This window comes from Oenanthe melanoleuca, chromosome 12, assembly GCF_029582105.1.
Source record: "Oenanthe melanoleuca isolate GR-GAL-2019-014 chromosome 12, OMel1.0, whole genome shotgun sequence".
Taxonomy (NCBI): Eukaryota; Metazoa; Chordata; class Aves; order Passeriformes; family Muscicapidae; genus Oenanthe; species Oenanthe melanoleuca.
In genome coordinates, this window is record NC_079346.1 from 4,138,073 (window position 1) to 4,426,430 (window position 288,358).

The window sequence follows — 288,358 nt, forward strand, 5'->3', positions numbered from 1 at the left end:
ATCCAGGATATTATAAAAATGTACATGAATGTTTATTTAGATCTGACTGCATGAAGTAAATTTGTTCTACAAAGGAAAAGTTTATTTCATTCAACTGCCAGTGCTGGGGAAGACCTGAATGTATTGTTTCACTCACTACTGGAAATTTTCCAGACCAATTCTATTCTTTGCTGTACTTGGGCAAAATATTCAGAATTTTGCCCATCATTGTGTCAGTAGAACAAAACATGAAATTACACTACATACACTCTTTAGTTGTTGGGTATCTCAGCAACACAAACATTAAAGCAGAACCCACGTGTCCAAGGGCCTCCATAGCACTTCTTATTTAAGATGGCAAACTGGTGCATGGAAAATCTTAGCCTAAGGGTCAGTGTCAAAGAGATGAATAATTCCATTAAATCAACAGAGCTGTATTGGCTTGAAAAAAATCTGATTTATCCCAATATGTTTAGAATAGATACCACTAATCATCTCAGGGCATCACTGCAGCAGGAGGAACAAAGCCATGGCTCATTTTACCACCTCAGTTCATAGAGGGAAGGGTCAAATGCCAAACTGCTCTGCTAGATCTGAGGCAGAGCAAGACCATCACAATAAAAACTATGCAGGTCTGATTTACTTTGAGTTAGAGGGCAGAATAATCATGGATTATTCAGAGCCAGTTTTCAGGAAGGGTTTTATAGGCCTGGGAGATCTCACACTGGTATGTGGAGCCAAACTGACAGTCACAATCATACAGAGGTGTAGCAGAATCCTTACTACTGGAGCAGTTCAATGAAATATTCAGATTAAATGTAATTAGGTTATGAAAAAAAATAGATTGTCCCTCATCTGACTGAAGATTTCCAGTCATTCTCTAAAATACAACTGCCTCCAAGTATTCAAGACAAAGTGCTCTGCAGATGGGCTAAAATACTGGGCAGGCTGGTGGTCTATTGCTTTTGAAAGATATTACAGGAAAAAAGATCAGAAGTGAAATTAGTTTAAACATTTCTTGTTAGTTGAGATTCAACAGAACTATTTTCCATCTATTTTTTAAATAAGTATTTAGAATTGAGTCCAAATGGAAAGAGACTGCTCTAAATGACCAATAATAAAATCCTGGACACAAACCCCTTCTCAGAGCAGCCTGGTGATTAGACCTGTGACTTCAGAGCACATGAACATGTGAGAGTACTCAGATTCTCTCCTTCCAGAGGAAGACTCTCATCCCCAGCTGTCAGACACCCTGTGTAACATCATGGTTTGAAGATTCCCAAGTGGCTCTGTCTGGACTGACCACTTAAAGCTCATTTCTCCATGGGGATAGAGGGAATCACACCTGAGTGAAGGGCAGGAGATGGGCTCTAACTCCTGTCAGGGAGAGTATTCAGCTGTCAGTAAAAAGTGGAAAATCTTTGAGGTTCAACATCCCATCCAACTTTAATTCCTTATTTCCTCACCCATCCCCTCAGTTTACTGGTCCCAGTTGCCTGACCCTGTGCAGGCACTGTATAAGAGGTTGAACCTGGGAGTCTGCTGCCTGCTGGACAGAAGGGCACATGCAAAAATGAGGTGCTGAAGCCCTCAAGGAGTTCCTTAATAATCCCTACTATTCCTGAGATTCATCTCTTTGAAGAGAATTGCACAAGGCCTCTTTACCCCCTAAGTGATATTTCAGTGTTCCAGAGATCTTTGTTATCCCCCTAAACTAAATTAATTTTTATTTTATAGGAGTCAAACAGTCTCTTAGGGTCTCTTGATTATATAGTCTCATTCTAATTTCAGTCTTTAATCTGAATAAACACATTAGAAAAACACAGACACAATTAACTTAATCATAAATTCAGATGGATTGTTTATTATCTGTCTACTTAATGTGCTTATGATTGCAGCAGTTAAACATGATAATGTTGTCTTCTCTCACATATAAATGAATACACACAGCACAGAAATATGCCCTGGAAGAAAAACTTCTCCCTGAATACATCAGTGGGCTCCAGATACAGAGAAGTAGATGCTGTGCTCTACACTCATTGCTGTGCTCTACAGAAAAGCAAACATTGCCATGATATTGTTGAGACATGAGAGAACTGATTACTGACAGATTAAGCTCCTCTTGCTGAAATATGTCTACAAACAGCTTCAAATGAAAGAGGATGCTACTGCAGCAGAGATGCAACTAGGAAGTCTCTTTGCTTATATCACTGCACCTGCAATTTAAAGGAAGTGTAGATTTTGGGTAAATAAGACCACTTGAGTTCTTCAGAGTAAGACACAGGTCAAATCAGTATCTTCCAACTGAAGAAAACTCAGACATCAGATAGAGAGAACTTTCTGCTTTGTGATCTTTGTAAATATAGTAGTCTTAAATAGAAGCTAAACCCTTTTAGCACCAAAAATTGTGTTTAGTTACATGCCCATGGCAACTAAAACTTGTGCCAAAATGCTTTCATGTATCCACAAATGCTTGGATGCCAGAATTTAAATTGGAATACGACTCTTCCTGTTCCTACAGCATATTGAACATGAATAATTATTTCAAGCATGCATCCAAGTTAAGTTGGTGATTATTACTCAGACTTCTTTGTCACTAGACTAGTTTTTTAATCACCACACCACGATGAAGTTTTATTTGCTTTCAGAATACTTGAATTTTAACTAAATTTGAAAGGCACTGCACTTTTTCCCTTCAAACATGAACTACTGGAAACTATCCACTATGAAAGTTCACAGGCAAAGGGGAAGAAGAGGGAAGATAGAAGAATGAAAGCTCCAAAGTCAATTTAAGTCTCTTCAGTTTCACTTTCTCAATAGTTTCCCTCATCTATAAATACTAAAAACCCAAATTTCCTTATTAAAATGAAAAGGAATTGCTGGTTAATTTTGAAGCCCTGAAGTCCACGCTCATATTCCAGGAGTGGGTAAAACAATATAAGAGATTATGAGATTAGGGGATGAAAGCCAAGAGAATCACAGGAAGAGCAATTATGGCACCTGGTAGTCATTCTGGCTAGATGATGTGGTGACCAAATTTATTGTCAGCAGCTATTTTAAGTGCTTACTATTTAAATAATACTATTGCTATTATAAAACAAGGCATATAAAATCTAGCATAAAGTATTTGAACTTTATCCAATTCAGCTTCCAGCTAAGCATTTTTTTTTTCTTTTCCTAGTTTATTTATGATTTAAATAAATAAATAAATATCTCATGAGCTGTAGGAAGATATTCACTGCACTCACACTCTTGGTCCCCAGAACAAGATTAGATCAGAATCTTATAATTATTATCAGATCCATCAGAAATGATGATCACTGAGCAAAGAAATTCCAAACAGCAGTGGAAGCTTCCCCAGCTTTGGCTTGGAGGGAGTTACCAATATTTGTAGAAGGATAGTACAGTCCCCATGCCTTGAAATTTTTTCATGAAAAATAAATAAAATATAAAAACTCAGCAGTGGTTTTTACAGTATGACACAGCAGTATTACTTGCATTAGGCCAATTTACCACTTATGATAGCAGTAATAGCACTAAAAGCCAATAAAAGCGGTCTGTTCGTTCAGAGATTGGCTTTTATGGCTTATTCTAAATATTATCAAGTGAATCAAAAGCTGTCATTATAGTGTCTAAAAAGCCTTCGTACCTTGTAAGCAAACAGTGTGACTTTGACAAATAATCATTAATATGCCTGTGTGAGACCAGGGCTAAAAGAGAAAGAAAAAGGAAAACCCAATATTTCACTTTACATAAATCATTAAGATCATTGCAGTTAAATTTCACACAGAATAAAACAGATTTATATGTAAAATGCCACAGTTTTCCCAAGTTGGGTTTTTTTATCTCTGTACATTTTCATAAAACAAGAACTTGTCAGAACACTTAGCAATGGGTGATTGGACTACAATGAAGCATCCTCACCAGCTCTAAGAAAACAAATCCTTCACAAGTCTAAGCAGTGTATTTTGGGCCACATCTAACCTAATCTTCCCTTGACTCTTATCCTGCCTGCCAAAAATTTCTTCTCCATGTTCTCCTGCTGATGAACCTACAGGGGTGGTCTCTCAAGGTCACCCCTCCCATGACCAGATATCCCTGCTGGCTGTCCCTGCAATGCCTTCATCTCTTGTTGGATCCCCTTGGGCAGGCACTGCCTGGGCTGCCTAGAGACAGGGAGGAAGATGGATGAAGTGGAAACACAGCAGGAGCTTCAGGACACCATGTGGGATGGGACATCACACGTGGGAAGGGTGAGCACAGCACCACGTGGGATTGTAGGTATTAGAAAAGCTGGGCATGGATTGTACAGGAGTTTGGCTATATAGTCCAGACTTTCCTCAATTAAAGAAAAACTGCTCATACATAAACTAATTAAATTAATAATTGGAGTTAATAAAATAGAGTGAAATCTTAACTGTGCACACACCACGTGCCCCTTCTGCTCACAGAAGGGTTTTTCAGTGCAACGCCAGCAAAAGCATTTGGGAGCACCTTACAAGGAGCCTGCCCTTAGGTCTGCAGGGCACAGCCCTTCCTCAGCCTCCAAGCCACCCTCAGTGACCTCTTAACCACATCCAGGCTCCAGGCATGAGACCATGGCCAAGAGCCTGGGACGAGCTAAGAGCCCTGGCCAGGCAGGGCCACCTGTCGAGTGGCCTTGGCTACAAGCTTGGGCACCTGGCTCAAGCATTCCTGCTCCCCCAGGTAGTGCTGTGCCTCTGGGAGGTATTTTTGCCCACTCTGTTTACAGTTTTGGGGGCCCCCAGGGATGGCCAGCTGGCGCTGACAGCGTTATGTGATCCACTGTCCAGCTGCATGGAGCACGTGGACAAGCAGGAACATGTGGTGCTGCTCTGCCAGGGGAATTAGCCCCCAAACACAGCCCTTCAACAGCCACGTGTGTTTTGCAGGCAATTTATGAGAGCAGAAAACCAACAGACCTCCCATTCCAAGCTTCTAATTTCTTTGGCTTTTTTTTTTTTTTTTTTTTTCCCCATGAAGAACTTTCCAGAAACACTACATTAAAAGTGAGTTAGAAAGATGCCATGTAAAAACTGGCACTCCAGGTTTTGCCTAAGGTCTCCTAAACCACGGTAGGAAACCTGCTAGGATTTACTGCCTGCTTGTGTTTATCCAAGAAGAGGTGTATTATAACCTTTAAATCTGCACCAAGTAGAGCTGCTTTCCTAAAAACCCCACCCGTTGAGTTATGGGCTTGATTGTTTCAACTCAAAAAGTTTAAAAAGCAGCTAAGAGCTGCTTATCTACTTAGAGTCATAGAATATTTTGGGATGGAAGAGACCTTGAAAAGACCATCTTGTTCCCACCCCCCTGCCATGGGCACAACCTTACAAGGATAAAAGGACCTTGGTCCATTCAAGCCTCATTTTTCAGGCAGAGTCCAGCAACTACCAAGGTCCCTCCCAGACTCAAAACACAAATTAAACATCTGCTTTCCTATGCCTAGACTGAGGTGGTTTAACAGAGGGTCAGCCAAGAAGACCTAGAGAACAGAAGCTGCTCACTGAAATCAATAATGTCAGTGTTCCTCTCCCAGTATTTTGCAGTGCTGATTTCAGTCTCCAGCATTCCTATAAAATGGGAGAAAAAGATTTTGCACCTCAAAGATTTGAGTGGTTTGGTGTGTTTGGTTTTCAGGCCATGGGTCTGCAATACATGCATTCATCACACAGTTTTTCTGTATTATTTTTCCCAAGGCTTCAACCCTCCCATTCTTTAGCCCCACCTTCATTTCTGTCACACTGAGGTTCTCTATTACTGCTGAAGAAAATCAGAGCACAGGACACTGCAGGTTGCTGTGCAGCCCAAAAACACCCATGCACACGCTGACAAAATGAAAACATCAGATACAATTCCTTAGGCCAAGATTTCAAGAGCAAAGTTACCAGAATTACTTATATGCCTGAAGTTAGGCTTGTGCTTAGGCCTGCTGCTGAATCTGCTTCTGATAGAAGATGAAGAATGCCTTGGTTTTGATTAGAGGCCATATCTTGGCTGTAACGTTGCCCTGTTTCTAATTGTTGTTGTAGTCAAGAAACTCTATCCTTCCACTTGAGACCACCTGGAGAAATACATTCCACACCCCACCCCCCTAAACTTCTCCTAGGAGCCCAAAACTTGGCATTAATATAATACATATTTTCAATTTTCCCCCCACTAATGAGATGCATTGATACTTTTACCTGCTTGTACTGTATTTTGTTAATGGGAAATGTTTCAAACACTGTGTGGTAATGGGATATGGGATTATATATTTATTAATCTCAAGAGCACTGTGTAGACCATACCAATAAGTTACAAGCAAACTGGCAGCACAGGGTTTGAGTTCTGGCAGGGAAACTCTTCCAAGCCTTGCCTGTTGGGCTGCATTTGGCTCTGCTTTAAAACTTTATGCTGAGCTGGAGCTGCTTGGGTCAACTGTGATGCAAACAGGCTGCACTGACCCCTCTGCCCTGGGTCAGTCATGTCACAGCCAGGGTGACCTGCTGGCCAAGGAGATGCACTTTGAGCTGATCATTATGGTTTGTTGCATAATACAGAAAACCTCATTATATGCAGAGAAAACAGAAAAAAAAAAAGAAAGTGTTAGTCGTGATGTGTTTCCATTAACAGAAAAAAAGCTCTTTCCACCCTTGGAGATTGTGTTTCTATGCAGTGATGTCTAAATCTATCTGTGTGTGAGTTTACACCAGATGACACACCCTCCACCTTCTCTCCTGTCCCAGCAGGCCAGCCTAGAGTTCTCAGGGTTTTTTTCAGGCTTTTACAGAATTAAAGACATTTTCTGCACAGCTGAAAGACTGTCACTTGAAGATGAAGCCTGATTCACCTCTCCACAGAAAATTAGAGAAAGTTTGATGGATTTGCCCTCTATAATATTCAAGTTTGTGTGCAGCAAGAAAAGGAAATAAAAACTAATGGAAAGAGACATTTCCTCCAGGATCAAACCTAAATTCTTCCAAGAATGCATTCCCAGACTTTACTCAGAAGAAACAGTTGTGAGGTTCAAATGATTCACAAAGTCCAGCTCTGCTCAGGCACCTTGTTTTCCCTTATGAGGTAAAAAAACCTGACAAATTTTTACTTTTCATTTGAGGGTCTCAAATCCTTTTCAGCAGTTAACCACTAAAGCAGCCTATTTGCTTTATGAAGGTGATTAATAGGAGTGGAGGTGAAGCAATTACTTAGAAGTGTGATTGCTTTAGGTCCATGTAATGCTTAGATATTCTAAATATCCACCTTTATGGGTAGCTGAGACCCTTGACTGCAGTTTCCAGTGCCCAGAACCTCTTAATGAAGATGAACTCTGCATATAGCCAAGAAATAAACAGAAATAATTTTAACACCCAAAATTAATAGCTGTAGATGAGGTAAAAATTGCAAAGGACTGACATTGAGTTTAATGAGAGAAATGAGTCTTTAATAAAAATGCCAGTACCAAATTGTTATAATCTGGCTTTCCCAGTTTCTCAATCTCATTTTCTGAGTTATTTGCTTTATGACTCTCAAAAAAAAAAGTTGCACACCTACTTTTCTGGCCTGTGATAACCTTGTTTGTGCAATAATAGCCTGTTCAAAATATTGCATTTCATTTTATCAGCTCTGAACTGAAGCCATAGAATTGGTTTTAAAACCAAATTTTCACTCCAGAAAATAAACATTTTTGAAGCAGATGTTCACAGCTTTGTACATAAATTTTAAGAAGTCTCACTCCAGGACTGGTCACTCTGGCCTCCTTCTCCCATCAGTGTTCCCACTGGAATGCAGGTTTTGTTAAAAATTAGATCTGATTCCTGTAAGTACCTCCAAATCCTGGATTCCCTTGGATTTTCAGGGAAGAGAGAGTAGTCATCATTAGCCAGGTACAACACTGGAGTTTTTGGCATGGCTCTTGCCTTGGAATGTATGTAAATTTACACTACACTTATTTAAGCAGCTGATTTTAAACTGCTTTCTTCATCTACATTGCCCATAAGGTACATTATAAAATCCTTATTTTCACTGTGGTGAAGGCTGCCTAAACTCCAGCTGGATAAAGACTCTATTTGCTTTGTCTAAACGGTGCAAGCTCTCCCATATTCAATGACTACTGGAATTATTGTCTGATCTTTTCAGATTCTAATGCATATTAATTTGTAATATACAAAACCCTTCAATAAATAATTGTGCAGACTGAATAAAAAAGCAATTTAAACTTTTTCCCCCCCCTAACTGGAGACACTTTTTACAAATAGTTCTTTTAAGTAGTCTTAATAGTATCTCTTTAATATTGCCATTAAAATTCACCAGAGTTCAAGAGCAGAGCAAATTTACATCTGTTAAAATAATGGAATTGACACTGATATTACATCATTGCTATTTTAAATAATCATTCTTCATAATTCTAACCTACTTGCTTTAAGTTGCAAATAAAGGGCTTGTTCCTACTTTCATCAAAGTCGATGGCAAAACTCCCTTTTGGCTTTCAGGAGCAGCACCTAGATTTAGAGACAGGGCTCTCTGCTGATGTGTTGGGGTTTGACTGCATTCACTAATGCAGCAAAGAATAAATCCCTCTGAAAGAAAAATTACTGAGGAGGGTTCTATGAGCTCCAGACAGAGGATAATTGTCCTGGTCTAGTCTGTTCCCAAAAATCACAGAGCTCCATAGACTACTCTGAATTCCAAGGTAGTCACATTTCTTTTCCTTATTTTCACAGGAAAGCAACATTTTATAGAGGGCATTTTTGCCATTTTAGTTCAATTTTGTGGTTTCCCGTCCTTAAAATTTTGGGAGAGATTGTTTGAAAAGCGGCATGATGACAGTCCTCACAAATTCACCTTCTCTTGGGAGAACATTAGAACTTCCACTGAAATTACATAAGTGTTCTATGAACAATTCAAACTGAACCTAAAGGAATTAAAAATATACACCATACACAGCTGGAAAGCCACCTAGAAGGTGAATCAACATAGTTCTTTCTCTGATGACAGCAGAAAGTGAAGCAAGGATTTTTAAGAAATATAGAGGATAAAGGCTATAGCTGACACTATTTAAAACTGGAGAAAAAATAGACTTTTCATTATCCATTTAGCACTCAAATGAACACAGTTTTGTACCTGACTCTATCTGAACAGCTTTTGTGTTCTTCAGAAAAAAATAAATCCGTGTCCATATTGCAGCTTATCATCTGTAAAATCACCATAATTCAGCTGCCTATGTAGACCTCAAGTTTTCAGGGACAGAAACGTTTCACCTGTATCTGCATTGAGCTTTTAGTGTGACAGATTTCTGGCCATGGCAGAAATCACCAGTCACTGGAGCAACTTTGTGCTAATGCACCACTGAAATATGCTGAACATTTACAGGACAATAACCACCAGCTGAGTCTTAACCATAATTTTGCACTGCAGTAACAGGGCTGTTACATGTTATCTGGGAAACCAGAGAACTTTATTAACACTGTCATAAAAGCTAAGGCAGAACCAGCCCCTTGTCCTAGCACCACTGACACTGCCTATTATAAATAAGATATCCATCAAACATACTTAGATCCTAACTGAAATGGCAATTGCCTTGGGTGTCTTTAAGGGTAATTTGATTTAAAAGAAAACCACATGAGAGAACAAAATGTGACCCTTTAGTGTGAATAAAAGCATAAGTAAACAGCACCACCAAGACCAGGAGGAAACAAATTATTCCAGAAATACCAAGTTTTGAAGAATCTGCAGTGCTGACTTCCTTACTCTACTTGGAATTACTTACCCCTTATATAACTTCCCACTTTCACAGTGGGACACCTGCCCTCATGCTCATTTGGGGAAAAGAATGAAACATAGCTTCAATGTTAGGGAAATATTGTCCAAGTAAGGATGATTGGGCAATGTTCTGCCCTAGGAAGTATTTCAGGCACTGTCACTTAATGATGTTTAAGGAGAAATGAGAGGGAAAAAGCCTAAGGGTTTAGCCCACAGAGATTTTCATGGCATGAAGACTGGGTCTAGCTGAACTGAGGTTCTTTGCATCTGCATGACCTGTAATTCTTTTTGGCATCATTCCTCAGCTTTAAAATATCCCATCATTCCCCCATGCCAGGGGCTCTAACACAAGATGATGTCTGGTGCAACCCAGCCTTCAGGATAGTCCTGAACACACAGCAAACCAGGGAAGGGCAAACTAAATGTGTCACAAATATGGCTTTTGGAAGAAACTTACTTACTTTGTGTCATTCCAACCACACTAATAGGAGGAAATACCCATCTGCCATAGAAGACCAGCTGTTGCCACAATTCTTCACCACTGGAAGGAGGAATATCCAAAAATGCCTATCCCTATCTAATTAAGCCTATATTATACAGACTATTTTTATATTATAAATGCATATTCTAGACTCTTCACTCCAACACTATTCTCTTCCAACCTGCTTATCTGAAGAATTCACGTAGCTGCAAAAAATTTTCATTGGAAGGAATATGTTCTCATATCATCTATTTTTGGCTTTCCATGCTGTGACAACAGAGGCTGGCCTGGTGTTTCTATATCTGAACATTTCTCAGGTAGCAGAAGAGCTGCCGCAGATTGCCTGGCACCTGCTCCAGGATGAGGTGAACAGAAAGCAAAGCAAAAGTATTTTTATTTCATCAAGAACGTTTTGGCCAAGCCATATTTGTAGAAGATAAAAACTGAGGAAAGTGTAAACTGATGGGGAATGTAATCTTTTAGTATTTTGGGAGCATGAAACAGTGAAATCAGAGTTCAGAACTAGAGCAGGTTTAAGATGCAGTCACAGGTGCTGGGGAGAAATATCTTTTTCAGGATAAATGTTTTCAAGACCTGGTAGTTACACTGTGATAGTTCTAATCTTCTTTAAACAAAATAATTTCTGAGAAGGTAATATAAAAAAATATGGAACACAAATGCCAATAGAAACCTACTGCAAATACGAAACATCAGCAACAAACCTACGGCTGCTGAGTTAGGGGAAAAAAAAACCCAATATACTTAGATACATTATCTTTTGCTAATATACTTTTTGAATATCTGACTTTTTTTAATAGAGCAGCTATTAAGAGAAACTAATTATGATTTTATTTTTAAGGGCCTGGATTTTCTCTTACATGTATCATTCTAACTCAGGAGAAAAGCCATTCAAGCAAATGAGATGAGGTTGGTGTGAACGAGTTTAAGTGATCACACAAAGGTCTCAAGATATTTATGGAGAGAATGAGTCATTCCTGTTCTGGTTGGATGATTGCATCAGTGGAGAATTAGTCTATCATCATGCAGGGCTTGAGCCTCCTTTCTCTCACATCTCCATACATCAGGAAACACTGTGTGAAGGTAGTCAGAATTTCAGTAGACTAAAACCATCAGGTTGGTAGAACTGAGCCCACAGCCCCAATTCCACACAGTAGTTGTGCACTGACTCTAAAGAAGCTGCCCCATCTAAACCAGGAGATCATCTGTTCCTTCTTCTATAATCTGTTAACTTAAATAACTTATCAAAGTTTAGTAAGAACTGTTTATCATTTAAAATGTGAACTAATTGTGATCAAAGCACAGTCTTTTTCTAGCAACACATTCCAAAAAGTATCTTTTCTTCCATCAGTCTCCAGCAACATGTCTACAAAGGAGACATTAAATAGATAACACAAGTTGAACTACTCAGACTCCTTTTTTTTTTTACACTAAATGCAGATCTGTGAGACATCTTTGGCAATTCAAAAAGTAAAAAATGGGCAAAAAGTAAAACAACTCTGCCAGAACCAACAGGATTTTTGCCATTTTAGGCACACACCAGGTTTGGTGGTGCAAGAACAACATGTTTTCCATCCATCTTATCTCTAAGAACAAGCAGTGCCAGCTATTCAAGAGAAGTGTTGTGGTGGGCTGCTGTGACTATCTAGAATAGATTATGAGAGAAAGAAATGGCTGGAATGTCTCCAGCAACTGTTGGAGTTCCTAAGAAGTTTTTTCCTCACAGTAATGACTTTTAGGCTAATTAGAGGCAGAAAACCAAAATGGCAAATTCCCCAGACACCAGGTGTTTACTGGAAAAATCTTCCCCAGACAGACACCTTCCCTGCTCTCAGTGGTTTCCACAAGCCTCTCCCCTACCAGACAGGAGGTGTTCTGCCTCCCCAGTATGTCTGTGCACTTCTCACTTTGGAGAATTGGGAAGGCTTAAAATCACCTTCAAGGTGGAGAAAACCAAGCGTGGATGTTGCTTGGATCCATCTCAGCAGCCCCAGGAACTGGCTGAGAACCAGAGCGAGGATTTTCACGCTCCAGGCAACCAGAGCATCCTGTCTTGCTGCTCTCCTATCCCTGCCCAGCCAAAAGTCCACCACAAACATGGAGAGCACTGGATGTAAACAATTCCCAGTGCAGTTTTAATTCCTACTATTCCACCTTTTTTCTCAAGATATTTAAGCACCAAGCATTGCAATTTTTCGTATTCATATTAATGTTATATTTTGCTAGTCCCTTGTAGTGTTTGTCTGCATTAAGTGGCGTTTTTTCTCTTTTCCCACAAATAAGAGATATCTGCACCACAACATAACCTTTGGGCAGTTCTATTCATATCTAAAGCCAGAGGATTTTTGGGAGGGAAAAAAAAAAAGAAGATTATGTATTTATTCAGAAACTAAATGAGATTAATAATTTTGAAAGCAATTTACAAATAGCAATCAGCCACTGCAATGAAGGTCAAAAGAAAAAGGACACATTAGCAATTGAATCTCTTCCCTTCCTTTAAAGTTTTAATGCTGCATACCTGTTAATAATGGAAAATATGCTTCTTCAAGAGTAGCATTTTCAAAAATTGGTAGGATCCTTTTGCTAATTCTAATCTTCTTTTAATAAAATAATTTGCTAAAAAGGATTATAAAAAAGCATGAAAATGAAATGCCAATGGAAACGTACTGCCTATACAATAAATAGTTAATGTATTTTCTAAATGAATGATTTAAAATGGCTATTAAAGTAAAGAGAATGAGCTTATGTTTCTAGTAATGACTTCTCTGCCTCAGAATGAAATCTGTAAATCCCTGATTGCAATTTCACATCCCAAAAGAACAAGCAGTCCTGGGACCGATGCTTATTGCCTTTATCATTAATACTAGCACACTACATATGTGATTTTTATATCACTGGTTTGAATATTTAGATTTATACTTCTGTATGCTTTATATTTTAAATCCCACACAACCATTCTGTCACAAAAATAAAGCTCTCCTTCAACAAGGCTTTTTTGTATGTACATGCATACATGTGTACACAGACTTTCAGTATAACTACAATTTTATTCATAAGAGTGCATAATGATTCAGGCTGTGATTGTTAATAAAAATGCATTTCTAACCATCAAATTTGAGTCTATTATTCTAAGTTAATTGCATTTGCCCTAAAGAGACTTGCGACTTGCTGTCAGCCTATTTGTGTCAGTTCCATTTTATTCATCAGTCAATCTTGTCTCCTCTTTTTTCACATCCCATATATTGATCAAATAGATTTGTTAGCATGCCTCTGCAGCTTTAAAAAAAGTTTTTGTTATTTGTTAGGTTTATTTGATTACTATATTAGTGGAGTGTTATCTTAATTGTTATTTCAATAGAAAATAAATGCCCTTTGATAGTCCCACAAGATTCCCATTAAATATAATCCATATAACAAGTTAGTAGAAGAAGTGAATGTGGTAAGAAAATAAACACATTAAGCCTATTTTAAAAGGTGGTATTAATCTGCAGCTGTATTGTACTTGATCTAAAAGACAGAAATGGAAATAAGTACAGTGTAAAACAATTTTGATAAACATCAGTGCCGTATCATTGCATATTATGCTGTGTATAAAATACCTTAACAAAAAGATGTGTGATATAAAATAAACTGAGGTCGTATCTGGAAGAATGGGGTTTGTGGTTATGTGTGAAATTGAACTGTATTAAATATGGCTTTTGACACTAAAAATTAGGCTAGAGAGGCAGTAAGCAAAGGGAGGTGGAAGTGCTGTTATATGGGACAAATTTTTGGCAGGGAGAGAAAAATAGGAAACCAGCTTTCAAGAAAGTATTTTTTACAGAAAAAAAAAAAAAATGTAAGCATGTATGCAGGCAGCTTCTTCTTCCACAAAGGTATGATACACTGTTTAGTGAAATAAAGAAGAGTTGAACTAGATTAATATTTTGAAACAGCATCTTGTACACATCAGTCACTCAGTTTTGGTAATGAAGTCACAATACCAAATTTTTTACCTCAATCTTATCGAAGGGGATTGTGATGCAACCCGTTTTCCCTTATGAATGTCTCAGAAACTTGTCTCTCATATCTTCATTATCAGCAAGGTTACATAACCCTGGCTCCTTGCCTAACATTAAATCTGGGATCTGCCCAGCTGGTACCTGAACGTACATAGTGTCAGAAATACCATCTCATTTTAAAAGATATGAGAAGTACATATGTTTTAAGATAGCTACTCAAGATATAGAAGCATTGATTTAATAAAAATTTTAGGAAACAAAATCTACTGCTTTACCTGTATTGAAGTACATTGACTGAACTCATTACTTCCTGAAACTGAGATGAAGAACCTTATGAAAAGCTGAGTTTCTCTCATTTATTTGGCCAGGATTAGCCAATCATCTGACTTCAGAGAGTTTGGGTTCTGGTCTGGATAATTATCTGTAGCCAACTGCAGGGGAAAGGGATGAGAGTAGGGACAAAACCAGACTTTCAAAAAAGCAGTTTTTTCCTGGCTTAAACTCTTCAGTCAAGGTGAGACAACTTGCAGCAGGCTGGGCTTGTCTTTCATTGATTTCTGTAGGAGTTTAGGCAAGACTGAGTACCTATCCTACCTATAAGGTAGAACTGAAATGATAAACACCACCCTAAGGGGGACCACTCTCATTAGAGCAGGAGCATTTTTAAGTGCCTCTACCTGTCTGAGGATGCTTGAAAAATCCAATTCCCAGACTGTTTTTCATCTGGAACCTCTTTAACGGTATTTCATACTAAACTACCATGCTAAATCTTCAGATGCCCTAAAAAAAGCCCTCAAATTTGCAGTCGTCCTAGAGCTGTTAGCAACACTCCTGTGATTCAGAAGCACACAGTGTGATGATAGTTTCAAGCTAAACTGTTATGACCAGCTAGTATGGAATATAAACAGGAACAGATGAGAAGAATACAGCCTCAACATTTGAGACAACAAAGAAAGAGTGAAATGATTGCTACATAAAAGACATTTCAAAGACCTCCCAGAAAAGCAGGCATAAAAATCCCCAATAAAAAGGCTCAGCAAGAAAACTGTCACACCCCCTAATCCTCAGCAGACTCTAACAAGATGTTCGCATGAGCCAGAGATTGTCTCCTTCCCCAGAAGACAAAAGGCTCAGAAATCAATACTGTCTAGCATAGGATTAGGAGGCAAGAGATAGATAAAAAGGATTCCTTAACCTTACAATTAGAAACCCCAAGTCTCCAGCCAAAAAGATAATCAGAAACAGACTGCAAACCTGTGTCACAATAATTGCTGCATCTTTTACTCTTTGAAAACTGATATTTTCAGAAGATTTTTTTTATAATTTATTGCCACCCCAAGAAAGGTTTTGATGGCCACTTAGCTACAGACAACTGCTGCGACCAAACCACAATTCAGCACACATGGCAATAGAATTATTTCCCAGTCTTTATGTTTTAACCACCTCCAACCAAGCAAAAATTATATTACCAATGCCTGTACCAACCTCCCAGTAAATTGTACCACTAAAAGCAAAATGATATGTAATGCACTACTTCTAACAAATGATCAGCTTACTGTGCCCTGAACCAAACACTTACACAGATTCTTCATGCCAAACCTGGCATAAGCATGTGCTCTGATTAAAAAGGAAACAACTTAGTTGTTATAACAAGCGTCTTTAGCTTTATTTGGTATTACTAATGCTTTTAAACAGAAGGCAGGGTACTGGCAAGAGTAAAAAACAGACTTGAAGGGGGAGGAAACCTGCAGGCTGGAAAGAAGCTGCAGCCTCTGAAGTCCGACCCTCCTGCTGTAGATAACGAGTGACCATAAGCTGTGAGAGCTGGAGAAGTTTCAGCATAGAAATTTCAGACTCTTTCTGAAGCTCAGCAAGGCAACAGCAAGACATTGACAATGACATTTACAAAGCCTATATCAGCTTACAGCACAAAATCATATATGCTTAGGTGCTGTATGTTCCCACTTTAAGAGTGTTAAATAGCACAAGCACTCCTGAAGGACAGTCACAATTTAAGCAATCAGGACATCCAATGTTACAAGACTTTCCTGGTCTTCCTGGTGCCATCAGGACAGGAAAAGTCAAATAATCTCTTTTTTCTCCTAGTGCAAAACACTTGCAAACCATCACTCCGTGCTCCTATGATCCTACTGTCTACTGAACCTTAAATTTCCTGCCTTAAGCTAACTTTCCATGGTCTTGTTCAGTGCAAGTTAGACAACACCTCAAAGCTGCCTCATGTTCTGTGGCAGATGAAATAATCCCTGTAAGTAAACTACTTGAAACCACTTAGAAAGAGGTTGGCAGCGATGCAACTTAAACCATTGTCATTTGTCATGTAAAGACAAACAAATCACCCTTCCCAGAAGAATCGTGACTCAAAATAAACACATGGAAAGAGGCATGAATTTCTGTTCCCTTTTTAGCTAGCTCAAAGATAGCATTAAGCTTGTCTTACACATTCTTGGAGAATAAAAGGGAGAAACGATATCTGCAGATCTCTAAGTAAATTCTCTGGATCTCAACCCAGATGGGAATAAGCAATTCCCTCATTCCACCCCAAAAGGCTGCAGCCAGCAGTGTACCAGACAGAGCAACCCAGGCTGTGAATCAAGCAGGGTGGGAGCAGAGGGCAGTGTGGTCTGCACGGTGGCAGAAGCAGATTAATCTCTCCTCAGACACACAGCTCCCCAGGGACTCCATGTCTTGCTTGTGGCCAAGTGTCACAGACTCACAAGCCTTTGCCTGCAAGCACACTTGTCCCCAAGCCACAAGAAGCTTCACTGCTGTCCAGCTATGCTGGAATTGAGTCTGGGAACAGGACCACAGCACCCTGCCTGTTAGCTGAAAGTTATTTCCAGATAACATTTTCCTCATTTGATAACAAAGCAAGCTGCTGGTTAGCACTATTAGAAGCACAACTTGAGACACAATTTGTATTCAGATCAAGATTTACCAAAGAAACTGCAAAACATTACTTTAGTGACCTCTGTGTGGCACAAAATCCCACATCCATCGGGATCACAGTGCCACACAAGTATTCAGTAATTTAGATAAGAACTAAATCTTCCCCTCCAAACAGAGGAGAAAGGCTACTAAAAAAAGACAGCAAAAGATAAACTTTACTCACTCAGAAACTCAGGGTTCAGTGCTGCATCAGTGAATCAGGATCCTCAAGCATTCTCTGCCCTTTTGGGTAAAACAAGTTGCGTTGACTGCATGAAAATTGTTGTGTTCCCTGCGGAAAACACAGAATTATGGAATCACTTTGGTTGGAAAACACCTCCAAGATCTTCTCAGTGAGAGACTGCAGGACATCTACTAAAGAGAAGAGGTATCTCCCAACTTCTCCTAGGAGCTATTTTTAACATATTTGTGATGTCAATTAGGGAACATTTCTTGATTTTTATCTTTCCTCTGATAACAGTACAGCTTTGAGAAGTTCACAAAACACCCTTGTGGGATAACAAAGGCACATCACCAGCTAGGGAACTTTTCCTGCTTAGTGGAACTTTACTTTCCCATTATTTTCTCCAACTGGGCAGCCCTTTAGAAGCTCAGGTAAACCCTTCACCTCAGCTCCTTCTCCCTACAGCAGATAGGGCATCACATCATTTCAGTAGCACCTTCCATGAAAAAATTAGCTCAATAAGTCTAATTTTACTAGGGATGGAAGCAATTTTTTCTTAATATTTTTCATCTGTTTTAGTCTTCAGCACATCTTTAAATTATTTTTTGCATTAATGATGCTAGAGAAACATTTTGAAGTTTACTCAAAACAGCAGAATAAGAACAAAAATGCTGTGCAGGGGGCTAAGCCTAAACAAGCTCTTAAACTCAGCACAATTTTCTTATGAAAACTGAGTAAGAACCCCAAAAGGGTCAGCTTAGTAGCCACAAAAAGGCTGCTTATTTGCAGGATCTAAGGGGATTACTTTGGTATCAGGCAGTCCTTAAGCTGCCTCCTTTCCAGGGCTGCTACTTGTGCACATTACCTGGAGAACTGCCACCATGTTGCTTGCCCTCTTTCCTCTATTTATCTACTAAAGGAGAAGCAAGGCCTGAGACCCTCTCCCCTTCCAGCTGAGGATGTTCTCCTAACTGAGGCTTCTCATGCCAAAGAACACCACCTGAAAGCCTTTAGAATGGGGAGATATGCCAATTTATCTGCTTTCTACCCAGCCACTCCAGGAATGGGTAATACTTTTCTGCTACAATTGCTTCTGAAAATGACATTTGGAGCATCCCAGCTGGAGACCTTTCTGATTTTGGCAGTGGCCCCCAGCAGTGCTCACCATGACCATGAATTGGGGTGTTGGTGGTTAAAGGATGAGTACACCAGGCTGGGCAGCACCTACAGGCTGGGTTCTTCCAGTAGCAATGAGTTGGTTGAGTTAGAAACCCCATCATCCAAAAATTTTAGAAAGCACCATGGCCCCATTGGGAATGGGCACCCATTTTGTTGCAATCAAAAAGCCTACACCAAACGGATTCAGTATCTCATGAGGGCCCAGAAGAGAGATGGGAGGGGGCTTTTGACAAAGGCATGGAGGGATAGATAAGGGGAAATGGCTTAAATCTGAAGAAGAGTAGATTTAGACTTGAAATTAGGAGGAAATATTTTACTGTGAAGACAGCAAGATGCTGACACTGGTTACCCAGAGAAGTTGTGGACGCCCCATCCCTGGAAATGTTCAAGACCAGGCTGGATGGAGCTCTGAGAAACCTTGTCTGGTTTGTCCCTGCATGGCAGGGAGTTGGTATAGTATGATCTTTAAAGCCCCCTCCAAACCAAACCATTCTATGATTCTATTTGCAGTGGAAACACACACGAAGCAAACTTTCTCTGCTACTTAGAGGACCCTGATGAGGCTTTGGTAGGCAAGGTCAAGATGTTCACCTGCTCTGATAAATCATGAGGAGGTAAATCATCCTGTGCAACTCAAGCAATTCAGATGGTATTTGGCATCTCCCCCCTCCCCAGTCCTGCTTTTGTTCTGTCAGTCTGAAGAGAACAGCTCGTGTGATGTAATTTAGAATGGAGCTTTTTTAAAGCTTTCACTCAGGAAAAGCTTGGGGAGCGCTGGGGGTATAGCTTAGCTCAGAGAAATAGAAAGAAAGCAAGTTTGCATTGACAGCTTGATCCCAGAGAGAGGTGGCTGCCTGCTTGTCTAACAGGTCCTCTGGGTCTGGATGAGGCAGAGACAGAGGAGCAGTCATATTAAGTGAACGCGCGCTGCCAATGTTAAAGGAACAATTACCATTATTCTGCATAGTTCACTGTTTGCTACTGCTATTTCCTTCAATAAAACCTCTTTTCACTTGCCAATTGGAGCTTGTCATGTAACAATATTTCTTATGCACAATACACATACTAAAATGCCCCTGTGTTTTTAATACATTTATAGTTGTTAACAATAGCAGTATAGCGACAGAAAAAAACTGTGCTTGCTTTGAATACAGAACAGATTGAAAAAAAAGAACAAACCAGTGGCCCTGCTCTGAAGGATTAATGGGGGTTAGATTTTGCCTAATCTGTGTTAAAATGGTGACACCTCTTCCATTTCTTTGACACCCACTTCTTCCTCTCAGGCGCTGGGCTGTGCCCTCCTCACTTGGAAGGGGTTGTACACCTGAGCCTTGTGCAAAACCTCAGTGATGCTTGTGAGTGTTGAGGAGGGCATTGGGGTCTCACCTGTCCCTGTGCAGCCCCGAGGGGGATGGACAAGGGGTGCCACTCCTGTGGCCTTGGCAAGCCCAGCCTGCTGAAGGTTGCCCAAAAACCCTTCAACCCTTGTGCATGGTGCACAGACAGTGGGAGCTGTGCTACAGCAACACCTGAACTCTAGTGCTCACTTCTCACATCAGACTGACACAACTCCTTGTGAATGCAGCTCCTGGTGAAGCAGGACAAACAGGCAGCTTTGGGGAGAGTGGCACTTCCCTGGGGCTGTGGAGCTCCACAGCTCTGCTCCAAGAGCTCACACAATGGAGACATTGTGCTGCTACTGCACTTGCCAGCATCACAAAGCCAGGTGGAAGTGACCGCAGTGAAGGTGCCACAGTGAGAAGAAATTACATGTTTGCACTTCTGAGCAGGCTGAACCTCGTATTTCATGCACCCAAAGGAACAAGCAGCTGTTCAGAAACCTTTGTAGCACAATCACGAAGGAAACTTTCTTGTGCCATAAGATGCGTGTTTTCTAAGAACACTATTTTCTTCAGAGCAAGTTAATATACACAAGAAAAGACATCTTGAGTGTTCCTGACTCTCCTACACTATCCAGGAATAGTGATAGACTGCGAGTTTAAACACATTCTTCCACTGCACAGTGAGAGAAGAGTGTCTAATGCTGTGAGCAGAACACTTACCATGCTTGCCAGAGTGCCAAGACTGCACCGTTTTAAGAGTATTATTACATGCATAAGGAACAGTGGATGTCATCTGTCTGCCCCCAGAATAGATGTTCTGCATCTTCAGTGCAGGGGGAAAAGAGTTTGTGAAAGGATGCACAGCATGGTACATCTGCTTCAGGTATTGCTGATTGCTTTGTCTGTGGCTTTTTCTGAGGAAAAGAGCAAAGAAATCCAGAGAAGGCCACCATATTGGAGCCTGATCTGAGCTCCTGGAATTGTTTTCTTTGACATCTGGTGATACAGGATCAAGCCCTAGCAAAGATAAATAAGTAGTTTTCCAGCATGGTCCAGCACAGCCTGTTCTGCAACACCTGGGGAGGTGCTCAGATGGCAATAAGATTAATAATGTTTATTACAGAGTGCAAGCCCAGCTCCCAGTTGTGTTCCAGCATGGCATGCAGGCAAGAGAGAAACAAATGGAAGTGTTTGCTAGGAAAGTCTCATAGAAGACATAAGACTCTCACAGATTGCCACTCACCATTGGGTTCAAATCAAAGAAAAGCTTTTATACCTTGTTAGAAGATGTGAAGGGTTGTAGTCATATATTATCATATGTCAATTTACCACCAGTAGAGCTCTAAGGACTATCTGTGAGAAATGCTGTGATTTGCAGCTCTATTTCACAGTGTTTAAAATGTTTGGATTTATTTTAAGAATATATATGGGTTTGATGGTGTTAATATATGTGGGTTTGTTGGTGTTTCCCCCCACCAAACAAAAGTGCTGACAGTGTTGGAGCTGCTCTGGCATTAATGCTGTGCAAGGATATCTTTGTGACCATAACAGTGTGTAATGCCTGCTTTGGGAATAAACTCTTGGCACATAACTTCAGTCTCATTCAGAAAGCAGCACAGTTGTCAAGGACCTTGGGACATGAAAGGAAGACACTGTGCTGCCTTTTCATTGGAAAGTTCACAGATTCTGCCTAGAGATCCCTCTGATATTTTCACTTTTCAATACATAGTGCTTACCAAAAATAAAACTGAGAATTTTAAGTGCTTTCCAAATTTAATGACATAGAGTTTTACACGAAAAAAATTCTTTTGTAATAAATCCAGCATTTTCTGGTTTATATTACCTATAAATTTCTCCAGCTAAAGAGTGAGCAATTACACAAGGATGTCCATGGGTGAGACCTACCTTTAGTTACTGTGCCAGCATATTAAATAAAGCCCTGCCCACTTCTGGGTACTCAGCTAAGGTTCGGATTTTGTTTCTGAAACTTTATCATATTGGCAGACAACCTTAACCTCATTGTAGGGTGAATCATCAACCATGAAAGGAAGGAAGAGTGAATTAATGCAGCAGTGGCATCAAGGCAAGAATAACAACAACAATTGTAAAGTTTGTTTTTTCTCTGCTTTGAAAACAACAAGGTCAATTCAGATGAGACAATGCATCAAACTTTGCAGTTTCACTCTGTGCAGTAAGGAATAAAGAGAATTTGAGGGGTTTTGAGTTAGCCCTGCAAAACAGCAAGCACACACAGCTCTGTGTGGTGCTGTGCATCCCAAATCCCAGCCTGGGGAAGAGAGCAGGGACTGGCACAGCCATAGGGTGACTGGGGTGACCTCCTGACAGTAATAGAAACAAATATTGCTAATCTCTCCACTTGGAAGAGGAAGGACAGGGCTGTGTGTTTTCAGTTCAGTTTCAGTTTGTGACTTACTTGTTCTGAGTTTTTTGATTATTCCTTTTAGCAAATATCAGCAGTGTGCAGTTTTAAACAAAGAGAAAGAAACAAAGTAATTTGGAAAGCAGCTTTAAGCTTAATTTCCAACACTTCTAAGTGTTTCATATAATGGGGTCACTACACACCTACAAGGTTCTCCCCATCCCTGGAGTGTTCAAGGCCAGGCTCCACAGGGCCTGGAGCAACCTGGTTTAGTGGAAAGTGTCCCTGCCCATGGTGGGTGATTGGAACTAGATGATCTTTCAGTCCCTTCCAACCCAAACCACTCTATAATTCAATAAGACAAAAAAAATAAAATCCAGTCTGGGGCTTAAATACAACTTCAGGTACAGCCACTCCATCTCAGTGACTCCCAGAGAGGATGATCTCTTCCAAGACATGCTGGAATAACAACAGAGTGCCAGGATGCTCTGATCATGAAATTCAAAACAGGGAGAAGATAAAAAAAAATTACCTAACAGCAAGAAGCATATGAAATACCATGAGATCCTGCTGCTGCCTGGACTAACCCCAATTCCTGTAATAGATTTATCTCATGGATGCCATTTCAAAAAGTCATGACTGCCAGGACAGAAATATGGACCTAAAGCAAAACATGATAGAGGAAAAAAAGAGTGGCTGAAGGGGAATTTGGGAGAGGCAAACAAACAAGCCCTGAAGGCTCTGATAAGGCTCTCCTGGAGGGTGCACAGCTGTAGCCCACACCCAGCCCCATGGGTTTAGGGATTGCCCTGCCTGCTGACCAGCTGATGTTTGTTTCTGCTGCAGTTAACATTTGATACCAAAGCTGTGAGGTTCCTGTGAAAATTCGAGTGGTTTATCTCAGGCTGTGACAAGGAGAGATGGACAGGAAGGGCTCTGGCAGGCCCTGCAGACCAGGCAGTGAACACACTGTGAATTTTGCTATTGTGGTCATTAAGAGCATGAATTATGTCCAGCCTTCGACACAGATGATGATGTCTGATGCAACAGGGACTCTGGACTTTGCCCATAAAAACCTTTTCATAAATTGCTCAGTCCCCCTTCTTGCAAAGTCGTTACAGCTCCAAGGTGTAAGAGAACAGCATAAAATTCTCACTGATCCCTTCAATTCTTTTTTAAGCATCCTTAAATCCAGCCCTTTTTTTTTCTGCTATACATCTTACTTTTTATAGTTAAAAGTAATTTTAAAGCAAAAAAGAACATAAACAATATACACTGACTCTTGACACTCCATTGCTTTTTTAAACTAGAATAATAAAAATTTGCAAATGAACAAAAGAGTGGGAGGAAGATATCTGATTTACAATGTTTTTGAGATAAAGAACACTATAAAAAAAGATCAATGTGAATAATAAAGCATTGTTAACTGAGTCATGACATTTCTATTCTCAGTGAAGATTTGAACAGTAGAGCTCTGCAAATGAGCACCTTGTGCCATTTTCAAAGTGGGAGGAAGACATATAATTATAATTTTTAAAGTGAAGAGAATTTAAAAAAAAAAATCTCTGTGAAAAAGTTTATTGAAAAACATATCGACATATCAATATGACATAAATTACTTTAATTTTATTAAACTGGGAGGGGGGAAAAACCTCTTTTTGAAGACTGGCTGCAGAAAGCATTCCTTGAAAAGAATTTTCTTTATTAAAAACTCTTTGCTAAGATGAAACAGCACTGAATGTCAGCACTACCGTATATTTATTCTGTAACTCTTCCAACAGCCGAGATCTATAAAAGAAACATATTTTCAAAACAGTTTTAACCTCCATTGTCTTGATCATTCGTATTAACATTTTTCATGTCACCTATTGAAATCCCTTAAAGGAACCTTTTATTCAGTCAAAATTAATGGAACCATTTTCTTAAACAGCCTCCAAAAAGTAAAAAGGACGTAATGTTGTGCATTTTATTTGACATACGTTTTCTGCCATTTCACTTATTTGTGTGATGAGAGCAATACTTCATATTTATGCTATCAAATCTGCAGAGAAAAGTGATTTTGAGAGAGAAGAAAACCAACTCTGCTCTTGCTGTGTGAGCAATTTAAATCCACAGTGAAAATACAACATTGATCAGATTACTCCAATTGAGTCATTTAGTACTTTGGCATTCCTGAAGTTAGGGCCCAGCTGTGAAATCATAGTTGGGGCCAAACATTGCTGTTAGGTGAGTGCACATGGCTCCCATTTTCTTCAAAGGGAATGACACACATGGCCAATGTTTAGCTTTCACCTCTTCCATTCTTTAGTTAGCAAAGCCAGAACCAGTGGAGTATATGCAGGCAATTTAACAGAATTAAGAATACAATCAAGATTTTCCAGGACTTACTAGTGATTTGGGATATATAATTCAATACACATCAAAACACAGATGCTCAGCATATTCTGAAAACCAGGCCATCTCGAATGTCTTGCTTTAAGCAGGTAAAATCATAAATTACTCTGAGTATTTTGGCCATTGGATCCTAGCAAACTGGGTGTAGGATACCTCTTCAAAATTATAAACTCCAAGTTCTGGCTTGGCTGGGATGCCTGGGAGAATTACAACCTCCCAAACCATTTTTGTTCCTGCCATTACCACTTGATCACAGTGCAGGTGCCCTTCTGCAGCAGGTGACCCCCAGGGAAAATCCAGGTCCTGGCTCTGCAGGTCCCCTGGGATGCACTGAGCTGCTGGGATGGCCCACAAGACCTCAGAGCTTAAGTGCCATGGAGAGAAAAAAAGGATGCATCCCAAAAATCCAGCTGCCCCATGCTGCATGCAGATCTTCATTTCAACTCAAGGTCAAGTGGAAAACTTTTCTACCATCCTTGCTGACTCTCCTCTTCACTTTCTCCTGACTCCATCTGTTCCTCACCCATCTCCTTCGTTCCGCACTCGCCTCCCTCTTCTTCCTGTGTCCATCTGTTCCCTCCTTCCTCGACACAAGTTGGGGAAGGGAAGTAAATTCAGTCATTCACTGAACAGATTTCAAGATGAACCCCCTCCCTCTCCAGTTCTAACTTCATTCATCACGGTAAAAATTATAATGAATAGAAATGTTGAAGGTGAAAATTTATTAGGGATTGTGTTGCTTTCTTATATGAAAAGCAGTTAAAGCGGCATATAAACATTGGCTTCATTCATTTTTTCTTAATATATGGTATAATTAGTGAGAAATATTAGTGGAAGTGCTTGCTATGCAGTCCATCAACACATGCCTGTCAGAGCTTAGGATCTGGGCCAAAAGTTTTTGCCAGTCCTGTGATAGATTTACAATAAGCCTATAGAAGGCTTTACAGTTAGCTGGGTCACTAATTCATGAAGTTAAAACGTATGCAATGAGGTCAAAAATTCACTATTGATAAAACACCCCCTCCCGGGATTGCACCATTAGCTTTGTTACTGCAACAGCAAAATAAAGTAAACCCAAAGCTCCCGTGAATTACCAGTCCATCATTGTAAATCAGCAGCGAAACACTTGCACGAGTTCATGATGTCATCTGAAGCCAGGGATATATTTATAGCCTTGTGTACTATTTCCTGTTTCCTTATGACAAAAATAAACAGTCTCCAAATCCCCTGCATCCTTCTGCCTGAGCTCAGCAAAATGTAATGGGCACGAATCCCTGAAAGCCCCCGTGATGTATTGGTCTAGAGCAGCTCCCTCCTGAAGGGCCACGAGCCCGTGCTCCCTCCAGCCTCTCCCATCTGGGCCACAGCAGCTCCCATGGGCTCCATCTGCTGCCCTTGCTGCTGGGATAGCCCCACACCCCTCCTACTTTGCCTCCCTGACACTTGGAGAGAGAAGGAAAGAAGATTTAAGCCGCCAAGCCTTAGGCATTAACAGCCTGGAGGCGCATCCGAGCTGGAGGAGCTCAGCATTGCTCTCGTGGGCTTGCCACCACAGGGACATTGGGCATCCTGTCACAAAGACTGCCAAGCCATGAAGGTTGGAGTTTGGGCTTAAATGTCCTCTCTCCTCTTTGCTGATGGTTTGGGATCCTTATCTAAGGTTTCTCTGGTGTTTGGGCATGGATGATGCCCCACATTTCATCTCAGACCTCCCAGCTCTCAAATGTCCTGTACCTACCTGAATTTCTGTGTCTGCTGGTGATCCCCTTCAGCTCTTCTTGGGTGAAGCTTTCTCTCTTGGCTGTTTGTTTTATGTTTTGCTTCCTTTCCTGAAACAAGACAGAGGGTAACACAAACAACTCACCATGCTGTGTAGCCTCCCTCTGCAAGAAGGCACACTTGCTTCTGTTTGACCTCAGAGCAGCAACTCCTGAGTCAATGACTGTCACTAAGTGGCTGAGAGTGATAAATGTGATTTGGCACAGCTATTTGACACTTATCCCTCTTCAATTTTGTTTTCTTCTCTCCACCAAGACCGCCGCACCAGCTCCCTGCCTCTGCTGGCCCTCCCTGGGGTGACCCCGAGCAGTGACGACCACCCAGGTAAGCTCCTGCCCCATGCATGCAGAGATATTCCTTCCCTGGCAGACCATTATACCCTTAAACCATAAAGAAAAAGTTTGGTTTTTGGTTCTTGCTTTTTTGAAGCACTGCTGTCAAGCCCTGAGGTTTGGGTTTCGTCGTTCTACGAGTCCTTTCAAACCGAGAGAGTTCAGATCAAGCCTTGTTTTGTACAAGTTTTCATCCATCAGGTCTGATGCAGCTCTGCCTGTGTCAAACGGGACTGAATGGACATGGCACACAGCTCATCCAGTGATGAGCATGTGATGCATTGAACAGACAGGTAGCGACAGCAGGGCAGGGGATAACGAATGGCAGGGAGATCAGCCGGGCATTCCCTTGGTGCTTTGGCTGCACTGATACATCAACATGCCTCAAGGGGAAATTTAAAAGTTACAGGTCCTAAACTGCTACAGTTTTCCACACAGTTTAGCATTAACCCTTGGGAATCCTTGTTACAGGGGCGTGAGGCAAAGGGATGGATTTGGAACAAGTGCCAGCATTGAGTAGAGCCACAGGCTCCCTGGTCCTTGGCTTGTAAGATGTGGACAAGCCCTAGGAGGGTCAGAAATCAATTCTCCTTCTCCTCCCCTCCTAAACAGTTGCTCCAAGAGCTGCTTTGGATTACCTGCATTGCTGCAGTCCCTGTTCAGCAGAACAGAGCACCTCTTAAACCCTCTGCCCCTTATCAAAAATAGACTTAGAGCCCTCCTAGGCCTCTATACTAAATCTAATTTCAGAAGCATGCAGGGAAACTGAAGACTCCTCTTCTCCAGGACTGCAAGATGCTGGTTTGTGCCTAAAGCCAGAAGAGAAATAGAGGTCAGGGGACATACTGCAAATGCCAGTCTTGGTATCACTACTCCTCCCCATTAACCAGAGGGATCTGGGGCTGGTATCAGTGGAAAATAAGTGATTTACTTTGTGCTCTCATGAGTTTAGACACTGTAGTCAGCCATCTGAATCGCCCAAATCCAAAAAGAAAAAGAAAAAAGAAATTCCATGTGAGTATCGAGACTATCTTTAATACAAACATGGGTGAAGGATCCCAGTCTTCTACTGCAACAGCCAAGCAAGTCCCAGCTTCCCCATGTGAGGAAGAAAGTTGCTACTTCATACTATTTAAAAATGGCACATTGTGGGGGTGTACCTTTAGCAGCCTCTGCCTAACAGTCTAACACTGAATAATCTGAGATGTCTTCATCATGATACACTTATTTTTCCCCTTAAGTTCACTTCAGTTGTTGATTTCTATATGTTAAAAACACAGACATATGTGGACATCTGAAGCTGAGCACAGGCTCTTAAAAGAGAGTAGCAAAGTTTGACCCTCTTCCCATCTCTAATTGTAACTTAGGGATTTTTTTATATTCTCATTTAACAGTAATCATAAATAGTATCCCATTATATGTTTTTAAAGCCTATTTGGCTACATATATTTGCTCCAAACTCTCAACCTACTACTGTTCCATCCAGCAACTAACTATAATAGGAGAAAAAAAAAAAAAGTACTAACCACCTTTTTTTTTTTTTTTTTCTGCTGGTCTAGCACAATCTTTATTTCTTCAGACAGTTTGTGCAAACATTAAATTGATAAAAGACATAATGTAGATGGACCCACAGCTGAACTGAAGGTAATTGCATAAAAATGAAATGGAGACCTATAATTGTACACTGCTTTAGCCTCTCCTGCAGTGTTTTCTGGAAGCAAGGATCTCGCTTGTCATAGCAAGTTGCTTGTTACAGTGATTGCATGAAGACTTGATCTAGCTGTACAAGACAAGTATAACATTACTGAAAGGGAGCTTTTCAAACTAAGAGTCTGACACTAAAATGTACTGTATTTTCCAAGATGTAGTATGCTTTAACAAACAGAAGAGTCCCTGAGTGACAGCTTTTGTTACCCTTTTGTTTGATGGTGCTGTATTGAAAAATTCAGGTTATGTCTATGCCTTTCTATTTCTGGTTTTGATTTCTCTTCAACAGCACTTCAAGAATAAAAATTGACTCAAAGTATGAATAGTAGAAGTCGGTGGATACAGTAAATGTTAGTCTGGCATTTACTGATTACTTCTGTCAGACTTTTTTTCAGTCTCGCTTCTTGAATGCTTAAATGCATTCAGTGGGCCATTGTATTGTTGCAGAATTGGGGAACTAGACAGCTATATCATGAATTAAAACATATCTAGTTTAGATTTTTGGGCAGATTTTGAAAGTGGAAAATAATAATTATTCTTACCTAAGCCTTTTGATCTGACCTGTGTGTATCCAAAGGCTCAGCCTGAGTGTAGCTCTCAGTGTGAACAAACAGGACCCATTTGTAATATTGGCACCTAAATAACAGGTAGGGCTTGTGTCTTTTGGACTCACAAAACAATTGTTATCCGGTAAATCCAGTGAATAAGAAGGACATTGCTTCCTCCTGAGCTCTGCTGCTTTAATCAGCACAGCTTTTCCTGGAGATGGTTTGTTATTGAATGAAAGTGCAGGTAAACTCCTGGAATGTCATTGATTTATAAACACTGAAAAACAGTCATGGCTGTACGTGTAAGGACATCCACAATACAAGAGTTTTTACATTCTGGACTGATGAGGCTGGCCAAGGAGTCAGAGAAGGGAAAAAAAAAACCCAAATTTGCTTACTCTGAGGGGAAAACCATCAAAAACTCATCACAGATGGGCAAACCCAGACATGCATAGCCCCAGACGCTGATTTCCTGTGGAAAGGTACAACCCCAGGGGAACTGCTGTGCTTTGCCCTGCTGGGTCACACCCATAGAGCCACTGCCTCTCCTCCCTTCCCATCTCACCTGTGGCTTTCCTTCATCATAAAGCTCACAAAACCTGACAGTCACAGGTTTCTGAGACTCCTCTCTGTGCCACTGCTCTCTTAGTGCCTCCACCCCACTGCTCACTCCCTGCCCAAGGCCAACTGTAAACTCCCCAGGACAAGGAAATTCACATTTCTGTCACAGTAGACTTTGTTGTCATTACGACTTAAAAATCCAGACAATACCTCTGCCAACACACAGTGTTAAAGTAGTGATTTAAAATGAAAATTATAACCTAGGTTTTATGCTTATTTTATCCCAAGATCTTACTCTACTAACCTCTACCCAGCTTTTCTGCTTCTACATATTTTGCTAGGTAAAAATGATCTGAAATGGCATCAAACCCGACTATGAGCAGAAATTTAAATGAATTGCTCACTCATTCTGTAAGTAAATGGTTAGAAATTATAGAAATCAGAAAAATTAGCCCTGAAGGGACTCTAGAATCACCTTGCTTGGCCTCTGTCAGAAACCCACAGCAAGAGCAGGTTGCTGGGGTCCATGCCCAGCTGAGCTCTTCACACAACCAGAGCTGTGGTCTGTTCTGATACTTTACTCATCCCATGAGGAGGAATTCATTCCCTGGGCAGTTCCAGTTGCCTTTTCTGCAGCTTCTGACAATGCCCTCTTCTCATTTTCCATCAGTGCACTGCTGGGAGGAGTTGGAGTCTGGCTTCTCCCTCACCCTGGCTCTGGAGGGGAACAAAGCATCCAGCACTGTTTTTTTGCCTTCTCCTCCAGGCCAACCAAAGCCAGCTCCCCCAGCCTCTGCTCACACAGAAAATCTTCCAGACCTCTCACCTCTTCAGTGGCCTTGAACTGGATACCACTTATCTCTCAAATCCTTGCTTCCCCCCTCTTCGAGCCTCATGGTTCCACTGGTTTTGCACTTACCCTGCAATCCATCCATCCATCCATCCATCCATCCATCCATCCTATCCACATTTCCTCCTTTCAGCTGGAAGGATACTGGGGGAGCAGCTGCATTCTCATCAAGGTTTCACTCTCTATCAGCCTTTCCTTGGCTTTTCTTTAACATGTGTCAGAAGTCAAAGGTACCTAAAAAACAAGAGATATGCAGGGCCTCTCTTCAGGCTCCTTGCAAACCACTTTGGAGCACTTACTGCTCCTCTCAGAAAGAAGCATTTGCAAAACTGAGGTGTTTGTAAAGATTGATTTTCTGTATTAGCTCAAGAGCAAGCATATCACAAGATTTAAGTGAGATAAAAAGTGAGGCTGTGCTTGATGCGAGGTGCTGGAGTTAATCAGCTGTAGATAAGAACTGATGAGGTTTTATCATCCCTACCATGGAGGGAATGACTGTTTTTTGGCCACTTGATCACTTCAGAGAGTGAGTGAAACCATATATCAACCCGTGTTTATCTGTGCCTGAGAAGTTCTTCAAGAATAAATTGAACTCAGAACTTGTCTTAACCTTTCCCCTAGTTGGGGCTTAAAATTAAGCTCTCCCTCTGGCTTTTGAGCTGCCTCTCTGGCACGCTGACAGCATGTGAAGTATCCCATCTCCTAGCTGACTTCCAGGCCAACAATGCAAGTGGGGATGAAGTTATGAAATAAGGAATCTGGAACTAAACAGAGACCATCTGGCTGTCTTTGCTACAAGATTATGAGCCACAGAGAGCTGGCACATCTGCATCCAGGTACTGCCTACGTGCACATTGTTGGCTGTTAATTTAGGGAAACAAAGTTGCAGCTAAAAAATAACGAGATAATTGTTTTGCCTTCTTTTATGTCACAAATTGAAGTTAGGACATCAGACTTGAAATAGATGTCAACCGAGGCAATACTTCTGTTTTCTTTCCAAACCTGATCCCACCCACTGGAAGTGAATTATTACTTAGCCTCTAAGTCCTCTGGGTTTAAGAGAAAAACCTCAGAAGGCAAGTTCACAAATACCTTTACTATGAATAAACCTCTGCAAAGAGACTGAAATCATTAGGTAAGAAGGGTTAGGCCTTGGAAGTAAACAACTGTAGGTTTGAAAATTCTGCATATGTTATTCTTTCAGATCTCTGCCTTGGTATCACAGTCTTTTTTTTCCCTAATCCCACCAGATAACCAGCTTACAAATGAAAAACACACAGATGAAAAGCCCATGAAAGGTATTGTTATGAGTTCTGTCGCAGAATTCAGCATCACAGACGCTTCATCAAAGGGCACCAAAAATGAGAAGAAATTGTCAGATGCAAGCAGATCGTCCATTGCTTCCCTGGAGAAATGCAGAGAATTCACTTACATTGAAGATGATGCATCAGTACATCAGAGAGACAGTGACGGTATGTTTTATAAAACAGATCACATTTGAGCTGGTTCCTAAATAATGCCCACTGCAAAAGAACTATGTATAACCAACTCGAAATTAAATGTTGAACAGGAGGTTCAAGAACATTGCCAAAAGCAATGTTAAGTTGCCCTGCAGACATTTGTGTGATAGATGAGAATTTCTAGAAGATGATCTTAAATTGTCAGTGATACTAAAGTCATAGAAGAGGAGCTTAGAGCCTATTGTGCCACAGAGCATTTGTACTTCAGTAATGAGTGTTTGCACAGAGGCACCAGTGTCAGTATCAGATAAATCTATTCCTGGTTATTCCAGTGGATGTTAAAAAAAGGCTCTGTGAAGTATTTTTGAAGTTTCTTTTGAGTGCCTTTTGCAATAATGGATTAGCATGTTAAATCCAATGGAGCTGGGATCTGTCGTGCATATCATTTCACAATTCCTAAATTAAGCATTTCTAAATGCAGATCAACTCAATAAAGTGCCCTGTTCTCCAGGAATCATTAACATCTCCATTGTGTCACAGATCCTTACAGAAGGGATGTCTCTGATACATCTGTTGGAATACACTTAATTTCAAGGAAGGGTCTGAAGTATTTATTCTATTCAGGGGACTTGTCCTCATGTCAGACACTCCCTGTTTTTGAGTTTGTGGACTATCTCAGCCACTACTGGCACATAGGTGTGTGCCATGTGATGCAAATAACAGATTTCATTCTCCTTGAAAAAGCTAAACGTGAAGGAAATTAACAACAAAAAACCTCCCCAATCTGTGCTTAATTAATAATGTTAAGGGCTGGATAGAAGCCAAGAAAACCAAAGGAAGACAGATTTGTGGTTGTCACCGCATACTCAGCTCACTCCACTCTGACAACTCACTGCTTATTCCACAAACATGAGACCAAATCCTGTTTGCTGGTGCTTGGAGAACCTCTGAAAGCAGAGCAATAGATGAGGAAATTGGTGATTATTTTGTTCCCTGTCCTCACCAAGGATGACTAGAAAGGCTTCAGCAAGCTTTGGACCAGGGTTCTCCAGAGCATCATCTGTGTGAGCAGATGCCACCAAACAAGAGAAGGAAAACTTAGAGATGAGGCATCCTAGAAAAATTATTATACATTCTTCTTTTGTGCTAATTAATCTACTAATGTAGAGAATGAGAGCTGAGGTCATTGTTCTCACTGAGATAAATGCAGTAATGTCGTTTGGCAAACAGCAGGGAAAACAGAGGGGAAAACAAGAGATTGCATCTTCTTTTATGCAGTTTGTGGCTAATTTATTTTCAAATATATAAATGAATGCATAGGAATGGATGTCTAATTGCTAATATCTATTATTTATATACATTACCCCACTTAAAACAGGACCAAAAAGCCTCACACATGCAGATTTTTTGAAATGTGTTACATCCATTATCACAGTTCATGGTGTGTGCTCTGATGGGAATTTAAAAGCATCTTTACTGCACATCACAGAGTCTGTGCTGAAACATTACTTTATTATTAAAATCTTGTGCTTTTTGTGTGCTCTCTTTCCTGGATGAAGCCCTAAGAATCATATCTATTCTCTCCAGATTACATAAGCACCATTATAGTTAACACATTCGGGGGAAAAAAACTCTGTTATTAAAAAATGGATCTTCGGAGAGGAAGAAAAAAAATTGCCAAATCCTTAATTAAGACATAATTTTGAATTCTGTCTCTCACATCTATGTATAGGAAAGAAATTTCATAAACATAAGAGATCTAAAAAGAATAGTCTGATTTACACCAAGGACTACTGGATAAAATGATTACATTTTCTACAGTGTAAATTTCATACAATTAAATGCAGTGGTGTCACCTTATTAAATGTTTCAATTTTATAATTATTTCAGTTCATTTAGCTAGAAAAAAATATAAGCATGAATTGACTAAGTATCACCAAAATCTAGTCATTCTTATTTGACAGAACTGACTCAGAAGTTAGTTGTGCTTGTCTGAACCTAAATAGATCTTGACATATTTAAATAAGTATTAAAATTGATAACATTGGTGATGATATGCCACTTAGAAGTTCAGTCATATACTATTTGTTCTTGCTACCTGCTTTAACTGCCTTTTTAATAAAGAAGCTGGAATGATTTTTTTTTAAATTTTGTTTTTCATCAAGAAAGCTTTCTAAAAAAAAAAGAAAGCATAATTCTGGAAACTTCCTGGCAGTGAACTTAATGTTACGTGAGCTAGAAAATGCCACAACAGAACCAATGCAGTTGAATGAGTTCACAGTTAGTCATCCTAGGGCAAGAAATGTGGTTATAACCATATGCTTTCCTGAAAGAACCAATGAAAAGACATTCATATTGTTGAAGGCATTTTTCCTTTCCAAAAACAAGAAAGAGGAAAAAAAAAAAAAAAAGAGGAAAGGTCTGGGTCTGTGCTCCAACTGGATTCACACAGTTGGAATCTCACACCTGCTGTGCCTGAGCAGCCTCCCCAGAGGCTGAGGGGAGCAGAGTTAATTAGTTGATTTTGGGAGGGCACAAACATAGCACAGAGTTTTAGTCATGGTGACCAAGTTTTCAGGAATATTCACTGGTTCCAGACACACATCCTACATAATCTATTTTCCAAACTTTTGTCTCCTTTGACAAATTGACATTTGTGAATGAAAAGGTGAGAACCCTGTTTGGTGGGGAGTTGGCAGGACCCTGAGCTGAGCCTTGGCCAGCACATTCCCCTCTCTGAATGCTCCTCTCCAGACCTGCTCTCCCTCCGTGTCCTTGATAGTCTTTAAATATTTTTAGTGCAGACTCTTGTGAAAATGAAAATAATCTCCAGTGTCACCTGGCTGTTGTCATGGCTTAATCCCAGGCACCAACTCAGCCCCACATAACCCCACTGAATTGATACCCCACTAGAATGGGGGTACCAGAAGGCTGAAAGGAAGAAAACTCATGGGATGAGATAAATACAGCTTCATAGGACAGAAAAAGAAGAAAAAAAAAAAAAATTAGAATATACAAAACAAGGGATACACATTGCAATTGCTCACCACTCACCAACTGATACCAAGTCAGTTATATGAGCAGAAGCCCCTGCTCGTTTTCTCCCTAATTTGCATTGATGCCATATGATCTGGAATATCCTCCTAACCAGCTGGGGTCAGCTGTCCTGGCTGTGTCCCTTCCCAGCTTCTTGTGCCTCTTCAGCCTTCTTGCTGTCCAGGCATGAGAAGTTAAAATTTGGTTTAAAGGGCTTGTTCTTCTGGATTTAACTGCCACAGAATATTTCCATTCAAATTCTTTTCATACAGCTGCTGTTTTTCCAAAGCAAATAAAATAAAAAATAAACTTTTCACTTGTCTCTATGGAAGTAGTTATCATCAATGTATTTTTAGCCCACCCCTCTCACTTCTGTGGCCTAAATCTGGGTAATCTCAGCTCACACTTGTTCTCACATCTCCCTGCTTTTCCTTTCTCTTAGATGAATGTGCAACACTTATCCTGGCCTGCTTGTTCTGCCAATTTTGGGACTTTCTTATAATGCTGCCTGATACCTGTGAACATTGGCTGACAGATACCTGTTGTCCATCCAATAGATATTACCAGACCTCCGATGAAGACCACGGCAACAACGACTGCAACTGTGACTGTGACATTGATTGCAGCCTCTTTGAGTCCTGCCACGAGACTGGGGAGTGCCTGGAGCTCGCCATGGAGATTTCAGAAGTCTGCTATCGCTAATAGGAAAATTACTGACAAAATTCCTCAAAACTACCTGACAGATTACAAAAGGAGATTTTTTTTTTTTTTTAATATTAATCATAACCAAAGGTTTTGCCAATGAGGACTATGTGCATCTTGTTGCTCCCTCCCTGGAGGTCTCTCTATCTGTACCATTCTGGTCTCATGATATCACAAACTGCTGAAACCAATAAAGGACAAAAAAGGGGCTTCTCTGCCATAGATGACAACAGAATTCCTAAGTGCCAAGTGTGCTTGCTGCTTTACCCACTGTCAATCCAAGCTTTTATAAACCCTTAATTGCTTTAAGCACTGATTTCCCCATTCATAAACACCGAACAAATTAGGACATTATTTTAGGATTGATATATATATATTAGTTCATCTTCCTAATGGATTCATACCTAAACATGTATTGTTGGTTATTATAAATAATTTATGATATAGCATCATTTTATAATTAAAAATTTATTTATTCAATCTCTTAAAACACTCTTATATGCCCAGTATAGGTAGAAAAAAATTTCAATGAATTAGGAACCATGCTACTGGTAATTACAGCAAATGTCACTAAGAATCTCCAGTGAATTTTGTGGAGGAAGCATTTTCACAGGGTAGTGCAATTCGACAGTATATTAATGTGCCTGGCCCATGGAAATGTAATAACAGGTTATGCCTATTGTTCATTAGTTATAGGAAAGGGTTCCTTAAGTGTAATTAGTCTAAATGGGAATTGACTTCACACTTCCAGAGGAGAATTACCCCATGGGTAGCCAGCAACTCCTTTGCTTGATTTCCACTGGTAAGACTTCTGCAAGAAACAGAACTTTGCCACCTATTCTAGTGCAAACAGGCATCTCCTCCTGTGCACAAAAGATTACAAAATGACAGTATCTATCTTGGCTGTGCTTTCAAACTCCCTCTATCTCTTTTCTGATGGCAGGTCTGATTAATAAAAAGGAAATACATGTTGCACATTACACATATGACAACAAAAGCATGCAAATTCAGCTGCCTGAGGGTGCAGAACACAGGTATTAAGCAAGAGGAAAATACAGAGTTGTTTGCTCACATTAAGTATTTATAGTCAGTGTTTGCTTTGAATAAGCTCTAGAATTTCTTCTAAAACCCCACTGATCTCAGTGCAGAAGTGCCTGTGGAATCCCAAACAAGGATCCTGGGCAAGATACTGGACTATTAAAATCATTGAAGCCTCTTGTTTATTAACCAGAATAGTCCTGGTGCACAAATATTTGATGGGGGAAAAAAAAAATCATGTGTATTTCCTTTCCTCGTCCCCCCTTCTGGAAAACTCATGTTTTCAAAAAATCAGAAAGCAAGAAGTAGAACCACTAACAACTTTTTTCCAGGTGTCTTACAAAGCCTAGTGACTAGAAGACAACTAAGCTCAGCAATGCAGGGAGCAGCCCAGAATCCCTCATTTCCCTGCTCCTACCAGGACGTTGGTGGGGAATAGAAGAGATTTGCTTATCTCACAAACTAAACCATTAATCCTTCATCACTGCTCCAGTCCCAGCCTGCTGGCTGAGTCTGGACCCAAACCCCACAGCACAGGAGGTGCTGGTTTGGGTCACCCACCCCAGGATGGGCAATGCTGGGTTTTAATGCTTCAATTTGCATTCTCCCACAGACTTTTGATCTTAAATCTTCCAAAGCTAAGCTAAACTCTCAGTGTTACATACCAGGCCACAGAGGATTGTGTCATTCTATCCTTTCTACCACAAGTTGACAAAGTGGCAAGTGGGTATTTATGAATAAAAACTCTGACCTGACACATTTAGGAGTCAGAAAAGTGGGAAGCTTGTTCCACATACCATTTCCTCGAGAAGCACCAATAAAGATGTACACTGACAGTCCTTGCTCTTGATGCCAGCCTCCAAAAGGGGAGATTTCATGTGCAATGGCTGGAAGGAGCCCAAGAAGGGAAACCAGAGGGTGGCATACCCCAAAAAGTTGTCAGTGAGGGAATCAGAGAGGGAGAACTTGTTCCAGTTCTGAGCCTGCAAGAAAAAACACATTGTCCACATCAGTATAACTCATGATAAGTGAAGTCTCACTCACTTGTGGCACAAATGTGGAATTTTTTCCAGCTCTTTTCCTAGGAATCATTATTCAAAAGATTTTTTTGTGTGTGTGTTGTAATCCATAGGTTGGCATACTGAGGTCATGTCTACTACAGGGCACAGGTAAGGTCAAAGACAGAATTACTATACATGATTAGATAGGATGTCCCAGCAATATGAACTGAATCACACTGGGATATATTCAGAGCTGCTGTTGTAGTGAATGGTGGTGTTTTAAATAAGGCAGCAATATCTCCTTGCCCAAAAGTGTACCAGGGCACATTATTTCGTGCTTTAGGAAGTAGATTTTTTGAGACCTTTTTGAGCAATGAAATTTGAAAAACATGTTATTTTACACAACAGCAGCTTATGATAACTTTTTTTTTCTGTCATGAAGTTGTTAATTGCAACATTATTTTCATGACATGCAGGAACACTTAAACATATTGACACCAGAGAAAGTCAGTCAGACTTTTCCATCAACCATTCCAGAAACTCTGAAAAGCCATCCTATTCCCACACTCAACTGACTTCTTAGCACAGAAAAATACCCATTTATCAGATCTGAACATGGCTAGACATTCCAGTGGAACCGAAGCACTTGGAACAATTCGAGGCTGTCTCTGTGTTTTTTATTTACTGGGAAGGAAGGTCTGGGTGCTCGAGTGGGAGGCGTTTGGGTGGATGGCTGTTGGGAACATGTTGGACTCAGCTGTGCTCCCGGGGAGATGTCAGCTCGTGGAACCAGCTCCTGGGAACAACAAATAGAAGTTCCCATTTTGCAAACGGGAACAGCGCTGCGACACGACGCCTCTCCCCGGTGCCAGAAATGCTCTGACAGATTGCTTGGGGGAAGAGAGAGACAGAGAGAAGAACGGAGAGCTGCATTGCTACCTTCCACAGGAAAGGACCATGGGATGCTCTCTAAGGATCTCCTCTTGGAAATGACCCAGGAATCTCATCCTTGAGACAAAAATGTCTTTTCACCTCCTTTCACTCTGTTCTCAGAGCACAACATGGATTAGGATGTAAACTTTAGGGGAACTGATGTTTGCTACATGCTGGAAAAGCCTCTGGGGGCTTACAAAAGTTTAAAGATCAGTTATCTCAAAGGATATTAAGTTCTCTGGCTGATCATGAGCCCTTCCATAATGTCATTCTGGTGCCTTACTCTCCATGTACAATGAGTCCCTTAGATGTGGGACTGGCAAAAATTATCCCATGTCCATCCCCAAATATAGGGATGAAATACATTATATTACCTCATTCAACTTTGCTTCCTAAAGCACTTTGATTATTCATATTCTCTCGAGCAATCATCAACTAAAATAACCAACATCTTCCAAATGTCCAGACAATGCACAACTCTGCCTTAACTCCAGTGCTGCTTAGGGATTCAGGCTGAGTGCTACAGCTGAGCTCTAGAAGACTTTGGTTCTCAGGAAGAAAGCAAAATACAGCAACAACTAAGATGTTTGCAATCGTATTTCTCCTATTATGCTTGTACAGTATCAAAAAAAGTTCAATAGTATCAGACTAAGAATGTATGTATCTATCGAATTTTTCTTTTAATTATATTAAATGGGTGGTTCCATTGCTTTTTTCTTCATCTGTTTAGGTTCTCTTAAATGCAAGGTAAGTTTCCTATTATGCAAGAAAATGAGTTTACCAAGCAGACTGGGATTTCCAGGCACTGCTCCACTATAATTCACTGTAACTGAGCATTAATCATGATTAATAATCTATCATTCCTGCGGTCCAGGAAAATAAAAAGGAGGACTTTATTGAGAAACTGCCCTTTCTTTTAGCATACTCCATATAATTGCACAATGGAACAATTCTAGGGAATTCATTATTCTGCTGGTAATGATCTAGATTTCCTTAACATTGCACAGGAATGGGAATCGTTGCCATCTGATGGATGTTCCATGGCCTGTACAAAATGAGTTGGTGGGTGCAAGCCAATTCATAATGGATGTGTGCCCATATCACAAAAAACACCATTATAATTGGTACCCTTAGGAAAAATGCCAAGGTCTGAGTGTAAACAGAGCACTTTCTGTCCCAAGAGCTCGTGCTTCCGTGGTCAGAGTTGAAGCACAGCAGAATGAGCAATGCTGAACTGCATCTGCTGCCTCTGCAAAGGGCTTTGCTCTCCTGAGGCAGCACTTGGCATCTTGGACCCTCTGTAAAATAAGAAGAAAACTCACTCTGGAGGGCCACACTTGTGTCTCTTCCTCCATCATCACTGGAGTTATCTGGGGGGGGTTGTGAAAGTATAAAATGCAGCAGAGACAGTCATTGCTACAGTCCATCATTTTAAGTCTATCCAGAAAAAAATATATTGTCACTAAATGAGAAGAGTCTGTTCACCAATACTCATTTGAAGTCTGAGAAATATTCTCATCAGAAAATGCTGAAAGTCACTGACTTACCATCTCCTAGTGCTTTCCAGTGGGGGACACCACCTCCTTTGTAATGAAGAGGAACCAGGGACTTCCATCAGAGAAGTACATGGGTCATTGGAATACACTGCTTACAAAATAAAGAAGGAAGAATGAAGATATCTCATGGACATTCTATTGATGGCCTGCATGAACAGAGCAGTTTAAGCAGCAAAGTAATATTGGGAAAGTCTTCTTCCTTATTAGAGAATCCTGCAAATCAATCAGTCATTCACATGCCTACACCACAGTATTATTGAAATGACCATGGTACAAGGAGTGGAAAAAACCCCCACCTTTTATCCAAATGCATGAAAAATCACCATCAATGTCATTAAAATGCAGACTCAATTTATATTGCCAGTTTTGCTGTGCTTCCTACAAAGTAAAAAATAATGCCAGAGAGCAGTGAGGAAAATATTATTAGATCAACTGTATAAAAAGCATGAATAATTCCATTAGCAAGCACAACTGAGAAAAGACAGGATTTAAATCAAATCTAAATATGATAAGATTATACAGCCAAAGTGACATGTCCATTTTAGAAAACATACAGAAGAAGCAAAACAAAAGCAGAATTTGGGCTTTATGGCATAAAACATGTTCCATCTCACAAAGAATTTAAAATCCTGATGGAAGAGTCCTGTCAGCTGTGCAATTTTATACTGTATTTGCTCTAGGTGAGTCACAAATGAGCAGACAATTTAGAAGAGCACCTTTTGTTCATCTCTCTTGAAGCATATTTGCATCATTCTTTCCTTCAGAGAGTCACTGTGCTGTATCACTTGATACAGTCATCAGACAAACCCTTCTAATGGAACAGCAAAGCTGCCCACAGAACCACAATTCCACTTCCTAAAATCTTTTGGGGTATTGTAACCTAGTGTTGCTCCACATGGAGGGAGAAGCAAAATGTACCAAATTTTGGTGTTAAATGTAACAGCCAATAGTTTAAAATAAACAGATCAGGTTTTCTAATGTGGTCTCTTTGGAACAGGAGAGTTCAGCCTCCACTTGGTGAGGTTTCTCAAAAATGCAGATAGAAAAAAAACTTTCTCCAAGAAGCACTTTTTGGCTATTAATGTGTCAAACAAATTCTCCTGTATATGTATATGGAGAGAGAGAGAGAGAGAGAGAAAGAGGTAAAGGATGAAGATGCAGGAAGAGATGGGGTATCTTTCAGAAATGCAATTGAGAGCACTTGTTCCTCACTTGTGATCTCTGATTGCTCTGTGAAGATTTCTCCTGTCAGTGTAATCCTTGTGATTTCTGCTGCACCAGAGGCAAATGAGCCATGGGATGAAAGCAGGATGAGTCTTTGCCCCAGGTCTCAAAGATTTCTGCTTCCTCATGTGCTGCCCACTCCTGTCCTTGTTTACATCCTGGTGGTCTCCCTGATAAAAGTTCTATTTGTATGGGATTTCACCACAGTTCAAAATCAGGAGTGGAGAAGGACACACATCAGTATTCATCTTCTCAAAGATATAATCAAATATTAATCCATTTTAAACCCCTCAATTTTACTGTGCATTTCAATTTTTCCCGTAATCTATAACCCATACACACCATAAAGTCATCACTGAGAGGGGAAGCTGGAAAAATCCAGCTACCTTTCCAAATGGAAATCAGAATATATATTTTTAGCTACATTAAGCCAACTGCATGCAGCTCTGCACACTTATGTAATTCCCACATAAAAATAATCCATAATATTCCAGAGGAACAAATCCAATTCTTAGTCATATAAATTTTCATATAAGTCCATCAAAACCTATTCCAAAAATGTCTCAGTCTTTTTGAGTGCTAGAGTTGGAACAAAAGAGCGAGTCCTTTAAAATGCCTTTGGAGCTTCCAGGGATGTTAAATCTAATTGCCCTTAGCATAGCACCGATCCACAAAGGTTTAAGTCATGGAAAATGTATTCTACTTTTATACAAGGTATACTATGCAAAGTTTATCGTGGCACAGTAAAGTCATGTCTAACTTGCTTCGTGCAAAATTTAGATAGAAAGAAATTAACCTTTGATGCTTCACTTTGACTAATCAGGACAGAAAAATGTGTCTCCTCACTGCAGACACACAATATTGTATTAAATGATATGACACACCATGGTATGATATGATATGATAAAATGTCCATTTGTGCACTTGGGTCTATATGTGCATGTAGAAATCCATATTTAAACTCACAGATATTTATAGCAATGTCTCTATGTTCCAAGAAACAAGAAAGGATGGAGAGTAGACAAAGATTAATTGTGATAGAAAACTTCTTAAGACAAAGCCAGAACCAACACTATTTGTTAATACCCTCAGAAGCTGTATAATCATCCCAGCTGAGGCTGAGGATAAATTTTCCTGTGAAAGCATTGTTCATGACAGAGGGATCATTTGCTAAAGCAGACCTTGCAGCACCAGGAGCATTGGGAAATGCTCATTTCCCTGGAGAGTTCCACAGGGCTTTGGCAGCCCACAGAAAGAGGAAGGACCCAGGCCCTTGCCTGGCAGCCTGGAAAATCCTGGAGACTCAGGTCAACCCTCTGCTCCATTTCACAAAAATATTATTTAATAATTAGAAGAAAAACCTTTGGTTTTTTATTCCAGAAAAAGTTCTCTTTGACAATCCTCCTGCATGAGGTCTTTAATTTTCTAAAATGTGTCTGAACTAATATTTTTCCCCAAACTCCAGAATCTCTGGTGGAATAAACCACTCTGGTTTTACCCATAATGGCTCTGCCACAACCCCTGTTTATAGGTACAGGAGTAACTACATCTGAGCCAGAGCACTCCTGACTTTACAGACAAAAGAGGGAACGCTACAAGACTGCACAGTCTGCCATGGGAAAGCAGAACAAAGGGACCAAGGATGGATTTTTTTTTTCCCCTCAGAGAACTTTATTTCTCAGCTAGAAACCTGATCTGCAGCGAGGGGAGCCAAGGGACAAGCCGTGTTTATAGCACAGCCAAGGATGCCGTTCCCTCGGTTCAGTCCCCCAGCGCACTCAACACCCCTAAGCTACATCTGCTCTATAAGGGCCCAAGAAAACTTAGGCAGCCTTAAAAAAAAAAAAAAAAACTAAAAAAAAATTTGCAATGGCACGTCTTCTTAACCAGCATCATGGAAAAGTCATGCTGCTCTGCATATAGCCTTCAGGATTGTGTCTGTAACACTTGAAATCCTGCCCAAGTCTGGCTCTGCTCGCACTAACAGGTACTCTGTGTGCTTCTGCATCTTTTCCTACAAGCAAATGTTGCAACTTTCCCATTGCGACAGCTGTAAGAGGCATTCACTTTACTCTGTTTTTCCTTCACACTCCCGATTCCTTTTATATCTAGTTGGGAATACACTCAAGCGCTAATGGCACTTGTTCAGCCATCCAGGGAAGGCGCAGCCTCGCCTTCCTAGCTATTTGTATTTCTTCATTTTGGCAATCTGAACTTTGCCAAGATCCAAATGCCTGATATTTAACTTAGATTCCTCCCTCTTAAGGTCAGAAGGCACCAGTAATATTATCTGGCAACGCAAAATTGGCATCTACTTGGAGAAAGGAGGTTTTAAATCAATCATTCCTCCCTCTTACTTGTGTAAGTAAGAGGATTCCAGGTGCCAGGTAATTAAGTCACCACTGACAGATGAGACAGGTGATAGACCTGCATCCCTGGGCTACCCTTGCTAGTTTGGTAAACTCAAGGGATGTGGCTCCTGCTGCACCATGGGGATCTGCAGCTGCTGGTGTTTGTTAATCACTCAGCACAGGCTCCTTCTGCCACTGCCTGATGCAGAAGTCCCAAGGGGACGAGCAGAAACATAGCTCTTAAGGTTCCAAAGACATAATTTCATGGAAAAGGACCTGCTCTGGGGTTTCAGACCATAAACACTTTCAGCTATGGGGTGGCTCAAAGCATAGGGAACAGCATCAGTGCAGCCCCACACAGTGGAAAATCGCCCAAACCACCTTGTGAGCCACTCCTAATCTTTGAATCCGTGTGGAGAAAGTGGCTTGAGCAGTATAAAAGGAAATGGCATTAAAAGCCCTACGAAAGCCACTGGTAAGGCAAAGCCAGCAGAGCTGCAGGGGAGCTAAAGGAGCGTGGCAACAGCCAAAAAATTCAGAAACTCCTTCAGCAACCAGGAGAGAGACAAACCACCACCCAGGCGGGTCTGACATCAGGGGTTTGAACAGGAGCCTCCAAAGTTTTTATATGAGGCTCCTTTTCGTGAGGCAGGGCACAGCAAATACTCCATTTAAGGCTTCCGTGGAGTAGAACCAGAAATATCCAGCCTTGCAAATATCTCCCCAGCCAAGCGCGGAGCCGAGACATGCAAAGTGAGCGCCCGTCAGCTCCGTGCCAGCGCAACAGAAGGCAGAAGTGCTTCAAGGAACTTGTGACAGGTTCTCTGGATGCACCAATTCGAGATGGGCCAATCCCTGCTTGAAATGTGCAAACTCTCACACTCCTTGGCATGACCGCACAGCCAAAATGCACATTTTTTTAAAAGGATTTAAAGAAAACACGACCAAAGGGACAGGAACGCAGAAGAATTTGGCAATGGGGAGCAGATGCTTCCTAGGGAGGAGTGAGGACTTAGTTTGAAAAAGGTTTGAGGGAAACTTTATATATAGAAGTTGAATGAAGTTGCTGAAATTTGTTTTAGGGGAGAATGTCTAACTTACAGGGAGCACTGTACCCTAAACAGTCACACCAAGGAGAGCTGATCTCTAGAGATTCACTTGGGGGAGTGAGGCAACTGCTATAAATATCAGGGTTCTGGTTTACCTACAGCAGCTGCTGCTGGCAGCCACTGCCACCAGCCATCAGAGCCCAGGTTAGCCAGGTTTTGTCATCACTGCTCTTTAACAGCCCCTCTGGAAGCCCAGGGGTGACGTGTCTGGAGTGGCTGCAGCCAGAGGGTGAGCTGGCTGTGGGGCTGGAGAGAGGGAGGGGGGATCAAAATGCATTAAAGGAACAAACAAAAAGTGCAGAGACTCAAGATGAACTCCAAAGTTGCTGGCGAGGAAGAGAAGAAACATGACCAGCAGTCATGAGGAGGGAGGTGCTACAGTCCAGGTTTGTTCCTGGCTAGTGGGATAGAGATTTCTGTTGAAATTTGCCTGAGAAATGTAACAGTGCCAAGCACAAAATGGAAAGAAAAGGAAGGACAGGTTGACTTGAGAGGGATAGAGTTACCTACCTGACACAAATAACAGGTTTGAGGGAAAATGTCCCAGGATAGAATAGAAAGTCCTACAAGAGAAAGAAGAGAAAGATCACCACTCTTCTCCTTTATTGCACTAAAAAAGGGTTTGCAACCATAGGCAAGTCTGCAATACTTTATTCCAAAAGGACTTTGGTTATATTTTGAGCTGAGGCTTTGCATCCTTCCATTAAAACAAAAACAAACCCAAACATTTCAGGTTGTCTGGGATTCAGCCCTTTTCATACTGGTGCTAATTTTATTTTTCAGGCTGAACAAGATCACTCCTCATTCACATTTTAGGGCCTCCTTATAAAATTAGCCTGGGAAAGCAAGACAATTGGACTGAAAAGTTTGGACTTCCCTCAGCTTTGGGACACTGTAAAAAAACTTATGTTTCCTTGGAAATACTCCCCATTTAACCAAACTAAACCTGCTCTATTTCCACTAAGTGTCACAAGACCGTACCTTCTTCCAATGGGACCAGAAAATTTCCTTCCTATAAAGCTGGTTTTAAAGACCAGCTGCACTCCTGAGGCTCCTGCAGAGCCTGCAGCCTCCAGCACACCCCATGCCAGAAACCAGCCTCTCTGCAGACTCACAAAGGCTGTAAAATATCTTGTGCAGCGTAAAGAGAAAAAAAAAAAAAAAAAAACTAAAAAATGCCAAGGAGCTTTGCCAAACACTCTCTGCTTCCTCTCATCTATGCCAAATGCTTTGCAGCCTTTTGGGGGGACCTCAGACCCTCATGGGTCAGCCCAGATCTGTTTTTTGCAAAGAACAGCTGATTCTGTCACCCTCAGCTCCTGCAGACTGTCATCCTCAGGTGGAGGGAGGGTTCCTGCCAGGGACAGCCAGGGAGGATGTGGTTCTCCAGCAGGTGATGCAGAGGATGGACAAGCATCCTGAAGGCATGGCATGGATGGTCCCAGCCATCCCACAACAAAGGGTTATCCCTTCCCAGGTCCTGCCCTCCTCCCTCACCTCATGCAGGTGCAGGATCTGCCCTGATAAAGAGATCCAGAACAATCACTTCTGACTTGGGCCTGACTTTTGTCAAAACCCATCATTCCAGCTCTGTTGTGAACCTCTGTACCTACAACACTGAAGCCTCAGATTTGTCAAAACACGCAAAGGTGCTGCCAGAGGCTGAGCAGCTCATTTCAGTCCCTTTACAAAGCCATTTTAAGGGAAGAAACAACGTGTCAGGGCAATGCCAACAACTGACTGTACCAACAAGGAGAGATTTGACGTACCTTTCTCTGCCACAGTGACTGTTATAATAAAAGACAGCAGTGCATTAGTGAAATATTTATGCCCATATTTCAACAATGGAAAACATGAGCTTTGCTGTATTCCCATTCACACTGAGACAGGCAGCGAGGGCATGTCATGTAACACTATTTCCAGGAAAGATGTTACAATTGAAGAAATGCTGATTTGCTGGTGCAGTAAGACAATTCCTGGAAGCAGGACAGGCTCTTGTGTTATTATCATTGCAGAGGGAGGGTTTGCCTGCACAGCCTGTTTAGGAGGGGAGGCTCTCCTGCTCCTGGAGAGAAAAGGTGAGCCAGGAGGGCTGGGAGAGCTGCCCTGGCCCCTCTGTGCAGCACCAGCCTCCCTGGCACTCTCAGAGCCCTCCATGCCAGCAGGCACAAGTGCCAGCTAATTGAATTTGCTAATGATACATTCTCTCTTGAAACCCTTCTCACTGATCCCACCATTTTGCACTTGCAATTAAATTACAAGCAAAAAAAAAAAAAAAAAAAAAAAAAAAAAAGGAAAAAAAAAAAAATGCCATGTGGTGTCATTTGACATTTAGATGTCAAAGTAACTGATTGACAGGGAAAAAAAAATCAACAGCAAAAGGCCTGTTCCTGCCAAAGCCAGCGGGGAGGTTGCCAGAGGCGTTGGGAAGAGCAGGATTGGGGCCCTTGGAGACCAAAGGGATGAGGCAAAGCACAGGGTGAGCACACAAAGCTTGTGCCAGGGTATCCTGGCCCTGAGAGATGCAAGAGGAAGGAATCAGCCACCTCCTGGAGCATCCTTCCCCATCCCTTGCTCTCCTACAGGGGTTTGGGACCCTCAGGAGGAGCAGACCCCAACACTGTCACAGGAGGGTGGCTCTGGGCAGAGCCTGGGAATTTGAGGTTCTCCCACCTTGTCAGAGGTTTTGACCTCACAGTGTTTTTTTCTGTCCCTATTCAGCATGAAATAAAAAGGAATTGTTAAAAAAATTATATCTGAGCTGATCACTGGGAAAAAAAGCAGAGTTAAACAAATCACTAATTTTGGTAATTTTGAAACCTTTTCTTCATTTTTTTTTGCCTTAAACATTTTTACTGATTTTAACCTAAAGATGAAAGTAAAGACAATTTCAAAGCAAAATGAAGAACTTAACAGTCAAAACATGGACAGGTTCCATATTTTTAAAAAGCTTTTTTCATCAAAAAACCTTGTCAAACTGAAGAAAATCATCAAAATAGGCCCCATCCTGCAAAAAGCCTCAGCAATGTTAAATACAACATTTTTCCAATGGGATTAAAGGTTTAGACACTCAGATAACTGGTGAAGGAGGGAGCCCTGCCTTAGGGACAGTGAGGTGGGAAAAGAACTGCATCCATACCCCAACAGCCTTCATCAGCATCTGGACATGGTCCAGGAGTGAAAAGGAGCATTTGGGTTGGGAAAGGGAAAACAGGGGAAAAAAAAGGGAATTGCAGGTGCACCTTTTCTCATTCACAGCTCTCACATGGATGTTAGGTGAGTAAATGAGATTTTGGGTCACTGCTGCAGGCAGCCCCAGCTCCACCCACACAGTGCTCTGCTTCTGGAGGGGTGCAAGTTCCTATAAGAGAAGAAGAAAACACAAAATTAATCAGGCAATACCAGAAGCTCTCCCCGCATCAGGCTGACTTACACAGAGTCCATCAGAGATCCTCCCTGCCTGCAGATCCCACAGATCCCTCAGAATGTGGGTTTTGGTGGGCTCCATCTCCTCCCCCCAGACCAGCACTGGGCAGGCAGAGGGTGCTGACATTTGTGTGTTTTAATGGAATGGACAAGGTATGTGCATGGAGTTAAAAATAAAGCTTTGGGGCTTTTTTCCTGCTTTAGATGCAGGTGGGGCTATAAAACCCTGTTAGCATGAGTCAGAGAGCCAGACTTGGCAAAGCTTGGCTTGCCACTTTAAAAACAGAGCACTAATTAAATCAAGTAACAACAAGGAAAAAAAAAAAAAAATCTCTTTTTTTCCAATAACTAATCCAGCCTGAAATGAATTAAAAATATTTTACCTGGACGCTATTCATGTACAGAATAAAGCAAAAAAACACGCCTGGAAAAAAAATTGCTTGGCAAAAACCTAATGCAAATTGATCTAGCATGAAAGTGCAGACTCTTTTTTAAGCAGTTGAGATAGATTTAATCATGAAGCTGAAAGCCTCCTCCTTCTCTAAGGAGAGGCCAGACAAATAGCCCTTGCCTGGGTGTTTTTTGTAGGGGGGAGAGAGGATGGGACTGTCATAATCATTCCAAGTATCCCATTGCAATCTGACATAAACAGGCAAAAATGCATCCTCTGCCTCCCAGTGTATAGTTTATAACCCCATACTGCAGTGAGGGGGCTCATTAGGGTGAGGTTGTGGCAGAAGTTTAGAACTTGGGCTGGTTCTGCACCCCCTGTGTAAGGTCAGCCTGCAGTGGGAGAGGCTGCTCTACCTCAGGACTGTCCCTGACACAGAGATTCTGAACTGGTCCTTGCAGTACATCATAGAGGCACAGCCAGCCTGAAAGATTTTAATAACCATTACAATGATTTCTCTCCCCAAGTGTTCCAGATTCACGCACACTTCAGAAAAATTGGATCCATTTTGAACCTGCATCAGTGCAGAAAAACATCCAGTACTTCACAGTTCCTTGGCACTATCCTTACAGATTTTTTTCCAGAGTTGTTTTTTTCCCTAATAGTATGCTGTTTATTAAAAAAAAAAAAAAAAAAAAAAAAAAAGCCCTTTAGAAATGTCAGTATCAGTGAGACACAGAAAATTAGTGTGAAAAACACTCAGTAAAAATACTGGGATGTGACAGGAAGTAATCTATTTTTAAAACCAGCTAATTCCTCCTGAGCACACCGTGCTTACAGAATTAGTTAGCAACATCAAGGCTTCACACAGGAGTCATGGGACAAAGCTGTACAGTGGTGCAGGACATCTGATCAGCCCATCATGGGATGCACTTGCCTGTAAAATTACTTGGGGCAAAGCCCTGTGCAAATCCAGCTCAGAGTACACGACAGCCATGCCATTAACTCCAGTAGAAAGCTGCTCACCTGAATAAAAAAGGGAAAACTTGCTGGGGAATTTCTCTCAGTGCAGTGAGCAGTAATAGGTACAAAGCACACAGCCTGCAGTTATTCACTCTGGAAATTTATTTTTATTGGGAGCTATTTACAGAGGTATCTGCAGCTGCACATTTGTGGGTGCTCAGGCCAGCCTGGACCATGGAGTACCATCCCAGGGGCCACCAAGTCACACTGGCACCTCTCCCTGGGGTCTGCTGCTGCAGGCTGTGGTCTTGTGCTCTGAATGGCTTGTATTTGCACCCAAATCTGCCACTAACCTCAGGGATAAACCTGGCTGCCAAGGAAAGTCCACTCAGCTGGGTGGAGGGCACACCATGGACTGCACCACCCATGAAGCGAAGCATCAATCCCATTAATGGCCATTAAAATTCCCAGCTGGCTGGAAGGAAAACAGGCATTGGTTAGCATAGTTAAGGGCAGGGAGGAGGCACCACTCCCCTGCTCCTGCAGGTCAAACCTGGTTTGGGTAAGGGTCACCAAAGCATGGGGACCCACAACCACAGCAGCTCAGTGGGCACCGTGCTGAGCCCTTGTCCCCTCACTGTCCCAAGCACATGAACCTGGCTCCCCAAAATTTCTGAAAGGAAAGGAAAACCCAAGGACCACACCTGAAATTACATAGGAAAACTAGTGTCACCTCAGACTCCAAGTCCCATCCTCAAGTCTGTTCACTGAAGGGTTTTTTTCCAAGTGCTCATTTAAATTACATTTAATAAGATAGGCACGTCACATTTTGTTTATAGAAGTTTACTCTTCAAGTCAGTAGGGAAAATAAAAATCTATCGACTGTGGGTTTTAAACAATAAGAACACAGATTTATTTTTTTTTATTAGCACTTCATTTCAGTGCAGACAGAAACATCTCTGACTATCACTGTTGTTTACTGTTAAAGGCACAGCTCCTACTGCCTTTCCACACATAGAATATTCCCATGGCAATCAATGGAAGTTTAGCATAAAGAGTAAAATATACTCCATCATGTTGTCTCTCTATATAGTAAATGCTAATTTCTTGCCAACTACAAACTTGAAAATTTCTTGCAGTACATTGCAATACAAACCTATTCTCAGTGTGTAATTTAGATTTTCAGGATGTGTACATTCCCAGAGGAGAGTCATTTGTGTGTGTGTGTGTGTGTGAGCACATGTATAGAGGAAATGAAATGTTAATGATTTCTCAATCTCTGTTCCTTTACTTTTTAGCTTTTCCTATGAGTTTTCTGCTGCCCTTCAGAGTGCTAATTGTTCCTGTAAAAGTCCAGGAAATTTGTGTCATAAATAGTTTCTGCTTATTATAGCCAATGAAACACATAGTGAGACAAATATATGAGACGGAATCACAAGTTATTTCACTGAAGTCAGTGGGGTTACTCTGCATTTTTATTTCGATTTGGCAAAGCATGTGGTCTAAAGTTGGTCTTGGAGATGTGAATAAAATTAAGCACATACATACATTCTTGTCTGGGGCTTCTTTTAAAAATTGATTCCATACAGGGAGCAGAATTTAGCTAAATATATTGAATATCGCTTCCTTCTGATTTTCATCTCTGTAGATAATAGCTTGTATTAGGAAACGTGTGCCATAAATATCACACTTTTGCCAGAGAGTGGGAAAATATGAAATAGTGGTGCTGCTTTTGAATCAGTAGTAATGCTGATTTTGATGGCCAGGTTACTGCCATCTGGCTATTAATTTTTCTGGTATGTTGGAAAATAATTTGCTTTTCTGTGTTAACAAATTAATTTTTTATTCAGGATCAACAACAGATTCTTCAGATTCTCAGGAGTTCAGAAGCATTACTGTTTCTTTGCCTGTTCCCCAGTTCTTTGGGTGTGTCATTCTCTCTGGTGGGTCTATTCAGCACTTAAAACTAAGTTGCTTTTTTTTCCGTGTGGTACAGAGCTGTGTGCATGTGTGTTTTTAAACAAGGGCACCTGCATGAAAAATGTCTATCCTCATTAGATCCATTTTCTCAATTAAATTCAACTTTCTATGTCCAAAAGGCATAAATCTGGGTATCGATTTAGCCATAAAATAATGAAACTCCCAGCAGTCTTCTAAACCCATTTTACTTGGATGAGCGTATAAGCTTTTAAAATATCGAGTTATTCCAGTATTTAATACACATAACTGCTTCCAGAGGTCTGGAGGCAATAAGGCATATCTTCCCCACTCCATTTGAAGTGCTGCAGTGAGAGCCAGCCAGTCCCTCACTACTGGTTTTAAGGCTTTTGACAATTTTACTCAGTGTGAGTTTGATACTTTCTCAACAGGGGCTATATCCCCCGAAGCCAAAATCAATAACCTATCAAATCAAATCTCTATAAAATACCAATGGGCTCTTGGTGGTTTGCTCCCATAAATACAATTCAGCTTAACTCTACACTTTCAAAACAGGCTGATTCTACTTTTTCTGTCCTCTTCCAAAAAGTTAACTGCATCAGCAACAGGCACTTCCAAAAATTGCTTTCTAGGCAACAAATAATGATCTGTTGCTTGTAAAGTAAAGAATTAAAACCAATTCCACTCGTTTTCAGGGATAATTCTATGTCTGGGTTTGCTTTTTTCCAAATGGGACAGAACTTTGCTCCTCCAGTGCCTTCTTTTCCTGGTTCCAAGGACATCCACAGCTGAGCAAGTGTAACCTTTGTGGGGATAGCAGGAGCCTGGTAAAGCATTTAAATTCCTTGTAGTCCCATTTCAGGTTAAACTGGATTTCACAGTGCATAGATAAATGTTGCTAAACAAGCTGTAAAGGTACACTGGCCTCTTGCTCAGCCCTATCTATGTCCAGGGCAGTTTCAAAATTTAGAAGGAATAGTAGATTGAAGTAAATATTTTAAAATGTGGCTTTGTTTTATTTGAATCTTTCTCACTCCTCACACATGTTGAGGTTGCTGCTTGATAAAGCAAAATTTCGCAGAGATGAGCATTCTATGAGCAAAGAAACCTTCTCTCCTGCTGCAAGTGTAGCAGTGCCAGGAATAACTTACCTTGCTAAATGAAACCAAATTCCTATGCAGTGTTTTTCCCCAGCTGACAGAGTTTGGCCCTGTGTAATACAACAAATATTCCTCTAATAACTAGGAGCAGCATTTCAAATTCAGTGGGGTTGGAAGGTGTTTGCTCTGCTGATGCAGGTTGTGGTTCCTTTGCTTTCCTCACCTTTAGCACCACAAACTCAGTTCACTGCCATATTATTTCCAGGATTTGCACTGATGCACTGATACTCAACTGGGGCAAAGCACCTGTGCTGGAGGTTTTGAAGTTATTTGGAAAGTATTGAACTCTCAAGTTTCACTGGAATTGCACACACCAAAACCTGAAGTAACACAGTGATGAATTAACCTTCAAATATAAGTGTTTTGATTATTAATGAACATGAAATACACTTATTCCTAGAAGTTCCTTGTATACCACCTTGAGTCCTGCTCAGCAGCAAGATTGGCTTCTAAATATAGTCTTGAGGTCAGCATGTAAAAACTGCAAAGTGTGGCCACATTTCAAATGTGGTTGTATATCATAAATCAAAATTAATGCCAACAACTTTCATTCAAATTAGTGTCTTTTGGCTCTGCCTCTCCTCTCTTCTCTCTGATGAATGCTTTTCACATAGAGAGGTAGTTGCTTTTTTTTTCCCTCTGAATGGCATTTGCATATTTCCCTTACATTGAACATCACAGAAACTTATTTATGTGTTGATCTCATGTCCTCCAAAAAAACAGTTCCCTAATGCAGCATTATTCCAAATGGGTTCTTATATTCTTGACTGTGTTCTGCAGAATTAATAAACATGTTTTCTTTTATGTTAACAATAAAAAAAAGCTAGAGTGGTTGTTCAGATCGACTGATATTATCTGGAATATTTCCTTCCACTATTAATTCCATCTCTGCAGCCAGCAAGGACGATGGCCAGATTTGGAGGGCTGAACAGCTGCCAAGCAGGACCACAACCTTTGTTTCATGCCACCTCTTGTTCTGACCCCTGCTTTCTGGTCACTGGAGAGATGATTGACTAAGTGCACAGCAAAGTCCATTTTTAGTGCGGTGGACTGGAGCACGGCATGACAAACTGTGATGTCTGAGTTTTGTGTTACACCATCTGGCCTGCCACTTCCAGAGCCTCACATCAGAGTCCTGATGATGTATGTTTAAGCCTGGCACTATCATTTATCTCCTATCTTGTGTTTAAACAGATGCAAGCTGAATATAACAGGAAAGGAGACCTTGATGCAGGAGCTGCTGAAGAAAGCGATGCTGCTGAGCTGTCTACAGACTCCAAGATTAAGTGTAAAATCTGACAGGGAGGATATGTATTAAAAAATAGGTGTTGACAGAATGATTTAGCTAATATTTTAAAGGCAAAACATCAACTGAATTTCCATATCACTTATAATGTTAGTGAACAAGGTACTACAAAGCAGGCTATCCCCTTCTGTCACCAGCATCTTATTCGCAACTTTATTTTACAGATCAAGAATGTTTTAATAAAATGAAGCTCTGGGGCCTGATTTTCAGCTGTTGTACATCAACCCAGCTACACTGATAGCACCAGAGTAGCCACATTAATGAAATGACACAATTTACAGCAGCTGAGAATCTGTTCCCTAGATCTGATGCAAGTCCTTATAAACAGCCATAAACTACTGCATTGCCAGGAGTAAAAGACCTCAATGATCAAAAAAGAGTCCGTGAAATGCTGTAGGTGGGAATGCCTGGTCTGGTCCAGATTTGCTCATCACCCCAGGAAGAGGAGAGGAAAGGAGAGGCCAGGTGGTGGTGCTGAGTGTAGGGCTCCTGCTGTCCCAGTTGGGCTCAGCTCTTTTTTAAACTTCATCCTGCATTAAAACTTTAGAATCACAAATGTTTTGGGTTGGAAGAGCCATCTCGTTCACTTCTCCTGGATCTGGCTTACATGAATCAGCAAATCCAATGGAGGAAAGATATTTCACACCAGCTTTGGGTTCAAGCCTACACAACAAGCTGTAGAAATTCAACTAATGGCACCACTTAAATTGACAGTCCAGGTCTGCACTCCTAATCCACAGAATGAGAAGGTACAACCAGATGGGGGTGCAGCCCATTTTAAGGCATGAAACATTAACTGAGGGGTGAAAACCTCAATTCTCTTGACAGCAAGAAAAGTGCTGAGCAACTATGTTGTGTCTTGGACAGCTGTGTCCCAACATCCAAAAGAGAAAATCAGGGCAAACAAGCTAATTGATGCAGGCAGATTGGAACTCTGGGGGAGAAACTGAAGCTGGAAGGGGAAGAAAACATGATAATCTGAATATAAGAAGTAGGTAAGATATGTGAACAGTTTGGGAAGATTGTACTGTGCAAAACCTGGATACTCCTCGTATTCCCCCAACACTGCTGCAAGTGACAACTGCACTTCCAGGATGTCCATGGCACATCCTGGTGCTGAAACTGGGCAAGGAGCAGCCAGGGGAAGGAGGCAGCAGCCCCTGAGTGACACACACCCTGCAGCAGCTCCTGAGCAGACAGTTTTCAGCCCTTATTAAAACGTTAGCACTTTATTTTGTGAATGGAGCAGTACTTTCATTGCATGCACAATTAGCCTTTTCGTATTAGCAACTTCCTAGCAACTCTGTTTCTTAAAATAGGGACTTACAGTGCAAGCTTTTATCTTATATAATCCCTTAGAAAAAGATAGCTCAGACACCTTTTGGGGGTTTTATACATCAAACCTTCAGCTTGAGACCTGTCTTTATCAAAGGAACTAGCAGCTCTATCTAGGGTTTATGTTCTTTAGAGGAATTCCAAATTGCCTGTTTTTTATAGACTACCTACATAACAACCTCCTACAGTATTTAAATTTTTGTAATTTTCTACTCCTAATGTGATCTTCACATTTAAATGCACACAGATTATTTTACATTTATCTATTTAATATCATAGTTATGCCTTTCTTTAAATGCCTGTTATTCAACAACTTATTAATAGTGAGCTGTTTTTTTTTTAACAGAAGACATTTAAATTTAGTTAGTTTATGATGATTTCTTGTATCTTTTCAGCCAGGAGAAAAGCCTTAATAGCCTAGAAGACTATATTTATAAAACATATTTGTCTATTTAGCCTCATATATATCATCATTATGAGAGGACTAAAGTATTTTTCCTGACTTTTCTCTATACAGATATTACATGGTGGTGCATTAATAAATGTGTCTCCTCTGAAACAGACTTACTGGCTATCACCAATCCATACAAAGCATTTCTTGGCATTAAAAAAAGTCCCTCACTGAGTGTTTAAGCTGTCCTCAGAGACAAAGGTCACAGCCAGAGACAAAATCACAGCAAGCAGTGCTTAGAGACAAAAATCACAGCACAGCAGCACTTACCTTTATGTCACATTATGGGGTCCAAGTCCCTCAGCCATCAGCTGCCAGATGTGACTCCACCCATGGTGGAATAGAGGACCGGGCTGTGCTGGATGTGGCTCAAAGAAACATCACCTTGTCTGGGAAGGGATCTACCATCTCCTGGGCAGGAAAAGATAAGGGAGGAGAAGCAGTCTGGGGTCATTTAGCATCACACTCACACCTGCAACCTTCTGACTCATGTGGATTCCATTTGGATGCACAGGTGGGCTGGGGCAAAGCCTTGGTTTGGTTTCAAAGATGCCCTTGGCTACTGCTCAGCCTGAGTGAAATGTCCTGGTTCTGCAGTGCATGGAGAGGAAGGGAGGAGGGCTGGGGGAGAAATGGGATCAGCTGGAGTGGTGTTTGCAATGACCTGCACAGGACCATCAGTGGTAGCTCCAGCTGACAGTGCCACTGCCTTCACCCACATTGTTTTCTCCAGAGCATCTCCCAGGCAGGAGGGAGGTGACCCCCTCATTTCCGATGAGTGTCTGAACATCCTTCCTCTGGAGCAGGCTGAACAGGAGGAAATGAGGGGTTTCACAAGGATGGGAAGAGCCCATCTCCCTGCATTCCCACCAGCTGATGGTGAGAAAGGTTTGGCTGCAGAGGTGGCTCTGAATGCAGGCAGGGGTTTGGATCAGGAACATCTCACCCAACTCTTGTCCTCCTCCCTGCAGGACCTGATCTGCTTGCAGGTCCTGCAGCTCCTGACTCCTCCCCTGCTGTGGGTACCTAACAGAGAAGCTTCAAGGAGTCCTTTTTCTCCTTTTTATTTATCCACTGAGCATACTTTGCAAGGGCTAATTTATATTTGAGCAGCAGTGTGTATGAAGGTCCACACAAGGCAGCTCAGCCACCAGAAAAGTTAATATGTGCTTTGCACTTGCTGTCTCTAATTACAGAAGAGAAGCAGTGGAGGCACAGCCATGGCTCTGCACGAGCCCCTTTGCCTATTTGAGAGCTAATTAAATATGTCTCCTGTATATAAAATATATCATCTCCAGATAACAGCATACTGTTAAATTCTTCATCTTATTAAAAGCTTGCATTAATGCTTTTCCAACATAAATTTTAACTGTGGACAGGTACTATTTGAGGAGCCTGACAATAGGACTGACCTAGATTAGGCTGACAGTGCCAAAAGATATATCACCTCTAGCTGTCTGGGGGAGAAGAAGGATGAGGAATACATTCCCCATTATTGCCTAATGCTGATGTGCCAGCATTATCTCCAGAAACTCAGTGCTGCTCCTCCTTCTGCTCCTTGGTGGGGTAGGTGGCTATTCCATGCTGAGGAGCAATATTCTCTTCTTGCTGTCTCTTATTTCCCATCTTATAACTCATCTGCAGGGAGGTTTAATGGGGCATTGGGTAATGATTTTAAAGCCATTGATAAGTCCCTCTATAGTTTATAGAATTACAGGAAGAGTCAGATAATTCCAGGTGGCTGGGTTTGTGCAGTGAGTTCCTGCAGGCATTTGGGTCAGGGCTGCCTTTCTGTACCAAAACTCAAGCCTTCACCAAAAAATTATTCTCTAAGGTTGCTTGGACTCTAGTCAAGGGGCAGTGATGGCAAGTTTAGAGACCTCAGGGTGTTTCATCACATTGGGAACATTTTTTTTCTTTTAGCATATGTGCACAGAGCTGAGCCGAGATCTTTTCAAGGCATCCTTGTGAAAAAAGGAGACAGCAAGTGGGCTTATAAAAAACCCTTTACTGTCACACAACTTCTAATGCAGAAAACAAGACTGCTGAAGAGCAGCAATATTTCTCACATGCATTACTGAATATTCAAGAGATATGAAAATAGCTTTAAGAGTCTAAGAAAATAGAAATTCCAAATATTAATAGGAACTCTGCCATTGATTTTAGCACAGAGCTTGCACTGACACTGTGAGATTGCTCTGTGTTAGACATTTGATTGACACAGTGATGGCTCATTCAAAGTGTATGCAAAGTCAGTGCAACTGTATTAGGCTTTTCTCTTGACTTTGGATTTTTTAACTTTTACCACTGACATCCCAAGGGCCATTGTATTGACAGAATAATACTTCTTTTGCAAAGCTGCTGTACAAGACACTTTCCATTTTGGGAAGGGGGAGGGGAAGACTTTTCACTGCTGTCCATCTGTATGAAGAGCTCAAAATACAGTGAATGAGGTGCAGCTGCAGAATCTTCAGCCCAAGCAAAAATTCAGTGAAAGCCAGTGTGAACCAGCACCTCTGAACATGAGAGTTTATACACATTGTGTATGTGGACAATAAGGACAAGGATCAGGTTTGGAGCCACCCCTCTTTAAAAGCTGCCTGGGCTGTTTCCCAGAGCTGGCTCAAACCTCCTCAGCAGGAAAGAAGAAAACCAGCATTGTCACTTTCCAAAAGACAAAACTTCCTCCCAGGACAAGAATGCCATTTGGCATGTCCCTTCCCCTTGTACCCAGCCAGTCTCTGCTGAGAGGGACCCATCCTTTCTCCAGTGAGCACAGGGTCATTGACCAAGATACCAGTGCAGGCAAAAGCAACCTGCTCAGAGAGAAAAAAATCCCATTGCCACCTGCTTGTGCTTTACAAATGAGAGAAATGTAAAAGAAAGAAAGAAAAAATGATGGAGGAAAGGCCTCTCTGGGGGAAAAGTTATTCCTCAAGCACAAGAATAATAAAGTAAAATTTATTGTATCTATGGATTCTGTGTGATAAAAAGAAAACTCAGTGCAAAGGAAAACTGAGGATTGGGAACTCGAGAAGTGGTGGGTCTTGGGATCACTTCCTCAGCAGTAGTAAAAGGCTATAAATGCACTGGATTTGATACCAAACAAGAATATTTCAGGGATCTATCAAAAATGTCCTAGAGAAACAGATGTTTCCACCTACTCAGAGATATGGACAAAAGTCTCAGTTACCCTAAATCTCTCATGCTCTTCTATATATACACCCATCATATGCCCCTTAAAGTGTGAGAATGATGCAAGACTGATTTCACGTGTATGAAAATGTTATCCTGGATCCTTTTTATAGGGAAAAGTATAATTTATCATTAAACTTTTTCCCAACAGCTCCAGTGGCTGTGGAAATTCACCTCCTCCTTTTGGAAGGTGCATACAAAAATCTGTCTAACTCAAGGTAGAAAAATGAAAAGTAACAATGAATCATTATAATCTGCTTGATCAGCTGGAGCACAGAAATAAAAAATGCAGCCTCTTAAAAGAGTAGTTGGAATTATCTTGATTTTTACATAGAAATAAGTGACAACAACCTCCAGATAGCACCATTTCCCACCCGCATATTTAACTTTAAAGTCAAGGTTGAGTGAAAAAATATTGCTGCCTTGAAAGATAAATATATTACTTATATTAGCTATATCAGGAATATGTGCTAGAGTATAAATATTTAAATTCAGATTTGGAAACCATATATTTTGAAGAAACCTAGGCCAATAAATATTGGATTACAAATTCATATTCACAATTTTTTTAAAAAAAAAACCCTTATGATTTCTGTTTCAGTAAAATGGGGTAATAATAATTTATCTGTGTTGTACAAATGCTTTATTTGCACTCTGTTCTCCAAGCTAACGTTTCCTAATGCCTTTTAACTAGCAGAAAAAGTGAAAACATTGCCCAAAAATATTTCCATTCAGATTTCCTAGATTAAATCATATGCTTTTAAAGCTCACTCTGTGATCAGAGCTGTTCCTGCAGTATTCCAACCCAGCTAGTTGGGAGGCATGAAAAGCAATAGAGTTGTTTTAATAGTGAAGGGACAGTTTGGAACAGATAAAATGGGAAGGTTGCACAGTCAGCAGCTTACAAAGCCCATTGCCTACAGAAAAATCCTCTGGAAAGGAGGATCTCTGCAAATTTTTAAAAATAAAGAGGTGGGAGGAAGAGACTATTGTACATAATTAGAGCAGAAAGGGCTTGAAATGTCTTAAAATATAAGATGTGCCAGCCTGTAAAGAACAGGAGCAAGGAGGAGGCATTTCCTTTGGCCTGCTCTTTCATTCTGACCTACTGTAAAGATTACTGCATTTAGCTCCAGGGCAGCTCTTATGGGTCATTTTTACCTACAAAATTATGCCTCCATAGCCTGGGGTCTCATATGATCTGATGGCTCCTGCATTAATTACTGGAGAGCAGGTTCTTCCCTTCTTGCTTGGATAAGAGGCTGTTGGTCTCTGGTGGTGCAGGCTTTGCACCAGAGGATTTGTAGCTGTGTCATGGCAGGAGCTGGGAAATTATAAACCAGGAGGAAAAAAAAAAAAAAAAAAAAAAGACTGAAAATTAACTTTTCTAAAAGCACTAGAAGTTTAAGGTAGGCAAAGGATGGTTTTATAAAGTTTAGGAAGAATACACACTGCAGTCACAAGGATTGCATGGAAATAAATGCTTGAGTGGTGCTAATAGTAAAAGTGAAGGAAGAAAAATATCTGATTGTCCCATCTTGCAAATCAACATGAAACATCATGTCATCGAGCTGAGACTCCTGTCTCCTGGTGCTGGACCCCCATTTCAGCTCAGGAGGGAGGACAACACCTCCAGGCAGGCACCCCAGGATGCTGAAATCCCTCCCAGCACAGTGATGGTACAAAGAACAGCACATCACTCTGGATTTCAGAAGATTGCTGGGTTTAGTTGCCCTTTTTGGGTGGCTGCCCAAGAGAATTGATTGCCAGAGAGCAAAGGCTTGGGCTGACTGTGAATCAGGAACTAATAAAATGTCCCAAGGGACAGGTGAAGGCATGCTGATTGTTTTTGAAAGTGTAGGCTTTTAAACAAGACATGACTCCCAAAAAAACCCCAAAAAAACAACCCAAGAAAAAAGAGAAAAAAGAAACAAGTTTTTGCCATAACTAGAACATTAAAACATCTGATTTCAAGGGGAAAGAAAAAAAATAAGGGTTTTTTTCCCCCTGCAAAATCTGACTAGAAAGCCATATAGTATTTGACCATCCACAATGCTGACTCAAATAAGTAAGACTTTTTTTCCTTCTGGGAAAACACCATTATCTTTTATATTCCCCTCCTTTTCTTTCTAGAACTGACTGTTGTGACAGTGCAGTGTAACTCTTGCCCATTACTGAGCCAATGACTGTACCAAAGAAAACGCTGTGTACAGTTAGTGCCTTGATCCAAAGGGAACCACTCTTGACAAAGAAGTTTAAAGAAGCTTTGGGATAAATTCAGTTTCACTGAGTTACATTACCACTCTTCCCACCCAGTCTACCTCAGCACTGATCACCCCCTGCATTCACATGGAGTGTGGCTATCATGTAAAATGAATTTTGACAATTCCTCTCTCTCTCTGGGCACAGCAAGCTGCGCTTCCAAATCCTCCCCTTCTTGGGAAGTTTTAACACTTGTTCATTAATACTTGGCTTAAAGGGCAATTTGCTGCCCACTACTGTGTGGCCAGCATTTTTAATAAATAATGCATGCTGTGTAATGAGGACAATAAAGGCCAAGGTAAAAAATGTAAAATATTTTAATGGGATGTCTTGACAAAAATCTTCACATCACCTTCTCTAAATACTTTACTAATGATCTTCTAGCTTGGGTAGATTTTTTTTTTCCTTAGGAAAAAGTTAATCATGTACTAATAATATGCTGTTAATTGTTGAGGTAGCAAAGTTCAGATGTGTTATTCCAGCTTTTCTCACTGAGTAAATATGTTTGTGTCACACACCAAAAGGTTCAGGGGGGTGTAAGTTGCATGTCTGGGATCCTCTGCAGTTCTACACTGTGACAACTTCAGCCTCTCAGCACCACGGTGCATTCCAGTTTTCAGTGGTGGAATATGGAATAATGAAGTGAAATAATAGCATTAACCAATACCTAATTAACACACCATCTATTTAATTTCTAGCTCCACCATTAGGTTACTATTAAAGTATATTTAGTTGGCCTGTGTAAAACCACATTATGGCATCTTCTCAGAGTCAGGCTATTCACAGGCCATTTGCAATGCTCATTTCTCTTCTCTTTAATGTCATAGATTTAACTTCATGAAGGTCTAGTGCAGGTTAGTGCAGAAGATGGACGATTACAGCCTAATAGGTTTTTTTCTTGGCCCTTCCAGAGGGTGTGTTAGAAACCTGCACAGATTCAGAGCAGAAATGTGTCTGTCTCCTCCTGGCCTTCCAAGCTGAGGGGCAGCAGCATTTTTAGGTAAGAGGAGCTGGGATTTAGGACAGAGCTGTGTGTTTGTCTGCTGGGCACCAAGGCATTTCAGAATTGTGTATACTCAGGCAGGTAAACATGGCCAGTGCCTGAAGGAAGACTCTACATCCAAAGAAATGCACAATGTGTAAGGTTTGCACATTCCCAGTTAAACTATTCCTTCTGCCCCAACCTGACTGTGGTCACAGGTATTATGGTCAGTAGTTGAGACCCTGGGGAGTCACAGTCCCATGTTCTTGCCTGCCAAGACACCCTGCAGTGATGGTCCATTTACCAGCTGGTAACTTTAGTAAATCATTCAAAATACTGCCTAGCCCACAACATAAAGGACAGCCGTGATTTAGTAAGGCTGCAGAGCAGAGCTGTCTGTGTTACCTCAACCTAGAAAAGGATGAGTTTTCAACAGACCTCTTCAAGATATTTTAATTTGTGTAAGTGCATTCAAAGCATGAAAGCAGACGGACAATATGTGAATTATGAACTAATTGGGGGAAGATGGAAATGAGAAGGTAAATTTCATTTACATTATCTCCCTTTTTATGCTTGCTAAGGTCTAAGGTAAAGGCTTGGTCTCTTTCTGGTCCATAAAATATGGATTGCTATTTTCAAACTACATCAACAGTGCTAATAGCCATTCCCATTAGTCAGCCGTATAATAGCATTATGATGCTATGAAATATTGACATGATAAAACAGTGTAGCCAGAGGTTACTGACAGTGTACACTCTGATATTGACAAATAAATGCTGATTTTTAATGCACTCCTTTTGCCACCTTTCTACCTGGCTGACAGTGTATAAAAAACATTTTTCCAGATCCTTCACTCACTACTGTTAATAACGCCAGCTGATGGCAGAGGACCACTGAAATTAATGATGCTATTCCAACTGATGTTTTTCAGGGTGGGAAAAGGATTCAGGAGTTTGGTTAAAATGGGGCCAGCACTGCAGATTTTATATCCCAGCCAATGTAGTGAGAAAAAAAATCCTGTTTGTGGAGGCAAAATGGGGGTGGAGGTTCAAGGAGCCGAGAGTTGCAAACTTGGTGAACAACATCCAGTTTCTGGGAAATGTAAGCACAGAGAAATGATGAAGGGAGGACAAAGTGACAGACCTGGTTGTTCCAGAAGCTCTTTCTTGCACCCACATGTCTTCTCTGGAAGGCAGCTGCCCTGTGCTCTGTCTTCTTCAGCTACTCCTTGGATGTCCCCTTCAGCTACCTGCAAAGTCATATTTAAATATATTTAAACACATATCCAACTACCCCAAGGGAGTCTTCTGTTGGACATTTTTAAATACCAAAATCAATTATATCATCTGTTCAGTGCCTAATTTTATACCCTAAATCATATCTGCAGTAGTATTTATTTTGTTGGGTTTAGGCAAATTTGATGTAATATTTGATAATGTAGTATAGATGAGAGGGAGAAGCCTAGTTTCCAGAAATAATGATTACTAGTCACATACTAGAATATATTCCAGAAACATTGAGCCTGAAATTATATCTTTGATTTAAAACATATCCTCTGTAACAGAAGCTCTGTACCATTCATTAGTTTTTAATTATACCCAGTTTCACTGTGTTGACTCTTCCTTTGTAACCAAAACATGTCCACATAAAATTTCAGATGTGGCCATCTTTATCTTTCAGTCATTTAACCATTGTGTCCTCATTTACAGCTTTGTGTCCCATCAGAATTTGGAATAAAGACTCTTGCTGGGCAGTGGTGTTTCACTCACTGATGTTTGCAGAGCAAATGGATGTATCCAGGATCTAAGGTCCAGAGGATCTCTCCTGAATATATTTCTGTTCCTTTATACCAAAGAGGAGCCCAGAACAGTTTTTTGTGTCTCTTGCAGGATGGATCTGCTGGACTCACTCCCCTCTTCCCAGGACTCCACCCTCTCATTCCTCCAACCCATCTGTTTTAATGATGACTAATTTCCACTGCACATAAATCACCAGCTCCCCCTTGTTTTCCTGGAAGAATCCTTATTCTGTGGTACATACCTCCTTATCTGTTCCTGCAACCAGCTGTCCTTCCTTTGATGGTTTCTTCCAGAGCTGCTGCGCAAATCCCCAGACTATATAAATCCCATCCTGTGGAAATGTGGTGGTTTTGCCACCAGGGTGTCCAGCCCACTCCTGAGATGACAGGACTGGAGGAAGGGTCTGTAACAAGCCCTGGCTTTGATGCTGTCTTCCCACACACTCTGTCACCTCGTGTCTGAGGCTGTTTGTCCCGCAGGAGGGTACAACAAGGGCAGCCTGAGGAGAGCTTGTCTGGTGGGGCTCATTCCAGGAAGATTCGTGTTTCTGGTCTCCATTATCTGCAGGAGTCAAAGAGAGGACATGTCAGAGCAGGCTGCTGGGGAGTGCTGAGCTAGGGAGAGCACAGCTGCCTCTGAACAAACACAGCTCCTGTGTGCCTTTCACAGCTTACACTTCACAGGCAAGCTCTGGCTAAGGCAGGAAATTTCCCCAGCAGATGCTGTGGCCCCTACCTGGATCACAGACCACACAGGGGAGCAGAGCAGCAGGGGAAGAGCAGAGGGAGGGAGGGAAGGATGGGGTCACTGCTCACCTCCTGCCTCCTGGCACTGCTGCCACACTGAGATCTCCTCTTGCTTCCCACCACATCCTCTTGCTTAAGATACAAAGAGTGGCTTTTGGGTACAGAGGCACAGGGATGCTCCAAACTGCTGTACAACAAAAACAGGATGAACGAGAGAAATAGGAGCAATTAAGAGTTTGCAGCTGTGATTGTTGTAGTGCCACAGGGCTGATAGAAATCCTGGAAGAAGCTTACATCCCTGCTTATCCCAGCTGCTTTCCCTGGTCTTATTCAGGAGACAGATCATGAGAACTCAAAACCAGACCAGCCTGTAGGATTTACCATTACCAGATTTTAGCACAGGTTTGAAACCTTGCTCAGACTAGGACAGGATGCCTGCAATATGCTCTCCTGAGTTAGCACATTATCTGCTGATCTGGCTCCTTACCTGAGCAGTGCTTAATAGCCATGAAGAAGCAGAGAGCATCCCAAGTTTTGTGCTACACTGCTGAACTGGTGGGTGAAGCATGAGCAATTAAAAATGCATTCAGAAATAAGTTTTCAGTCACAATAGATAAGATAAACGATATGCAAATCAGTTGCTTGTCCTTACTACTTACCTTGGTTTGGAAGCTGATGGCAACCCTCCAAAGAAATAAGTTTAAACTGAACACTGAACTCAGTTTAATTAGTTTTAAGGCATTGACATCACAGTAAGAACCATCAGACAAAACTTCAGTGCTGGATCAAACATATGGCTTTATCTGTGTCCAATGTGAGGCTTTTGCTGCCTAAACCTGAAAACTTCTTATCACTTAATGGCTTGGCTCAAAAGAAAGCTGATTTGGGATGGTAAGTGGATTGACTGACCAATTTGTGTTTTAAGACTAATCCACATGTGCTGTACTTCACAGTGCTCCTTGGTGAACTACTCACCTTGCTCTGAAGCTTTCAGTATAAGCTATCTTCTGTGACAAGTGCAGGGAGATGCAGTGAAGAGTTAAAAGTGAATCTCCTGCCTCTTTGAACTGTTTTCTCAGTACTTCATGTACACAGATACACTTTTGATGTGTTAACTAGAAAATCTGACTGAAAAAGAACAAAGCAGCTGTCACTGAAAGGAAGACACTGACGAAGAACCACACAGCCTTTTATTGAAGAACTGTCAAGATTGATCCTACAGCACTCAGTTTGTCTGTAGTATTTATCAAAGACCTAGATCAGATGAAGGAAATTAAAAAAAAATAATAAAATTCTATCCACTGGACATTTATAAATGGTATCTGAAAATGCATTACATTTAAAACACCTATAAGAATGGTTTTTTTAACAGTTCAGGGACTGGAATATAGTATGCTGGCATTTTTCACTAGTCTTGGAAAATAATAATTTGCCATTGTTAAGCAAACCCGCTTAACTGCTTGCAAAGTTTTAAGCAGCAAACTTGATTAAAAATCATTCTGTGCTAGGAAATAAATGAACTCATAGAAAGTTGAAAATCTCTTGAAAAGAGAAGCAAAGCAAGCAATGCTCTCTTCTAAGTACTGATATTCACGTCATAGTTCACTGTGAGAGCTGAAAACAGGATTAAGGACACAAGAGTGCCCAAATATCTGGGCAGGGGGCAGATGGCCACATGAGCAGGGGGATTCAGGTGTTTGCCCAAGGTCACACAAGGAGGCCTTTGGTCAGTCAAACCTGCATCCCTGAGGGTTTCACTCCAATGCTCCACCACGAGGCCACTGTTAATTGAACATCCTTGCTGGCCTAGAGATGAGGCAAGTGAGGCATTTCTCACAGGACTGTCAATGGCATTGAAAGGATATTGAAAGCCAAAACCCTCTCTGGATCAATACCACAAGTCCTGATCCTGGAGAAGCCAGCACTCCAGGGTGGGCAGCACTGCAAAACCTGCACTTACTGCATGGAGTCTCCTGGCAAATGCTGACAGTTTAATGGTGTCAGCTCTGGAGTTATCTCCCACACAGAGACAGTAAGACCTCTACTTAAAAGTAACAAAAATACCTTCTTTTCCTTCAAAAAACAACAGTTGCTACAGAAGGTGCTCTGAAGCATTATTCAAATGTTAATTAACACTCAGATTCTACTCATCTACACACACACAGACTTCAGGAGAGCAGGACAGATTAGGGTTTCTGTCAGCCATGGATAGAAATTGCACTAAATGGAAGTTGCACTAAGGAGACGTGGAACCTTGCATTAAAATAAAAAGTGCTTTGTGCCATTGCCCTTTGTGAATATGTACCAGTAACTCCTGGAAATTCTGGTGTGGAATTCTGCTTCCTGGCCTTTCTCTGGCACTGTTTCTAATGGACTACAAGAGGAGTTGCTGGCCTTTCTTTAGCTAAGGCTCACCTGAAGAAGTCAGGAGAAATCTGCACCTCATCGAGTCCAGGTCCCTACACCACCCTCACAGATTTTTCACTCATGATGGTTAACACCTCCTTGCTGCCAAGGCTGCCAAAATTCCCACCTCTCCTCCAGAACAGAAAACCCACCCCCCAAGCAGGGAAGGGCGTATGGCCAGGAGAGGCAGAGATATGGGACAGCTGAGAGCTGCCCATGGGGTCAGGCACTGTCCTTGCACTGCCAAAGGGATGCTTGCTAATGAGGCATCAGGCCTTCATCATTAATTGTGTGCCTAGAGCTGGTCCCAGCTCTGGCCTGCCTCTGCCATGAGAAGCAGCCCTGGCAGGGTGAGGCAAAGCAGGGGTTAAGGAGTTGGATTGGGAATAGACGTGTGTCTCAGTTTGACAGTCACACGCTAACTGGGGATGGGTGAACAGATGCTCTCCGAATGCTAATGTCACTCATGGTGTTCTACTTTGGGCAGGCTTTCTCCACCAGCACAAGTCATTTGGGAGGCAGCTGAGCTTGGAGGAGCTGGTGGCCACTCTCCTGGGCCACTGGGGCTCTGCCCAGCCAGAGCTCACCCCAGCCCTCGTGGCCAGCCTAAAACACTTTGCTCAAACATTGCTTAAGTGTCTTAAGCCAGCATTGCCCCTTTTTGCCAGCCCTTGGCAAGCGGGGTAGTTTCTCTAAATCACCTGGGAATGGGGCCTGAGCCATTCCGATACTCTTGGAGGAATTAAAAAAGTACCTTGGCCTTGCCATGTGCATTGTAAAAAACATTTGCAAGTCCTTTGCCAGCGTATCTTCATCGATTTAGACACCAGTTGTGTATTCAGACCGGCTCCTACTCAGACTCCACTTCTGAAGCACCTTTTGAAGCTGAAGTGTCTGTGCTATCAAAGCCAGGGCACGGTCAAGACCTGGAATAACAGGCTGCTTAGATCCAGGATGTACCACAGGGACCTGTGACACTGGATAGTGATCATTAACCAGGCTGGCTTAAACTGCACTGGGAGAAAATAGATATTTATATAAACTTAGAGCAGAAGACCCTGAAATTTTAAAAATCACATTGGAGCTGTCCATAACAAACAAAATAGCAGAGCTCTTCCCTGGCTCTACCCATGTAAGAAGCAGGCAGAGGCTTGCTCACATATGATGCTGTCAGTGCAGTAACACAGATTTACACCACTGAGAATCTGTCCCAGAGATTTGACTTTTTCTGAAAAACACTTCCCGCTGTGGCAGACATAACGCCATATCAAAGGCATGTGCTGTAATACACAATAAAGATATAGCTTTCATAATTTTCAATTACACTTCCTCTGCAATGATGTTAGTGAATCTCACCCAAAAGTAAATTATTCAGTGCAGATGATATAGAAATGGTTTGATGAGTGTCACTTTTCCATTTAAAGTTTTACCAAGATCTTCTTGGATAAAGGGTCTCTTTTTTTCTTTTTTTTTCACATGACATATTTTATATTTTGTTTCTCTCCCTCACCTTCATTCAGCAGGCTTTTTCAACTTTTTAATATACTTTTCTTACAAAACATTGAGTAGCCATTCAAATAGGTCTATTCAGGAGAAGTGCTCTTTCATTCTGCCAGAAATACTAATATATATGTTTTATTTAGTTTTAAGAATACTATTTTTTACATTTTGAGAACTTTGAAGGCTGGAGCCAAATATGAAAAGGCAACCTTCTTTCAATTCAGGCTTGGAGGGAGAAGTATTGTGGGCTGCACTGGAAATCCTTTTCTTTCATGTAAATAAATAGTTCATTTACAAGAGCTTTTTAAATGGAAAAAACATATCCAATACACAATACATTTAAACTCAATCATATGGTAAAATATAGCAAACTGAAAAGCTGAATTCCAGAATGTTTTTATCTTTCCTTTCATGAAGTTACAGATACATTGAAATATAATTCAAGAAAAAATTCAATGTCTCTCCAACTTCACAGGGTTTTTTCCTACTTTTTGTGCTTCAGGGATGTACAGCAATTAATCATTTCATTTTTCAATCATTTCATTTTTCAATCTGGTCTTTCTCTTCTCCCAAGCCATTCAGAATCCTGCCCATGTGACATAGCCAGAAAAGGATGTCCAAGTAAACTTTTTATATGATGGAAGTTCCTACTTTTATGTCTGAATGACTGATACATTTCTTATTACCTCAGTTATCCTGGTCAAGAAACACCATGTACCAGTCCTGTAAGAGTTCTCTCAATTATTCCTGGTTGGAAATGGGTTGGTAACCCCTTAATCCAGCCATAACTTTTTTTTTTTTTTTTTTTCCAAGCATGCAAGCAAGAGAAGGAGCTGGAGGAAGAAAAGAAAGTTTGTACATTATTACAGTGTTTAACCCACTGACAAGGAAGCCTCTGTACCATAATTAACTCAACAAAAAAGCCCATCTCTATCTACTGATGGGATGGTGGAGTTCCACTGATGAACACATAAGTCAAGAGAGACTAATAAGAGCCTTGAATAGGAAAAGCAGCAGCTTGTGTCCCACACTAAAGGTGGTAGCAACAAAATAAATGAAAAGGTGATGGAAGCTGGACAAGAGATTTAGCCTGTGTTGATGTACAGGAAAGGCTGCATCAACCATGAGAGGAGGAGAGATGACTTTCTTCACTGTTTTCCTCCTTCTGCCTTGAACACTGCCTGCATTTCCCTGACTCTAAAAAGGGCCTGGATCTATCTGCAGCTCATGACAGGTGACACATACCCATGAAAACCTCCAGGCTGCAGCATCTGTCACTGAACACATCCAAAGCTTAGCAAAGTGTACCTGTTCATCCTGGCATTTATCCTGCACTTGCCTTATTTCTGCACTGCTCAGGCTGGTTCCAGCTTCTTGGAAATAGCCCACAAGGAAAGGTCAAAGCAGACTTTAATCTTGTGCCTTATACTAATGGTGTTTTTCATGACGCTCTAGAAAAGCTTCCTGAAGATTAGGAATTCTCACTAGTGCACAGATACATACAAAATTTTGTCCTCTTCAGTGATAATCTGGCAACAGAGACATGCAACACCTTTTGAACAAAATCAGGGAGATTTTCAGTAGGAAAATATGCCATTAACTTCTATAAGACCAACTGATGTTTTGCATATGCAAATGATGAACATCTTTGCCATAAGAAACCACAGAATTTGATTAATTGTTCCACTGTATGGATCAGAACCTGTGTTGTGGGCTAACACACCAGTATTATTCAAAAGTAATTTATAGGTGAGTGATAGAATAATCAAACCTGTGCAAAAATCTTTATGGGAAGAGCTGGAAATGAGCTGGATTGTTTACCTTAAAGAGAAGGACATACAGGTAATAGATATCAGCTAGGACTTTTGGTCTCTCTGAGTCAAAACACAAAGGGAAGATTTTGTGAGTTTCAAGAAGGGACATCTGGGCAAACTTTACTATCCAGAGAAGTTTTAGCTCCTATTAGCAGCCCTCTGGTAAATACAACACATCATCATTTTAGCCATTCTTAGATTTTAAATGGCAGACCAGCTTGAAAATTGTAAATGTCAGAGCAGTCTCCCTATTCCTAGGCTTTACAATACAAATGTGAGAGTTCCCAGACTTCTGGGGCTCATGGACCACCATAAAACCACTGATGTCCCTGTGGATTGCCACCCTAGCAGTGGAGAGCTGATAGACTTGTTAGCCTTGCCATCCAACTCAGATCCATCCATCAGCTACAGATCACATCCCCTTGCCATACAGCCAGATTGACAGCCCATGCTGGGAAACCTGGTACAAACTTTGACTACTGTTGGCGTGCTCCTTGTGCAGACTTTGATTCAAATGTGCACAGTACTCAAAGAAACGAGGCCACAGCCCAAAAGAAAACAGGACATCCCTTCCTACAAGCTGACTTATCTCCCTAAGCCAGTGATCTATCAGGAGCTCCTCCCCACCACAACCCCTCATCTCTGAAAGAGGATTTGTAATTCCCATTCTTGATTTCCTTTCAACCTGTTTCTCTAAAACAATCTTCCCCTCAGGCAACGTGAGTCTCCAGCCTTTGTTTGGCTGAAGATGTAAATATTTGGGCACTCACTGATTTGATATATATACATATTTGTTGGAACATTTACCACCTGCTATTCAAAGTTAAATCCATAGATTACAGAAAACAAGTTCTTTATCACTTTTTGTCTAATGTAAAATTAAAGACAGCTGAAAGCCTACAAGCTTCCTTTTGCTTGTGAATCACTTGTAGCATAATTACCCCTCCAAGGCTTGAATAGCAGTGAAGAGCCAGATCTCTGAAAAGGCCCATCACCCCAGCAAGAGCTTCAGGAGTTCCTCTGCTCCTGAGGACATTAAAGCAGAGGTCATTAAAGCAGAGGTCACAGACTAAGGAAAACTCTTTGGCTGTACTCTGTGTGAGCCCTCATCTGCCAGAGCTAAAAGCTCCCTTGTCTCCTGCAGCAGCTCCCAGGATCTCCATAAAGCACCATGTGCCTCCTTCTGAGACCAGTGCTGATACCACTGCACTGTTGATTTGCACAGGGTTTTCTCAGCCCCATTCCCAAAGTAGAAAGGAATTTATAGAGGTCCATTAGATCTTTACACAGCTAAACCCTGCCTAAGTATGAGGTCAGGTCTACCAAACCTGCATTTCTTTCCCAGGGTGGTTTTTCCTCCATAAAGCACTGAAGCAGTTCTAGGAACAAGATCCACACCTTGCTATAGGCAGGTTTCACCTCTCTCCAGGTTTTTTGGAAGCTTCCTCTAACTCAAATTAGTTGCAGCATCTGGAGACATTGCAGTGAGGTTCTGCCAATGCTCAAAATCAAATAAAGCAACACCAACCAAAAATCCAAGGAGATTTTCCAGAAAAATTGTGTTCTTGTGCTTATTGTTTACAGTAGGTTTTCAGATGGTGATCTGGGGTGGTATGAGCAGAGGAGAGCAAACTACGTGGGACAGGACGTGTGGAGTGTAGGGTAAACTGGTACAAATTGCAGCAATGCCATGACTTCCAGCATCAAACTTGGCTTGATGGTCAGTGCTACACACAGACCTCTTTGGGATTATTTCATTCTGGAAGGTTTCAAAATATGCTCGAATAAAAAAATACATCCCTAAAAGACACCAGGCTTACTTCACAGGTGGCAGTTCTGTTTCAATGCCCACATCATTCCAGACTCCAAGCCAAAACCAAACTGGTCACCTGGTAATTGCTGTTTTGCACTTAATTGTAGATGTGCCAAGATTTTGGAATACCCAGGTCTGTGTATGGGACGTGGCACACACCTAACAGGACACACAACAGCACAAGCAATATTTTTCAACCTGGAAGGCTTAGAAATCTGAGAAGCAGAAGAGCTGATGGCTGGTCATTAAACTGACTGTTATAGGAGAGGAAGGGTATGTCTCTGCTCCCTAATGAAAAGGATAGACAGATATTGAAGTGGAGTAAGTTGGACTTTAATTACTGGTTTTGATGTCTGATCTATAACTCCCTAAAAGTTTTGCACGGGAGTAATGGGGAAGCATCAGAAAATTCCACTGGGATAGAGATGAGGTCCAGTTTGTGAAAATATCCTCTTCATAAGGAAGCTCAATGCCCTCCTTTACTTGGCAAGCCATCATGAATTTATGATGCATTGCATTTGGAAGGCAACACGGCGCACAGCTGAGGCAAGTAACTGAAACGCCGGGAGAGTAAAAGCAAAATGTTCTGAGAGTGAGGGTGCATATGGGGATGTATTTGAAAAAAAATTATATCTATATAAATATACACACACATTTGCTAGAGAAAATGTATATGTATTTATAAAAAAATCTAAACTTCTCACCAGTCAAAAGTTAGAAATGATGCAAAACGCATCTGCTTTGATAAGTCTGTTATAAATCTCTCAGCTTGAAGCTTTTAACTGACCCTTTCCAGTTCATGAATATTTTAAGGGAACCCAGTTTAATTTAAAACAACCCTGGATCAATATATGCATTTTTTCTGGCACTGTCCAAATTCCAGATCCTTGTATTATCAAAAATTGTATCATACATCTCGAGTTTGGCTCCAAATAAAGGGTTCATTCAAGGCTGAATCTCAAATTAGGTGTAAACCTAATTGGACTGAAACCTAAAAATGTCTGTATGGAACGTGGACAAGGAAGACAATTTGGCAAACTATATTTAGAGCAATCCTGTGACATCAAGTCGCCCCTATTGCCCAATGCTGACGTTCAGAGAATCACAAAAATGTCCTGGGGAATGGGTGGTGTCCATTACCACTTTGAGACAGAGTTCAGCATTTCTGCATGCTGAGGAAGGCCACGCTCCCCAGATTCAGAAACTTGCCTGTTTGTCCCCCAGAGCACTAAGGGGAGAGGAGGCACCTGCCCCACCAAGAACTGGCATCTCCAACCCCACTGGGAGCACCTCCCATGTGAAAATAATTTCAACAGCCCAAAACTGCAACTGCCCTCAACACCCTTTGGAAGAAGCCCTCCTGCTTGACATCAAGAGCTGCAAGAAAGATGCTGAGAATGGCAAAGCTGACAAATAATTCTTTGAAGATTTTCAGGCTTTTGGAGCACTGGCATGACTTTGCAAAGCTTGCAAAAAGCAGCTATTTATAAGAAGAACCCCAAACGTACTGTCCACTTTAAATATTAATGGCATTAGCAACTCTTCACTGTCCCACAGATCAGTGTTCTCTGCCTCTCATCTTCACATAAGTAAGAAGCATTTCTTAATAACTACAGTGAAAATTAAATCCTGCCTTGCTCTGAAAGTCAATGAGAGTTTTGCTCTGAGTCATGATTTATTGTGTACTTATGTTTTTCCTTCCTAGCACTGTTCATTTCTTTAAAAAAAAAAAAGTTCTCTTGAAAGACACTAGCATATATCCTACTGCAATAAATGTGTTTTTTATTTTAGAACCTCTTTTTCCATATATCTCCATCCACTGCAGAATTCATTTGGTGCCACTAATACAACACAGATCCTGTATTAATCCAAGCAGGATACTTCTATCGCCATTAGGTTTTGTAGCAGTGAAGGCTGCCTGGCAGTCATCCTCTCACCTGGTGACAGCTCCTGCACTGGGACACCCTTCTGGGCACAGCACCCTTCAGAGGTTTCCCAAAAGCATGGACACAGATTTAGAGGTGTCTGTGGGAAGGATTGTGGTGGTTTTTTTCCTTCTCAGGCATCATTTTGATGCCTGAAAAACATCCATTTCCATAGGAGGGGGAGCCTGAATCAACTTCCAGATGCCTTGGTAAAAAGAAAAGCTATTGGTCATTTCAAATGCAATGAATAACAGATATTAAGTCAAGGCTGCATTGCAACGCCAACATCTCCACCTAAGCACACATGCTACCGTGATAAAAAGGCAGAAACATGGAGTGATTTTGCATTTGAGGTGCATCTGTGGGGGTTTATTCTGCACACAGATTGTGTAACCAACCTCTAAGGAAATACCTACATAAACATCCAGCCTGTGACTTCATTAAGCTGCTCCCTGACTCCATGGGAAGTCCGGAATAATCTCTGTAGAAAGAACACGATCAATATGTTATCGAGAAGATAAGTCAGTGTCAACGCTAATGTTTAAATATTCATCTACTTGTACCAACATCTTGTCTGTTACCAAAACAACAGGAATATTCAAAGATTAACTCTACATAAAAGACTCGGTAATTTTTTTCTCCAATTCCTTGTTTTTCTCTCGTCAGTTCTACGAACAGTTGTTAAGTAGAACAGGTTGGCATTTTTTCATCAAAACGTTACTTATTTGAAAAATGGGTCTTGGAACAAACCAAGACTTTTGCAGGAAATTTTCATTTGGGGAAATTTTTCAGCTTGTTGTCAAGAAAAGTGAAAACTGAAAAGAATTCCTTTTCCAGGATACACAATAGTTCTGAATATATAATCAAAAGAGCTAAAAGAACCAGACGGTATTTGTTTTAATCCAAAGAATTTGAAGGAAGAGAATATAAAAGGACTCATATTAACTGCAAGCACATTTATGAGGAGCTTCAGAAGAGAGATTTGCTTCTTCATTCAGGACTGCTTAGACTAACTCCAGAAAGTACCGGAGGAGAGAAGGAGGGAGGGTGACTCCCGAGCATCTGCGACCCACTCAAGCCATTTCTAGCACTGAGAAGAGACTTTCCAACATTTCTGCAGTGAAGGAGCTGTTTAAAATTAGAAATTTAAAAAAAAAAAAAAATCTATGTAGACGATTCAGGAGCATGTGAAATGCTTGGACAGAAAGATGCTGAAGTTCATTGAAGCTTGTGTTCTGCGTGGTGCTGCTTGGAGGATCTAAATATAACCAATGTTTCTGCCACCAGAGGCAACAGTCCCCTGCAAAGGAGGAGAAAAGTGATCTCCCAGATGATCATCACACTGCCCTGAGAATTCCTGCTGAAAGGCATTGGAGTGGTTTCATGCAAGATGCTGAGCACATCTACCTAAGGTCTGGGAAAAGTCATATATAGTGGTGAACCAAGCCCCACATCTAATTCCTCTGTTACAGCTTAGGCACTTTGCAGCGTGTCAAAAATAAACCAACACTTCCAACACCTTATTCACAGGTAAGCATTGAAGTAGAGACTCTTACCATTTCTTAGGTGGGATTTGAACATCAGAATTGGATGAGTGAAATGACAATAAGAGGAGTAACAGAGACAAACCACACTGTCATCAAGGGAGGCTTGTAGTGGAACAGTGCAGTTTTGCCATTTTGCTATTTACCAAAAGCCCTGTTTCCATCAGGGCTATAATTAAAGCCCTTAATCATTCTGAACAGTTTCAAGTGAATGGCTTCTCTCATGCGTTAACGTATCATTTATGCAACAACTGTACATGCAAGGGAGTGTCAGAACTCTGTCTGGACATAGGAAGTAGCCTATGGAAACATAAATCTTTGTCTCAGTATTTTAATACAAATCTGAAAATGCCAGTTTACATATTTAAGAAGCTGTTACAAACTGTTGAGAAAAAAAATATGTATCTTGTGAATTAATGAGGCTTTCTAAAGACACAAAGTGTGTTTGTACACAGGCTGCTGTGCTGGAGAGAGGGGAGCAAATAGAGCATGGCAGAGAGCCCTTGCAGCTGCAGTGTGGGGTTGTGTCCCAAAGGACATCTCCCAGGGGAGGGAATATCATTGCCACACCCAGCATATAGTCAAGAATACCTTCATGTTTCCAAACAGGAGGGAACTGAGGTGGGAGTTACTTGTACTCACCCATCAACAAGAGCCTTCCTGCTTTTGCTGCCACTGAAGGAGTCCTGGTACCAGAAGCAACACAGATTGTGATGGAGTGGTTTGGGGGGAAAGTAAATGAAGGTGAAATCCAGGCCTTGGCATTGAGAGGCATTCCTGGGAAGCCTGCACTCTGCTTGGTCCCTCTCCAGTGTTCTTTTGCCTGGCATGATGGGGCACTGACAGCAGAGCAGGGGAAAGAGGTCAGGTAGGACAGGTGGGGAAAGGAGAGGTCTAGAGAACAAGGAAAGAGGTGTGAATGGAGAAAAGACACCAGGTAGGTGAGAACCTAGCAGAAAACACTCGCTGTTATTCAGGAATCTTGAGGAATTCCAGTCTATGGTGGTGAGAAGGCACATGCTGTAGGACTGCATTCGGGTTCTCCAAGAAGAGTGTGTACTTTCCTTCCCTGCTTTAAAGAATTGAAACAGTGTGGAAATTAGTATATAATCAGATTTATAATTACAGTGTAAAACACGATATTAGGCAAGGCTGGGAAAGTTATCTAATTTTCAGTCCTCAGCTCCTTGTTTCCCCTCCCAACAACTGTTTGAAGTTCATAACTTCCTTGTAACTGGGTATTACTGCTCCATTTTGTTCCTCTGAAAAGTTGCTGAAAAGACAGCAAGAGCCTCCCAGAACTTCCTACTCCCTAAAGCAGTGGGAAGGGCAAGCCCTTTCTAACTTGGTGTGAGAATTTGCCAAAAAATCTTTTGCCCTAATAAGGGCACTGCTGATTTCTTTAAGAAAATGTTCCAAAATAGGTTTTGCTGAACTTCCAGTAAAACACTGGAGTGTTTCTGAGGAGGAACCAGCAGACTCACAGTGCTGTGGTGGACTTCACAGGGAAGTGCTGGCGATGGGATGGACTGCTCAAGGTGGGCATGTCAGAGCCTGGGCCTCCCAAAAGCAGAAAACCATGAGGACTTGTGTCCTCACAGCACCTGGTAGGTCCAGCTTCCTTCACACAGAGCAGTGAGCCCTGAGAGCCACATCTCACAGTGCAAGGTCTCCTCTCCTGCTTCACACTGGAAATCTGAATGGTTCCCACCACATGTGCTCCAGTTCTGTGCTGGAGCAGAAGTTTGAAACGCACCTGTATGAAACACTTTACTGACCTGCTGCCCCTGGCCTTCCACACCCACATCCTTGAGACATCCATCTCCCAGATGTTGTCCAGGACCAGAAACATTATATTACACTCTGGGGCTGCAGCAGGGGTATGATCAGCAAGTACTGCAGGTCTCTGTCCTTGGGTCACCACATGGCACCCACAGCACCTCTACCTTCAGAGGTACAACATTAAAACATTTCTTTCTGGGTGAGCAGTGATGGACAGACAAGCTAAAGGTATAAAATCCCCTTTTTTCTCCCAGAGATCACAGTAACATTCAGCCCCACTTCCATGTCAAGTTCAGGTCTGCATTTTAATACATACATTGAGGAGACTGTGTAAAAAAAAATCTAATATTATGCTTTTGAATAGAGAATTTACCTAAGTAAATAATTATTTTTAAACCCAAGATTTAAGCAGCTTTAGTATTCCACATTATGCTAATGTTTGACAATTACTAAGTGTGAGTATCAGCCAGCATTTTTTTTTTAAGTTTAATTTAAAGCAATTTGACATGGAAAGGTTATTACTTTAGTTGCCAATAAAAGCTGTACTTTTAACATAAGTGTACACCAAGCCCTAGGGTATGTGACTATTATCTTTTCTGCAATTATGTGGTGTTCTACATAAATGTTTAAAAAAAAAAAAAAAAAACTTAGAAATATCAAAAGTACTAACTTAGCTGCAATATAAAAGTTGAATAGCAGAGCCGGGAAGCCCGGCTCCCGCAGACACAACACAGGTTGAGGTTTCCTCCTAGAGGTACCGCCGGGAACGGCGCCTCCGCCTGCACAGCATCGCATCCCCCGCACCGCATTCCCCTGCTCTGCATCCCCCGCACAGCATGCCCTGCTCTGCATCCCCCATACACCATCCCTTGCTCTGCATCCCCCTGCTCTGCATCCCCCTGCTCTGCTTCCCCCGCACAGCATGCCCTGCTCTGCATCCCCCTGCTCTGCATCCCCCGCACCGCATCCCCCTGCTCTGCTTCCCCCGCACAGCATCCCCCGCACAGCATCCCCTGCTCTGCATCCCCTGCTCTGCATCCCCCTGCTCTGCATCTCCCTGCTCTGCATCTCCCTGCTCTGCATCCCCCTCCTCTGCATCCCCCTGCTCTGCATCCCCCTGCTCTGCATCCCCCTGCTCTGCATCCCCTGCTCTGCATCCCCCTGCTCTGCATCTCCCTGCTCTGCATCCCCCTGCTCTGCATCCCCCTGCTCTGCATCCCCCGCACAGCATCCCCCGCACAGCATCCCCCGCACAGCATCCCCTGCTCTGCATCTCCCTGCTCTGCATCCCCCTGCTCTGCATCCCCCTGCTCTGCATCCCCCGCACAGCATCCCCCTGCTCTGCATCCCCCGCACAGCATCCCCCTGCTCTGCTTCCCCCGCACAGCATCCCCCTGCTCTGCATCCCCTGCTCTGCATCCCCCGCACAGCATCCCCTGCTCTGCATCCCCTGCACTGCAGCTCTCCCCCTGCTAGGAGGGGAAAAGGCTTTTCTCACATTCTTCACAGAATCACAGAATGGTTCTGGCCAGAAGGGACCACAGAGTGTGTCCTGGTCCCACACCTGTGCTCAGGCAAGGTTATCCTAGAATACATAACACGGTATTGTAGGCAGATAGTTCTAGGGTATCCCCAGTGAGGGAGACTCCACACCCTCTCCACATCCTCATCTGTTCTCGTGGTCTGTCACTGCCCAGCAAAGTTCTTCCTCGTGTTCTGGTGGAACTTCCTGGGAATCATTTTGTGCCCATTGCTTTTTGCCGTTTGACTTGGCATCACCACCATCCTCTCTACACCATCCTTTTGAATACTTCTAGACATTGACATGAATCTCTTGGCCTTTGTTTTTCCTTTTAAAGTGGAAATTGGTGCTTCCACTTGGTTTTAGGGCTGTATCTCCATAAAAGGCCCCATGGCTGTAGCAATGAGTCTCCCCCACAGCACGAGGCAGAGTGTGGGGAGCCCCATGCCCAAGGAACAGCCACCCCACAGCTCCCAGAACAAATGCCAAGTTTGGTGTTACCAGACAGAAGCAGCACTGCATGGTCACAGCTCTGCCTTTGAGTGGAAATCAGCCATTTCCCTCAGGAAATTCTGTGGGAGAGGGTGAGGAGCCCCAGTGCCATCGCCAGAGCTCCCAAAGGGATGTAGCCTGGGTTCAAGGCCACCTTGGATGGGGTTTTGAACAACTTGGTCTAGGACAAGGTGTCCTTGGCCATGGCAGGGGGGCTGGAACTAGAAGATCTTTAAGGTTTCTTCCAACCCAAACCATTTGATGACTGAGCAGGCCTGTAGAGGAGAGAAATTAAAGTGTTAGGAAGAGACAGGACAGCTCATAGATACAGGGAGAAAGACACTTTCCTTCTGAGACATGGTCTCCTCCAGGATGTTTCTTTGGCCAAAGTGAGGATTCCATGAAAAACAAAAGAGCTGTGAGGGTATTTGCCAATTAGCTTGGGGACTTGGCACCACGTGCTGTGCTCCCTGGGGCTGCTTAGTCCTGAGCCCCTCCTGTGCCATGGGGTGAGACATCCCCTTCCACCAGCCTCTCTGGACCAACATGGAGCAGGGCCAGGGCCCACGTGGGCACACAGCAATGTCCCCAAACAGGAGCCAAGCCCCACATCAGCCTGTGCAGGTAAGTTCATTGCTCTGCTCTGCCCACTCAGCCCTTCAAAGGCAGAGCCTGGGGGCAAACAGAGCAGGCGAGACAAGCTCTAGTCCAAGCACTGGAGGCTGCTTAGTTAAGAGATCATTTTGATTTTTTTTTTTTTTTTTTTTTTTTAAGTCTAGGTGAGTTTTTTTATGTCTGGGTTTTGTTTTTAACTTGAAACTTGTGAAAATCACAGCATGACCTTTGCTGGCTGAAAGTCGTCCCAAAACCAGGGCAGTGAAGTTCAGCTTCCTGCAGTGCCCTGCCAGCGCCTTTTGGTTCTGAACTGCAACCATCCCCAGGCAAGGAAAGGAGCTCAGCCTCAGCAGTCCATTCAGTCTTTTGTCCTTCTGCTGAGAAAGTGCAAACACTGCTTATAGTTCCAGTGCCAGCTGCAGTTCGTGTTTCAAATTAACTAAAGTTCATTATTTTACACTTTAGGTAGAAGCAGCAACAAACTGTTCACCAGCAGTCCAAGCAATAGTATACAAGCCCCTCTAGGATCCCTTGGAAGAGCTCCTGATGAGTTCACCAATGTTTGCACATTAACCTCTGGGTGAAAAGCCAGCCAGAGGGATGTGAGAACTCCGCCGAGCCCTCCAGAGCATGACACAAAATGATGCAAGTGTGGGAGCTAGGAGAGAAAAGGTTTTGTGAGCCCAGAAAAATAATAAAACATTTAAATCCTTAATTGTTTTTCTTGAAGATTTATCCAAAATCAAGCTCTACTTAAGCCTGTGAGTTTGCAGAGCACTGTCAATAAATTAGATCATGCACACAAGGCAAGGATTTCAAGCCAAAAAGCTCTAGCCCTGAGTCGCTTAACAGCAGCATTCCCCAGGAAAACGACTCAAGATGAAACATGAGATATGTATTAATTATCAATGGTCTAATAGAAAATTTAATGAAGACAAGTATCTTCTTGCACTTTATCCACGATAACAATGATAGTACGTCAGCGAGGCGCATACCTTACAACGTAGCAGTGAATGTCAAGTCTGAAGCCATTACAGCAATTCCCCACAATAATGGCCAGCCAATGCATGGGCTTGTAGCACTTAATCAAAGTAATGACATCCATCCACAATTATTTATGTTATGGTAACAAAGAGCTGCCAAACGCAAAACAAATGACATGAGGATTTGCAAGTGAATTTCTTCCCGTAAATTCTCCTTAGGTTATGCTTAAGGGCTCTCAGGATGGAATTCTGTCTTTATCCAGAGCAATATCAGAACCATGGGGTTATAGTGCCACGTTTTTACTGCCTATAAGCAATGAACCCAATGCTGTCACCAAAATGAGCTCTTCAGCCAACAGAACTGTATCAATATTACTTGAGCTGGACTTGGTTTACACCCAAGAGTTGTCTTCAATATTTTACAAGACGAAAAAAAAAATATTCGGAAGATGACCTTTGCTTACTTCTGTCTATCATGGAAAACAAAGACCCAGTTGTATCAACACTTAAACACACATTTAACTTAAAGTATATGAGCAGTCCCTACTTACCTCAATGGGTTTGGATTAGAGCCATTATAATTACCAACCATGAATCTCTATTAAGTGCAGCACTGTTCTTTCAGGGGCATTTATGTGGGTGTTTGTATAAAAACACTGTCAAAAACTAAAGAACACCAGTAAATATAAAATGGCAACACTCAGGTTCAAATGTAATGAACTAATTTATTTTTTTCAACACTACATCCAACTGTTTTTCACCACTCACAGATGCCACTGGAACAACTTGAATACAAAAAAATTGCCTAAGAACAATAAACTACACAGACCAGCTAATATTGATTGCTTTAAAAATGCCCCCTGTTAAACTTAAATAATAGCCAAATCTCACTGCAGTAAATGTACTTTTATATCATTAAATACTAATTTAACAGAAATGTGACTGCGCAGTGAAAAACACGAAAATGCTGGAAAATTGAAAGATTGCCTTTTTTTTTTTTTTTTGCCTTATTTTTCCTGTGCATTATACAAGCCTCCAAATTAACACCAGAAAGAAGACAACAATCATTTCATATCAGCTGGCCACGCAGTCACACAAGCCAAAGCTGGGGCCAAGCTTAACTCCAATGCGCACTTTAAAAACCCACGAGAGGGGGGACTGCAGGACGCCTCTCACCACAGGCTCTGGCCACCCTCGATGACCAGGTTGTGGCCCGTCATGTAGTCGGAGGCTTCGGAGGCCAGGTAGACGACGGCGGCCTGCAGGTCGGTGGGCTGGGCCAGCCGGCCGGCCGGGATGGTGGCCAGCCAGCGCCGCACCAGCGGCCGCAGCTCCCGCGAGCGGATCAGCGGCGTGTCCACGATGCCCCTGCAGCGAGCACACGGACCAAGGGGTGAGCAAAAAACACCCAGCCCAGAGGGAAAGGCAGCACCTAGAGGTGGTTGAGGTGTTAGTTCAGAAGGGAAGCGGTGCAATAGCACGGAGAAGTCATGGTGCAAACTTCCATAACACTCTTGTCCTCTCATCACCTTTTGCTGCTGATGGGCAGCTTAGAGGTTTCTTTCAAGCAAACATACACTCACACAAACTTCTTAGATAATAGCACAACCCTCTTACTTTTAGTTTGCCCATAATCACCAGTTTAAATTTTTTTTCTAGAAAACAAGCAGAGCATTGGAAATGAAAGTGCCTTGAATTGGGTCTGTTGCAGCTCTTAGGAACTGTTGTCCTTCCACCAATTTCTCATCACTCTACAACTAATGTCACACAGCATGCTTGTGTACAGCTCAGAAACTGAAAACAGACCAACTCCCCATATGTCGAACAACTAGGGGAACAAAAACCAGCACCCTTCTGGGCACCAGACCCTTTTCACACAAAAAAAAAAGAGAGGCAGAGATAAGCACAACATATCCAGTGTGATCCCTCTTAAACCAACACCTGACAAATCACACTGATTTGCCTCTCTTGCCTCTTTTACACTGATGACTGACTCCACTATTTACTAAAACTCTGCTAAGTTTGGGGGTTTTTTTCAGATGCCCTAAAAATGATGCTGCAGGAAGCACAATGCAGGGTGAAGATTTGGCTGGCTTTTGTGACTTTAACTGCAACTGATTTGTCATACTCCTCCTTAACAACATATTTGTATTTTGTGAAATGTATAATTTTTTCAGCCCCTGAACAAATATATTTACATAACTGTGTCTAACGAGAAATTACATTTAACTTCTCAGAAATGACAATAACTAAAACCTGAACTGCCAATTCCACTTCATTAGTGTGGTAGAAATGCATTCCAAATGTTAATAAAAATTCCAACATGCTGATAAATTAGCGCTTCTAAGGAGCATGTGACACCTTGGTTAACATATTCAACCTCAATTATATTTCTCTTCAGCACCCTGTTATCTGGAACCTTTGCTGGCAATCAGAGGTGCTGTTTTTCAGCGGCCAATTTTCTAGATAATGTAGCTTATCAACACTGTGGGTAAACTTGCCAATGAAATCAGGCTGCACTGAACCACACACACGCTAATTGCATCTCTTTTTTATGCATATTTACAGACTGTCACTTCAAAGAAATCAGTGGCCCATTGAGGCAGCCAGTTAGCTGGAAGAATTGCCTCTTGCAAATGAAAATTAGCAAACAAGCTAGTGATAAATATGAAATGAACAAAGTATAAAAATACCCGTTTTGTTCTGAAACTTCATCGGCATCCCAATTTAGACTTCCAAGGAAATAATTTTTTGAGACAGACTGGATTCTGGGTATGAGATTTACCTTTTGTTTTAAATGAAGGCAGAAATCCACTATTTACTCTGTTATGAAGTGGAACTAATTCAGATTTTCCCCCAAACATTTCTGTTCTCACTAATCAGGCAGGATTTAAATATCAGCTTTATATTTTATTGTAATTGTCAATAAAGAGCAGAGCAGTTCAGAAACGCTGAGCGATGCAGCTCACTTAAGTTCTGGCAATGTAACAAAATCAAGCACATTCCAGTATAGGACTGCGAATGGTTTACTTATTTCCTTCAAGCACAGCCCCCTGGTCTCTCTCCTTGCTTTCCCAAACTCCTCAAGAACTGGTTTTCTTCAGAGAGAATTGTGCTTTGAGCAGCAGACATTTAATATATTGAACTTCTCTCCCTTACGTGCCTCTCACTGTGCTTACAAAACCATCACCATCATCATCATCATTCTGGCTTTACACTATCAGAGATCAGAATAAGATCCATATGATTTTCTGATTTTTTTTTTCATTTACAGATATGTTTTAACCCCGAGGGAATGCAGATTAGGGAATAAAACACACAGTCCTCCAGCAGAACAGATTTTGCTAACAAGAGGACGTTTTTCAATCTGTTCAGAAAAATGATCTTTGGTCTGATCACTGCAGTCTGCAAATCACCGTGCTGTGCCTCTTGCTGGACCTTTCTTTAGGTTCATTCCATGTAGCAAAAATTTAGATGTGTAACCAAACTTTACTACAAATTTTTGTTGCAGGAATGAGAAAAAAATAGAGCGCAAAACTTAAAAGTTGCAAACACACATACTGATGGCACTATAAATATTAGGCATGTCATTGATACTACACATCTTCTGGGAAAGCTTTGGTGCCAAGTTGGGCAATTTAACGTTGTCGAACCCTTTTAGGCAGATTTTAGTTGGCTCCTAACCAGTTCCAGCGAAGACAACTGCCAATGCATTAATTCCCTACCTCATCTCGTATGCAGTGCTGAGCCTATCAGTACTTTCTGTTGCATGTCAATGTAATATCAAACTGCTGGTTCCTTAATGTTAGATATGAGCATCAATATTTCATTATTGATACACAGGACAATGTGAGACATGAGGGGGGAAAAAAGACTGCAAGGAAAAAAAATAAAAAAAGAGAAAAAAACAATTGCCTAAAACATTTCCACTTCGAGAGACACATTAGGAAAAATATCACTTACCAGATACTTAACTGGAATTGTTACGTGCACTCAATCCCCAAATGAGAGCAAAAAAAGATTCCATCTGTGTGTAACTTGATTTCTTTCAGATGAGTTATTAATTTGAATGAGTTAAGTACACTCCACTTAATCAGGAAGTGTTTAATCACAAGATCCACTTAATTGGGACATCTCCCAAGGAATTAAGATTTAAGTCCAAAGATACTTACCAGCAACGACTGCTGCTTAATGGGGATAGTAATGCTGCTTAATTGGGATGCCTTCAGGTGATGCTGGGGTGCTCCTTCTCCTGCCAGCTCTGCCTCTCCTTCCCCCTTCTGGGGAGTTCCCCAAACCTGCAGTGATCCTGCTCTGCCTGATTTCTGAGGCTACAAGCCTGGTGCAGCACTGTGTGGCTGCTTTCAGAGGAGCAGGGCAGGATGCAGGTAACACAAAAGGCTCTTTGCCCATCAGCCCAAATCCAATCCAAATCCCTGCCTATCAGGGGGAACATGGTTCATCCCCCAGGGCTGCTGGCCTGGCTGCAAGTTGACCTTAATATCAATTTCCAGCTGCCCATCCCAAAGGCCATCACGTAATGTCATGTCATGTCTTGCTAATCAAGAAGAAGGCAGTAATTAGCCAAAAAAAGGGACATTGATTCAGTGTAATAGATGCAAGAATGATGTGTTCTAATGCTGTGCATGCCAAAAAACAGCTTCCAGAATTCCCTCTTCCATCACACCCAACACACTTCCATGTCCTGGGACCAACAAAGAGACTAAACCCTGTGGGCAGCTGGGCATCAGCCACCACTCAAAGCTCTGTACAGGTGTCTGTTGACACCCAGGTACTCTCTGCAGTTCAACTCCCACATCCATCTCAGGAAGACTCTGGAGTCTTCATTTTTTTTGCATCATCTGTGCAGCAGGCTATGAGAGGATGGCACTGGATGGTGGAGCAAGGACTGAGTACAGGTTCCACGAAAGCAACAGCAGCAGTCAGCCAAAGCATCCAGGGAATCTCAGCCACCTTCTCTCCCTGGGCATCAGGTTTGCCTGGCCAGCAAGAGAAGTCTGCATGTTCAATTTTATAAATGCAATAAATCATCATAAGGACTCTGTCATAACGTTTTATGCATTGCTAACTTTTATGCATTGCTCTGCATAAGTTTTATGCACTCATTAAGAAATTAAGTTGATAAAAAGTGACCAGATAGGAAGAGGGGGAAAAGGCCAAAAGGTTTGCGTGGTGAAATAATGTTTAAGGCCAGACTGGAGCATTTGGAGCTTCAGACAGAGGCACACTGAGAGTGCCTTAAAGCTTTAATGCAACCACAACTGAGAGGGGCAAAGTACTTAAGGACACAGATATTTTACTTATCCAGAGCTGATCTTGGGTACCATCATGCCCTATATCTACATCTTTTCTCCTCAGACTCCTTAAAATCCCATCCTGTTATAAGATGACACTGAGGCTCCTGCTGGTGCTGGGTACTCAGATCAAGTGGGTTGAAGGCGTCCCTGGTCCTTGGTGAGTCACATCAAGAGACACTAGTGAGGTCCAGAGCTCTGGGATGTGCTCTGAAATGCAGGTTCACATCTCACACAGACAGAAATATAAATGTGAATAGTTATTCTCTCAGAAGCAGATGTGGGTTTTGCTCGTGTGATGAGGGATCTGAGCTCCATGAACTGCTGCAGGCTCCCTCCTCCTGCACAGAGGTCCCCAGACAATCCCATCATGAGGGGCTCAGCCAGAGCTTAGATCTCTGTGATGGAAGTTCTGCTGGTCTCCAAAGCTGCTCAGTACAGGTTCCCACCTGCATTAGGGAAAACTGCTCTGTCCACAACAGGGGGCCACAAAGACAGCAAAATATTTGGTCTTCATGCATCCTTCCTGGTTATTCCTCCAAAAAGGCAACACATCACCCCTTCCTGTTGTAGGATTTTGAGCTCAAAGCTAGAGTTTAAGGCAGGTAGAGATGATCAAAATGCAACCCTGTGTTGCCTTGAAAAGTAGAAAGAGAAGCTGTCTATTTTTTCTCCATGCTCTAGCAACATTCTCCAGAAAAATAACTTCTCTAGAAGTGAGTGCTTGCTTCCAAGTTGTACAAAACAATGAGTTCTGATAATTTGGTGCCTACTTTTTAAATTTATGTGAGCCCATAAGAAACAGGTAATTCCTCCTGTAAGAGCCTTCTCATCCATAATTGCAGTGAATGTGGCACAACTATCCCACCTCTGTTGCTGCAGATTACCTGTATGTTTTCAGACACAATTCCTGTCAGGTCCTGCTGAGCTTCCCTAATTCCCTTCATCTCCCAGCTCCCAAAAGCCAGTGTAAATTCACTAGTGCTAGTCATGGGAACACCATTAGAGTGCTGCTATGGCATGGGGAAAATCCCATTAGGAAGTAAGATACTGTTGAAAGAATCTGTGGATCACATAGAGCAACGGCTGGAGACACTGGTATAATTAGTAATAAATAATCATAAGGAAGACAGCTAGCCCAAGCAAGGGGAGAGCAGACTGGCAGTAAAAACAGAGGCACTTGCCATTAAGCTCTGTGATTTTTTTTTTCCCCCCTCCACTTTGTGGATTAAAATATGTAATTTGTTTTCCCTAATTTGATCTACATTATTATCTTCATTATTACAATTTAACTCCTGGGTTAAAATCCTGCCCTTCTTAGTTATTCTGATTGACTTCAATGGTCTACAGAATTTGACCGCTTCCAATTAACGCTATCCACTTGGGTTTCTGCTCAGCACTATCATGCACTGCTAATTGTTTCATAAAATGACTGCTTGGGCATGTGAGAAACAGGGAGAGACAAAGTGGATCTGGTAGGAAAACTTTTCTTTGTGAATAAATACCCTAAAATATAGAGCTTGAAGCCTTCAAAAATAAGGAAAATGTAAGTTGTAATAAATACATATATATATTTACAAAACTACACCTGGCCTCCTGTGACTGTCAGAGCTGAACAGTAGCTCAATAACAGCAATAAAATGTAGCTTTTAAAGTGCCTATATATTTGTCTCAAGTAGAAAGGGGAAAGAAGTATTGTCTGTTAAGTGTCAAAAACCCTTTCTTTAACCACAGAAGACTTGGGCAGACTAAGGAAATATTTCATCTGGAAGGGAAATGCTAAAAACTACCCTTCACATTATTGGAAAACCTATTATCAAATACTAAAACCTCTCCTTAAATCCCTGAGTATACACAGCAACAGAGCAGGCTTGGTTCTAAGTATTTAAACCTTTGTTAAGGAAAAGACAACATAAAAAGGGATGCAATCCACCTGCTAATTAGAAATTTTATTTGCTGAGATAGTGTTCATTTGAGCTTTGTAGAACATTTCATTCTCTTTGTAGTTTCAAAATGAGACTACATTTTACTTACGGGGAAATGCAGTTGACTTTTACTCCTCTGTCAATCCACTCGGTTCCCAATGTCTGTGTTAATTTTACGACCCCGGCTTTGGAGGCGTTGTACGCCAACTGCTTCTGTGGGTGAGGGACTACAAGGGATTCAGAAGGAGGAAATTATTTATTCTTCCCAAATTAAAATAGCTTAGGCACTACACAGACAGCTCCCTGCATTGAGATGAGATATTTGCCCTTTTCCCAGGTACCAGGCAGGGAGCAGCAAGAATTCAACCATCTACGAAACAAACCCCTAAATAGGTATTTTGCCATCTAACAATTTCATCTCAGGGCTACTGGAAAACAATAGTGAAAATAAAAATAAAGACATTTAAAAGGTCCCATATTTGGGCAAAGACAAAACCAATGTATTAAACATATATACAATACTTGACTGCTCTGAAGAAAGATAAATAATCATATATACACATGCACATACATATATTATAGACATATATATGTTTTATTTACTTTTACACTAATACTAATAAAATATATTATCATCTAATTACAAAATATTATATAATTAATAATATGTCAAATATTATGTATTCTATGTTATGCAATATAGGAATATTATTTATAATACTATATGTGGTAGATAATATATGATGTGATAGCTGAATGTAATAGTAAATTGTTTGATATGACATTATATGATAGAATATAAGTGCATAACAGATTTTATATAACATATTATATATAGCTTCTCAGAACAAATTATTCTCCCTAATTTTTAAATTATCCATAGTCTGAGGCAAACACATTATCTAACTAATGTTTGTGTGGATGTGAATGCAGGTGCATCCCAAAAATTCAGAACACCCACCACTTTCAAAATCTGAAGCTTTTGAAAATGTTTCAGAGATGTCACATGTCAGTCAGAGACAGAAAATGATCAGCTTGCTAATTACAATGTTCAAGCTTGTTAGTGCCATGTGCTCGGGTGGCTCTGCCCCTCTCCAGCTCACTGAAAGCTAATTAAGGACAAATCCCCAGTGGGTGCAAAGTGCTTTAAACCCACGGGAGTCAATCCAAGTCAGTCCAGGTGTTGGGATTTACACCCACAAAGAATCTCTCCTTGGACTTCTCTGGCTGTCACTAGGACTTCATTAAACAAATCCAGTGCAAAGCATCCATCCATAATTAGCTCTGTATCAGCACAGAGCTTCACTGAGCTGCTGAGTGATGGAGAGAGGGAGGGGAAAATCAGGGCAAATATCAGTAGTCACAAAGGCAGGCAGTTCCAGCCTGTGGGGTTAGATAACATTGAACCCTGGAAGAGAGGGAATCACTGGGTTTGTACAAGGTTCAGCAGCCAAAGCCCAACTCCCAGCATTCTGATAAAAGCACATAAACAGCACTGGCAGCTGGCATTAAACTGGTCTCAATAAATAAAGCTGATGTATCAGTTCTATATCACTCCCACCCATGGCATCCCAACACACCCACTACTGATTTTACTGACTTGGGTTTGAACATGTCAATGTAAAGGGTGGAATGAATGTGATAACTGAGTTACCCAAACTCTGAAAGAGCCAAAAAGCCCTGATGCAAATTAGTGAGCATGTGAACAAGGACCTTTGAACAGAGATGTTTGTGAATAGATTTAACGCACACATATGATGGGAGCAACAATTAGAGGGTTTTTTTCTGCATAGGGTACAGCTTTGCTCAGAATTCAGAGGCCTTTTCCTTGCTAAAGAGAGTGTTTCATACCATGGCCCTCCTCTGCCAGCATTTATTCTGTGTTCTTTTTTGTTCAATGTGAAATAATTTGCATTTTGACCAGCAGAACTGCCTTGCCCTCAGAGTGTGCCCGCTGCCCCCTGACGCAGCGCGCCGTGGGGGCTCTCGGGAAGATGTGGAACGTAATTTCTTGATTAATTGCCATGCATCAGCTCCAAGTTACATACAACTTCGGTAGTTAACCTTGTAACCTCCAAAAAGCAGTTCTCTGCTAAACTTTCCAAACATGTCTGTCTGTGATAAATCATTTTGGTGATCACTTGCTAAGAGAAAAGGAGTTCTGGCACTGGCTCTGCACCTACGGTGCCTGTGGGTGAGAACAAGTTGCTGCAAGCCATGAGGATCAGCTTCTGACTTGGGGTGGGTGATGAGATACAGTTATCAAAAGTCTTTCCATGGATATTGTCTTTTTAAGAACATCTAAAGAAGGTAATTAGGAGCATGAAATTTTCCCCTGCTGAGACACTCGGCCTCTCTCAAGAGGAAGAACTGGAGGAGAAGCCAACAGGTGCCATGAATCTCTAGGACTGGATGGGATTTCTGCAGCTAAGCATCCTATGTCACCTCCTCTTCCCTTACCTATAGTGATCTTTTACAGAGAGAAGAGCAAATCTGTAACCCTCCAAACCCATACAAAATGGGGCTTGTGAATAAAGCTATGCCTCCAGCAGTGTCACCAAAAAATCTGCATTGCTAAGGCTTCTGGGAAGAGAGGACACACTCCCGTTAAAGACAGATGATAGGAGAAAGCAGATAAAAATTCTGCCAACATTAGCTGCATTATGTTTTAAACACCTTTGTTCTGACTTTGGCTGGGATAGTTTGTTTTGTTTTTTTTTTTCCCCAGGAACTGTTACAGTGCTGTGTTTTGGATTTAGGACAGGAATAATGTTAACACAGTGATAGTTTAGTTGTTACTGAGTGGATCTCATTCTAAGTCAAGGACTTTTCATGGCTTCATGCTGCCCTGTTAACAAGGAGGCTGGAGGCAGAAGTACCTGGGAGGTGACACAGCCAGGACAGCTGACTCTAACTGGCCAGAAGGATATTTCAAACCACATGGCATCATGCTGAAAAACAAAACTGGGGTGAGTTGGCTGGGCACTGGTTATGCATGGTGAGAAACTGCACTGTGCACCACTTGTTTTTTATGTTCTTTTTCTCTTATTATTATTTGCATCTCCTCTTCTTTCCTAATACACTGTCCTTATCTCAACTCACAAGTTTTACCTTTTTTCCTCTCTCCCATCCTTGGGGGGATTCTCTCTCCCATCCTTGGGGAAAGGGAGGGAAGGGCTGTGGGGTTATTCCACAACAACCTGACACTCTGCTGTTGCACCTTTGTTTGGTGCATCAGGCTCCCAGCCTGACCTTGAAGCAACCACACAATGTTAATGAGAGGTGCACACAGACAGAGGAGAACAGACCACTTCCCACTAAAGATATTCATTGTAAAAACAGTGAATTACAGCTCTGAGTTACACCTGTGTGAACCGCGGAGCCGCTGCTGCTGGAGCCTACGCCTGGAATAATTCCATTGGAACACCAGAATCAAAATGCACATATGCAAAATGTATGCAGCTTATCTCCCATTAATTAAAGCTGATTCTGAGCAGTGTATCTGGAAAAATCACAAACAAAAACCTCCCTATCCTGCTAAGTGTCTCCTCATTTTCCTGTATCTCTGAGGAAGGACTCAACCTACAACAACAACAAAAAAAATATCCCCTAACTATTTCTAGAAACATTTCATACTATGCCAGTTGGCCAACGTACTTAAATAACCAACCAACCAACATATTTATTTAACATTCAGCAGATGGACATGATATGAACATCGTGGTTTTCAGTCGTAGTTTCATAACTACTAGATTTTTTCAATGCCAAGATTCAAACAGGTTCAGAAGGTAAACACATCTCTCCATCTCTTAACTTCTGGCCTAGCATGCATTAACTTTCACTGACATTTAAATGCATCTTGGGATGACCCTTCCAGGCTGCTCTCAGGGCTGCTTTCCAGCATTCTCTCCTGTTCCAGGACAGGTATTTGGGTTCCAGCCCCCAAATGTGATCCCCAGGTGGAGCTCTGGCCTTGGCTCACCAGCCAAGGAGGTGCAGCCCCAAGCTGGGGCTGGGATGGATGCTCTGTGGGAATGGCATCACCACCCAGCTCAGCAGAGCTGTGCCAAGCCCTGATGGGAAAGCTGGAAAATGCCTCTCCTTGAGCAGAGCAGACCACTGCTGGGCTGGGAGCTGTGTGCCAAACCAGATCCCCAGTTTGTGCCAATTCCCAGAGCTTCCTAACTTTCTCCAGGATGGACTACATCCCAGGAAATTTTGCTTTGTGACAATGATGTGGATGGTGACAGCCCAAGCACAGACCAGAGCCTGACTGCTCAGAGCAGAGCAGGAAAGCCTGAACTATTTGAAATTTAAAGCCTCACAATCTTTTCAGACCTACTTTTCGTGGGGAGTTTTTGTAGCTTTGCAAAGCTGGGATGGTGGGATGGTGCCTGTGTTTAAACATAAGTAAAACAGCTGGTAAAGGCACTTGAAAAAAATATTAACAACAACATTATAAATGGACTTTTGAAGAACCATTTAAAGTTACTGTGCAATAAACTGAGTAGAATGACATAGAATGTCAAACTGGGCACAGTAAAAAATAAATTTTATTCCGAAGGAAAATAAAAAGACTGCATATTTATGTAACATTCAGCAGATGGACATGATATTAATACAGGGGTTTTCAGTTTTACTTTTATAGCTACTAGATTTTCTTGCCTAACTTGGCAACCCAAGGCACCATTTGATTTTTGGATTTGGACAATACTGCAACAGATGTCCAGACCAATAAAATAAATTCCTAAAGGGCCATGCTTAATTTGTGTAATTGATCAATTTTTGTTACACGGGCTTCAGCTCAGCAGCCTTCCAGATTAGCTCAGCAGTAGGGATTTCATTCCATATGTTACAATGGTTTATTGGCCCTTCTGATGACACTGCTGATTCAGCAGCGTTGGTGCAGGCACCTGTTGGCAATGAGAATGTTATAAAACCCATGGGTACCAGGGCAAATATTGGCACAAAATCCTTTGGGTGGCTTGTAAGCATCTTGTGGGCTCAGCTTCCCACATGCCAAGGAGTTTGCCTGGAACAGCAGGGAGGGAACAGCACCTCTCCTGTGGTATCCGTGCTCCAGAGTCAGAAAAGGTGACTCCACCCTTTCTATAAAAAGTAATAAGTGCTCTAAAACATTGAGGACAGATAAATGTTGAAAAATGATATCAATAAAAATTTTGTAGTACATTTCCTCTAATATGAAATGTCAGTGATTTACTCCTTCCCAATACAGGTTTAATTGATTCAAATAGCATCGGTAGTAATTAAAATATGGATTCTGAAGCACAACTGTTAGCTCTCATCACTCACCTATTAAACTTGCCATAGATGCTGTGTTAATTATCTTCCCATATCCTTGATTCAGCATAATGCGGCCTGCAGCCTGTGACAGAAATTAAAGGAAAGACCAGTGACCCTTTCTGTGATTGTGCTAATAATGACATGATAATAAATTAGTCTTTTCAGAAGAGTTGATGTGCTAACACATTTTTTTTTTTTTAAGCACCTGATATAAAAACTTGGTATAAAAATGGCTGATGCAGGAAAAAATCCCATTGCCATTTCACACCTCTCTCCACTGTTGGCAATATTTTTTTTAAAAGATCATTAATGTTGGGAATTCCTCCCTCCAAGCCTTCTGGTTTTCAAATAACCACCCTTCAAAAATTTTTGGCTATTCTTTAAAAAGTACCAGCTGCTTTTGAATGTATTGACCAAATTCTGTAATTGGTATAAAGCGAATATCTCCTAAACTCCACCAAAACTAGGACCAATTTTATAGTGATAATTATTAATAAAGCATTATTATATCTTGAGATAAACACTTAGAATATTAATACCCATTTTCAAAAGTAACCAGTGCAGCATTTCACACTTACTTGGCAGCACAAGAATAATCCTCGTAAATTAACATTAAAAGTTTTGTCCCATTCCTCCAGGGAAGTCTCTTCACTTGCAGAGTTCAGATTGATTCCTGCATTGTTACAAGCAATGTGGACTGTGCCCCAGCGAGCCACAATTGCATCCACCATCCTTTGCACATCCTCAGGCTTGCTTACATCTGCTGCCAGGGCAAGGCTTTTAATGCCTGCATTGAAGTAAGAGTGATGGAGTAAGAATTTTATGATTTTTTTAAATTCAAATATAGAGAGAAATGTTTTATATATGGCTGTAATATAAATATAAATATAAATATATAAATATAAATATAAATATAAATATAAATATAAATATAAATATAAATATAAATATAAATATAAATATAAATATAAATATAAATATAAATATAAATATAAATATAAATATAAATATAAATATAATCTATTCCACCTTAATTCATTGCTCACAAATAGCAGCAAAACGTGTGTTTATTACTGCAATACCATTTTAAAGTTGCTGGAGACCAAGCTGGAGCCCAGGTGTTGGAACTGAGTCTGCCACTTAGGCAGGACTAAGCTTGGAACACTGCACCATCTTCTGTCCAAACCCTCAACTGCAGCTTCCCCAGCTCCCAACTGCTCTACAGCAGCTTTTCTTATGCCAGGTCCCCCCCCAAAACGCTACAAAGAGGGAATTAATTTGTCCCAGACTGCTCTCTGGATGAACTACAGCATCCACAGAGCTGGGAGCCTCAGACAAAACCAAACCAGTTTTAGGTGGGAGCCAAATGGGAATACCTGCATGTGCACAGGTATGGCAGTCATAGAGCCTTATTTATTGCAAATCACACTGCCAGAATAATGCAAACATTGGGAAATGGAGAGATTTACCATATTTGAAACATGCAGAAGTTTTCCTTTCTTTTCCTAAAGTAATCCAGCCATTGACTTTTGCACCAGTGCTGACCCGTAAATGACTTCATTTAATTTATTCTAAAAGTCAGCTTTAAACACCCTTATTGTTAAAGAACACAAGAAGCCTCCTGAGGCAACTGATGCCACTGGGATTATACCCATCCCCAAAGCCAAACAAGGCTACACCAGTAAGGGCTGTGGTGAAATGGGTCTTAATTAAGGAAGGAGGGAGGCAGACAATGGGGTTGGACCCTGACCAGCAGTCTGGGTATGAAGTTTCAGCTATTAAATCAAGATATTTTTCTTCTATATAAATAAAAAAAAAAAAAATTCCACACTAGTCCCTCTTTTAGAACATTCTGATGAAATATTCAAAAGAAGGGATAAGCCTATTCCAGGAGACTCTCCCAAAACAAAGCTGAGATGAAGGCTCCCAGGAAAGCAAGACAAAGCAGGAATTGCCCAGTTGTGTGTGTGAAGAAAGTGGCAGGAAAGAGACTTTTGCATGGAAAAGCTGCTCCTCATCTCCAGGAGCTGAGTGCACAGCTCAGGTGATGCTGCTCTGGGGTGCTGGGGCAGGGGAGATCCTGTCCCCTTCAGTGATGACACAAGTCTTGATTTCTATGGCAGAGAAAAAATACAGACAACTAAAAAGTGGATGCATGCTCTGCCTCAAAGACCTCTTATTTTATCAGAGGTTTTATGCTAAATATGCTGAAAGAATCAGAATAGCCAGACAGCCCCTGTTGCTCATCCTAATTGTTATCAAGACATGTAACACACAGGGACTTGCTGCAATCTTTCTTTTTCAATTTACAGACAAAATGGGTGCGTGTTACTAATGGTAACAGAAAGACTCTTCACCTGCCCTCCAACTCTCACCCCATTTAGAGCTTCATCTTATAGGTCAGTTTATAAAAATGAGACAAAAGGTGCCACGTGAGTGTCTAGTGAAGAAGCAGTGAAGCCAAGCTCACTTCAAACCAGAGTCCCACACTCGACCTTAATCTATTCAGCTGATATTCCTGCACTCTGAGAGGGGGGAGGAAACCACTTTTTGTCTCTCCACTGTCCCCCCACCCACTCGTTAAAAATAATAAATAAAACAAACTACAGAGAAACAGCTTCAAATCTCCAGACACAACAGAGGCTGGGTGCAAGGTGGGGCCAGTGCCTCTCCACAGCGCTCAGCTCAGTTTTGTGGGGCTCATGGAGGCAGGTTTGTGATGAGAGGGGCAGGAGAGGAGCCCAGGGGCTCTGTGCTGGAGACAATCCCTGTGCTGGATGTGCCTGAGGTGTCCTTCTGCAGGTGCACACACACGTCCCCTGCCACGGGCTTCATCTCTGGTCTCTCGGTATAAATGGAAGTAACATGTTGCATATAGACAAGGAGATCAGGAGTGACATTGCACAAGGCATTTGCATAGTTTACAGTGAAAATGCACATTTTAAAAATCCCATCAGACTAATTCTTCCCTTAGGGTACAGGCAGTGATTCCCCCTGAAGACAGAGGTGTGTGTAGTGGAAGGTAACCCTTAGGATTTTTTGGTTATGTTTCATCATTTTTGGTTCTTCAGTCAGGATCCATTAGTAACTGTTGAAAAAGGTATTCACACAGGATCTAAAAACAAAGAGCCCTGCAGCCAAGGGACATACACCCAAGCTGTCTAACAAAGCTAAAACTGAGATCACAGGCGTTCTGATGTTTAAAACTCATCATGAAATGATGGCACCATCCCAAAAGGCAGGAAAGGGCTCCTTGATATAAGAAGCAGAGCAGCTCTAAGCAAGCTAAGCAAAATGTTTTGAAAAAGTATCAGTATGGGAATGACTTGGGGCACTGAGCTTCCAACTTTGAGTTAGAGATCTACAGCCATAGAGGAGAAAAAAAAATCACAGCCCCTTTGTCCTTATTATAGCAGGAAAAATACGTATTAATGTTATGATTGCTTCAATTTACTCATGTGAATATTTTGAGAGTAAAGCCAGCTGAACCTTTTTGTCAAAATTTATTTCCAACAGAGCATGATACTTCTTTGAAGCCAAAATGTTTCATGGAAACATTGATTTCAACAAAAAGTTTTCAAGGGAAAGCTTCTGAGGTCCAGGCTAGAATCTCTAGTTACCTCTGGAGAGAAAGAGATTGAAAACCTGACCTTTTCAGATCCTTTCCAAAAACGGGCATTTGGATATAATTCCCTTTCACAAAAGCTTTACAAAGTTTGGGGGTTGTTCCAACAGGGAACGACAATAAATTCGAAACCTCAAAACCCATCATGAGAAGGAAGAGATGTGCCCTGACCAGCTGCACTGGTCAAATTGATAGATAATATTTGACCTCAAAGGATAAAGATGTGTAAAGAGTGAGAAGTGAGATTTTCTTTACTTAAGACTGCAATAATATTTGCTATGCTTTATGACCTCTCTGACTGTATTTTGGAACAACCCCCCACCTCCTCCAGGCTGGCAGCTCACTGCTGAAGGAGCAGAGATGTAGGGCAGCCATTGAAGGGTAGATGATCAAACTCCTTCTGAAAATGCCCTGGAGAGGAGTTAAGTTCATTTTCCAATAGGCTGTTGGCATCCAAAGTCTTATGGCTCTATCAAGTAGCCCATTTCTATCCGAATAGCTCTGCTTGATATGCAGGATGTCACAGGGAAAAAATGTCCAAAAGGAGAGTTAAGGTGTAGGGCACAGCTACTTTGTGCCAAAACCATATGGCTCTGGTGCACAAGAGAGTGAAAAGCTTCAGGGAAGGAGGGACTGGATGACTCAAGAATTTGTAATAGGAACTGGACACTTTCTTCTAGGTCAGTTTTTGGGATCAGAGCTTTAACCATTGCACTGACACTCTGTGTGAAGTGTCTCCTGCTCAGAGGAGCTGGGATTGTGCAGACAGGGATGTGCTGTTTTAAATATTCTCTGGGGAGTCTCAGGACAGTATCCAAACCTGAATGACACCATTCCTTGTCTCTTCCTGAGATTGGGTGATATAAATACATCTACAGGGGCTGGTTTTGCTGGAGAACCTGGTTTCTAATGGCCCAATCTCTTGCAGAAGTCAGAATGGAAATAAATACTGGTGACCTTATCCACGTGGGAGTGTGAAAATTTCCTGCGTAAATGTCCATCTTTACAGACAATGAAATTCTGAACTTTGAAGAAGGCTCAGGTGCAATCTCACAGAAGGAATTATAAAATGAGTAATACTTCCTCTCTTATCACTAAAATTATATTTCCAGTTTTCTTTTTTCCCCTTTACAATTGCAGTTTAGCACAGCTCTAGGGGGAAATTCAATTTTATGTTACATTTTCTGTTTTTACTGCTAAAACAGGAGTGGCTTGTAGAGGATTTTACCTCTTATTTGAGGTTTTACTTATTATGTCTATTAGTATTTTGTTTCCATATCTGACCTTGCATACATGTTTGAAAGAGGGTTTGAAAAATGGCTTGTCTTCAATTTAAAGGGCACAAGGAGATTCAGATCAACAATATAACTACCTTGTTTTGGTGTTTTGGCTCATAAGGTTGGGAAGAGGGGGTAGGTGAGTTTGTAGGCTTCACCATAGCAAAGTCTGAGGTTCTGCATGATTTACTTTGAGCAGCACCATCTCTATTCAGTGCTGGGTATTCAGATCTCACTTGTATGAGGTGACCCTTCTCTGTTCCTGTCAGCCATGGATTTTAGCCATAGATTTTTAGCCATAAATTTTAGCAAGGAATTTTGTTTGAGTCTCTTTGCCTCTCTAGTAGAGTTTATATTGATAAATAACTCTTGCATTTGGTGTGGTATCAGTGCCTGCTGGGACAACACTGACAGGACAGGAGAAGTTTGAGAAAACCCCCTACTGTAACCAATTCCCCAGCAGGGCTGGATGGGAGGGGATTGCATACAGAGTAGTGTCAGGTTTGAAGAAAAGCCACCCATGTCAGCACCCATCCTGCTCAGTGCTTACCTTTGAGGCTGAGCTCACACGCCACCGCTTCTGCCTTGGCAAGGACCAGATCCACCACAGCTACTTTAGCCCCAGCTTCCCCCAGTGCATGGGCAAAGGCTCTGCCAATTCCCTGCCCTCCTCCTGTGACATAGGCCACCCTGCCATCCAGGCGCAGCCGCTCCAGGATGCGGCGCTGGCGGCAGCCCCAGAAGACATCATCCTTCACCACTTCTGTCTGAAACAGGAACACAAACACTGCACAGCGAGGGCAGAGCTCACTGACACCTGTGAAGGGCTCTGCTGGGAGCATGAGCAGGGATCCATGTCTTCTTGGCCCATTAATTAATACAGAAAGTATCACTAATTCAAGCCCAAAAGCCCTCTCATCCACAGAGATATTAATGTCAAACAGAGCACTAAGGTGCCAGACAATGGAGCAGAAGGGCTGTGCTTTGGGGAGATTCTACAACCATTCCACTTTCAGGCATTTCCTAGCCTGGCTTGGATTCAAAGTCTTAGAAGCTGACTGATAAAGTATTAAAGTTATTTCATCCCCAAGGCCCAATTTTGCCCCCAGGCTCAGCTAAGAGCAAGGTTCCAAAGGCAGGATTTGGGTCAAGCAAAGTGCAATCAAAATATCTTCACAAGGCTGGTGAGCAAATAAAGATATCAGCCAATAACTTAAACCAAGCTGTCATCTGATCAGCTGTCATACATCATTTCCCCCTGACTGGAATCAAAATGCAAAATACAAGATGTTTAAAATACTGAGTTGGAAATGCCAGGAACTACCAGTGGGTATAGCTTTGGGAGTGCTCAGAAACTGCAAAACAACCAGGATGTTTGGGTCTAGGTTTACTGAGGTAGGCCACTATGATTCCAGATGGGAATTTCATTACAGCTAGATGATGCCCACTGCATAAAACTGAGGAAGATAAAAGCCAAATTTTTTCCTTAGGACAAGCAAAATGTAAGGCCATGAAAATATCCAGCTCAGAGAGCACAGGAGAAGATCCTGTGCTGCCTTCGAGCAAAAAAAATGAACTATTTCAGAAATGTTGTATTGGTTCATTACAGCTGGTCCTCAGCTCCATCTTCCCACACTCCTGTGCATGGGAAGGATGGGAGAGCACCAGGCACTGACACCTGGTGAGCAGAACACCAGTCACTCCAGAGATTCATCACAGGACCAGCTCATCTGAAAGACTTTGCAAGGAATCAGCATTTATCAGCTTTAGTGCAACCCTAGACCAGTGAGGCTAAAAGGTGCCAGGATCTAAGGTTCTAAGTCCACAATCACAGTACCACATGTTTGGTTCTTTCCACCAAACTCCTGAAAATTATTTTGTCCTTGTCCTTGCTAAAGTCAAAATTTTACCAGAAATGTTCACAGGGAGGAAATACCCACCTTGGATTCAACCACTGCATCTGGAGGCACAGGGCTCCTTCGAATGAGGCTCAGTCCACTCTGCACAGGCAAAATCACCTGCAAATATAACAGTTCTCATCTGCTTTGTGCCTGGCTTTCCATCACCAAATTCCCCTGACATGAAGGATAATCCTCAGGCCACAGTAGTTTTTGCCCTACTCCTGTTCTTTAGCTGAACAACACAAACATGTCAGGCATCTGTATTTGCTCGCATTCCTCCTCCAAACTCATTGCTTACACAAATGCCAGAGGGGAAAAAAAAAATGCAATCTTGTCTCTCCAGATTCTAAAATCACAACATATTGTTTGTGCATGCTATTACTTCTTCTTTGTATTCTCTTTGCTGACTCCTATTGTGCTGGTGATGCCCTACAGCCCCCAGAGCCTTTAAAGCAGAGTGGTGATTCTTTAGTTGTGCTGTAGAGCTGATTATTCACTCTTAAGTGCTCTCCTTTTATCTTGCCTTTAACACTCTATAAGATGTAGACAGAGTAGGGACCACTCCTGAATATAGAAACTCATACCGAGAGCTCAAGTGAGGTGAATTATAATAAAATCTGAGTTTATTTTAGGTCCTTTGGATAATGGCACCCACAAAAGAAGCATTTTAAAGAGTACTTTGCAAAATCCATAGATACAGCACTGAGGGCACCTTAACCAATGGCATTCCACTAACCTGCTCAACACGAGGATCTGAATTAATCACTGAATTTAATTTTCTGACAGCAAGTACATTTTCATCTGATACATTCTCCAGGTAGACTTGTCCTTTCATGAGTGTATTCTCTATACAGATCACTGCATCCATGCTCAGCAAGTGGTTATCCATGACAAAGCTGTAGTACTGAACAGCATTCCTTTGATCAGCATCAATAAAGACCATATCAAAGTGCTCATCCTCAGCATGTAATGCCTGGGGAAAAAAACGATATTGGAGAAAACACTAATTATTTACCTGAAAGTTTAACATGTTGTCATTAATCCATCCTTTACATAAACCCCAAACCAGACAGAAACTTGTTCTTTTAAGGTAATACTGCTGGAACTGCTTCTGGAGGTCCTGCGAGTTTTCTGTGCTTTGCAAACAATTTTTCATCAGTGAATCTCTGAACTTCTCAAGGAAAATCAGGATATAGAAGAGGATGTCTCATCCCAGCTGATGGTGTTGAGAGTCACAGCAGAAACACCTGCATACCTTGAGTCAAAGTAAATTGATCCATCAGGGTAAGACTGGCATCAAACCCTGCCACTGTGGTGCTGCAATAAGTTCTCTCTTCTCAAAAGAGCAACTATCAACAAATTGAAGAGTGGCAATTATATCAGTCTGGGAGAAAAAAAAGGCATAAGGCAGATCTGGGAACTGCAAACTAGTTTGTCCTACTTCAGTAGCAGAGAAAGGGTTGAAATCCCAATTAATAATAGAATTATAAAGCACATGAAAGAACAGGTCATGATAGAGATAAAGCAGCACAGCCCCTGTGAAGGAAAATGATGTTTCTTTAATCTAAAAAAATGCTTTGGATGGCTCAGCAACAGAGAGGATAAAAGAGATCTGGCTGCTATCATCTAATTGGATTTTCAGAAATGTGGCACACCTTCCCTCCAAGCAGGCTGCTGATGATAATGTATAAAAGTGTTGATGGATGACCAGATGGGAGCCTTTACAGCCTTCTCCTGTGGCAGTTAATGCACTCGCTGCCCAAGAGGCTGCTATGGAATATTTCAGATTCCATCTGGGACTATTTAACTGCATCTGTGTGCGTTGCAATGAAACAACAGCTCATCCACCTATCTTGGAGAGCAGAAATGCTTTCAAGTCTTTGCATTTCAAGGGAAAATAGAAACTGTTCTGTTCTCCAGAACTCACTGTCTCTACCATGACTTCTAACAGCACTTCTTGCATCCAGATTTCCCTTTTGTGTTTAGAGACATTGTGCACAACGAGTGATGAACCATCCCTTGGGATGTACCAGCAAAAGCATCAACAATGGCAATGTTGAATGTGAAAAACTGGTTTGCTTTTGGGAGTAAAGTTAATGGCTCCCAAAGAGAGATTTCATGAGCCTTACTGAGGCAGGGTGTGTGTGGATCAGACAAGGAAATAGAGGAAACAGATCTGAACTCCTCTGTTGTGAAAACTGGTGTCATTGTGAGCTTGTCAGTGGCAAAGTGACTAAGCTTGGATAGTCACATTTAACTGTGGATGCTGGATAGAACAGGAACTCTGCCTGTAGCACTCGTGAGTCCACATTTAGGACACATTATACTATAACACAAGAAGACCTTAGGGCCAAATATATGCTGGCTTATTACAAATGTAGTAGAAACTGGGACATCTGGATTCCTGGGATTCATCTTTTCATCTCATGACCAGCAAGAAAATCTTGCCCTGGTTTCCTCTTGAGCCACATTGGTGGAAAGCAGCAGGAACATTTTTGCTACTGTGGAAGAGTATCTTACATCAGGTTGCACTTCAGCCAGTCTGTCCAATGTTGATACTTCAGGAAGGGTCAGAAGATGAAAGCTGGGTGGAGGAGCCCATCATGAAGAGAGATTAGAGGTCTCATTCCTCAGGGAGAAGAGCCAAAGACAAATTCAGGTAATTATCATGACTTATCACTACCTTCTGACTCATAACCTTCCTGGGTGGAGGAGGTGGGGGGCAGACATTCAGAAACAGATGTGGCCATGGCTGAACATATGTTACTCCTGCTCCATGGGATGGCTCCCTAATGAAAAAGAATCTCACTTTTATGCATTGACTTCATTAGGTCCATATGGAGTTGTGCAGCTCTCTGGATATTAGCTGGACCTCTCATTTCAGCCCTCTTTCTGTACCACCTACCTGCTGACAGCTTATCTGTCTTATGATACAGATAAACCACCTTTTAACATCACTCCATCCATCCCAGGAGGATGGACTGGGTTGGATGTGTACCCAGTGCACACCTGGCTTGTCATTGCACTGCCTGGGTGTATCAGGCCATGGTTTCTAAGGCATTTCTCTTCTGCCACTTCACTGAGTCCTGAATGGATAACCAGAAAGGTCACTTGGGCATCCAGATGTCCAGTGCCTGACACATGGAAGGAATAGCCTGAGTTTGTCCTGAGACCTGCCATCATTTGAGATTCTTGTTTCCACAGCTTCATAATTGGTGCTGGGTTTCCATATTTAGCCAGAAACAGCTCCATGGCTAGAAGAGAAATCCACAAAATTCCTTGAACCTCTAGAGCAGCCTCTACACAGCAGGATAGCAGCCACAGGGAGAGGAAAGTGCCCTGTTTCCTGGAGCCCCTTGGCTAGCAAAACACAGGTAGGTAGTCACCATGGCCAGGGCACCGCACTGGAGAGGGTTTCCTCACTGCCAGCACTCACTGCTGAACAAAACCAGCCAGAAAATAAAAGATCTGCTCTAACTCAGAGCCAAGCACTGTAAAGATGAGTGCAGAGGACAACTCCATGCTGTCCAGTATGGATGAGGGGGTTTAAAATGAGGGATTGACCACCCTGGCCCTCCCAGCACAAACTGGGCCAGGCCCTGCCTGGGACCCCACAGCACTCTGGAGATGCCATCGTCCTTTGCTTGGAGAGGCAGAGCCCAAATGCCTCCAACTGAGAGGAAAGCTGAGATCCAGAAGGAAATAATCTGCCTGCAAAATATCCTGCTGAAACTAATTTCCTGAGTGTTTACAGTGCAATCCCTGCTCCTTGCTACAGAATCATCATAGATGGTAACAGATGGCAATAAGAGTTTTAATTCAGAGCAAACTTGGCTAAAATTAATGCTTCTGCTTACAGTGAGTCATTAACTTCCTTTTGGATTAAAAAAGAAAAAAAAAAAAGTGTAACACTGCATTCCATTGAGGAGATGTACCCAAAGTGACCATGAGAAAGGGCACAGCAGTGCTGCTGATGGATACAGCAAAAGATCAGGGAGAGGACATCCTGAATAAGAACATGAATGAATCTTCTGCCAAAACTCAGAAAAACCTGATTGGAGTCCTCATCAGAGACAACACTCTCATAAGGCACATACAAACTCAATCAAGAAAAAAAAAATGACTGCCCAGTTCCTTTGATATGGATCATACAGTCAGCATATTTGTAATAAAGATGTACTCAAAACTTATTACCTTTCCTGTGCCTTGTTCTTGACCTAATGTAATAGCAATCCATCCTTGGGGTGCACAGAATACATGAAAAAGTACAGTTTCCTTTTAAAACACCATTAGAATATTTTACTGTGTGTGGACATACACTCTTGTTACTCCTAAATGCTATTCTATTGAGTACAGTTTATATTCACCAGCAAAGAGAAATCTCTAGGGAAGCCAGAGAGGGAATGCAATTTCTAGTAATAACAGCTCACAACAGTGAATACTATCCACTTATCCCCACAATTTCCAGCTATTTTGGACTCCTTTCTGAATTAACCTTTCATATCAAAAGGAGCAATTCTAGAGCACACTAGAGACTCCGACACAATTTCATGCATAATTTATTCACTCAGTTCAACATTAAACGCAGAGTCCTTGACTTTGTCAAGGTGGATTCTGTTGGCAGACTTCACAAGCAGCAAAACAGGAGAAATGAGATCTGCAGCTCAACCTCTTCACCTATTCTGTCTGCTAACAGGAGGGAAAAAAGAAGAAAGCAAACCCCGACATGCTTCCACAATGCCCTGCAATCAGCAGAATCAGCTGCAAACACCGTGTTATTTTTGTGTTGCATTTTCAATTTTAAAATGGAAGGATCAAAATAATGAATGTGAATAATTTCATGATAGTTTGCATTCCCTCCAGACTCAGTCCTGCATCCATTGTTCATCAAAAGTCCACTGGGAATTGAAGGGAGCTCTTTGTGCAGGATCAGGCTCCTGCTGGCAGCAGATCCATGGCAAGGCACATTATCCAGGCATGGCTCAGCTGAGTTCAGACTTAAGGGAAGATTTGTGGGGAAATGTTTTTAAACACTGGCCCAGGATGTGTTGAATAGGTAGCTAATTCCCACTGAAGACACCTGTGCCTGAGACTGAACCTGAAAAAAGGTTTCCCTGAGTCCACATTTCAAAATACTATGTAAAACTCCTGAGGCACTTGGGCACAGAGGGTTGTGTTGTGGTCTGTGTGAGCTGTGTGCTCTGGTGGGGATCTCACCCACCCTGTGTCTTCACTCATGTATTGGGAAGGTGGAATTTTATAATCATGCCCTCAGGTATCAAATGAGCCCTACTGTGTATTTGAGCTCCCTGGCTCCTCTCTGACACTTAGCATCACTTGACAGGACAAAATTCCAGATTTTTTGTGCTGGCTGTGATCTGGGACAAGAGGGAAGGAAACAGGCCTACCCCACCAGTGCTGTGTGATAACACAGGGAGCATCAAGAGGCTTCAGAAAGCCTGGTCAAGGTGCCATGGATTGATGTGCTGCCTTTGCACTGCTCTGCATTCACTCCCAGCCCTGATGAGCCATGGATTTAGTGAAAGAACCAAAAGCCACAGGGGTGACATCATGGCCCCACTGAGGTGCACTGGCACAGATTTGCTGCATCCGTAGGGCAACTGCTGCAAGATTTACAGCTTCCTTGTAAAGGACAGAAACAGTTGTGGGGGCAGCACTGGACACATCCTGCAGCACCTGGATGATACCTGAGGCTGGGATGCAGTTCCTGGGTAGACTAATTTTACACCAGAAGGGAGAGATCATAATCCTTCTGACAGTTTGGACATGCTGAATCACAGCTTCAGGCAGCAGAGAAGGAATTCCCTGACAGGTAGTTAATCTATAGATAATACGACATTTTCTTGCTTTGAAAGGGCCAGGGCAGTGAGGCAAATCCTGCTTCCAGGAGTTGTATTACTGCAAAAATTTGAGGAGCAGCAGATGAGCAGAAACACTGCCCTGCTGTACAGTGAGATTCAGCCATCACCACCAAGCAAGAAAGCTGCATCAGACACTTCCAAAGAGCAATTGGTGAGTGACCATCTCTGCCCTCTAGTTCCTACAAAGGGGAAAGAATGACACCTAGGGCTGCAGACACTGTAGGAAGCAAGGACAATCCTTGCTGGAGTTTGTTCCAGCTCTTCTAAACCTCACTGTGCTCCTCAACAAATGTTAGCCAGCTCCGCTCTAGAGCACAAACCACAAGGGACAGAAATGCTCTCCACTTCCCCTGTGAAGCTGAGCAGTGAGAGCCCTGCTGTGCCACCCCTCACCCATCTCCTGCCTTGTCCTGCTGCCTTTCAGCTCCCCACGAGGCACCAAAGCAATCCTGCTCAGTCTCCAACCTACACTGGTCATCTGGGAGGGAGAAGGCAGCACCCTGTTCACAGGCTGAGCCTCTTCACATACCCAGGCATCCCCCACAGCTGCCGCACTTCAGAGGGTAAACCTCAAAAAGCCCAAAATGCAAATGCACCAGAGAGCCCACCAAATTCATTGCTTCAGCGTTTCCAGCCGTTGTGCATTAAAGCTGCAGGACAATCCTGATTGTCCTGGTACTGGTGACAAAATGCCTGCCACACTGAATAGCAAAAGTTCAGAGCCCAGTGCAGAAATCCTGCACAGAGAGGTGTCCCCATGCTGGGATCCCTCCAGCCAAACACGAGCATCTCTGTTCCCAACAGCTCCAAGAGGTATTTGAAGTTCTGAGCACCTGCAGAACTGGGGTCAGGATGTGCCTTCATGTTGCAATTGGAGGATATAAAATCAATTGCAACATTCTGTTTTAAGGATTTAATTTTCATGTCTTTGCTCCCTTCTTTAATCTCTACACAGCATGTACTCTGCCTGCCTCTAGATATTTTAATTCAGTCACAGTAAGTCAGTTGCACAGAATGGGCACTAGAGAGCAACAGCAATTCAATTAATTTCACACTCACTGCAGGGAGCTGGGATTTTAAATGCTGCACATTGCAGGTGATCTGTAACATTTCGTTTTTTCATATACTTGCAAAGCTCTTTGTTTCTTTCTTATCAGACTTGGAGGTCATGAAAACCAGAGGTCAGAAAGCTCCTGGCCATTTCATTTTAGAAATAAATATGGCACCTGCTAATGCAAATAAAGTTACAATCAAGCTCACACTGACACATCCTGATTGAAAATGAAATCAGATCAAATTGATTTGTATTAATAATAGAAAGGCTTTTTAATGAACCTGGTATGGGCACCACCTGTGTCATGCTGGACCCACAGCAATGTCCTGGAGATCCATAAACTGGAATTAAATGTGAGCTGCCAGCAATCATAAGATTTCACTTTCTTGGGACAAAGTCACCAGTCAGAATGAAATAAGTACAGCTAAGGCATTATTTGTCTGAGGCTTATCACATTGCTCTGGAAGTGAGAAACTGGGGTCTAATTCATCTAAGAGTTCACTGTGGGGAAAAATAGTGAGAGATTTTGGCAGAATTACAAACTTCTCCAGGAGTTTTCCAACTTTTGTGAACATTGGGAGCAAGCTGTCCTCAAAAGCTGGCTCAGCAGGGTACAGATACACTCTTCCTGTTTGTTATATTTGGAATTAGGGATCCAAAGCAAAGCAAATCCATGCTGAGTTAAACTGCCATTGAAGCCTATTGGCCTACATTGAGAGCCTGTGATTCCTCTGACCAAAAAGCTGCAGGATTTTCAGTTAAAAGGGAGGAAAATCTGTCTTGTGTGACAGAGCTGCCCCATCATACATTGGAAATAAGAAATAACCTCAGTGCAAGAGTGTGCTCACACATCTGCAAGCAAACCAGAGCCACCACCCAGAATTGTGTGGGCAGGAAATAGGACTTGCCTGAAATTATTTAATGTGCTTTTCACTAGAACTCCCAAACTTGCTTTCCAACTGACTTTACCTTCAAGGTGTCTGCCACTGGTCCCACTTGCATGCTTATCTTTTTTCCATCTGAGAAATAATCACATTCTTCCTGGCTGTTCGCTCCGAGATATGGCACTTCTGCACAGAAAATGATTTTGCCATCACCTGGCAATTCCTTTGCAATAGCAGGGATGGTATAACCTTTAGGATTGCCAATTAATAAAATCTTCCTGGCTCTGACCATATGGACAAACGTCCTTAAAATTTGGCCTGTGGAAAGACAAGAATGAAAATTTGAAAATAAAACCAGGGGAATGATTATACTTTGTTCACAATGAAAATTAGATGTGCCTTTTAAGCGATCATTAAAAAAACCCCTAATCTTAAAACACTCTCAAATAAGGGTTTAACAACAGAATCTGACAAAATTTCATCTAAAATGCAGCTAAAAGACAACAGAATAAAAGGACTGATTTTAAATGTAGAACCTTTATCATCAATGCTGCTATTGTTCAAGTGCTTGTTAAATAGTGCTTGAAATATTGCATATTTTAACATTCCCCCCATATGAAAATGGCTTTGAGATGGCTCCATATTCTTTCTGGAATCCAGCATAAAAAAAAAAAAAAATCACTACATTACCTTGCATTTGCTCTTAGAGTCATTATCCCTAGACAGCACCATCATTTAAGAAATTTATCATCAGTGGTGTCCTTCGAACAATGTATTAGTGTAATAGATTATAAGAGTACTTCACTGGGATGATATATTACTCCAAAGATGAGAACATCTGGCAAGAATGAATCTGGGAATAGATTTAGTGTAATAGGCTTTATAAGAGGATACAAAGCTGGGTATTGCTACTTGTAAAGGTGCAGTGCTTGGCCACAGCCACCTCCACCACAAAAAGCACATAAACCCCTATCAGACATCCCAAACCCAAACCAGAAGGGATTTTTTCCAATCCCTTTCCCTTCCAGGAAGGGTGGTGACCTCTTTGCTGTTCACTGAGGGATGGGGCTGGCACTGTGAATTAAACACTCGTGTGTGGGCACGTGTGAGTGAATACAGGACATGGGAGGCAGGGTACAGGAAAACTCAGGCCAGAGGAAAATCAAAGCCCACAGGAAGCTCATCTCTTTCTTTAAAAGCAATTTCCCACATTTTCTGAGCATTTCCATGGCATTCATTCTCCCCTTACTCAAGACTTCAACTTCAGTGACAAATTTGCACCAATCTGGTGTAATTTTACCAACTTGCCATTCAGAGAGTCAGAGGCACGTGTTTCCTGCAGCCTGACTGTGCTTTCAGCTCCTTCAGCATCCCCTGGGATGGGCTCAGGTGAAGTTTTTCTGGAAAATAAAAAGACATTTTGATATGATAATAACCAAAATCTGAGCATCCAGCATAAAAAGCAGCAGCCAAGAAGGAACTCCTGGAAAAGCTCCATCTGTGTATGGCCATGAAAAATTAGCCCAGAAGCACCACAAGTATCCTAAATTCCAGTCCTAAGAGAATCTATTTTGGCAATAAGCACATCTCAGTGCTGGCAGCCACCCCAGCCAAAGGGGCTTGGGTATAAGGGGCCATAGGACTAAAGGAAAGAATTCCCCACTGTTCAACCCCAAACCTTTCCCATTTTCAGCTGGTCCCAGACAGGGTTCTACCTATCTGCTGGTTTGGAGTGAATTACTCCAGTTACCCTGGCCAGGTTTTGTTCAGCTCTACAATGATTATTTTTTGTTCCAGCCAAAAATTTCTTTGCAGAATAGGGTAAAAAAGATATTAAATCTAAATTCTTTTACAAGACAGGAAGAAAAATGGTTTTTCTCACAAAGTACTCAGAAAAGCAGGGTGCCTCCAGATGCTATTTCACACAAGTCAGGCCTGTGACTGCCTCTGGATGAAGTGAGATGTTACCTATTACAATGGGAAGGCAATAGAAGACTGGAAGAAGCTCATAGCCTCCAGACAGGTTAGATTACCCTATCTGAAGAAAGTAACCATCAGAAATGGATGCTGATCATTCTTCAGGCCAGAATTTAGAGCCATTTCAGAGGGTTTTTTCCTCCAGCTCCCCCGCTCCACTCCTCAGTAAAATGAGAAAGAATTCATAACCCGTGTCAGCCACAGCCAGATAATCCAAGACTTAAAGAGTAGAACATTTCATGTAACCTCTTTTCTGCCCTCACAAATGCTTTAACAACTTTAATAAGATAATGTATAGCTATTATCCTACAGCAAGTGTAAGTCAAACAACTATCAGCTATTATTTCAGCAACAGAGTGAATGCTCAGTGTTCCCATAATCCACAGCCTGGAACAGTTTACACATTGTCAATTTTAGACAGAATTGGCTTTTTCCACATATCAAAATGTACACTGATAAATGGGAATTGTTTAGCAGACCCCACATGGCTGGGTAATATACTGTAGCTCAAAAACGAATAATGAGAGTATCAGTTGGACTTCTGAATTAATGATACCTTAAATTAGTTTAATTAATTAGTTTAGTTACCAGAGTAATTTAGTTAGCAGATTAATTAATGTTTGTTGAGTGCTTGGAGATAAAAGCCACATATAAAGGCTGTTATTAGAGGGTGGATCCAGAGGTGCAGGTTTTCCTCACTCTTTATTTATCCCAGCACCAGGTAGATCCAGGGGCTCACTCTTCAAGCCTTCCAGCAAGCACAGTGTGGAGGCTGGAATTCCCCAGGATATGCTCCAACTCAGGCACTGCCATAGTCAACAATCAATTGGGAGAATATATTTAAAAATTTAAAGTTAAAGTGTTTTGTTCTCACCCCCTTTCCTCCAGGCTGTGGGCTCACACACATCCATACACACTTTGTTTGGGTGCACTTAAATCTCATCCCACTTCCTGCCACTGTCCCCCACATTTCTGGCATGTTCTGGACAGAAAATCTAACAACACATTCATCCAATCACAGACAAAAAGCACAAGGTTTCAAAGGTGCATCTGTACCTCTGGGAAGTTGCCATTGCATCCAGGTAAGGGTCCAGCCCAAGAGCAACATCAAGAGCTTTTTGTAAGTAATTCCTGAGCTGTTCAGGTACACGAGAGTCATTGAGGGCTATTTGTTTGGCTTTGAGAAGGTTCTCAGCAATATGCCCAGCCAGAGTTTCTGAAATGGAAATTAAAAGGAAGAATAATGATTTTGTAACTGCTCAATCAGTGGAAGTGGAGTTTAAAGTACATAAACACAGGTGTGCTTTTTTCTTTTTTTTTTATACAAAATACAGGGGTTTAAAAGGCTATGAAAACAATCATGAAAACCTTTTCAAACTGAAAAAAATCTTATATTTCTAGTAGATTTTTGCTGCATGCATTCTCCCTTTTTCCCCTCAGAGCTGATAAAGAATAAGAATGCTTTAAACACATGAATTTTGCTTTTAAAGCTCCAAGACAAACATCTAACATCAAATAACTGCATACAAACCCCCCTCCTCCAGGTATGATTTTCCTTGGAGGAAGGAGAATGTTCCAAAACTGCTCTTGCCAAACCAGGCAGGAGATGCAGGCAGTGGGTGAAGCTTTGTAAAAAGGAGGATCTCTGTGTCAGTGGGATGCACAAGCATCCCCCAGCTGTGTCTGTGCTAGGGAGGCTGCTGTGCATCACACATCAGCATTTCAAAGGCTGTGGAAACATCTCCAGGATCACCTTGCTCTGGGGGCCAAATCCCTGCTGCCCATGGCACTGAACCTGTCTGAGATCCCAAAAAACCCTGGCAGCAATCCATAATCACAGTGAGCCCAGAGGGTGAGGCATGGTTCAGAAAAATTCCCCAGTCCTCGAGTGTAAGAGCACGTGCTGGGTTATGAAAGCACCTGAGAGACACAGGCCAGGAGGCTCTGAGTGGAACTGGGGTGGAGCAGATTGCCCCTGGCAGGGTTTTACTGCCTGAGGTAGAAAAGCTGCAGAGAACTACATGGAGTGAGAGAGAAGAGGATGTCTCTTTTACTTCTGTGGCTTTCCAGTACCTGGAGGGAGCCTACAAGAAGGATGAAGAGAGACCATTTACAAGGCATGTAGGACAAGCAGGAATGCTACAGAAAGAGGGGAGGTTAAGATCAGCTATTAGGAAGGAATTTTACTCTGAGAGGGTCATGAGACCCTGGCATAGGTTGCCCAGAGAAGCTGTGGCTGCCCCTGGATCCCTGGAAGTGCCCAAGGCCAGGCTGGACAGGAGTGAAAGCTGTCCCTGCCCATGGCAGGGGGATGGAATGGGATGGGCTTTAAGATATTTTCAAACTGGCCCATTCAGTGATTCTATAACACAATGCCATGATTTACATCTCATCCCAATCTCTAACCATCAGGGGCAGTTTTTATCTCTTCCAGCAGTTTCATAAATAATCTCAATTGCAGGAATAACCATCCCTTTCCCAAGCCCTGCTGGTTTGCTGCCCTCAGCCCAGCTGCACTTCCAGTGAAGAGGACACACACACAGTCTTCTTGCAGCGTTCTCACCACCACATGAGGGAGCATCCTGGGTTTTCCACTGCACTTCCACACAGTGCTGGAGGCTGGGATCTGCTCAGCCTCCCTGCCAAGCACTCAGAGGCTTTTTTGCTAATTTAGGAGTAAAAACATGTTTATAATCCATGTCGGCTTTTAGTAATCATCATGTTATGCTTCTGGATAAGTAACAGACAGGGATTGCCTGTCACACAAAGGGCAGAAACAAGACTTAGCTGCAGCTGTTTTGTAACCTGTGTTATAACACCAGATGTGAGAGCCAAGAGGTGCTGCAGGGAGAGGGAGCAGGCAGGGCATGGCAGGGGCAGCCCTCCGTCCAGGATTACACAACCTTTGCAGAGAGAGCTGCATTTTTTGCAGCCTGGTGATGCTTTGGGCCAACAGCAGAGGTCAGAATTGCCCTCATTTATGCAAGCACCAGACAAGTCAGAGCAGAGCTCAGGGCTGGCTGCCTGGCCCAAGGCTCTGAGCACTAAACTTTATGTAACTACTTTTTTTAAAAGGTTATTCCAGGAAAAAGTGCTTCATTTCAGTACACAGTTTTACACAATCCCAGTAAAACTGCAAGACTATATTAAGAACTAATTTAGATTTCCTGATTGTGTCCTTATGGCTCTATGTATGCACAGACATCTCTTTCCATTTCCTAACCAGTTGTGCATTATCATCAACAGGAGAAAAGAAAAACAGCTCATTCAGAGGAAGAAAATACTGAAAATAGCCCTACCATGAAAGGGCAGGAAAGGACTGCTTTAAGTCTCCAGCAGCTTCATAAAGAAAGATAAAGTGGCAATTCTTATTTGGACCATTCTTGCCAGCAGAATGGTTCCCAGCATCTTCCTGGGCAGTTGCTGGGAGCACAGCCACCCTGCTTCACAACTAAGCTGACTAATAAATTGCAGCTTCTGCTCTGTCTGAAATCAGGAACTTTTGATCCCACTGAAGCCAGGAATCAGGACTTCAAGGCTGTACATGTAGGACATCAGTGTCCCCTGAGCAGACAGGCAGTGCAGTGCCATGGAGGGACCTGCTGCTCCAGAATCACAATTAAACTCTGCAGTTTGTGCTCAGATGGCACATTTTAGGTGGGGAAAAGAGAAGGACATTTTACTGTTTGCAGGGAGCCTCCCTGAAGAAGGCACAGAGACAAGAAGACAGTCTGGATTTGGCAAAAACAAAGCAAAGACATGAGAACTAAAAGACCAAATCTTTGGTTCCCATTTTAAGGCTATCCTCATTTCACCTTCCAGGCTCTAGATCTATTTTGCAGCCCCAGCAATGTCTTCCAAAAGAGCCCCCCCTTCCTAGCCAGGGCAGAGCACTGAACCTGATCCACCTGGACACTTTGCTGCCAGACTCTTTGGTGCTCCTGTGCCAAGCACTTTGGCAGGAGCTGCTCAGTGCTAAGCACTTGGAAATCCAGCCTGCTAAAATCATCCCAAACAGTTCCAGCCATCATGTTCACCAAGGGACCTCGAGCATTGACAACAGCTTTTCCCAACCCTCCCCTCTTTGCCTCAGTGTGTAATTGATGTCCCAGCACATCATGGCCCATGTGGGGACAGGGGTGGGCTGGCAGTGTGGCCAAAACGTGAGTGCATGGCCATAAAGCATTGCAGGGGATCCTGAGCAGAGCTCAGCCTGCTCAGCCTTAGCCTCAGCATCCACAGTGCCAGAGCCTGCAGCAGTGATGGTCTGGGGACAGGTGGCACCTTAGGGATGGAGGGGGAGCATGAAGAGAGAGTGGGAGGAAGAGAGGGGACACTGCTGACCATGGCAGGAGCCAGAGATCTAAACTCTGACTGAACTTCAGGGGAAGGCAAGGAAAATATACACTAGCTGATACATTTTTTACAGTTTCTACTGCTAGAAAATAAGCTGAAAAGCTGAATATCCCCAGTGCCCCATTAGGGAGAGAAATTATTCATAAAACAAGCATCACAGCCAAAGCTCTCTTGACATTGCAATCGACCACCACCCCACCATTCCTTTCTCCTGGGATTGTCCCACTCCCTCCACTCCAGGTTCCTGCAAACCCATCTGCTGTGCTCAGCCTCTCTGCTGTCTCTGCAAACCCCTGCAGGTCCCATCTCCATGGGGAAAGTGGGGACCCAGGACCAGAGCATCACATGGTGTCCCCTCCTGTCACACCACTCTCACAGGGAGTTTACCTGAAGGGTTATGCATGTTCCTTCTTGTCCCCTGGCCTCAGAGGATGCTGTGGTGGGTTTGCTGCCTCTGCAGAGCAGGAGGTCGGCGCTTGGGTGCTCGGTGAGGGGACAGTCTCCTCCCTCAATCACCAGGGCAGAGGGGGAGAGGCTGCGTGGGGAGGATGGCCCCGGGCTGGGGCTGCACCCGCCTGTCCCACCCAGAGCACAGGCAGCAGGTGAGATCCAACAGCATCTGACAGAAAAAAGCACAACAAAGGAGCCGCCTTTCAGAGCCTTTGCTTTACATAAGACTAAGTTCACATCCCGACCTTGGGAAGCTGCTGGCTCTCAAGGAAGTAATTGGCAGTTTCATAATCTTCTAGTTACATATCACAGACATGTCCTAGCTAAACCACCAGGTATGGGGCCAAAAACGTCCCAGGGCTCTGAACCCCAGATTATCTACAAGTGGTGCTTATCCACAAGGTGACCACTGCCCCACAGAGGCAAACATTGGAGCAACCCCTGCTCTGGGGCCAGGTCTCTGCACAGGCTGGGGCAGCTTGTGTCACCTGGGTACCAGTTGATCTGCATCCCAAAAAAAGGTCCCAGGAATAAACTGGCTGGGGGAGGCATCAGGAGCAAGCACTGGGAACATCCAAGGTATCCAAAAGTTCCTGCAGAAAGGGCTGATGAGGAATTAAAGCAAAGTCCTTAAAGAGCGTGTGGTGGAGCTGAGGTGGGCTGGCCATCTCCTTTTCATTCAGATGAAACACAAATTGAAGGTAATGAGGAAATATGGACTTCTCCATAACCAGAACAGCATCTGTCACCTCTGGGCTGTATCACCCTGGGCTCATTCACTCAAGGACTGGCTCAATGTACCTGCAGAGAGAGCCCAGGGCTGGGCAGGAGAGGGGAACAGGCTGGGGGAGCTCACACAGGGCTCTTGGCAGCCCCTCTGCAGGATGGAAGGTACAGGGATCTGGCAGTCATTGGTGCTGGCAAGCAGCTGGACTGTGGAAAGTTAATTTGTCAACTTCTCAAATGTAACAGAAGACATTTCAGCATCCCCAGAATAGAACAGGGAAGTATAAATAGAAAATAAGTAAATACACACCATGAAAGAGTAAAAGGAAAGCAAATAAAAGAAGTCTCAGTGCTGACTGTGTTGTTATTAATTAAAACAAATAAACAAGATGAAAAAAACAGACCTCCTGGCATACCTAAGATTATTCTGTTTTATGATTTAGTAAACAACAAACTGCATTAGAATTGAGTTCCTGCAGAAAGCAATAAAAATTGCATTTAGATTGGGAGTTAAAATTTCAGATGAATATTTGGTAAACAGGCTGTGACATTTAGTGTGCCATCTAATCCACACACACTAGTTTTAAGGTGACTTTGGGCAAATTGTTTAACTTCTGGGACTCTATTTTCTTCTACAAAATGGGGTTAACAGCCTGTCCTCTTTAAAAAGCATTTTGCCATCTGGAGATGAAGCCAGCAGTGAGGACTGGAGTCAGGAGTTAGACACTTCTTGGAGCAGGGCTACATGGCTTTGGAGATTTTTCTTGCAGCTCTTTCTCAGTATTAATTTTGAGATAGTTGAAGGTTTCAAAGTGATTTTGGCTGCAATAAAGCCTTCAAAGCAATGACACAGCACTGTCCAATGGGCTCTTTAAGATCCATTTTTTACTGCCTCTGCTTTTACATCTGATTTTGGTTTTCTTGATCTTTGTTTCTGAACAAGGACAGCTTTCAGAAACACAGCTGAGAAGGTGGCAAAGACAGGTTTGTGCCTTAAGGCACTGCTGGTGAAATCAAAGGAAGATCTTCCTGTGCTGAGCACACAGAGCTGTATGCCAAGGGAATACTTCATGTGGCAACCTGAGCCTGGGGGCCTCCAAAAGTCCCAGCTGCAAGATCACATGGAAAAGTGAATTGTGCATCCCCCAGTCACGTGGGGAACAAAACCCAGCTCATGCCCCATACAGCCCTTCAGGAGATAAATCCTCTCTGATGATTTTTTTAACTCACCATAAAAGCTAAAATATATATTATACATAGAGTTTTGTTCCTCAATTCAAGAGGATCCCAGAAATGTGAGCTCAAAAGAGGTTTAGCCAGCTGGTGTTGATCCCCATGCTTCTGCTCCTGTCTCATCCCATAAGAGCAGCTAAAAGCTGCAGCCAGATCAGAGGCTCTGCTCAGCAAAGGTGGTTCCTGAATGATAAGAAGAATCACACAAACTGCCTTTCATAACTTTAAATTTGCTGCAGGGCATCATGTTGGAAGTTAATGCATGCACTTCTATTGTACATCTTAAGCATTATAAAACCAGCTGATTACACAACCCCATCCTGGCAGTTGCACGTGTCTTCTAACATTGCTGCCACCTCTAACGTGCATCCCAGATTAGGTAATCTCAGTTTTGTAATTAATTTCTCACATGGAAACGAGACCTCCCCTCTCAATGCCTGGTCACCCTGGAGCCTTTAAAAAGCACCTCAAAGGCACCCAGTGATGGGAGATCTCTGGACAGGGAGATTTCACCTTCTGGAAGCATGCTGGTGACAGAAGAGGTGTGTGCTCCAGCAGTCCCAGGAGCCACCATGGCCCAGGAGCCCCGGCAGACGGATTTCCAGCTGGTGAGAGTCAAGAGCACGTGGAGCCGCATCAAGAAAGGAGAAGCCCTTTGCAACGATGAGGACGAGATCACTCACTCTGAGGCAAAAATGTGAGTATAGGAAGGAGCCTGTGTTGCTCTGGCTGGCCAAACTGGGGCCAGCTTCTTGGTGGGATGGAAAAACCATCTTGGGTGCCATGGCGGCTTCAACCCGCAATGACAGAATTACAGAAATACAGAATTATAGAATTACAGAACTACAGAATAGTTCCCACTGGAAGGGACCTTTGAAGGTCATCTAATCCAAGCCCCTGTGATGGGCAGGGACACCTTCCACTAGACCAGGATGCTCCAAGCCCCATTTAACCCAACCTATGTGTACAAACCTGTGGATATGTCCTTGGGAACACGTTCAGGATGGCAGAAAGGGTGGTTGCAGTGCTCCTTGACACAGCTCGGAGTTACAGAGAGAATTTTATCAACAGCCTCCATTTTTGTAGACAGGAATTTTCTTTAAACTTCTGAAAACTTACACAGGGACATCTGCGTGCTGCACTTGGGCTCTTTCTCTCCACTTCTGTGAAACTGCAATCTGTGTGTGCAAAATCTCAGGCTCAGGCACGGGAGACAGATGGGTTTATAGAGGTAATCGCAGACAAATTAAATGGATATGTGGGAAAAATATGCTGTCACTGACAGCAGCAAAACCCTTAACACATCCCTCAAACTGCAGAAGACACCTAATGCTGCTTCAGACCAAGCAGAGACAAAAATTTCCCCCAGGGATACATCCGGCTCTTTGCTGATAGAACATCTCTCCAGTTAATTATCTTTTAATTACAGCATCCTCCTTTTCATTAGCACATGGAGCTCCATTCATGATGTGGATCTTTTCATGTCAGAAGTTTTCCAGCCTTTCTCATACTCAGATTTTAATGGCACAAGTCAAACCCTTTTCTCAGCCAGGTCAGAGGGACCTTCACCAGCGCTGGCAGGGACCATGCACGAGCATCACCCAGACAGAGCTGCAGCAGGACTTTGGCAGACCCAAAAACATCCTGCTGGACCTCAGTCAATAGAAGGATGAACCTGAAAGAACACCCAGAAAAACCCTCAGCTGACATATGCTCCCACAAGGGCATGTTCAGCCCCAAATTCACTATGATTTTTGTACAGCACAGGGGCTACAACGGGTACTGGTTGTACCATCCAGCACCCAAAGCTGATTCCACCAAATAATATTCCAAATTGTCCTGTCTCTTAGAAGGGTCACATACCAGAGATGAATGCACGTGGAGTCAAGCTATAAGATCATGCATTAAAATGTACACAATTGCTTTTTCTGATAATACATTTGAAAAGCCAGAAGAAATTTTCTGGAAGGTGTAAATCCTCACTGGTTTTCTTTAAAAGCTATGGAGTTCAAGGGCTTTGAGACCTCAGGACTTTGAGACTGAGAGACAATTTGGTAAAGAAAGCAGAGAAGCATCTATTTCAACCTCTAAGTGAATGTTCAGGCATGTGAAAAGAAATTGGGCATGTAGGGAAATCTGATTATCCAATGAGTATCACAGAAACTAATTTTTTACTGAAATGCAGCTCAAAAAACAGTCTTATATAAACTACATTTTACCATTTCCTTCTGCCTCATTTTTTTTGTTTTCTTTTTTGATTCCTGACTTGTTTTTTCCCTGATTTGGCCATCCCACAGAAGGGGTTGTAGGGTTGTGTTTTTCACTGATTTTAGATAGCTAATTAATTTTGGCTTTTATTTACCCTTGAAAACTCCAGTATGGAAATGTTTCCCAACTCCCAAATAATTTTCTTTCCCTTTCCAGGAGTACTTACTATTTCTGTCATACTTATTTCAAGGTAGAGATCCACTAGCTCAACTAAAGCATTGTAGAAACACTGGTCTGAATGGAGATGTGTGGCTGTTTACAGACAGACAGGTATAAATTAATTCCTATCCCCCAGATACACCATCAGAGGATGCTTCCTCCATAAATATGGACAATTTTGACAACCTCTTATTTTACCCACTCCCTTTTTGGAAGCTGAAATTATTGGGATGGCTCATTTTTTATGGGTTTTCAACTTCTAGCATGAAAAAACAGGTCCCAGCCCTTCTAGACTGTACCTTTTTAATACTATGTAGAAATTCAGACATTTAACTCTTCACTAAGACATTGGAGAGCTTCTCCATGAATAAAATTGCTGAGCCCTTACACCCAGGGGGGCGTCCCACTCTCACAGTCCCATTTTTATGCAGTGCATGGGCAGGAGACTCCACATTCTTCACCTCCCAGCTACTCCTTAAACTAGCTCAGACATGCACAGGTCAAAGTAGGAATACAGTGATTTCAAACCATGTTTTCTGATCCTTGCCAGAGGCGAGTACATCTCCAAAGATGGGATTTCCTGGATAATTGAAGCTCCCATCTATTTTTGTTACAAAGTGGTAGAAACATACAACATTCTGGAACCCTCCAACACCACTCTGCTCTGGGGTCACATCACTGACCCCCAGCAAACAGAGCTCGCCACCACCAGCAAGAGGAAACTGCGGCGCTTCATCGTCATCGACGAGGTCGTTGACAAACTTTACGGCTCCAAAGTCAGAGAGTACTTCGAAAAGAACAATGTCCAGCACAAAATCCTCGCCCTGCCGACCACCGAAGAAACAAAATCCATGGAGCTGGTGCTGAACATCCTGCACGAGGTGCAGAGCTTCAGCCTGGACCGGCGGACGGAGCCCATCATCGCCATCGGCGGCGGCGTGTGCCTGGACATCGTCGGCCTCGCCGCGTCGCTCTACCGGAGACGCACGCCCTACATTCGTGTCCCCACCACCCTCCTCTCCTACGTGGATGCCAGCGTGGGGGCAAAGAATGGGGTGAACTTTCTGCAGTGTAAGAACAAGCTCGGGGGCTACACACCTCCTGTGGCGAGTTTCCTGGATAGATCCTTCATCCAGAGCATCCCCCGGCGACACATCTCCAACGGCCTCGGGGAAATTTTAAAGGTATGCATTGGTGCAACTGCAGTTTTCAAAACTCAAGTCATACAATGGTTTGGGTTGGAAGGGAGCTTTGGAGGTCACCAAATCCAATCCCCCTATGATGGCAGGGACACCTTTCACTAGATCAGATAGCTCAAAGCTTCATCAAACATGTTCTTGAGTATTTCCAGGGATGGGGCATCTACCAAACTTCTGGAAAACTCATTCCAGCATTTCACTTACCCCCATTATAAAAAATTTCTTCCTCACAAACTAGGCTGAATCTATCTTCTTTCAATTTAAACCACCATCCCTTGTTATGTCACAACGGGCCCTACTAAAAATCTGTCCTCATCTTTCTTGCCCTTGTTAAGTGTTGAAAAGTAAAATGCCCAGAAGCATCCATGGTATTGCATAAATAACTTACAGGAATCAAGGTGGGTAATCAAAGGTGCATGGGGACTTTTAACTCTCATTGAGTCTATAGTTTTTACAGCTGCTAAATTTGCTAGAACATGCCTTACACTCAGTGTCCAGTGCTAACCCTGCAGAGGAAACTCCAAAATTCACAGCCAGACACAGCAAAAACAGGGAATAAAAGCTTCATCTTTCCACTGAGGCTGATCCATAGCACTTTGTAATGAACTCCTGGCAGAGAATCTGAGGCTCATTATGATGGGGATTAATAATCTGCAAGATCATTTGCACCTCCCTCAGTGGGTATGTCGAGTGCGGTCAATCAATCTCCTCCGAGGCAAATTCTACTTCTAAAATTACCTGGAAAGTGCACAGTAAATGGCTTTATGTCTGGAGAGCTTTGGAAACTTTTGATAAAGCAGAGTTCAAGCTATTAAAGTGTATTAGAGATGAGTTCATCAACAGCAATTTTCAGTGCTTGCACAGTGAGAAATCCCCAGAATACCTGGAGGTTTCTGGCAGGCACTGTGAATTCCTCAGGTCACCATTCCCCACTGCAGGGGTGGGGCTAATGGCTGAGTAAGAGAGGGAAAAATATGTACTTCTAATAAGGACATCACTTTTAAACTCTCATATTCCCTATACTGCAGTGTTTTCCCTCCTTCCATTGCTTGAAGAGCAACCCCAAGGGTTAGATGAGAGTTGCCCTGGTATTAGCCACCACCCAGTCCCTGTCCTGAGGATGGCCACCATCCAGTCCTGAGTTTCTTTCCAGGCACACAAATAACCAAAGCTCGTTACAAATCTGGGCTATGGGAGCACACAGCAAACCCCCAGCACGGGGAGAGCTCCCATCATCTCTGCCCACTGGGCATTTCCAAGCTGCCTTTTGCACACACCTTCACTCAGCACAGCTGACAATGTGTGACACCACTGTGTCACATTCCCTAGAAACCTGCTGAACACAGCCCAAATACATTTGTGCTAACCAGGAACTGTGTCTACAGAAACACCTTTTCAGGTTACAGAGGTCCACTCACCACATGTGCAGGTGTTTCTTTGCTAATGTATAACATGTTATTGCATCCAATCCACTGAAACACTAAGTTTCCAACAGCACGTACAAGGATCAGACAATCATCCTTAATTATCTCTTCTTTGTCCCAGATGGCCCTCATGAAACACAAAGGGCTGTTTGACCTGCTCAAGAACCATGGCAAGCACCTACTGGACACAAAGTTCCAGTCCTGCAATGGCTTTGCTGACCACAGGGACGCTGCACTGCAGACTACCAGGATTGCCATTGAAACCATGCTGGAAGAGCTGGCTCCCAACCTCTGGGAGGATGACCTGGACAGACTGGTTGATTTTGGTCACCTTATTAGCCCAGAGCTGGAAATGGTGAGTTACAGACTTTACAATGCAATATCCACTTAAAAGATAAAATTAAAAATAAAAAAAAATAATTGTGAAAATGAGCTAACTCCAGATTTAGACATGCTACCCCAGGTCACCCAGCACACCAGCCTGGTGTCAAAAGGACTCCTTGTCCTGCCCTGTTTTCCCCCACACTCCCACCCACTCACTCCAGTTGCTCCTTCTTACTGGGCACTTACTGAAGCTCAGAGAAAACCAAATTCCAGTGAAGCCACTAGAAATCACCAACGTGAACAGCACACAGGCATGGAGGCCACAGGCCATACTGCTGGGGAGAAATTGTCACTGGGGAATGAGGAGGGACACCTGCACCTTATCCAATATTCAGAGCTCACCCTCCATCTCACGGTGCTCCATCAGTGATTTAGATCCTAGACTCCTATGGGAGATTTTAGCTGTGATTAATCATGTGTAAAACAGATCATCCTAGCAACCCATAAATCACAAGATGCCAACATCCAGCACCCACAGCGAGTCAAACACCGATTTCCAGGGGCACTTTTAGAAACAAACCCCGCCAGTTTCCTATTTGCCACCCCACCCTTCTGTGCCCCCCTTTGCAGAGGGTCCTGCCGTCGCTGATGCACGGGGAGGCCGTGAACATCGACATGGCCTTCATGACCTACGTGGCGCACGCGCGGGGCCTGCTGGGCGCGCAGGACAAGGAGCAGATCCTGCAGTGCATGCGGGGCCTGGAGCTGCCGCTCTGGCACCGCGGCTGCAGCTGGGCCCTGATCCAGAGCGCGCTGCGGGAGCGCCTCCGGCACGGCGGGGGACAGCTGCGGATGCCGCTGCCCACCGGCCTCGGCACGGCAGGTACCCCTGCCCAGGGACCCCGGGAGCTTGGGGACAGCCTGGGAATGTGCTCTGTCTGCACAGCTGGGCACTTCTTGTGCTCTTTTTCGCAGCTTGGTAAACCCATCGAGTGACAGCATCTCTCCTGTGTCTAATTAATTGCGTTGTGATTAACCAATTCACCTTGCAAAGGGAAGTGCGGCTCTCTGGGAGACAGACCAGCAAGAGGAAAACAAAAAAACAATTTCCTATACTTGAAAAGATTTGTTAAATAGTCCTTGGCAAAAGGAATTTAATTTTTTGCTGTGCCTAGAACTAATGCTTGTAAACTAAACAATATCTGTTCAGTATCAGGGATTAAATACTGATAAGATTTAAAAATAAGACAACCAGCCCCTAGCACAGAAGCAATGCATGGCACCAGGTTGTGATCTCTGGCATCTCTTTCCTTTTCACACCACTTCCATAAAGCTCAGTCTCTCACAAACAAAAAGGCTCTCACAAACTGGAGCAACTCTGCCACAGTCAGTCAGTTTGTGCAGGCAGGAAAAGCTCCTCTGGGTGTCCTATTAACTACAACTCTTATTTTCCAGACATATTCAACGACACCAGCGAAGAGACCCTGGAAAGAGCATATGAGCTGTGGGTCAAGGACTGCCAGACAGTGCTGGAGGAGGAGCTGCAAGCCCAAGGTGATGGCCCTGTCCCAGGCCTGAGCTGTTTGTCACTGTAAGGTAATGGGCAGAACTGAATCCTGAACAAGATCAATCCAGAAGCACCCGTGAAACTGCACCCACCAGAGCTGCATGGAACAAGGAGAATATTGGCATCTGATGTGATATACCTTTTCCCATTTCTTTACTTGAAAGGGAATCCATTATTGCTGAAGAAGTGAAACCACCAAGTGCCTGTAGTGTAGCTCATAGCGAACAGCCTTCTTTCAAGGAAAGTGAGCAGGATTACTCATTTATTTAGTTAATCCAAGCTGGTAACTGCCATGGCCTTTGCCACTGGTATCCCACCTTGCTTGTGCTTGGAGCCCTGACATGAGCAGGTGTAGCTGACTCATAGACCACGTTATGGCACCATGCAAAATTTCTATGTTATTTAAAATATTTCAAGTAGGTTATAGCCTTCACTGGTCCTTCTTTTCTTCTTGGTGTTCTTGTTTTCTCTCACTCAAAAGAGCAAAACAAAGAAGCTCATCTGCCAGCCTTTGCACCCAGTGTAAGGGAATGACACACTCTGGTTAGAGGCACCACCACAAGGCACAGATCAGTAAATATCACTGCTGGGCAGCACATGGGGGCTGTCTCTGGGCAGTATGGCAGCCTTTTCTCTTGGGACAAAGATATTTGGGACATGCTGGCAAGTCTCCTTGTGCTGCCCAAATATTTGTGGTGTTTCCCTTTGTAAGCTCTTTAAGCCACCTGTGTGACAAACAGGGCACAATTTGCAGCACTGCTGACTAAGAACAAGGTTGGGCACCTGGAAATTGTGCAGAAGCCCCTGGTGTCCCCACAACTGCCATAGGGCTCCTCATACCTGTCAGACCCTGGCTCCTTTCCCATCTCTACCTTTCATGGTTAGGTAAGGCCAGCTGGGGAAAAACAAGAGAAATTAGAGGACTCCAGGCAAGTTCATAATCATCAAGCAGCCTCAGTGTCATGTCTCAGGATCCTGGCAGACTCAGAGCAGATTATATAATGGATGCTAATGGTGAAAAACGTAAAAGGAATGCCATCCTTCTCCCTGGAGGTCCAATCAAAGGAATTGCAATCAACAAACAGCCTTTCAATTATTTACAACATTATTTGTTTTTTCCCCACACCAGTTTGTGCTGATGTGCTGGCTTCTGTTTTGCTAAAGTAATAAAAGCTACTAAAACTGAAAAATGTTTGAATGATTGCATTGCTGCCCACAGTGTGTGCCTGAGTACCTTTGCATGTGCTTGAAAGACAGAGTGGAGAAGTGTGACACAGAGCTGACAAAATAAATCCCTTTTCCTCTTGAGCTTGGAGAGGAGATACCTATAACTACACAGAAAGCCCTGCTCAGCCTTCTCCAGAGCAGTGCACCCCTCCAGTTTCAGGACAGGGCTTCACACTTGGTACCATCTTACCAAGGAGCTTTAGAACACAACTAAGCTTTAGAACTCAGAGCCACAACTTCTTAGAAATAAATTCATAATTCCCAGACTTAAATAAGCCTGGGGCTATCAATGAACTTATCTCCTTTTTCCAGACCATCAAACACAGGCTCATTCAGTGGGTTTCTGACAGCAGCCACTGTGTGGGGAGAGCATCACTGCTTCTCTCAGGATCCACCAGCACCAGCAGCTTTGCTAGAACAGGCAGGGACAGTGCAAGAGGGGAGCAGGTGAGGGCCCATGAGTGTCTGGAGGAAGGAGTCAGAGGATGGACCAGGCTCTGCTCAGGGTGCCCAGCAATAGCACAAGAGGACACAGGCAGAAATGGATACACAGAAACCTGAACTTGAGGAAGAACTTTTTTGTTGTGCAGTGACTCTGCATTGGAACAGATTGTCCAGAGAGGGTGTGGGGTTTCCCTCACTGGGGATATTCCAGAACTGTCTGGACACAATCCTGTGCTCTGGGATGACCCTGATTGAGCAGAGAGTTTGGACCAGATGATCCACTGTGGTCCCTTCCAACCTGAAACATTCTGTGACCCATTCTGTTTTTGGGAACATGAGAGAGCTCCAGGGACAGCAGTCTGAGGGGCAAAGGTGCTGGGAGCCATTTAATGTTGTGCTTACAGTGATCACCTGGGCTCACTCACCCATGGTCCTCCTCCTCTCCAGCAGCTGTGTGGGCCATTTTTCACACCAGATAACCTAGAAATGGATGAAGCACAGGATACCCAAGTCAGTGTCCTGCAGCAGTGCCCTACTCCCATCCACCTCCACGGAGGAGGTACAATAAAAACATCAACTTGAGTTGATGTCCAGGGGAGACTTTCAGGAACCCAAGGGCCTCTGGCACTCCATTTCCAGGGAAAGCCAAGGTGCAGCTTAGCAGGGTTGAGGTGAACTGAACTAAAAAGGGTCACAAAACCACACATGCACATTAGGAGCCCAGCACCCAGAACTGACATGTTACTGGTGGCAGTGACCTGGCTGTGGGTCACCTGCCAGCCATTCCCCCATGCTGACTTTGCCAGTGGTTGTGTCTGTGACAACATATCCAAGGAGCTGAAGCACAATTAGGACTGAAAAGTGAACACATGATTATTATTTTTTTTTACCCTCCCTTCTGCTATGGGTGACAGAACACAATCAGCCCCTGACGTGCTTGGTTGCTTGGTAGCAGACAGGCACATTTTTAATTATATATTAAAATATGCTAAAGAGCATAAAACTGCGTGACTAATATGTGTGTATCAAGAAAGGCACATGACAGCAGCAAAATTGCTTCAGTGTCTGATAAAAAGTGCCTCTGCCAGGCTTGTCATCAAAAGATCAAGGGAAAGGGGTGGAAAGTATTATTAATAAAACAGTGACTTTTTAAAATACCCCTCATTGTTTGAGGTGCATTTTTTTTAATGTCTAGCATGAATTTAATTTTTTTTCCATTTATTCAGCTTTGATTTAGTTCCTGCTTTTTCAAACAGCACTGTTATATTAGACCTAACATCTCTGCTTATTCTCTTATGATGCATTACTCCAAAGAGAAAAGCAGCAAGTCCCAGTTGGGTCCTTGAAGTGTAAGTTCTTTATGGATTTGTTTGAACAAAACTACTTAAGTGGTCAGAGAATAAGAAATTATTTTATTATTTACAAGTGCTGAGTAATTTCTTTTGCAACAACCTGCTCTATAAACTGCTTTTCAATAGGGGAAAAAAGAAGAGAAATATTAATAAAGTCCCAAACCAAAACCAGTCTATGATTCTGTGGTTCTGGAATGCACAAAGGAGTATCCAAGCAGCAATCACTCATGCCCAGTGAACTCAGTGTACTCAGTGTAAAATGAGAATCACACCAAAGGTCTTGAAGACATTAAAAGATTTTATTTAAATGTATTTGAAGTGGCTGAAGAAACAGTGCTGAACACAAGAGCAATGCCTGCTGAACACAACACAGCATCTGCCCCCCTGGAGCTGATACCTGCTGTGAATTACACACTGCACTCAGAGAAAACAACCTGCAAACGATCGAATCAGTGAATCACAGCTCGCCTTGGAGCAGGGGGGTTTGCTGGGCTGGGATGGAGTGCAGGAACCCGAGCCTGGTGGGTCTGTGCTGGGAAGGACACAGCCCCACAAGAGTGTGCTGTTCCCCACTCTTTTGATTCAAGTCTGACTCCTGCTGCTGTCACAGCACACAGGAGGAAAGCCAGAGGGAGCAGGAGCTCTGGAGAGGCGCTGCTGAACAGCAAGAGAGCAGGCAAAGTGTTTGAGCAGGAGCAGAGCCCCCAGAGCGTGTGCCCCATCCACCGAACCCTGCCTTGAGGCAGCATCCTCAGTATGCACAACAACCCCATGGTGACATATATATATAAACAATCGATATTTACATGCTTTGCACATAAATATTGCATGTAAATACTTTTATGCCCTGGTCCTTCCTGCTGACCTCCTTTGCTTGCACAGCTCTTGGACAGCACTAACACAAAAGGGTCTGTCACAGGAATCATCACGTCCCTCTGTGATGCCAGAGCACAGCTCCTGTTAAGGGCATCACTCCCAAAATCTGAGCTGGGAAAGGAGCAGTTTTAAGGAAGGGTGAGCCTCAGGTCACAGGCAAACAAAACAGTGCTGCTGAGTGTACTCACATTTGACTTGTGAGGCAGTATCCTGTCAAGCCTCATTGATTTTAATAACTCAGGAACGCTTTTTCAAGCCATTCCTCTGCAATTTTAAACAAGTGTATTTCAAAGGAGCTGGAGCAACAGTGTAGGACAACTTTCAGGGTTGGGACATCCCAGACTGAGAGCAAAAGGAGCTGAACTCACCAAGGCAGAGCCATCACCACCTCACTCACCTGCTGGGCTCCCAGGTCTCCTGGAAGGAAAGCACAAGGAGGTGACACGGTGGCAGTGTCCTGCTGTGCCACCACACCTCACAACCGAGCCCTGCAGCATCCTCCAGCCTGGCCATGGGGATTCCCAGCCAAATTCCACACCAGGCACAGCTGGACTTACTGTTAAAGTCCACTTCCTTACCCTGCACTGAAATTCTCATCTTATCCAGTGCAACTGAAAAGGCTTTTAAGCAGAGCTGCCACCAACCCTTTACTGACACAGAGCTACTGCCCACAGCCAATATCCCCATGATGGGTGTTCTGTTCTTCCTGCTCCTCCTGGGCTCTCCAAGCCAGCCAAAACCTTGAGATGCTTCCACCCACAGCAAGAAATTCACTCCAAGCTGACCACAAAAAAAAATGACCACCAAAAGCAAAGTCAAAATGCATCTAAGAACTCAAAACATCTATTATATCCTAGGCTGCTAATAAATAGATTTTCAAATGCAGTACTACTACATCCTAGGCTGCTAATAAATAGATTTTCAAATGCAGTACTACTACATCCTAATACTATGCTTGATTTCTAAAGAAATTACATTACAAAACCTGCTGGAAACACTCATGAGCTTTTACTCAAGTATCTTCTACAGCAAGGGAGTGGGGCTGTTCAGCTGCAGTTCTAGGAGAGTCAGGCATTTTTTTGGGCTGGTTTTAAATTAAGCTAGTAATTTTAAATCCAACTGAATTAGGTATTTTCTAGTCTAATAGGCATCAGACTTTCAAGACACTGGTCAAATTCAATACTTCTGTTTATACTCAGGGCTCAAGCCCCCTGAGACAACACTCAGTAAACCCCCAATGCTGCTGCAGCAAGGTCCACAGAGAGCAGAGGCTCAGTGCTGTGAGCACAGGAAGTAAAAGGCTGTTGAATAAAAAGAACAGAAGGGATGAGAGAAACACAGACAGGGAGAAATAATGAAGGTGGGAAGACAAAACAAGACTGCAGCTGGTTCCTCACCAGCAGAAGCCAGGAGCAGCTGTTTGCATGTTGGCTGAGGAGGTTTGGGAGGAGTGAGCAGAGAGGGGACAGGGATCCCACCATGCACAGGTGTGCAGGAGAAGGGGGTGAGGTGCTCCTGTGTAGGACGGCTGGGGACAGGTGAGCTTGCAGGAGTGACAGCAGGGAAAAGGGGAGCCCATGACCCCACAGGGCACCTGATGAGCTGCAAGGGACAGCAGGGGAGGGAGGTAAATATCAAGAGCCCATGGAAGGGGAGAAAGGCAATGACATTTTTCCACATTTTACTCCTTACCCTGTTTAATTCCTTACTCTGGACCACAAGCTCTGGGTTTCTCCACTTTGGCATGCATTTGCAAAGCCCAGGTGGAGCCTGTCTGAAGCTTCATTCCTGTGTGTCATTGCCACACAAACACAACTGGACAGCTCTGGTGGAACCAAGGATGCCAACCAACACCAGGTCAGGGACATGGACACATCCAAGGCCAAGTCACAGACACAGAAACGCTGCAGGGACTTCAAAGGCACAGGAAAACAAGATCCACTCACATGGAAAACGAGTGACTTACACAGATGTATGTGAAAAACCAAATGCTTTAATCCATCTATCAAGAACAACAGTTCAAATTATTTCATTGGATACATTAATATTGATCCATAATTTACAGTGCTATGGACCATACACAAATTATTGCTGCAGTCAACAGCAGATGAATATCAACATTACAGTACCAAGCATCATAGCAAGAGGCAGTAATTAATGTCACTTTTTCAAGAAATATAGGTATTTATACTATTATCAACATCAGCTTCCCCCCCCAGTGCATTTTATGTCAAACAACATAAATGTAAGTGCATTATTTTGTGCTTTGTGCTTTCCTTATGTACCTTCTTTTTGCTTTTACAGGTTGTAAGAGTTAAATATTGCTTTATAGGCCAAAAGCAGTAAGGAAGAACTTCATGGTACTCTGCATGTCCCTGCCTGTTGCATGGCTTTGGCAAAGTCAGCATTGGTCGGTTCCCCACCCAGCTGCTGAGGGCAACGACTCGTGTGCACTCACTGCACCGAGTCCATGCCACACCCTGCCCGTGGCTGCTGCCTCTGTCCTGGCCACCAACCCCTGCTGAATGCCACAGCCATGCCCTCCACCATGCTCCAACAAGGCACCTCCCATTAGCACCCACTGGGGGTCTGTGTCTCCTAGAGGTGTCCCCAGGGCAGTGTCACCATCCCAAGGGTGGGCAGGCTCAGAGGAGGGCTGTAACCTAAGGAAACACGGGGGGAAGAGTGAGCAGGGCATGGCCAAGTTATGTGTTACCCCAGAAAACACAAGGTATAGGAGCACACAACACAGCTGCTGCAGCCACAGAGACTTCTGCCAAGGAATCCAGCTCTTGATGGAATGGTTGGCCTTGAATCCTAACTCACCTCCACACAGCATGTAAAATCAGAAGTCATGGTTGTCAGCGAGTACCAGTGGTTTTACATAAGCTTGAAAAATATTCATATACCACAGTCTAGACTTGAATTTCTGAATGCCCAGGGCAGGCACCAAACCAAAAGCCTCATTCAATACATTCAGTGGTTCTCAGTTACTACACTCCAGCATGCACACCCTGATTTGTTGTGCCAACGCTGCAGAGCTGTCCCATTTTCTGGGAAGGGCAACACGGCCCTGTGTTATAACTACAAGCATTTTCTACAGCCCTGACTTTCCTACCTGTCACCCCAGGCAAAGAGCAGCACCAGAAGCCTGTACCCCCATAGCTGACTTCGAGCTATGGCACAGCTGCCCTGCAGAACTGGGGGCAGTTCCTGCCCAGGACCATGGTGAGCACAGCACATCCTGCAGCCTCCTGGGTCCTGCCTGGGCCAGAGCTCCTCTACCCTAGGAAAGACACATTCCCAAAAGCTGTCTGGGGTGAGGGGGAGAGGCATCATTATAACCCAACTCCAGCTCCTCCTTCAAAAACTAAAAAAGAAAGGAAAAGAAGCCACAACCCCGCGGTTGCATCAACGCTAACACATCGCTGGCGGCTCAAGCGGGAAGGGAGGGCTGGACACAGCCACGGGAAGAGTGACAGGAACACACAGCCCGAGTTCCACAGCCCCACTGAGCCTGAGCCTCTGTGCTGGGAGCACAAGGGCCAGGCAGGGGACACCAGGAGCCTTCCCCTGGGAGAGGGCTCAGCCATGGGAACTCCCATCACCATCCCCGGCCACCCCGTCCTACCCAGTTCACATTTGGTTTCTGAACACTACCTGCTGAGCCCAAGGGTTCCTTGGAAAGCTGGCCAAACTGGCACTCAAGTTACTCACCGTTGCACTCATCCTATGTAATTTCCAGTGTAGCACAAAGGAGAAAGGGAAGCTCTGGTTTTCTATCTGTAGGCACCATGCTACACTCAACGCCCTACACACCACCACCCAAAGCTCTGTCTATGCCACACTTCAGTCAGTGCTAGTCGAGGAAGACTACAACTAGAGTTTAAGGCACTTCATTCTGAACGAGCTACGCCTGCCAGTCAGCTGTAGGCTGCCTTGGAGAATTCCATTCCCTCCGTCTAGCTCGGAACACCACCTGTCACCTCCGTGGAACACCTAGGCTGGATATAATACAAGGAAAACTACCGTTATTGCATAGGACTACACTTGAGTAGATAATGCACCGAACTACTTTTACAACATGGTTGCATGTTAAAAATTAATAACATTGTTATCAAGTAACAGTTATTTGCAGATACAGTAATTTACTCTTTTTTTTTGTTGTTTTTTTTTTCTCTTATGTCAGCCTCAGTGCTGAAATAGAACACGAATTGCTCTAACGGGTATATTAACTACATAGTTATGTTTCCAAGCATATTACTACTTTTTTTCTGTATCACTAAAAATAAATATGTAAGTTCAGTTTCTCTACAGAGTTGTTTTATTACCTAATCTAAATTTTTACTCTACCTTAAATGCGTTTAAAAACATTTTCAAAGTGAGACTGTAATATACAAAATATTCTCAAAATCTCTCTTAAAACACAGAACCCTGCATAAAAGCTTCCTTTCAAGTGTTTACAAAGAACGCAGAAAACTTCCAATGAGTTTTAAAAATGTCAAAAAATTGCTGCAATATTAAGAGGCAAAAATCTTACAAATGAAATACAAATAAATTTAAAACAAAAAGTTGAGGATAACTAAGGAATCCATGCAAATCAAAAGAAACTGTACAATGCAATTTAAAAAAAAATAAAGCCAATTAGATATGTACAACATAATGTGCCCAGCTGATAATATGCATAATTTTTTTTTGTCCAAAGGGTGTATTCCCAACTTACAGTGCTCCAGCTTGGTTTGCCATTGGCAAAGCCATCCATGCGTGTCACAAAACAAAATAAAAATTTAAGAGGAAAAACTTGAACCATGATCAAAAGGAAAACCCAAATCAGCTCAGAGTAAAATTAAACAACACTCTGAGACACTCACATCTCCCTGCAGTTTCAGCAATAGCATTTTATATCACAACCAACACAATCAGGATGTCTTAACACTTGGGTTCAGTTTGTTTTCTGAGTGAAGTCGGGTGGGTACTTTCCCTAAACACTTGTCATGTAAGACCAACATTTGAAGGACACTGTATCTTTAAGGCAGCGCTATTCAATTAATACAATTACAAATTGGACTTTTTGTTGTTGTTGTTTCTTTACATTCTTAAACTTTACATTTTGTTTCCAAGTAAATAGGTTGCATTTACAATCCTACAATTGCCCCCTCCCCCCCTGTAGAAACAGACTCTTCATCTGTAATTCTATTGCTTTGAGTAGATTTGACCAGTTCAAAGTTCTTGGCGAATCCAGTTCACAGATTCTGTACATATGCTGTACAATATATTGGAGGCATTGGTAGTTTTAAAATAGAATATACAAGTTTCTTCACAAAAATTCTAAAAAAAATCCTATATATATAATATATACACACACGCACACACACTGATGAAGCACAAAGGGGAAAAAAAAAAATAAAATCAAAAAAATTCTACAAAAGGTAAATTATTTCATCTACTGATCAAGAACCAAAGCAGTTCATGAAAGGTGTGCCAACAGATGCTAACAAGCATGGTCAGTGTCCTCCATGCTCACGCTGCTCCGCCTGCTACTCGTCTTTGATGCCCCAGGAGAGACGGAGGAGAGCAGGGGGTCAGTCACTCCCACGGGGGACAGGGTATCGTCCATCAGGATATCTTCCAGTTTGGAGCCCATTTTGGCAGGAACCCCGTAGGTGCCAGCTGGGTCAGTCACGTTGCCCAGGTTGTCGCTGAAGCTGATGGTGCCGTCGGTGAGGTCCAGGGTGGTGGTGCACGACAGCTCTGTGTGGTGTGGCATCATGTCTTGGCTGCAGTTGTCCAGCACAGGCTCCTGCTTGATGACCCTGTTGACCATGTCAGGGGAGCAGAGGCCTGTAGATGGGACAAGGGACAGTCCGTGCGCTCGGGCTTGCATCTCCAGTTCCTGGGAAGGACAATAAGGGGCAAATTAAAACAAAATCTGGAAGTAAAATCTGTCATCTTGTGCTTGTCTTGCAGCTTCCAGTTTCCTCCTCCTGTACACATTTCCTCCCTTTCCCATAGTGACAAGTGCTTGTACCTTGCACACTCCAGCCCTGCAGATTTTCACCTGAACAGTGGAGTCTCAAAGAGGTGGGTGAACCATCCCACACAGGCCCTTCACACTCCTCCTCAGCACCTACACCAGAGCCAAAACCCAGCACCCTGCAGCACAGACATGTTCCCCTCAGGCTTCTTCTCAAACCAGTGCCAGGATAGGCAGGTTTGGCATCAGGTAGGGTGAGGAAAACATTTAAAAATAGGGAAAAAAAAAAAAAAAGAAATAGCAGAAGCATGTGTTTAGTAATTTTTAAGAAGTCGTATGTGAAGGCACAGCATGTCTGTGTGATCCTTATCAATTCCTCCTGAGGCTCTGGAGGGGACATTTCTCACCCTGCAAGTCTGGCAGAGCAGCAAGAGGTCAATCAAAACTGAGAAACAACACTATTCCTGTGCAGAAAAATCACAAGGAAGTCACAGGAAGGTTTCAGACTTCACACAGAGCCAAGATTCTTCAAATTTCCATGGAAAATTTAGATCCCACCTTCACGTTTAATCATACAGAAATGCCATCTCACAAATACATCAGTAAAAGAGATGTTTTGCTTCTACTTCTGCATTATATTAGGCAATCACAATCTCTGTTGTGATTGTGCTGTTTCTGGATATTCCTGTCACTGGGGATGATTATTACTCTTTTCCATTATTTCCAGGCTAAAACAAGCTTGCAATAGCACACTGCAAGATCAGAGCAAAAGGTGGAATGAGCAAGCACTTCTTCCATCAGCTAACATGCCAGAATCAGGAGTTCCTTATTCCATGCTTAATCAGAATCAACACAAAAAGGGAAAATACACACTTGAGGTTATTTGCTGCCAGATGTATTGCCTGTTATTCAAGGGTCTGGGTTTTATGGTATTTTGATTGAAGGAGCCAGAGCAGATGGGTAATACAAAGCAAGATGAAAGATGTTTGAAAAGTGATCTCATTTAGCTTTAAAACACCACAGCTTGATACTGCTCTGCAAAAGGCTTGTGTGTTTTTATCATCTCATTCTAGCAGCAGATTGCTCAACCAAGTACAAAACTGTGCTGGGGCTCAGCTTGGCCTGTTCTATTTTAAAGCTGTTTATTTCCACACTTGACTCTCAGGTATTTGCAGCTTCATTATCTCCCTGGTGGATTAGCTGGGCTGTTGAGGGGTGTCCTGGCAGGGCAGAGCTGCATGCAGAGCTCAGCTGTTTGTGCTGCAGGGGAGCAGGATATCTGTGGTATTGCTGTCTCCATGTTAGGTGTTCTTACACCCAATTCTGGTACACTTCTTTAATTACCCTTCTATGAAAAGGGGTGGCTATCCAGAAAAAAGCCTTGTGTCGGCTTCAAGGTTAAGGTTTCCTAGCCAGCTTGAGGTGAAGACAAAGGAATTAGTTAGAGAAATTGAGTTTTCACCCTTACATTTCTGTGTAGCTCAGAACACTGGGAACCTGGATGAATCTAACAAGGCAACAACCCACAGAGAAAACATATTCATGCCACCTACTGCTTTTCTGTGCTGAGGAGAACTTGTACAGTCCTACAGACTTCAAGCAGCAGGGAAGACTCCCAAAGAGCTGAACTTAATTTCATGACTATCAACAACTACACGACACATGAAGTCCCAATGCCTTTGGCCTGGCAAACAGAAGAATGTATTATCATATAAATCTTTTTGATGATACGGTTTGGAACTAGTGTTGGCCATGGTAGAGCAAAACCAGACCACTCATAAGTGCTTTTACTAGAGTGTTAGGATTCTTTTATTTTTTTTTTAACTAAGATATCTTTGGCTTTTTCTGGAAAAATCTCTGCAGGCATCTCAGCACTGCTCACTGTTCATTTAAACACTGGCTCCTTCTAACCCACACCCCACAAGTCACCACACGCTGCAACACCAAGAGCACTGGCAGCTCATTTCTCAGCAAACCTGTATTCTGAGCAGCAGGTGCCTGTTGGCATGCTCCAGCTTCTTCTGCCTGTTCTCCAGCTCCTTGGTGCGCTGCTGCTCCCTCTGCAGCTTGCGGATGTAATCCACCGACGCCTTCAGAATCGTCCCCTTGTTCCAGCGCATGTCACTTGGGAGCAGCACAAAAGCACAAGGTAAGGCTCTGTCCCACAGCTCCCTTCATACCTGCACCTTATCCAGACAAAACACCCAGCTGCTATTTATTCCAAGTTTGTGAATACAGAGGGTTTGCAGTGCACTAGAGGGGGATGGAGCACAGCCCTTGGGAAGCAATTGCTTCAGAGACAGAGAGGCTGCTGCATCACATCTCCTCACATCATCTTACTTTCTCTAAACAGGCAAAAAACATCTTACTGCAAACTGTCACTGCAAAGATGCACCTGTCCTGCAGGTTGGTACTGAGACATATTGTCTTGCTGGCCTTGGAAGAGGCTGCAGAGCCTCTCTGCAGAGTAGCTGTACCTCAAAATACAGGAAAATATCCCCAAAATCATCACGGGGCATTGATTCAGATTTAAGTGGACTTTCAAACTCCAGAGCAAGGAAGGTTCCTTGCTACTGAATCAGCATTGGGAAAGTGTAAATACAAGCTAAAAGCAGTAAAATTATTGTAGAATTATATTAAAGAACATCTGGGAAATTACAACAAACACCGACAAATTATCAGCAAACGAGCACAGAGTTACACTCTCTATTTCCCTTCTTTTTCTCCCTTGGAGGGAAGGGGAATGTAATGGCTTCCCAGATAAACTGCCCTCCATTTTCACTGAAAAAGGGACTAGTTCTGTCTTGTCAAGCTGTAACATCTAATTAATTAAAACAGTCATTTAGCAAGACATGCAGCCATTTAAGCAGCCAGACCAGCATAAGGTTTCCCATCCTCTGCCTCTGGTAAGGCAGTCAATCACTCCCAGCACCAAGCACAGACTTTGAGACAAAAATCATCAAATTAACACAAACACATGCAGGTTCCAACAGGGGAAAAATGAACTCCTGAAAAAAATCTTCCAAAAATATAATGGAGCCTTTCAAGAATTTCTGCCATCACAGAGTGCTTAGAGCAAGTAGAAAACGGGAACTTTTGGGGGGTGTTTAAGCTCTTGTTCTCCCCTGGGATTATTTTACCTCCTCCCTCCCACAGTATGTTGTACTTACGGGTCATTTGACTTGGGTATCAAGGTGCCCAGTTCTTTTATACGATCATTAATATTAAATCTTCTTCTTCGTTCAACTTTAGAAAAAACAGCACAGTGTTACAAGTAATATTCACACTTCATTACAACTTATCAAGTGTTTTATAAAGATTTTCTTAAGCACCACTGAAATGTTTGCCTGAAGCTTAAAATCCAGTGATGATTTATTTTTCTCTTTTACACATGGACACACTAAGACAGAAGTTCTGTCTGTACTGTAAATTTTTGGATTGCTGAAGTTGCAGAGTTTAACTGAGATTAAAAATCAGAATGACTGAGAAGCAAATATTTTTCTAGGGGTAAGCCTCACAGACAAATTAAGAGAAAAATGTTTAAATGCTGAAGGAAATCCCAAGACAGAAAAAGGGACAAAACACACTCTTTTTTAAAGCAGTCCTTCATGTGCAACACTTTGAGGATACAAAAGTCCAATTTAAATATCAATTTTCCTGCATTACCTTTTTATGCTATGGAAAAGGCTTCTGAGTGGCTTAAGGCATGAAACAGTTCCTTTTTTCTACTACTATGAAGTATAAAAGGTAAGTTATGGATCCTTTAAATCATAAAACGCTCATTATTTTAAAATCCTTTTTTTAAATTTGGAAATAGGAGTTCATTTCAAAAATGAGATTTATAAAATTGCTATACTGAGGACCTACATTGCTGTTTAAAGTCACAAATTTGACATATCTAACCTAAGAAAATGAAAATTAAAAAAGTAAAATGGTGCAAGGTGGATCTTACAACAGTTAAAAGCAATTGGGTCACATGTTAAACTCAGGAATTCCATTGATAACAATCACTCATTCACTTGGTTTATTGAAAATAAATAAAAATAGATTTAAATTTCAATAGTAGATTTAAGGAAACATTTCAGAAGAATTTGAGATATCTGATCTATGGGCATAACACAATGATCCAGTGCTTTATACTACTGCAGTGCCTCACCCAGATTTAATAGACCAGTATTTGAACACTCAATGCCCAAAATCATTCCAGGAATTGGTGCAAAATGTGAGGAACCAAAACTTACTCAAGTTGTGATTGTCTTTCTTTTGCCTCTCCTTAGCCAAGGCTCTCGCTTCAGACTCTGTAGGAAAAACACATGCTGTGCATGTGAATGAGGTAATTAGAATGAAAATAATTCAACCACAGCGTTTCAGCCTGTGAAATACCTGCACAGGAAGCCTGATGGCTGTTTGTCACACCAGTCATTACCCCATCCCAAGGAGTAAGAAGGGTTTGTGGATGCCAAAACACAACACTAGGGCTGAGCTTCACCTCTGCACCTGTGGAGCATCTCTTCCCACACCTCCCAGAGTGACTCCCATGATGGGAATGTTTCCCACGGAGGCCCTGACTCAGCAAGGTATTTAAGGACAACAAAGTGCTGAGATCCAGCACACGTATCCCAGGGGAGCTGAACCAGAGGAACAGCATGCTCATGGCATTGCTGCCAGCTCAGGATGTGACACAGGCTCTGCTCACCCAAATTAAGGCTACATCCTTCTGTGGCACGTGCACACACATCACCACAACACTCAAGGGACAACTTAAGTGACCTGTTAAAAACAGTGTATTTTCCTGCTACACCAACTGTTTCTATTATATGGGGGAAAAAAAGTGAAAAATTCAACACCTTCCTTAGCAATAAAGTTGAGAACAATGGTTCTTGCTTAGGGAAAGGCAGAAATGAAAGTAATGGCAGCCATGCTGCACAGAGAGAGCAGAACTTGTCTCCTCAATGCAGAACTTCCCTTCACCTTGCTCCACACACTTATTATCTATTTTTATTATTTTATTATTATTGCTAATATATTCTAAGATTATAATATCATTATTAATTTCAGCATGCAATAATTCAGGCAACAGCACAACAAAATTTCTTCTTCTCAGTTCTCATTTGGTCCTAAGCTTCTCAAGCAATTTTAAGTATTTTATCTTTGCTCTGCTTAAAAGGTGAGGTCATTAATCCTTGCCCCATTGCATTCAAATCCCCAAAGTGGGGAACTTTACAGTTCCACAGTAAATCAGTGAGGAGCAACAAGTGCATCATCTTGTATCACAAATTCTATTTTGAAAACAATCCCTCACTGTAGCCAGTAAGTTTCTTTCCTCTATTATTTTATTTTGATCAGAAAAAAACTCTGTACCATATAGACATTAAATTTATTTCAGTCTCGTTTTGATATTTGATGTATCAAGGACTTCCATAAGACTTTTTCCCCACTCCTTCTGCCTTCTTTGCCTGAACCTGCAGCAAATTCACCATTCTGCACATCCAAGTTGGGCTGAGTTTGCAGCTTACAGCCCCTGGAACTTTCAATACTTGGGGCAACAAAACTGCCTGCAATGGAGGACTTTGAGTAGCTCTCCTCCCTTCTCACCCTCCTCTTACACAGTTCCATCTCTGTACAAGCTTTGCTTTACTTTCCAGCAGCCACAAATCATTGTGTGCTCTCTGTGTCTTTTTTTGGCACTGAGTTCAAATTCTGTGCTGTCCTATAAATGCAAATATCCGCTGGCTCACAGAGGTGGCATTTCCTCCTGGCCTATTGAAACTGCTCTGCTTAAACTAATTCCTACCCAGAACCTGCTTTGCAACTGAGTCAGCCTGTGAGTTTTCACAACAGAAACCCAGAAAGATGACAGGTGAGAAAGAAACAAGGCCCCTACCCTACTGCATGGTGATTGACTCTGCTGGGCTTAAGAAGAGGCATTTCTGGGCATTAATATGGTTTTACCATCAGTTCTAGAGTGGATCTCCATTTGTTCAGCCTAGACACAACCACACCTTTTATATCTACCCTGTGTGAGGTTATACCCTTCCAAGTGAGCAGAAATAAAACATGCCTGCAAATATGAAACTTATTATTTGTTTCAATCTTAGTCCTATACACATGTGCTTGAGAAAAAGAGGTTTTTAGTGTCCCACTCTCCTGCCCCTGCCTCCCACAGCTTGCTCAGAGCATTGCTGCAGGAACTGGCATTAAAAAAAAATATAAGGAACACTTCATTTCCATCTTAATTTAGTGATGCATATTCATTGAATCACAGAATGGCTTGGGTAGGAAGGGACTTTAAAGATCATCAAATTCCAATCCCCCAAGTGCCTAATTTTACATTTTCAAGGATCTACATGTCCAGACTTCACATTATAGCAGGTTATTTGTTCATTACTGCCCTCCCCTACTGAAGTAAAGCCCCAGTCTGCATCATTCCTTGATGTGAATCCCACAGATACTCCCGATGTGAAGGTGTTAAAGTTTGGTGTTGATAGATCAATCAGCAAGCCCAAACTAGAAAACAGCTCTGGAAAAGATGCATGGAAGCTTCCTGGAGCACAACACAGTGCAGGTGTGACTGTAACAATTAAGGACTTTATATGAACTTGTGACAGTGAACACACATGAACACAGGCTGAAAGAAACTGTTCACTAATGCATTCTTTCTCATAACAGAAATTATGTCCAGTATCCCCTGAATTCAAAACAATGACACCATTACTCCAAGGTGGTATTTCAGATGTATTTACCTGTGAGCTCCCTTTTTATATTAGGAAGATTAGCTGGACACGAGTTGCTGATGTTTAGTCCTGGAGGAGGCATGCTTTGGTTGCCATAAAGGTCAATCAAATTGCCAGACACAGGCAACTGGAAAAGATAAACAAGGAAAAGGATCATTTAGTTTGCCTTTATGAATGCCTTTGTACAGAAGATCAGAGTCAGGATGTGCTAAGTAATCTATGCCCTTTTCCATGTGCAAACAGAGCCTGCAAGAAGGTCAGCAAAATCCACAGATATTCATGGGCATGAGGGATAAAACATCTACACTGGGAAAATTCTATTCTCTCTCCTCAAAAGTATGCAGACTTAAAAGATTAAGAGGTAATAAAAGAGGTAAAATGCTGATGATACTGCTGCACTGTTGCTCCTTATTTTTCACTAAAACTATTATATCTATAACCCTTAAACTTCTCTCATATCTGAAAGAGCCTACAGAACTCTCCCAGAGAAACCCCCCCCTTTTCCAGGGATATGTGAGTGGAAGTACTTTACAAGTTGTCACATGCTGGAAGAAGAACACTGTATTAATTAATCACATTTTTCATGTGATTTGAAAGCTACCTACACAGAAAACATTTCAGTTTACTTTGTTTTTTTGCCTTACATAACAAGAATGTGCACCAGTAGGAGGGAGATTATTTTTACAGTAAGTTTCCTCAATTACTTGTTCACTCTGCTGTGTTTATTTAGGTATTTAAACAAGTAGATTTACACAGAAATAGGACTGCATTTCAGCAATATCTATCAAATCTATCCCTTTATATTGAAACATATTTAACGAAGCTTGCAATTATCCTGAGTGGATTATTTTACCCATCTCTTATTTGGTTTTGAAAAGACAGGTATAAAACACTCTGGTATCTTTTCTGAGTGGCAGCACTTCTTATCATCACTGCTGCAAAGAAAACCAATCCCTCCAAGACACTGATCCTGCAGAGATTAGAGTAGGTATTAACTTTACACCCATGTAAATAATGCTGGTGAATACAATGCAGTGAGTCACAGCCAGGACTATTAAACTCCTACTGATGGGCCTTGCCAGACTGGGACCTAAGAAAATTGCTCTGCCATATGGAAGCAGATGAAACAGGAGTTGATATGTAAAGTACCACAGCTAGAAGCCATGCTGATAGTTGTGGAGAACAGATAATGGCCAACAATAAAACCAAAGTCCCCCGACTCAAACTTTAAGAGACAGAGGAATAAATGTAACTGAATTCTCACTATGAGTCAGCCTTATTTAAAAAAAAGAAAAAAATAAAAATGAGGGAAGATCTAATAATGCTGCTGAGGTGACAGCTGTGCTGGTTGTGACCTGTCCACACTAGAGTCAGGGTGACCACTCAAACCCACTGCTCTACAAGGCTGACCCTTGTGTCTGTGGGTTCCCCAAACACATCCCTGACACCGACACAGCGAGAGTGTCACACACCCTTCTGACTTGGGTCAGCATGGGGAGAGCACAAAGACCCTGTTTGTAGCCCAAGGACTTGAAGTTCACAACCAGACATGTGAAATCTAATTAGGAACTTTAGGGAATTTAGAAAGAAAAAAGAATATTTTTTGTTAGAGAACTCAAAACTGGTATCTCAAAGCCTGGGTAAAGCAGCCAGGTTGTAATGAGACGTGGAGAGCACTGAGTTGCTTTCCTTACTGCAACATGGACCCTGATTGTTACAACAGTTTGTGATTGATTTTTCTTCCCCAAAGGTGTCAATCACTGAACCAGATTTCCATGTCAATAAACAGGACAAGTGTGAGCAATGATCACAAAAGGGGACAGAGAAGACTGGCACCAACTGCTGAAGGTGCACATGTGCACAGCTGCTAAAGGCTGCCCACAGGAATGCTTATCAGGGAAATTCACATTAAAAGGAGGGAAATGCCAACAATCTCCATTTAAATCAGTGATCCAAGAGCAAAGAGACTGAGCAGCTTCTTTCTTTGACCACTCTCCCCAGCATCCAAACTCCACAGGTCAAAATCTCAGTTGTAGCATTTTCCTATACGTGGTCCATGCTGGAACGCCTCTTCTCCAGGATGGCTGCAGGTCACATCTTTGGGACTAACTTATAGTAATTCCTTTCAAATAAAAACAAAGTACATGCAACATTCACATAAAATACATGCCATCTCAAATAAAACACCTGCAGCTAAAGAGAAGTTAAAACCAAGGCACATCCTCAGTTCACAATTTTATAACAGTTCCCAGAGGAATAAAATAAGTTGACTAAGGTAAACCCAATAATCATTAGTGCAGGGTTTAGGGAACTGGGAAAGGGCAGAGGACCCTTGTGCTGAGGGCATTGCTTTGAGATGCATAAGACAGCAATGTGGTAAGCACACAAAAGCAGCCACTAGACTTAAATGGGGCAAAAAAATACCCAAAAAGGGTTTATTTTGTGCTCATTACAGTGACACCTGAGCAGTTATTTGAAATGCTTCGTTTCAAGAAACTGGGAAAAAATACATATTGTTGGCAAACATTTCAGCTCTAAGACAGTCGAGCCTTTCACCACCATCCTCGAGTACAAGATGGGAAAATGTCAAAACTTCCGCAGCCATTTCAAAGGAAGATGGAGCTCAAACTTAGAGAAAGACAGGGAATTTTCTGGAGCTCAAGAAGCTCCTTCACTGTCTTCTCCAAATTCTAGCATGTTTCCAACCTAAATATGGTTTTCCTTACAGCTTTCTTAGCTATTTCTGGATAAGAAGAAATTTAAATACAGCATCAGCCAGATCATCCACCTTTACTCTTCCAAAAAGTAAACGAAGGAAGAGTGGCTTATGCCAGGTTTAGCATGTCATCTTCATTGAAACAGCATGGTTGAAAATGCTTTCACTTGTGAGATTTCATATTTCAGGGTCTTGGCATCACAAATGGCACAAACACACCAAGTTATACAAATTTCAATCTTCCTATCACTTTGCATCTGCCTCTTTTTTTTTTTTTTCTAATAATGGCTTTTATATAACAGAAATTTGAAATATGGTAATTATGACTGCAGATTCATCATAGTGCACATTCACGGGAGTCTGAGGCTTTCATTTCTCCTCCACTAGTCCAACAAAACAAGCACCCACATTCTGTCTAAAATCACTGAGCCATCAGCTGTGTGATAAACAAGGCTGTTTCTAAGGTACCAGTACACACTGGAATGGGTTCTGCACCCCAGCTTGTGCAGCCCACAGTGTATTGTGATGTTCCCTGACCTACAAGCACACGCTCAGCAGCAGCCTCTGTAACAAAACTCTGCTGTGGAGTTTAAACTCCAGAAGAAAGCCACATTTAAAAATGGAGCTGTACCTATTCACAGAGCTTTCCATGTCAGGCTCTGGCTGGAGTTGATTAGCTGGATTAATTAATTGTCACCTCCACAGGAGCACTTTACACAGTACTCATTAATTCAATTATCAGGTGACATCTGGGCAGAACACCTTCCCTATAAGCTAGTGACCATTTTGTGATACTTTCCACCACAGATTTTATTCCACCAAACACCAAAGCTGACTATCACTCTCACAAGCAGTTGACTGCAATGGGCCATTTCCAATTCAAGGTACTTGCAAACTCCCTTAGCTTGCTCTGCACAGAAATCTCTGATTTTGCTTATCAATTAAGTACTGTTACCAACTGTAACAAACTGGTCCTTTTGTTCATTGTTGGTTATGGAACAACAACTGCCTTTGTCACAGACTCAGCACAGCTATTTATAGGTTGTGTCTCTTTAGAGACCATTTCCTCTCTTGATTTCTCCTACCTCGACTTAGATCAGTCTGTAGGCATTAATTCCTTATTAATATAATGTTGCATACTTTAAGAGCTAAGTCCTGTCCCCAAACAAAAGTGTCTGTCTTGTTTTTTTTTTCCTAAACAAATTGAGAAACATGGTTCAATTTCCATCTCTTCAGGACTGGCACTAGGCTGATTCAGAGACTGAAATATGCTTTTTTTTCCTCCAGTTATTTAAACTTATCAGTAAAGAAATCTTAAAATTTCCCTGTTTCACATCCTTATTTTGCAGACTTCACCAGACAGAGTGGGAAAGTTCGGAAATTCCACAGTAAATGTGGATCGGGCTTCTTTATAAGATTTCTTGACATGTAGCAAGCACAGAAAAGCACAGGAGGGATGAGACTACCCTAAACATTGACTACAGGGACTCCTTGCACCAAAAGAGTGCAAAGCATCCTTATATCCCTGTCTGGAAGCAAAGAGCCACCCTGGAAACTAGAAAAGAAGAACAACATAAAGCTATCCAAGCCCCTTCTGAATTAATGGGTCCCAATCCAATGGATTGATAAAGGACTTGAGATAAAGGACTCCAGAAGAACCTCATCCCTCGATTAAAAAAAGAAAAACAGATTAACTTTTTGAAAGCTATCTTTTGACAGTTTCTTGAGGTTTTCTCTCAAATTCCAGGACAGCTGCACTTTGCAAGTCATCTTAGATTAAAGGAAAATGTATTCTCTGTAGCAGGGCCGTGCAGCTATTTCCCTGAGAACTCAAAGGGCACTATTTAGAAAGGGAAGCTGGTGGGACGCTTCCTGCGTCATCCTCCACGTCTCTGAGGGCTGTGGGAATCTGTGGGAGCACAGGACCAGGTTAACATGACATCAGACAACTACTGTCAGCAAATGTAAACCTATGCCACAAAATCAGTGCTCTGTGGTAAGCTGTAAATTCTGGCACCAGATGAAACAGAAACAGACGCCAGCACTGGCAGACATCTACTCAGCCAGATCTAACAGCACTTAAGCCTAAGGCAAAAAATTCACTGGAGCTACCCTCCACAGAAGATCAAAATCAGATTATGCCAGAAGTATGATTATATTAATTCTCAAAGCAATGTGAACCAACCCAAAAGAGCCGCTTGGAGGACACCTGAGCCTTCCCTCAGCGCTTTCTGCACCTCTGTGTTCTTGGCTTTTATCACACGCTTCCCACATCCCCTGCCTTGTTCAGTTTTCAACCCTCTTTATTCCTTCCCTTTTGTTTGTTTGGAAGATAGCTTTTTAAATTTTTTTTTCCTCCTGCTTAATTCTGTAACATCTTTGCTGCCGTCTAGCTGGGGACTTCTCCCCACCTGGAATGAGGCAGAGATAAAGCTGTGATGTTAGAGATAACAGAAAGTGTCTCTGGATAGGGATGCTAACACATGCCAATTTCTTACTTGAATATGACAACATTCAGGAACCTGGGATACCAGAGGTTCCTTCCTTTCTGAAGCCAAGTATGAAGTCCACGACAATCTCCAGTATCAGTGGGAATGAGCCACTCCTGGTAGCACAGTTTACTCCTCTGTTACAATCCTCTCACCACTAACTTGGAAATAAGAAAAGCAAAATTGCCCTTTGTATTCTCTCAACCTGACTCCAGCTTGCATTTTAAAATTCATGTGTTTCACTGTACTGTATCACCTTAAGCTCTTCAAAGAAAAACTAATTACTCTCTGTGGAACAATGCAATAACTACTTAATTGCAAGGAAGAAAAGTCCTGCTGCAGTTTTACTTCCTCTCAAGGAAAACCAGCTAGACTTAACAGGGAAAGCAGAAGGAAAGGACTGTTGTACCGTGTTTGCCATTTGCAGGGCTGGGTCCACCAAGCCGAGGATTTCTTCATTGTAACTGGACTCCAAACTAATGATGTCATCGATCACATCATCCATCTGCAAAGAAAGGTGGGACAGAGAGAACCAGAACAGTTATCAGAACCACTGGGACACACAGCACAGCAGCTGTGCAATCCCTCAGCTGTGCCTCCTGCTATCCAGGCAGGACACTCAGGTCATGGTAGAGCTGAGGTTTCATGATCCAACCCTCCTCCCAGCAGCAGTTACCCTGCACACCTGCCCACGGACACTGCTCCTCCAGCAACAGTGGAGGAGGAAGCTGCCTGTGGAATAAGTGACTCTAAGGACACCTCTCCCTCTCCCCACTGCAGCACTGCTGCCTCCTCTCCATAAAATGGGACCAAAACCTGGGCACAGGCAGGAACACCGAGCCCTGGACAGCTGCAGGGAAGGAGAGGAGCAAAGATTTGCTGCTGGCCCTCGACAGCAGAATCCATTGATTCATATCCTTCCCAAGAAGCAGCACCCAGGGGCAGCTCAGAGCTGATTTGAGGTGGTACACAACACCTCCTTCAGGGGCTGGGCTGGAAGGTGCCTCCATCAGCCCCTGCACAGGCAGGAGGAAACAGCCCTTCACAGCACCCACTCTGGTGCTGCAAACTGTCCTGCAGGATTGACTGTTTCAGGACAGGACTATTTCCTTTTTGCTCATTATAAAAAAGGAGCTTAAACAACAGAGGTCTACAAAATCAATGCATAATGGTGATGGTAAAAGTAGCAGTACATCGGATTTTTATATCAGCTCCAGAATGTGTGATCACAACAAATTACATTGACTGGAAGTGAGGGCAAGAAAGGAACTAACAGTTACAGCCCATCCCCGAAGTCTTGTTACTGATTCTGGCAAGAAATAAAAACTCCTTAGTTTTAAGAAAAAAAAGAATGAAAATATAAAAGGGTGATTACTGAGGATGAATTACCACAGATAGATTAAAGTCTTATCATATAATTTTTTAAAACACAAGTGTGATCTGCATAGAAATGTGAACTTGAAGGTTATCAGGGCACAACCACATCCATGCACTCTTGGAAAACCCAGTTAGAAAAGATTTCCTGACGCAAGACCTTAAAGCATGCTTGATGTGCTCTTCTGCCATGGAATTAGAGTGCTAGAACAGAACGAGCCTTTTCCAGGTATCTTCATGCACTTCTGACACTGTTGCTAATAAACAACATTGCTGTATTGTACCTTAAATACATCTCATATTCAACTTCTTAAAGACACTGTGGGGTAAGTCTATTTTTCAACATATCATGAAAGAAACATGCTCATTAGAATGGGGACCTGTGCTCCACCTCCTGTGTCATCCAGTACCTGCATGCATGATGCTCGTGAGTGTGTATTCAGAGCCGGGCACTCACTCTCAACCCTGCTTTGCTCTTCAAATTTATAAAATCCCTGCAGAAATAAAAAGGAAAAAAAAAAAAAAAAAAGAAAAAAAGAAAAAAAAAAAAAAAAGAAAAAAAAAGAAGAAGAAAAAAAGCAAAGCATGGATCTGAGTTCATGGCACAGTCTCAGTCCCAAAAAGAGCACGAATGAAATAGTGTCATGCACACATGTTCCCGATGACACAGCAAAGTGAAGCTGTAAATAACCTCAAGAAAAAAATTTCAGTGCAAATATCTGATTTTCATTTATTTTGAAACTATGGAGCACAAGTATTTCCCTTGCATGTGCAAAATATATCCTGCAATAACTGCTTCTCCAAGCTGTATAACATTTTGCTTAAGGAATGCATATGTACTAAATATCTGGCACAAAAGCTTGAAGGGGGGAATGAGGGGACAAGAGGAACTCTATAGCTGCATCCTACTTTTCATGTTACAAAAATACTGTCATGATTCTTGTACTTGTTAATATCTTCCCAACCATTTTGCTTTAGAGCCTGAGCACACATTTAACATCTAACTCAGTTTTTGCCACTAAAGATTAAGACAAGGTTGCAAAGGACTTCTAGACATAGGCTACTGAAGTGTTATATTTGCAGAACTGGAACAGCAATCAGTAACATTTTAGGGCGTATTAGCTGGGATAATCTGGCCTGCCAGCTATGCAGGAGATTTGCACAAATTTTACCATAAAAATACCTAAAATATCTCAAAATAGCTTTGTGTTTTTTTAGTTATTTTTGTTATGATCTTTGCACTTTCTAGATAAAGAAGCCATAAATAACATTATTCCAGAAAGCTGCAGCTTACAAAGCTGCTTTGTATTCTCCAAAGGTCAATTATTCACTGTGTGCATCAAGCAGTAGGGTGGGGAACAAGAAAAGTAGTTTTAGTAAGTATAAACTAGCTAAAATAGTTCAAACAAGAGGAAGCTGGAGGGACATGGGTTTTTTGCCAAAAATATCTATTAATCAGGCAGACACAGAGGCAGCAATTACATTTTCACAACGAACAGAAAAGATAAACAGGACATCTTAACAGTGAGCAAATATGGTTTAAAACAACTTGATTAAAGCAGATTACAGCTTTGTTTCACTGGAAAGACACACAGGAGAGCTCTTACCTCTTTCTCACAGTTGGAGTTGAGTGTGAGCATAGCCATGGGGCTGTTGGGTGCGCTGCTGCCCGTTCCAGGTGGCATGACATGATCCCCAGGCTGGTTTGGACATGGCAAGCTCAGGGCTTGGTTGGCATGTTTATTTGCTAGAGTGGTAGAGAGGTACTGCTTTACCTGCTGCCGCTGGGCCTGCTGAATGTGGTACTTGGTTGGATTCTCAAGGTGAGTCTGCACCTGTACGACACAATTTAAAAAGGACAAAAGGGTTTTATTGTCTTACATCATCGCTGCAGGTGCTAGGGATCTGAGCTATGAATTTGTGACATAAGGACCAGCTATCTGACAAAACACAAACCTGTACAGCTCCAAGGAAGTCCACAGTGCTTCACTAACTCGCATTTGGTGGCAAAGAATCAGTTTACAATTCGGTCTTTCAACAACTGACTTACTATCAGTACACCAAGAAGTTCCAGCTATTTTTCTACAACATGAGATTTCTCACTTAAGACCAACGCTTGGGCTTTCAGTTGATACAGACACTCCAGAACAGTCAGTTCTGAGTTCAGACCTTCAGCTATGTGACATTTAGTTTTCACTAAAATATGGAGAAATGACTTGTACTGCAGGACTCATTTTATTCGTTAGTAGTTAACAATTAAAATCAAGAAGTACGGATTGTTATCCTTAATCCAGTGTCAAATAAAAGAGAGATAAAAAGTCTGTTAATGGTGGCTTAGGTTTTGAATGTTTGGAGTTTTTTTTAAATTAATACCTTGGTTAAAATAAAAGAAGTAACAAAGACACCTTTTTCTGCCTACAGATTATTTATATCTCAGATATACAGCCTAAATCATATACAAATAAGACAGCCTGTTTATAAACACATGATGCAAATAAGATGCAAGTAAAGAAGTGTTTCAGTTCAGATCAATCACTGTCGTCAGCAACTGCTATTTCTGTATTTAAGATAAGCTTCTCAGTACTTAGGAATTTTTTACATACAAAATATGAAAATCCTTATGCCGAAAAACTGTCGCACACTCTAAATAAGCAAGAGAAGAAAGGCTATTTTTTTCCTTTAAAATTTTCCACCATATTCTGGAAATTCTTTGCTACCTTTTGTTGATCATTAAGGTTGTTACCAGAAACTAGAAATCAACCCAAAATACGGGAATATGCTGAAAAGTTATTTTGCTTTAAAACAGTTCCATTAAAGCGACTTTTGCTGTTACAAGCGACCATGCTTGACCATGGGAAAAAAGAAATGAAATAAAGCAACCAAGACACCAGTGGAAAAGGGTTTCCTGTACACTGTACACCTTCTTAGCAATAGGTTTTTAAATAAGGCTCCAACAACAACTCACCTGATAATGGTTATACTCAAGCATTTCCAGCATGCTACCTAGAGGCTGTAAGAGAAGTGACTGCAATATCCTTTGTCTATGCTACTCCAGTTTGAGGGATCCACATATGGAAGCACAACCAACCCCAGAAGAGCAGAAGAAGCTTGATGGCCACAGCTCAGACTTTTAGTAACCTACGCTAATTAGCCACGCAAGCGGACAAACAAACAGTTCACACAAGGCCTCTTCTTGGAAGTTATGCAAGTTTAAGTTAAGCTCTAAGTATTGGTATTTTTTTCTTCCCCTGGCTTTGATGTCATGCTTTTTCATAAACATAAAAGGACCTTTTAAGTGATGGGCTATCAAAGTCAGATTGACAGTTCGCTCAAGGCTAATTCGCTATTCAGCTTTCGTTCCAGTCCTACTAACACACAATGGTAGTTTTCTTTAGCAGTAAGGTTAAAAGTTTTTAAGTACAGAGTAAGAAATAACTGAATAAATGCTCTATGAGCCTAACACATATTCCCTGGCAGTGGGTGCCCTGGATAAACCCACAGGGCTCTGCAGTCCTGTCCTCAGCTTCCCAGCACAACCCAGGACTTGCAGAGGAACGTGAAGCACTTGAAAAAGCTCTACCCCATTCTCAGCTTCCCTGGTGCTTCAAAGCCATTAATTCTGTCTCAATCTAGAGTTGCAAGAACTTTTCCAATTCAGGGATGGCTGACAAAGGGCTAATGCATGTTCCAAATACACTTATCTGCACTTGGACACAGTCTCTACACCTTCCAGAAGTTACTTTTTCTTTCTATCCAACTCCTTGAGGAAGTCTGTACTCCAAAACATAAAAACTGCCCAACTGGCATTATTTTCTGAAGACTGAGCTCACAGGGAAGCACATTAAGATAGCATTTTTAGAAAGTCTAATCTGTTTTGTTGCACTCTATCAATAGACAACACTGTGATAAGTACAGCACTTACTCTGTCAGTCCCAAACTGCATTATCAATTTTCCTATCATCAGTGCTAAGAGCTACACTATCTAGGTAAGTATTTTTCACTAAATTTTCATCTTCCAAGTAGATGAAGTTGTCAGTAAACAAGTGTTTTTTGTAACACTTGTCTTTGAATATGTTATTTTAAAACCAAGTCCTACTCGCCTGACAGAATCTGCACGTTCCTCTTCCTCCACAGGCAGCAGGTATCTCTGCTGTTCTCCAGCCCAGGATGGAGCAAAGTCTCTCCTCTCTGCACCCATCACCTGGCCACCCTCCACACTCCCAGAAGAGAGATCAGCAAAGTTCCAAATTCCAAATCTCAACCCTGTATCATCAAATACTGAATTACTTATAATATATACCAACATATTTAACTGAATCCACTACATGTCAAGTTTTGAAACACACACTCACTGCCTGACAAGATTTTTGTTGGCAAAATACATACTTATTTCACAAGAACATACTCTCCCTGTGATTTTGTTGTGCTGTTCTACACTAAAATATTTTATTTTGCTATTCAATTATTAATCTATTTTTTTTAATGGCCTGCCCTGCCCTCAGCTGTACCAGTCTGAACTACTCTTGCTCTGGCTGAGTGTGAGGCCTGAGTGGATACACAGAAGAAACTTGAATTTGATTCTCTGTTTTGCCACTGGCTGCTCTCTTGAGCTGCCTTATGAGTTCCATCATGGAAATCTGGTGGGGACTACCCTAATGAACTTCATGCTGCTTGTTGAGAATCTGTCTTTGGCCTAGAGCATCCTGTTCTGCAGACTCTACATCAAAGACAAGCTAAATGCGCCTTCTTGGGCAAATGTTCCAAGGTGCCCCAGAGTCACTCTGTACATAAGCCATAAAGCACTCTCCCTTTTTTGACAAAATAACTCATGAGCAAAAAGCTGAAAAAACCCCCCTGTAATGAAATTCCACTACCCTGAACTTGAAACCGTGAATAAAAGCTTTGACTTAAGATCTAATTTTGGTTCTCAGCCCCTTCTAGCATTTTGGGTGAAGAATAGTTCTTGTTGTTCGCCCAAATTCATGAGACACAAAGTGCAAGATGACAAATTATTGGTTTGGATACACTTCCTAAGAAATGTGACTGAATGGGGACATGAAAGGAAAAATAAAACAATTTGCAACCAAATCCTCTGGATCTCCAACCCTCTCTCTCCAGCAATCTCAACCAAAATTTTGCTGCACTGTTACACAATTAAGTACAACATTGTTTTTTGAGCATTTTGGTAATGTAAGAATTATTACTATTATTATTATTGTCCACAGAGCTTCAGAAATGAGCTAAGACAAGATGGCAAAAAAGCTTAATTTATCACAGCATAGTAACAGAAGAATTTGGCTACAAGAGCAAAACGAGAGTATTTACAAGAGCAAAACAAGAGTATTTACAAGAGTAAAATGAGAGTATTTACAAGAGTAAAACACTGCACTAGAAGCAGAGCCTCAAAACTGGTTCAGTTCCAGAAGAGCCTTCAATGCCAGCTCAGCAGCATCTCCACTGTCTCCAGGCACTCCTGCACTGAGTCCCTCTGCCAGCCACTCAAGCTCCATCTGCTCTTGCCATGCTGACACTTAGCAGGATCTCTTTTCTTCAGATGAAGCACAGAGAAAGGCAGTAGGAAAAAAAAATCAACTTGACTTGCACCCATGTGAAACCCAGCTTAGGCCCTACAAGGCTGAGCTAGGAAAGTGCTGGATGGAGCCACCCTGATTAATCAGCACTCATCCCTCACATTTTGGAAAAAACAATCTGAAGCAGGGGAAAGGCATTCTCATACCTTCACTCATCCTGAAATCTGACTGCTAATTCCAGTGCATACATCCAGTGCAAGTATCTGAGTAGCTGCCTGTTTTCTTCCACATCATGAAGGAACAGTAATAACCCATATAAATAAAGCAGATTTCCCAGCCCTTGGGTCTGGTATCAATCAAGCAAACATTTAATCAATGGCTTTGACTAGCTTTAAGAGCACACACACCATATCAGTGGGAATTTCAGGTGTACTTCAGACATTCTTCAAAAATCTGCATTATATTACACACCAGTGACAGAACCTCTGAGTAGACACACCCACTTCCCTCAGTTTCCAAAAGTAAAAACATTTCCCATTAAGTGGTCAGGGGCTCAGGAATTTAAACACAAAGCATAGCTGTGTGCTTAAGCACAAAGCACAAGGCTCAAGCAGTTCCTCTGCATGAAGCCAACACAAACAAATGAAACAATACTGCTGATACTTGCTCCTTCTGTCGAGTCTTGCTGGGAATCACTCAGACTTAATTTACTAACGACTTGCTAATGATGGCAAGAACTTGGAACAGTGCTGCATGGACCAAATTCCTTCTGGAGAGGCACCCAGGAGAGCTCACTCCTGGGCAGGCACAAGCCAGGGCAGCCTAATGGCTTGGCAAATGTGTTTTGCACAGTGTAATCCAGAAACTAAATGGCTAACAATAAAAACTAACAGGGGACGTACACCAGAATAAAAATATTTAATGAACTGTGGTATTACTACCACTCATCATCTAGGAAAGCTTCAAGGTCACAGAATCATAGAAATATTTAGGTTGGAAAAGACCTTTAAGATCATCAAGTTCAAGTGTAGCTGGAAGTCAGTCAAGTGCTGTAGGCTCAAGCTTTGAGTCACTGGTACATCTGGATGAAGGTAACCAGGCTCAGTTAGTTGGTCTGGGTGACTTATACACTCCTGAATTTGTCCTTGCACAGGTTTGATTTCTCTGCAATGGGTAACTTCTGGAAGCAAGCACAAACCCAGCAGGTCTTGTGCTGAGAGTATTTCTTGAAGGTGGAACACCAAGTATTGCTTTTCCCATCACAGTTAGCACTTCAAATCACATCATCTTGTCTCATCTCCAAGTACTGCTGCCTTCAAAGCAAAGCTGAAGACACCCCAAAATCCTCTGTGCAACACAAGTGACAATTACAATGCCAGCAGCTCCAGGATGCCCCACTGCTCTGGCACCCACAAGCTGGGAAGGAGCATATTGCTGCTCCCAAAACCACACAGATTTTTCTCACCAAAAACACCCCTGAAGCTTCCTGTGACAGTAAAGCTGAAGCACTCAATGCTTCATTTAAGCAGGGACATACCACAGATTTTCAGAGGACAGTGAACCAAGGGGGAGGAAGACTCTTCTCCCCACTCCACTCCCCTTTCTTTTTTTTTTTTTTTCTTTTTTTCATTAAAAAGACCATTTGTTTCAAGCAAACTGCCTTAGGACTTACAGTTTACAGTTACAAGTAAAATACTTTTGGGTCAGTTTTCTCAGTTCAATAGAACTTTTTGTTGCCTAGACAGCTAAATGTCATGGGATTTTAAAGAAAGGTTAAAATTCTGTGTCATTTAACAATTATGGTACCCAAAGAAAAATTATACAAAACCACATCCAGGGATGTGCTCTGTAAGGGCTCCAGCCTTCAGCTGTGTCCACTGCAACCATGCCTGTTAACCATGCTAGTCCTGGCCTTCAAAGCTGCTTCAATTCACCACTTCCAAGTATAAAAACCCAACAACAGCAGAAACAAGATATTTTCTAGGACTTTGAATAAAAATAGGGAGCTGTATAAATAAGTGTCTGTTCTTTGTCGCTAGGGAAAAAAAAAAAAACCTGAGGAGAATGACATCTCAGAAAGATAATCAATTAGTGCCACTTAGAGTAAGAGTGATTTATTCTCCTGAAGTTTTCCAGTACAGGTTCAAGATTATGTTAATCATATTCACCACAGACTGCTCACTAAGTCTGAAAATCCTAAAGACCATAAAACCCCTTCAATTAGCTTCATGAAATATTGATCATGGGTTTCACTGCAATGCCAGAAGAATCCTCCTACCACGAAACGGAGCAAACCAAATAACCAGCCAGACAATGGTTTAACTCATCCTCAAAGGCATCTCCTCACATGCTGCATTCAAACATTAAATAACAACATCACATTTCCCCCCCTACAGACGTCAGCGGCCTGAAGAAGCTTCACATGAGAAGTTCAGTTCTCTTGCTTTCTGAGACCTTCCCAGTCCTCCAAGATGGAACAGCCACCTCATTTACAATGTCACCAGAATTGATTGGGTTCTGATGCTCCATAGGGCCACTTTGAATTTAGTAATGGATAAACCTTTTCAGCAACTTCTCTACCTGCCTTTGTTCCCTTAATGCCGAATTTTCTAGAGTACATTTGCTCCCCTTTCTTTTAGCCCATCACCCATGAAAAATGGCCAGAACAATGACCAGAAAGCCCAAGTGCAAGAAGATGACAAGTAACTTGTACTGACTGAGGAATGACAACCATGGTGAGCTGATTGCATCATTTTACATCAGGACATAGTAAACACAAGGAAATGACATCAGTTTGCAAACAAAACTCTCTGGTTACCTAATTTACCCCAAACCCCTCTGAACTTGAAAACCAAAGCAGATAGGAGAAAGTTATTTAAGATCTGGCATCATAATTGCAGTCTAAGTAAGTGGATCCAACACTCATCTTCAAGCACAAAGTTATGAAAAAGAAAAGGCACATTGTACAGAATTATCATCATTTACACAACCAGGGATTGTTTAGTCCATCACCAAAAATTCCTCTGTGTAATGTGACTTTTCATCCAAGCGAAAGCCATGAAGCAAACAAGAACAAAGTTTTTGTAGATTAGTGCTTAAAAACTGTGCTTTAGCTATAGAAGCACATGACAGTGGTATCTAAGGAAATTAAAGAGAGTTTAGCCATGGAGACAGTAATTGATGTAATTTGCAAGTTAGTGGCCTGCTGGCAGCCATTCTACAAGTGTGGCTTTCAGTCAGAATTAGCTCCTTTGAAGTCCTGCTGCTTTTCTGTTAGGAAATCAACATTTCAGCTGTTTACTTCCCAACACACATGCCATAAATTTTTATTTTATACAGTTTCTGATAAGATACCAGAAAACACTGCAACATTTTAGGACAGACAAGCAACTGACTCTGTAAAATGTCAGGCACAAATATTTTACAATGGTTTTACCTACCCCAGGTGCTGCAGAGCATAAATATTTTGACTTCATAGGCAACAACAGCAGCCACACAAGTTTGAGTTATGGTACTACCACGGTGAAAAGCTTAATTCAAGCACCACATATTTAGGTCCACTTCTGCCACCCCTCTCTCTCAGAAGGAAGCTGAGCAGAACTTGCATCAGTGCTAGAGGGTTTGACATTACTCACTGCAGGACACCAGTGACGACTCCTCACAGGAATTGTCAAAGATAGATGTAAAGTTGATTCCAAAATCTCTTGCAAGACTTGGCATAGAGATGTGAATTCAAGAGGGAGCATAGTCACAGGACTACAGATATTTCAGCTGTCTGAAAGCCCAAAACCAGCTCAGGCAGATGGTCTGAAGCCACCTCTTCTCCCAGCTTCCCCTTGCAAATCCTTCCACAGCCTGGGCACAATCCCCCATCCTTGCTACAGCCCAAGCAGCACCAACACAAGATTTACCAGACCACTCTAACACAGATCACTACTGGCTTGAAAGTGTCACATCAGAGGGGTAAAAGAATTTGTCCAACCTTATCTTCCTTCAGAGGTTGCCAAGCACAGCATTGGTCAGGCCAGCTCCGAGCGGCAGGCACGTACTGGCAGCCTGGGCAGGACTGCCAGTGACATTTCCCAGGGGTGACTGACCCTGGCATTGTCCCAGCCCACAGTAACCCCTGCTGGACCTGAGGGACAGAGCATGGCAGCTCCCAGGTCTCCGGTGCATGGTAAGACAGATGCAAAAATGGATATTTTAATGATATCGGCATCCTTCTCCACACCTGGTTTTGCTCAGGTTGCTCATCCATCACTCATTTGGCAAATGTGAAGAACACAAATGGGACTAGGTAGAAATAAAGGCATCTTTTATACAAAATGAATAATGGAGAGCATTGAAACCAGTTTTATAAAAGATGTTGGGTAAAAAGCAACCAGAGCTAAGCTTAAAACAGTAGAAGAGACAGCAGATGCTGACTTGTAAATAAAATTCCTTATTATCAACTTCATACAGATGTAGTTACCCACATGTAGAATGGCAAATGTTGCTTGTCCAGACTTCAAGAAAGAGAATTCAAGTAGCTTCAAAATTTTAATGCAGTAAATAGACTTTGCCCCTGCATGATCATCTCTTATTGTGCCATGCAACACTGATTTGCACAGGTGAAAATTAACCTAGAATTGGCTATTTTGCCCAAACGATAAATAAAAGGTATAAGAGTGGAAAATACACCCAACCTGTTGCTTTCATAAATCTTAAAACCTGATACCCTTAAATCTGGTTCATTTGTCACTATTAAGGTTTGTGCTGAGCTGCTCAAACATATAGCACATGGACACACAGCTGTGCAAAGATAACTTCAGTGTTGAGGAGTGTAATTGTTGGCATTTTGGGGCTAAGCAAGAAGGGAGTTTGATTTACAAGTCTTTCATATCCACAGCATTAGCCTGTGAGAATGAATTGGTGTTCAGAATATAGCCTGTGGGCTACTGAAGTATTTATTTACAAAACTTCAACATTCAGCACTGGAACACAAAAGATGTAAAGATGGCACCAGATCAAGATCTATCAAACACCCAAATGCCACACACAGAAACAGTTGTATCTTTCTCTTTTTTAAATAAAAGCCACTTGTAAACTCAAATGCAACTCTTAGGTTATCACAGAAAAAAATCTGCTCTTTTTGGGGGCACAATGCACATCAGCAGAACGTCACAGAATAGTTTGGGTTGAAGGGACCTTTAAAGGTCATCAAGCCCAACCTCTACATCTTATTGCTTACTCATCCAAAGACATCTATACTTCTGACCTACTTGTCTGGAAAAGATCAAGTGAAAGACTGCTCCATTCACTGCTCACATAATTCCACAGGACATGTTGGGCTGCTCTCAAGGTCACTTATGCAGCACAGACCAAGAGCATGCCACCAAACATGACCCCAGTGTGAAAATACAATCACACCAAACCCAACCAGTGCTTGCTGGAACAGCTTTCAACACCAAACAGTCTTCCCACCAAAACTTTCAAAGAAGCATCCCAAAATATGAGTGAAAATAATTCTGAAAGGACGATTTATTTTAACAAAGCACTTGGCAACACACTGCCTACAAGCACAAAGGACACTAGAGCCCTGGAACACACCTGTTTGGAGGAGATCTGCTTTACAGCAAGCCCACAGAGCCACTAGAAGAAGCAAGGGAATGAAGATGGTGTTAGTTCAAACCAGTTTTACACTGCTAACATGCCCTGAGCTTCTATATGTTACAGCTAACAAAGAATTAGAAGGACCTAGCTGGGCTCTATACCACACTGCCTACAGCTGATGATGTCTCATGTCAGCCTCAATATGGAAGGCCTGAATAAGCAGAAGAATAAAGCACTCCAGATACATCCATTTTATTCACACCACTAATATGATCATTAGACACAGCCTAAAATAATAATAAATCACTGACTTCACTTACATGAAGGAAATGCAAGCTGGCTTACCACTGAACTCCTTGATTTTTATCCTTCTGCTCAACGAGCTGTGCTGTTATTTATGACTGTATTAAAACCTTCTGAGTTATAATAAAAGAGTTTTAGTCCCTTGGAGTGCTTGATCATCACGTTCACTAAGGTAAGATAATCCAAGTCACCTTCATGCAAACCCAACTGGCTCTGATCTGAAGCATTCTGCTAAATACCAGAACAAGGATTTTTTTGAGGACTTTGGCAAGCCACGAAGGTGGGTCACCCCTTGTGTGGAGTAGCATGACACCACTCTGGAGGAGAATTAACCCAGAGGGTCGAACTGATGCCACACAGAGCATCCAAACTGAAAGCCAACACTGTCAGAATTACTTCTGAATGATGGTGGCTCTTCCTTGGGAGTGGAGTGCTGAACTTCAACACTTCCACTGAGCAACATCACATCTCTTCTTTCCTGATGTGTCACTCACACGCCAGTGTCTGCCATAGCAGACATCACAGCAGCCACAAGAGATTAAAGTAACAAGAGTAAGGAAGTAAATATGCTTATTTCCCTGTTAATTGAAACCACCACGGAATTTAGTGTTTTAGTTATTTCTTAGCTAAAAGCATGTCACCATAATAATTCTGAGAGAAACACATTTTTAGGGCAAATAGCCATTAGGCTGCCTGACCTCACCTCTACACCCCACGATCTTATTCCCACAACAGTCAGTAGCTATCATCTGTCTCCCAGAAAAAACAAGAGTAACATGGACTCATTTATTAAAGAAGGATGCCAACAACTCAGCCCTTTAAGATCTCAAGCTTACATGCATGGAGTCATGGCATCACAATCTATTTTATGCCTACAAAAATAAGATACATCCCTTTGGCTGATTTTGTAACCTTCCCCACACCTGCCCCTCCACATCTCCCTGAGATGAGCTGTTGAAAACTCTCCTCCTCATGTTATTTCACATATGGCAGGGAAATAATTATTTACCCTGTGAAATGAGAAGCTCCTGTCTATATAAATGACCCCTGATGAGGCCAAAGGATGGGGAACTGGCAGGACCATCAAATGAACAAGTGAAATCTTTGACAAAATCCCAGTCAGCTGTCAGGAGCCCTGTTTATATTGCAGTTGTAAATAAACAACTGCACTCAGGCTTATTACTTCAACAGATGTTGCACAAGCGTGTTCCTTATCACAAAAATTTTAGGACTGAAAAATATATTATATAAAGAGTCTGAAATTCTGCCATGGTGTTTTTCCAACATATGCACAAACCTGTCAGAGCAGCATTTGCAGCATGTGAGCAAATATAAAATCTCCAGCTTGCAAGGGACTACAAGCTCATGACTGCTGTGTGAAGTCCTGTCAAGGTAAGGATAAGAGCCCTTTCTGCAGGACTGGAAACACATTTTATTACATGATACCAGAAAAATTCCATCTTTCCAAACATCTTACAGAAAACTCTTTTTAATTATTTCATCTGAACTTCAAAAAAGCACAAGCCATCGACTCACCAGGGGAGGCACATTCACAAAACACAAAGAAGAGTGTGTGTTATCATTCCAGTTCTCCAAAGGTTAGCTGCAAATATGAAGCAGAAGAAATTCAGAAGTAACAGTTTGTCAGAAGATCAAAATGTCTTTTGAGAAAGAAATCCAGGGCCCCCAGGCTTGGTCTCAGAAGAATCCCATTTTAAACCGCACTTGACCCACACTAACGTAACCCTTGAAGTGCTATTGCAGGAACAGCTTGATGCTCACAAGGGGGAACAGGCAAAGTATCTTTCACTGAAGTTGTATTTATGCAAAAAATCGTGCCTCTGCTTTTAATACTGAAAAATACAAACATCATGGCATGCATTTCACAATGTACCTCACATCACTGATTGACAACACGCACAAGGTTAGAGCTGCTCAGGAAACTGTATGGGAACACAACACAATTCAAGGCAACCAGATGCTAGAGCTAGGGACATGATTAGAGACTGGATGGGGATTAACTACATCTTAACTCAGACTTGCCCAACTCCCTTGCCCTTTTTTAAACCTCAAGTATAAACCCATTTTAGCATATCACTACTTAACAGGATGGAACAAATTTTTTTAGTGATCTAATTGCTTAAAAATACAAATAAACTCACACTGTAGAGTTTATTTTAAATGAAGTTTTTGAACAGATGAAAAGGGAAAGTTTGGGATATTTTAACATCTGCTGGAGCCAAGGATATGCCAGTACATCCAGCACAGCCAACACCATGGTCTGAGATGTGGGACCCACAGGTGAATGGTTCAGAACATTATGATGTGCTTCAAGCCACTGGTGTCAGACCAGATCTAGTCTGCTCTAACAGACTGAACTCCCAGGAGTGGCTGGATAACATGAGGTCTCCTCATTTAATTTCCTTTGACAAGAATCTAATTAATACTCATCAACAGCACCAGGCAAAAATAAGCGAATACGTAATACGTGGGAGCAACTGGGAATTTACTTCAAATTCATGTTGCTGCTCCACACTAAAGGCAGTCAGCCCCACAAGGTGCCAGGGCTGAGGTCCAACTGCTTGTCCTTGCCCTGCCACAGCAGCTCCCTGGGATACAGGTACAGATGCTTGCAGGACTACACCAACCCAGGAAATCAAAAGCACTAAACTGATTTTTTAAAAGTCCCCCTTCTATGGCAGGGGAGTTGGACTAGATGATGCTTAAGGTTCCTTCCAACCCAAATCATTCTAGGATTCCATGACTGAGTAAGAGCCAAAGCTGCTTCTGATTTACCCCATCAGCTGCCTATTGATTGTGTACAGCTGGCAGCAATAGCTGTCTGGGCATGTTTTCTGGAATTGCAGCTGCCAGAGAAGAAAACACAAAGTTGAACTGTGCTCCTCTAACAGTTATCTGTCACTGTTCCCTGAGTCCAGTAGCAATCAGCACATTTCTCACTCTGCATCCAAGGAGGAGCATCTATACTCTGTGCTCAGATCAGGCAGAGCCATCAAGACCCAACTCAGTCCTTGCAGCCTTCAACCAAGCAGATAAACAGAATTAATGCATTTCCTTGGGCAAGGTGCAAGTTCAGAGAGAAGGGTTTTCAAAGGATAATCCTGCAGAAGCTGGGGCTGGAAGCTTTCTCCTCATGCCTTAGATCAAACAGTGCAGGGAAAGGCAGAAGGCAATTTGGAACAGTGACCCATGGAGGAAGTGGCACTTTGCACAGAGCGACCACAAATTGCTTAAGCAGCACTCCAGAGCAGAAGGAATCGCTTTTCTTCCCTCAAAAAGGCAGTTTATAAAAAGGATAAACTCTTTTGAAAAGCCAAAGTAGCATGATTAAATAGTATTTTTCCTTTTACACAGCAAATCATACAGGGCTAAAGCCTTAAGGAATATATGAACTTTCATGTGAATGGAGCCCATTAAGTGCCCTGCAATGAATGGTGCCTGTGGTCCAGAATTCATTTCCTTTTAGAAAGCAAAGAGCACAGAAGGTTTATGATTGCTACACACAAATGCTGACTCATCCAAGGTAATTTTATTCCCTCCCTAAACAAATTGTTTCTTTGAGACACAGGTATTTCAGAAAAAGTATGGTTTTGGTGGCAGTCAGGAAGCAGAACTGTGTAATAGACAAATTAATACTACAGAAAAAATGCTTTCAGACAGCTCAATGGACAAGTTTTCCATCAGTAACTTATGATAATATAGATGACTACCACGTTTTTTTTAAACAGAAGTCTCACTTCTCTGAATTTTCTGTTTAACAAGACAAAAATTAACTTTAATTTTACAGCAGTTTCTGAAATGTTAACATGGTTCAACAGAACAGCCCTACTTCACATGAGACTGTAGCTGAACTAAGAGCAGGTCTTCCCCCCAGTAAAAACAAGCTGTCTCCCCAAAAGCAGGTTAATCACTTAGGTGCTACCAGGACAGAGATGCTGGTTAAGGGTAACAGCACTCTGGATCACTGATATTGGTAAACTGGAATGAGTTTTTGCTGACAGTATTACTCCTAGGGCTGCCCAAATCCAGAAAAAAAAGAAATCCACACACCTATAGAAAAAACATAGGCAGAGAAGTCATAACCTATGGAAGTTAGAAGCAGTCTGAAAGAAAAAGTTTAGTGTGATGCCTGCAGGTCCTTGGCATGAGTTTTATGAAGACCTGAGAGAGGCAGACAGGCTGTTTGCTACACCTCAGCCTTCAAGTATCTTCAAGGAAGGGACTATTTGCCAAGAAAAGAATCTCCATTAGTTGCTTGTTGGTATTTTCCTCTGACAGAACAGAAAGATTAATTCACGGCCAACCATTACATCCACAAGCTAAATTTTGATGATTTCAACCAGGAACTTCTGGGTGACTTTTAGGAAGGCAGCCTGAAATACAAGCCTTGATTCACCTTGCTTGACATACAAGCTTCCTCTCAGAGTAATGGAGTGGTTTTGATTTCAGGATAACTTCAGGTGCCTGGTTGCTGCTGGTGCCCCAAGCTCCCAGTGCTGCTGGAATTCTGGATCTGTGGCACTGGTGTGGCCTGTGATGCTTCCTGGGGAGCAGATCTGCCCCTCTCTGCACTCAGGAGAGGATGGACACAAGGAGCACATTGTTCCAAGACACAAAACCAGCTCTTTGAAACTCTGGTTTCTTTAGACACACAAGACACGCTCCTGCTGATGTCAGGGTGTCCACTGGGGCACAGGACACGGATTCCAGCCAGGCCAGTAACAAGCACCATCAGAAGCCAGGGATCCAGAGGTGGGGTGCCCAAAAACAGCTGATGCCCCCTGTGCTCTGCAAGCCACATTTATTTAGAAACACGATGATATTTGTTACTGTTTCCACAATGGCAACAAACACTCCTCCAAATGATTTTTCTTTCACCAGCTGACATTTTCTACAAAATCCAGGATTTGTAGCACAAAGCAGGAAGGGGGTAGAATTTCATGCAGAACAGTTGTGTCTTACATAGTTTTGAGGATTGGGAATGTTCAATGGAAAACATTGTCTTTTAGCCTTTCTTACTGTTCTAGTCTTACCTGCTGAAAAAGTTTGTTGGACACCAGTAGCAGTTTTATTTAAAACAGCCAGCCTGCCTTAGTTTTTGAATGCAGTAATTACCACATACAGCATTTTACCTGGTTAATGGCTTAAAGGCACCTCTGGGAAAATAAAATACAATAATACAATAAAACAACAAAATTAGTATAACATGTCAAAACAGGCTTAACACCAGAGCATTAGCCTTCATAAGTGAAGGGAATAGTCTAGAATGATGAATTCTCTGGCAGCTGAGAGCTTTCCCAAGGAATACACAGTCTTGGAAACCATAATGCCATCTGCTGAGAAATTATGGAAGTGCAGCACTATGTTTAATTACTGGAATGCTGATGTGGAAGTGTCTGCTGCTGGGGATCAACTAAAAAATCATCTGTTTGCACTGTGTAACTTACACAAGAATTTTCAAACAACTGACTGGAACTTAAACTACTGATATTCAATAAGCCTAGGACACAAAGTCACAGAGGTCCATAATAAATATTGTTCCAGTATGTTGTAACAGTATGATGTGTAAAACCCAAACTATTAATTTGGCATGGACATTCTAACTTTAGAAAAAAATGGTATTAGAGTTTTGTTTGTTGGGAGTTATTCTGATGTTTCTTTAAAAGATACTCGATTTTCTGTTCCACATCTTTACAAGCTGGAAAAAAGAACAAACCTAGTTTAAAATCAATTTAAACTATCACAATTTGTTAACAAAATAATAAACAAGTAGGTAACTGGCACCCAGTGGCAGAACTCCACGACAACCTGTAGGGTTGAGCTATTAACCCAACACCCCACAGGCCTCTCTGCAATTGTTTACAGGAGCAAGTTATTTTTATCATTGGTGACAAAAGAATCACTGTCAGAGTTATATTTCCAGAGGCCATCATATCTAATTTATTTTTTAATTTATTAATCTGCCAAGCCTATAAAAGCAGAAATATTTTTGCTGAGTCACAAAAGCACCTATGGAGCACAAGATCCCCCAGAATAAGCACTACCCCAGGGGATGGAAAAGAGATGGATGGAAAACGAGCAGAAGGATGTTCCTTCTTACTTGCACTGAAATGCTCAGAAAGTCTTACAGAGATTTCCATCAGCAGAAGCCCAGCACCACCTGCTTTTCCTCTAGCCCACAACAATTTCAGAAGTGTTGCAACCTAAGACTGACATTAATTATTAAAGGAAGATTTACAGTAAGTTCATTCTTTGATTCAGGCAGACTGACCCAACCAGATCCACTGGCCAGCAACTGTTGCTGTAACAAACTCAAAGTGGACACTGAGATACTCTCACAGACAGTGCAAAGGCAGCAGTGGTGATCCAGTGTTAGCCTGACACTCATTTAATTTCCAGGGAATGCTATTCCCATCTATAAAGAAAAAGAGACCTGGTGCATGGTTCCCTAAGCAAACACAAACTAGACAGAGTTCTGTCCTCAGCTCAGGGAAAATTTCCACTACAAGAACTAAAGAGATGGGTTAATAAAATGGATCATTTTGCTCAAAAAACAAGGCACATGGCTGGCACTCACTTCTGAGAGATAATGGGTTAAAAAAGTTGCCCATCTCCTCAACTGGACAACTACTACTATTGTAAAGTCCTTATTCAGCTGAATTCCATCAGGCCATGCTTTCTTAACACAATCTGACATGAACCTCTTCAAGATCTTGGATTTTTTTCCCTCTTCTCTGCCTCTCAGCAGTAGACACCAGAAATAAATACACCCAAAAAGCCAACTGGTAATCCAAACAAAGTAATATTTAATTATCAAGTTGGGGAGACAGAGGACCAGACAGAGCAATTTCTTTTTACAAAAAACAAAACAAAACACACTTGCCAGGTCCTTTGCAGACAACACAATACTGGGTTTTGTTTCAAGTTCATAACTTGGCTCTTAAAGTAGTTGATAATGAACCAGCAGGCATTATTTTAAATCAACCAGTTTTATTAAATGAGCCAGAAAGGAAAGAGGCAGGGCTAATTACCAACATTCCTTGATGAATTACCTAGCGGTGTGTGGTAAATCTCCTGGCGTCTTTGTCTTTATCCCCAAATTTATCCCTTACTTATTTCTCAAGAGGTTAAAGGACATGGGGCTAATTAAGGAACCAATCCAATGACAGACAGAATCATTCAAGGTAAGGCTGGTTTTCACTCTTTCAAGCTTTTGCATCTCTGCCTGGTACTTCTTAATCTAATTTTTAAAAAAAAAAATTACTGCTAGGGAGGGGGAGGAAAAGTGCTAATCTTGTCACGGTCAGGCAGGTTGAAATTGCCATGCAGTGCTGGGCAAAATGCTACATATTTGTAATTTAGCCAATAAGAAATTCCTTAAGCCTCTCTTGAATGGCAGGAATGCCTCCAGCTTGTCACTTTGAATTCATTCACTACACAGGTTCAGCATCTCAGAGAATAATGCTGCCAAACCAGCTGAAGAACTGAAATATTTGTGAGTATACCTAATACCCAAAGATTACTTTAAGCAGATCTGAGTTTTCACATTTAAAATGTAACACCTATCAAAGGTGTCAGCAGAGGCCCCCCTGGATCTCCCCCCAGCCCTCATATTTTCCAGCACTGTGTGTGGCTCTGGGCATTATTTTCTGCTAAATTAAGCCATGGCTTCAGCAAACACAACTGCAGTGACCAGCACTCACCCTCTTCTTACAGCCTTGGCTCCAGGAGTAAGGTGGTTATTAAATTCATGTTGCCTGACAAAGGGCTTGGTACAAGCTGCTCAAACCTGTTAGCTGGGGGCAGTGGAGCCTCATCAGCGCTCTTAATACCCACAACTATGGGCACCTACAAATCTTAATCTGCACAAGATTAACTCATCTTCTGCAGGTCCAAAACAGCCACTGACACGTGGTGAACCACCATTTTCCCAAGGTCTGGTAACTCAGCCAGCAGATAATATGTCTAGACCATAAAAAAAGAAGCTTTGAAGCTGTAACAGACCGAACTTAGCAAGCTCTTCTTAATTTTGTGGATGTTACCCTGCCAGTGGGAAGACAGCAAATCCTCAAGACCACCAACTAGGATATAAACCAGCAAGAATTCCCAAGGAGCAACCAGAGCTTGGACCTCCAGATATCTGTACCACTTTGTCTGAGTATATCCTGATCTCCTCTGTGCCAAAGATGTTATTTTGAATTTCCAGGTAACTACTGTGAACTTGCAAGGGCAAGAGCTCTGTGATGAGGAGCAGTTTCTCAGCTATTTTCCTACTCTGCTCACATCATTTTCCCAAGAAAATGGGAAAACTGTGCTGCTCACCCCCAGCAGCACGATCCAGCAGCAGCACAGCTTGTCTCACAACTTTGGGAGCTGCATTTTTGTGTCACAGTGACCAAAGCTGAAGAAACAAGATGGAAAGATCAGACATCTTCACCAGCAAGAACCATTTCTCTCAGGAGCAAAGCAAGACACGTTTGCATGCATAGGAAAAGGGCATTTGGGACAACGGGGGAGAGCAGCATTTTGCACTAGCAGTCAACCATCAGACACCTGCACACAGAAGTATGTTGCCCCCTCGAATTCCATGCATTTTTAATGTCTAATACCCTAGGTGTTAAGCAAGAGTTTACATTTTACCTCTATTACTGATGCAGACCTCAAGCACCATTGCTTGTTTTAAAACAGGTTTCAACCCACTGAGCAAGCAAAAGATTTAAGGCATGAGAGACATTTTTACTTACATGAAGGCTGAAGAGACAAGGCAGACTTCAGTGGTTCTGTAGTTAAATGCAAGTTCTTCTTTATGAACAATTTGCTGATGGCTTAAGGTACATCACCAAGTGTAAGTAACCTTAGTTTAAATGTTTTATCTGCAGCTCACCAAGACTCAGTCTAGCAAATCACTTGTCTAAGTTCTTGACTGCAAACACACACCACACTTACCTAACACACCAGCACACAGTACTATCTACCACTGTCAGGTGAGATTAAATTAACTTTCAGATAAGCATGTCCACAAACACATTTGCTGGGGCAGGCACTACCACACGTTTGTCTTGCCATCCCATTGTTCCTGTTCTTCAGAACTGTGAGATAAGTCCTCTACACAATGAAGTCTTATGGTAATTATTATACCAAGAACTCTACTGCCAGCTGCCAAGCCTTCCCTGCCAGGCAGAGCTTCCATAGGTCACTCTCTGGAATAAGCACACTGGAGAAAGAATAGGAGGAGGTATTTGTTTGATATATGTCCAACAGTCACCAACATCAATGCTTGGCATTTCAAAAATGAAGAAATACAGGGTTTCTGATGCAAAGAGATTATTGTGGTGGCACATTTAAAGTCTGAATGAATAAGGACATGAGGGAGAAGGAGAGAGGCAAGGCTGGTGCCTACACTCCTGTCCACTCACAAAAAGTGGGAATGGGGAAAGATGAGGACAAACTGCAGCGGTGGGATGGCACTGAGTAAAAGACACCCACACTGGTATCAGCAGTGATCAGCCCACAGTATGGCCATGAGGTGGGCAAAGATGTTGGAATAATAAAGCAAGAGAGGGAATCCAGTACACAGTACCTGTCTCTAGGCTTTGAAAGGGTTTCACCTTGCTTAGGAAAAGAAAGAAAGGCCATGATGAAATTCTGGCACCAAAAGAGCCATGAAGACACAAACCAGGCAGTGTAGCAGGGGGAATCTGAAGTGAGGGCTTTACTGGCAGACAAATTATAAATATTTAGCATATTATAAATATTGTTGTATGGAAATTGACTATTAAAAATACCTTAATGACAAACATTAAAAATGGGTCTGTGGCCTATGCTTCCATATGTATGTTTTATATACATATATATGAAATAATATTTAATATTTTATTTAATAATATTATTACTTAATTAATTTTATTATTTATTTAATATTTATTTAATAATATTTTGGGGTGAAGTACCCTACTAGCAAAGGCTGACAGTATATGCACAAGCAGAGGTTTTTGTCCAGAAAGCAGAGACCTCAACATGCAGATCCCCAAAGCAGGACCACCTTCTCTGGATCCCCTGGAGCAAGGGAACTGTTTTCTTATTCTCCAGAAACAAGGTAAAAGGGGATTGAAATGGACCTGCTGCATCATCTGCTGGTGAGGAGACCTGCTTTTACCTTATTACCTGCAAAGCATTTATGCAGTGCTCCAAAGACATCTGTACCACTGCAGGTTCACACTGCAGCCTCGAGGCTGCTCTGGGCAGAACATCAAAGCATCTCCCATCTATCAAAGCATCTCCCATCTGTGCCAAAGAAAAGTTACATTCTTCCAACCCCAATGGCAGGCAAAGAAGGAGGAAGAGGTATGAGAAGTCCAGCAGATTTCTGTCTTGCCATGCATTTGGGGTGACAACACTCAGGAGGAAGGGGATGTGCAGCAACCTCATCCCTGGGAGAATCTGCATCCAACAGCAGGGACAGGGACCCACAGCACATCCACAGTCTGTGTTCCACCACCCATGACCTGGTGCATCACATCAGAAACATGACAGCAAGTGTCACATCCACGCACCGAGAAATGCCAACAAGGAACATGGAGGGACAGAGGGAGGAAATGTTCACCCTTAATTTTCCACCTTCCATCTGCTTAGTGAGACATGCAGAGGGCTGGGTGTCAGCTGCCCACCAGTGATGTTTTCAATGCTGCAAGAACTGGTAATATTTTCAGTGGAACTGATTTGCAATTCTGTGGGCCGTGCTGGCCCTGAGCCTCCTTTGCTGCCTCCTGAGGATGCTCCTGTGCTGCTTCTCCCATGGAGGACACACCAGCCACAGCTCCTGCAATGCCACATTTGGGCAGGCAGGTTCAAAGGATCTAGGGGATTGTATCATACTTGTTCTATACAGTAAGCATGATTCAGAAATCAGGCAAAGCAATAAAAGTTGCACAGCTACAATTCAGTTTTTGATATGTCTCTACACAGCAGACAGACGAGCCCCTACTCCTCTGGATTTCTGCAGCTCACCTTCAGGATCACTGTCAGTTCTGTACATGAGGCAAGTGGACTTATCAAAAAGCAACAAAAGAGAGGAATCCTCAAAGGAAAGCCTTAATCAACATGTTGGTTCTAATTCTATGAGCAGAACTTCTCAAAGACTAAGCCAAAAAACAAGCAGAGACTCCTCCAGTCTTTCTTGTGGGAATAAGGCCTGATGCTGGTCATTTCAGCCTGTAGTCATTCCTTGGTTTTTTACTCCTGGATCTTTTAGATGTTTTAAAAGGAAACCCCTTTTCCTATTTTGTCTTTTAAATGCAAGTAGATGGTGGTGAGCTCCAAACCCAGACTGCTACAGTGCAGCTTTGGTGAAGACACCAGAGGGACACCATGTAAAATTCTGGTTATTAAGTCAGTGTTTCTGTGTGCTGAACAATAAAATTATAAAATTAGCTACCTAGATTGACAGAGAAGACCAGAAACTATCCTATAGATGATCCTGCTGCTGCCAGGAACTCTGGAGACCACTCACTGTATGAGAACCCTGATAGTTGCTTGATAGGAAAGGAGCACGAGCTGTAACAAATCTTCCTTTTGCTTTTAGAGTTGAAGAGATACTGCTCCAAAAGCATCAAATCTACTCCCATTCCATCTCTTAATTAGGCAGCAAAAACCAATGCAAAATTCGAATTCCAGCAGGTCATCTCCTACCTTGCCAAGCTACATTACTTGGCAGAGGAGTGATGCAATGAGAAGTCATTACACAAGAAAATGAAATCCCATTTATTCACATGGCCTTGAGCATACTATGTTATACAATTTGGAGATGCCTATGCAACGTGACATAGATTAGTACATACTTCTTTTTCTGAATTGTTTCTAAGTGGACATCTTGAAAACAAATATAAAATCCAAGTTCATCAATACCTCTGGCTTCTTTTTAAACCAGTCATTCCCAATAACCATCCTCAGATATGCAAGTATTATTCTCTCCTTCTTACACTGTGAGATATGGGTGAAAGGGCAAGTCACACAACATAATTAAAACCACTAAACACTGACAAATTCAACAGGCTTAGAGTGGGATTTTTTGATGCAAAGTACCAAAACAAACAAACAAACAAATAAACAAAAACAAAACCAGCTGCTAGTTTTGGTCTTGTTTGTGAAGTAACATTGAAAAAGATCACTTTTAAACAAAGTTGCCTTGCAGGTTAACATTTATGAAAGTGTAAAAATCCCCTTTCTGTCTATTATTTAAGGTCACTAAATCCAGACCATCTGGATAGTAAAGTAGCAACTTAGTTCCCTATTTATCTATTAACACTTTTGTACAGCTCATACGGAAAATTTGTCTACAGCTAAAAAACAACTGAAGTGTAAAAAGCAGCTGCAGGAAAATGATGTCACTGCAGTCAGAGCTGGCTGTCAGCACACTGGCACCAGGAAGATCCTGAGTTATTGTTAATCTCAGCTTTTGAGCCAAATGTCCCAATTGGAGAAAAAAACAAAAACCAAAAAAACAATCCCAAAACAATCCCCCTCCAAACCACAAAGAAAATTACACAGATCTTTTGCCAAATGTTACTCTCACTGAAGCCTCAGTGGTAATTTTCAGGAAGACCATTACTTCAAACCCGGCGTTTTGTACTAATTTTTTTTTTTTTGTACAGAACTCGCCCACTGTTATGAGTAAGGGTAAATCTCCCACTGCTTTCCTTCACCAAAAACAAGCAGCAAAACTGTGTAAAACAGTTCTGTTGTTTTTCTCAGTTTTGCAGTTTTTCTCTCCTCTCACAGGCAGAGACCAACCAATTAGTTGGTTTTGCTAATTTTGCCTGTTACCTATGGAAATGTAGTGATGAGAAGACAGACATCATTTTAGTCAAGAGGGTTGCTCTTATTTCCACAACTATCACCTTCAAAATGGAATTCCATTGCCAAAAGGTACCTGTTGCCAATAACTGGTTCTATTTTACAAGCTGCTTAAGGACACATTCTCTTCATTTTTTATTCTACAGGGTCATGCACTCTTAAAGACAAGTGGAGGAGAGGTGTCCTATCTCCTTTCAGGAGATCCTTCTCCATCAGAGGGAAATGAGAGACAAATACCACTTTTGGAATCCTAAGGGACAAGGGTTCAGGTTCAAGTCCTTGGGATGAAATTTCTTAGCAATGCTCCAGCAGGTTACAGCTTTGCACAAAGATCCTGTGACAAGCCAGGTCCCAGGAACTCCACTTGCAATAACTGAGCATCACCTTTTGGCTGCAGAGATTGCTGAAGTTTGTTTATGCTCAGAAATCAAGAGCTGCCTTCCCTCCTTTCCCATAGAAAAAGGCACTTACAAAATGAACAATAATGAACTGCTCATGCTTCTTCAAGATGTTACACTCCTTCCTTATCAGCAAAATATCATCAAAAAGTAAACACTTTCCTTCAAGTTTTCACAGTATTTTAAAAATACCCTAAAACTCATGCTGCAAAAGATTAGGATGAAAGGATGGAAAAAATGTAATATATGCTTATTTAGCTAGGTGCATTACAAAAAAATATCCTATTTCATAGCACCTACACATCTGCTGGTTCTGAATTATAACTATAGCAATAACCTGGAAACAAGCTGAAGAAATTGCTATACACAAATGTTAGACGAAACAATTCTTCCCAGACAATTTCATATTCCTTACTGTAGACATATGCTCACGTGCTCAAAGAATACTATATTTAATTTTTAATGGAAATGTGTGCGTATGGTGAAAGAGAATTCAAAATTCAACTTCTGCCTTTTTGCTCCTAGATCACATACTGGACTGTGACTCTACTATCCCATATCAAGGTTAGTTTTAGCGCTGACAACACAACACCCTAATGCAGATTCAATAAATAAAATTACCCTGTATTTTCCCCATAAACCTGTCACACAGACCACCCCAAAATCCTGAGCTGGCAAGTCTATTTTAAAACTGAATTTTTGACTGCATATCACTGCCATACAACAACAACAAGCAAAACATGAGCGCTTTGTCATCAAGCTCAACTAACTTATGTGGTAAGAATATGCTCACTGACTAGACAACAAACTGTAATAAAAAGATCCAGCAATAACGCAGAGTGAACTCTACAAAACTGGTGAAAACCATATTTTCATGAAATATGTCAGCAAACGTCTCCAAAACATTTGACATTGTTTTACTCACACATTTCACGGTGCTTCAGCCCACTTGAATTTAAGCAGTGCGTGAAATGATCTCTTTTCTTATAGCTGTTCACGTTTTTCCCTGAGTAATTAGCAAGCTACATCCCCTTTGACAGAGGGACACTAACAAGCTCCCACCGTTTCCAGTGGGACAAGGAATCCAAAGCTACTAATAGCAAACAAGTCATTTAAACAAAAAAAGGATTACAAAGACTCGTTGCAAGTAGCTGGAAACTCACCCATATTTCAGATTAAGGCTTTCTGAGGAGCTCTTTTGTAAAGAGTTTTGACTCCATCTTACAAAACTATTTCATTGTTTTCCTTTAAAAACCAAAACATTGATTTGTTATCTGCTAATAATTTCTTCGTATTGAAAGTAATTAAGTACGAGAAAGATGGAGACGCATTTTCCAAAGGGGAGATGACGGAAAATATACTTTTGTTACAAAACCTCCCTCCGGAGATCTCAAAGTTGAAAGAAAACGAAAGTTCACAAACTTTTTTTTTAAAAACTTTTCCATTCTTCGCTACCAAGCCAACAAAACAAGCTGCAAACTAAGCCAGGGCGCAGCTTATTTGAAAACTTTGCTGCTGAAAACGCCTAGAACCAGGTCTGTGCTAAACAAAGCGGGTTTTGAGGCGCTCCTGAGCGTACCTTGAGGACCTCCATGGGCACCTGGGTGGCGGGGGGCAGGCTGGTGGGGACGCTGACGTTGATGGCAGGTGTCTGGCTCACGGGCACTCGCTGCTGCATGAACTGGGCTGCCTGCTGCTTCTGCTGCTGCTCCCGACGCTCCTGCTCCTGCATCTGCTCACGCATGAGCTGCTGTCGGAGCAGGATTCGTGAGGTCATGCTGGAGGAGCTTAAGGGAGGCTTGGAAGCGCCAGGATGCTCGGAATTGCTGTGGGAAGACCAGAGAAAGACAGCTCAGCTTGCACGAAGCGGGATGGGGGTTCCAGCGGCCAGAGCTGGGGAAGGTGGGGTGCCGTGGGTGAGGATCCACAGCACCACGAGGGGAACTGGGAGCCGACCTACTTCAGGTACTCAGCGGCCACGTTAGGCTGCCTTAACCTGACTGCAGCCAAACCATTCCCCAAACGCCAACATCCAGCTGTAAAGAGCCATTTGCTCTTTCAAATTTTACAGAAACCACCCACCAGAAAAACAAATGCTTTTATAGACAGTAGTAGGCACATATATTCCTTTTTTTTTTTTAAAGGAAAAAACTAATAAAAAGCTGAAGCAAGTCTAATGACTGGTATGGATAATACTTCAGTCCAATGATCTAGCTCAAAGTAAAGTAAATCTAACTCTCCCATGAAAACAAGACAAAACATACTTCACTTATTTCCTGCTTAATACTACCTTAGGTTAGACTTGCTGGCAGTGACTTTTCAGAGTTAGGAAACAGAACTCTACAAAAAACCCAACTCCCACCCCAGGCCTACCAGCATCTTCCGAGCACCATCAGATACATAAACAGGAAAATAAACAACACTGACAGCTTTATTCCAGTCATACTTTACAAAGAGCAACAGGCTGGCCCATGCCAGCACACAGCACAGCTTTACCACCTGAGAGATATATCTAAGCCACTGGCAAGCAGAGCATGGGACAGCCCACGGGACTTTGTCATGGGCTGCAGGGACACTCATCATTTTCTCAGCCTGCAGAACCAAAGTGCCTGGGCCGTGCCTTGTCAAGCCAGCAGTAACCCTCCTGGCTCTAGGAGAAAGCTGCTCTCGAAACCCCCAGCTCTGGCTCCAGTGCTGGTACCTGCAGGATGCTGGCAGGACACACAGGTCTGGGAGCCAGCATCCCTTCCATCCTTGCTTGGAAGCTGCAGGCACTGAGCTCTGCCTGTGCTCAGACAGCCAGAGCCAGCACTGCTGGAAGTTTTCTGGCTTTGTTTAGGACTGATGTTGAACACAGTTCAGGGCAGACACAAAAAAAAAGGAGAACCCACGCTTACTGCCCCAAGAGATCAAACCCTGCTCTTCCAGAGCACACATTTTGGGGGCAGGGAGGCAGGGGACCATCTTGCTATTTAAGACCTGTCATGTTGAAACATTCACAGAGACACTGATCCTTTTGATAAAACAAGAGAAAACCTTTGTGGTGAAACTAATGCAGCTGTGGAATAATCGTACTAATTAGCTGCTCAAGACAAGTCATTGACTGTGATACTTGTAAAAAACACTCCCTTTTCAATTAAGGGTGAAGCATTCTCACATCTAAATCCAGCAGCTTGTTTTCTGGCTGCACATCTGAACCACTTTCACATTTCCAAACCAAAGAGATGCCTTAATTCCATGACCAGGATAGCTATAGATCAGTGGTCTCCCAGTTGTTTTGATTATACACTCCTGCCAGGCATGTCTGAACATGCACCCCCAAAATGAACTATATACAAGTAGTATTAAGGACTTGTATTTTCTTTCTTCCCACTTATAAAACTGTGCATCCCACCTCGGAGACCACTGTAACATGAGGAAAAAAAGGCACCCAAATGCTGCTTTCAGGGAAGGATTCATTCTCCTCATGTTGGAAAAAGGCCAATTTTGTACCACACTTGTCAGCATTCTCATTTATGTGCTACTGGCAATTTTTACAGATACCTAATGTTGCAAAATTGGTAACCCAGCAGTTCCTCCCACTTTCTTTCATTTTGATCTGTTTCTCCGCCTACCAAAACCAAGTGTGCTGGAAACCATCTCAGAAGAACCTTCCCATATACAAAAATGTTGGGGAAAGAGAGGGAGCAGGCAGGAGAAATTATTTCCACAGCATTTCAAACAGCTCCTGCCAGGAACCTCACCTTGCTCACACAATTATTTTGCCTACTTGCACCAAGTGTCCTTCCAGCTTCCTGCAGGTGATTCAGGTCTCTAGTGTTGATCAAAAATTGTAAACAACAGCTTCAAGTATTGTGTCTTTTAATGAGACAACATTCCCAGAAAATGCTGTTCAGCCAAATTCCTACCCAAAGAGCAAAGATGCTCCCAGGCTTTATTTCCTTTGCAATTCTGCTCAGTATTTTACATGGCAAAGAGATACATGAGCCCTGAACAGAGAGCGTGGACAGCCACGTGCTGCCAGACTGCAGTTACTGCCACAGAATCATGGAACTGTTTAGCTTGGAAGAGATCTCCAGGATCATCAGGTCCAACCATTAACCCAGCACTGCCAAGCCACCACTAAACCATGTCCCCAAGTGCCACATCTACGTGTCTTTTAAATACCTCCAGCAATGGTGACTCAGCCATCTCCCTGACAGGCTGCTCCTGACAACTCTTTCAGTGAAGAAATTCTTTGTCATGTTCAATCTAAACTTCCTCTGGCACAACTTGAGGCCATCTCCTCTTATCCTACCCATTATTAACTGGGAAAGGGCACCCAACCATCACACCACCAGTGCAGGTGAGTTCAAATAAAGTGAGTTCTGGGATAAAGCTGCTGCACACCACCTGCCTGCCTAACCAGATGCTTCTGTCACAAGCATGGGAAGGAGCATGGACAGATTTCCTGTTATTTATTCCAAGGTGAGGTAAAGCTCCTCCTTTGTGCATGACAGTCCTCCCCACACCAGCATTCCTTCCACCTGCCACGAGTGGCACTAATCAAACATGGAATACATTTTGAAACTTTGGTATCTCGTCCCCTATGTCTGTCCCACACATCACACAGCTCATTCTCCCATCCAGCTTCCCTTCTCCACCATGTCTGCTTCTCTCCTCAAGCACAGAACAGAAGGAACAGAAGATGGTTTGGGTTTCATGACCATGTACCTCCACAGAGCAAATAAAAGGGCTGTCAGAAACTCACTTTCCTGGCCAAAGAGATTAAAAACTTGTTTTTTTAAAAGCTTCATCCAGAGAGTTTTGAAAATGTTTATTTTTAAAGCTTCTTGATCTTTATGTGCTGGTGCACAGGCAGATCTCCTGTGGCCAAGCTTGGTGCCATGCACCACAGAACAATCCAGAGTGGACACGTGGATCCAAAACTCCCCTACACGCACTGATTCACCCCCAGATTACGTGGAGCCAGGAGCAGAGCCCACACACAGCTCATACACGATGCAATTCAGATACTTCCTGCAAACAGTTTATGGAAACCATCTAATTGCAATAAATGAAACCGACTCATCCTTTTAATTGACACATGATTAAACCAGTTATCCATTAGCACTCTAATAAGCACAGTGTAATACTGATTGGGAGTTATTAGTTATGTGTCATGTACCAATCCAATTAATCAAGAAGTGATAAAGCTTTATTAAATAAGTTTAAATTACATATCCTTTGCACAGATGCCTGGGAAATGTTAGTTACTGCATTCATGAGTTATTATGCAGGTGGCCATTGCATAATAAAAGGCAACTGATCACATTAAAATCAAGTTCGATTTTGTTGCCATCAACCCACAGAGACCACAGCCTTCCCAGATATTTACTGATTATTTTATCTGTCTCCTTAGGCAAAAAGACAAACTCATTTTTTGTTGCACAGTTTTGTTTTCAGATTCTATAAATTGATCAAACAAATGCTCTGGTTCACATGCATTAGTTATGAGTTATCTGATGTACAAGCATTATTTTGCACTACCTATGCATGAATTAAGAAACTTCTCTGGAGACTTTGAACTGGAAAAAAAATTAACTCAACTTTGCTTTTTAACTACTTTAGAAACTTTTAACTATTTTTGAATATTTTTTAAGAAAAAAAAATCTCCAATTTAATGTTTCTTTGACAAATTAGACAAAAAGCCTTCAAAGTCACTTGTTCAGGGCAGGATGGACTACCCTGCTCTTAACTGAGAAATGGCACAGAAGAGGGAGGATGCTGCTCTCCTCCCTCCATTCATGCCAGCTGTTTGTTAATGGGTTAGTCCACAGAGAAATCAGCCATGAAAAGCAGATTTAGCACCTCAAGAAATCCACTGAGCTGCACCAGATCTCAGAGGTAAGAAATAGCATCGGATTTAAACGCTTTTGTTTATGTCTTACCCTCATCCCATTCATAATTATTCACAGAGAAAATAAAAGCATCCACATTTGAGTAGTAATGTTGGCAATCTCTCATCTCCTTGCTTTCAAGATTAAGATTGTTCTATGCTATAATGGTGGATACTTAAATACTTGATCTCCAGAAGACATTTTCAGAAACCACCACTCAGCTCCCAACATCACTCGTAGAAAATTTCTTCAAAATTAAAGCTGATTCGTACATATTGTTTTCAATCTCTCCACCAAGCAGAAAAATCTCAAGACACTTTTTGTTCCCTGTACTGTATATGTGGCTGAAGCAGCAATGCCTGTAGTAGTTTCTGACCTGTTTGCCTCAGAAAGAAGTGACAGAAAAGTGAAGAATAGCAAAAGGAAAAAACTAAATGCAAGGAGGAGCCGGGTTGCACACACCACCACCCCAAAAAAAGTCTAATACAAAATGCAGAGTCCACAAACAACAACAACAACAAAAAAAAAAAAAAAAAAAAAAAAAAAACCCTACACAATCCCTCTTCCCCTTCAGCCAAGGTAAGGGATTCCAGCTACTACAGCATTTCCCCTGGAGCACTTTGTACCTCATTCCTAACATTTAATAATTGATTGTGGGTTGCAGCGACACTCTGCTCCCCACGCCAACTGCCTGGCGCTGCTTGAAGTATCAATGCAAAAAAAAACCAAAAAAAACAAGCCCAAGATTTGGCACCCTCCTACGTCCTGACTTGCCAAGGACAAAGCAGTTACAAAAACGATGTGGAGACCTCTATCAGCCTTTATAATAAAGCCAGGACTACGTTTCAGGCTCTACATGAAAGGTTTCCGCACTTGAAGGTTACACGTTTAAAGAGACAGGCTGCCTGCTACATCATCCAGGTAAAAGTTTTCTGTGCCTCCTAAATGCTTCTGTATCCTGAGCTGAACTGCTTGCCCTGCACCATGGGCTGCACCCACAGAACAGCCCACAGCCCAAAGGGCACTCACCCATCTGCCTGGATGCACTGAGTGCACCTGGCTGGGCAGGGAAGGCAAAACCCTGCAACATCCATCCACCACGCACACCTACACCAAGGAACTAGAGACTGAACTTCAAATCAAATTAATTTGGTGGACCAATCCGCTTTGAAAAAAAATACAAACAAGTCCCCCCCAACCCCAAACCTCTCCAACAAAAGCCAACTCCACAAACAAAAACATTTCAATCCTCAGCTAAGACTTTTTTTACGTTGTAGTACACCATGTAGTAGTTTTCCATTTTTCTTCCTGTCTTTAAAACACACCTTCACAAGTGGCTGAACATAATGCTTTCTGAACTTAATGAAAACCTCTCTCATGACCCAGGAGCACTTAGTAAATAATTATTAAGCTCTGGAGGTGGCTTTTGCATGAGTGTTGACTTAATAAAATGCCGTAAGTTGATCTGCTTGAATGCCCATTTACTTGGGGACACAGCTTGCAGTGTAGCCTGGAAAGCTTGATCTTGTCCAGATTAAGGAACAAGGTAAAATTAAGAGGTTCAATCCAGAAGCTGCAAAGGTCACATTTTACAATCCTTTACTACCACTGCTGATAAAAGGGAGATGAAAAATTGCAAACCTAAGGTATCCTCAAAGACTTACATATTATAACAGTAATAACACACCAAGTATTGTTACACCAAAACTGAACCTCTGTTAGCCCAAATCTGTGTTTTTGCCATGAACAGGAGACATGTCTATATATTTAAACACAGAGCTTCTCCTCCTGAAAGTCACCATCAGCATCTGAGCTGCCAGCCAGCTGCTGTGGCTCTGCAGAGGACTATCCTACAGCAGTTTTGTTAATGCTTGGCCAGTCCCAAGCCCAGTATTGTCACTTCCAGAGCACAACCTCCACCGCACCAAACCAGCCCCACAACAATCCGCTCACGGCGCCCTGGCAAAGCATCACTCACAGACAGAGGCTGTCAAAGGAGCAGGGCATCAACATCTGAACAGCTTCCATCCTTCACCCCCAAATTTGGTGTCCAAGGGCTTTTGCTGAACACCCCCGGGTGAAAGTCAAGCGGCGTCCGGGGCCGGCTGTGTCTCCAGGGGAGGCTCCAGATAAGGACCTGGCAACTCCAATCCCCAGGGAGCAGCGGCTGCCGGCACTGCAGACCTGTGCAATCCAGCACCTACCGAGGGGAAAACAACGGGCTGCAGGCAGGGGGGACCACGAAAGGACTCCAAAAGAGCCCCGGAGTTTGGAGTCAGCATCCTGCTGCATCCCTGTCTCACCTGCATGGGAGCGCCGCGCAGCCTCCTCCGGATGGGCACGGACCGCAGGATGCTGCATCCAAGGGATTTGGGGAAACCTCCTGCATCCGCAGGATTTGGGGTAAATTCCGGGCACTGCCGTGGGCTGAGAGGATCCCAGGGGCTGCACCACCCTCACCGCCCCGCAAGGAATGCCAGAAACCCAAGACACGGGCTGGCATTGAAAGCACTTCTCCCATTCATTAATTAAAAGGGGTGTGATCAGGCCATTAACACCATCAGTGGATAAGGGCTGTCTGTAACAGCACCGTTTTCTCACGATCTTTATCACGAAAAAGATGAAGGGAAAGGGTGGGTGCGAGACAAATTTGTTTTCTGGGATGTAATTTCTTCACATTCAAGGCTCATCTAGGTGAACCTCCACCTAGGAACCACTGGACATGCAAATCCTGAGTGCTGGAACTGCATCTGGAAAGGTATAGAGTGGACAGTGAACACACCACTTCCCCAGCTCCACCTCTGCTCAAACAGGCTGAAACCCTCAGAAAAGCAGGTACACAAATACCTCAAGCTCCTAAAACTGCCCCATGAAGGGCTAAAGGAATTAAAAACGTAGCTGTGTTACCCAGTATTGGTTTGACACTTTTCCTGAAACTTCAGTGTTTCCATCACAAACTTAGAAAAAATATTACCAAAAAATAAAAGGAAAAAAAGGCATGAAGCAGATTTGCCTTTCACTTAAAAATCTGACCTTGTTAAAGGCTTTTTGAACCATTTTTCAGACACCACATCTACGGGCACTTCCTCTCTAAAGGGCTCTACACAAATTAGCAAAACAAAAAGACAGATTGCTAAAACAACCAAGAGGTGATAAAAGAAAAGGTGAGGAGATAACGCTCCACTAGCAATCTCTGTAGTTTTTGATTTTGTAATGCAGAATTTACCTTTTTTTTATCTAGGTAAACAGAGACGATAACACTGACGCTGAGAGGGAAGATGACGTATGACCACCACACTTTTTGATACTTTACAACTACACAGTGCCCAGGTCTGGCTTCACAGCACCTTTCCATCATATCTTGGTTTAGAAATTATCACCTCCACAGCTGGGTAGCAAGTTTATTCCCAGAGGCAGTTTTCAGCAGAAGACGAGGCTCAACCATGTTGTGTCCACGGCTTGTATCCATAGTTCACATGCCCAGATCCTTCCCAGCTAAAAAGCCATGGTGCCCCTCAAGGCTTACCAGGAGCAGCAATTCCCAGCCTAAACCTTTCCATTCATCCAAGGTTTTCTGCTTATTGACTGCAGGGTTGCAGCACCATTCAGTGCTTTCCAAAGAGGATGAGGCAGCTGGAAGCCTCATCTCCTGCACATGACATCCTTGCTCTGGCATGCTGAGCAAACAGGATCTTGAGGAGCAAAAGGGAAAGTGTTTATGGAAGATTTGCTTTGAATGATTAAGAATCCTGAACAGTCATGATGAAAACCACACAGTGAATTCTGTGCTTGGTATTTCAGCATTATCAGCACGTAGGACTTGCTCACAACACTAAATACAACATGAAAAGGAACAAACAACCCCTAACACATCACTGCAATAATTCTAACATTAAACCAGTCTTGGACAGATATTATGCAAACTCTCACTTTAGTCTCTAGCCACAGCACTAACTGTTCATTACAGGACCTGATCAGATCAGAAAATGTCTTTAGCAACTCTTCTTTCTAAGAAAGCAATTCTCCAGGCTGCAGAAACCAATTCCTCAGTGTCCCCATGCTTGGAACAAATTTCAATTTTGGAGTCCCTTAAGCATTACTCATGTTTCTTCTACCTTTTTATCTATTTGTGGAAAAGTTACTGGGGCAAAGAGGACTGTGTGACTGTGCAAGCTGAACTACTTGGGTGGGGGTAAAAAAAGCCCTTATTCAGCAACAAGTTACTTTACCAACCATTTGGATATTTACACTGCAATTACAATTGGCAGTTGCAGGACAGATGTGCCAGACTTGCTGCCTTGGGTTTTCACAGCACAGACAGGAAGGTGGGATAAGCTCCAGCTGTCCATGTAAGGAAGCATTAGTGATGTTTACAAACTTGTTAACTGAGGAGAAGCAAAATGGAAGAATTGCCCAACTGCAAACAACTAAAGGCAGGTGGCCCTCAATTCCCTTTCTTAGGACACTCAATGCCCCCACAACATGCCTGGCATGGGAGAATCCAAACCAAGGCTCTTCAGACCATCAGACCACTGCTATGCTGTCAGCAGCATCCTCAGTACAGGCACACCCAGTAAACAGCCACCAGATACCTCTCCCAAACCCCAAATTCAAGGATTCTCCAAGCTGGGCACAGTTTCTGTGGGCTTACAACCTGAGTGTGCACTGTGGGGCAGGATGGCTGGGGCAGCACAGTGCATATGCTATAAACACATTATTTATAAAAGGAGGGACCTTTTCACCTGCCATCCAACAGCTGCAATTTCTGCTTTAAATTTGTCACATTTGCAGGAACTGCAGCCTTTCATAGAAATATTTAGCATTCATTTAAAGCCTTCAGCACTGGGGAATTGCATCTCCAAGGACTATTACAGTAATTCCTTCTCTTCTCTCATCAAAATAATTCTGAATCTTGTTTCAAGCCAGAAACTGCTCAGGAACATCAGAGAGAGAATGAGGAAAATAATTACTTAAGCATGGGTTCACTGTAAATAACAGAAATATTAAATGAAAACCATGGTACAGAATGAAGTCTCATTCAAAATAAAAACATGCAAGCAACATTTACACTTCTTCATTTCACAAAGTCAAAAATATATACAAAAAGATCCACCATAATCTATTTATAGGCCTTTTAACACCTCAGATAGAGCCCTGCTAATACACAGACTTAATTTAATTTTGCAAACACCCTTCTGCTCTTCATGTCTTATGTTGCTCTAAAATGCACAAGCACATCTCAAAGAGGAGACATCAGGAAAAATCTTCAGAAATAACTTTATGCAACCAAATACAATCTCAAAAATTAAAACAGCTGCTGAGTTTCTAGAAAATGGGATTTTCTCAAGTAAAACTGCTCAGCACAGCCCATGTTTTGCACAGTTTAGTGACAACTGAGCAATGCTGTCCACATCAGCTGCAGCAGGAACACCACTTCTTACTTTTCAAAATACATTACAGCCCTTGATAGACTTTTGAAAAAAACACAGTGAACTCAAAACTATTTACAAGCCTTGCTGTTAGACCCTTCTAATCTGTTCTGCACTGCCAGAAGCACAGCACTTGAATGGCTATTTCTGTTCAAAGCTATATTTGTTGTGGAACTACTGCAAACTCCTGAATCATGTAAACAGAGGCAAGAGCCAAAAAATGTTTCACTGGACTTGAAGTTCACATCTGCCTTAGTTACTAGGACAAAAAAAATAAAGGCAGGGCTTAGGTTATAACCAATAAATCCTGCAAAGACTATGGTTAATCATGCATTCCTGCAACAGGGTTTTGTTTAATCTGGTTTACTTAGCATTTGTGACCTTGGCAAAGTACCTGCAGGAGCACCCACCACTGTTGTGGAGCAGCATTTCACACCTTTTGTTATTTTAGGCTTCAGCAGGCAACTGTACAGTGCTACATTAGTCAGCCAGGTTCATAAACATGCAGCAAAGTCACCTGGAAATGATGTGCAGCTCCAGACTTGCTGGAGCCCAGCAGCCAACTGTACTGCTGTCCCTAAAATGCAGTATTGGAGCAGCTCTCAGGACCTGCAGCTGCACCTTTGGGTGAAACAACTGCTTGGCAAATGTGCTGCTGGAGCACAGTGACCCTGCCATTTCTTCAGCTCCTTGGCTCAGAAATCAGTGCTGCAAACCATGCCTTCACCTCAGCCCACCAGTGTGAAAGAAAACCTCACCTTCTCTGTACTCACCACCTTCTGTTCCTCATGATCCCCCTCCAGCAGGAACAATCCCCAGTTCTCCCAACATGCTGGAAACAAAAGGCAGCCCAATATTCCCAACAAGCTGGAAACCATGAAAACCCCCAAAACAACAAAAAACCCCAAAACAACACTGAAAACCCCCAAAACAACAACAAAAACCCAGAGAGATGTTTGATCCCAACTTCCCACAGATTACACAGATTTACCCCTTCAGGAAAGGACCAATTCTGCCCAGTGGTCTTTGGCACTGAACTGCAGCAGAGGTGCTGCAGGCAGGAGGACAAGCAGCATGTTTGGATTAGAATGGGACAACACAGGTGGATGAAGGAAAACAAAAAAATGTTTCCTTCATAACCCACATAAGAAATCTGAATTAAACTGTAGTAGCTTTTTTTCCCATAAAACCATTAAAGAATTCAGAAATTTAGTGGCTGCCTGATACTTAGTTGCCAATATACATCTAGTATACTGAATATATTTTTCCCTTCCTTTTAGAGAGGCTGATGCAAAGCCACATTCAGGAAACTACAATTGGCTTTTGAAGTATTCAGGGAGGAAAAAGAAAATATTCTTTTACAAACTTCAGAACAAACAAGATGGTTTTCCATTTTTTCTTGTTTTTAGAAGCAGATAATGCAAATGTAAATGGATTACACATTTTATCATCTAGCTTACTGTAGTTTATTTTTGTACAAATTTTAACCTTCATCTTAAACTAAGATATTCTGCCTTAAAAGTGTTATACTTCTGTGCCACTTCCCTTCACACAGCTGCAACCTGGCTACAGAATTCCTAATCTTAATAGAAGGATATATATTTAATTTTCCCTTGAACTGACACTACAGACTACTTGAAGTTGTGTTAAAGCCTGTATTATCCTGCACACACTTCTAGAGTACCAAAAATTAATATCAGCTGTCAATGGCAGCCTTATTCAACTAACATTTGCACAGCCAAAGCACTTTGCAATCCTATACACAAAATATTAATATCCTATTAAAACAAAACAAAACAAAAAAAGCAACCCCAATGCCTGGGCTAGGGAAAAGCAGCTTCTGTAGGATTTCTCATTTGGCCAGCCCCCAGACATCTCCCTTTCCACACTAGATGGAGCTTTGTTCCCTCTTCCCCAGGCATCTGGCCGTGCCCTGAGCTGGGATGAAAAGGGTAAAGAGGCAAAGGGTGAAACAACAGTCACCCCAAATAAACAGCCTGCAGCAGTGGCCTCAGGAACAGAGGACCTGGCTCTCACTGCCCTCCTGGCTCTCAGATTTTAACACAGCCCTGTTCTGCCATTCTAAGAGAAAGGAAATTTCAACAATTCCAAGTCCCAGCCCATGCTGAACTCCCACCAGCTATGGCTGCAGGGCACTGCCTGAGCTCACTCCACAGTCAAATGACATTTCTTTTCCTCCCCTTATAAAGGGACAACATTTAAGCTTATTACCAGATTACACACCTGAATTGCTCACTGGCTTTCCTGTATCCCTCTTCATATTCCCAGTTATTTTCTTTCAAAATAAGCTCTTCAATCTCTTCTCCATTAACCTGAAACATCTGTTCCAAATGCCTCTGCTCAAGCTCCAGCCTGGATTCACTGACACTTCAGGGAAGCAACTCATGGATAAAATTCCCCTTGATTTGTATCTGTTGGATTTGGTCTGTGTTGTTTCAGATCACAGGTCAAGAGAAACAGCTCATCCTTCTGGTGAGCTGCCACAACTCCATTAGGATCTTTCAAAGCACAACAGGATATGGTACATCATCAGTATTTCTCTGATGAATTTAAACTCAATGGGACTGAGAGGAGCCCAGGGGAATGAGTCACTCCCGATGTCACAAGTGGCCAGCAAGGCAAAGCACAAAAAGCAGCAGCCTCAGGCTGTATCAGACAAGGCAATGTCAGAGAGGATGGAGAAGCACCAGAGCTCCAAGTGCAAAACCTGTGTGTGCCCTGTGGGCAAGGGCTCCTGCTAGTGCTCAAGAACAAGGAGCTAAAATTGAGGGGACAAGGGAAACAAGCCCACATTATAGTGGGAAGCTAAAGAAAAGTCTGGAGGTTGACAGGAGTGAGTGTTGCTGTCTATAAATACAGCAGAGAAACAAACACCCAGGAGAGAACAACCCTGGCACGTCACCAAGCGATATAAACCAGCCATGAACAAGATTAAATTGGTATCAACAGTTTCATTCTGAGAAGTTCAGACCCGAAACCATTTCCAGCTGGAGGATTGGTGAAGGAACAACATGCTCCTTTGCAAATAAAGACTGGTTGCCTAATCAAAGTAGGTCACTGTGGAATAAAGCAGCCAGTAATAAATTGCACGACACAGAATCACAGAATCAATAAAGCTGGCGAAGACCTTTAAGATCAACAAATCCAACCTTTGACCAACCACCACCTTCTGAACCAGAGCAGAGCACTGAGTGCCATGTCCAGTCATTTCCTGAACACAGAAGATGCCCTGCAGCCAGAGGCTCCAAAAGGACAGATGTAGAGCAAAGCAATCTCCTGGCAGAGCAGATGGATCTGAAGTAGTGCTGGAATATTGCACCCAACAGGAGCTCTTGCCTTCACATTCACTGTGCTGAATTAGAGCAGTAAATCATACCTCAAAAATGCAACCCCTCCTTTCCAAATTTAAGATTAGAGGCTCCCCTAAAACAAACCAACTCAAGAAATACCTATTACAAATAGAGACAGTCTAAAGTAGACAGAAAGCACGCAGAGCAGGAGCTCTCATCCAGAGCAGATTTAAGAGGGACACGTTTTGAAGACAAGACAGCAGCTGGAGAGTCCAACAGCCACACATCACCTGGCCAAGATATCATCACCCATAATGACTCCCAATACAAGGATTTAGAGCAGAGCCTCTTGGGGACAGGAGCAGAAACCACATCTCTAAATCCCAGAAATGCTGCATCCTCTGCAGCCAACAGCCATGTCCTGTTATTCTACTCAGCACTGACAAACACAAGACATAACTGAAGCTAAACCTGCCAGGCTCACAGGCTTAGCAGAGAAGAAACTTTGTCACAGCAGAATGAAAACCCAAACCTTTGACAGCCTGTAACTGCTCAACATCCTGAAAATACCACCCCAAATTTCCACTGAAGTTCAAGAAAGAAGCATAATGAAAACACCTTCACTGACCATGTTATTTACAGCCTGGGAACAAAGAACTCCAGCCTCTGGTGTGCTTTTAATACAGGCTAATTTATTCTGAAAGAAGCAATGATTAAATACACAAAACCAAAGTATGGAACCTGAAAAACACCTTCCTGTCTGGCAGAGCAAGTGCTTTCTAAGGACACTTACACTAGCTCCTGCTGCTAAAATCGTTTACTAAAAGTAACTGGGGGAAAACGAAGATGATCTCAAAAACACAAAACAATGCTAAACTGAAAAAGTTGCACTAAAAAAACCCAAACCAGATCGAATGCATCAATATATTCTTGTGATTAAATTGTCCAAGATGTTTGAAACCAAAGACATTAATATTTCAGTGATTACATATGTTTTTTTAAATCTTACAAGTGTTTAGTACTACTAAAAAGCCAGCACATTAGATCTTTACAGACTGGGATTGAGAAATTCCCCGAAACAAGAGGAAAAAAGCCCTAGGCAAAAAACCATAATAATCAATTTTCTCCACCCATCCCACCACATGCCTCTGCAGAACCAGCATCAGGTAAATTGGGGATTGCAGAGTCAGCCAGAATAAAGCAGTTCCCAGGCCAAAGGGCTTTCAAACAGGTCCAAGACCTTGGTACTGTGGTGGCCCAGGACAAAAAATGCAGATGAAGCACTAGCAAGTGCCAGGAGGAAGGTGCTGACACCAAAACCAGCCTGACAGTTACTTCTTCAGGTAAACTGTACTACTTCTTAGTAAAGGAAAACCTCAGTATACTGCTATTAAAAATAAAAAGGTAATAAAAGGCTACTGTGATTCCAGTGAATGTAAAAAGTGATTGTTTGAGAGGATGAAAAGCTCTTTCCATGTCCACATGCAAGTAACAGCTGGAGAGGGCAGGGGTGGCTGAATCGCCATAGCCTGGTGGAAAAAAAAAAGGTTTTAAGCACAAAAACTCCTCAATTTATCATTTTCTCATTGCATTGTTCAACAGCAACATCATTTATCAACCTCTCAAATACTACCCTCCAAGCAGCAATACACAAGGGGTTTCCTATAAGGTTTTCCATAACCACTGGAGCACCTAAATAAAAAATTATGCTGGCAGAAAACTGATAGGTTTTCTACAGCAAAGTCCCTCTTTATAATTTTTCATTTAAGATTAAATGTAATAAAGTTCCTTAGGACTGTAAAACCAAATATGCAAATCTAAGGTGGATCTCAACCTGCAGGCATTTTTGTATCAGTTAACATTTCACATGCAAAAAAATATAAACAGTCAAGTTCAAGCCAGAACGAAGTTCTTTCCTAATTTCAATCAAACACATGAATAGAACTATTTATCTTAAAATAGTTTGAGCAATCTGGTCTAGAAGAAGGTGCCCCTGGCCATAGCAGGGGGGTTGGAACTGGATGATCTTTAAGATGCCTTCCAACCCAAACCAATCTATTATTCCACAATTCCCAGTGGTGTTGGGAAGCCGTAGATGCATGGGAAGAAGACAAGGAAATAAAAAACAAAACAAAGTGCCTACAGAAAACAGATTTAAAACTGTATTTCCACATGGCAACAAAGAAACATGCTGCTTGGAAACACCCTTCTATTTCTGCTTAACAAAAATGGTGGTGGGAATTCCTGCCAAAGTAAACTTCAAAAAATTTGTTTGCCATGGAGGAAAACCAAGCAAACTGGAGTTCTGTGTGCAGAATCCTGTTTCAAGAGGGTGAAGGTTTCTTTGTTCCCTTTATTGCCAGGTCACTTCAAACTTTCGTGCCTACATACTTCATTATGCTTGCAAAACTTTCAAAACAATAAAAAGAAAGAAAACTAGAGAATGAAAAATTTTAATAACCCACTCCTAAAAACCAAAAAAGCCTTCCAACACATCATGTGTAAAAGTATCACCAAGTTTGACATCTTTCCTATTCTATCAGTCTACTTCCAAAAGTTTTGCATCTTTGAAAGGAAAATATTATTCCACACAGTGCAGAGAGAAGGTTTGGGTGTTTTTAAAAATGTTTGCATAAAATCCAGGAAAAAAAGTATGTTTTTACAACATTAGTGCAAATTAAATAATCTGTCCTCTTAGATGGCAGTTTCTGACCATTAACAACGGTAACTACAGATAAGACCTTTTATTCAATTATCATGCTAAATTTCACGTTTCTGTAAGCAGCATGATAAAGCAGCTCAATCACTCCTCCCTTGCCTATCTCTTCTCATCATTTCTGACCCTAGAAAAATACTTGCAATTTTCTAGGTTGTGGCTCAGCTGCCCCAACAGATTCCTGAGCACTAACAAGAGTTTTCCTCCTGCATCTCTCCTTTCCAGTTAGGTATTCTGCAATCCCATGGTTTTAAGTTTGTATCTTCAGCACGCAGACATGTGGGCAAACAGCAATTCCTGAAATTTGTTACTTATTCAAGATATTTCTCATGGTTTTTGTCATAGCAGCCTCAGGATGTAAACTCCAATTAGAAATCAGACTTTTAACTGCTGCTGGATTGGGAAGAAGAAGAGGCTGATTGAGATTATTAGACAGCAACTCTCATGAAGCATTTAATTCCAGCACTAAATTCAGGCACGTATTCAGCACATCACAACCAAACTTAAGTGGGACATGGTCCCAAACCCAAGGAAATCAATAGGAGTATTTAATTCTGATTTCCCATAGAATCTTTGGGCACACCACAGCATTTTAAGCCAAAACCTGCCTGCCTTTTCTGCACCTGAGGAAGCTGTCCCTGCAGGCAGCGTGGATCCCACCACGTACAGAGTCAGCTCTGCAGTCCACAGCATCTGCCACGGAGCAAACCCTGACCCAGCTGGCTGCACATGAAAGCACATGCAAAAGGTCTTGTGCACGCTTGTTCAGCTGGTTTGGAAAAGAAAAAGAAATGAGCAAGAAAAGATTGGCGTTTTTTTGTGCTTCCAAGTCAGGTAATTTCTCTATTTCATTCCTACCTGAGCCGGGAGGAGAGAGGGAAAACTAAAACTAAATGATCATACACCACTGGTTCTTCTCCATCTCTGCCAGACAGCTGCAGGAGCTGACGTGCAGGCACAACCCCAGGCTGGCACCAGGAGGGACAACTGCTCTGTGGAGCTCTGCTGCAGCTCAGAGAAGAAAAAGGACCAAGGACTTACCCAGGGGATTCATCCTTTCACGTTTCAATCCAAGGCAAGGCAAGAGGACCTGGGCTCCTGTTGGCCACAGAGCCAAGATTAAACAGAAAGGTCTCAGTAAGCACTGGCTTCCAGAAACTGCACTTCCACTCCTACCATCCACCTCCTAACCCTGCTGCTGCATTTGTGGCTGCCTTTGTTAGAACACTTCTGCAAATGAAAACAGATGAGTAACTATTGCTGCTTTAGCAAACTCCCAAGCCCATGGTCACTAATAATAGCTTTGTTCCTTTTATTACTAAACAAAACCAAAAAAAAAAAAAAAAAAGTTTAAATGCTTGTATAAAATGCATATTGCTGAATGTTTTCTTTCATTGATCCAGGGCTGTTTCCCCATATGAGCTTAGGCCCAGGACTCTCGAACAATTTCTGTGATCAACACGGTGTAGAGCAACCTCAGGCTGTTTGAAGGGACTTCCCTCACAAAATTAAAAGAAAAATAAATCATGTTTTGATCTCCTTCATTTGAGACACAAAGTTCAATTAAAAAATAAATCTGAACAGAGACATTCTTGCACAGAGTGGAAGGCAGAGGCAGCTCTGAGCTCCCTGGCAGGAGCGCTGATGGATTCAGGGAGGCAGAGGTGCAGCTCCTGGATCCTGCCCTGCCCCAACTGTGCCAGGAGCAAACAGGTGGCACACAGGGAAAGGGCAGCCTGTGGGGAAGAGAAAGTGGAGAAGGGCAACAAGAAAGGAAGAAAACAGAGAGGGGATGAAGCCATTACTGTGAAGTGACAGTGGGGGAATGACCGCAGGAAAGCCTTCCCTTGTATGAGAAAAAAGAAACAAGAAAAGCCACAAGAACTGCTTTGGGTACAAAACTCTGCTTTTCTTCTCTGCAATCAAATCAATTACAGGAACTTCTGAAAGCAATAAAACCAACAGGGTCCCAAATCATCCCCAGTCTGCCATGCTTCACCTGATGAAGCCTCCCACCACACACCCCCTTGGGCTGGGGTCTGCTGCTCCTCCCATGCCCTGACCAAGCAGAGGCCATGCTTCTCCCCTTCCTTTTTTCGGGGTGCAGGTTTTACACCAACTGCAGAGTGAACTGTAGCAGAACCAAACCCAAGGCCTCTGTTATCCTGCAAAAGGTGCTGGAAAATGACTCGGAGCCACTGGGCTTTGGCTGCCCAGACTGAAAGGTGAGTAGACACCACGAAAAAAAAAAAAAAAATGCTGAATATTCAAAAGTCAGGCCAAAGCATTTTCACACCCTAAAGCTTCTAGGGGTTTTGAGGTTATTAATTTCTGTTATTGGGCTGACTGCTGCTGAATGATCCCAAGTATTGCATGGCAAATGTTTTTTTTCACAGGAAGTAACCAAGCCAAAAGCAGCGAAAGCATCCTCTTGTTCTTGTGTGAGCCCCTTTTTATTATTTTTTTTTTCCTTAGTTTACTTGAACAATAGCACCATGAAACAGCCTACAATAATGACTGTTACAAAATAGGAAGCTGAATTATTAGGCAAGCTCTGTCTGCGTAACTCAATCAGCCTAGGGAGGATATGACAGGCACGACCAAGACAAAGGACTGGACTCTGTGACCCCAGGCATCCTTCAGGATTCTGTTTCTGAGTTATTAAGAGCTGAATTTTGCTTTTGCTCCTTGATTAGAGGCACCATTCCTGTAACTGCAGCAGCAAAACACTGGCATTTCCCAAGAAAGTGCATCACCAAGTGTGCACACAGAAAACAAACATTTTGGAGAGGCTGGGATGAGAACTTTACCTGAAAATAAGGTTCAAAATGGAAATTCCAAGTTTATTATTTAACCTCTTGAGCACAGAGGGGATACACACAGCTGGTGTAAATCATGAAGTAGCCTTTAAGCAAACACCAACAACAGTCTTTGCAAACTAACAAAAAATAGCTGGTAAAAGTGGCCTTTAAGCAGCTGAAAGGTTCAACAGCACAGAAGTTCTACAATCCCACCAGAAGCATCATCAGGACCAGCTCTGGAGGGATATATTTTGGACCAAATAACCAAGTAACCAAGGGCAGCCACCCACCACCCTGTCATTACAATAACCCCACTGAAACTATGAAAATCAGGTCTAAGTGCTCGGCTGAGCAACACTTTGGAGCCAACAGCAACACCAGTGACTGAGCAAGAGCAATACAGGAACCTGCAAGTGAATCATTAACGAGCAATGATTTCTCCATTACTCACTGTGGATACAGAGTTACTGCGGGCAAGATTTGTTTCTAAAAAAAGGGAACAGCCACCAACATGAGCACTAAGACATTCATCAAAGCCCAGCAGGACGTGGGAAGGAAAGAGGAAGGCACAGCTCTGGGGCAGGCTTTGTGCAGAAAAGCTGCTCATTGAGGAGCAGAGCAGCATCTCACACCATCCCCTTCCACAGGGTCACACTCAGGGGCTCGGGTCAATTGGGTGTTGATTTTGTATCACACCAAGAAATTATTAACTCATTCTACAAAGCCATACAACTGTCAGGCTGCTGATTGAGATCAATAACCAACTACTAAAATGTCAACAGTTTGACCTCTAGGCAAGTGTTTCCATACCCCTTCACCCACCTTCTAAAATAAATGCTCCCAGTGCATTTTCCCCAAGCATTTGCAGCCTGTGCTACTGAGAATAAGCAACAGGAGAACTGAGCCCACATTCTCAGCCAATCTTTAGGCAAGATTAGCAAGCAATTAAAGCTGTTGTATGAGGAATTTTAAGTGCTCTACAACTTCATGCCAAGCAAGAGAGCTAGTCAAGCACTGGAATTTATTTTTTGCAATTCTGTTCTACACAGAAACAGAGACGAATTTAAAGAAAAGATTTTTTGAAGCAAGGATTCAACCAATTAGCAAAACATCTATTATAGTTTAAATACTAATATATCTGAAAGAAAATCTGCATCAAAAGGGACATGCAAAACATTATGATTGTTTCCTACCAGAACATTTCTATTTCAACCAAACTGGGGTGTTTCAATCACTTTTTGTCCTTTTGTTGGTAAAACATAATTAATGATAATGCTAATTGCACCCTAGCCACTTGGGGTGCAGCACATCCTGGGGACACTTTTGAAGGTCAGAAATGAATCTCAGCCCCAAAACCAAGGAGAGCTTTGCCATCTCTTGTCTACAACCAGATCCACCAGAACAGGTAGCAGAGAATACAGCTTTTGTCCCAAGAGTGGATCATTTAGTCCCAGCTAAAAATCTTCATTAAGCTGCCAGGAAAACAAGATGGAGTAACAGAGAAAGCCACACATTTCATCGGGGTAAGAGTTACAAGAGGAAAAGCTTGGTTTTAAGAACAACAGAAGATAAGGCAGATTTGGGGAACTGTCACCTCCAGCAACAATTGCACAGCTTGCATGGGTCTAACAATAAGGGTTGAAAATATTGACTTTTATAAACACATTCACTGGAGCAGAAAAAAAAATGATACAATGAACAAAGCAAGTAAGCAAAGTTAAATAAGGTAAATGAAGCCTGAGGTACAGTTTCAGACTGATTTGCTGTTCACATAAAGAATGCTCTAGTTGAAGATTAGGGGTGAGAAATAAGAAGTCATTAGCTCTTCTTCAAGGTTCATGATTCAAATCTGACAAAACACACACTTCAGTGTTTCCAAGCTTAAAGAAAATTCCAGCAGGGTCACAGAAGTCGCTATTTTTAGCTGGCTTAATCTCTGTGCACTCAAACACAGCTTTTGTACATGCACATATTTTGTTAGCACTTAAATAAAGAAAAAAAACCTCTGCTACCAAAAACTTAATCATCCACAAGTTCTGAAAATGCAAATGAGCTTTCCTCTTAATATTAGCTGCTTTTGAGTGAACAGTACTGAACAACAGCCTATAGCTTTTCCAGCCAAAACTGCTACCGGAAAAAAAAAACAACCCAGCTCCTGGAAAATATTCAGTGACAAAACCGAGAAAGAAGAATGTGGGAAGTTACCAGCAATTAATTTCTTCAATAGGAAACAAACTCTTCCCACCCACAATGTACCTATCAGTACAGCTGGCAATGTTCTGGAACCTGGAACATCCAGGCTGTGAAGTGCATTGGGAAGTGCCTAGCACTGGCAGCCAGGAGGAAAGGCAGCAGCCTCTGACAAAAAGAAAATACATCAGAAATCTGTGGGCCTGTCTTGGTTCCTTGGCTGGCTGCTCACTGCCAAGATGGTTTAGAGCTGGGGCTGTTAGAAGAGCAAAGCAAAGGAGGTTGGTCCAAAAGACCTTGGTGGGTACCATCCAACCCAAATGATCTCTGGTGCAAAAACGATGACATTCAATCTTTGTCTCTTCATTTACTTATCATATGCTTTAAAATATTTTTGTTCATTCACATTAGAAAGGTGTCAGCCACAGAATCAACAACGATGTGGCCCAGGCACTGCATCACCCACTGGAAAGATTAATACATTTATAGCTGCAACAAGACTCTTGATACTCTTCAGTAACTCCTCTGTGCATGTATTGCTACACAAGCTACACAAGTAATTTACTCTCTGGGCCCTCGTTGTTAAATTCTTTATTAATCCTTGTAAGTTTGTCTGTTGACCTACTGTAATTTTAAGAGATTCAGAGACTGAATGTCCATACCAGCCAAACTCTTTTAATAGAATTAACTAGAGATATCATGTAAGCTTGTAATAATGTCGACAACTAAAATTCAGTTAGCTGAGCCAACAAGAAACCACTGAAACCTTACACATGTTCTCCTCTCCTCATCAAGCACAGAACTCCATGTGGCAGCAGCAAATTTCCTGACTGCCTTCTTTAACACCAACAGATCACATCTGACTGCACAGAGTGGCTGAATTCCTCTTCTTCCCCTGAGACAAGGGTCAGCCTCCAGCATTTTTCCTGCTCAAACCCAACACATGCACACACACACAGGTTGTTCAGCATATTGCTACTCCACAACAGTGCCAGTGACCCAGACCACTTTTCACCACCTTAAAGCAGGTTTAGGAAAAGATTACAGCTTGGAGAAGCACCTTCTTTACTGAACATCAGTTTCAGTGACAAATCCACAATACTGAACTAATATCTATTCAGAACTGAAAACAGAAGTACTTGACCAGTGTATATGCATTGGAAGAAATGAATCAGAATCAGTCAGAATCTCTCCTTGTCAGTTTTCTATAAGTGACAGAAATCTTCTAGCAGTCATAATTCATAACCAGCCATCATTTCTCTTAAGGTACGCCCCAAGGAAACTTGATGTACATCCAAACTTCTGCAAGCTTGCTCCTTTCTGTTGGATGCATCTTTCATTCTCCCTAAGAGTGCAAATCATGTTCTGGAAAGGCTACAGCATGCCAGGCATTCTTAAAATAGAAAGGCTGTAGCTGGTGATACTGCAAATATAAATACAGCTATTGGCATAGCAGTGGGAGTAATAGCAGTGACATGGACCCAAAGCAGCCCAGTGGCCAAACTCTGCTGGCAAGCAGCCCATGGCTTCCCAAAACACCAGCAGGAGAAAGGGAACTGCCATTTAACTGTCTGAATGGGCTTAATGCACACCAAATGAGTTGTGGTAAATTCACAGCACAATCTAACTCTTGGGCTTGAACGTTTCTAAATTTAGGTGCTTCAGTGCAGGAAGGGAGGTAGGAGAGCTACAGAAATGCTTTAGTAAAGTAGCAGAGTGAGCTGATTGCAGGTCTTTATAATTTTGACCTTGCTGTACCAGAAAAAAGCATTTGCAGTTGGCAGCTGGGGCATCATGTCCAAGTGCCACTTTGGTATGAGCAGGGAAAAGCACAACCCTGGCCTTCTGTAATTGCAGCATAAAGAGAAGGATACAAACACCAAAACACAAACATCAAAGAAAAAACTGACTGAGAAAGGCTTATCCACCAAACTAGCAAAACCTGTGAACCTTAAAAATATTAGATGTCAAAGTTATCAAAGCACACCACCAGTCAGAACTGTGGCCAAGTCTAATATAATAATGTCATGTTTATTTTTGTCCCTGACTCCAGACTAGGTGCTCCAGCTATATTTGTGCTTCTTGTAGCACTTTTAAGGAAACACACACACTTACTGAGCAGAGCAGTAGAGAGTGTATCAGATGATCTATTCCAGACAGCAGCCTTGCTGCATCACCAAGTTAATAAGCAATTTCAGTCAACAGAAATACCAGAGCATATCTTGAGAAACACTTTCTCCAAACGTTTTAAATTACTGTTTCTATTGGACTAAGAACAAAGAGTATTCCATAGGTTTTAGAATAATTTAGTAAGTCTTGTTTGAGAAACTAAAATAAAAATATTTCAAAAACTTCATCTAATAGATGACTAAGCCTTCAGACATGTGAAGACCTGGCCAGTGGTCAGAGCCACTTGAGCAGAGTCCATCTGGCAGTGTCACTCAAGCCACCAGACACTGCAGCACAGACATCTTGACATAGAATGTCTTCCCAAAACTTCTGAAAAAAACACTTAAGATCTCTCCAGTTTCTACAGAGCACTGGTGGGGAAAGGGGAGACCCCAGTGCCCCAGCATTTGCCTCTGATTTCAGCTGCATTGTCACAGACTAGAGCACAAGTATTCATTTCTATGTAGAACACAGACAAGCCAGCAAATCCTACAGAAGCCCCCACTTCTCACATCAGGCTTTGAGCTTCAAGACAGAAAGCTGCCTGCCTGTCTCTGTCCTCTTTTCCTCCTTCCAGCTTGGTCTTTCTTACCCCTCACCCCATAGCCAGGATGACAGGCTGCAGATGCCATGAGCTGGATTCAGGCACCCACACAGAAGCCATTGTTTAAAGATCCTGGGCCAGAACTCTAAGAATCAAAGGAGACAGCCCAGACCACCCTTGGTCAATCTGGACAGTATTCAGTACAGCTCCTTTGCCTTGCCTAAATATAAAGAAAAGCAGGGCAGATGACTGCAGGATGCATCCACAAAGTACTTGTTAAGAGCAGCTGATGAACAAACACGCTCAGGCGAGATATCAAAAGTTATATTCTTATAATAACAAAAAGCGATGTGCTCACAGCCACGACGAACACAGGGCATGAGCAATTCAAGGGTTTGCAAGGAGGCTGCTTCACTTGGAGGGGAAAGCACAAGATTTTAGCAGACAAATTCTTCATTAGGCTTCCTGGTGCTCACAGCACTCACACCACAACCAGGCTCCAAAATACACCTTTTTGGTTTTGGTATTTCTCTCACAAGACAGAAGCAGGACACTGGACAAAGCCATTTCTCTCCTGTGAGTTCTGCATGGTTCCAGCATCTACAACATCACATAATTAAGAAAAACTACTGAACTATCAGAAAACACTTTGCTTGATGGCTGATCAAATCTAAAATACTGTAAAGTGCATTGCTGTTTCAATAGCATGTCAACATATGGGTCATCTTTAGCAGCACAGAGTTTTTTCACATGCTACTGGTTGCATAAGCCAAAAAAAATGCTGCTATTGTGGAAGAACTGAGATGTTTCTATGGTAAAGTTCTTAAGGCATTAATTGATTCATTTCCACTGCATTTTTCAGGAACCCAGTTCTTAGATGCAAAGCCGACTCTGCTTAAATTCAATTAGTCTTGGGAAGGGAGGGGGTGGGTGAACAGGAAATAATAGTTTATGAACAGAATAGGAAAATGCAATCAAGCCTCAGCTTCCAATTCAGTTTTCCTTTGCTGTATGATGGGAACATGCAAATTCAAGGCTGAATTTCTCCTCTTCCACGACAGAAGCACAGCAAGGCTTTAACATCACTGGCATCATGCAGTACAGCCCTCATGCTAAATCCTGGTTATCCCATTTCTAGCCACAGAAGCAAACAGTTCTGAGCAAACAGGCAAAAATAAATCACTGTGAGATGACAGCTACAAAACACACATTATGGTTAGTTTGGGTCATGGACATAAGGATTAATGGATAGCAAACAGAGGATAAAAGAAAAAAAGTGACAGAGAGGTCAGAATCACTTGTCATCCTCTTCTGAACACAAAACAAACCCATGTCCTGCAGAAGTGCTTGCTCTCCCTCCTAGCCTGGTCTCAAAAGTGGACAGTTAGCAAAATTCTTGCAATATCCACTTGTTAAAAAAAAATTCTCAATACAGAAAGCAGCCTCTCCTTGTCCTGCAAGCTAAATTTGTAACTAATACTGCCATTCTTTGTTTCTGTATTATTTCCCTACAATTTGCATCCCAAATTAAGTAAATTCACTAAACAAGAGTTGTGGGGATCACCCTTGGTTTGTGCTGTACAAAGCAATATACAGTAGAGAGGTATAGCTGGGATTACTTTATGCTGTAAAAACACAAAGAACCAAGATCTGGCTATCAGGCATGAAGCTACAGGAATTTAATTTCTTCAATAGTATAAGGAGAGGGCAGAGAATAAAGTGAAAAGAAGAAAATACAATACAAAAGGAAGGATGCAGCCCAAGAGGCCTTCTCCTTCAGGAGAAAAGAGCACAGGAAAATGAAAGAAAGAAAGAGATGCAGAGAATATGAGGAACAATCCCAAGGAATGTGTTAGCAGTGGAGTCTGAAGCATCAGCAGCTTGAGAAAGGCAGGAGATAGGGCAGGTGAGGTAGGAAGCAAAAAAAGACAGGGCCAGGAAAGTGTGGGGAGCACAAATGAGTATCACTGCAATAAAAATGGAAGAATACTTGTCAGGATGTATGCAGAGATAGACAAATGGGACAGGAGATGAGTATTTACAGGCCCAAGAAGAACATAACCATCAGATCTTTAAAAAAGGGAAGTAATAAAGAAAAAACCAAACATTGAAGAATTGAGAAAATAAGGACAAAAAACCCCAAAGGCTTTTGGTTTTGTTCTGTTCAAGGAAAGCACAAGTGTTGTGTAACAGCTTCACCAAGTGAGCCAGTCAGAGTTGACTCTGTGCATGGGCCCATGAGAAGAGCACTTCCCAGCCCCAGCACGAGCAGACAGCACAGAAACCTCCCTTCCAGGAGGCTGAAGGATGAGAAGCAGCCTGCTGTCACTGTTATTGTTTGCCAGGTCTCTCCAGCTCACAGCTCCAGCAGCGACTATTGAGCCTTTGACTACCTGTCAAAGAATATCACTGCCAGTAGCTTTAGGCCATGATTACCAGTAATTGCAACTAATCCAGCTCTGGCTGCATGGAGGGAAAGGTTGTTCATGTTCTGAAATATTTTGCAATAAACTCTTTTTTTACAAGCTCACAGAAGAGCTTTACTTGATGGCACTAACATCAGATGAAATAACTACAGGACTTGGTGAGAGCAAGGATCCTGTTCCTCACTGCTGTGCATCTCCATCACCTGAGGGTAAGCTGCTCCCTTCTCTCTTTCTATTTCCCCATTTGCAAAGCAGGAATTATGATAAAGGCCTCTTCTATAAGACATTTTTTGAATTAGAAAACACAGCCACTGTTGTCCAAGTGCAAACAATGGTCCCTGTTCTACAGGAAATGGAGAGGGGCCAAATGCTTGGATGTATAATCCAAGCAGAGCTGCACCAAGGGAGTGCAGTCTGGCAGAAGGTCCATGGCAGCCCAGAGATGCTCAGCAGCACTGGCATTAAGGGAGGAAACACCCCCCTTCTCCCTGGCTGCTCTCCCCCTTCCTCCCTGCGCCACCCACACCAACACTGTGCACAGAACACTGCACTGCTCAAGCAGCTCAGCACTGAGCGCGTCCGAGCTCCAGACACGTATATAAAAATAATTACAAAAAATGCTGGGATGCTGGAAAATTTGCTTTCATATTCACAGCATGTTCCTTTTGCCTCTGCCCAGATGTGAACCGAAACTGGTTAAGTAACAGTGCAGTTCACCCTTGATGATGCAGAGTTTCTAATGAGGGACTTCCCAAGAAAATAATACCCAGACTTTGAGTAATAATTATTCATACATGTTATAAATAAACACAGCTCCTAATACTTTTAATTAGATGGTTTCCACTGACAAGTTATGTTCCCTTTAAATATTTATGTTGTGAGAAGAAACCATACAGCATTTACCCAGTGATGAAGGAGTTGAAGAGTGGACATATCAAAATGGACTTACTGGAGACTATTACAGATTTCTCTTTTCAACTGGAAAAAACTGATGAGGGCTACAAGCATTAATACACTCTTGCAGACATTTGAACAAAATTAATTGCTTAAATGAGGAAAGGTTTGCCCATCTGCATTAAAAGTTTAATAACATTTAAAAGTATTAAAGAAAACAGCTGCTGAATGACTTGTGTCTGCAATTCCTGACAGCCTCCTGTACTCAGAGGCTTCTATTTTGCCACATTCCCTTGAGCACATTGGGCATTTTACCCCACTACCTGAGAACAGTTTATTTATCCAAGTCACAAAACCTAAAGCTCTGTATTTCCTCCTCCATATTAGCATATCAGGGGGGTTATGCATATTCACTTATACATGCACCAAATCTCTATCTGCTACTTAATTATTTGTTTGCACTGCCACAGAGCACAGGAGCAGTCAACATCAATCAGCATCTTGTACAAACAGCACCACACAAATAGCAAACATGACCACTCATGTCCTGAAAAACTTTAATTACAGAAGACAGGCAACATAAGAAACATGAGGGGAGACAGAACAGTGCCAGGAGACAGCAGCAGTCCTTACAAGAGATGCTAGCCAAAGGGTTTGTTTGTCTTTTTTAATAATGACAAAAAAGCCCAATCTACTTCCTACTGTGGATCTCTTCTTCCCTTTGAAGGAAGGGAAAATATATTTCCCATATGAAATGGTCAGCTCATTTTGATACAAGGCCAGCACAAAGTTTTACTTGAAACAGCATTGAGCTGGGAGTTCTCCTTCTCTTTCCTTCTCAAGTGCTGCTCTGCTGACCCTTCCCCTTCATTTTCTTTGGATGAAGTTGACACAGAAGTGTTGCAGCAGAAAGTATCTCAAGATCATCTTTCCCTGCCAATCTATCTCCTGCACTGCAAGCTGAAGAGCTCGAGAAAAAGAATGGAAGACAGATAGCAAAACATAAGCTAGTAAGTCTCTCTCTATTAAGAGCATCTTGTTAAGCAACAGCCCAAAGAAATGGGAGAGATGGGGCAAAAAAAGACCATAAGGAGGAAAGGCAGGCAAGCAGATTCAGCCAGACACCTGCTGCAAAAGCTTTGTGACATGACTCACCCGTGCTCTGCTCCCCACTCCAGCTTAGCTCAACACTGCATCAGAGGGATGTGCTACACATCAGGAAAAAAAGGGTGGAGTTGACAGAACATTTCCTGGGCAATCACAGGAGCAATAAGCAGCCTGTTTGTCCACCCAGTGCAATTACAGGAACATCAACACTGCTCAAACACACTCAGCACGCCAGAGAGCCCTGAGAACTGCTCCATCAGCCTCAGCCTCCCACAGAACCTGTGCCTGGGATGGCAAGCTCCGGAGCACATGGAGCACTGGGAACAGTGCAGAGGCTCCTGTGTGCCACCAAGAGCTGTAAAAACATGACACCCACTCTCTGCCATCTCTCAACTTACAGCACAGTTCCCTAACAAAATCATTTCAAATGGCTCACAGAGATAACAATCATGGAACACGATCTGTTGGACACAGCAAAAGCTTTGGGAAGGGGAAGCAGATGTGCTAACACAAGACAAATCTGTAATAGTGACTTCCAAGGGAAGGGAGAAGGTGAAGAACCTGTAGGAAATTATGGCAGCCCGTTCCCTTTACTAACAGACAAAACCACCTCCACATTGAAAGAGCAAGTATGAGAAGAAAGGGATGGGGAGCATCCTGGGGACAGAAGATGGACATGGAAGGATAAGGAAAGTTCTCACAGCTAAAGATATATCTGACATACTTAATTTCAAGCCAGAAAGAATGGGCAAGAGACAGATTTTAAAGGCTTTGAGTTCCTCTTTGTGCTGCATAAAAGACCTAAGGATCTTGTAAGGGTGCAGTCCCACTTATTCCATCAGAAGGGCCAAAGGCACATACACAACAAAGAGAAGGACTGAAGCCAGAGCGAGGAGATGAAGCAGAAACTCACCTTGACATCAGCTCCCAGCCAGCTGCTGACGCCTGCCCTAGAAACCCTCCTGAGAAAGCTCCCTCCAGGCTGGAATGCCTCACACTCCCCTGCTGCCCTGCTCCCCGAGGAACAAGGCTCCCAAAACCCCATCGCCTCCCCTCGCACATCCAGACAAAACCTGCACATCCTGTGCCATTCATCTTTCTCATCTTCTCCTCATCCTCATAGCAGAGCTATTACCTACAGCACTCCTAATCACAGTTAATTGTGTGTCTGCTATATGGAAGAGATCCATAATCTTCAAAGCATCTCCCAAACAAACTGGAGCAGCAGAGATTTCCCCCTCTGCTGAAGCCATTTGGCAAGAGCACAGCAGCAGACATTACACCAAGTTGCCTTTTTGTTTCCACTGAGTCACAACCCTATGCATCAAAGATTGATTTCACACCTATCTGGGATGAATGAGCTTTCCTAAACGTTTATGACATGCTTAAGGAAAAAAAAAAAAAAAAAAAAAGGCAAGGGGAAGGTATGACTCACCAAGTATTTGCTAATCTATAGCTGATCTGCAGAAGTTATTACATTTGTATCGTGTTTCAGAAATAAAGGTGCAGATTTCAACACTTATCTCAGACCTACAGCACAGCACTTTAGGGTTATGGGTTACCACAGCTGCTGGATGGACAAACCACACATAGTAGCCTTCCACAGAAGACAAAAATACCAAGGTACACAGATCAGTCAGAAATAAAAGGCTTCCTTAAAATTACATACTCATAGATTCAAGGCTTTTTTCTTTAACTCTGCTGTAATCCATACTCTCTTCTATTAGGTGTAAATGGCAACACAAATTCAGCATCTTCAAGTTTATTTTATTTCTTTTTAACCACCAAATTTTTCTCAGATTTCCAGAAGGACCATGTTGTCTCTTCCCATCCTCAAAGGTATTTGGCACAAGAAGAGGCAACGCCTGTACCAGAGCTGAACAGATAAAACTGTCTCCTTGGCTGGCTGAATCACTGTCTTAAATTAAGCACAAGAATATGGAAAATCCCAAGCTTTCCTTGGCCTCCCCATATTCCTACACCCTGTTTCAAGGGGAAGTCCTACACAACTTCAGGAATCAGTTTTGCCCCCAGGTACAGACAAGTAAAGCAAAGTACACGACAGCAGGCTCCAGATTCCTTGGCCCTTCCATGTTTTCTTCTCCCAACAGCAGACTCTAAAGTTAGTTTTAGGAGATGAATCCATGCAGAATCTAACCACTCAGGTGGTCTTTATGCAAGAAAAAGGACAGTAACACTTAGAACCAGACTTGGAGCAGTAGTTCCTTGTTTAGGGAATCCTGCAAATATCCCAGCACAGATTTTTTTTTTTTTTTTGCATCACAAATGTTGAAGCCTGAAGAAGCTGAGCACCTACAGGAAAAGTCTCAAATTACTGAAAAAATCTATTTTTCATTGAAACCACTGGGGTGGGGAGGGGACAATTCCTAGGGAGGTTAGACTCACCACAGCTGGTGGTGCCAAAATTGAATTCTGAGTTAGGAAGATGAGAACTGACCCTACAGACCACACTAGCAATCCCAGCAACCTTCACAACAGTTCAATAAAAGAAAGTACAAAACCAGTTATTAGGGAAGCTTCTTTCCTGCTATTCCCAAAGCACAGAGCTGTGTCCACTCTAGCAGATGCTCACTTGCCTCAGAGCAACCCAAGCACACCCAACTCTGCCAATCCCTGCAACAGCAGTGATGTTCACAGGACACAGGCAAAGGGCTCCCTCTCCCAAGCAAAGCCACACACATTAATCCACACACTTCCACAGGAAATCCTTTTTATTTTTTCTTCATCATCCAAAGATTTAGGATTGTGCTGTCCCACATACAAAAAACAATGTAATCTTAACAACAAAACTTAAAACATGCACAAAAATAGAGATGTAAAACCTCAACACCGATGTTTCTCTAGAATAATATTCATTGATGATTTACTGGACATCAAAGCAGACAGAAGACAAGTAATTTTGCTGTGTTCACACTTGATGCAGAACCTCCATGTTCCACTGCCACCTCTCACCTGTGAGGGGACACAGAATGTACAACATGGCAAGTCAAGTTATGCCCCTTAACCTCCATCAAAACAAGGTGGCTTTTCCATCTAGTTTTCTTGTTTGTTTTGGTTCATTAGTTTTAGGGTTTTTTGATACTTTCCCCCATTTTTTTCCTCTTTACTTCAGCAGACCCAAAGCCTTTTTTGCTAGTTTTGATGCTTTCTTTCCCCCAGTCCTATTTTTACTGTGTGTGGGCACTTGAATTCTCTTTGGTTACAAAAGAATTAAGCACTCAACTACCTTAAAAACTGTGTTTCTTTTCAGTATGTTGTTCCTATTGTATTTCTTTTATGTTCCCCTTCAATGCCTACTAACATACCAACCCAGGTCTTTGTTTTTTTTAAATGAAGCAGATCTCCTGACAGCACTGGCAACAGAGGCATTGCTTGAACAGAGGAGCCAACAGTTACTCTTAACAGTGCATGGTAATGAATGAGACAATCCCCATTAACCCTGGCTAATAACCACAGTTTCACACCCTACAAAAGTCCTGCTGCTTGGCAAAAGAGGAACAGGCAACCTTCAATTAACTCTTTCTTTCTTGTTGAAATACAGTTTTCTGAGCTTGCTGGTGACCAAATCCCGTTTGCCTAACTCCTGAGAGCATTTTGTTTCGGTGGGAAAACTCCAAGAATTCAGCTTTTTATTCCAATAAATCTGAAACAGACTTCACGTTCTCTTATGGGCTTAATGTCACTAGGGAGGAATCTGATCGTTTGCCAAGACATTAAATCTTCCTCCCCACCAGGTAAATTCTCACTGGGTAACAGCTGGAAAAGAGCTGGATGACTGACACACACGAATCTGACAATTGAAAATAAGCAGATTGATCTGTTATTCCCATTCTTGCCAGCAAGTGTTGCTGTTTACCAAGAGAAAGCAAGAATGGGGAGGGGTGGGAAACACAGGGGGGAAAAAAAAGCATAGCTAGATTTTCTTATTGTGCTTGTACTCAAATCTTTCCGTGCAGAATTCTGATTCATCAGTTGAAATTCAATGTGGTTTCAGAAGAACGTGCTTTCAATAGCTTCTGAAAGCAGAAAGCTTGCAGACTATTTTCTGAAAAAAAAAGAACATGCATATGATCTTTTGCAGTGTTGATAAGCATATAGCAAATGCCCAGGGAGAAAATTTGTGTGGGGAGATAACTGCAGAAACTATTCTTAGTAACAGAGTTCTGCATCTGTTAAACTAACTCTGTTGGCACTGCACTGAAAATTTATATTCACCAACACGTGTTCTAAATGTTGTGAAAAAGATACTATTTTAAATCCTGGTTTATGTAACCTGAAACATCTCTGGGAGCTCATGGAGGTATTTTCATGGTGTACCAAGGAGGAGCAGAGCCTGGTGGTCTCCAGCACAGAGGGGACTCAAACAAGAGCCAGTGGTGTGGGAGCAGCAGAACCCCCAAGTTAAAACCACAGAAAAAAGCAGAGCAAGGCCCCACCACCCACAGAAACAGGTTATACAATCCCAGGCCTAAACGTGGATGGAAACTAAGGATTGAAAACTGTGATTTTGCTCTTTAAACCTCTGTCACTCAGCACAGGGAACTGATCTTTACAAAACATTTAAGCAAATCCTCAATGTTCAGTACACCATGACATTCCATGATCATGCAGCAACACAGGATTCCCAGGCAAGCAATAAAGCCCTTAAGAGGCCTGCAGATGAAAATAACAGTGCAAGCCTCGTGTGTGACAGTGAACAAGACAGGAACTTCATCTGAAGACAATGAAGCATTAGATCCCCAGTTGTATAGACAATTATATTAATCAAACTTCAATACTTGTTTTAGCCATCTTATTTCACTCTGCAAACTACTTCTGGTAGGGGAAAGTTCATTACAGACTTTTTATTCCCTTCTATCATCAGCCACTTTTTCAAGTCCTCCAATTTTCTTTTTGGACACTGAGAAGCTGTGTAGAAGCCTCCTCTCGCTCCAGGACATTGATACTATCTCCAAAGATAGACCAAGCAGAAACCATGGCAAACCACCCATTTTTGGTAACTCCTTTGTGGTAATGCCTCTAAGTGCCAAACAGAGCTGGACCCCTGGATGAAGCTGTAAATAATTGCTGCCAAATGGAATAAGTTCATTCACCTCTAAACCCATAGCTGAAATCTCATCAAACAGCTGAGAATGGTCTCTGAAGACCACTGTTATACCTTCCTGCAATTATAAGTGAACATATGACAGACAAAGTTTGAAAAAAAAAGGAAAGAGAGGAAAAAAAAATAAAGCCTGAAAGTTGCAGGGACTCAAGAAAAACTCAGTTATACAGCCAAAAGCAGTATTAGATTGTACCACCACACCAGATTTGCTCATAACCCCTTCCTCCTGGCTCTCAGGGGCCATATTCTGGTACCCATTTTGAAAAGCAGCCTCCCCCTTTAACCACCTTCCATTAAAATACTTTTCCTTAAAGCTGATGGTACAGACAGGCCCTACAGTAGTCACAGAGAAGGTATTTTTTCTTGCTAAGCCATCCTCATGGCAACAGCCAGAAATACCCTTCAGTAACCCCTACGTGTCAACAAGCTCCATTCCAGCCCAGGCTGTTTGGTATAGCAGTTCTTTCACAAGTCTCTGGTGGGACTGTAAATTCTGGCAGTGTCAAATACATTTCCTTTTATTACAAAACCATTTTGAAGCCATCAGAAAGATTTCTCATTTGTAAACTAGCACTTCTATATTTAGGATGTTACTTGGATTACAGCTTTATTTTTTCTTCCTGACACTGCAGAAATGGAGGAAAATAAAACGCAGGAACACTAACAGAGGCGAGCAGGCAACTTTTCAAATACTGGAAAAGGGTTTAAGTTCTTGGAGAAGAGGACTGCTCCTCTGGACTTGAAGGAAAGGCCCAATTCCCAACTTGCAGATGAAATACTGTTCCTGATTTCATCCCTCTGTAAAATGGAAACTCCTCCTCTGGGCCAGGCTCACCTGCAGTGTGACTTGTGGTTTGCTTCAGAAAGCAAAGGGTCAAGGGACGTGGGGTGAAAAATCCAAGGGTTCATTGAGTATCCAGTCAGGAGAGGATCATCCACTTCCATATCTCCCTATTTCTTCTCTGCTGAAAGCACAAACACAACCTGCTGACCCCAGAGCCAAGCCAAGGGAAGCAGGTCCCCCTCACAAGGCATCTGCTCCCCAGAGACAGGAGCCTTTTGAAAACACTGGGCTAAGTTGTTTTAACATGTACACTGAAGTACATCATGATATGGACTTTTTCAGTCAAAATATGACAGATAGTTGATGAAAGTACAGATTTCAGCTTTTCAACTAAACTAAGACACTTGGGAGAACAAACAAATCTCCTGTACATGCAAAGATGAACACAGAACACAGCTTGGCATGAGAGACTGCTACATAAATTCTAATTCAAACTAACAAACATGACTGACAGGATAATGACTAATACCCCATGTAAAGCAAAACTCTTTCTTATGGACTTGTGAGATTTTGGTGTCTTGGACTGGATTCTGATGAGTTTGTTTTCACCAATTCTGGAATAACTGGCTCAATTACCTTCTCAGGATAAAGTACATCCAAGATTTTGATTCCTTGACTAGAACCTGCTCTGCTGCTAAAACTAACACCAAGGCCTACCCAAACAGCTCAGCACAAATAAACTGGGGGAGGGCTGCATACATTACTTCCCAGATCTCTGGATAGACTTTTTTTGGGGGAGGAGGGCACTGTTCCAATAGTTTCTTAAAATTACGGCAGCAGAACAGAGTGTGAAGCTGGGTGGCAAGGAGCTGCCAACATATCAAGCACTTGCAATGATTCATTAGTCCACACTTTGACAGAGTTGTTCCTGGGCTTGAAACAAGGAGAGAGAGAAGGAAGGAGACATCCAACCTGCCAGAGCTTGGCTGAGTGGTACCCAGACTCCAGGAGCTGGGCAAGAGGCAGAGTCACATTGTGTCCTGTCTCCAGTGGGAAAGGACACAAGCCCAGCTACTCTCTGTGCTCTGCTCCCCTCCAGCATCCACAGGCATTAACTGAGGGACACAGCAACCCCAGCCCAGCTGCCTCCAGTGTCTGGTTTGTCAATGAAACCACCCAATCTTTCTGAGATCTCCAGTACAATCTACCTCCACAGCCTCCTGAACAACCAAATCCATTTTTAACTACTGGTTTAAGCTTATTACTTGCCATACATGCCTGTATTATTTAATGTGCTTACTTTTATTTTAATCCAGGTAGGTGAATGTGAAATGATGGAAAAGTGGTTTGCATCTTTAAGTCCTACACATTAGCTGGTAGAAGAAAGAATAAACCAAGAGAACAGCCATTGGCAAGGGACCACTTTGATTGTTCAGCATTTGTATTCAACCATGCTCTAGTATGTCTGCCTGTATATGTTCTTTGAATGAAATCATTACCATAATTTCCTATTTATTGAACCCTAATCTCTGTCTGGTTTTCCTGTTAAAGCTTTTTCCATGCTTCTACCCTCCCTTTCCCTAGAGAAAGGGTCTTTGAAAACTTTTTATCAAATGTAATGTGTAATTCAGCCTGCTCCAGCTATTTCCAGATGGCCTCCAGTGTGTTGAAGTTATGCACTCACGATTTTCCAATGGAGAAGAAATAAATTGAAGAAAGACAGGATTTCCAAAGCAAGAACCTTGCAAGTACCTCAGGAATTACAATACTTCATTTCTTCTAATAAAATCACAGAGAATTGGATCCAATTTAGAGATACCAAACTCCCAATGACTTCAGCCTTGTCTCCAACCCAAACAGATTTTTCATGGAAAGAGGGCCACAGCACATGCAGGTATTCAGACTGCTGGCACACCTTACTGGAATCTCTTGCCCAAAAATCCAGCCATTAACATATGGAAGAACTGGAGCAAGTGCTTCTATTTTTATCACACACCATCTTTTCTAAGTTATAATGTTCTCAGCATTAAAGGTATTTGGCAAAAGACAAAAAAGACAGAAAACTGTGAATTAGGATCAAGAATTACAGCACAGAGATTAGTTTGGCCATCAGTATCATGATACTGTTTTCTGTATAGAATCCTCATTCAAGTTTTGTGCTGCACAGTACAAATATTTCCAAAAGAAGAGCTCCTGAATAGCATTATCAGGCAGCTCTTACAGGAGGACAGCCAGAAAAATGAGGAGACAAATGTATCTCCATGTTGCTCCACATCTAACACCAGAAGCATCAGCAAAGAAAATATTCTGCTTTAGTTACACCAGGTTTTGTCACTTCACCACAGGCATTATTTCCTTGGCATGTCACACCTTACCTACACCTGTCCAAGGCCCTGCTGCCATCAATCTCTGGGCTGTAATAAACCACAACAAATACCCAAGGGGACAGGACTGGGATGCAGAGCCCCAGGTTCCCGATTCTTGAGAAGTAAAGCTGGAAGCTGCTCATCAACAAAGCCACATTTCTCCAACAACACCTGCTCAGTGCTTTATCCCACTTACAAAGAAGATGCTCAGAGGTACTTCCAAGTGCACCTGCCCCAACCAAGTCCACCAAGAGCTTCTCCTGGGCAGGACACGGAGCAGGGTTCTGCCAACAGCGAGGCAGTGGGTGTGCTAGGACTCCATCCCATCACGCTGACAGCTCTGCCTCATTGTTTCCCCCTGCAGCCATCTGCTTCTGGTGCCTTATTCTCAGATGGCAGAGCTGCTGTGAAGCAGCCCACCACCTCCCCTCATGCTCACACAGCACCTACCAGCAGCACGGGATGCTGTGTCCCCAGCAGGGACCCGACGTGTTACAGTAGAATAAGTCACAACACACAGAACTAAAGCTGTTTACAGAAGATGGTGTTGCTGGAGCTTCCCAGATATACTGCTGACAAAATAATATCATATTTCATCACAATTTCCCTGATGTGTGTCAACAGCAGGAAGCCCTCTTCAACCAGCACAGCTGAAAGCACCATGTATCAAAGTTGTAGGTCTATATGCAAAGCTGCTGAGGAGAAACAAGGTTTCTATTCTGATTAATTGTTCAGGATGAAAATATGGGCTCTGACATAATGTAATAGCTATTTTGGCACAACTTTTGAGGAGCATGAGTAAGCAGCCTCTCCTAATTGATGTGCAGATCCTGGAGTGGGTAGTAACTGCATAATAGCTTCATGTTGTCTTCTGAAAGTTAACACAGATGTGAACCCTGTCAAACTAGTCCACAGTTACCAGCAGCAGCTACTCACTGGAAGAATTTAACTCCATTTCAGCCTTTTATCTACATTTTCTCTCTTCTGTGGAAATGGATTAACAGAGGACAACTTGGCCATCACAGCCTCAGTCAACACAAATGGTCCCAGGCCTCCAGCAGTCCATCAAAAGCCCTTGGCTAAATAAGTTACCATGCAGCAGCAGAGCAGCCAGAGCAGCCACAGCAGCCACGTGTGTGGTTAGACAACAGCCAGCGTGTTCTGAGACAGTTTAGCTCAGTCTGTAGTCAGTGTTAACCTGCATTACGTGGTATTTGCTATGAACCAGGACTTTGCACACAGATAACTCCTGCTGTAGAGCTGACAGCAGTAAATTATTACACAGAATTAACCCAACTATGCTTGAGCTGTAAGATGATTAGCTTGGTGAGCCTGTATTTTTGGGTCATGGTTCCTATGGAGTAAGCATAAAGCTCAAGAAGAGAGCCCTGGCAGGTTAGCAGACCACTGGCATATGCTTGTTGCTCATTTCAGAAACCCAGTATGTCAAGAATCAGACACAAAGCCCTCAAACTGGATTCACTGGTAAAGGTGTCACTGGCTGTAAGTGTGGAATTTGTCACAACTTTCTACTGGAATGCTGTTTTAAGACAGCAAAATTCAACTGCATACAAAGAAACAACGACAGGCACCATGCAACACACACAGGACTCCTACCATGCTTTTAAAAAGTCAGCAACACGATTTTAAGCTCCATCCAACCCAGCATAACTGCAAGCTGCCACAGCAGGAGGAGTCTGGCCCACAGTCTGGTTCTCAATCCTCTCTTGGGCTGGTCTTGTAACTGTGCGGCTGTAGCACAAGTTAGTTGTGTCAGCAAATGGAAAACTTTTTATTTTTGAGCATGTGTGGTCCCTTCCCATTGAAGCAGTGAGATAAACCAACTCTCCTTAGAGTCATTTAGCAGCCCAGACCCTCCTCAGGACTGGGCACAGCCATACCTTGCAGAGATGAGGTGCAGCACAAAACCACACCTGCCTAGTGCAGAGTCCTTCTGACACGTGAGGTGAACTTTTACCCCACATTACTGCCTTGGAAATCAAGTAGCTAAGTCAGTGATAAGAAGCTATTTTTGACCTTAAATCACTCAAATGCTAGCAAAGACAAAGCTTTTGATATTGAATACCTAAGTTGGAGAGGAGATGGCTGGAAAAAACACTGAGCCTTCTGCATCTTCGCCTCCAACACTTTCTGAAGCAGACAATGACAAAGTACTGGTAGCAGTGCACTTTCATGTGAGAATGCACATTGCAAGGCAAAAGAATGGTAGACAGCATTGCTCTGCAAATGCTCATGCTCTGAACTGGATCTGTTACACAGTCTGTGGTTCCCAGACCAAAAAGAGATGTGTAATCAGCATTTTGTGCATGCAACGTCCATTATAACAGGGGAAACCTGTGCTTTATCCTTGCAGTCACCCAAAACTCTCGGGCAGCAGAAACTGGTGCACTTTTCCAGACTGTTTGAGAGCCTGTACCTCATATCCAAAGGCAAGTCAGCCTGTATGAACTGGTGTGATGCCAGCAGTCCAGCCCTGTAAAGCCCAGGACTTACCAGCTGGCACATACTCCACACACACATGAAATAAACTGACACCTTCTGAGAAAAATTAAACACATCTGTACTCAGTGCTGGGAGCAGTTAAACAGTCCCCTGGTCAAAGGAGATGGGGACTTTTCTTTATAATACTAATGGCTGTGGTAGGATGTAAAATACAGGCACAGCAGCATGAAGAGCTCTACCAAGTAAATCACAAAGATCAGGCCAATTTCTGTGGAGCAGCTCTGCTGCCTGCAGATGTAATTCTCCTTTATGTACCACCTTCTGTACTTCTCTCCAACAATAAATGCTGCAGAATATGCTGGAGTTGGGGTTCAGACTTCCATTAGAACAGAAAACAGGATGCACCTCTCCCAGCCCCTGCAAATGTCTCACACCTTTTGGTGGCTGTACAGCCAGCCCATGGCTAGATTTCAGGAAAAGCTGTTCAATAAAACCTCAGTGAAACAAAAACTCAGTGTGCAACATCACAAATACCAGCTCCACTACTAACTCCCAATTTAATTCAGAACATCCCAAGTGCAGAGGCAAGACTGTGCCTTTAACACGCTTCTCATTAAGAACTCAGCTCCCTGTAAACAGCACATAATCAAATTTCTGCACTACCCTGTTTCAGTTTCTCATTACTGCATATCTTTCATGTTTTAATTCACATGACATTAGATTCGCTGCACTAAATGAGCACCTTCTGAACTCCAGAATAAAATGGAGGTTAATTACTAAACCAGATTTTTAAGTGAGAGTAAAACTCTATTAATGCCTAAAGCAATGCTAAACTTGACAACTTAATTGAAGTTAAGCATTGCAGAGTTAAACTGCCCCAACAGCTTTACTCAAGCTGCAGCTCACACATTAAGACCTCCCAGGATCCCACATTTACAGAGATGACAGGGGACAGGACCCTGATCCAGCACCTTGCATTTGCAGTGAGCCACTCAAGTGGCATTTTGTGATGGCCTTGTCAGGAGATGTCCAGACCTCTCCAGCACCTGCTTAATCCATACCACTGAGCCTTGGGATACATATTCTTGAAAATCTTCAACTTTGTTGGCCCTTGAAGCTGCCAAAAACAATCTGCATGAAACTGAAACTTAGTCCTACAGAGTCAAGACAAGATCAGCTAAAGATTAGATGCTCAATTCCAAGTGATATGTATTTATTGGCCAAAGTGTATTGTATGCTGTCCTGATGAACAGAAACAGCTACAGCTTACAGAAAACCACTTTGTGCATGGCTCACTGAGGAACTAATTCCAGAACTATCCCAGAGCAAGACATGGCCAAAGTTCATGTTTACTATTTTGGAAGTAATTTCAACTTCAGTGTATGAATTCATAGCAGGCAAGTTACTGCTGGTGCATCAAAGAACAGGAATATTTTAGTCAACAGCCTGGTAGAATTATTATACATGTTAAACAGTCCAGATAACATCACAAGCAATGAGCATCTGTCAAATGCTCTGCACAAACAACACAAGGCACAGCTCTGCAGCACTGGACACAACCTCTGCTCTAGGGCTGAACTTCTCATTAAATGCAAAGTTATGTTGTAGGGTGCTTTGCATCCATCCACTATGGGCTAAAAACTAGTCTGTGTCAAACAGGGCTGAATCAAAATGAAGAAGAAAACTTGTCAGCCTGTGAGTCACGACTGAAGGATGCAGAAGTTTTGCCCACGACGTCTTAAGCTTCACCTGTACAATCCATTGCTTTTAGAGCAAAAACCAATAGTTTAGATAAGAAATGCAGCTCCTTGTTTTACTTCAAAGATGAGGGAGTACAGCTTGGGGAGGAGATGTGCAGCTTCCTGCATAATCCATCTCATGTGCACTGGGACACAGAAGCCAGGAAACAGTTTATGTGTAACTCAAAAAAATAATCCAAAACACAAAAAAAAAAAAAAAGCTCCACACTTTTTCACTGTGAGGGTCATCAATACTGGAAGAAGTCATGCAGAGAAGCTGTGAAGTCTCTGTCTTTGGAGATACTCAAAACTCAGCATGACATGGCTCTGAGCAGGGGAGCTGGACAAGATGACTGCAGAAGTGTCACCTCGGTGACTCTGAGTCTGTCTAGCCACTGGGAAAAGCTTCAGACTGCTGGAAATAACAGTATTCCAAACTTTCAGATCCTGTCCATGTGACACCCAGCTTTAGACTTGACAACATTGTGGTTGGCTTTGAGAACAACCCAGTTTTGGGTCCAGAAAGCTGTGGTCATATCCAGTTCCTTTTCCAGGGAAGCCACACAAGCACTCACTGCCATAGCATATGGGGGCTGAAGGAACTGTTCAGTGATATAAGCATGTGTAGATCTAAATACTCATCTCAAGCATTATCATCAGGATATCAGAAACTAAATGGACAGTTAAGTCTTTTGGTGAAAAAAAGAAAAAAAAACAGCTGATAGTGCTAAACAGATTATACCAAAATTCAGTTAATTCTGCATCTCATGTTGAAAAGATTATGAATTTTTCTTTTTCTAGTGGGATTTTTCACTTTTCTAAGTAGTATTTCAATGAAAGTGGAACATATTAAAATCACAGTGTCAGCCTTGAAAGTACATCAGATTTAGGATCTTGCCATATGCTGAGCACTCTTCTCTCAATCCAACAACATGGATTTGAGCTCAAACCACGAGCTGAAACTGAAGCACAAATAGTCCTGAGCAGCACAGCTCACATGCTTAAGGCTTGGTGCATCCCTTCAGTGTTTGCTACAGGCCTGGAGTTACAACAAGATGAAACCTACGAGTACAAAACCAACTGAATTACTTAAGATTCTGAAATAAACACAGAAGTGTTGTGTTGAACAAAGGTCTGATTGAGGCAGATCTTTAAACATATGCTTAACTTCAGCTGGCATTTAAATCTGATCTCTTTCAAAGAAGCCTCATCCTGAACACTGGATGCTTTCTTAACTTGCAGCTCCCAGTATGAAAAGGATTTAAAGTACATTTAGGGGGAAGACACTCTATACAGGCATTTGCTCAGAAAGAATGCTTCTGGGAGACACTATACATCATTTTAATATTTCAGTTACTTCTACAACCTCAAACAAGCCCAAATTGTTTCTAAAATTCCAGCACATCAGACACCTCCCTGAATTTTAACTCAAATTCTCATCTTCTTCTAACAAGATGCCAGGAAACAGAAAAGAGCCTGTTCCCAAAAACTTTGATAAAATTCAGTTAAATTATCCAGATGGTTTTCATTCCACAGAAAATACTAAACCAGCAATCTGCAAAGCATAGCATTTTCTAAATACACAAAATAAAGAGAAAACAATGCACAAGTGCAAAGTGCAAATGCTGAGCCCATTATATTTTTGTTCCAGCAGAAATGCAGCACAATCAATACCATCTTGCAGTTCTAGAGGACCCATCTTTCTGCTGCCAGGGCTGCTCTGTAGCTGTAAGCACCACCAAATAAATGGCAGTTCAACCACTTAATTTTTCCTGTGCTACATGCAGAAAGGAGGAACTGCATTCCCACCCACTTAACCTCCAAAACTCAGCATTCCCTACAGCACAAGAAGCCAAAGAGCACCTGCTGAACAACCTATGTACTTTGAATGACTCTGCAAGCAGCCAAATTTAGCAAATTTGCTATTTTCTCCAAAGCACAGCCTGATTCTGCAGCTCTTAAATACAGGGAAAACTGTCTTAGATTAAATAGTGATTACAGATTTAGAATTTCAAGAGCTGTGAAAGTCCTTGCCACAGAAAATAAACCCACTGAGAAGAGAGGAGGACAGATACTGCAATTTTCTGTGCTGAGCTATTTAATAAATCTCAAAGCAAAGGAATTAAACTACAGATAGGGAAACAAGCACCTATATAATTACACAACAACACCTAAATCATTCAAATTCACCACCAGCTGGATCAGAAAACTGATCAGCAAGAGATGAGCCACAAAAAAAATCTCTATGCAGTTAGAGATGGATATGCATCCCTTTTACATGGCATCTCACTAAAATGTTTCATAGCAACAGGGCAGGAGTTATCCCACAGCAGGGGATGCTGAGTACACCCCAAAAATGAGAGGACAGGCCAGTGAGCAAACTCAGTACTTTAACTGAGTTTCTCAAGGGGGAAGAAATCCCTGAAGTGCTTCTTCTCTAGATCATTGTAGGTTTTCTCCTGCAGTGCTGCTGGCTGTCCTCACCCCAGCCCTGCAGCACGGTGATAGCTCAGTGATGCTCTCAGGGAGAGCAGGACCCTTCCAGCTCCCCTCTCTGCCTGCTAGAACAGCTCTCCAGGCTGCCCAGGAAAAGCTCTGAGGATGGAAATGGTGGGATCACCAGCTGATAAAGCCACCATAATGTGTTCTGGGCCAAAGCTCACTGCAAGAGCCACCTTTCCTCAGAAGTCTCCTTTCACAGAGCTAGTGAGTCTCAGCACAGCAGAGCAGCATTCAGGAACACAAAATCACTGGACCTGTTTCTCTGCAAGTCTATTTACAATCTCAAATGGTGCTGCAAGAAAAAAAAGCCAAATGGTGCCCAGTTCCAAAGAGCAAATCCCTGAAGATCCCACCTGAGAACCAAGAACACACACCCCAGGCTGGGGCAAGAGACCACTGCAGGCTCAGACAGGGAAACTTTGCCTTATGGACATCTTTACACCCCAGCACAACTCTTCATTAGAAAGGCTAAGTGAGGGATCATTATGACTCCTCCACAAAGGAGGACTGCTTTGGAAAGACAGCAATTTCTGCCTGCTCAGAGGGATTTCTCCCAGAAAGCAGGAGGCTGCTGTAAAAGTAGGGTGGCCAATTCCTTGGGAAATACCAAAAAAACTGCAAGGAAGACCCCTTCCCCAGCTCTAAAAATGTCCAGCAGCAGCACCAGACTCCTTCCAGCCAACCCTGGTTTTGTTGTAGGGGCAGCTCCAGCACCTTTGAGATCCTCATAACAGGCAGAACCATTTCCCACTTTTCTACATTACTTAACACACTTGAAAAACAAAAACTCCTTGCTGACCCACAGCATCTTCAGGGCTAACAGTCCCTACTACAGAGCTTTGTACAGTATCAAAAGTTGCATTAGCTGGGAACCAAATTATCACTTGCACAGTAGTTTTGCAATTAGATTGAAACTGTAAATTGTGCAACAAGCTAAATTAAAAAACAAGTTTGTGATACACACATAATCTCAATTCAGCTTCTGCCTTACTCACCTTACTTCTTTGCAACTTGTTTCTATACAGATTCAAGCTCCTTTTGCTGTACCACAAATGACTTCACATTCCTAAAAAATGAAGCACTCCTAAGAACTAACGTCTGTTTGTCGTCACTCTTAATATCCACCTTTGCCTGAAGCTTCTTCACCAACACACACCACTCTGAGAGGCCTTTTGGGCATCAGGGTCCATACCACCCTCCAACTTCCTTGCCTTCCTGCAACATTTCAGGACTCCTTCCCTTCACCCAATTCTTTCTCCCCAAATATCACCACTCTTACTTTGAGCAGGTCCCCATATGCCATGCTGTGGCCTCAACTACAGAGATTTAGACAACTACCTTCCAGATGGAGCTGAAAATTATCTGATGTCTGAGCACATCTTACTTGCTTCCCAGTAGATACAGCTGCTCCACTTTGTTCTGACTTTGCTCCAGAAAATAGTGACTTGTACAATCTCATGCAAATACTCCTTTGTGTTACACCAAGTCACTCCTGCCCCTACCAGGCTCAAACACTACACAAGGCAAAACAGAGAAGCTTCTGCAGAAAAAGACACCTCACAAAGCCCATGGTTTATTGGTTTGGGCACTCCCAAGGACAGTGGGCACTTTCAATCCTGTGTCTTGAGTCACAGCCAGGACTGGAACTCAAAACTTCTATGTGCTGAGTGGACAAAGCTGGGGCAGGGGGATGTCATACTACCTGCTCTTCCTCATTTCTGTAAGAGCACACCTGCCCTGGGCACGTCACTCTGAGGAGGATTTAGCAACAGCTCCCCTTGGACACCCAACTCTCAGTGGGACACGTTCAGCAGCACCAGCAGCCTCTCGAGCCTTCCCTGGCCAGCTCAGGCATTCCCAAACTCCAGGCCAATGCTCACCAGCTACTTTGAAGCCATCCCTGAGTTCTTTAAGGAACCCAGCCACCCACCTCATGGGGTTTTTTTAAATTCCACTAGGCAACAGAAGACATAAAAATGAGATGACGCAAGGCTAACCCAAAGCTCCCCTAATGAACGTAGCCCCGAGTGTCCAACAGGATGTGACAGGTGGAGGGGCAGGCCAGCCCAGCCGAGGATGAGGTCACAAAATGAGCACTTTGCACAGCACACTACTAATCTTAAATTCCAAACTCATTATGCACAAGCCTAACAAACAAAGGAGAAGCTTAGCAGATTTACAATCTACCTTCTCCAATGGTGGAATAATTATTTATCTGATAGCAACCTTTGTGATACAACAGCAATAAATAAATGATCCCAGCAACTCTTGTGAACCATGCCTGTGGCTTCATTAGACAGACTGACAGCTGGAATGTGCCTTTAGCTGGCTGAGCTTGGGTAGTGATGTAAATATTTGCTACAAATAAAATAAAGCTTGCTAGACTAAGCAGAAACCCAAACACAGCAGTTAATGGCATCCAGGGGACACAGTGCAAGAGACCCTGAACTCCTTCCAGCTTTCAATGAACAGCCCCTAGCTTTATTTTCCTTTGCTTTTCTCTAAGATTGTTCCCTCCTGCATGTGTACACATGTCAATACCATTCTGATTTCATTCTCTCAGGTTGCAACTACTATCCAGGCTGAAGTTCACAAACATTATAGAAAGGGTTTGTATTCCTAATTTGGCTTTACAGCTGCATATTAATTACCATGCAGCTACACATCCAGAAAAAGCATTTCCAAAGTCATACTTTATACAAGCTCTCTCCTTTATTTAGCTAAAAACCAAAGAATCCTGAAAGGAAATAGTACACGTGCACAGAACTTGCTCAGCTAGGCTCTCCCACTCAGATCTCTCAGATCCTTTTCCACTTCTATGGCATTATTCCGACCTCCCAGTTTAAAGCTCCAGAACCACATGTTCCCCTTGCCTATATTCCAAATTTCTCACCATCTGACAGCTTCCAAAGTCTGCTCCTATCTTCCCAGCCTGAAACAGTACCTCCAGCCCAAGTTTTCTAGCTGGCAGTTTCTCCTCCAGAAAGGATCGCAGTGGTTTCTGTTCTATGTGTTAATATGTTACAACAGGATGGCTGGCAGTAACATTAGCTACAACCATTGATTGCTTCAGTCTCCATCCTACAAAGCATCCTTCACTTGGGATATTCTGGCTGTTCCCACTTCTTGTTACTTTTCTCCCACCTCCAGGACCCAGTTCCCCTGCCCTACTTGTTTCTCCCATTTCTCCAGCAGTTTGTGTTGTCACATATTTGCAAAGAAAAGAGACAGCATCTCAGCATCTGGGTTACAGGCAAGCTTTAACAATATGTTATCATCGTGCTGCTTTAAACACATTAAAACTGGCAAGATTCCAGCACCTAAATATCTCAGAGATTATCAACATCTTTCCAGGAAGCCAAAATACCAATATTCACCTGGATTTCCTCAGAATTCACCCCAAATAAATTCTTTCATGTAACACTAGGCCAAACCAGGCACGTAATCCTTACACACAAAGATTGCTTTTGTAGCTTTAAACAGACACAGACATCCTTCCAGCTCTCCAAAACTTCAGTGCTCTCTTCAGAAGCAGCCTCAAAGGGTGGTCTGAGAAGACCAGACTCCCACACACTCCCCCCAGCCAAACCAGCAGGTTCAGGTGGGTTTATGTCCATTTTGTGCCAGAAGAGGAGCACAAAAGAAGGTGCAACATACCTGTGAATCTAGATCAGTGTTTTTTGGGGAGCAGTTGAGGAGGATGAATCCAAGTCTTCCCAGAGGTGGCAGCTGCAGCATCGTCTCCAATGCAACTGTTTCCCTGAGCTGTAATATCCCTATGAAATACCAACTGCAGGACTGGGCTGCAGCCACCTGACACTGCACCTGAGGTGCTCTACAGCAAGAAAAAAAGGGTCTGAAAAACCAGCACTTATTTGTTCTTGATGCTCATTTCTGCAAGGAACACAGAATTCATAAACCCCACATCTGCAAATGTATGTCTGCCTGCATTGTAAAGGAATAATCTTCATGGGAACGGATTTAAAAAAAAACTTGTTTACGGTTAGAGGCTGCTAATTACAACATTAAAATACTAGCCCGAACCCCACATTACACTTGCATTCTGTTTTACATAGCAGTATACGTAACAATCATCACAGCAAGCTGCTCTGTTGGCTCATGCTGGAAGAAGTAATTATATATCACAGCAACACAATTTTGCCCTCCAACCTGCCAGTCCAGTCCATGCAGCAGCTGCGAGCAGCAGGTCAGGGTGGGGGGAGCCTACAGAGTATTTCTACATAATCACTTACCACTGAAGAAAAAAAGCTAAAAACCACCAGCCCCTGGCCTGCACGCTTGGCAGAAAGCTGCTAACACAAACATCACAGCAGCCCTTGCAGCAGGGATGTTACCAGAAAAAATGAGCTCTATCCAAAGGCACTAATAGTGTTGAAGTATCAGCTGTGAGTTGTAGTGCAAGCCTTCCTTAGTAATTGTCACCATTTTTGTGCTTGTACCAGTGGTACCCACACCATCCTGCTTCACTGGGACACTACCATGACCTCTCTGAAATATCTCAGAAGCCCACAGGCACCAGTGACTAAGGCCTATGCAAGCCACAAGCTGAATTTCTGTGCAAAAACACTGAGACAGAGCCTTTCAAAAGGCACCCCAAAACTGTTAGTGCCCACCCACAGCAAGCAGAGCCATGGGGTGATTAACACTGGAAACTGCACTTAACTCCTGCCTCACATGGACTGGAGTCCATCTTCCAAGACTTTGAAATATTCAGGTTCACTGGAGCCAATCTTGACACTCAAAGCATCATCAGCTTTTTCACAGCTGTTGCAGATAAAGCAGTGGCATGGCTACACTGTGAATATGCAATAAAATTCATTTTCCTGCGCTGGTTTTTTTTCTATGAAATGAAGTGTAAAACTACACACAATCCACTAGTTGTGCTGTAACTGTTTAACTAGAGATTATTAAAAAGAAATCATCACAGTTCTTGTATAATATGATAGTGATGCAATGGTTAACTGTCCAGCAAAATCTGCCATGCCAGGCTGCTTAATCATGTTGTCTTTGCTCCAGCAAAAAAAATTGTATTAAAAGACAGTGATTTTTTCCAAACAAAAACATTACAGCCTGTGTATTTCAAAAACTTTTTGAATCCAAAATAGAACGAGACAGACAATAATGGCCAAGAGCCTGACCAGCTTAATGGAAGTTGGACTCTCATTTTGTTCCCAACACTGAAACAGCAGATTGTTCACAGAAGACAATTAACAGCCAACACAAAATTTCAATTTTTTTAGCAGAAAAGTAAACAGAGAAGTACTCCTTCTGTTTCATTTTCAAAGACTTACAGCATGTTGCTTTTAAAAGTACACATGCAAACAGGAGGACAGCATCGTTAAGTGTAAGAACAAGTTTCTCCTGCACCCTAACTTTTAAGCAGCTGTACTGATTTCTTCCCAATCAACTTTTAATCAGAGAACATAGTTAAGAGGCTGAATTAGCTTGTAAAACAGCACATCTGCAGATCTCTTCTACTCTTGCTTCCCAGTTTTCTTCTAGATCCTGACCAGACTGTACAGCAGGAATTAGTCATGCTGCCTACCACGGTGCTGGAAAGGACCTCTGATACATTGCCCTAAGTGCCAAATAAAAACACACACAGTGCACAAGAGGCTCTGCAATGACTTGTTAATGACAATGGCTCGGTTCACACAACCACACAAATTCTAGACCAGGAGCTTGTGAAATGACCTCCACTCTGGGAAACGAGCAGTACCAGGGGCAGCCCAGCTCTCCATCAGCTGCACAGGCTGATTTTCAGCTTTTTAAGTGACAGAATCTATTGATTCAAACTATCACCTGGAATCTGTAAACCAACAGCAGCCAGCTAGGGAAGCTTCCTGCTCACCACAAAAGGATGGATTTATTTGAAGCAGAATGCATGTGTACTTACACACAACTAATGCAGCCAGCAGCCTGATAAATAAAAAGCAAACACATGTGCCTGCTAAAAGATGCACAGTCAGTGCAGCCAGCTCAGCCTCAAAATATCTGTGCCCTCTCTGATCAGCTTGGCAGCCACACAAAACCCTCCCGAGGAAAGCAGGCCAGGGAAGCAAAAAGGTGACGCTCAATAGTTCATATCAAAGCAAATGCTGAACTGAATTTCATGGGCTATTTCTGTTTCCTTGCTAAATAGCAAAGGCCTACTGCAAATAACAGAGTGAGAGTTTTGCAGGAGAGAAAAGGTCACTCAGGATCTCTCACCGTGGAAAATGCTGTGCTACAGACAAGGAGCAGCACCGGCTCCCTGTGTAAAGAAATATACGGAAATACCACTTATTGTATCCACATGTTTATACAACAGACACTCCAACAGCAGCCTTCCCTTTTAAGACTGTTTTCAAAAATAAAAAAGTACAAAAAGATGTGGTGAGGGTTTCCTTCCCAGTGCAGCGAATTTGAGGTGCAGAATAAACATGGAATTATTGACTCACTCACAAAAATGTTACCGGAGAGATTTCAGAGACATACTTCTGGCTGAGCTCTACTCCCACTGACGTCGGCTCAGACTTTTACCACTGATTTCAGGCAGTGCTGGCCTACGTAGCACTTCCAGCTCAGCTATTATTACCTTTCAGTTTAAAATATGTAATGTTCCTCTGTAACAGACGGAAAAATATTTCAGGAACTTTTTAAATCTGTTCCTCCAAGATACATTTTTTTTTTATTTTTTTTTAATCACACTGAGACACGGTTCCTGGATGCAAGAACATGTGACCTGTTCTAAATAAAGGATATTTTCCACTTCTTGCACAACTGGAACAGATATAAGCAGTAGCTTGAACAAACTGCATTGCAGAACCCAGCCAGAATATAAAACACTTGAATAAGATCCATAAATAGCAGTAATATGAAAAGACTACCTCCAATAAGGCACAAACTCAATGTTAAGCCTAATGTAATCAAGTTCAAATTCAATCACGCTGCAAAGTTCATTTACAAAATTAAATTTGATCATCTGCAGGCTAAGGCACTAGGGCACTTTAGAAGAGTCCTCTTTGGCTCCAGAGCAAGCACATATTTCAAAAATGTGTGTCTATTTGGCAAAATTAATATTTCCTCAACAATCACTGTGTATTAAAAGAGAAGCTTTAATTAAATCAAGACTTCAGTATTGAGCACCAGGCAAGACGAAAAAACAAAAAAGGAATGCTTTACAGAGGATTCTAGCTGGAGAGAGATGAGGCACCAGCTGATATAAGTAAAATATTGAAGGTCTGCACAAAGGAAAAGGTCTTTGGACAGCAGGAATTATGAGAATTTTATAAAGACATTACTGCTTTAATAATGACAAACTCTACATCTCAATGTTATTGCTCATAAAACAAAGAATAAGCTTCCTAAGAAACTATCATGCAAATTAAATGCATTTCCCAATATTTTCTTCCACTAAAAATACTTCAGTAACTGCATCATTCAGATGCTTTTTAACCAGTCTGAAAACACAGGCAACAGAAAAGGGCACAAATAGCAGTAATTTATCTGCAGGTTTTATTAAGAGCATGGCAGTAAATTACACCAGCTGACAATAATTTGCTGGTGCTTGCGATGTCACACCGACCATCCAAGCGGCCGCACATTGCAGACAACAAAAAAACAGAGAAAATTTAATACAGAAAAAATTTGCTGCATTTGCCACACCTGGGTTGGTTCAGAGTGCCCTATAGATAGCAGGCTGTACAGCCTTTACCTCCAGATACCAGTCTGACACCCAAAACATTGCCAAATGATTTAAAGAATCCACATCAGAGATGTAACTCAAGCCTCCAGTGCTCTGCTGACTGCGTGCAGACACGTCAGGATCTGTGTTTACTTTTGGTAATAAAACTCCATCGATTTCATTGTACACTGCTTGTACCAGGAAACAAATCTTATTTGCTTGATCATTACATAAACACATACATATTTAAGTGTGTGTACTTGTAGATTAAAATTATTATACTTTGTGAATATGGCAGGAGAGGAATAAAATATGAGTACGAGGGAAAAAAAAAAAAAATAGAACTTATTGTCTTACTGGGTAACCTAAAAGTCCATTTTCCTCCCACAGAGAAAAGTGTCTCTGGAGAAACCAAAGCAACTGAAACATCATCTCAGTTTTCAAAGACATTCGACCATGGCAAATTCCAGAGATCCCATGAATGTAGGTATCACTTTGCCCAAGGATCTAACTTCTCATGAGCTGGGAGGGTTTGGGAAGCATGGGTTTGACTGATCTATCACAGCCCCATGTATCCTCTCCACCCCCTGTGATTAAAGCTTTTGCTGGGCTTACATTTTAACTTGGCCTCTAGCATACAATTGTGGCTTGGCCTAAGTTAGTACAGTATTTACTGCAAAAAGCTTTTATTATTGGACCCCTTGCGGCTCTGGATTGCAGACTTGAATTATGAAACAGGGATGGAGTAACTGCGAGGGCACACTGGAGAGGAGAAATCTTTAACTGGATGTCACATATTGGAAAACAAGCAATCTGGGAGGAAGCAAACAGGAGAGTTTCACAGGGAAGGACAACAGTATCAGCAGGGCTGAGTTAAATTGGTCAACAAAACTGTTTCTTCTTGATTCCGAGCACTGACATCCTTACCTATTTCTGAGCGGGATGAAATTTTCTCTGTACTCACAATTTCAGCTGCTATGAGTAAGCCAAGGATGCTTCTCAACTCTTATGGTTAAAAAGATCAGAGAAGGCACTGAATGTTGCTAGGAAATCAGCAGTTGCCACCAGGGAAAAGAGCAGACTGCTGTTTAGACTCAGCTCCTCTCATCAGCTCTGGTTTGCCTGCTCCCCAGGCATCCTTCCAGAGCCAGGCTGTGGAGAGGGCAAGAAAGCAATTCCCATAGCCACAGTCCCACAGCTACACCACACTGACCTGCTGCTATTCCACTCACTGCTATGCAATTACTCCTGATTTACATCCACAAGAGAAAGCAGCAGGGTGATGCTGATACCCTTGATATCATCAGTCAGACTGGTTCCAGGCCTGAGCAAAGCTGAAGGACTACAGAAGTCCTCTGAGATATGATCATGAAACAAACAGGTTCCTGAGCAACTTCTGCCTCCTGTTATCACCAAGTTTTATCAGCCTGGCTCCAGGGACAGGTTTATATGGACCTGGCAGGGCCCCTGACTCCTTTGCATCTCCATCTCCCACAATACCAGGAAGACAGCTGAGACTCTGCCTCGAGGTATGAGCTGTACGTGAGCTGGGCAGGCTCCACACTGAGGTTAACATGTCAGTTCACTATCTGCCAGAAAAACCATGGATTGTTATTCCACCCTCAGGGCTCCCTCTTCTCACACGGGTACATGTGGAGGGACACAAGGTAGACTGGGATGAGCTGGTCACTCCTCCAAAAAGCAGTCCTGGAAACATCAGGGCAGATGTCGGTCTGAGGCAGCAGCAGGATGTCAGGATGACAGACCCCTTTAAACCCAAAAGGTGCTGTCTCTGCAGGAATATCAGGTAAGGATGAACTGAGGAAATTCTCTCCAGGGAAGTTTGAAGTGACAACATTTAGAAGATAGGAAAATACTCCAGTGCTTCATTAGAGAGTTTATTCAGTACTCCCTGAGAGAAGTGAACAACTCAATGCTGCATTTGTGTCCCATAGCATCGAGTCACAGGAATTAAAAGCAATTGCAGCATCTGTGCAATGTCAAATGCAGACCTGCCACCTAAGCTCCAGTGCAGACCTGCTATCCATGGTCACACCAGGAAAGCACAGACAAAGTGCTGACTCCAGAGAGGACAACCACAAAGGGACAACTCCTGCACACCAGTTAGGACATGCAGCTGGTATAAACAGGGCCACTGGGCCACAGCACAGTAGTCACAACTGCTGCACTCCACTGGCAGCACAAGCACTAAACCCAAAGCCCTGTGTGTGTCTCAGCTGCCTCCATCACAGCTGGAGCCCATCAGTGCTGGTGAGCCCCATCTGCTCTGCACATTAGCCTGGCTCGCAGATAATTACCTGGGTAATGGCAATTTCCCTACATGACCTTAGGGAGCAAAGGAGCTCTGGCAAGTTCAGTTTGGTTGGATGGCCCATCAGGCTGTACATCACCATCACTACCTGTACTTCTGAGCTGTACCAGGGGCTCAGTGTGAGGCACGGCTGCTGTGAAGACAGGCACAGGAGGTGGCCCCACATCTGTCAGCCCTTGTGACAGCAACAGAACTTTTAACACCTTTTACTACAAACCTTCAGCGTTTCTGAAACATTCAGAAAATTATCAAAAAGTCATTTATTTACTTTGAAGTTTGTCTGACAGGCTGTACAACCCAAACTCATTGTAGCACTTTTTTCTTTTCAATATTTACATTCTTATTTATTTTTCCACTACACACAGACATACGAAGAGCAGTGTTCAAAACTAAAACGTGAATATAGAGACACGGTAACAACAAACACGATACACTCACGGCAATGACCTTATATTCAGCAGAGTGCTGCTAAGGAGAGTGTTAAGGTGAAATGGAAGGTTCCTTGAATGAAAAGCAGAAGGAGAAAAGAGCCACAGCTGACAAGGTGGATGCTCAAGGCGCGGGAGAGCAGTGACTTTCTTTTGCCAGCAGCAGGACGAACATCGGGTCGCTAACAGCCCGTAAGGGAGGGAAACACACACAGACCGCCTTATTTCCCTTTACACAGCATATCTACGCGATGCAGCCGCTCCAGATAAGCGGACAGAGTCTATTTCAGGGAAAAACCACTCTAAGAAGAAAGTGACCTACCTAGCAAAAGTTTCCAATCCCCAAGCAACTGCAAGTAACAAACCCGCTCTCGGGCTCAAAAAACCACGCAAAAAATAATAAAAACAAACAAACAAACAAAAAGAAACAAAATAACCAATTAAAAGCCAAACGACCAAGAACAACCTTAGATGCTACAAGCCCCTCCGCGGGGGAGGAGGGGGTCTCGGCCGCGGCGCTGCCCGGGGCAGGCGCGGCCCCGGCCGGGGGCTGCCCCGGGTGACAGCCGGGCCCGCAGGGCCAACAATGCCCTTTACATAACGCGGGCCCGGCCCGCCCTCCCCGACAACGCCGCTATTATGGCACGGAGCGCTCGGCGCTGCGCAGCCCCGGCCGCGGGGATGCTCCGCGCCCCCACCTGCTCTTCAGCGGCTGGCTCTTCAGCTCGTAGTACGTCTTGGGCTCCTCGTGGAACTCCTCGCCCACCTCGAAGTCCGGCACGATCCCCGACTCCGCCTGCATCGTCGCCGCGGCCGCTGCGAGAGGGAGAGACGGGAGGTTACGGCTGCGGCGCCCAGCGAGCCCCGCCGCGCTCCGCCGGGCTCGCACTCGGCGCCGCCCGCCCCGCCTGGGACTTGTAGTCCGCCCCGGGGCCGGCCCGGCCGCCTCCGCCCGCCGCGCACTACAAGTCCCGCCGCGCCGCGCCGGGAGGGCCGGGCCGGGCCGGGCGCGGCTGTCAGCCCGAGCGCGGCGCCGCCCCGTCCATCCCGCCCCGTTCCCAGCCCCGTTCCCAGCCCATTCCCGCTCCCGGCCCGGCCCGGCCCGGCCGTGCGCGCCACCTGCCGCCCCCTCCCTGCGCCGCCCCGCCCCCGCCGTGACGTCACGCGCGGCACCTGTGCCGTCAGAGCCGCTGTGACGTCACGCTGCCCGCAGCTTTCCCCCACCCCAACGCAAAGCTCTGCGGTGTCGCTGAAATCACAGAATCATGGATGGTTTGGGCGGCAGGGCAGTTTAAAGCCCGTCCAGGGACACTTCCACTATCCCAGGCTGCTCCAAGCCCCGTCCCACCTGTCCTGGGACACTGCGGGGGACCCAGGGGCAGCCACAGCTGCTCTGTGCCACCTTCACTGCAAAGAATTTCTCGCGCACAGTCTAAACCCGCGCTCTCTGAGTTTGACTCCGTTCTCCCTTGTCCTGTCACTACAGCTCTTGTAAGAATTGCCTCTGTGTCCTTCTTGCAGGCTCCCTTCAGGTCCTGGAAGGGACCAGCACCGAGGGCTCTTCATCTCCCCTTGGGAGCATCCTGCACAGGATTCCTGTACTGCAAACAATATTCCTGGACTGCTGCAGACCCAGGAATGAGCCTTTCCAGGAGCTCAGTTAGAGGGCAGGGAGTGATGGTTTGAATGCCCACAGCAGAGATCAAGTGGCACATTTATTGTAACTGACTTTGACAGGTACAAAAGCAATGAGTGTTTGCATCCCAGGACTTTGCACTTCTCTGGTGAAGTTCCCAGGACAAGAATTGTGCACAGCTCTAAGTGGCTTCCTTTGAACTTTATCTGCTTTTATAAAGAGTCCAAAGCTCATAAACATGGCAAAGTAAGGCCCTTCCTTGGGTTCAGACCCTGGAGGTGGAGGGTCCCATTCAGAACTTGTTAAATGATCCTGCTTGGCCTCTGTTGTTTTCTTCAGTTTGGGGGTTGGTGCTGCAGGAAGATGGATTTCAGGAATGGGGCTCTGTCCCTGTGCTCACCAGGGGCCTTCTGTCAGCACTGACTGTGACTCAGGACATCTCTAATCTCCCTTTAAAACACCAAGGCAAGAAACCTTCCTCAGCTCTGTCCTGTCCCCTTGCCTGCTGTGACATTAGGGACTCCCCTCAGTGCAGGTATTCCATAGAGAATTTCATTCACTGCATTTTCTCAGAGCTTTGACCTCACTTAATGAAGTCACAGCACAACTCAGAGACCTGGGACATTCAAGGATGCTGTTGATCACTGATGCCTAATAATTCTGGTGCCAGCTAAAGCCACATCACTCGTGTTGTGCCAGTGGAACACCAGTAACTCTAACACACCAGATAAATCAGAAAAAGTGTCTTTTCCATACATCTTTTTCCTCCATCACAACTGCCAGAGCTGCTCAGTGCTGCACCAGGGACTGCTCACACCTGGGCAGCCAGGCCTCCTGCTCATTTCAGACAATGTGAGATTTGATGAAATAAAACCAAGAATTTTAGCTTGCTTCAAAAATTTAAGTCTCGTATTATTATGCAGCTGCCAAACTCCAAGCAATGACTTAATAGCAAGAGTAATTACTTTAATGAATCAGATACAACAAATTGGATAATGCCCTGAAGAATGTTCTTTTGAGCCCACATTGGCAGATGGCTGGGATGGCTGAACAGAGGAGTAGGCTTGCTAACGGTGCTTTGGGGAAAAAAAAATAAAGGCAACCAACAAACAATTAAAAACAACTTAGAATAAACTCACTGCTATGCTGCATTTACAGCCTGAGCCTCTGTGGGTTAGGGGGTGTTGCTGAGGAATTGTGTTTTCACGAGTGAGGAATCACTCCATGATTTGATGAAGGCAGTAAACAGCAGGACTCATCTCTTTGCAATGATTTTGCTTCTATTTTTCCAGGTGTAAAAATGAGATATTTTCTTCAGTTGTTCAAAATGTGTAGCTTATGAGCCTTCAGCTCTGTTTTAATTATAGCACTAGTTCTAAAGAGCAAAGATCTTTTATGCAAGTGCATATCCCAGGCAATGCTGCTTCACTTGAGTTACCACAGCTTCAGCAGGAGCTGTGTGTGCAGCTCCCAGGGAGAAAGGAATCTGGTTTACTTCTCGTCAGACCATGAATCCTTTGTTTCTGTCTTGCAACCTCTGTGCAATGCAAAGTTTTATCTGGTGTTCAGATCAAGGCAATTTCTCATTGCACCTGGGCTAACTGGGACCTTGACACTGCTTTGCTGAGTCATACAAATGTTCTATTCATAATACATGTCATCCATGTTTATAATATTTTAGAGTCATCTTTCAGGGTGAAAGAACAATAATTCCTCTGTGCCTAAGCAGGATACTAATTTGTAAGCGTGCCCCAAAAAAAAAAAAAGTACTTAAAAATTAATCTTATTATGCCAATATTGCAATTAAATTGGTGTAAAGAAAATTAGATTAACCCCAAAATACATATCAGGAAAAAATTAAGATGAGGTTGTTATTGTGTTGCTGCAGGGTTAAGGTTTCTGTAAATTTACTCTCTATAGCTGGAATTCTGTACAGCTCTGTTGATTGTTTTCCAGTTATGAATGTCAAACTGCTTTAGGGAGGTGAGCAAGAACGATTATCCAGTTTAGCAGAGTGAAAAACAGAACATGGAAGGGTCATTTGTTAACCACCAAATCAGTGGCAGAACATGAACTTCAATCCAGTGTTCACATCATGGGCATGACCCTACTAAGACTCTTACTAGGAAGTATTTCTGTAGAATTGTCACTCCAAAAAGGGCAATGGCCTAGAAGCAAGTCCCAAACACTCTCTAGGAGGTAAAGTCAGGTTTCATAAGGGGTAGTCTTGTATTCACATTTAGGGCTCACTGGGAATGCTCAGCATGGTTTTCTATTGCTTGAAAACAAGTCCTTGCTAAGCCCTTTTCAGAGCTGGAAATTAACCCAGCAATAAAGGCAGCCTCAGTGTTTATGTGACACTTCTGTCTCATTTTTCAGCCAAACTAACCCCCTCAAAAGCCATGAGCAGTTGTGTCTGGGCTCCCCAGTGCTATGTAGACAATGGGTCAGAATTGTTCAGTTATTTTTCAAATGATGGGTCTGATTTTGCTGAAGCCATTAAAATGTGTTCAGCTTATCAGGCAAATTCTCCTTTTCAGAGAGGATTCTTATCGAGCCTGAGAAAGCAGCACGAAAGTTCAGGAGACTGAAGGACTTTGGTTGTGCAGCTCCTGAGGAAGGTTTATCAGGAGACACAGCTCTTCCTCATTCTGAACCAATTTCCTGTGATTTCAGCAATGATTTTCAGATACCATGGAGTACAAAATTTAATGTGCAGCAAGCACATTGAATAGAGCTGCTGCTTTTCCCCCCTCCATTACTCTACAATCCCCTTATTTGTAATATCCTCACTTATAATTCTCATAATTTGTATTTTTCTTCTTCTTGCCTACAAGTACCATTTAAAATGATTCTCCCATCAGTAATGTTACTCCAACCACAGTCTGGGGATCTCTAGTTGACAGCAGGGAGCAACAACATAGATTGATATCTCTATAAGTAGGCAAAAAATTGACACACAACTCAGCAGAGTTCCCAGTTTGCAAGAATTCCCCCGCAACAACTATTTGTGCATTCATGTGAAGAGGAAAGGAAGCAGTCAATGCTGCTATTCAAAATAAAAAATAAACAGACATGTGATTTAATGTTGAAGAAAGTTCCCAGACTTTTGCATTCATACTCTGCATTGTACGCTGCGAAATTCGTGAAGAGAATGCAATTTCCCCCTGCAGACTAAAAGACAAGTTATTGTTATCAGTCTTTATCTCCCTACAAGGCAGAAGACTTGGTAAAAGCTTTCAGTATTGAGTAAGAAAGAAAAGGGGCATTTAAGTGAGGGCTTCCAGAAGCCATGGAGAGATTTTGTAGAGTCTCACAGGAGCATCCCTGTCCCATTTCTTTGCTCCACCAAGCACACATAATGCCAGTTAAAATCTCCCATCTCCAATATCTCATTTCTTGTCCCAGTTCCTTTTTCTCCAGCCACACTGGAGACCCCCAGCCTGTCACCTATTTCTTTCCTTCTCCATCTCCCATCTCATCTTGTTGCCCAGGCAAGGCACATTTTCCCTCTTTTGGACTTCAGCTCCCTCCACCTCCCAGTGATACCCACACACTTTTATCTGATCACAGTTTCTGCCTACCCTGACTGCTGTTTGGGCTTTTATTCCAATAAGGTGCAGTTTTCATCCTTTCTGCTTTCAAATCAAGAGTTTCCTTTTCCCCACTCAGGAAAAGAAACCAAACAATCTCCTCTCAGAAGTGTAACAGATGGGAAATCCTACTTCCATTTGGGGTGGAAGATGCCTGAAAGGAATGAAACTCATGGAAATTTAACTGCTGCTTTGCTGTGCCTATACCAGGTACACTTTTGCAAAGAATTATCATTTAACCTGATTGTCACAAGAGCAGCACGTGACATATTTCTGACATACATGAAAACCAGCAGCCACATACAGCAGGATAACTTTTCCAAGCTTTGTCAGTTTTCATGCAGGGCTTTTCTAGACAGCCAGATACAACCAGATGTTTTGAGAAGGAATCCAAAAATCATTTTATGAGGGAGAGCAACAGGCCAGCTAGCCCATGTCTCAGCAGGACAGCCTTGCTCTCCACAGCCTGCCCCATTCAAGATGCTATTGCCAGGTCTAATAATTTCCCTGCAAAGTTTGCATTTGCTTCTCTTAGAAAAAAAGTTTTGAGTTCTCAGGTTGAAAATGTGGCCCCTTGTTACATGAATACAGAAGAAGTAAGGAGAATCTGTGTTTTAAAATATAGTTCCTAAGAATGTGTCATCAGTTTGGAACAAATTCTGAAACCCTGTCAGTCCCAGGGTGGTTTTATCAGCAGAACTGAAGGAGATTAATTCTGCAGCTGGGGCTCCCGAATGAATTATGTCACTCTAATGAATCATTCACTAATTCCTAGTCCTCCCTTTCTTCATCTCTGCTGTGTTTGGATAGGTAAGGAAGAATTCAAGGGGGAGCTGGACAATGTCTCTTGTTCAATATCCTTGTTTTGATTTTCACATGTTCCTCTTTCCAGATGCTAACTCATGACACTGGTTAGAAACAGCAGTGGTGGCGCAAACAGAAGCTGGAAGAGCAATGTCATTCTGACTTGGCTGTAGGGAAAAAAAAAATAAAAAATCCTAGACTGGGATTAAGTCATTCCCTTTGGTTCTTCATCAAAAGAATTGCCTTCCTGATTTCCATGCCAGAGACTGAGCCTGGTGCTCAAGGCAGATGTTCCTGGGTTCAAACAGAGGGTGTGGGGGGGTCACAGCTGGGACAACTGGTCAGTCCTCCCTGGTTTGGGGAGGTATTCAGGGACAGGACTTGCAGGATGGAGAGGAGAGTCTGGGGACTCCTGCCTTCAGTCCCTGGCCTGGAGAGCAGGATCTGACAGGCTCTGAACTGGGCTTCCAGCCAGTAACACCCAGTCACCTCGGAAGTGGTGACTGTGCATTTGCAAGGGGAGAAGTACAGAGCTGGCCTTTCCTTGGAGTGAAAGCTGAGGTTCTCCTGAGCTAGAACAGCTCTAAGAACTGTCTTGAGAATGACAAACCCCAGGCCAGGAACAGGGTCAGAAGAGCTGGCAGCAGGCTCTGTGTCTTTGGCTAGTCTGGGGGACCAGAGCGATTTTCCTCCAGTGGGAAATCCTTTGTGTCTTCCTTCTGGAAGAAGGGATACTCATCCTGCTGAGCTCTCTGTGGGCAGGGGAGGCAGGGACAGGAGCAGACAGAGCTAGTCCCCAGCAGCTATCACTGACTGGCACTCAGACACAGCCATGGACAGGCTGGGAACAAAGGCTGGAAACTCAGCAAACCTCTGTGGAATAAAGTTTGAGGCCAAACCTCATCTGGCCAACACAGCATTGCAAATCCAGTTAATTAAACTGGTGCAAAGGCCAGAGCAGACGTAGATAAACCAGGTTAAACTCTCACTTATGCTGATTTAATGTAATTCAGTACAGCATCAGTGGTAGTTAAACTGATTAGAGAGTTAACTGGTTTAAATACATTTGCCCTAAGTACTGGCACTGGTTTAACTGGACTGCTTTAAAGTGAAAAGAACACTCTAGACCTCTGCCAAACTTCCCCTGTTGTATTTAAACCAGTACAACCTGTAGAGACATGTAAGGAACTGCTTTTAACCAGGTGCAAAGAGCACTGAGAGCAGGGGACTTGGCCCAGCAGCCCTGGTCTCTGCTGCCTTATTCTCCTCAGCTTTCCTGAGAAACAGAGGCATCTTCACAGCAACAACACTCAGGTCTAAATTTGCTTCCCAAAAATCCTATTATAAAAGGTGAGACTAAAATCACAGCCCATTTTTAAAATACACAATCTCATCAATTCAGGGAGAAGGTGTTTGTTTCTTTTCCCAGTGTCTAATAATAGTTTTGAATGGAAAAATCTAAGATTTTTCGGTGAAAAGTTTCTCAGGGTTTCTATTTCTATACAACCCCATAAATGATTCCTGTGCTTTATATGTCTTTTGAGATATTTCATTACAAGCACTATCTGAAGAGAGCAGGATTTTTAAACATTAGACATATGAATATTAGTGAGTTCAAATACCAAGACTTTCACATTTCTGCTTTCCAACAGACTTTTACACGTACATCATGAAACACAAACCCTCCTCAAATGTCTTCAATTACTCACTCACCTGAAATCAGAATATCAAATATTATTTTAATAAATACTAAAATATTCTCCACCTGAAGTCAGAATCCCTTTTTCCCCTCATCTACTGTATTTCTACATTTCTATGTCACTACCTAAAGAGTTTGTCTTCAAACAAAAACTAAGCAGTGAGAGAATCACAAATCCAAAGCAAAATAAAGAAGTCTTAAGTACATAAAGCCTGCTGAGACTTGTGGGGTTTTTGAAGCAAAGGATTTAAAGGATGAAGGCCAATTTGCTGAATTTTTTGTGTTACCTTTCACACTCTTGGATGTACAAAAAGGATTCCTTCAGCTAGCAAGACAGTGTGGCAGGTATTTTAAATCTATATTATACAGAGGTAATTGGTAGCATCAAGGGACAAAACTATGTATAGTTGAGATCAAAACTGCCCATATGAAAAAAAAAAAAAAAGCTTCCCCAACTTCCCCAAACTCTTCTTGAGTGATCATTAAATGCTTCACTCAGAATGTGTGCCTCCTTCAGATCCCCAGAAGGATGTAATGGTTTTTTTTCCCCTTATTGTCTCAGCAGGCTGCCATTTGATCTGAACAGGCTTTGTAAGGCCATGTCATTGTCTCCATCTACCTGGAAAGGATAATTTGCCAGAGGATTCTTTTTTCTTTAACGAGGCTTCATTAAGAAAAGGGCAGTTAAAGCCCTGATAGCCTAACCCAAGACGCTGAATGTGAATCCATTGGGCCCTGCTTGTGAAGAAAGGCCACTCAGCCATGAAGAAGGGCTGCTCCTTCCCTTAGTGCAAAATCCAGGGAGGAGTTTAAATGTTTACTTCAAATACGTGTGTACAAGAAGCAAAAAACGAGGTGGCTTGCCCAGTAAAATGCCTTTGTGGTTTTGCCCCTCTGTTTGCACCTCTTCCCTTAGTTCTGTGTTCATCCAGCACTCCTTGCCATCAGTTCCAGTGTGAGGAGGCTGGGGAAATGCTCTGGGAGGAGCATCAGTGTCCCCAGACACACAGCCCAGCCTTGTGCAGTGCATGGCCCCAGCAGTACAGCTTCAAACACCCACTGCTTCATTTTGTCAGTTCTTTGGGAAGCACCAAGTGTTGGGAGAGCTGATATAGAATAGCACAGCCTGGACCAAATGTACAGAGCTAGTGACTCGGATACATGAACAGACACATGGCTTAGCCTTCCACACCCTGCCCGATGATGTAGTGCATGAGAACAGGGGACTCAGGCTGCTTCAGATGGCCTCAGTTATTTGGCAGAGCAGCTTTCATGCTATGGCTGAAGCGAGCTGACTCCTCTCCAAGGAGCTCAGTCAGAAAGCCAGACCTGGAGCTCGTGCTGTCTGCTTTCCCAGCAGCTAATGCCATTACTGGGGTAAGATGAAATAACAAGTACACTCTGTACAGCTGTGGGAGAGTGGAGGAAACACTCTCTAGTGATACCCATGGAGAGTCATTGCACTGCAGGCCTTGAGGAAAAGTTATTTGCAGAACAAAGGCTCAGCAGCCAGTCAAGCCTCCACAAAGGGTTGAGCATGTCTAGAGTAGCCAAAGTTACCAGAAATCCTCCTTCCAGTGCTCACCTGGGCTGTCCTTGTTACAGACCTGTTTGTCTGTGGCATCCAAGGGGTGCAGAGCAGCCTTGAGTATCAAGGAACCCTGTAGTTGTCTCACAGCCCTGTCTGCATCCAGCTAACTAGGTTGGTTGTTGTCAGAACCTCCGGAAATATTTTAAATTTCAATACAGGCAAGGAGGAGGCTACATGTTGTGGCTCACAGATGCTCTGATACACACCAGTGGGAGTTCCTGTATCAATTAGACCTGATCCTTATCAGGGGAGAGGTATTCCTGAGGTAGATTGTTCTGTCTGGAGCTGATAAAGCCTATCTCACTTAATTTTCCCCAACAGTGGCTGGATTTACTGGAATCAAATGTATATTGGGAGCTAGAAGTACAGCAAGATCAGAGCTCAAGATGTGTGGAAAGCCTGGAGAAGATGCTATCCAAGCCAAGAGACTCAAGTCCTGCATCTTATAAAGAGTTTATGATAAATTTTGCCCTGTTCAGGTGATTCAAGGCACTTCAATACCTGTCTGCCCTTTAAGGGAAAATCATCTTCCTCCCCATGAAGAAGGGTTTTTAACCAGCTGCATTTCTCACCCACTGTAATTGCAAAAAGCACCACTCAAGCCACAGTGATGTCCTTGCTGAGGACAACCTTGATGTACCTTGCAGAGATACAATTAAATTCGTGGTTGAGACCAACTCTCATAACCCCCTCCAGAGCAAAGCCCACGAGGTCAGTTATCACCTCTGCAATAGGGATTCTTTAGAAAGGATGTTTCTGTTTGAGGCATGAAAGCCATCAGAAATTGCCTCTTGCCAAACCATGGAGCAAGAAGCACACAGTCCCCTGTCCCTGCCCTGGTGTGAGCATCAGAGAGGTCAGGGCTGCTGAATGCTGTTCTGAAAGGCCAAGGGAGGGCCACCCACTGGTGACACTAACTTGTCTCAGGCAGAAAATAAAAATACATTATTTATAATTTCTACACATTATTAGCAGAAGCAGCACAAGGTGCAGTCACTGGCACTTCCCTGTATCCTAAGTGTTCATCAACCTTTCCTTGATGTTAGCAAGTCTATTAATAAAGTGTTGCAAGCAATCAGAAGTGCTCCACCAGCCTGGGAGGGGGAGCGTTGGTGACACCACGTACCAGCTGAAAGTCATGTAAAATCCTCTCTACCTTTTTCTGAAAGACACCATCAGCAGCAGCAGCAAATGTAAATGTGCAATCACAGCACCTTGTAATTAATGGGAAGTCACAGGCCCCATTAGCACTGCAGCTCCTCTTCCACTGGTGGAGAGTGAGCAGGATTCTTGGCCAGCTTGGGCATCATCAGTAAAATTCAGCACATCCAAATGTAAGGAAAAAAGGTGTCACCATGTGGGTGATGGAAGGGCTCTGTCCTGGACCCCAGCAGCAGGGAGATGCCTTTGCTGACTGCAGACACATCTGAAACCCCACGTCAGCACTCTGGGGAGATGCTGTCTGAGCTCATTGCAGTGTTAATACTGGAAAGATCATGTCGGCTTCATTAAGAAATAGTTTTGTTCTTGAGTCTGTCTTATTTTTTAAAGCACCCAGGAGACAACAGAACCACCACATTTCCTCTTACACTCAATTTTCTGGTTGGGGCCCTGAAGTACTTACTGCCAGATGCTGCCCTGTTCTCATACAATGCATGTGACACAGGCACCAATGCCAGCAGCTACGTTTGCCTGTGATGTCAGTGCACACAGCAGCCAGGAGAGGTTCCAGGGGCAGCTAACAGGGGCATACATGCAAAATCATATATTTTAGATACAATGTTTTGGTCCTAAACATGCCTTGCCTAAACCACCAAACATCAAGCTGCCTCTGCTCAGCATCACACCACCCCCATGTTTACTCTTTGTCATCATTCTTGCCCATGCATCATGCTATTGCTGACACTTAGATGCATTATTTTAAGTGAAAAATTAAGTGTGGGGAAAAAAAGTATCTATTTTATTTATCCAGAATCTGGCCTGGATTTCCATAAGATTTTCTAGAAAATTGCATTATTATTGTGAAGAGACAAGTATGTTAATGCTGTGACATTGCATATATTTATGGTCTCTCCTACACTCTGCTTGAAGAAATAATTCACCACAAATAATGACATTCTGTTCCCATTCCAGCTTTGCCCACATCCTCAGATCTCCATGCAGCTGCAGCACAAGAGATCAGAAAATCAGAAACAAGAGCCATGCAGACCAGAGGAGGGCAAGGAGTGCTTGCTGACAGGTCTGCACAGCTTCCCATGCTCCTGACTCATTTGATTGTCCCTTCCTTTGCTACAATAAATACAATAAAGCCAAGAAAAAACCCACCTGAAAAACACTTCAGCAGCACAACCAGCTGCTGTCAGGTTTTAGACCCATCAAAAGATTGCAGGGAGCCTTCTAGTACCAAACCAGAACAGACCAGCTAACAAAATATGAGGTGTCTTCAAAGATTCTCATCTGGGAGACAAGAGGACATCCTGGTGTGATGTCAATGGATTGAAGATGCTGAGCAAGGAACTGGTTCTAGGACCTCACTGTGCTCCCTTGGCCAGAGGAAAAAAACCCTGTATCTCTGCTCTGCTAGAAAAGGGACATGAAAAATGAGAAGGAAGCAGAGGGGAATTCCAAAGAACTGAGTCGGGGAGCAGAGAAAAAACTGTTTGGTGCATGTCTGGCATGCACCTGACTGACATTTCACTCTTAAAAATGCTCCCAGCAGATAAAATTCAGATAAAGGGGCAGAAGTCTTATGATTCAAACACGTGTTGAATAAGAAACCACATAAATGAAAATATCAAGGATTCACTGACTGATGAAGCAATGAGCTCTATTCTGTAAACATATTTTCAAAGGAAAATCATGTGCCTCGTGTAAAAAAAAGTTACTTTCTTTTGGCAAAGCTCTACGAAAGTTCAGTGAGCCACATCCAGTTACTCTCTGTGGGATCTGAAGCTTGCTTTAGGCTGCTTTAATATCTTAAGGATGTATTTATTCTAGCAATATTGTCACATTCTGTCCATTGAGTGTCACCTCGTGACACAGCAGGACACCAGAGGCAAGGGGGCTCCCAGGCAGAGTCCTGTGCCACCAGGGAAGCTCTGAACCTGGGCTCCTGTCCCTGCTGGCTCTGAGCTGCACTCAGAAAGTCAGGCAGGAAAGTCCTTCCAAGCGGTTGCTCATTCACCAAAATTAGGTCACTAAGGGGGAAGAAATGTCCCTGAAGACTGTAACAGTGAGAAACTTCCTACGTGAATTACGTGGGCCTGGCAGCCTCTAGGAATGCCACTCAAAGCACCCTCCCACCTCCAGGAGTCTATGGAGAGGGCACAGGCAATGGGATTTTTCCATTCTCTAAACAAAGTTTTTCATTTCACCCATTCCCAGCTCCTCTGAAACACTTCAGAGTGGGATTTATTGAAATACCTGTGGATTTAGTGCCAGAGGAGACCAAAATCTCTGGTGTTGGGGTGTGCCTGCATTTGAGAGTTGCCACATTTGTCTGCCCAACATCTCTGCCATGGAGGTGCATGGATCATTCTGCACAAAGGGTCCAAGATGTCAAGCAGATCTTTAGGGATGGCTTTTCTACAAATTCAACACAGGAAGCCACAAACACACTGCTTGCAATCATCCCTAAAGTGGCAAAACTAAGCATTGTAATGTGCTTAACAGCTTTTCCAGTCCTCAAGCTGGTTGCCATGCTCTGAGCTGCCACTACGGGCACTTCCAAGCAGGAATTCAGATACCATGAGGTCTATAAAGATTTTTTTTTGCACACATTGCTTCTCCTAAGCTCAGTCAACAGAACCCAGAAAACAACAGGAAGGAAATTGGTTCAGAATAGAGGAGAAGAAACCTTCCCAACTAAAATGACTGAAATGTCCCAGGTTTTTGGCTCTGCAGAAATGCCAACACAACCTTGAGGGCATTTATCTGGAATTTTGCATTAGTATGCAGGTATTCCTGGACCTGCAAACCAGAGGACTCAGAACAGCCATGTACACCCCATCACACACATACAGCTGTTTACTCATGTTGAGTATTGCCTGCCATGAGGAGTCCTGCTGTAACCAGTGACTGCTTCCTCAGAGAGCTACTCTCAGCATGAATAAGAACATCATGGCTCCAGAGAGGGTGAAGGTGTGCAATGAAATCTGGTTGACATCACTGGCAACCAACTTGCTCTCAGTGTGGGGCTAATGAGGATGCCCCAGTCACTCTCAGGACATTTTATTCTTTTTCAAGGACACCACTCTCCTTGAAGGGTTTTAAAACTCATGGAAGGCTCCTTGCAGCAAGGTACCATCACTCCACAGTCTGCATCCACAGACATTTTAAGCCTCTTTTCCCTACAGGTGTAATCCCAAACAGTCCAAAACACAGAGGCACTGGAGCACATCAGCTGACTAAAATCAAAAGTGCTGTATCTCAACCATCTGTTAAAAAATGTGGGACCATTGACTCATTAGTTTCATCTAACTCTACCAGCACAATAAAAAAACCACACGCCTTCTGGAGAACAATATCAACATGTGTGGGAGGATATCATCTCTGCAGCACGGGGTGGGATGTTGTAGTTAAGAACAACTCTCTGAACTCTGTCAGGTCAGAGCTGCAGTAGATGGGCAGCATTGCCATGGCTTTACTGGGGTCTGGATCAGTCTCTTCCCTGGAAATGGGATTTGGGTCCTCTCTTTGACTGAGGATCTGATGGTACAAAGCCAGGTGGGACTTTGTCTGCTTTTCCCACTCTATTTTAGAGCAGTTTTTAAGCAATTCAGTTTTGAGCTGAAATTACTCAAAACTAGCAAAAAGAAGATGTAAGCAGAACCTCTCCTACCCCCCTGCTGGGCTGTCCCTGTCTCATCTGGCAAGTCCCATTATCTGGGATTGCAGTAATTCTGGGGGATTACTCACAGGCCGACCACAGCCACTTTTCCAGACAAGGAGGAGTGAAAGCTGGTGGATATGAGTTTAGCAGAGTGTGCCCCAGCTCAGGGGAGCTGCTGAAGAAAACATAAATAACGAGGGAAATCAGCCCTTGGCCGAGTTCAACCTCTGAAAGTTGAAGTCTGCTGCTCATGAGCTCACCATGCTCTGTTGAGCAAGTGGAAGGGAAACATTTTCTCTCTCCAGCGTGACTTGAAGAAAGGAAGTTGTGTGGGCAGGAGCACCGAGGTGACTCCAAACACTGTGATGTCTCCTTCCCTGCCACTCAGCCTTGGGAGCACTTGCTTTCTTCCAGTTGGGGAAATTTCAGGGGCAACATGTATGGAGGAAAATATTCAATGCCTCCTGCTCCGGAGACATTTGTTTCTACAGCCAGTTATGACTCCAGCCATGAAGTTTTTATTGCTACCTCTCATGCAGATTATTTATTGTAACTTCCTTTTTTGAGTAGGCTGTTTATTTTTAAGCAAGTGCTGTTACATTTTTCACTAGATTACTAATAGCCACGTGCTCTGGCTGCTGAAGCTGAATAAGCTGATGTAACTGTAGGTCAGGATCTTAGCTCCTTCCTTAGCCTGTCCCCAAAATAAATATAGAGGATGAACTTGGGGCTTTCTCTAAGAGGCCTGTGTACCTTCCAATTGGAGGATAAGGTAGAGCCCTGCTTCCAGCACAGCCATCAGGGATGGCATGTGATGGGTGGGACTGAGACTGAAGTAAAACTTCTACCTACCATCAACAGAACTTTGCATCTAAAATTACTTCTGCAATAGCCCTTTATTTAGGATGCAGCTCTTTAAGCTACCAGTAATTTAGGAAATTCTCATCCCAGCTCTGGGCACTGCTTTCCAAAGCTCCAGCAGAAGGCTGGGCACTCTCTGGCTCAGCTAGTGGCACCCAAGCATTCTCCTGGTATTGGGGTGCTTTGAGGGTTCCTTGGCCCATGTCACACAGGCAAAGGCTTGCTGGACCATCTCAAAGCCCCTCCTCACCAAAATCCTCCACCCACCAGATTTTTTATCTTGCTGGGAGTTTCTGACAGCATTTTTGGGTTTTGCTGGGTTTTTTTTTCATTAGTTTGTTTGTGTGTCTAGAAATGAGGAAATAAAATTGCTCTGGGTTTCCTGAACATGCCTTCCTCTCATGAGAGGAGCTTACTGGAAACACACATTCCTGGATAGGCCAAACAGCCCTGGGCTGCCCTGGCTGGGTGCAGAACAAGCCTTGTTGGAAAACAGATGCAACAGCCAGGCTGTTTGGGGTGTCTCCTTACACTCTCTGTGGGCACTGAGCAAGGTGGAGCAGGGCCAAGGGCTCCAGAGCATCACCAGCTGCAGTCAGAGCATCCTGCCATGCCCAGGGGAGCTCCCTCAAAACATCAGTCTGCCAAGGACCTGGTATTGGACACCTCCACTCCTCCCTGAGAAAAGATTTCAAGGACACACTATAGACCTACAAGCAATTTTTAGGTTATTCCTGTTTACAGGTTAAATGCCCCTGTTCAACACCATTTCCACAGTATTTCCAGTTGCTGAGATCAGTTCAAGGTGTGGTACCCAAATTTTCAGGTGATTGGTGCATCTGTCTGACACCTCCTATATGAAAAATAAATTTGTTCTCTACTGTTCCAAGTGAAGATTTACTGGGATGAGTATGCTCTGAATTCCTCTGAAGCTGAAGTTTTGGGATGGGCTTCGAAACCAATATGCTTTGGATCAAGCCTTCAGCACATTGCTCAATTTTCCATTCTTTGCAGGAAAACAGTTCACCAATTACAGGGTGGAAAAGGGCAGCAGAGAGGTTTCCAAACAGCTCTCACAGCAGTGTCAGTGCTCTCATTTGATGACCTCACCAAGTACCACTACTGTCCCAAAACTGCTGTGGCCTATAGCTCTCATACAGAGGTCACAGCTGAACTTCTCCTTTTCTGGGATTAAATCCGAGGTTTTGACCAACTTCTATAATTAGGGAAGACTTACTTCCCCTGACTCCTTTCCATTTGAAATGCCTCAAAGGCTCTGTGGAAACTTGACATTTCTTATTTTAGCCAGGCAGATTTACACTGGAGTTTGTGTTTCTCTTGGAGCTCCAGCTGAGCCCATGGCTGTTCCCTGGGGAGCACGGGAGCTGCTGCACGGACCAACTTCAGCCTCATGTTTGTGTGATTTACAGCTGGGGCTGCAGTCAGCATCCAAGCCCTGAAACACGCTGAATTCCAGTCCTGCCGTTCTGGGCTGCCTGCAGCAGATGGTGCTGCTGACTCGCCCGGAGATCCAGGCATATCCTGAGATCCTGGCAGCGAGTCTTGCTGGGGAAAGGGCTCTGGGCACTCCTCCCATCCTTCCTTGTGTTTGCCACCTTCCAAGGGCTATCCAGATACACCCTTGCAAGGCTCCAACTAGAAAGCTTAGGTAGGTTTTAGGATAAATCAATGAAAACATGTACAACCTTTTATTTGCTAATGTGTAGGATGCATTTTGGGAGTGAAAAAAATTACTTACAGATGTAAGTACACCTATGATGTCACCCTAAATAAAATAATTACTTTATCCTAAACTCTAATTCCCAGTCAGAGATTTTGCCCTGTGCTTATTTCTAATTTCACCAAATTCTCCCCAGTGAAAGCAGGGGTTGCTTATAGGGAGTGGTGAGCAATTGTACTTTGAGTGATTGAATTTTATTCCTCTCTCTCCTTTTCATTACTATTATTAGAAATATTATTAATACTATTGGCTTGCTCTATCACCCCCAAACCAGACCATGTCCTGGGGCAGCTGCAGCCTCCATACAGTTGACAATAGCTTATTTTTCCAAGCTCAAATAGAAATACCCAAAGTGGCTCTATGATTTTTTCACCAAATCAATATCTGAATGCATAAATTCCTTACCACATAAAGCAACACATCAGCTCTAAATAATAAATGAGGCAGAAATGTACAGCTGGTTTAGAAAGACCAATGAGACCAAGCATTACATCATTTACTGTCTGTTGCTAAATTCATAAAAAGCCTCACCTTAAATCCCACTTTTCTGTGGTGTAGCTCCAAACTCAGCATGCCTTCCTTATGTCCTCAGAGATCTGCAGCAAATATGTGAAATGTGCTTTTTAAAATTAGCCAGTTTCAGTACTCCAGAACCAAGTCTCACCCCAGGCTGGTCCCCTTCACCAAACTGGCTGGCACAAGGTTAATTTGGGCAAGTGTCTGAATGTAATGATATGTGTATATAGATGTACATTCACCATCACATATGGCATCATCTGGTGATGTAATAACAGTTTAGCTGAGGTATCTCTGCCACCCCACTGCATCTTCCTGTTCTAGGAGGAAAGGATGGCTTGAGGGTGGCTTTGGGGAATATTTCCTTATCTTACCAAAACAGACCAGTCTACATTCCCAGAACAATGAACACACAGACCATGAAAATTCTCATTTGGGGTGAAGATTTGCTGGATTTCTTTCCAGCCCAGCAGACCCATGTGTGTTCTGACCATGCACTGAATAAGGGTCTCACTGAAGTGCAGTGAGGCTTTTTGCCTGTGCAGAGCACCTTCAGCACAGGGGATTGAGTCAGCACTGACTAATGAACAGGTAGCTGCTCTGACACAGCAGGATGTAGGAAGAATATTTTCCACGCCTGGTATTATTTTGATCTATGTTGCTAAATCACATTCCCCTCTTACCCTCACTGATCAGATGATGACAAATCCCAGCAAGGGGCACAAAAGCAAAAAACTTGGTACTGCTGCTCATGCTTATAAAATTCCTTTTGCAGATAAGTGACTCTGGATTTACATTCTAAACCAGCAGAAAGGGTTTGCTACTTCATCAAAATACGGCCATAGAATGGGTTTGGGTTTGAAAGTATCTTGAAGATCATCTTGTTCTACCCCTCTTGCCATGGGCAAGGCACTTTCCGCTACCCCAGGCTGCTCCAAGCCTCATCCAGCCTGGCCTTGGACACTTCCAGGGATGGGGCACCCACAGGTGCTCTGGGTAACCTGTGCAAGGGCCAAAGAATTTCTCCTCAATATCCCATCTAACCCTTCTCTCTGCCAGCTCAAAGCCATTCCCCCTTGTCCTATCACTCCCCTCTACATCTCCCTTGGTGGCCTCTGCTCTCCTGCATGACCCCTTGTGGTTTAGCAGGTCAAGGATAAGTGATTATCCCATCTTCCACTGCGCTGTCATTGATCATCCCACATTAACACAGTCCTTATCTGGAATCAGGCAGGTCTGAGCTCCCATCTTTAACCAGGGTGTTGGATTTGGGGTCTGGGGAGACAAAAGCAGCACCAGTGCCAAGTGCCAGCTGTGCCAGCCTGGCAGGGACAGGCAGGCAGGGCAGGGCAGTCTTTGGCACCCCAGCACAGATGCTGTTTCCACTCTGAGATATGGAGGAGACACACTCAGGGAAAGTAAATGTGAGCCCTCTGTGAGTGTAATTTGAGAGCAAGGACTTCAATATTTAAAGCCCCCCTGGCTGCAGGTGCAGCACACTGGAATTATCAACATCTCCCATGTTAGACAGCGAGCTGGTGCTGACCCCAAGGCTTAAATTAGTAAAAAGATTACTCAGAGAAAAGTAATGTTCTGAAAACCTTTATGGTACAAGGAAATATGCCAAAAGTAAGCTTGGCCAGTGCACTTAATAGATAGAAACCCATTTGTTTCTTTTTGAGAACTTAATTAAATTTCCCATGAATTCATTTGTAATAACAGTAATAAGCACCATATATGGAAATCTTCAATGAGCCCTTAGCAAGGTAATTTCCTGAATTTAGCTTATATCTTTGTAATGTTCAAAGCCAGCTAGGCTCTAAAGTACAGCTGGTGTGCATTATTCCATTCTGAGTAGGAGGGTGTGGATGAACTGGGTAAAATAAATTACTCTGGTGCTTTGACACCAAGTTTTATTGCCTGTAGAATGGTACTTGATCATACTCAGAGAAGCATCAAGTAGAGAATTAACATGATTTCTTCTGTTTAACAAAGAAGCTTTTGGGAGGGCAGTGCACAGTCCAACACTCTCCTTCAGTGCTCCTTGGCCCTCAGTCAGTAACCAGGAGGGGACCAACCACCTGAAATCAAACAGGACAAGGTGGAAGCTCCCCTGGTAAGTCACAAGAGAAGGAAGTCAGAGGGGGAAGAGCCTTCTTCTCATTAAGGGATTCACACACCCAATTTACAACCCTGCCTGCTTCTCAGGCCTTTTTCTGTGCTTCACATGCACGAACATGGTAAAAAATCATAAGGTAAGTGTCAAAGAATAAATGGTCATTGCTGACTAAGGCTGAAAGCTGAGATCAAATCTCCTTCCTTTACACAGGGGATAGAAGGAGCTTTCACCACTAGCTCCATGTATGTGCACTCAGAGCCCAAGTGCTAATTACAGCAGATGTAATTAAAACTTGGACAAGATTTCTAAAGCCTTAACCTCCCTACCATTGATTTTGGATGGCATTTGGTAAATATTCCAGTCCTAGTAGAGGTATGGTAAGTCACAGTACAAACACATCAGGGGGATCTTGGGACATGAAGCTGAAATCAAGTAGGTGACAACAGCCATGGCATACCATGTGGAAGTACCACAGGAACTTTGGGGTAGAACAAGAAGAGAGCCCAGAGAAGAAAATCCCAGAATGGACATATGCTGGGGAAGGAGCTGGTGCTCCCCATCACAGCCCAGGCAGGGCAGGGCACTGTGACTAACACAGAAACAGAACTCCTGCTCAGAGCCCACAGAGCCTAGGGATAAATTAAAACACATTTCAGTCACTGGACTCATGCTCACAGATTTCAGTGAGCTCCAAATGGAAAAGGTGTCAAGAAATCCTCCCAGGGACTAATCCTGTGCTCAACAATGGCAGCTACCAGAGTTCCCACACCTCAGAAGAAAGTGATGTTATATTTTCCATCATTAATATATGATAATAAACCCTCTGCTCGCTGGGAAGTTTCCTAAACTCCCACAGTGACTGGGCTCAAAAGCTAAAGGCCTGGCAGCACAGCCACTTCATCCATAATCTCCTTTTTACAGCTAAGCCAACACTCCTCATGTGGTAACACAGCTGCCTCAGGGGGTGGCTTACAGGTCAATTCCTCCTTAGGAGGAGGATCACAGCTGGATCTTCTTCTTCCTGACTCATCAGCTCCTCCTGAGGGCCAATGCAGCATGCTGAGACTTCAGGGGTGTTTATGCAACAGGAAACAGCAGCTCTGCACTGAACCCCTCCCAAGCACTGCCACACAACCCAGGGATGGCTCTGCCCTCCCTGCACATTCCCAAGGAGTGGCAGCTGGAAAGAGCCGGCCTTGAGAGAGCTGCCCTTGCTCCAGGGACAATATTCTGTTACACTGAGCACATCCAGGCTCTGAAGAGAAATAATTCATGGATTATTGCTTTGCTTTTATAAGCAAGAAAGAGCCAATAAATGCCTGGCATTCAATGGTCAAGAAAATGACCTAAACAAAATTGCTGTAGGATATTGCAGAGACCCAACCTCCTCCTGCCCGTTTGTTCTCAGAAAGCAGCACACAGAACTGAGCAACCACAAAGTGAACAGGAGCTTAGCAGAGACTTTGTGCAAGAGGGACCCTTTGCATGTGACATGCTCTGTCAGATTGAATTTTAATTGCAGCTCCCCTCTGGAGCTGGCACGGGAGGGGAATGCTGATGAGAGGGGAGGGAGCCCCATGGCAATCCCCAGCCCTGCACTGATGGCAAGGACAGCTAACCTGGGTGGAGACAAGCAAAAATCCTCATGCTTTGGTTCCCCATTTAGCCCTACTGTTTTGCCCCAAGTGTGGGCTACTGGTTGGAGTAAAACACATTTAAGTGGATTTAATGTATTAAACCACTGCAAGGTGCAGCCTGTTTGGGACAAGATTGAAGGAAATCGGGTTTAGTTGAAAAAATATCACCTCAGATCACTCTGCCAATGATCAGTAAGCCATCACTTATGAAATATTATAATTTAGTGATTATAAACACTACTTGCTGAGTACTATGTCTCTCAGGATCCCAGTTTTTGAGTTTTGTAAAAACACCTTTGGCAAATGTAACTTGAAAAATGCATCACCATGGTGGGTCTGTAGCTCCAGTAATTCTGGCCATGGTCATGTGCAGGCTCCTTGCAAGGCATAGGCATTAAACAGGCACTCAATGCTCTAAAACAGCCACAGGCAGCATCAGCAATATCCCTCCTGTTCTCTGCCTAGAGAGAGAAAACCTCTCAATCAGAGAATTTTATTTTATTTTATTTTATTTTATTTTATTTTATTTTATTTTATTTTATTTTATTTTATTTTATTTTATTTTATATTATTTTTAGTCTGCTACTCAAACAGCAGCCAGCTATCACAAAAAAAAATGCCAAGTCTGCTTATCAGAGTGAATGGCTGATCTACATAGATTGTGTGACAATCATAAAATCCTTAGGGATCAGAACAAAGGCTTTCACAAGCTTTTGTTGTAAGAGCTCCATCTATTCCTGTGGGGAAATTCTGTGTTCTGTTGCTGTCTGCTTGCACAATAGAAAGATGTTTTCCCTGCATTATTTGGGTTAGTAATGCAATGTTTGCTATTCCATCTCTGGATACTCCTGCCAAAAGAATTTGTATTACCTCACATGCTATTGATAAGGTGGAGTTGCTTGGGAAAAACTGTTTCACCCAGAGGAATAAATCAGGCAAGAGTTTCATAAAATTACAATACCCTTTAAAGCTATAAATTACCTGTGACCTGCAACATGTGTTGCTGTGCTCCATTCTTGGTTTCTACAGTTTATTTTCTATAGATTTTATGATTTATTCTCTCCTTATTTTGCTGTGTTTCCATTGTCCTATTCTGCAAGTAATAATTAATTCATTTAAAATTTCCCAGTGGATAAAAATGGCTGGTTTATGCCATCTAACAGTGATACAAGATAAGGTAAGAACTGAACCTTCTACATTGCAGCAAAACTTTTAACCACAGCCAGAGCTTCCTTCACTTTGGCATCAAAGGTACAAAATAATTCTCTTCAGTAACATTTCTTTCTGCCTTTTGCCAGAACAGGATGATCTCAACAAAGCAGCAACAGAAAAATGAGCAGCCTTATTCCTGAAGCATCTAGGAATTCAGGGTGGACAACTAAATTACTTATTTACCCTAAAATGTTATCATTTCTGCATTTCTTTCATAAAAATGTTCAGTCATAATGTATTGTAAGATTAGGGGTTATGGTTTGCCTGAGAATGTCTTATACAACTGAGGGGTTGATAAAGTCCTTAAATACATTAGCAGGCAGGTTTCACAGAGTAAGAAGAAGCTAAAATAAATTTAAGAAAAAAATAATAAATAATTTATTCCTACTTCACTTAAATTTTGAGGATGGTTTTCAATACTCTGATATGAAAGCAGAAGAGCTCCTGGTGCAGTTCAAAGTGTGGCTGCATTGATGTAAAGGCCTTTGGGGTAGCTGGGAATGTCTCTGCATTACAGAAGTAATTTTCAAAGAGATTTTAAGCAAAGAATACTCATCCTTCTAGGTATTTATATATATCTATATGCCATATTAATGTCTATTTACTTTCCCCAAGCTGCACACCCAGCAGTGTGGCCCCAGGCCAGCCCGTGGCTCCAGGCAGGCTGAGATCCTCTGGCTCACACCAGGGTTTCATGTGAACTCTGCTACTCCCAGGTTACACAGGGAGGGAGCTGAGCCCCAGTGGATGGAGCCACTTCCCCCAAAATGGCAAAGTCAGAAAAGTGTAATTCTCCAGCTGGGTTTGATGCTGTTTTCTCTTCCAGTATTTCAAGTATATCTGAGCAGGATGGGGGCTGAGCATCCACCAGTCATCAGTGGAAAAGGGAAAATCAGCCTTTAAGTCAGCACAATTCCCATCAGGAAAACTCCTAATTCTCCCCTAATTAAGCCTGGCAGCTGAAGCTGGATGAAAACCATGCTGTATTCCATCTAGCCTTTCAAGGGGTCTCTGCTAAACCAGAAAGAAGTACTTTAATCTGTGTTAGGAGAGATTTTAAGCACAAAACTGTGTCTGGAAAGTCAAATCCTTTATGCATCTCTCAGGCACGTGAAAAGATCCCCCCTGGCAGAGCAGGGCAGAGCTGAAATCTCCTATAGCAACTGGCCACTAGCAACAGGCACAAACAATCTCTTGTCCCATTATTTCAACTTTCTGAATTACCCTGTGAGAAGCAGAGGGTGAATGAGGTTCAGATTCTGCCCCCTGAAGGATTCAAGCCAGAGCAGAGACCATGGACTTTGTGCCTCAGTTTCCCTTCCCCCAAAGAGGAATTGTTTTGTTTCCTTTCCCACTCCCACATGGGATGCTAAAGTCCAGGCAAGTAGTTAAGCCAGAGGCCCCCACAAGAGTCAAAATTATTGCTTGTACATATTTGTGCTGCATTTGCAAGAAATCCTCTTGGCTTAAGTAGGAATAAAAAGTTGGATGGATATTTCCTGGCATCTTGAGCAAGTGGGCTTAATATTCCAGTTGTTTTTTATGTTTTGAAATAAAGAAAAGAAAAAAAAAAAAAAGAGGTTGTTTCCACTAAAAGGGGCTGACAAAGCCAGGCAGCTTCCCAAGATGAGGATTTTTTGAGCATTATGTTAGAGATAACAGAGGTTCTGCTGTGCTGGAAACCTGTGTGAAAACAAAGCAGATGAGCATTTCTGCAGCCAGGAATGGCCAATTCCTCTCAGTCCACACCTTTCTGAGGATTTTCAGTGTGGGGAATTATCATTTAGAGTTCACATATTAAATCAAAAACCTCCTACCACCCTCAGACTCTTCCCCATTTACTGCATTTTCCTCCTACTTGGATTCTCTGCTTGGATTTTTCCCCTTGGTGCTGCTAAGAGCAGAGAGGATCCTTATCCTTGTGCTCATGGTGCTCCCACCCTCCCTCTGGCCAAGAAGGAGACTTGAAAATCCTCACAAAGTGCTCAAAAATCTGCTTTTGTGCAATAAAAAGATTACAGTAGGAGCAGATAACCTTTTTCCTTGGTGCACATCACATACCACCTCTGGCAATCTCATGAGCTGCTGCTTGCAGTGGAGGTTTCCTCCACAAAAAATAATGGAATTCTGCCACTCAGATGCCTGGAGGGGAATGGACTGTCCTCCTCAATAGAAATTAAATCTGTGCAGCCCTTGGAACACCTGGCTTGGTTTACACTCTAATGCCACCAAGATATTCACAATTAATTGGGTAACTGTCAACACAACTGTCAAAATGGCTTACTATGAGAAACAAGGGCAATTTACTTAAAAATTAGCTACTCAATTGGTTTTCATTTAAAAAGCAATGCTCTGACTCCAGTGACAAGCTTGCTCATTTTTTCATCAGTGTTTTATGCAGGATCCCACCACATGTTACCATTTTCTCTCCCCACAGCAAAGCCCAGGAAATAAAAAAAATGCTCTTCTACACCAGCCTTATACAAGTCAGACTTGTGCAAAAGACAGAAAGCCAGAATAATGTAGATGTGATAAATAATGCATGGCCAAAGTGGTCACACATAATCTGTGGGGTTGGGAGCTGTGCAGCTCTTCATTGTGCTCCTTTCAGTTTTGTTGGTTTCCTATTACAATCTTGTAATCCCAAAATATGCATTTTCTTCCCATCAGTTCCTCCTCCTGTGCTCTGTGTGGGTGCTGAGGGTTTGCTGTGAGTGGGGATGCATTTCTCAGCTCTCAGGAGAAAAGCAGGATGCTGACAACCCCAGTTCTGCTGAGAGCCATGGGATGCACAAACACTTGGCATTTGCTGCTCCCTCAAGGCAAGTGATGGTTTGATCTGCACCCAACACACTCAGCCACCTTCATGCAGCTCGTGGTCTGACCCCAGGATGGGCCTTGCACACCAGAGAATAAAATATCCCACTAAAATCATCCTTTTGGGGCTGAAGGGTGAGGGATGCAATGTTTGGATATCTGGATAATGTACCCTTCTGTCAAGAAAGAGCAAGCATAGAGAAGGAGCCCACAGGCTTTCCTTGGTGGAAGCAGAGGGAGTGAAAAACAGTATTTTGAAATGAAAAGTAAAAATGGTTTCAACTAAAACAACTCAGAGCTGATGTGAAAATCCAGCTGCAGAAAATCTAGTGAAAAATCCCAGTTCACAGGAGAGTGAAGAGCCAGGTGGTGTTCAGGCTACATCAGACTTATCACAGTGTTTTCGAATCAAATACTTTCATTTTTTTGCATAAATATTGTGGAGAAATGTTTGTGGGTTTTTCTTCTGTACCATCTGGTGCAGCCCAAGAGGATTGTGGTGCAGGACCCAAAGACAACAGGCTTTTTCCTACAGATCTGTCAAAAGCAGAGCCCCAAATACACCACCCCCTTACCCCAGCAGCCTTGTTATTCTCAAAAACCAGTTTAAGCACATTATAGCCACATCAGTGCCTTCTGAGACAGGCCCCATGTAATATATCAGAGAGGAAAACAATTACAATATATAATCTAACACATGCTGTCACAGCTGGAGGCCAGCCTGTGCCTCACATGCAAGGTCTATTGCTAAGCTTTCTTAGGATGCATAATTTGATATATAAAAAAAAGTGTAACATATTGGGGAAAAGGAAAAAAAAACAAGTCAATGCTCTTCCTCAAGGATGAAAAGGAAAATGCAGAGAGCTGAAAAAATTACTTCAAGCAAGTGACTTGATCTCAAAAGAATTCAGGTACTTGTGTTCTGAATCACCTTTGGAAACACAGGAGGAAATCTGATCAGAAGAAGAATGGGATTATTGTAATTTGATGGTAACCTGATGGCTGGGCCAGCCCATCTCTCTTTGAAGTCAGTGGAGAGATGGCAATTTCATCAAGCCAGTGACAGTTTCATGAAGTCCCAGTGAAAGACTGATACCCATGGCTTGTTCACCCTGGGTTTGAGCTGAGGAGCAATCACAGCTCTGGGTGATCCCTGGGGCAGGTCCAGAGGCACCACAGCACTGCCTGCTCCAGCTTTGCCTGTTTATCCCCCTCAGTCACTTGATCAGAGCAGGGCTCCCCTCCCAGGCAGGGACATCCCAAACCAGCCATCCATGGGAATGAGGGGATCTTCCCTCTGGCTGCCTCATGGAATTCTCCTCAGTGCTCTTCTGCTCACCAGGAGATTGGACCAGGCTGATTTGACCACAAATCCAATGCAGAGTTAAATGCTCCACTGGACTGCAATTACACATGCATCTCCCCATATTTTTATCTGTAGGGATTCTGCACCAAGGCACCTGCCACCTGAAAACCCCTCAGTGCAGGCTGTGCTGGGTCTTCTCCATTCCTCTGTGAAGTTGCTCTCAGTGGCTTCTCAACACAGCTACAAGGAGATCATACCAGGACAACTCACTGCTCTGTTATAAAGGAGAATCATGAATATATGGAAAAAAGAGCCCCCTTGATCACAAATAAATATTTCCCACAATTGATTGCATTTGTTTTGACCCTTACATAAAATAGGGCTCCTAACCAGCAGTGTGCTTAAAAGAAAGAGAGAATCAAGAAAAAAAAACAGAAACGTGAAGAAGACAGCAAAACTAATATTTTGACTAGGATGAAATCAGGATTTGAGAAAATATCCCTGAAGAGTGCTGGGAGAAAAACATGATATTGCTTTGATACAAAAGGAAAAAGGATTCTGGAGTCCAGGACCATTTACAGCTTAGTGTTGGAACTTAGACAAGTTTTTAATGGCACCTTTTTCAATGCAGCTCATTGATTTATGGTTTTGAATAAGCTAAGAGCTAAGACCTGAATTTCAGGTAAGATTTTACAGTCTTAAAACAGCAAAACCAATAAAGCAGTGACCAGAACACTCTCCCTGTTCTGATTACCTGCTCTGAGACACATCCATAGCACTTAGCTGGACTGCAGTGATGCCTTCAGAATTAATGTGTGGAAAGGATTTGAAGGATTATTTGGAGTTCAGTGTTATGTACAAACTGAGGCCAGGAAATGCAGATAAATCATAAAGAAAACAATGAGGTTCCTTCAGGAGTGTTTCTATCACTCGTTCTTTGATTTAATTATTTGTCTGATTCCAGAACACAACCCAGGAACCACTTCTGATGTGAGCTATTCCCTAAGCAGCAGGAATTGTGCATGATTTTGATATATTGATTAAACTGCCACTGAATGATCTGAGATGAAGATTGAATACACTGAAAGCAATAAGATATGATTGAAGCTGAGCCCTTCCATGGATTAGAATGGACGGATTTTTCTGCCACACTGCTCTCATTTATCAGAACACTAATAATGTTTATTACTCTAAGAGTCACAGCTCGCTGGTTAGATTTAGACAAAACTAAAGCTGCATGGGCTCAGCAAACCCATTTACTCTGAGACATTTAAAGCTGCTGAGCAAGGCAAAGTATATGAAAAATGAAAGAAAGAAAATCAGCTACTGAGATAACTCTGAAAGGTCCTTTCTGGACCAGCTAACCCCAAACTGGGGCACATGTCCTTCAGCCCCACCTGCCAGTCCATCTGCCACCTTTGCACCCATGCACAGGGAGCATCTTCACAGCATTGAAAGGAAAATTCCAGTTCCCTCAAAACTTGTAGTTCCAATAGATAGCCAGAGAGAGATGGAGGTTTGTGTCTCTAAAGCATCTGACAGCTAAAATTCAAAGAAAGAGTCATGAGCTGCAACCAAGGCTCACTTTTTTCCTGAAAATGTTGAGGGATTTATCTGAAAATACGCTGGGTTTAAATTTCCTGTGCTCTTTTTCTTCCTCCTGTAAAGTCTTCCTGACAACCTTCCCTCTCTGATTTCAGAAGATCCCCACAACCCCAATTCTGAGCACTCTTTCAACTAATTACACAGCTCCTCTCTCAATAATGTAATCTCCGTTAATAATTTATGAAATATGTTTGAGTCATCAGACCAAAGAGGTCGTACAAAGATAGTGACTGTGAAATGGAAAATGTGTTGCTCAGTTGCTTAATGAATTGCAGATGCATGCTCATAACTTGGAAAAACTGAAGCACATCACATTTTGGGGGACAATAAAGACTTGAAGTGCATTATGGATTTATGACCACAAGCAAAGCTACAGCATAAAAAAAAAAATAAAATTCATTACCTAAATATGCAAATATTCCAAGTATTCAGTATGCAAGAAGAAATGTCTGCTCTTACAAGCTATTTGCAAACTAATGAAAATGAACTTTTCTGCATTATATGATCATGGAGCATGTAAAGAGCAATTTGTACTTCAATGGGGATACTGTGGATTTCTGATTTCAGGGCCTGTTTTATCAGCCCCTCTGGCTGTGCCAGGGCTCAGCAGCCCTGTGTGATTTGCAGAGTGCATGTTTAGTCCCACCCTGAGCTGAGCTGCCCCTGGCCAAGAGATAAATTAATATATGAATATTTCTGGAGGGAGGCTGCATTTCTAGTCAGTCCCCAGGGAATTTTAAAGGTAGCACTCCCTTCCACAGCTGAACTGTCTGCATTGATAAGCTGTCCCTATTTTGCAGTCAGTGCCAGACTGCAGGCAGAGCTGTGGGTTTGGAGTCTGTCTCTGAGGATGCTGAGCACACACCTTGTGTGTCTCTGCTGCCCAGCATGGCCAGCTGAGGACAGGGATGTGATCAGCAGGCGCTCAGCTGGTTCAGCTCTGGGTGAATTGCTCCACCCATACACCCTTGATAGTCATGCCAGGTGATCAGGCAGCAAATCTGGCTTTATCACAGTCCTGCTCTGCTTATTGGAGAGTGAAGGGAAAGCACAGCTCCCTCTGGGATTTGGGGATGAGCAGATTCAGGGAGTGCTGAACCTGCTGGGTGCCCTCCCAGGGACAGGGCTTCCATCCATCTGGATGAACAAAGCTTTAAGGCACAACTTCACGTTGTGTAGCACCAAAATTAAGCATCGTCTGTACAAGGCTGTAATTGATTTAATTTCTGACTGAAGCATTACATCATAAAATACTGAAAGTCCCATCTGCTGAGGCACTTGGGTATATGGAAGGAAGAGAGTCACCAATATGCTCAGGTGGTAGCTGACAAACCATGCCTGGCTTTTGGGGAGAAATCAGAGGTTTTTCCATGTTACTCTTTACCACGAGCAAAACCCACTCCCTGTTTGCATCAGTGAAGGAATTTTTACCTCCTAAACTTGCACATGGACCTCAGGAGAAAACAGGAGGAGGCAGCACAGGTTTGTGCCATCTCTGACAGCTTTGGTGTCTACAAATCCACGCTGGCACTTGCTGGTGGTGCCCATCACACCCTGGCAGGAGCAGCTCTGCCCTGAGACAGGGGTTTGATCATTTGGGATGAGCATTTGTCACACAGACCCCACTGCTCCAGGCTCTGCCCCTCGCAGGACCCCAGGCAGTGCTGGCTGCCTCCCCGGCTGTTAATTACTGTGCTGTTAATTAGCTGTCTGCAGTCGGTCATGCTGCAGCAGTGACAGCCTGGGAGCCTCTCCCATGGGCTTTGTTCCCCTCCTGTCCCCCCTCCCCAGCTCCCAGCCAGAACATTTCATTTTAGTCACGGTGCCAGAGGCCAGGCCCCGCAGGACCCTTGAAATTAAACACTGTATGAAGTACAGTGGGGAGAAGAGGGAGGAGAAAGGGGCAATTTCAGCTCCTCAAGCATGCAAAGAGCTTTTGTGAAGCCTCTCAATGTATTTTTTTCCAGCTGGCCACAAATCATGTCCTTGGCTGTCCAAGGGAACCTGTCTCTATGATGGAAATTTCCACACTTGCCTTGCTTGCTTTCTTGCTCTTTATTGTGGCTTTGCTGCCTTCAAGACATTGTAAATAGTTGAATTTTTTTCAGAAAGAAAGGGGTTTCTTTTGTTGCAGAAAAAGAAATTCATCCCTGATTTGCTAAGTTTAGAAATACAACATCCAGAGTAAATTCTCCTCCTGATATTTGCATTACCGGGAAGCAAAAGTTCTTCATTCAAAGACTGTGATTGAAAATACCTCACATGATTTTCAACAGAAGAGGTTCACCACAGGACAACTTCCTAGAGGAATTAAGTCTGAATTATATTTCTTTTGTTAGGATATTAAACAAAAATAAGTGTATTGGAATTTCAGCTAACAGCTGTGAAATAGCCTGGGAAAAAAAAAAAATCACTGGGAATAATTTATTCATCCCTTTTCACCTTCAAGTTGCCTGACAACAGGTTAAGTTCTTACCCAAATGTTATGGTGATAGTTAAAACATTACAAAATAATTTTCACAAAAGTTTCTTGCTGGGTAATTTCCTGGTGACCCAGTCACTGTAGACACTTGACATTTGAAATTCGAATTCCCAGCCCTTCTGAGGGGATGCACAGATTGCAGGAGCAGATCTGAGCTCTGCTGGCTGGGCACAGCTCGGGTCTGTGCTGCAGTGTCCTGATGGAACCCAACCATTCCAAAGGAATCCAGGTGATGCTCTAGGCATGCACACTCCTGTTCCTCTCCAAATCAGGCAGTTCTGGTCCTAAATGATTCTGTTTTATAAATAAAACTTGTGTTTGTATGAGGCTTAAAAGAACTCCTTTTACAACAGCTTTTGTTCTGCCCTCTCCCAGATTTTCCATCTGAAAGCAAAGCAGGTCCACAGGTCTCCATACCCCAGAGTCACTTGTCCTCTGTCACTTAATGCATCTGCCTCCTCATGTGTGTGGGCTGGAGTGTTTAGGTGTCATCTACAGGCTGTGTGAGGTTCAGAAACTCAGTGAGCAAATGTGTGGTGTTTGGAAGGCTGGGAATTCCAGGTGCAATCCCTGCTCCAAGAGAAACAGCACAGATAGGATTTCTGGGGTTCCTTGGGATGAGAAACCACAGCACACCCCAACATCCTGCTTCCCTTTGCAGGGCAGGGGCAGAAGTTCTTTCAGTCAGCTCCTAAATCACCCCTTTGAGACAGCCCCAGGTGCTGTGCTGGGCTACCAGGCTCAGCCTCCCAGAGCTGGCCTGTGACCAGGGTGACACTGGGGGCTGCAGAGGTGACCTGGCAATGAATCACAGACAAACGTGAGGATGTAAAACACCTTTACTGTCTGCAGAGCCAAGGGAGAGGGGAGAGCAGGGACTCATATCTCTGCAGCTGTGTGCTAAATGAATTACAGGAGAGAATGAGGCAATAACACTGGAATTAAAAGGCTTTAAGATAAGATGGAAAGTGGCAGCTGAGCCAGGAAGGCAGGATGGAAGTGGAAGGGTGTTTACACGAGCCAGCAAAGCTTGGGGGATGCTGAGAGCAGGAGGGCTCCTCAATGCCATGAAAAACTGCACTGTGGAGGAAAGAAAGCAGCAGAGCAGAGGCCATACTGAGGGTTCCTGCAGGAATGCTTTCCAGGGAGGTGTGGGAGAAACACAGAGATGCTGCTCTGCTGTAAGATAACCTAACTCCAATGTTTTTAGTGGAGTTGTGCCACAAGATTCAGCCTGCTACCCTGGGCTGGTGCCAGTGCTGGTGCAGGAGGAGGGAGATGCTGCAGCTCAGTGACAGCAAGCTCCCAGCACAGGCAGGGACATCAGCAGCTTTGGTCTGACTAGCTTGGCTCAAACTTTGGAAGGTATGGAAATACCAGCCTGCTTCAATCTGAAAAAAAATCTTAGCACAGCTGGGTGGCACAACTGTCCTGGCTGTGCCTCAGCAGGTATTGAGGGTGCCTGGCCTGCCTGACATCCGCTCCAGAGACGATTTAAATAAGTTAATGGATTGAACTGGATTGTGCTGATCTCTTTATATTGGCATTGTGGACCATCAGCTGTCAACAAAGGAAAATCTTAACAACATGTTTAAGGTGCTTTGATTTTGTGATAGAGCTGTCCACAGCACTAAAAAAACACCTGCTGTCACAAAATTATAAAACTGTGCCCCAGGAAACAAAATGTTGAAAGGCCATAACAATCACACCAAACTTTCCAGTTTGAGCTTAGCACCTACTTATTTCAGGAGAGAGGGGAGAGGTAAGAGGGCAAAACTAATGAGAAGAGGGTGCTGCATGGGTTAATCTTGTATGGAGGGGCAAGGGGATGGTAGAGATGTCCAGTCTTGGAAGGAACTGGGTGTGCACATCCCCTGGGACCCAGGGCTTAAGGCAGGAGCAGGTGCAGGGACCTGGACCTGAGCACAGCATGAAAAATCACCTCCTGCAGAACCTGGCAAGTGGCTGGGGCAGCTCAGCTGTGCGAGCCAATCTGAGCTCAATCAGTCTGTAAGAAATGGAGAGATAAATCAACACAGTAAAACACAGCACAGACAACCTGGGGCTGTTGTGGCATTGGATCATTTGGCACATTGGGCTCTGCTGGCACTCCTGGAGGCACTGAGGGTGTGCAATACAAGGAGCTGTGGAGAGTGGCTCCCAGGAATGGGAAACACTGAATGACCAGATGAATATATCCCACATTAAACCTTTCTATGTCGCCTTAAATGAGGCGAATTTTCCCTGCATGGAATTATTTACAGCACTGCTGTGCCATTTGACAGCATTGTTTCCACTCTGCTGGTCCCTGTCAGAATGCCCCAGGAGCATCTGAAACACAAAAACAAGGACCACTCTCATCTCCCAGAAAACACAGAGCTGGCCTATGGTAGGACAGGAAATGAAAAAATTCACTTTGTCATCTTCCAAGTGTGACACGACCTCTGCATCATGGGAAGAAATCTACCCCATAAGGTTAAATCACTGCTTATCTACTTAATGTCAATCAGACATTAAGCAGATTGACTGGGAGAGTCGATTTATTTATTTTTAAATGAGAACCCAAACAACTTAATACTCCTTCTTGACTTAATCTGCTGGCGGGCTGGGTATCCAATTTATTGTGTGTGTGTGTGTTTGTTTATGCCTCTTTTGGCCTGTTGGTTCCTGTGGGAGTGGATGTTCTGTGACTGGGCTGTTGTGGCAATGGATGAAACCCACCCAGAGATTACCCTAGCTCTGTAGCTCTCTGCACTGGCTGCCCTGACTTTAGCAGCCATTTTTAAACATGTGGATTATCCACTTGCTCTGGTGAATGCAAATCAAGTTGCAGTTAAGATCAAGATACAACAATTTCCATATCTGGAGAGTGAACAATTATTAATGGTAAAAATGTAGTAAAGTGGCAGACAGGTGGCAAGGTTAGTCAGCAATTTGAATAAATGGCTGTGCATGAAGAATGCTGGATTTGGGAACCTTTTATGGCATAAGAAATCTGGAAATGTAGATCTAAAGTGACATTCACCAAACACAACCCAACCTGTTTTAATGCTCTCACATGAAATTGTATTTTTCTAAACTGTAACACATTAAGTACACATAAGAATTAAAGCTGATTTAATACAACTGTACCCCTGAACTGAAGGACAGTGAGTCACCACATCACTTTTAGTCCTTTGATCCAAGGTCCTTCCACGATGGGTGCAGATAAAGGAGGTTAAAGAGGAGCTAGCAAAGAACAGATGACAATTTAATCACTGTGGTGATTACCAGGTGGTAATTAAAAGCTTGCTGCTGTGAGATCCTGTGTACTCTCTGTATGTTCCCAGACAAATTTTATACTGGTAGTGCATAAAGTTTTCTGAATTTTCAGGGTGGGATTTATAAAATTTACAATTTACAGGTGTAGGAGCCCAGGTAACTCACGTTTTAATGAGGCAGATGCTTGTGGATAATTTCTGGATGCCCTGACACATTGTGGTCTAATCACAGATTTTGTTTGTTTGTACAAGGAGTACAGGTGTAAATACAGCTCCTGTTCTAGACATAAAAATATATCAAAACCAGCCTTCTGTGCTAACTTGCACAAGCCAGAAAACACAAAAAGTTTCCTCTGGCTTTAAGCACTATTCTCAGTTGCAAGAAGAGGAGAAGGCTGACTGACTCAAGAGGTCTCACTGTGGTGCCTCCCTGCTCTGTGAAGCTCTTACAGTGCCCTCGAGTCAGAGGTTAAGAATCAGAGCTGGCTTTAAGGTTTTTGCCTGATGCAGTCTCCTGTCCCCCTGCCTTTCCCATACACAGACACCTTCTGCATTATCTAAATCCTCCCTGCCAAGCACTTTTCTGACCTCTCCTGTCAACCTGCTGGAAGTGGGGATGCCGATGCTGTCATGAAGTGGAGATGAATATTTGCAGAAAGTGCAGACTTTATTCCTGCTGTACAATAAGCTTTAAACTCCCTATAGGAAGTTGTAGAGAACTGGTTTAAAGGGTCTCTGGCAGGACCCTGATTAGCCTTACCCTCCCCCCTGAACAGCTCCACCCTGTGATCCACCCATTCCCACGAGCCAGGAGCCCATTTAAACTCAGCCAGGGGTATTTAGTCTCTCTTCAGTCATGTTTGGGGGTACAGCTGTGCTTGGAGTCTGCCACAGGGAACCAACTCCCTGTTTGAACATGGTCCCATACCCTCTGTGAATTTGCTTCCAGTCCCTGCTCCTGCACCATCCTTAGAGACCTGCTGGCCCTCTCTGCTCCCTGATGCTCTCTTTCCCAAAGGTAAGCTTACCTATATCATATTCTTCCATGACAAACACATTCCTAATCTGTTTTTTAACCTGTGGAATGTTTTTGCCACCACTGCAGTGCAGAAATGAAATTTTGACTGTGTCTTCCTGCTGCAATGTCTGGAGGCATCAAGGAGCTCAGCTTCTTTGGTGAGCCTTGTTTTTTTTGTTGAGGTTATGTGGGTGGGATCTGAATCAGAGGATAAAGATGCTGCTGAAATGTGGTTTTTGGGAGCTTTACCATAGTAATTTTTACTGGGTTTCTTTTTGAGGGGAGCACTCAATGTATGGCTTTATCTTCATGGAGCTACACCACAGAGTCATAGAATAACTCCCCTTTGAGTCACAGCTGAGCTGCATGATGGGCATGTCTGCAGGCTCTGTCCCTTGGTGTGTGCAGAGGCTGAGACTGTGAGTGTAATTGCACAGTTCACTCATTCACCAGAAATCATTTCAGAGTTCCCCTGAAGAGCACTCTGGGGGCTGGGAGAGCTGATGGAAGGTCAGCAAGTTCATTTTCAATGGGTCACAGTCTGAGCTAGGTTGCATTACTGAAGAGACAGAGCAAATCTCATGGGCTCAATGTCATTACTTCTCCTTGACACCACCATAACAAAACCCTTTGGAGCAGTTTCAGCTCTTATGATCAAATAAACAGGACCCAACAAGCAGGACTCTGTTTGCCAGAATTATGTCCATTGACCTCTGGTAATATTTTTAGCTGGTTAAATGCCTCTAGTGTTATGCTGTTCTCTATCTTAATGTGTCTTCCTAGACTGGCTGGTGGAAAGGCAAAACAAAAGCCCTCACATAAACCCTCCATGCAGCCATCATGATGGGTCTGACACCCAGCAGAGTGGCTGTGCTTCTGGTTTATGGCTGGCAAATGTGCCTGGAGATAGAAGTTTAAATGTCTCTTCTGTAGAAGCCTTAAGCTCTGTCTCTGACATATGAAAGCCAAAATAAGGGTAAAACAATTCTTTCCTTGAAAAGAAAAATCAGAAAAACCCTGATAGCCCTTCCCTAGTGATCAAAGAAAATCACAGGACAACAAAGTGGTGGAGAACAGGCCTGGGCGCATTTTAAAATATTCTTTAGGAAGAGAAATTTAAGTGGTGAAGTGCTGAGGGTATAAACAGCATTTTGCCAGCAGCATTTCTGCCCTGCACCCCAGAACCAGCTCTGGGCCTGTGTAGGGTGGCTGTCCTTGCATCTTGCCCTGCCCATCCATGAGAGCTGAGCCTCCAGCAAACCAGAGCTTCAGGGGATGAAAGAGCCCAGACTCATCTTGTGAGCTCCTCCACTGCTGTACTCCATGCTGAGGGTGACTGATGTTGGGGTCTCAGGTGATGCTCACAGTATGAAGCTTGGCAAGCACTGAAAAGGAAAGTAAGCAAAGTCCTGGAGGTATTTTGGGTTTGAGATCCACAGAGGGGATCTGTGTGGGAGGATGGATTTGTGAGGAGCAGTGAGACTCAGGAGTGTAGATTTTTGGCTCGTCAGACTGTTCTCCTTTCTTATCCTTGGCTATTTCCATTTATTAAAAAATAAGGGAAATTGCTAATACTAGTGTGTGATGTTAGTAATGTGCTTCTGGATCTCCTGAGCAGACAATGAGTAGTGATTTTTTTTTTTAAATACATTGGAGCCACTTTGTGTTTCTTTCCCTTTCCTCACCTGCTTTCAGTCCTGTGGAAATAGAAATAGGATTGCTGGATAATGAAGTGGGAGAAATGCAAGACAAGCCCAGCAGATTGTGCTGTCAGCCATCAGAATAAACATTATTTCTGTGAGAACAGTTTTAGTGATAGCAGCAACATCCATACCTCCAATGAGCTTTCTCTTGTTACTAAAGAACATGGGGTGAAGGTCTCTGAGAGCATGTGTAGGACCTGGCTGTGTTCCTTGTCCTTTTCTCCTGCTCAACTGCATTTTGTTGAGGAAACATTGGAAAAATTACAAGCCTAGAAATCAAAATTTTAGAAAGTTCTTTGTGTCCTTCTGCAGAGTTCATCTGCAGTCTGAGCTCAGCTATTCTCACTCCTGTGTGTAGGAGACAGGATCTCATTTGCAGTACTAACAGACAAAATGGGGAGATGGAATAGGTTATGGGAAGCTCAAAGAATGGAGGTGCAGGGTGATGGTGTGGGTAAAGCTCAGGTTTACTTAGCTAATTAGCTAATTTTCATAGAATCATAAAGGTCTGGTTAGAAGGGAGCTGAAAGATCAACTCATTCCAAACCCCTTCTGTGAGCAGGGACACCTTTGTCTAGACCAGGATGCTCAGAGCTCCATCCAACCTGGTCTTGAAATTTTAGGTCTTTAATTTTAGGCCCTTAAAGTTGGGTGAAGGCCAGAAAAGACCATCCCATGTCTCTCTGTAACATGGGAGACTAAAACTGGCAGTGGGACCTCGGATGTGTCAGACTTGTAAGGAGCAAATTACCAGGACTAATGGTGTTTACAGTCATTACAAATTCTAATTGCCTTTATAGTATTTGAGAAGAGTATCTGTGAACAGAGCCACATTTAAATGAAAAATAAAGATTGTGCAGCAATATTTAAGAGGTTTACTGTTGGACATAATTAGCAGCCCTATTTTTTTCTCCATGTTTAAAAGATGTGTTTATGTTGTTTAATAGCTTAGAACGATATCCAATATATCTAAATTTAAGGCAAATGATAACTCAAAAATAATTTAATATCAGGCAAGTTTGATCAAGGACATTTTTAAAGCACTAAAAGGAAATAATCAGGAAAATGTGGTTAATTATTGTGGACAATACACAAAAACCTATGCCTGAAAACAGAGCAGGAGTTGTATAATGGTGCAGATGTAGAGGAAGAGGCTTCAGCTGTGCCAGGCTTTGTAAACCTGGCTGGTGCAAACATCAGGAGTGCACTGGTGCCCCAGGAGCCCCAGTGAAAGCTGAGATTAAGCATCTTACAAATGTGTTTGCTGAATTTGGACATTGGACTTGAATCATGACATCCAAAGTTGGCTTTACAAAGAGCTTCTGCAGACCTGGGGCTGCTTTGTGTGCTTTGGCAGTTAAGGTAAATGACATCATTTTACTCTATCTCTCTGCATTTTATTTACCTCATTTCCTTTTCTAAAAATACACAAATTTGACTACTCAGTGATATGGATCTGAAAACAGAGAAAAGCCAGCAACCCCTTCTCTTCTACAATGTTCACTTAAACCACATCACACCCCACAAATAGATTCTGCTTGCAAAAAGGCCTTGATGAGGAACAGATCCAAGGATATTTTGGATAAGCAGAGGAAACCCCCTCCCATCCTTCCTCCTTTCCTTTAATCTCCTTTTGTTCTGGAGGAGGGCTGTCCTCACTGAGCTCTGTACAGCCACCTGAAGCTCTTGGCTCTCCTGCAGGTTCCAGTCCTCTGGGCAGAAAAATGGGAAATCAGTTTGCACAAGTGACATGTGAGGAACCTGAAAGATGATTTTTGGTTTCAGCCAAACAGCAATTCTTCCCCCAACATCCCCAAAAAACTGGGTCCCTGCTGCTAGCACCTGCTGGCTGAACACTGGCTGTGCAGAGGCCATGGAATACAGCAAGTCTGTGCCTCAGCATTCCTCAAGTGATTCCTCACTTTAGGGTCTGGATATGTCAGTGCCAAGCTACATAAACAGCTTGTCTTTACTGGGGTCTCCCAGAAGAATGCTGTGATGGGTTGGACTAGCTGTTCATTTAGCCTGGCATTGCATCCTAAATAATAAATGATACCCACTCTGGCAGTTTGTACAGATTAGCAGCACTGGAGGATCTCAGCAGAGAGGTAAAGTACCTTTTAAAACATTAATATTCCTTCCTAGCTGTAAAGGGATTTTGGAAAGAGGTATGGTCAGAGCTGGGTGTGCCTTTCACATAAGGAAGGTAGCATAAATTCAACCATTTTTCCCAATCTGACTCATGTACACAGCCTTTAGAGATTTTATTTATGGAGTTGATATCCCAAAAAAATAATGTTTCAGGGCTAGGAACACAGGGATTCGGTTTCAGACTGCAAACCCTCAGGAAACAGATGCATACATGTGCTGACTAATTGTGCTGCAAGGCATTTAATGTCTGGAGTTTTGAACTGTGTAAATAGCTGTTGGACAAGGAAGGAAAAAGTACTTTGTTGAGTCTTAGTTTGAGTTCTGCTCTCCATTATGTATCAGAAGTGGAATTTTTCACCAAACCTGAGGCATCTATTGTGAGCTGTAGTCTGAGCTAGCTTTGTTGAAAGTGGAAGAAATTCTCTGTGCTTGCTGTGAGACCCCAGGCAAACCACATCATCAGGTTTCTCTCTCTGTGTCTCTGACTCTCTGCTCCAGAGGGCAAGAGCTGTTGCAGATTTGTCAGACACCTCCCACAGCCAGGTCCTGGTGTGGGTTGGTGTCTCAGGGTCAAGTGCAAAGCCAGCAGAGGTTGCTCAGCTGAAGAATTTTGCCCTGCATTCTTTCATCAATCACACTGGAAGGTCTTCTCTGCTCTTGTGCACTGCTGTCACTCATTTTCTGCAGGTACTTTGTTCAGGTGCAGCAGCAGTATTTTCTACAAGCTCTTGATTTTATTATAATACAGCTATAAACCAGATAAAGAGCCTTTATTTCAGCCACTATAAATATTGGCTGACCTTTTCTGCTCAGAGGAAGCTTGCTCCTCTGCCTCTAGATTTTGATTTAGGATTATTTGTGGAGAGCAAATGGATGCATACATCACATCAAAATCTCTGTCAATGTAATTTCCCCTAACGAAGCATTATATGCAGGAAGGAGGGGATGGTTGAAGTAGTAGGCAGTGATTTCTTGTGATACAGAACAATCTTTTTAGGGATATTGTGTAGTAGTTGTTCATTCTCTGCAGTACAGAGCCCATTGGGAGTTGGTGGTTGATGGTATCTGGAAATGAGGATGAGACTATTGATACAGAGGTATAAATAACTAAAATAATCTGATTGGTATTTCTAGGGAGAAGATAAACTTTGTTACATGAATGTGCAGGAAACTTGTAAAACAGGCAGAAGGGAGCTGCAATATGCAGAAAATAGAAGACAAAGCTCTGGATGGTGGTGTACAAGTTGTTCTTGCATTGCTCTTGACTTGTGCCAGTTTGGACCAGAAGAGACAAACCTTGTCAGCTTCCTGGCAGTGGGAAATACCTGGGAACACTTCTCAGTACCCAAAGAACAACCCCAGAGGAGCTTAAGGGAAGGAAAACCCCAGAAAAATCAGATGGCAGCAGAAGCCAGGCATGGGGGCCCTGAGGTGCAAGCAGTGATGAGGGAGGAGAGGCAAGAGAATGAGCATCATTAGCATGATTGATGCAGCAAGTACCAGGAGAGCACGAAGAGATCATTGCTATAAAATGGCATGGGTGAGACACAGCCAGGGAGTGCTGTGCAGTGGAGATGGAGATGAATGCAAAATACATTCGAGAGTCAAGCTGTGTTTATTGCTCTGCTTTCAGAAAAGCACCGGGTAGTCTGGCACTGCAGTCTGTAATGTGATAAATAGGAAGACCCTGTGTTTCTGGGGCTAATAACCATTATTTGATATAATTCGATTGCCATAAAAAAAAAAATCTCATTTTCCTAGGAGGCTATTGTCAGCTTCTTAATTTTGATCAAATGAATGAACAAAGATTTCTCCAAGAATAATAGAATACTCATTCATTGCAAAATGTTAGAGTGGATTTCTTCGCTACACAAGTGCTGTTGTAGCTGCAGTGATTTGTTTTGTGGCACATACAGAACTCACTGTGCTGCCGTTCATTGCAAACAGCCAGCCTGGTTAATAGCATCGCTTGCCAGCACCTCCAGTTGATCCGACACCCCCCAAACAATAGCCGGGCTGCGATTCATTACTTTAGGCAGCTCATTTCCATATGGTAATTAGGAGCCCGTTTGTAACATACCAGCACGGGTATCCCTGAACTCATCTTATTGTTCTGCTGCACATCGCGAGGATGACAAAGGCTCCTTGTGAGCAGAGGTAGCTGGGTTTAGGCAAATCCACTGCCCTGGAGAAATCACCATCCATCACCTCGGAGGACGTGACACACGGCTTGTGTCGGTATTGTGGCTGGCGGCTGGGAGCAAAACAAAGGCAGGGGAGGATCCACGGCGGCTCGGGGGAAGCTTTCCCAGGGAATTGCCGCTGGTGACCACTCGTGTTAGTGGCGAGCGGGGCTGGACCAGTCCCTCCCCGCGCGGGCTGCTGTGCTGAAGTTGAGGACCAGGATGCTCTAAGTTTATTTCACCGCGTCCCCTGCGCTGCGAGGGGTGAGAACGGGGGACAGGGACACCCAGAGCGGGGGACAGGGATACCCAAGGAGGGACAGTGCGCATCTATGGGGAGCGGCTGCCGGAGCTGCGGGGTCCCCGCGGCCGGGGCGGAGCTGCCCCTCGCCCTCCCCCTGCTCGGGGGGCAGCGGGGCCGCGCTGAGCCCTGCGCTAAGCCCAGCCCAGCCCTGCCCTGCCCCGCCGGGGCCGGAGCCGGAGCCGGGGCCGCCGCGGGTGGATGCGCGGGGGAGAGGCGGCGGCGCCGGGGCCGGGGCCGGGGCCGGGCTGGGCTCGGCCGGCAGCCCCTTCTCGGGCTGTCCGCTCTGCAGAGACCCCGCCGAGGTAAGGCCGGGCGGGGAAGGGCCGTGCATTGTTCTCCGAGCGGGATACGGGATGCGGGCTCCGGCGGGTGATGGATGGGGAGCGATGCTCAGGGTCCCCCCGCCCTGACAGTGCGGTTCAAGTTCGGGGTCTGGAGGAAAAGCCAAGCCGGAGTCGCTCGGGGAGGGTGAAATTCCCAATGGGATGCTGTGATGGACTGAGAATGGCCGGTGGGACCTGCTCTCGCTGGGGCGATGCCCAGCACCCCCAGCATCCCCAGCCCGTTCCGCGGGGCATCCGCAGCATCTCTCACTCTGCCAAGCGGGGCAGACCCGCCGCTCCGGGCGTCAGCGCCTCCATCCCTCTGGAGAAGGGAGGCGAGCAGCGCCGGGCTCAGCCGCGGCACAGGGTCCGTCAGGGATGTGGGCAGGCGATCGGACAGAAGCCCTTCCCTACGCAGCGAGGCAGCCCTTCCTCTGCCTTTGTTACACTTGTTTCCCGGCCCGGCTTTTCCCTCTTGCCCAGAATAGCCCCTTTCCCAGTATTGTTCTCCCTGTGTTTCCTCTCGCCTCCTCCTTCCGCCCGTCCTTAGCGCAGGTTCTCTGCAGACCTGATACCCTGACACGCATCTTCCCTCTCCCTATGGCATTTTTAAGTCCAGATCTACCTCTTTTGAGAATTTTTTTTTCTCTTGAGTGTTTAAATTTGATTTCCATTCCATGGGTTTAAACTAAATTGAAATAACTTCTGTTAGGACCTGCTGTGTAACAAGGATGAGATTTCTGGCTGCCTGGCACTTGATATCAGTTTCAATTACACTGAGCACTGTGTGCTTTCAGACTGGGCTTTCTAACCTATCATTGCTATGATACAGAATAAGGTAATACTTTACCTTTGACCTCGCTGCTGCCTTTTTTATATATAGATGGGATTAGGTGGGTCCTTGGCTAAATGAGCACAGAATACAGCTGAAAACTGTTCATGTTGAACACAACACTCTTGGAAACAAATTTGAGAGTGCCAGAGGGGGAGAGCCAGGGAGAGACCAGGTTAGGAGCTTTTTAGAACAGTGTCTCCAAAAGGGTCCAGCCCTCACCTTCTGTACTGTGCTGGTTTCCAGGCACAGATCCATTTGAAAGTGTTTGTCTCTCTGCTGGAGCAGGGCAGAGCACAGCTGCTACAGGGGGGCTGTTGATTTTTCCTTTAGGGGATTGTGTTCTTTAAGCACTGCCTTTATTTAGTTTTGCCTAATGGGAAGCAAAGAGCAGCTGAGCTCATTCTTGTAACTTTTGCTGGATTCTCAATAGTTGCAGTGAAGTAGTCAAGGCTTTAATCAATTTTTACTTGGCTGTAACTTGGGAAATCTTTGAGCAGCCTTAGGGACATTGGCTGGAGAGCTGTCTCTGCAGGCTGGGGAAGACTGCAATGCTTTAGTTCTGCCTGCCTCATACAGAGGCAGGAACATATGTTTAGAAAAATGTACATGTTTTCACATGTGTTCTCCGCTTTTTAAAAATTACTTTCTTGAAGCTGCTCTCTTTCCTCCTTTTGAAGAGTTCATTTGCAGAAGTTCCAGTGCTTGCCTTGGAAAGATTTATATTTCCTGCAACAGCATGGATTTCAAGGATTGGCCTGTTTTACAGGGAGATTCATCTTGCTTTTTCCCTTGGACTTGCAGCCACATCAGACTTGATCCTTTTAGTTTGATTCTGATGTATTGAACATGTAAAAACCCTTGTTAAGAGTTTGCTCCTCAGTCCATTAGAAATGTGCATGTCATAGTCAAAAGAGATTGTACAGGAACATTTCAGTGTGTTAACAAGCCCTGGAATTCCATAATTTTGGAAACATGACAGGAGTGAATGAATTCCTGAGGTCTAAGATGCAGGTGACCCTTTTTCTGTGGTTTCCTGTGGGAATGCTGGGGTTGAGCTCTCTGGAGCTGGGTATTTTCTGGGCAGTGAGATGAAATTGCTATCAAGATCCCCAAAGGTTGTGAATGCATCTCAGCTACAGAAATTGGGGCTCTTTCGTGGACTTTGTGCTATAACATAAAAATCCAGAACTCCATGCACCACCTATGACTGATTTTTCAGCCTGTGTTGTCTGGCTCAGTCTTGTGGCAGTGTGGAAGTGAAGACTCCTTTGCCACCACTGTGGGACTCTGCTGATGTGGCCATGGCTGGGCATTCTTGATTTAGGCAATTCTGCTCATAGTTTCTGGTAATTAAAGCAACATAAGGTAAAAAGGGAGGCCCACTGCAGGGCTCACATGATTTTGAAAGGGCTCTTGCATATTTTCTGTATCCTATTTTCTTCCTCCAATGCTTCTTAGCATTGAGTGAATGGCAGGGAGGAGGGAGGGAAGGACCTGGATAAATGGAGTATTCTGGGATCCAAGAACTCTGTTCGTGCCTGTTGCACCTTCCCAGGGAAGTGGTGGGCCAATGTGTCAAATCCATTTGCAAGCAGTAGTGTAAATTAAAGCTGGGGGATAAGCAGGTTAGAAGGTTAATGAGATGTCTGAACTTAATTGATTTTCCATACAAATTGGCTATAATGTCTTTTGTTTGCTTTTTTCCCCTCCTAGGATGCTGTGTTACAGCAGTTACATGAATATGAAGAGTAGCAAAAAAGGGAGGGGAGGACTCATGGCTGTTTGGAAACCAAGGAAACCTTGGTTGTACTCCTGAGAGTGGGTTGATGTGTGATTTTGGGCACAGTAAGGTCACTCTGAATTAGCACCCTGTGTCTTCTGGGAATTGGTACCATGGACTTGGTGATCACTGAGCCTTGGACAGCACTGTGCCCTGCTGTCAGGCAGAGCTGTTCAATCCCAGGGTTCAGAGACAACTTTCATTTGTTGTTGCACAGACCAGCCTGGGAAAACTTGTAGAAATATAAGGAAAACTAGCTATAATTTGTGTTAAATGATCTCTAGGTCCTGAGGTTGTCAGGGAGCATCCCCATGAGGGTGGCACTACTTTCTATGAGCCTGGCCTGGCTTTAATACCCAAAGGATATTGAAGGGGATGTTGACTTTAATCATCTGACTGGAAGTGCCTGACTTAATGAGATCATGCTCAGGCCACCAATTTTTGGTCTTTTCTGTGTAGATTTTCATTCCTGTTGGGAATATATTTGAGTTAGTGACTGGAACCAGTTCTGTTCCATGGGTGAGAGGAGCTGGGGTCCTTGCTGCTCACTTGGTTCCTGGGCAGTGCTGGTGTTGTGCAGTGCCTCTTCCAGTCTGTGCTGGTTTCAGGTGCCAGGTCCAGCTCAGGAGCAGCACCAGGCTCTGTCTGAGGTCTGAGCTGGGTGCACACCAGGACAGGAGCCAGCTTTGGTCACCCCTTCCAAGAGTGTCACAGAGAAGGAAAGACATTGTGTCTTTTGGTTGCATGACAATGAAAGTTACAGCTCTTCTTGAGCTCGTCTGCTGTGAGAACCATGTGGTTAAATCACATTTCAGACTTCTCTTGGGTTGTATACCAAAAGATAAAGAATAAAATAGCAAATTCTCTAAGGGGCTAATACTATGTTTTGACTTGTGTTTATTTTGACCTGGACTACCACAGTGAAACAGCTTTTGTGCTTAACATGGGAATTGATTGCAGAGTGACTGGGAAGAGTTGCCTGCAGACAACAGTTCTCATAAAGCAGCTGTGTTTTGATTTAAGGGTTTCTGAGCAGCCACGGACAGCTGCAGAGTGCACACCACTGCGAGGGAGATAAAGAAAGATCAAGGTTTTTAGACCACGGTATCATCACAAGAAGGACTGATGGGAGGCTTGGGCTTGGCACCTCCGGGTTTGTAATCGGGCTGAGATAAAGCAGCACACGCCAGATGCTGTAAGATTGGTCAATACTTAAAACTATCCCTGAGAATGACTCAGTCAAGTCAGCGGCAGGAAATAGGTCGCTGGACATCGTTTACATCCTTATCTTGTGTATGTCACAGGTAGTGACAATGTGTGACAATGTTTAGTTGTAGGAACAATTCCTTGGCCAGTTTGGGGCGTGCATATCTTACTTTTTGAGCAGCCTGAGCAATTTGCCTCCAATGTAGTGTTGAAAACCCACGGGCAAAGCTGCTATTGTTTGGTTGCAGCCATTTCAAAGCATTAAGCCTTCCTCTTGCCCCAAGCCATAATGCATCAGTGCTTTCAGCAATGGTCAACAGTTCTGTGCTTAAATGATATAGGTTAGAGAAAGGAGGGGGTTGTGTTTTCTTTTGCTATTTAAAGCAACACAACAAACCTTTAAACCATAATTCCTTCAGAATTCTAGTAATTTTTGAAAAACATAGAGTGCATATTGAATACATGCAAACTATAATTTTGGTCCTTTGTTTTCTGTGTGGACTGTTTACAGAGCAGTGTCAGGAAAGGAAATACTTTTATGTGATGGCCTCTTTGTTCAGAGCCTAAACTCTCAGTGGGTCAGCTGTACATAGAGCTGACAAGAGCTTCAGATTTTCTGCAGTTGTCAAAACTTCAGTGTGGAAGGGGGGATGCTGAAGGGGTAGAAGAAAATACAGTTCTGCTGGGGTTATCTGTCAGTTTAACAAACTATTATAAAACCTATTGTCCAAGAGTGTTTGCCAAGAACTGAAATGTATGAAGGCCCACACCATCTCAAACCACCCAGGCCCATCATTCCTGTGCCAGGGCAGGATTTGTCACTGCTCCACTCCTCAAGTTCAAGACTGAAGTTTTTCAGACCCTTTAGGTAAGTGCTGAGGTTGTGTGGAGGAGTTTTTGAGCCAAAAGAATCGTTCCAGCTGCTGCTTGTTGGCCTTGGAGAATGCAGGTGATCAATGATCAGTTATTGATCAGCAGTGATCAGTTCCAGTGGTCACAGCCTGGTCAGGCTCTGCTGTGTGGCCGTGCCCTCACAGTGGGAGATGGGCATGTAAACCCCTTTAATATATGTAAGAAATGTAGCCCTGCAGTTTTTCTTATGCTAATGCCTGAGCTATCTTTAGTTCCTTTGAAACAGAGTTCCATAGGCTGGTTAATCTCCCTGTATATAAATCTCTTTCATTCAATTAATCCTTTATTTTTTTCAGATCCCAGTGTAGGGAGAGACGGGTTGGAAACAAATCCATTTACCATGTCTTGCATTGGAAACAAACCCCATGTACTTGAAAGCTGAAACAAAGCACATACACAGACACATTTTTCTGCATGGTCTTGGTTATTATTGCTGTGTGGTGTCAAAATAAAAGATCTCATAGAATGTTTCTCTCTGCAAAGAACTTCCCAAGAAAGAGGTTGCTGTCAAGGCTTTCAGTCCTGAAAATTCTTTTGGAAAATCAAGCACCAAAAGATGTAAAATTGACAAAATCTTGACCCTCCTGAAGCAAATGGGAATCTTAAGACCAGAATTTGGGCTGGAGTTCTAAAGAAGTACCTCATTGGAATACTATATCTGCTTTTAGAGATATGAAATTGCAGTTTTACTGAAATACCAGTTGCCAGGTGTTCCAGCTTTATGAATAAATGATCTGGCTGATTTTTCCTCTCTTTGAAGTGAAGGATAAGATTGGGAAACAGACGCCTGGAATACTGAATTATTTTTAAATAATATGTTGAACAGATCAGAAGTTGGACATCCTTCCCTGTTCCCAGCAAGCCTTAGAAGCACTTGGAGAGGCATTAGAAGCATCTGGAGACAGACACCACTTTGTCTAGTTTAGAAAGAAGCCTAAAAGTAATAAAAATAATCAGTGGATATTTTTGGGGAGTGTTTTCACTGTAGTCAGCCTGCCCTGGCCCCGAGAACACAACAGAGGCTGTTGCTTTGTAGTCAAAATCTGTGGAATAATTTTGCATGGTCATGCTCATTGCACTGTGTGCTTGGGTCTAATGTTAGGAAAGGGGTAGAGGATGATAGATATAGTAGGAGGATGCTTTAAAACAGGAAGAAAACTCAGGTTGGAAAGCTGGAGAAGGGTCTAGAAGAACAGGAGGAAAAGAGAGGAGAGCAGCTAGGCAATCATTGTTATGGACTGGGCATGGCACAGAAGGAGGCTGCCATCTGAAATGCAGCCTTGGGCTGAGATCACAGCATGCTGATGGATTTTATGTGACAGAATTCCTCTAGAGGCATTGCAGTGCTAAATGTATAGGTTATGGGAACATGCATCTGTCTTTCCAGTCCTGCTTGGATGTTATGGAAAGCAGATGTACACATCTGGTAGCTGTTGTGCAAGGGGCTGAGTCCAACCAGGAAAGAAAGCAGTTCTTGTAGAGGTAAAATGTCTTAAATCTCAAAAGGAGGGGAAAAAGTAGGGGAGTGCATGTTTAAGTTTAAACATTGACATGCTCTATCATGGTGTTTGTTTCTGAAGGTGATAATGATGGAAAAAATGTGTGTCTGGAGCTTAGGAGGATCTCCAGGCTGTCTCTAGTGCATGGAGACTGCTTCTTACTTTCTTGTCACACTTTATCCCTGCTCTGTCTTAGTTTAGACTTCTGTTCCTCGTTTAGAAAACAAACTGCAAACCCCTCTGGATTGCAGACCCAGCAATTTAAGCACATTTAACTCCCAACACCGAGTTCCCTCTTGTGCATAATACCAAGGAAGTGTCTTTGTTTGCAGGAATGCTGCCTGGCAGCAGGGCCTGGCTAAAGAGCAAATTTTAAATGACCAAAATATTAATAAACTCTCTCAGTAACATGACTGCACCCCATAGAATAGCTGCACGTGGAGCAGAATTGAGAAGCGTGGGAACTGCACAGGGATGTGCTGCAGTAGGAGCCCTTCTAATGGGCACCATATTGCTCCATTTTATGGTGAAACAGACCAAGTGTTTCAAATCACTTGTTTCTCCTCCATTGTCAGAAAAGCTTAGCAGATAGCTCATAGACTCTAACATTTCAGCAGCTAAAGCACAACTGGCATTGATTGTAAGCATCCTTGTTAGTGGGTTGGAGAGATGTGTATGTATTGTGTAGCTAATGTAGATTCTGAATGCCTGGACTTGGTTCATCCTTCTCGCCTCCAAAAAAATTTTTTTTTCAACCAAGGCAACATAATTTCTTCTAACTCTGCTGTTGCCTCAAACACCTTGAAAATCACTTGCATCTTCTTCTGATTTAATGGTCTGTACTGTAGTGCAGAAGAGAAAGTTTGGATGAGTAACCCTTCCCAAACCCTTCTCCAGCCCCACCTGATTTTGCTTACATGGGAGGCAGGAATGGGAAGCTCCAGGAGGTGTCTGCTTGGCAGCCTTGAGGCTGATGCATTATCTGGCACAGAGTTATGTGCTTATCTGTCAGTGTTTCCTAGTGCTGACCGTGTGAGCCTGCCTCTCTTGGCAGCAGCAGAACTCCTTTTCCGTGTTTCTGCCTTCACTGCACTTACAAGAAAATCACTGAGGGTTGGCTGTATCTGCTGGGAACGAGAGAGGAGAAATCTAATGATGAGTTTCCATGTAACAAAAGGTGAAATGAAGTTGAAGTGTAATTATGTTGTGTTAGTTTGGGGCGTTCAGGAGACACCAGGAAACTTGGCAAGCTGTTTCTGTAGGTAGTGGCATGAAGCTGATAAACACAAGTGTCAAGGCTTGTTCAGTTTATCCCTTAGATGAACTGATTATCATTGGGGAAGGAGAGAGAGCCATGGGCATCAAATCAGCCTGACAGTGGTGAAGGGAGGGAAGAGAGGAGGGGTGTGTGCATACTGGGGTTTACTGGCATGATACAAGATCCTGCTTCTCCTGTGCAATCCTTGCTCATCTTTACAAGTTTTAGTGGCCACTGCTTCAGTACTGCACTCAGAAGTATTGGTTTTGGAGGCACTATGAGTGGGCTTTAGGGATGGAGGTTTCCTGATTCTCCACCCCTAGCAAAGGGAGGATGTGGGTCAAAGCCATGTGTGGGTGCATGGTGGGTTTGGAAGGGAGGAGAAACTGTGTGTGTAAATCCATCTTTAACCCTGTTTTGGAGTGCTTGGAAGATTTCTTGCTGTCTGGAGTTAACTTGGCTGCTGACTTGGTTCTTTCCACTTTAAACACAGGAGAGCTGGTGTTTAGACTAATTTTAACCTCCTCATTCTCAGCCTGAACCTCTTTTTTTAACCCAGTGTGAGTAGCTTTGATGCTTAATGACAGAAAGTTCTGTTAGCAGTGCATTAACATCTTGTCTTTCAGTAGTTACACCCTGTCAGAGCATCACATGCTTGTTGGGGCAAGCTACACCTCCCTGTCTGAGAAATCCCTTTCCCTGCTCCAAACTCCTCCATAATACTTGAATGGAGCCTGGGCTTTGCAGCAGCTGAGATACAAATGTTTATTCAAATACATTAGAGTGTGTCATCTTTGCTCTCATCTCCAGCATAGCTGCGTGGGATTTCAGTGGCACCAGGAGTCAGACTCCAGTTTGCTGTAGCAGTTGTTGTCTCCAGCTCTGGGTGTGTGGTGTGCCAGACTGTGTGTCTGGCACTTCCTCTGCACAGTTGTACTTGTTTGGTTTTGTTTGTGCATACTGCTGGTGCTCTGTAGTCCTGTCCTCCTAAAATAAAATGTGGTGGAAGGAAAAAAAAAAAAAAAAACAAACAAACAAAAAACCAGCAAAACCCAATCGAGTAAGAAGAGCCATGGGTGGGACTGAGCTGGGGAGAGCAGGCAGAGGAGGGACCAAAGCAAGCAGTGCTCAGTGGGCAGCAGTGAGGGTGGAAATGCTCCAGGGAATGAACTGCCTGGCACTGCATCCTTAGAAACTTTCACCCAGGGAGTCCAGGTGAGTGAAAAGTAAGTGAAGTTGGGAGTTTGGCCATTGTTATGTTGAGTGCAGTCCTGCTGCAGGCTTGGAGAAAAGAGAGGTGTTTGTTTTTATGGCTTTCTTTGTTTCAGCAAAGAAGGATGTGTCAGTCCTTGCCTTTCCTTGTGCAAAAACATGAGGATAAGCTTGGGAGATTTGTTCTGTTCTCTCAGCTGTGGAAGCTGCAGGGAGAGATGTGGCTGCCCAGGGTGGGAGGCTGCAGCCTGGGACTTGAGAGCTTACCAACACAACTCCTGTGTGATGAGTCTTCTAGAGATGTGCCTTATGAAGGTTGCAGGCTCCATCCCCTGCTTTGATGTGCCAGACGTTGAATTTAATTTTTTTTTTTTTTTTCTCTTAATGTGTCAGTAATTTTTACAGTTGCAGTCCAGCCTTTTAAATCTTGATTACTTGGAGTCCCTGATTAACTCTGAGGTGTGCTGGCCTAGCCAGGTGTGTTGTAACAGCTAATCTTAAACAACAGTGGGCATACTTTTCTCAGTGGTGGAGCAGGTGAGTGCCTTCAATGCACAGCATGGAGGTAGGAGGAAGGTCAGAGAGTACAGTGTGACCTGTGCTGTTCTCCACACCTGTCCAGCCGCAGAGCAGTGGAGTTTGGTCCTCACACCCCCAGATTTTAGGGATGAGCTTCCCTTTACCCACATGAGTTGTGCAGAATTACCAGAAGTCAAGAGGAAATGGCCAATAAGCTGTTTGCACAAATGTAGATCCTGGTTCCTTTCTCTCTAGTCTTGAAATCAGGAGGAGGAGATGGAGCAAAGGCATGAACTCCAGCCATTCCCATTTAGGACATACTGGTGGAGCTAACTCAGGATCTGCTGGAGGTACCACTGCCTGTGCTGCTGGGATGCTCCTGCAGCCTGTTCACCCTGCTGAAAGAAGTAGTCAAGCAGATTGTTTTACACAATTAAGTGGAGAGAATAAGGGGGAAATGGGATATTTGTCTCCTCAGAGCATCCTACAGGACAGCAGGGCACAGGGTGTGTTTTAGAACCATGTGTGCTTGTGTTTGGGACTAAAGGGCTCTTGGTGCTGCTTCACCAGGATGCCAAGATCATGCTGTGGTTAAAATGGATTTTCCTGGCAGTTTATCACTTGTGCCTGTCACTTCCCTCTGCAAAACTTGTCTGAGTAAAAGCACTCTGGGTCCCTGAGTGCTGAGCCTCAGGAGGTGTCAGGGTGTGCTGGAGTGTGTGTGAACACTGGATGGAGGGAGGGAGGGAGGGGGATCTCTGCCAGACATCATCTCCAGCTCTTCCCAATCCTGTGCCCTGGAGCCATCAAACCACAGAGCCTCTCCCAGGCCTGGGGAGGGGTCCAGGGCTGTGCCCCTCCCAGAGCAGCCAGGAGTGGAAATTCCTGTTATAGAGCAAAAGATGTCTGATAACACTCCAGGTACTGCTCTGCCCAAAGCAGCTGATAATGCTTTTGGAAAAGAATGAAAGGTTTGGGAGGAGGAGGAGGAGGAGGTGGTGTCTGATGAGGAAGTTTGTAGTAGATGAATGATAACACCTCTGTGCAGTTTGCTTTCTTCCTCTGGGGCTAAAGCAGGTGGGAGATTTCCTTTCAGCAGCAATGCCCATCACCTCAGGCTGGAGAGACTTTTCATGTCACATTCATTCCTGATAGCACCAGCTCTTTGCAGGTTTGTCTGGGCTCTGGAGGTCTCAGGGTCAGTCCTGATGCTGGTTATCATGTTGCTTTAGCATCATTTACTCCCCAGAAAAAGAAGGAAAGGCCTTTTGGGATTAGCTCATCTTAACTCTGGGTTTGTTGGTTTTTTTTATCCTGAGAAATTCTGCAAGTTTGCAAGCCTTACCTTCAATTGTGATATGTGAGAGGTGATTCCCAAGGCTTGTGACTTGAAATGCAGAGGTTAATTCTGCATGAAATATGAAAGAAATTTGTGCATAGGGAGAAAAATAATGGAAAATTAGAAGCAAAGCAAAAATCTGTTTCTCCCGTGTTTTTGAGGAGTTAGAAAGATCTGCTTGAAATGTTTCCTTGTTTTAGTGGTCTTAGGTGAGCAGGTAGCTTGTGTAGTAACTCCAGAGTAAATGAGTTGCTGCAATTCTGGGTCGAGGGGCTCTTTACAACACAGGCCAGGAAAATGAACATCAAAGAAAGAGAGGGTTTGCACAGGCAGTGAAAAAAACCCATGACAAATGTTGGATGGGGCAAACCTGCAGGCAGGAGAGCTCCTTGGTACGGGGTGAGGAGGAGTGACAGCACAGAGCTGAGGAAGCAGGAAGGAGCTTTGGGGATACTGTCCTAGGGAATTTTAGATAAAAATCCCTGCCAGGCCCCAGGATGTTGGCTTGAAAAACCTGCAGAGTGTTTAAGGCAGAGCAGAGGCTTTGAAGCAGATTGATCTTGGCCCAGACACACTGATGGGATCCAGGGGGGATGGACTTTTTGTAGTTTTAGTGCAGTTCTTCAGCATTAGCATCTCTCTCCCAATGACAGTCTTGGCTGTAAGAAATAAATCTGAATTTGTAACAGTGTCCATGTGTAACTCTATCTTCTAGCCTATGGTGACTTTCCTTTGCTTGAAACTGGGATTTTTTTTTGTGCCTAAGCAAGATATTAGGTAAGGCATAGCACCTTACCCTGGTGGAAGGAAGGATCCTGAGGGATTTTTTTTTTTTTTCATGGTGCTTTGTGCCCTTCTCAAGGACAAAAGGTTTTGAAAGTTTTGTGTTTGCCTTTTCACTGGGCAATTATTTCAAGCCAGCAATTTCTCAGCAGCTGTGACACCCATGGCCAAAGGGAGGATGGGGAAAGACAGGAAGAAAAATTTAATTAAATTCAAATTTACCACTGTCCAGTAAATTCTCAGGGCTAATATGACACTAATATAACATTAGCAATGGCTTCATTAGCACAAATCACAGTGTTTTTTTTCATGCAGGATATTTTTTTCTACCTGTAAGAACCTTCTGGCATGGTTACAACTCCCCTTTTGTCTAAATAATACCGTTTAGAGCAACCATTTACTGGGATAAATGGTTCCACTCGAGGACTTCAATTATATTGATTAGCAGAGCACAAAATCAGTTGTGCAGGTTTTGGTGGAAACCAGCAGCAAGACCATACTGTCCCTCCAGACTCTGCTCCTGCCAGTGGAATCCAAGCTGTTTGTGTGAGCTGGGCAGGAATGTGCTGCTATTTACCCAAATTTTGAAGAAGACACTTAGCAGAGGAATGTGCTCTGCATGCTCGCCATTCCGCCAGGAAATTCTGCATTTAAAGGAAACCTCAAGCAAATATTTGCAAGGCCAGGGGGGCTTCAGAGGAACAGCACATCCTCCAGATTTTAGGGAGAGCAACTCATCCTCACACATTCAGCTGTGTCTTGTCCTCTGTGCAACTCTGTCCCACCTAAAGCTGCTACCTGGGTGGTTGCAGTAATCCTCTTTATTTCATTTTAATGTCTGGGTGAGTACCTGATACTCAGAATGGGATTAGGAGAGGTGAAATTGGTAATAACAGAAAGCAAACCTGTCTGACAGCATCTGCCCTGTGATCTTCGGAGAGCAGGTAAAAGGATCCTTAATTAACTTTTTGCCAGGGTGGGGTAGAGTTTTTGAGAAGAATTCATTTGAGAAAGTTGCAGCAGGAATTGTTGTTGCCTGAGTTAGAACAGCCTAATGAATTGCCATAAATTAGCTCCTATACAGCCTGTAGGGAATGCTGTGTTTGAGGAAAAAAAGCTCTAAGGATTGCTCTGGGCTGAAGGGAAGGAGCTGACTCAAACTTGTTAAAGGTAAAACAAGTGTGTGGTGGTTCTCAGCTGTTGTCAAAACATTTCCAGAAGCTCTTTGTCCTGCTCCTCTTTGGCTTTTCTGCCTCCTGTCTCCAGGATTCCCCTCCAGTCTGGTCAAAGTCTGGTGCAGGCAGGATGTGCCTGGCATGGTTGTACAGATCCCAAGCCAGTTATTCCACAGATATTTTATCTGACTTGTGTCCTTATTAACAGCTAGTTGGGTGATAGAAGGTGGGAAGCTGTTGTAAAAGCAGTGAATAATTACCTAGTTTGGGACTAAATTGGTGTTGCTCCCCGAGAAAAAGCCTTGGCAGACCTTTCTGTTGGTGCTGGAGGAGCACAAATGTGTTTTCCCTCGGTGAGAGCTGTGCTCTGCTGCAGGGGCTGCTCTCCTGTCTCTGCTCCAGCACTGTGACAAATGTGTCCCTCAGCTGCTGCTCAGCAGGGCTGAGCACGGTGCCACCATGGGATTTATAGTGTATATAATGCACATAACCCAACACTTGCTGGAAACAAGTGTGGGTAAGTTTGGGAGAGCAAAGATCCCTTGTGTTGCCATGTTGAGAATGGATCTGGGTGGATTTACCTGTGGGACAGAACCAGTTAGAGACCCTGCTTCCCAAGGAATTGCTGTCCCAAAGCAAGGTCCTCCTTTTCCCAGACAATAAAACCACAGGGGTTATTTGCATGAGGCAATAACTACCTTTACAATTGCCTGGGAGGGTTAACAAGTTTGTGATGTTTGTGATTTAGTGCCTCGGTGCTGCTATTCATACCATGAAATTCTTGTGTTAAATGCCCTTTCAGCTTTGCCACTGTGAAGGTGTTAAAAACTTTATATAAGATTTCAAGTCTTAAGTGAAGCCTGTAGAAATTATCTGAATAAATTGGGTAGTTTAATGCCCATCTCCTGGCAGTACCAGCTCCTTCATGAGCTGATTTTCAAAAGTTCTGTGTGTGCTGGGATGGCTTTTCCCAAAAAGTTTTTTCTCAACTTAGTTAGAAACTGACTTGTGTCCAGAAGTATCCAAGTGGCTTTGAGTCCTGGTAAAACTCCAATTTATTCAGACCTTGCTTTGGAAAAGGCCAAATATTGTCATGCCTTTTATGCTTTGGAGGTGCAAGAATTTAATCATCTGTGTGTTTGGCTTGCTGGAGGAACAATATGAATTGCTGAATTCAGGGAGGGGAAAAAAATAGCTGTAACATAAACCAAACAGTATTTCTAAAGGCATGATGTCTTGACTGAATGGTTTTAATCAGCATAATTTGAATACTCTGTCATTGCTTAGCAAACAAAGCCCTAGTTGGCTCACAGAGATACTGAATAACTAAAGCAGGCAATATCCCTGCCAGGGTTTTCTTATCTTCCAGTTTGGTTCCTGTCTGTGCACAGAAGTAGAATGAAATTGGTGCCTGCAGAGGAGGTAAGGGGAGCTCTTCTGCATGGGCAGGGAGGGGCTCGTTTGAGATGCCTGCCCAGAAAGCAGCTGCCTGTCTGTGAAAGGGTTTGAGGCTCCACTTCTAGAAAATAGCCTTGGGTATCTCCTCCTTTTTGCTGGGCAGGTTGTTTGGGTTTAAGCATGTTGTGAGCAGGGAGGGTCTGGTTTAAAACAGCAGCTGGGCAGAAAGGTGGAACCCCTCAGGTGTATGAATCTTAAAGATTCATTTAAAGAAGAAAACCTGCTAACATAAAGCTGGCTGTGAATTAGATGGGTGCACAGCCCTGCAGTGAGCACAATTTCTGCCCCTTGTTCTGAAAGTGCCTGGGTGAAAACCTGGGCTCACATGGGCACTGGTAGGCAGTGCTGTACCTGCAGCTCTCCTGCTTGCTGAGAATTGCATGGAAGGTGCAAATCCTGGAGGAGAGGCATTGCCAGGAGGTTGGGCACGACCTCCTCCAGTGGCTGTAGGTGCTCCTACCAGGCAGGCAAGCCTTGGCTTGCTTTTCCTGGGGGATCCCAGCACTCCTGAGGTGCTGGCAGCTCTTACCTGGCCCTGGGGAGAAGGTGCAGCTCTCAGATCAGAGTGTGGTGAAGCAGGAGGTTTGGATGGATTGGTTCTGTGTGAAATGAATGCAAATAGCAGAGGAGATGGAGGAGGAGGAATCCCCATGGCTCTGGGGAGTTGCAGGCAGATACTTGCCCAGTGCTGCTCTGTAGCTGCAGACCTACTGATCTCAGTCCTCTCCTTCCAAAATGGGTGTAAATGTAGGCTCTGAGCCAAGATTAATCCTGAACTTTCTAACAATATCTCTCACTGCCTCACTTTAAAAGCAATTTCTCTTAATAGGCAAAGCCCTGCTGCTGGTGTGACCAAGGTGAAGGTGCAGAGCACATGTGGGTGTGCAGGAGCACATCTGTCAGCAGGAATAACTCACAGCTGCTCTCCAGGAATTCCCATAAATCTGGCTACTTTTGCAGGCGATTGTGTTGGTGGCACAGCCTTGTGTGTAGCGAGACTGTCATCTTCTGATGTCCCTGTGTTTCTGAAAACTGACCACTGAATTCCCAGTAGTGTTAAATGGAGTATAAATTCTCAAGGCTTTCCAGGCACATGGATGCTGTTGTGCAGGGATGTGTGCCAAGGTGTTCTCATTCAAGCTGTTACTGAAATCTGACACTGTTTGGAGCTATCTGGCTTTCAGGGCTGCTCTGAACCAATGAACCTGGGCTGCTATTTAAATAAAAAGGTTGCTTAATCTAAAGATCTCTCTTAAAGAAAATCCAAACCAGCACCAAAATAAGCCCAGAAAAAGGAATGCTGCTGCTTTGAGGGAGGAAAAATATGACAGAGAAGTGTCTGTGCCTTTGCTAAATTATACAGGGAGCAGGAAAAGTGCTGTTTGCTGATGCTTCTCTGAGTTATGACCACATTATCCTGGTGCTGCTGGGCATGGTGAGTGCAGCTGTGGGGATACAGATTCCTTAATGGCTCTGCTGTTCTGCACTGATCCACTCACTGGAAACCTTCCCATTTATTTCACTTGCTGCTTAGGCTCTCTGTTTTGGAAACTGTCACAGGGTATTTTCAGATTAATCTCTCTTCTCCCCCTGCAAACTCCTCATCCTCATCACAATTTGGTCTCTGGCTCTTTTTGTAGCTGTTTTGCTTCCTACATTGCTGAAGCAAAGGAAAAGCCACCTTCTGTAGGCTGGTTTCAGGCCAAGCCTGCCTTATTTAAAATTAGTGTGGGCATTTGCCAGAAAGGAATCCCAAGTGACAGTGTTTGAATTACCATGGTGCTGGCACTGGCTGTAAAGGGAAGAGTGAGAAGATACACAAAACAAGCTGATATTTTCATGTCTAGCTGTGTATTTCCAGGATGTGAAAGTTTATAGCCATGCAATGGGAACCAGCATGGGTAGGTAAGATATATTCTTCTGGCAGAAAAGAGCAGCAAGCACTGATTTTCCCAAAAGGATTTTATGAGGATATTTGTGGCATGTGTTGTGCCCATGTCAGTGGATGTGGAGAGCAGGTCAGCCCTCTGCTGACATCTGCCCAGGAGCAGTGTCTGTGCATACTGCAGGGCATGTCCAAAAAAGTATTTCATAGCCTTTTCCTTCATTTAGGATAGGGTAAGGAATGTAAGCAGCAGAGAAATTTTGTTAAATGGCTAGATGTGTTTTTTTGGGGTGGAAAGCTCCTTAATGATCAGATTTGTTGGTAATGGGGGGGTCTTTGCCTGCACAGGTAGGTCAGTCATTGTGGCAGATAATGAGGAATATGGTGGTGCTGTAGAAAATATACTCCTTTTACAGTGTCTGTGGCTCTCTGCCCTGGGGATTTCACATTTCAGGACAGTCCCTTTTTCCTGGGGGTGAGTTTGGCCCAGGTGGATGAGCAGCTTGCCAGGCATCAGGTGTTGGCCATTCCTGCTCCTGTGGGCAATGGGAACCCCGTGGCTTTGGACAGTTTGTGACATTCACTTGCTGCTGCACCTGTGGCAGTTTTACTTTCCTGCCCCTGATTTGCAAAGGACTGAACTTTTATTTTCCTCTCCAAAGAGACCTTGGGAGGACTGGTTTGCCTGGGCTGTCCCTTCAACATCTTTTGTTTAAAAGACACTGCTGTAGATGTTGCACCTCCTGCCACAACAACAGCTCCATACTCTGCACCTGTAGTGAAAACAGTGGGGGACAAGTGTCACTAATGTGCCACCAAGGCCAGCAAGTGCCCTTTCCTCCAGGATCCCTGCTCCTGGATCCCTGCACACGGAGAGCGAGTGCTGCTGTCTTTGTTTTGGGTTATTGGACCTGTCTGACAGCAGGGCTGGGATTTGCTCTGCCAGGGCTTCTTCTGTCTATTTAAGAGGTGCTTGTGGGCATCTAATAATCAAACCCAGAGTGAAATGCATGAGGAGGTGAGGCTGCAAGCAGGAGATGTATGAGCTCTCAACTGTGTCTGCGAGGGACTCGCGTCCCTGGGGATGTGTGTTCATAAATGCTGGGCTTGTTGATGGCACAACAGAGACATAATTACAGGTCTGTTCTCTGTCACAGCTGTGTTGTCCTCTTGTACAGCCCAGGCATAAATTTGGGGTTCCCAGGGGAAAATCTGAGTAATTATGTGTGTGTGTATTTTAATGTTACCCATGTAAGCTAAAAGGAAGAATTCCCCACTTTTTGCTACCACATGTCAAGCCTGTCTTTTTCTTCCTGTTCCTTTGCCAGTAGATGTGGAGTTTTAATATTTTGATTTAAAGTATTCTTTCCTCTCTACAATTTGATGTTCTGTGTTTCTAAACTTTAGAGGGTGCTTTTTTCTGAGTCAAACCAGCAGGATTTGTACTCTTTGCTCAATGCATCTGCCTGTCTCAGAAGTCAGCAAGTCATCTGATACTTTTTTCCCGAAAATATATTTTTCCAAAAAGGTCATGTAACAAAACTTCCTTTAGTAACAATGGCTTTAAATAGAAGCCCCACTTGGAGCTATTGAACCTCAAAGCATAATGCCACCAAAGACTGTAAAATAAGGAGGTGGGGTGGGGTGTCAATCTCCATGTTAAATCACATAAAGCCAGAGTCCCTTGAGTATCTCTAATGCTATGTGATGGATGAGAATTTCCCAAAATAGGCATTTGGATTTTTCTTTTTTGAAAGGACTTTGTCTCACCATGCAACTGCTGACAGTGATGCATAAAAGCAATACAGAGAGCAAGCTCTTCTCTTGGTTCTCTTCCTCTGGCAGAGGAATAGAATAAACACTGTGTTGAATTATGTGTCATATTTCTCACTGGGGCAAACAATTAAAACATTTGGGAGGAAATATTGAGCCTGAGTGCAGTTACCTCACGGTGGCTGTGCAGAGTACCTGGTTTGATTTCTGTGAAGCCACCCAGGACAGAAAATGGAGATTGAGCTCAGAGCATCCCCTTCCCAAAGACTGTGGTCACAGGAGCATTATACTGCAATTCTTTGTGTTGCTCTAATTGTGGAATATAGTTAAAAACACGAAATTAAAGCTACATCTGAATTTTTGCTTCATGTTCTCTCCTTTTCCTGTGACTTGACTTTACAAGCTTTGCCAAGACTTTGAGCTGTGTTGTTGGAAGTGCAGCAACATCAGGTCAGGCATCCCTGGGGAACAGGGAATTGCTTGTGGTCACCCAGCACAGAATGTGTTAAAAATATCACAATAGGCAGAACAGCAGCCAAGGCAAAGCACCATGGCTTGGTGCCTACTAATGGCAAATAAACACCTTGAACTCTCATGTCAGGTCCTAGAGGCTGAGTGTTCCAAACTATTCAACAAAGCACTTCATCAAACCATCCTTTGTCACAGTGTGTGCCCTGAATTCATGTCCCTTGATTCTAAATGCAATCAAGTGCAAATCTGAGGACATTGGCCACCCATTGTGAAAAATTAAAGTCATGTTCACTGACTGGGAAGTGGCCAGACAGAGGAGTGTGGGCCACAGAGCTTGGAGAGCTTCAGATAGAGAGAACCAAAGTTGCTGTCACCCATCAAACTTATAGACAGCTCAGAATCCAGACCCTGATTCTACTGAAATTAAAAAGGAGAAGCTTTTTTTCTTTATGAAAAACTGGGAAAACTTCTTACTGTGGTTGAGAGGAGCCTCGTGTGTGTGTAGGTGTTGTTTACATAATGCACTGTGTCAGGACACCTACTAAATCCAAAGTGGCATCCTCAGCTGCAGTCAGCCCCCTTCTTCTCTGCTATAAATAATGAATCTATTTTTTGCTGTAAAAGAAGTCCCATTGGGGAAAACTGATCAAGGCCATTTTCAGGGTCTTGGAGCTTTTAATGTGTTTTCCAGCTGGGGTGCTTTGTCTGCTGTGCTGGTCCTCAAGCTGAGCTGCTCCACAATTGGTGTGACACACCAATGACCACAGCAGTGCAGCGTGCTCACCCCATAAAGCTTGTGAGGGACTTGGTTTGTGTCACATCTCAGGCTAAGGACTGGAGAAATCCAGGAGCAGCTTCCCACCCCGTGCTTCCAGTGGGACAGCAGTAATCTGAAACACCCCTCTTTGCCTGTGTCAGGTATGTTTTATCTTTTAGACTTGAATGGATCCTTATTTCATTGTAGTTTGGTCTGTGAGGATTCACTGATTGTTTGTAAAGCAATCTGTGATCCTTTACTAAGATGAAATCACGTTTTCTCATAGCTGTGAAAATGTAGCTCATGTTGAGTTTGGAAGCAATAAGGCTTCTGTCAAGCAAGGTTTTCCTGACTCTGTTCTGAGGATAAATTACTTTGTAGGAGCATTCTGTTACATGGGGTCATGTGGGTGAGAAAACTCACAGCTCTGGTGCTGCATCAGTCTGAGAAATTAGAGATGCCTGGAGGTGCAGCAATTTTAAACTATTCTTGCAGGGAAGGTGTGGTGGTAGCTGGTAGCTCTTGCTGAGGGGCAGTTTGAGACCCTTTAGGTGTCACTTAAGTGTCAGGTTTCATGTTCAGGTGTCCTGGGAAAGGGCAGTAGGGGTGTGGAGAAGGTTGGGGCTGCAGAGATAGGTGCTTCAACCTGGCAGTAGCTGAAGACTTCTTTCAGACTTGGAGCACTTTTACTGACACTGCTGGAGACAGCAAAGCATGGCTTGGATGATCAGAAGCTCACTTAGCAAATTCAAATGAAAGGGAACAGTTTCTATTGTGTGTTGTGAGCAACCTCAGCCAATAAATAGTGGGTTTGTGGTTATAGGATGGTTTGGGTTGGAAGGGACATTAAAGATCATCTGGTTCCACTGGGCAGGGACACCTTCCACTATCCCAGGTTGTTCCAAGCCTGATCCAACCTGGCCTTGAACACTTCCAGGGATGAGCAGCCCCAGCTTCTCTGGGCAACCTGTGCCAGGGCTCCTCACCCTCACAATAAAGCATTTTTTATCAAAATCCCATCCAGCCCAGCCCTCTGTAAGTCTGCAGCCATCCCCCTTATCCTCTGCATCCTCTGGGTAGGCTGCAGAGCAGTGACACGTGCTGTGCTTGCTCATGGTGGTGGGTGCCATCACTTCTACTGCTTTTCTCATTTTAATTTGCTCTCCCACTCCAGCTCTGGGCTTTAAATACTTGCAACTGGAATGGGATGGGTTCTGATTAAAATAAACATGATACAGCAATTAAACATGTGATTATAGAATTTGTGCTCCCACC

At 43.0% G+C, this 288,358-nt stretch overlaps 4 protein-coding genes across 7 annotated transcripts; 2 read left to right on the forward strand and 2 right to left on the reverse strand.

The window, feature by feature from the left end:
- The first annotated feature begins 24,272 nt into the window (after positions 1-24,272).
- Positions 24,273-35,854, forward strand: MDFIC2 (MyoD family inhibitor domain containing 2). Its single transcript, XM_056501560.1, is given in 4 exon segments — positions 24,273-26,687; positions 26,690-26,770; positions 31,695-31,916; positions 35,383-35,854. Coding segments are annotated over 4 exon segments (645 nt in total). The 5' UTR covers positions 24,273-26,605; the 3' UTR covers positions 35,643-35,854.
- A 46,146-nt stretch (positions 35,855-82,000) lies between these two features.
- Positions 82,001-108,663, reverse strand: LOC130258466 (D-threitol dehydrogenase-like). The gene is made up of 8 exons (XM_056501860.1): positions 108,457-108,663; positions 101,288-101,524; positions 100,591-100,668; positions 99,201-99,417; positions 94,327-94,535; positions 93,758-93,830; positions 88,554-88,671; positions 82,001-82,572 (listed from the first exon to the last, which is right to left on the reverse strand). Exons 1-8 carry the CDS (start codon positions 108,661-108,663, stop codon positions 82,377-82,379), a joined length of 1,335 nt encoding a protein of 444 aa, XP_056357835.1. The 3' UTR covers positions 82,001-82,376.
- Positions 108,664-117,637: 8,974 nt separating this feature from the next.
- Positions 117,638-125,239, forward strand: LOC130258334 (2-epi-5-epi-valiolone synthase-like). Its single transcript, XM_056501603.1, has 5 exons — positions 117,638-117,810; positions 120,091-120,724; positions 122,285-122,518; positions 123,118-123,370; positions 123,943-125,239. The coding sequence occupies exons 1-5, from the start codon at positions 117,638-117,640 to the stop codon at positions 124,080-124,082; spliced, it is 1,434 nt and encodes a 477-aa protein (XP_056357578.1). The 3' UTR covers positions 124,083-125,239.
- A 4,687-nt stretch (positions 125,240-129,926) lies between these two features.
- MITF (melanocyte inducing transcription factor) lies at positions 129,927-227,838 on the reverse strand. Of its 4 annotated transcripts, none has more exons than XM_056501362.1 (10): positions 227,528-227,838; positions 173,517-173,763; positions 148,848-149,075; positions 147,651-147,734; positions 146,276-146,371; positions 140,671-140,788; positions 138,169-138,225; positions 137,098-137,173; positions 135,904-136,051; positions 129,927-133,846 (listed from the first exon to the last, which is right to left on the reverse strand). In XM_056501362.1, exons 1-10 carry the CDS (start codon positions 227,629-227,631, stop codon positions 133,445-133,447), a joined length of 1,560 nt encoding a protein of 519 aa, XP_056357337.1. In that variant the 5' UTR covers positions 227,632-227,838; the 3' UTR covers positions 129,927-133,444. The 4 variants fall into 4 exon arrangements, with proteins under 4 accessions (XP_056357337.1, XP_056357338.1, XP_056357339.1 ...); XM_056501363.1 differs by lacking the exon at positions 227,528-227,838 and adding an exon at positions 179,795-179,895; XM_056501364.1 differs by lacking the exon at positions 147,651-147,734.
- Between the last annotated feature and the right edge of the window lie 60,520 nt (positions 227,839-288,358).

Excerpts from the sequence above, each read along its gene's own strand:
- LOC130258466 (XM_056501860.1), bottom strand. The coding sequence starts at position 108,663 with ATGGTCAGAGCCAGGAAGATTTTATTAATTGGCAATCCTAAAGGTTAT. Across the intron at positions 100,669-101,287 it reads CAGATCCTCGTGTTGAGCAG|GTGATTTTGCCTGTGCAGAG; the intron begins GTTAGTGGAATG and ends TTATATTTGCAG. Across the intron at positions 88,672-93,757 it reads ATCTATGGCAAGTTTAATAG|TCCCTCACCCACAGAAGCAG; the intron begins GTGAGTGATGAG and ends AATCCCTTGTAG.
- MITF (XM_056501362.1), bottom strand. The coding sequence starts at position 227,631 with ATGCAGGCGGAGTCGGGGATCGTGCCGGACTTCGAGGTGGGCGAGGAG. Across the intron at positions 147,735-148,847 it reads ACTCCAACTGTGAGAAAGAG|GGATTTTATAAATTTGAAGA; the intron begins GTAAGAGCTCTC and ends TTATTTCTGCAG. Across the intron at positions 138,226-140,670 it reads TATAAAAAGGGAGCTCACAG|AGTCTGAAGCGAGAGCCTTG; the intron begins GTAAATACATCT and ends TTTTTCCTACAG.
- LOC130258334 (XM_056501603.1), top strand. The coding sequence starts at position 117,638 with ATGCTGGTGACAGAAGAGGTGTGTGCTCCAGCAGTCCCAGGAGCCACC. Across the intron at positions 120,725-122,284 it reads GCCTCGGGGAAATTTTAAAG|ATGGCCCTCATGAAACACAA; the intron begins GTATGCATTGGT and ends TCTTTGTCCCAG. Across the intron at positions 122,519-123,117 it reads TTAGCCCAGAGCTGGAAATG|AGGGTCCTGCCGTCGCTGAT; the intron begins GTGAGTTACAGA and ends CCCCCTTTGCAG.